This window comes from Notolepis coatsorum, assembly GCF_963971535.1.
Source record: "Notolepis coatsorum genome assembly, chromosome: 3".
NCBI classification, from domain to species: Eukaryota; Metazoa; Chordata; class Actinopteri; order Aulopiformes; family Paralepididae; genus Notolepis; species Notolepis coatsorum.
The window spans coordinates 109961784-110250141 of record NC_140167.1 but is presented as its reverse complement, the minus strand read 5'-3'; the positions used below and the strand labels follow the sequence as shown (position 1 = coordinate 110250141).

At 45.3% G+C, this 288358-nt stretch overlaps 1 protein-coding gene across 1 annotated transcript; it reads right to left on the bottom strand.

Annotated features, from left to right (window-relative positions):
* Positions 1-71998: 71998 nt before the first annotated feature.
* Positions 71999-277834, bottom strand: LOC311224703 (coiled-coil domain-containing protein 138-like). Its single transcript, XM_084309793.1, has 15 exons — positions 277655-277834; positions 277404-277443; positions 277143-277257; positions 276609-276709; positions 273794-273993; positions 273246-273353; positions 257189-257308; positions 233778-233855; positions 230542-230649; positions 230001-230153; positions 225317-225433; positions 186392-186599; positions 168137-168310; positions 119360-119498; positions 71999-72911 (listed from the first exon to the last, which is right to left on the bottom strand). The coding sequence occupies exons 1-15, from the start codon at positions 277736-277738 to the stop codon at positions 72785-72787; spliced, it is 1872 nt and encodes a 623-aa protein (XP_084165919.1). The 5' UTR covers positions 277739-277834; the 3' UTR covers positions 71999-72784.
* Positions 277835-288358: the final 10524 nt, after the last annotated feature.

Here is a 288358-nt window from a genome sequence, read left to right as displayed (position 1 = left end):
GCCGATTCCTCCTGAGCAACGTCAGAAGGATACGCCCCTTCCTGACAAAAGAAGCCACCCAACTCCTCGTCCAATCAACAGTCATCTCCCGCCTCGACTACTGCAATGCACTGCTCGCTGGCCTCCCGGCCACTGCCACTAAGCCTCTTCAACTCATTCAGAACGCAGCGGCCCGCCTGATCTCAAACCTACCGAAGTCGGCCCATGTCACCCCACTTCTTAGGGACCTGCACTGGCTCCCCATTGCTGCACGAATCCGCTTCAAGGCCCTCGACCTAGCATACCGTGCGGCAAAGGGAACCGCTCCCGCCTACCTCCGGTCAATGGTCTCTAACTACACACCCTCAAGACCCCTACGCTCTGCATCTTCTGGCCGCCTCAGACCTACTCCTATCCAAGCTCCGGGAGGGTCATCAAAGAGAAGTCGCCTATTCTCAGTCCTTGCCCCACAATGGTGGAATGAACTACCCACCCCAGTTAGGACAGCCGAATCACGTCCAATCTTTCGCCGTCGACTAAAGACGCACTTCTTCAACCATTATCTGAATTAAAAAAAAAAAAAAAAAAAAAAACAATAAAAAAATCTAACCCTAACTAACCGTACTGTCATGCACTTGTCCTAATAAACTAACCTACACTGTAGCACTCAACACTTTGATGAACATTGTTGCTCAGCTGATAGAGTTGTGCCCTTCCTGATGGCTTGTCGTACAGAACTTGTAAGTCGCTTTGGATAAAAGCGTCAGCTAAATGACTAAATGTAAATGTAAATGTAAGGGGAGGCAGACCAGAGATGGAGTCACCCGTTTTAAATACATCATAACTTTTATTGAAAATTGGTCAAATGTCATATCATTTGTTTTGCTGAAGGAGTTTGTTTTTATTACTTTCATTTTGATTTGGTTTCTTTTGAATGTCTGGTATGGGTGTGGATGGAGCCTGTAGAGAGAGACTGTGCGGGCTTGAAAGGTGTCAAAATCACGATGATAGGTGTGATGAGGTTTAGATGTAGGGTTTTAGATTTCTTTTCTTTTCTTTCTAAATAACCATTAAGGTGGTCTGCGGTTGGAGCTGGTTAATTTCATTGATTTGCTTTCACATCTGTTGGAATGTTTTTTTTTATTATTTGCCTTTTGTTTCTTAATTTCTCTGTTATGATCTGGTGAGAGGACGGTTGAAGGATGAGATGCATTGGGACAGATCGAGGCTGGGATGCATTGGATCAGATCGATGGCAGTTAAGTGGTCCCATCACGTTTGCATAATGGTTAAACATTTGGCTTCTCTTGAGAATATTTGACATATTGTGTAAAGAAAATTTGTTTTGTGTTTTTGTTCCCTTGCAGTTCAGTCGGAGGGGGAGGATGGACCGTCACAAGTGGAGGGATCATGGGAAAAATGTGTAGGAATACATTTCATTAGATTATGACACAATGGTGTGAACCCGTTCAGTCAGTTCCTGTGGGAGATTGTTGGACTGTGGAAAGAGGTCGCTTGTAGACGCGGCCCCTCCTTCAATATAGCCCCGGATACAAAGGCCGGAGGTTTGGGACAAATCTGTAGATCCATGGAAATACAGTCATGGCTCGAAATATGACGAGATCACAGGCCTACAGACGTTGGCTTCAGCTGAGGCTGGCCGACATGGGGTGGAGGGGGGGGGGCGAAAACGGTCGGAGACTGTGCAACCAAAGTGTTGAACAAGGGCCTCTGTGTGATTGATTGGTATGTTGAACGGGAGGTGACTGAACGGTAACAACTGGTATAGATTATGACACAACGCAAGAGTACTAAACTAGACACATACACATAGGTAGAATATTAGGTGTAGGTTATGGCCGACATGGTGAAAAAAAATTTTCCTTGCGTAATGCTCCGCCCTCCCTGTCGACTGTGCGCTGAGGTGGTAGGTATTGTTATGTCCATAGGATGTTCATAAAGGGGGGAGAGGTGAGAAGACCAACTGAGTTGATTATGCAAAATGTGATTGGGCTGACTTGGAAAAGGAATTAACAAGAGAGGAGAAGCAAAATGTATGAAAGAATGAATAATAATTTCTGTGTCCTCCCCAGATCATGTAAACGAATACTGTAATTTTAAAAAATTGTGATTGATTAGACTTTAAATGTGTAATGTTTAGATTGGAAAAAGAAAAAATGGAGAAATTTTGAAAAAATTAATTTAAATTTTGGAAAAAATGAATTTTATTATGTATGGTTAGAATGTATAGAAAATCAAGTCAATATATCATATGTGACGATAAGAATCGTCAAAACGGGGAAATGTGGTAATATTGAGTTGAATTTCATAAACAGCCTTGTATACTGTTTAGCAGAAGTGGTGGCAGGGATAGTTGAATAGACAAAGGTCACACCCACTATGTGGCCAGATTAGTACTGTATGGTAATAAGGCCCAAAGGGTCAAAGCGTATTCACACCCCCCCACCCGAGGACATCATGTCACACCCCCCCTCGTGAGACAAGACAGGCCCCTTCATCTCAGCAAAAGATCACACGGACGTGGGCCACCGATGGGCCCCTTCTGTCTCTGTCCCATCACGTCGCCACAACCCAGGGGGGAGGGGCTGCCAGCGCCCACAGGAGACCCCCCACAGGAGACGCCTGATTGGATCAACTGTAATAGTGAACTGTATTCTATTTTGGCTAGAAATTGTAGTATAAAGGAGGGGACATTTTGGTAATTCGAGAGCTCTCAGACCGGACCAACCCCAGGGGGTCTGGGGGCTCCACCGCTCCTTCCACCAGAGAGACTGTGCTGCTGCATTTTATGTGAGTAAAATCATGGACCCATGGTTGGTTAGAATAGAATGTATAGATACTTATCTTAGAAACCAGATTTACTCATGTATAATGTGTGCAGTATGGTTAATGTATGTTCAGATTATGTTAACCAAGTGACTGTTTTATGTACATTATTGAGGTTTGAGATGCAAACCTGATTGTGATATTTCTGTACAACAGACAGCCCTGTTAATGTTTTCTGATAATCTTTTGTATGTGAAAGGCAACCTTTTATTCACTCTTGGCCCTGGCTCAAATAAATCAGCTGAGTTGAACTACAGTTCTGGTTTGTCTGGTGTACACGTTTTATTCCTCATCTGCTAAGTCAGATGAGGAGACCAACAATTCTATCAAGTATGGTCCCTTTCCTCCTCCTTCCAGATAGTCAATCTCATTGTATTGTACTACAATAACCTCAAATTATTGTAGAAAGTCTGTGGGAATTTACCACATAGCCTGTTGACCTCATTGGTCAACTATAAACAAATAAAAAATAAATATTCAAAGATGTTGGTAATGTCATGTCAAGTCCCAGTCCGACATTCAACACAAGACGTGGAAGCAGATGTAGCTAGCAACCTACTGTAACTAGTTTAGTAATAGTGCATTTGCCAGTGCTGATGGGCAACAAGACAAGTATGTTGAAACGTTAGCTAGCACTATATAAAATTACTGACTATAGAATAGAATATAGAATATTCTGACAGGGAACGTTGTAAAATTGGTCATTAGTTCCATGGTGTTGGTGTAATCAGAGGTGCGTTGCTCATGGGATGGGGTTGCACACCGGGCAACCAAGCTTTTGTGAGCAGAAGCGCGTGCACGCAAGAAAGCGCTGCACTCGACTCGTCGCGTGTACCTGGCTACCTTGCATAAGCATAACAATTCATGGCAATCACATTCACAGGTTTGGTGTGAATGGTGCTCTGCCTGAGTCAGACCATCGTTCACACCAACCTGAGGAATGCGCTGCACTCGACTGATGCGCCAACTCGCTAAGTACCCACCTGGCTACCTTGCATAACAATAGCTCAGGTCGTCAAGTGTATTCAAATACGTTCTCAGATACATTCACACAAAACTTGTGAATGAAATGTGTTACATTCCATTCGTAGAGGCAATTAGGCATTGTCTTTAGTCTGTGCAAACGCGAGGGGAAATTAATGCGCATGCGTGGGAGCGCGCACAGTGCACGTGGCGTCATTAAAACACTGTGCAGCCAGTCAGCCAATCAGCAACGCATACCTGGGTATAGTAATAGTGTCAAAGAACATTAGCTAATGTTAGCTAGCTGATGCTATTCGCTAGTTAGCTATCAAGCTAATGTCAGTTCAGCTAATGTTAGCTAGCTAGCCCAGCTAATCTGCTTGCTACAAAGGCTTATTGCTGCCACGCAAAATGAAAAAAATATGTCGTGGCCTCAAAATAGTATTTTGTTACCTCAAAATGTATTTAGTTACCTCAAATTAATCAAATTTTCAAATCACCAAAATTTACTATTGCACAACTGATTTGACAAAGAAAATCCACCACACTGGATGACATTTTCAGAACGTGCTGCCTCCGCAGATCTAGCAGCATCCTGAAGGATGAAACGCACCCCTCTCACCACCTCTTCTCCCTGTTACCATCTGGGAGGCCATACAGGGCCTTCATCTGGGAGGCGATACAGGGCCTTCATCTGGTAGGCGATACAGGGCCTTCATCTGGGAGGCGATACAGGGCCTTCATCTGGGAGGCGATACAGGGCCTTCAACTGGGAGGCGATACAGGGCCTTCATCTGGGAGGCGATACAGGGCCTTCATCTGGGAGGCGATACAGGGCCTTCATCTGGGAGGCGATACAGGGCCTTCATCTGGGAGGCGATACAGGGCCTTCATCTGGGAGGCGATACAGGGCCTTCATCTGGGAGGCGATACAGGGCCTTCATCTGGGAGGCGATACAGGGCCTTCAACTGGGAGGCGATACAGGGCCTTCATCTGGGAGGCGATACAGGGCCTTCATCTGGGAGGCGATACAGGGCCTTCATCTGGGAGGCGATACAGGGCCTTCAACTGGGAGGCGATACAGGGCCTTCAACTGGGAGGCGATACAGGGCCTTCAACTGGGAGGCGATACAGGGCCTTCATCTGGGAGGCGATACAGGGCCTTCATCTGGGAGGCGATACAGGGCCTTCAACTGGGAGGCGATACAGGGCCTTCATCTGGGAGGCGATACAGGGCCTTCAACTGGGAGGCGATACAGGGCCTTCAACTGGGAGGCGATACAGGGCCTTCATCTGGGAGGCGATACAGGGCCTTCATCTGGGAGGCGATACAGGGCCTTCAACTGGGAGGCGATACAGGGCCTTCAACTGGGAGGCGATACAGGGCCTTCATCTGGGAGGCGATACAGGGCCTTCATCTGGGAGGCGATACAGGGCCTTCAACTGGGAGGCGATACAGGGCCTTCAAAGCTCCACCTCCAGGTTGCAGAACAGCTTCTTCCCGAGAGCCATCACTGAACAATCACCCCCCCCCCCCGCCCCCTATTGTTGCCACCACATCTACATCCACCTCACTATAATTTATACTTGTATGTGCAATATGACAGATGTTGGGACATGTGCAATAATGGTTCATGTGCAATGTGTGTGATGATTTTGCAATGCTTTTTTTAACTGAATTTGGTGGTACTACAGTGTACAAGAGTGAACTATTTTATACTATTTTCCTCAATCAAAAATCCCCCAAATTATGAAAAAGGATATATATATATATATATATATATATATTTTTTTTTTAATCTAAGTGTTGTAGTATACCAATAGGATAAAATGTATCTGTTAAGTGAGTTTGGTGACACTACACTCTATAAGAGTGAAGATATTTAATGTTTTTTTCCAATACAAAATCCCCAGAATTATGAAAAAGCATTTTTTTCAAATCTAAGTGTTGTAGTATAACCAATAGGATACCATTGATGATGTGTGTAGTGATTTTGGTGACACTATACACCAGGGATCGGCAATAGGCGGCCCGCGGGCCGACATTGGCCCGCCAGCAATAATTTCTGGCCCGTCAGATTATTTTGAGAATATGATATTTATTTTACGTGCAGGAAATATTCACTCGGGACGCCAGGGTGTCTTTTATTGTGAAGTTGTATCTATCTACCGGCAGTCATCAAAAGCATGTCTGTCACTATAGCCAATTGAAATGCTAGAAATGGTCACGTGGACTGGGAGAACCAATGGAATAGTCCCACCGGGTCGTATGTATATTTTCCTAACGCACTTTCACTTCCGCGTTCGAGATGGAGCGAGTAACAAAATGTGTTAAAAAAACAAAACAAACATCTTTTGCAACGGGGAAATATAACGCTTCTTTTAATAAACAGGAGCCATACTTAAAATACGGGTTTATCGCAACAGGTCGGTGATTCTTGCGTGCCGAGCCGACGTCCTCTCTGCATAATATGTGGCGACAACAACAACAGCAGCGAGGCAATGATGACAACCAGGGACGTGCACAGGACTTTAGAGGGGCAGGTGCTCAAATGCTGAAAAGGGCACTGGGCCTGTGCTATTTTTGGGGGCCCTTTTTGGGCGGGGAGGGGCCTTTTTATGCTTTTTTGGGTTTTTTGGTGATCAAATATTGAATATTGAACTATAATAATCAGTGCAGGAGCTCACTTATCCTTGAAAGACACTTTTATCACTGACTTAAAAGGCCCATACATCTCCATAAATGTTCAGGGCAGAGGGAATAAGTGCTTACCCTACAGACCCCAAGTCTGTTAGGACAGCAGACTCGGTTGGCACTGCTCAAAACTTACCTTTTTAAAATAGCTTTTAAATGAATTATTATCTTTATTTCATTGTCTTATTTTTCTTTATTTCTATTCATTTTACTTAAATATTTTATTATAATTTGTATCATTGTTTTATGTAGTTTTTTTATCATTTTATTTGTTCTTTTTTAATGTCAACATATTATTTATATTATTCAAATGACCTCAAACATGTTCCGTTGTGATGTCACAGTATGATGTCATAATCAAACATTCTAGAACATGGGTGATGTCACAGTATGATGTCATAATCAAACATTCTAGAACATTTGTGATATCACAGTATGATGTCATAATCAAACATTCTAGAACATTTGTGATGTCACAGTATGATCATAATCAAACATTCTAGAACATTTGTGATGTCACAGTATGATGTCATAATCAAACATTCTAGAACATTTGTGATGTCACAGTATGATAATCAAACATTCTAGAACATTTGTGATGTCACAGTATGATGTCATAATCAAACATTCTAGAACATTTGTGATGTCACAGTATGATGTCATAATCAAACATTCTAGAACATTTGTGATGTCACAGTATGATGTCATAATAGAACATTCTAGAACATTTGTATATTAAAAATTCTCTCAGAAGGTCTCAGATCTCAGAAGACCAAGTGAAGATATCACTTGTTGTTTCCGGCTACTTGTTTGTAAGCTTGAATATATTCTGTAGATACAATTTAAAATCCCCATATGGAAAAGGAAACAATGTCCTGTACAATCCTTAATGAGCTGCATCTGGAGGGAAGGTTATGTGATGTGGTTATTAAAGTCAACAGCACTGAGTTGAATGCCCACAAGGCCCTCCTGTGTGACTGCAGTTACTATTTCAGGTAAGTTTAGCTTGGTTCAGGTTAGCTTGGTTCAGGTTAACTTGGTTAGTAAACAGATACCATTGATTGAATTGATTGATTGATTGAAAACTTTATTAACAGATTGCAGAATGGGTACAATACAGTACAGCTCAATACACACAATTGTTAAGGGGATGCAGGCCAGAGAAAGACTTTCATCTTGTTTACATCAGGGTCCCCCATTTTCAATTCATCAGGACATATATGACATACATGACATACAGATAGTCAGTACTGCTACATCTATACATTTATGACATACCATATTTGCAAATACAGTACTATTTGTGATACAGAAGGAGTCAAGAAAAGGGAGTATATACATTTGACGTAGAAACTGTACATTGGAGGAGGTTGGGTGGGGTTGTGTGGGGGGGGTTGGGTACATTGGGATATTGACAACCATACTGGGTCATTTACATTGGAGGTGGTTGGGGTGGGGGGGGAGAAACACTGTATAAACAAGCAAAACTGTACATTGAGGGGGGGGGGGGGAGACACTGTACAAACAAGCAAAATTGTACATTGGACTATTGACAAAACCATACTAGGTAAATGACTGTACATTGGAGGGGGTTGGGTTAGGATATTTACAGGGGCCAGTTTTGAATTGCAGTCTCCCGTAGGTGTCCCTTGAGAGTGGTTTTGAAAGTGGGTAGTGATCCACATTCCTTTACAGCTTTGGGTAGGGTGTTCCACATTTATGTGGCATAATTGCGAAATGTGTTTAGTCCCTTATTTGAGCCGAATCTGGGTTTAACATGATTCTGGTGTTGTGATCGTGGTATTCACTGACCTTTGGGAAGTATTTTGACATGTACATGGGTACCTTGGTCGTGTAGTGTATCTTGTAGACCAGGCCCATTGCAAGTTGCTGTACTCTACTCTATGCCATCCTAGGTTGTCAAAGTGGGCAGTACCATACTGTACTTTTACTGTAAACAGATAATATACTGTACTTCTACTGTAAACAGATACTGTACTTCTACTGTAAACCGATATTATACTGTACTTCTACTGTAAACATATACTATACTGTACTTCTACTGTAAACAGATAATATACTGTACTTATACTGTAAACATATACTATAATGCACTTCTACTGTAAACAGATACTATACTGTACTTCTACTGTAAACAGATACTATACTGTACTTCTACTGTAAACAGATACTATACTGTACTTCTACTGTAAAAAGATACTATACTTCTACTGTGCTAAGACCCTATCTTCTACAGTGAAAATATATTACTACTAGTTTCAAGTTCAAGTTTCAAGTTTCTTTAATAGTTGTCATACAGAAGTACAGAATACTTTTATACAAAATGCTTCTTACTGTTGCGCTCCAGAGACTGTGCAAGACAAGATAAGTATGAAATAAAATAACATAGTAAAATTAGAAGTAAAAAAAAATGAGGTCACAGTGTTCAGTTTAGACATATGTACAATGTTCGATGCAGAATAGACGTAGTTACCATACAATATACAATACTGTGCAGTGTACTAATATACAATACTATATAGTGCAAGGCAGAAATGGAGAAATGGGACGAGGTGCAATTTAGGTACAATTCACAGTAGGTGTACGAGTTGTAGTGCAAATCCTTTATCAATAAATATAAAGTGTAAGTGTGTTTGTGTGATCTAAAGTGTGGAGAGTGGGTGCTGCAGTGTGTTGTTTGTTTGAGTGAGTGTGTGCGTGTGGGTGTGTGTGCTGTGTGCATTTGATGGTTGTTGCATAGTGATTATTGTTCGTTTAGCAGCCTGATGGCCTGGGGATAGAAGCTTCTTCTGAGTCTTTCCTAGGGCTGTCCCCGACTAAGGATTTGGATAGTCGACTATGATTGGCCAAAATGTGCCATTAGTCGACTATTAGTCGGCTATCTAAAAAAAAAAAAAAGTATAATATATTTTTGTATCATTCCATTTGGGCTGTGGGGGGGTGCTTAATGTCTGAAGGAGTCGACTGAAGGCTTCTTGTCCTCTGCAAAAGCATGCAATTGGTCCACTGATGGACACATCTTGATATTTGTCTAGTCTAGTGTGTTCATTAGATGGGTGAAATCCTCTTTCAGTGCCTCTGTGCCTGTTTTCTTAGGCAGTTGGCCTCTGGTGTGCGTGCCATTAGCGTTAGCCACGCTTCTAAGAGGTTGGCAGTCGACTACGGCTCCTTTCGACCGATTAGTCGACTATTCGACTAATAGGGGTCAGCCCTAATTACTACCGCTCTTCACTCTAGACGTCTGGTTCCGCTCTCATTTGCTCATGTTGCCCCCCCAAGTCGCTCTCCGCTCGCTCACCGCTCACCTTCATTTGCGCATAAAGCGTTCCCCGCTCCACAGCCCGCTCAGCATAATTTTTTTTGAGCATGATGTAAATTACCTTGATTTGACAAAACTACAATAGTCTGCACCCCCTGGGCCCCTTAACAATTGTTTGTATTGAACCGTATTGTCTTGTATCCCATTCACGTTAGCATGTAAGCTAACAACAACAGCGTTAGCTTTAGTCTCTCGCTTTTTGTGAGACTAAACTCCGCTCTTGGTGGTACATTGTGTTGATGACTCTGCACCCCCTGGGCCCCTTAACAACTGTTTGTATTGAGCCGTATTGTATCGTACCCATTCTGCAATGTTAAATAACGTTTATCCATTCAACTAGCTGTACTATGCTATGGTAGCTAGCCTAGCCGCAATGCTATGGCCGATCCCATTCACGTTAGCATGTAAGCTAACAACAACAGCGTTAGCTTAGGTCTCTCGCTTTCTTGAGAGACTAAACTCTCTGCTCTTGGTGGTACATTGTGTTGATGTTGGTTTCGTTTCATCAATAAATGAGGCAGAACACAGTGAATGTATCCTTTTTTTTTATTGCACTTTGTTTGTTTCTCACTGAAAATAAATGTTGCGTTCGCCCGAGGTCCCGAGGTGATTTAAAGATGGCGGAATCTACTTTGGACTTAGCAGGATGTGTAGTGACGGTTCACCCTTCTCATTGGTTGAAAATGGCCTTCATGCTTGTACATCGCCACCTATTGCTTTGGCATTGTACTACATGTATATTACATCAGTTTCTGTGTGATCGTGTGCACTGAGCGGCTGGGAGCGGCTCGGAGCGGAGGAGAGCTCTCACTCCGGAGTCGCTCTGACCCATTTTAAAGCCCACTCCATGCTCACTTCAAAATCCACCGCTCCGCTCCGCTCACATGCTCTGATTACTACACAGGACAGAATGTTGCTTACTGTTTACTCATCAGATATATCTATACTCTGCGTCCCACAGAGCCCTCTTCACTCGCTGGAGCGACTCAGAGAAAGCAGTCTACACTATCCCTGGGGTGTCCCCGGGTATGATGCAGCTCATCATAGAGTACGCCTACACACGCTTTGTGCTGGTGACAGCAGAGAACGTGGAAGAGCTTCTGGTGGCTGCAGACCAGCTTCTTGTCACTGGCATAGTAGGAGCGTGCTCTGACTTCCTAGAAGGCCAGCTGTCTCTGGAAAACTGTGTCGGCATCTGGATGTTTGCGGACATCTACTACTGCCCTGACCTGAGGCGCAAGGCCCATCTCTTCATCGTGTGCCACTTTGAGGAGATGTTGCATGTCTCACAGGAGTTTGTGAGGCTGTCCCCGCAGCAACTGGTGGACATCATCGAGAGGGATGACCTGAACGTGAAGAGCGAGGAGACGGTGTTCAAGGCCGTCCTCCGTTGGATCGACCACTCCTGTGAGGAGCGTAAAACACACATCCCTTTGCTGCTGCCCAAGGTAACTAATTGTATTACGGATACACAAACATGGTTGCTAGTGCCTGAGCCACATTATTTTTAATTAAATTTGTATTATTTTACTTTTTCTTGTTTGTCTGTCTCTTGTCAAGGTCATTATGATTCATGTTACTGTTATTATTGTTGTCGTCGCTGTTGTCATTGTTATTATTATTATTATTATTATTATTATTATTATTATTATTATTATTATTATTATTATTATTATTATTATTATTATTATTATTATTATTATTATTATTATTATTATTGTACTGTTATGTTCTGTTTTATGTATGAAAATAAAATATAAGAAAAACATTTATAAAAAAAAAGAAAAAAAAAGAATTGTATTAGTGTGCATTACATTAAAACAACACTAGGTTCCCTAGTACAGTGGTTCTCAAACATTTGGGTCCAAACTGTTCCCTAGCAACAGAAACCGTCTACAACCGATGTCTAAGTTGTACCCGCTGTCTGCTTGTCTCTTCCCAGGTTCGCATGGGCTTGATGAGGCCTGACTACTTGCTGAACAACGTCCAGAACAACCCTGTGGTGAGGGACAGCCACGACTGCAGGGCCCTCATCCTCAGCGTCCTGAACCCCCCTGGCTCCGACAGGCTCCCAAACCCCCTGACCCGCCCACGCTGGCCCCAGGAGGTCCTATTGGCCATCGGAGGCCGGGGTAGCATGGAGGCTTACAACATCCGAGCCGGTGGATGGATGGACGTGAGCGTTGAGGGGGAGAGTCCCCGGGCCGCCCACGCCACCGCTTTTCTCCACGGTCTGGTCTACTGCGTCGGCGGCTGTGGCGGTGGGCAGCATCTCAGCAGTGTGCGCAGGTTCAACCCTGTCACTCGCAGCTGGCTGCAGGCGGCTCCCATGCACTCACGCCGCTGTCACCTCAGCATGGTCGCGTTGGACGGCTGTATTTATGCCATGGGAGGGGAGGACGGACACGCGCTGAACACCGCCGAGCGCTACGAGCCTGAAACCGACCAGTGGACACTGATCTCACCCATGCTGGAGCGCAGGAGCGGCGCCGGGGCAGCAGCCCTCCAGGGCAAGGTGGGTGGAACTGAGGGACACAGGGTGCTAGATGAACACAAGGAATGTTAGATCAGAAATCATAAATGTCTTTATTGCCAAGTAAGCTTGCACATACAAAAGATGTGTCTGGGTCCTTTGGTGCATCAACATTAACAGACAATTAAAGTAGAATGAAATCAAATGGAATATATAAACTAAATTAGAATATTCTTTCTTATTACAGGTTTACATCTGTGGTGGCTTCAACGGGGAGGAGTGTCTGTTCACAGCTGAGTGCTACAGCCCAGACACCGACCAGTGGACTCTGATCGCCCCCATGAGCAGCAGGCGTGGCGCAGTGGGAGTCGCTGCGTATAGAGGACAAGTCTATGCGGTAGGTGCACACGGAGACAAATGCTTTATACTAGATATTTCTATAGATATGTGTTCTGAAGGTCCAGATTAACACATAGAGTCTGCGTTTATTATTTTGTATAACTTATATATTGTTTATATATATAAGATATATATTTCACGTCATCTGTTTACCTACCAGTATTCATCATTCGCTTATTTGTACATGTTCCATTCTTAACGCCGTAGACAGCGTGAGCGCATGCGCAGGGTTCTTGAAACATGCCTGGGCAAAGTGAGAGAGAGAGCATATTGATCTGTGGGGATGAACAGACTCATTCCACAGGTAACTAAGACAGAGTGTGTGTTATAGAAGAAACGTTTGGTAGCAGTAACAGGACGACAAGCAACGTATCTTGACAGAGAGCTGTACAGCTAATTAGATACCCCATAATATTGTCGAGCCACTATTGGCAAAGTATAGTGACTTGTGCGAGCGAAGTAACGTTGAGAGACTTATACAGTAGTTGAACCCAGCGGCGTTCTGGATTTAACTACCTATTGAAGACTCCATGCGGGTTAGCCTAAGTACACAAGGGCTAACTAGCTATCAACCATGCCAATGGGCTTTTGGACTAATAGCTATTAATCCTGCCATCGGGCGCTAGGAATACAGGAACCCGGTCCGTACGAGACCCTCCTCACCAGCGACGACAGGATTATCCCAAGTTTGTCTGCAGCTCTCTGGAGTAGGAGCTCCAGAGAATTACCGTCTCCACCCGCCATCTTGCTTTCCCCGTGCTGCTCGCTTCTTCTCCCTCCATTCCAAGCATCAATGGTCGAGTACTCGTAGTTCGGGACTATCGTTACCTCTGACATTGTTGCATTGACATTAACGTATTAAAGGAAATCGGTGTTATATAATATGTATGCTTTCTATTACTATTAAAGTGATTGTTCAACTTGTATCACTGTCCCCTCGCAGTTAATAGAGTGTCCGCCATTTTGTGTACCTATAATGTCTGGCTAATTAATATTCTTTCGTAGTGGTTTAATCTAACATTTAAATACAGTCAGGGTTGTGTAGCCCCTTAGCTACAATATGTATCATTTGACTTGCAATGCTTCTGTGATGCCCTCATTTCCCTAAGTGGATTAATACAGTGTCTGCCTACCTGCCTGCCTGCCTGAGCCACACACTAAAACATTCCTCTCATGTGTCCTGTCCTCAGGTGGGAGGGTGCAGGGACCCTGGAATTGCCCTGCGTAGCGCGGAGGCCTACAGCCCCTTGACTGACTCCTGGAGCGCCCTGCCCATCATGATCACCCCCCACTGCTTCTTTGGCATCGCGGTGCTGGACGACCTGCTCTTCGTGGTCGGAGGCTACAATGACATCAGCAAGGTGGAGCACTACGACCAGAGCAGCGACAGGTGGACTGCAGCCGAGGACATAAAGCTCCAGCGCTGTGGCGTAAGCTGCTGCATAATGCATGGCCTGCCATTTAACATGAGCCAGTACGCTGCTCCCCGTGGAGGAGGAGGAGGAGGAGGAGGAGGAGGAGCAGGAGGAGCAGGAGGAGCAGGAGGAGGATTAGGAGGAGGAGGAGGAGGAGGAAGAGTAGGAGGAGGAGGATTAGGAGGAGGAGGGGGAAGATGAGGAAGAGTTGGAGGAGGAGGAGGAGGAAGAGGAGGAAGATGAGGAGGAGGAGGAGGAGGATGAGGAAGATGAGGAAGAGGAGGAGGGGGAGGAAGAGGAATATGAGGAAGAGGATGAGGAAGAGGAGGAGGAGGCAGCAGGGGATCAATCTAAGAACCTTAAACATTTATTAGACCAAAAGAAATCCTAAGAAATTAATAAATTACTATCAGCCAAAGGTGGTGCATTTCTTTCTTCTAGTAATTCAGACAATATCGGTTTTTAGTTTGTGTAATGTAATGTAATATCTGTTTTTAGTTTGTGTAATGTAATGTATCTGTTTTTAGTTTGTGTAATGTAATGTAATATCTGTTTTTAGTTTGTGTAATGTAATATCTGTTTTTAGTTTGTGTAATGTAATGTAATGTAATATCTGTTTTTAGTTTGTGTAATGTAATATAATACAGGCACGTCGGAACTTTAAATCGGCAGGGGGTGCGGCCTATCTGAGATTTTTTTTTCAGAACGCCGTGTGAGGAACGTTCGTTGTTTAGAATGGCTTTGAAATAAGTTATTTCTAATGACCCTTTAACTGAAAATTACGTGAGACGTGAGGCAAATGAGAAGAACATAATAATTGTTTTATTTTGACTTTTCAAGCCTGAAGAAATAAAAACAAACACACCTCACTTGAACTTCTGAATACCTCACTTGGCTCCATCTCCAAGTCTGTATGACACATTTCTATATATTGGTTAGCTTCAATGTTAGATTGAATGCATCTCCTACAACGACACTGTCGTGCCTAAATTAAGACATTACACAGCTGATACCAATTGTATTACCAATGCACGGCTAATTAAGTGTTTTATATTACATCGGTCCGCGACCCGATGGTTGGGGACCTCTGCTCCGTTATGCACAAGTTTATAGACTTTCGGAGTGCGTATATTATTCAATGAGACTGCCAGCCAGCTTTTGCTTGACGGAGAAATACAATTTCAATTGTGACGAGAGAAGATCATCTCCCGAGTCAGATACAATTGAACACAAACGGTTCCAAAGATATTAATGTTTTGCGGCAAATTTTCACCCCGCAATGGATTTTGGTGCGTCTATGAATTGAAAATGGGGGACCCTGATGTAAACAAGACAAACGTCTTTCTCTGGTCTGCATCCCCTTAATTGTGTGTATTGAGCCGTACTGTATTGTACCCATTCTGCAATCTGTTAAATAAAGTTTTCATTCATTCATTCTCATCTCTCTCATCTGTGCGTCTCCTCTCCGACACCCGAGACAGCAGGGGGCACTGTCAGCCAGCGGCCACTCCCCTCAGACGCAACTGTATTCCACACAGCGAGGAAAATAATACAGTCGGGCAATCTAACAAGAATTAACGTATTTACAAGTGTGTCAGTGTAATGGTGAAGTCAAGTGCTTTGAGCAGGATCAACTTATAACTTATATTGTTACAGTCAGGGGTGCAGTGCTGGGCATACGCGGTCAAACGATGTTTGGGCTTCGTCACTGAGGCAGAAGGGCGGACCTTCCTACAGGCGATATAGGCGGTCGCCTAGAGCGCCACCCAGAGGGGGGCGCCCAAAAGAAAAAAGAAAAAAAAATTATTTGTTTTTTATTTATTTATTTTTGTATTTTTTTCTGTGCAGTTTTGGCGCCCCGCTCTAGATCTGCAACCATTATTTTTACATTAAAAAAATTCTAACATAAGGGAAAATGAGCCAAAAATCTAAAACGGTCGGTCGGTCTGAGCCTCAGCTTTAGGTGTTCACAGTCAGAACATGCTAGAGAGCGCTGTGCATTGATGGGTATCGGTCAAGTGTTTATAGAATTGAGCGTTGAGGAAAGAAAGACTAACGTTAGAGAACTATGAAGAGGCAAAAGCCATCCGGCCATCCAGTTTAAAAAGAGAAGAAAAGAAGAAGACGAGAAACGTGCCAAAGTGAAAGGTATGCAATTTTGTACAACTTCCAAGACCTGCCACACCAAGAGCTGATGAAGCAAGCAGAGGCACTTGTACACACCTTAAACCATGGAGGGCAATCTGATTTGGATGGGAAGGAGCTGGCTCAGGAGTTGGACAATTTGATGTGATTGATGACTTTGCAGCGAGGAAGGCCAGAAGGATTGCACTGTAAATGGAAACCAGTAGGAGCTACAGGCTAACCTTGAAGTGTGATGATAGGGAGTGGAATGTAAATAGTTCTTTAGACAAAGTGAATTTGTAATTTTTTTTTATTTGTTTGTTTATTTAGCATATTATATTTTGATTATATATGTGTAACATATTTTACAATACATAATTTTCTTGTAAAGCAAATTTGCACGTTATTTTATTGTTTGTTATTATTATTATTATTATTATTATTATTATTATTATTATTATTATTATTATTATTATTATTATTATTATTATTATTATTATTATTATTATTATTATTATTATTATTATTATTATTATTATTATTATTATTATTGTGTGTTAGCTAAGTTGTTTATTTGTTTTAATTCTTTAGTGTGCATTTTACATTTATTCTTAGCTCTTGTTCTTGCTTGTAAAAATGATAGGTGCAGTACTTTACTGTATAACTGTTAACCCTTTCACTGCCACACGACGGAGGGTTAACCCTTTACTATCACACAACCGACGGTCGTGAAAGGGTTAACCTTCGGTGTATTGTCGCAGTGAAAAGGGTTAACTGGTTGGTAGCACGGCGATGTTTTGATTTTGGGGGGGGGGGGGGGGGGGCGTGAATATTAAAGGCAACCAACTTGTGTTCAGCTTTTCGTTCAGCGTTTCTCTGATTGGCCACACGGCCAATCAATCAATCCACTAGCACACGCCCTTGCGGCAAGAGAGACGCGCGGCAGAAGTGCTGGTCGAACCAGCGGTGTTCTGTTGTGTGACTGTACTAAACTCTTCCACCACATGACCGACATTTGACATACAGTACACCTCCTATCTATGTTGGGATTATGTTTGGTCATGACAAAACAATACAAATCGCTACTGTTAGTAATGCTGCCACCACCCACTTCAATGACAGAGCTCTCATATTTGTGAATGCATAAACTATATCTTAAATTATGGCGATGTGTCTAATATGGCTGTCACGAAGTCATTGATAAGCGACAGCCATATTAGACACATAGCCATAATTTAAGATATAGTTTATGCATTCGCAAAATATGAGAGCTCTGTCATTGAAGGGCTTCGTTCTACAACGGAGCACGGTCGCTGCTGCTGGAGCTGGACCGAGTAGAGCCGGCGGGGGAGTGCACGGAAGCCGGGGACAAACCACCGCATCGCCCCGCTGACGTTAAAAACGCGAAATAACGTTACAGCTTACAGTTCCACACTGATGTACAGTGACACCCAGAGTTTCTAGTTACAGTAGTGACGCGTGAATCGAGATAGTCCTAACACTGTAACAGTGTTTATTATTAAGAGTCAGACCATATAGTCCTAACAGTGTTTATAGTCCTAACACAGTATGGGCTTTGTTTATACATGTACAGTGACGAGTGAATCTACCGTTGGTTGTTAAAAACGTGAAACATAATAATCAGTCAGCAGCGCTCCACTGCTACCGCAGCCCAACACAAGTGCGTTGGAACAGCAGCCCAACACAACACAAGTTGGTTGCCCGCGCTGCCGCGCTTGCTCCTTGGATTTCATTTGGGACGTGGGACGGCTGCGCTTGCCTGCGCGTGGGGGCGGGGTGGCGCGGCCAATCAGAGAAAAGCCGAACACAAGTTGGTTGCCTTTAATATTCACGCGGGGGGGGGGGGGGGAGCTCAGACCGACCGACCGTTTTAGATTTTTGGCTCATTTTCCCTTATGTTAGATTTTTTTTTATGTAAAAATAATGGTTGCAGATATAGAGGGGTGCGCCAAAACTGTGCAGAGCAAAAAAAATATATATATATATATGGTGAATCTCGCCTAGGGCGCCAAATGTGCTAGGTCCGCCCCTGGCGCATCCTATTATTATGCAAAGTCTATGTGATAAGTGCCGGCCGCGGTATACGGCGCGACAACACAGAAATGACTCATCGGCCCGTATACCCCGGCCGCCGGCACTTATCACCTAGAGACTTTGCATAATAATAGGATACCGACAACCAAATACAAGCCCTGTAGGTGGGGGGTTGCTTGATCTCCCGACTGGAAGGATGAGACAAGTTGTATCATCTGTTCTGTGCGCAACCGAGGGAACATGTATGCGCGTGCGCGGGAGCGCGCGTGCACGTGGCGTTTGGCCTTGGCCCATATTACGACTGCACCACTGGTTACAGTATATAAAAATACAGTTTTTACTTTTGTGCAGTAACTGAAGCTGCCACTAGGGGGTGCTGCCGCACCCGCCGCACCCCCTGTTCCAACTTGCCTGATGTAATATCTGTTTTTAGTTTGTGTAATGTAATGTAATATCTGTTTTTAGTTTGTGTAATGTAATGTAATATCTGTTTTTAGTTTGTGTAATGTAATGTTATATCTGTTTTTAGTTTGTGTAATGTAATGTAATATCTGTTTTTAGTTTGTGCAATGCACATAATATGGGAACTTTTATCCATATGGTTGAGCCTGTTAGGAATTGCACCCCCAACCCAAGCAGATTGCAGATCACTCTCTCTATCTATATGGAGGTAAAAAAGAAAATATGGTAAAAATTATTGGCATAAAAAGGGCACTTTTTTATGAGGCACAAAAGGGCAGGTGCTTGTGCACCCGTTGGGCTCTATGTGTGCACGTGCTTGCTTGCTGTGCCCTTGAGCAAGGCACCTCAGCTTTAACCGCTCCAGTGTTAGCTGCTCAGGGGCCAGTAGTAGAGTGCCTGACCATAGTGTCTTTATACCATCCTCCTGGAGCGCCTCCACAACACTGTTGGACTGTCGAGCCATGCACTACAGTGGTTCCAATCCTACCTCTTAGGCAGGACAGAATATGTCTCACTGGGAGGACACAAGTCCAGGCTGCTCGAGGTCACCTGTGGTGTTCCGCAGGGGTCGGTTCTTGGTCCCATTCTATTCATCACCTACATGCTCCCCCTCGGTCGTGTCATCGGCAGACATGGAATGTCTTTCCACTGTTATGCCGATGACACACAACTCTACATAAAAACGGCCCCAAACCCCTCTGCAGCTCTGTCATGCCTCACCACCTGTCTTGGGGAGATAAAGGCATGGATGAACAGCAACTTCCGCCAACTAAACAGCAAGAAAACCGAGGCACTCCTAATTGGCACCCCCCACCAGGTTCAGTCTTCATCCATATCCCATCTCACCTTTGACGGCCAGGTAATCCCCCTCTCCCCCTCAGTCACAAATCTGGGGGTTCGATTTGACCCCCACCTGACCTTCAACACCCACATAAAACACCTCTGCAAGACCTCATTCTATCACCTAAAAAACATATCAAAACTCCGTCCCATTCTAACCCTGTCAGATGCAGAGAAGCTTGTCCATGCCTTTATCTCCTCAAGACTGGACTACTGTAACGGACTCTTCATCGGGATTCCTGGCAAGAGCATCCAAAAGCTGCAATACATCCAGAACAGCGCTGCCAGGATCCTGATGAGAGTCCGTAAACACGATCACATAACCCCCATCCTTCACTCACTACACTGGCTCCCCGTCTCATCCCGGATCAACTACAAAATCCTTACGATCACCCATAACTGCATAAACGGACACGCACCCCTCTACCTTCAGGAACTCATCACTCCACAATCCTTCACCCGCACCCTCAGATAGGTAGCCTGCTCCTTCAGGTCCCCAATACCCGGCTCTGCACCATGGGTGACCGAGCCTTCTGCATGGCTGCACCACGCCTGTGGAACAGCCTCCCCATCCAGCTGAGGGCACCACAGAGCCTGGACTCTTTCAAAGCAGGCCTGAAAACCTATCTGTTCAAAAAGGCCTTTGACTGTTAGCTTTTTATTTAAATTTTATTGCGCTTTGTTTTTAAATTGTCTGTTTATACTATGTTTTTAATTAACTATGTTCTATTTTTATTCTGTATTTTATTTTATTTGTTTTACTAATAACTATTTTATTCTATTTTTTTAACTGTTTTAACCATGTAGTGTAGCACTTTGGGATCCCAGTGAACAAAAAGTGCATTACAAATCCAATCTATTATTATTATTTATTATACCTGTATCACTATAATTAAATCAAATCAAATTGATTTGTGAAGCCCGAAATCACAAGTTAATGTCCCCATGGGCCGGACAAGTCTTCTTTAAACTATTCAAGATGAAACATCCCAATAAATCAAGAACAAAAAACCCACCATGAAATCCAAAATAAATGTAAAGTAATAAATGCAACACTCCCAGACATACCACAGCAAAGGTAAGGAAAAACCTATAGCAATAGGAAAAAAGCACCACAGGCGAGGAGAGAAACCTTAGAAGGGCAGTTCAAAGGGGGATCCCCCTTCTTGGATGTCGGTGATAATAGTGTTGCTATGGATGGGTGGAGAATAAAACAGGCGAATAGTTGGTATGTATGTACATATACGTGTAATAAAACACAAATATGTGCATGCAATAGCAACTGGGGTACATAAGAACATTTTTGAAACATTTAAATATATTACAACTCTGTACATACATGTGATTAGCATTATACTCAGTAGAACAAATGTATATATCTTATACCCAGCTTAATCACTATATTAATATTACTATTGCACTTTCCTGTTACATTTGCACTCAGGTTGGATGCCCCACCTATTTTCATTGTAATATACTTATGCTGTATGATGACAATACATTTCAATGTAATCTAATCTAACTGGTACTATGACCCGAATGATGGTCCTAGAGGTCAGTGATTTGATGCTCTTTTGGTGTTTTGGCGATGGTGGCGTAAGAGAGTCCTGTCTTAACGTAAGAGAGTGCCGTCTTAACAGGTCGTCGGAAATCTCCCATATAGGCAAACTGTGGAGACCTGGTGACTACATGCGAATGCCCTGTGTATGGGGACATGTCACCCATATAGAAACACACCTCTTCAATCAATATCTGAAATGCAAATAAATAAATAACCTTCTTAATAAATATAATATTTATATTGTAGTGGGTTCTATAGAGACATAATTCCCCATGGTATTGTTTTCATGTGTTGATGGGGCACTGTCACTTTAAGGAGGTTGGTTTTGGGGTTGGGCTGAGAGGAGACGCCCTGTGTGGGGTTTCATTGATAAATGTTTGATTACTACGAGCTGTCAGAAGCTAGCCCGGCATAGTTCTGACAGCTGTCACTTGTGCTACTGCGAAATAAATGACACATCATGAATTCTTTAAAAACGTCTTAATGTTCACACAATTGCTGTGTAATATAATTTTGTATTGCTATTTTAAGTTAATACTGTGTGAGGAATCAACTGGAGTTAAAATATTGATGTTTTGAATATTCTGGTATGGCAAAAATCAAAGATGGCTGCAATTTCTGTATTTATTTCGAATTACGCTTCATAACTTTTATTTTATTGAACCTAGAATGGTGATGTTGGTGCCTGTACCTAGGTTTTCATGAATGAGTAATTGAATAAAAATAAAAGAAACATGATTGGAGCATATCTTATATGATATTTCACACAATGAGACAATAAATATGTGGAGAACTAGAGTTAGATATGAGAACTGTAAACAACAGTTGATTGTGAAGAACAAACGATGATTGTGAAGAACGTCCTCATCACAAGAAAGGATCTGCATCTCAGCACCAATGTCAACGCCATGCCAAAGACCCAGTGGCGGCCCGTACATTCTTCTCCATGGGGGGCGCTATACCAAACATTTTGCAAACATGTACCACGCATTGGCGAATATTTAATTAGGTACAACTATCACCATTGCCATCAATCAATATATGATCACAGTCAGTCAAATGCAGCCAATATGCCCTACACAATCAGAGAGAGAGTGAGAGAGAGAGAGAGAGAGAGAGAGAGAGAGAGAGAGAGAGAGAGAGAGAGAGAGAGAGAGAGAGAGAGAGAGAGAGAGAGATATCGCAACTCTACCTTGTTGTTAATGTAGCAGGGTGGATTATCCCTGCTTCGTGGGAACGGGTATGCACAGTCACTGGGTAGCGAGACACAGTAGAACTCTGGCTAGCTGCACCTCCGTCTTTGGGTCGGGAGCGTCAACTGGAGGCTGGCAGTGGGAGTGGATGGGGCCTGGGATTTACGAACCTGGTCCGGTACTCTGGTCTTCCTCTCTCTTTCAGGGCGGTCAGCAGTACTCCCCAACACGCTCTCACTTCCCCCAATTACTCCTCTAGCACCCTCCCACACCTAGTGACTGAATTGTAAATAAATAACTTGGTTCCCCCCGCAAGCAGTACCCTCCCTCGTTGACACTAGAAACCTTACAGTGGGAAAGGGAAGGTTGAATAGGAAAGGATTAATAGTATGTACTGTATGTTACCCACACCAAAAGGGTTAATACGGCTCAGGAATGGACACACACACAGAATCCACATCCAATTCTTTACTGTTATTATACTGGTCAGTTACAATGATTTAATGATAATGACTACATAGACAGAAGTCCCACTATAATTCCGTTTGTGAATCAACACCTCCTAAACCCGTATTTTATACACCCACCTCTGGGTTAGTATCAGGGGTAATATACTGCAAGGTGTTTGACTCCTCACCCACGTCTGGGTCGCCCTGTATAATACCTCGGTCAGGCTTTAATTATAAGGCAAGAATAATACCTCCAAAAGGCTTGATCTATAATGCACCCGGTCTGTAACTTCCCCACAGGGAAAGGGTTCATTTGGATGGGAAAAAATTATTAAACACACACACATTATCACACTCAAAGAAAATGAAAAGAAATCAAAAGGGTGGGCCCACAAATACCTTACAAAAGTCCTATCTTAATGCCGGCATATATTGTTTGGGGTTCCCCTTATGAACTGTAGTAGCAACGTTAACTTCGCCCGCAGGCTGCACCACACTGGGTACGGTGTAATAGCCCCGGAGCATATATGCTCATTTGTACTCATCCAAAATGGCGGCCTCGCCGCACCACCGTCGTTCTGAAGGCAAGATGGCTTAGAACGCTCTCGTCGGGGTTGGAGCAGAGGGCAGTGTTGGGCTGAGAGCGTGTGCTGGGTGGTAGCGACCTCTGTCGGTCTCCGAAGGCAGCCGGGTGCAGGTCTGGTTGCCGACAGCCGGAGCGGACGGGTTGTAGAGCTGGTGCTGGGTCGACACGCGGATCTAGCTTGCCTTTGTAGTAACTTCCTAGCTTTAATCGTCGTGCTCTGCGTTGTGATTTAAATCTTACAAAGCTTCTTAGAAGAACTACTCTTTCCAAATGCAGATAACCAATGTTTAATCTGGTTTCTGCTTACCCTGAGAGAGCACACGGCGCGGCCGTTGAAATGAAGCGAAGTCGGAGCAGTTTGAAAAGGATCCGTTTTTAATGAAAAAAGGATTTCAATCAGATTACAAATCAAATATTTGAAAGAATGGTGCAATGAATTCTACCGGAAGCAATCGCTATGCCGAAGGACAGTAGAATTCAGTCTAAACGTTCAATATCTAAAAAGCTTGTAGCTGCTCGTTGTTCGTTCTTCAAGGATGTTTTTGCTGCGTCGGTCTCTCTGCTCACTGGGTTCTAGTGGAGAAAAAGGGTGTGTTTTGGTAGTGGCTTCCTGGGTCTGGTCTGTGGGTCTGTTCTGCGTCTCTCCTGGCGAGGAGTTTTGGTTATATCCAATTTAGGCTCCGCCTCTAATTTTACGGCAAGCGGGCGTTTCCAAAACTCGCCTCGAGCGTTCCTATTGGAGAACACTTATTCTCAGCTCTCATTGGCTAACTCACTACCGTGACGTTTTGAACTGATTTAGGTCACGAAGTGGATTCAAATGGTCTTTCTTTGATCAACTGGTCCTTTGTTTCAGAAGAGACAGTCTGGCGTCTCCCAAGGCAGTTTCTTTGTATTCAATCTGTTTGGACCAGATGGGCCTAGGGCCCTGGGTTGTAAAATCACCCATTTTGTTGACTTTCCCAGGAAGATCAGACGATCACTATCTCTCATTTAATCAGCGTCTGCCTGCTTCAACACCCCTTTTAGGAAGTCTTGAGCCAAGCAGCTGCGTTATTAAGTCAGCGATGTGTCTCGTTTCTTATGTTTATAGAGGTAGAGGAGCAGGGGAAAATAGTGAATGTATTTTACCTTTTGGTGTTTCTGCCATTCTGATTTGTTGTACACATACACAGTTTGCTATTTGACGGAAATCTACCACAGTTCCCCGGTTTGGGGATTAATGATCCCCAATATACTTGTTAGTATTTTCTCAAACAAACTGTTTACAATTACCTTAACCTTACTGTTTAGCCTAATTACCTCAGAGCCAAACCTTTCCAGAATCCTTCTGACTCATTTTCCATATTTGTTAGTATCAATTGCTTTCAACACCCACATTAGCTCCCTCCTCCACTGACCGACTATGAATCCATTTTTGTTTACACAGTTCTCTATTCACTCACACCGTTTAACAATTTCCACTCATTTGCCGGTTATACACAATGTATCAGTTATATCAATTTCACTTCAGTCTAGGTCCGTCCCTTTATACAAAAAGATGATCGTACCAATTACCAGGTTTAGACTATACTTATGTGTTTTTCTTAACCAAACATGTCTGTTTTGTGCAATTCACTCTGAAAGAAAAGACCTTACATTGCATTTACTATCTAAACATTTCTAAAAAAGGAGAGAGCTCAGCTAATGAAAAATGAAAAATTAATATGTACACGCCCTCTCCAAGGCCTATCAGTTACACTATCCCTTCTTTCGCCTATGTATACCGTTTAGGCTTCTGGATGACTCGTTTTGGTCGAGTATCTTGTTCCGGGCTTGTGCTAAGCACTGGTTCCTCCGGTTCTTCTGGTACCTTCTCCAAATCCACAGAGGAGAAATTATTATGTTCCAATTCATAATCTTCTCCTCTGTCTGGTTCCTGTAAAAAACCTTCATCTTCTACTGGTGGCCAATCGTGGCCCCCTCGGTCTGGCTCGCCATAATCATCCGGGTCTTCCCCATCGTTTGGGGTTAGCGCCACCCCAATTTCATCTTCCGCCGCTTTCACTTCGCCTTCGTGTAACGGTTGCGACGCCCCGGTTTTACCGTCAAGGTCTTGTGGTTCAGGTTCCCATTCTTGGTCCGTATTGATTGCTTTTACACAATGAGTAACGTGAAACCACATAGGCGATCCTTGAATTTGTAAAGCCCTCTCAGTGGCTCGAACGACTTTGTATGGCCCTTCTCGTCTCGCGCCAAACCACTTGCGTCTAAATACTTTTACATAAATGTAGTCGCCTGGTATGATTTGAGGTGTAGTCTGCCTATTCACCTCCTCCCCGGTTTCATGCTCCTGTCTACTGGAGACATGATCCAGAATACTTTTGTGTATCTTTGACATGTATTTTACGTACTCACGCATGTCGTTGTCCAGGATGTCCAAACTCGGACCTTTGCCTGTCGCGCGCAAACCTGGTACTACCATGCAGCGACCTAACATCATTTCGTGCGGTGTCAGACGCAGTCCGCGAACCTCGCTTGACCGGCATGCCATCAGTGCTAGAGGGAGAGCGTTCAACCAATTCAATCCTGTGTGTTGACAGATCTTTACCAGCTTGTTTTTTAGCGTCCCGTTCATGCGTTCCACCATCCCCTGGCTCTGCGGATGATAAACGGCCCCCAATCGCTGTTTTATGCCTAAATGTTGGAGTATTAAACGTACAGTTTTGTCGACAAACTCTTTTCCATTGTCCGACGAGATTCTGTCCATTAAACCAAAACGGGGACATACCTCCTGGCATAGGAACTTAGCCACAGATGCTGCATCCTTGTGCCGGGTGGCGCACGCCTCCACCCACCTTGAAAAACGACAGACAACGACAAGAATATATCTCTTCTGATTAATGGGCTTAATCATGTCAATGTAATCAATTACAAGGTCTCGCATTGGGCCATTGGGCGTGGGGATATGTCCTGGTGACACACTAATCCCCTTACGTATATTGTTTTTCAAACATATTACACATCTCTGTATCACATGATCAATTTGACTGATCAAATCTGGCGCCCAAAAGCCATATTCTCTGATTTTTCTCCTTACCTCTCCTTTGTGCGCATGGCAAAAGTCGTGAGCCGTGTGGATCAGCAGTCCGACCAGGCCAGCAGGAGCCACCACAAATCCACTGACGCTGCGCCACAAACCTGAATCATCCTGACAAGCTCCCCTGGTTATCCAGAGGTTCCGTTCTACCTGACTAGCCTCCTCCTGGAAAGTCAAAACATCCTTGTAGGTTATCTTGTCCTCCAACTCAACTCCGTGTGTGATAACCAATACCTTGCCTGCTCTGTCAGCACCTGTCACTTCCTTGGCAGCTTCGTCTGCTCTTCTGTTTCCTCGAGATATCTTTGACTCGTCAGACTGGTGGGCAGCACACTTGATTATCGCAATCCGCTTTGGTTTCATAATTGCTTCTAACAATCGTTTAATCTGACTACAATGTTTTATGGCGCTTCCGTCAGCTTTCTTAAAACCTCGCCCTTTCCACAATGTTCCATGTAAAAATGCGGTACCGTGAGCATAACTGCTATCTGTATGAATATTCACAGTTCTGCCCTCTGCCATGTTACATGCTTCCGTCAGTGCGACCAACTCTGCTAATTGGGCCGAACAAGGTTGTGATAATGCTTCAGCTTTTTCTACCACAAATCCTTCGCCCTGTGACCTTACCACGGAGTAACCTGCTTTTAGTCCCTCGCCAACACGATAGCAAGAGCCGTCAGTCCATAACTCCAGATCTGGACTGCTAAATGGAAATGCCTGCAAGTCTGCTCTGAGTTTAGAGTACCTCTCGACTTCGACTAAACAGTCGTGGGGTTCTCCATCCTCAGGCGTAGGGATGTCAGCTGCCGGGTTTGTTATGGAACACCTGACCAGCGTCACATCTTCCTGTTCCAAAAGTCTGTAGTAGTGTTTAATGCGAGGCATCGTTAGTGCATATTTACCGGACTCCAACAGACTCTTTAAGTCATGCCTCACCATGATATCCACTGGATATCCCATCATAATACTTGCGGCTTTTTCGTACATCGTATACACTCCAGCCATTTCTCGGTAGCATGGAGCCATCCCCATCTCTACTGCCGAGTAGGCAATTGAGTAGTACGCCATCGGCTGCGGTCGCGCCCCCACCCCTGTGTTCTGGGCCAACACCGCACACGCCTGCTTCTGATCTGGTGAAGAAGAGACGTAGAGTATGAATTTCTTGGTATAGTTAGGCAACGCCAAGGCCGGCGCCTCTAACAGTCGGGACTTGATTGTTTCGAATGCCCGTGAGCCATCTTCGGTCCATACCACTTTACTGCTCAGTTTATCAACACCCGTTTCTTTCAGCATCTCTCTCAATGGTTTCACTATTTCCGTATAGTTCTCGACCCAAGGAGAGCTGTACCCCATTATACCCAGAAATCCCATTAGCTGTCGTACCGTCACAGGCTTGGGTGCCGTCCTTATGGCCACCAAATGTTCTTCTGAAATAGCCCGATGGCCCTGTGAAATTGTTTGTCCTAAATAGATCACTTTAGGTTTACAATATTGCAACTTTTTCAACGACACTTTGTGGCCGTTTTCCGCCAACAGTTGCAACAGTTTCACGGAATCGCGATGACATGTTTCCTGATCGTCCGCGCACAGTATCAGATCATCCATGTACTGAATGACCCTAGAGGTCACGACTTTATCCAACCCCTCTAAATCCTCCCTTAGGATTTTGTTGAATATGTGTGGCGAATGCTTTAGTCCCTGCGGGATCCTAGTATACTCATAATATTCATCCTTATAAGTAAAACCAAAAAAATGCTGGCACTCCTCGCTCAAGGGCACACTAAAATATGCACTACACAAATCTATAACTGTATAGTATTCAGCTTTCGATGGGATAAATGTCAATAGCACATGGGGGTCGGGGACATCGGATGGATAGTCAAGTAACACCTCGTTGATAGCTCTTAGATCATGCACCAGCCGGTAAGAGGTATCAGGCTTCTCCACGGGTAGCAACGGCGTGTTGCTCCGGGGATCAGTTGTTTTCCGTAAGACTCCTGCAGCTAAAAGTCCTTTAATTTGTGGCTCGATTCCAGCCACTGCTTTCTCCTTCAATGGATACTGTTTCTTCCAAGGCAGGGTGGCCCCAGGTCTAAGCTCCACCTTCACAGGTTGAGCGGACTTGATTAGTCCAATGTCAGTGCTGTTTTTTGCCCACAGCGTCTCAGGCACCGCCTCCATCATGTCCTCTTGGAGGCTTGATGCATTAGGGAGTTCTCCCAGTGTCTCTTGGGATAATTGCACAGTTTGGGGACGACCCATCCCTGTGCCTTGAACCATGATCTTAATAAACCTTTTATCAGGGCTCATCCAGATCCGTTTGTTTTCTTTCATCTGTTCAAATTCTATCCCTTCAGCTTTTTTCATCATTTCGCCTATGTGTTGTTGATCACATGAGCTGATTACCTTCAAAGTCACATGGGGAACACTATCCATAATGCCGTGCTCTTTACGCAGATAGTCGCTCGGTGCAATACGTAACGCTGCTCCCTGTGGCCCCAATATGATATTGGTAGCATTCAGCTGTACTTTGTCAGGTTGCACCCTCAGCCACTCCTTAGTCTGTGATGAGTTTGCATCTCTATGATACTGCAGAGTGCAGTGATAGGGGGTCTTTGGATCCCTTGCTTCAGGCATATTGGCAGTGATACATTTCTCCCATTGTAAGGCGGGGCCAAGTAGCTCTTGGTCCAATCCCCCTAGACAATAGATCTCTGGTGGTTGACTGTCAATTCGTTGTACCATCTGATAGTACTGGTCTTCTCGTTCGGCTATCACGCAACCCTCCGCAGTACATTTAATGTCCATCCCCAGTAACCCCAGCCCATCTCGGCCGAGTAAGTTAATAGGTGTGCTTTCCGAGACCAGCACAGGGAGAGTCGCTTCCCTGCCTTGATATCTCAGAGTCACAGGTTCGGTAACAGCCGTCAGCTGGTTTACTCCCTCAAATCCAATTGTCCGTACATATCGACCGGACAAGGTTAGGTGCGTCGCGTCTTGGGGTTGTACTACCGTGTAGGCCGCGCCGGTGTCTGCCATCATCTTGACAGATTTGTCATTCACCGTTACGCACACAATAGGCTCCTCCCTTAAAGACGACACTGACAGCTGACACCTCCCCATTGGACTCTCTGGGCCTCTTCATAGTGGTTCATCTGGCCCTCTTGCTGGATTTACCGGGCCATTGTTCTCATTCTGGTCTTGGACTCAGGGTTGACCTTGGCCTTGCCAAGTTCTTTCCTGGTCTCCCTCTCTGGGTTGACAAGCCTGTCCACACTCCCGTGAGATATGACCAGTCTCCCCACACGTCCAACACACCACCTTCCGCACCGGGAATCCATTCGGATTCCGGCCTCTGCCTCCCCCTTTTGGTCGTGGTTGCCACCCTCTCGACCTCTGTTGTTGGTCTGGCGCATAACCCCCTTGTGTTCCCACTTGAGCCCGTCTCTGTCCCTGTGGTTCCCCTTCATAGCCTGTCCCACCTCTTGGTTGTGGGGCCTGGACTAAGGCTTGAAGGTATTCCACTACCTTTACTACCTCGGTTGGCTGTTGGTACATGATCTTACGTTGTTGCTCCGTATCCTTCTCCTTTGCTCTTTGCTCTTTTTTCCGATACAGTTCAACGTAATGCTCTATTTGATCCATATATAATTCCAGCGCCATCTTTGACAATGACACCACCTCGGCCAATTTCTGTCTTACCTCTAGGGGGAGGCCGTTTTCAATCTTGGTTCTTAACTGGGCTTCATGCATAGGGTCAAGTCCCGCCTCCTGACCAGTTGTGTTCTTCCACGCGGAATAGGCTTGTCGTACGTATTGCCTGGGGTGCACTGTTGTCTCCAAAGTACCAATCGGAATTTGGTCTGCGTGCAGTCTCATTGGATAGGCTTCTCGTAGGGCCGCCCACGTTACTCCCCTGTACGCTGTGAACAGGTCCGCATCATGCGCCCCAGACCCCACATGGCGATGCAGGCGAGCCGTCTCTAGTATCCTTTCCATGCCGTCTTTTCCCATCATGGTTGTCAATATTTTCTTGACATCCCCCATTGCCATTTCTGTGCCAACCATCAACTCCTCCAGTTTGGCAATCCAAGGGTTGGCCCCATTCTGGAGGGGCGGCAATTTCTCAGTCACCTGTGTCATGTCCGACACCTTCAGGGGGTGATATTCCAGGTCCTGTCCTCTTATTATTATAGGAGCCATGCGGATAGGGGCTTGCTTGTTTTTCGTCTGTGATCTGGTCTGCGTTCTCTCCCTTACAGCCTCTTGTACTTTCTGGAGGGCCTCTTGCTTCTCTCCTTTTTTGTCTTTCAGGGCAATTTGCTTTCCCTCAATGCCAGCCCGCACCCTCATGAACGCGTGATATTCCTCCCCCTCCGCTTCCATGGCCGCATGGTCGGGTTTTCGTCCAGCTAGGACCACTTGATCTTTGTCCAAAGCCATGAGCCCCTGTTCTATCTCCGTCAGATCGTCTCTTATCCGTGTCAGCTGCCCCCCAAGTATGATGTCGATAGCCTCCGGCTCCTCACCTACTGCATCTACAGTCACAAACTGTGGTATTGTGAGACCAATCTTGTGACTGCTAGGTGCTACCCCCTTGTGGGCCTGGGGTTGGGGGGAGGTAAAATGCTGGGGGGGAATGAGCTCTCGATATATAGTACGGGGCGTAGGAGCTGGGGGGCTTTGGGGGTACTCCAGCTGGTGGACAGGCTCTCTCTGGTGGTCTCTCTGGTGGTCATACTCTCTCTGAGGCTGACCGTGGGCCTCCTTCACCCTTTCCCACTCTTTCTCTTTTAACATTGCCTCATAGCCTTCCTTATTCTTTCTTTCAGCTGCTTGTATCACTCTTGTTCGCTCTGTCAGCTCTTCTATCCTTTCCCTTGGTCGTGGGGTGGTCGCATACTCTCTGACTGACCCAGTCTGGGCTGACCTGTCTGGTCGCCGTGAGGCGGCCACACCCTCTCTGTCTGACCAATTCCAGTCTGACCTATCTGGTTGGCTAGCTGTCAGCTGAATAGATGTCTTTGCTTGTCCCTTCTCTTGGTTCCCCAGATCATCTGTCAACTGGTAAGGGCTTATCATCTCTAATAAAGGTAGGATGGGGTATATTGTCTCCCCATTCCTACTGACATATGGCGGGGGTGCTAAAGCTCCCTCAATTCTTTCCTGTTGGGCCATAAGATAGGAGGCTGGGGTGGGTGAGGCTAACTGCACTGCACTTTGGGCGGTGACAGGTGTTGTCTCAGGGGCCAGGGGAGTTATGGTGACCTGGACTACCCCCTCTACAGGTTTGTCTGCATCATTGCCATTTGCAATGGCCTTCTTTTCACTTTCTCTTCTCTCAGCTTCCCGTGCATAAGCTTTTAAAAATCTATTTTCTTGCAACCTTTTCTTTGCTCTTTCCTCATCGTTCCCCTGATATGTGTATGCCTTAATTAATGTTCCTATAAGAGCGATTAACTCCAAATCAAAAGAACCATCGACTGGCCAAAGCTTCCATCTTTCATTCCATCTTTTTGATATATAAATTGCTTTGTTCAAATAATATTCGTTACCTTTTGTCGTGTCGTGTTCATTGGCAATAATTTGTACTGGACTTTCTTCCATCCACCCAATTACGGTCGACTTACCTGCGTCGGTTGTGTCTTTTATCTTTTTATATGCGCTTAGATTGTCTCGTTTTCGCCCCATTTTTTCTCTTGTCTTTTTTATCTTGTAACAATGGCAACAGGCAGAACAATAGCTTGTGTAATCCCTATCTAAGTGTAGGTGTCTATGCTTTTGTGACTATCTCCTACTCGGACAGCCAATAGTGGCACTGTGGGCCCTTCCTATTCTCTTCTGTCCCTTGTTCAGTTGAAATTCCATTCTTACCTGATTTGTGGTGTTCCGCGTGTCCAATCGAACTGCTGGAGATCAGAGCACACAATGACAACAGTTCTTGTTAATTTATCAACCGGACTTGTACTTTACTCTGTCTTTATAATCAAATTCCTGAGAGGTTCCTTTCATTCACTGTACGAGTATCTTTTTTACTTTCCTCATACACTCTTAAACATGAGACAATTGTAATTGATACATGTGTGTGATACCACCCGTTTCTACTCCCTGTTTTTCTTCTCGTTCGATCTCTGTCAACACACTGGGTTCCTATTTTTCGAATTTCCGCTCTCCTTTACTTCCGCTTGATTCTGCTCCAATTCTGATACCCCTCGGAAAACAAAAACATCGTGATTAATATAGTTGCATTCATTTTTTCACATTCTTTTTCATTATTCAGTACCACACCCCCCAGGGGACACCTGTCACCCAGACACGTGTCCCCCAGAGGTAATCTAAAGAATGCCACAGACGCCGCGCCACGCACGCCGTGAGGTGTCAACCCTGTTTACTGAAGAGACCTTGACAGCCCCTCCACAGTGGTCTAAACCCACCTCACCACAGGTACACAGCAGTCAGCATCCCGGCAACCTCTCCCGTCCTTCAGGCCAGTATCCCCAGAGTCCAGTGCCCTGCCGGACGGCCATGCATAGCCGACCAGACCCAACACCGAACCCCGGGTACACCGCCCCACATCATACAGTCACTCCAAACGTACCTACTATGGGGAAAAAAAACACAATTGTACACACAACCCTATCTCGTCAACTGCAACGCACGGTCGTCCAGGAACGTCCCCCGCCTCACACCCACACGCACGCCCCGGCCCTCCCACTCCCCAACCCTGAATGTCCACCACCCAGATCAGAGAATAGTTGCCAGCGCGGACGCCGGGCACCACGGCTTTATTGGAACGCCCACACCTACCCTGCCACCCTCCGCGCCATCCCTTATCACCATCATTGCATACGCAGGTGCAACCGAGCGGTGTGGGTCCCCAGACGCAGAACCAGCCGCACCGAGAGTCTTGAACACGTACGTCACACACACCCTGATAACATTCACACAAACTACTATAACCGCAAACATCACCACAGCACACAGCAAATACTTAGCAATTGTCCATCCTATATAACCCAACCAACTTTGACCCCAGCCCTCCCACGAGTCCTCCCGCGTGGGCTGCATCTCCCTAGTAATATTCTTCAAATGCTCTATAACCTCCTGTATGCCGCCTATGTCATTTTCGGGGATAAATGTGCAGCATTCCTGACCAATCAATGCACACGTGCCTCCTGAACTCACCAACAGGAAGTCCAAACCCGTCCTTGACTGCAGCTCCATCAGTCTTAAGGACCGTAACTCTTGAGCCTCCAGGGCCATACCTCTCGCGGTCGTAGCCGTCATATCCTCAAACACGCGAGCTAGATGGTCCAGTTCACCCATGTTTGCATACGTCCCCCACCAGGGAAACGCCACCCTGAAAAAATGGTCCGCATCCATCATCCTCCTCCTCCTTGACTTGGGAATCGTCGGCAAAACATCTGACACCCTCATAGCTGGCACCAAATACCCCAACGCACACCTACCCCTCCACTTAATAGGCAACGCCGCGTACGCATACTCACCACAAATCCAAAACGCTCCCCCCCCTAGGGGCCGGCGCCTCCGAATCCTTACCCCATACTCCACTCTCACCCAGGCAGCCGTCCAAATATCCCACGTCCTTACCACCGGACTTCCCCTCCACGCACATCTCAAACCCAGCCGCCCTAAACGCCACTGGAATGGGGCTAGTGTCCTTCAGACCCCCAAAACCTATCGCCTTATTCGACCCCAACCCCCGGCCCAAATACCTCAACATCTTATCATGACCCACCCCGTCGCATGGGCCGGAGAGAGGCACGTCCCTCAACACGTTGGCATGACACTTCGTTAAGGGGTGCGCAATCAAAGGAAGACCTGCGTCGGCCGCTAGCGGGGCCAAGCCACACACATAACAATCCGACCTATTCGCTGCCTTAGCCACAGTCCTCGCCATCCCCAAAAACAGATTACCGCGACGGTCTGGCTGCGACCTCCTACCCACTATCACCACCTCTGGCTGTTCAGGTCGCAGATATGGATCATACATTATAGTACCGATCAACACACACAACCAAATCATTGCCACGGCACCCCCCCGAAGCACCCGCCTACTACTGTCACTCAAACCAGGAACCATGTTTGTCTGTTCCTTCCTCTTCTTCTTCCCTCTGTCACCGGCGCGTATCCTAATATGTCCTGCAATCCCCACAAACAACAACACAACTTTATAACCACACATACCACAGTCCACTGACATGAGGACCCCAACCTAAACACAATACCAGGACAAGAAAAAAGGCCGCAACGAAACCGCCAACCGGCCAAGAGAGGACCAGGCCAGAGGGAAAACATGTATCCCCATGCCGGTCCTCAGAAGGAAGAGGGGGTAGAGAGAGAAGGGCTCAGCGAGTGGGGCAAAGGATGGAATGGGGGCAGAAGGGAACTGGGAGAGAGGGGGGAAAAAGGGAGAGAGAGAGAAAAACATGCAGAATGGGGCGGGGGGGGGGGGGGGGGGGGTTTGAAGGAAAATCTGGAAAAAAAGGGGGGGGGGGGGGGGTTAGAAGGAAAATCAGGAAAAAAGGGGGGGGGGGTCTCAAAGGAAAATCAGGAGAGGGGGGGGGTTTAAAGGAAAATCAGGAGAGGGGGGGGGGGGGGGGGGCCTTTGGAACAGACCTGTTCCAACCCATAAAACACATTACACTATATGCCATACTCCGCACTGCCAAAACGCCTCCTATTTGAGAAGCAGGAAGAGAGAGAGAACAGCAAGAAAGCTAGAAAAAAAGAAAAGGGGGAGAGAGAGGAAGAGGAGGGGAGATGGAGAGGAAGAGGAGGGGAGAGAGAGAGAAAGAGGAGGGAAGAGAGAGAGGAAGAGGAGGGGGGTGAGAGAGGAAGAGGAGGGGAGAGAGAGAGAGGAAGGGGAGGGGAGAGAGAGAGAGGAAGGGGAGGGGAGAGAGAGAGAGGAAGGGGAGGGGAGAGAGAGAGAGGAAGGGGAGGGGAGAGAGAGAGAGGAAGGGGAGGGGAGAGAGAGAGAGGAAGGGGAGGGGAGAGAGAGAGAGGAAGGGGAGGGGAGAGAAAGAGAGGAAGGGGAGGGGAGAGAGAGAGAGAGGAAGGGGAGGGGAGAGAGAGAGAGGAAGGGGAGGGGAGAGAGAGAGAGGAAGGGGAGGGGAGAGAGAGGAGGGGTAGGGGAGGGGAGAGAGAGGAAGGGGAGGGGAGAGAGAGAGGAAGGGGAGGGGAGAGAGAGAGAGGAAGGGGAGGGGAGAGAGAGAGAGGAAGGGGAGGGGAGAGAGAGAGAGGAAGGGGAGGGGAGAGAGAGAGGAAGGGGAGGGGAGAGAGAGAGAGGAAGGGGAGGGGAGAGAGAGAGAGGAAGGGGAGGGGAGAGAGAGAGAGGAAGGGGAGGGGAGAGAGAGAGAGGAAGGGGAGGGGAGAGAGAGAGAGGAAGGGGAGGGGAGAGAGAGAGAGGAAGGGGAGGGGAGAGAGAGAAAGGAAGGGGAGGGGAGAGAGAGAGAGGAAGGGGAGGGGAGAGAGAGAGAGGAAGGGGAGGGGAGAGAGAGAGAGGAAGGGGAGGGGAGAGAGAGAGCGGAAGGGGAGGGGAAAGAGAGAGAGGAAGGGGAGGGGAGAGAGAGAGAGGAAGGGGAGGGGAGAGAGAGAGAGGAAGGGGAGGGGAGAGAGAGAGCGGAAGGGGAGGGGAAAGAGAGAGAGGAAGGGGAGGGGAGAGAGAGAGAGGAAGGGGAGGGGAGAGAGAGAGGAAGGGGAGGGGAGAGAGAGAGAGGAAGGGGAGGGGAGAGAGAGAGAGGAAGGGGAGGGGAGAGAGAGAGAGGAAGGGGAGGGGAGAGAGAGAGAGGAAGGGGAGGGGAAAGAGAGAGAGGAAGGGGAGGGGAGAGAGAGAGAGGAAGGGGAGGGGAGAGAGAGAGACGAAGGGGAGGGGAGAGAGAGAAAGGAAGGGGAGGGGAGAGAGAGAGAGGAAGGGGAGGGGAGTGAGAGGAGGGGTTTCTTGAGGGAGCGCACCAGGGCTAGCGATTTGAAAGCACCCCACACATTTACACCAGAGGGACTGTGGAAACAAATAGGCTATAACAATTCCTAAGACAATATCGCCCCCTGCTGCCCTTTTTCGCACATCACGCCTATTGCACCACAGTACCCCCCAACATCCTGCAGGAGGCGCCCCCAACCTTCTAACAATACGCGCGTCATCACGCCGCCACGCCTCCTCAACGCCAGCCCACGTGCCCACTCAACTTTTAACCCCAACACCCAGAATCCCCTGCACCGAATTGTAGTTCGTCTCGCAGGCCGGTTTCCTGCTAGACCCCGTCACCGAAATTACGTCACGTCCGCAATTCTGAGATCTCGTTGGTCTCCAGAATAGCACAACGCGAGGCTTTGTCACGGGACTTTCCATTTGTTTACAAATACATCCGTTTCTTTCATTCATTCCTAACCTCTCTAAAGCGGCCCACTCATTCATCGTGCATCCTTAAACATGTCTAAACATCCAGCCAATACTTTGTAAACATTAGCCCATTCCTTATTAAAGATAATACAGTTATACTGCAATAAAGCGAGCCACGACGAGCTATTGTAGCATGTAGCTTTAACCTAGCCGCGCGCTACGATACGCACGAGTTCTGACGAGAACGCGCTTCCCCTCCACGCATAGTTGAGTGGTGCAGTGGATATCGCGTGCACCAGGTTCAACACTAAAAACCGTTCTCAGTCATATTTTAAGTGCCAATTTACAGATTTAATCCATATATATCACACATGTTCAACATAACCATAAGTCCTTTCACTCATACACAAACATCATACACCAACAAATGTTTAACCATAGCTTGCAACATTATTATTATGGTCCCTGACGCGCGCGGTATAACTCCACATCCCGTCAACAACCACCGGGCATATTTTACCCTCCGTACTTTAGACAGTGTTTAAGTTTACCATATCGTTTCCTATAGCTTTTTAATCGACTCTTCATTAAGTACTATTTTTTGTTACAGCCTAACGCAGTCTAATTAACACGCCTGCTGTGCACAAAGTTAAACTAGACCCTTTGGTCTGCCGCACACGTACCATGGTTTAACCCTGAGCACGAATCCAGACCCCGCTTCTATCAAATAGCCACGTATAGACCTGTAACTCCGCACGCCACCCCCTGGTTCCGAAGGTTCCACTATACTCACCCGCTCAATTTGTATGTTCTGAATGGTAACAGCGCTCCGTTTTCTCTCCCCATATTCCCCGTGCTTAAGCCCTACTTTAGAACATACAACGCACCCCATTTATAGAGCTGCGCTCACCAGTCAGAACATACAAATCATTCCTTAATAATCGCGCCTCCTGACCCAAGCATCACCTTCTAGGGATCCGGTAATCTCTCGGGCAGCGCACCTATCGCCCGCACACAGGACTATTGTGGTCCCCTGGCCTGGAGAACCTTAGCCTGTCGCGATACGACGCCCATAACCTATCTCGCGAACCAGTCCGGCGGTGTCGACCTCCACCATAACTGACTTGAATGTCCTGAATGGCAACGGTGCTCCGTTTTCTGTGCTTTAGCTCTACTATAGAACATACCACGCACGCCGTTTATAGAGCTGCCCTTTCCAACCAGAACATTCAATTCAATTATTTCTTTACTTCATGCTTACATGAGGTTAAATTCTTAGCAACCCCCTCCATGGTTCGAATAGAGCACTCAAATACATCATCACACTCACCTCTTAGTAACCTCTCCAGTCACTTGAAGACGATCGATCGATCAGTTGTTTTCCTCGTTGATCGGCGTGAAGAAAGAAAAAAAAAATCTTTTGTTGTGGTGACAAAACGAGCGCTCTGATTCTAAAGTCCGGCACCAAATGTAGTAACTTCCTAGCTTTAATCGTCGTGCTCTGCGTTGTGATTTAAATCTTACAAAGCTTCTTAGAAGAACTACTCTTTCCAAATGCAGATAACCAATGTTTAATCTGGTTTCTGCTTACCCTGAGAGAGCACACGGCGCGGCCGTTGAAATGAAGCGAAGTCGGAGCAGTTTGAAAAGGATCAGTTTTTAATGAAAAAAGGATTTCAATCAGATTACAAATCAAATATTTGAAAGAATGGTGCAATGAATTCTACCGGAAGCAATCGCTATGCCGAAGGACAGTAGAATTCAGTCTAAACGTTCAATATCTAAAAAGCTTGTAGCTGCTCGTTGTTCGTTCTTCAAGGATGTTTTTGCTGTGTCGGTCTCTCTTCTCGTGTTCCTCAATATCTAGTGGAGAAAAAGGGTGTGTTTTGGTAGTGGCTTCCTGGTCTGGTCTGTGGGTCTCTTCTGCGTCTCTCCTGGCGAGGAGTTTTGGTTATATCCAATTTAGGCTCCGCCTCTAATTTTACGGCAAGCAGGCGTTTCCAAAACTCGCCTCGAGCGTTCCTATTGGAGAACACTTATTCTCAGCTCTCATTGGCTAACTCACTACCGTGACGTTTTGAACTGATTTAGGTCACGAAGTGGATTCAAATGGTCTTTCTTTGATCAACTGGTCCTTTGTTTCAGAAGAGACAGTCTGGCGTCTCCCAAGGCAGTTTCTTTGTATTCAATCTGTTTGGACCAGATGGGCCTAGGGCCCTGGGTTGTAAAATCACCCATTTTGTTGACTTTCCCAGGAAGATCAGACGATCACTATCTCTCATTTAATCAGCGTCTGCCTGCTTCAACACCCCTTTTAGGAAGTCTTGAGCCAAGCAGCTGCGTTATTAAGTCAGCGATGTGTCTCGTTTCTTATGTTTATAGAGGTAGAGGAGCAGGGGAAAATAGTGAATGTATTTTACCTTTTGGTGTTTCTGCCATTCTGATTTGTTGTACACATACACAGTTTGCTATTTGACGGAAATCTACCACACCTTCACTCACACTGCAGCTAAACTCTGGGTCCCAAACAGCCCTTCTGCTAAACGGGATATATGATAACGCAGGGTGTTTCTAAAACACCGGTCCTCTTTATGCCATGCTGGCGGGACACCTCGCTGGAGGGAATAACTTTAACTTAAGTCCAACTCAGCTATACCGTTCTTGTTCTAGGATAACTCGTGGTATATCACTAGGGATATTCAGGGGAGAAACATGCAAGGCTCCACTACGAGTACATTCATAGGATAACCCGTAATATACTCAAGTTCAATACGGGGCTCTTCCAGACACGACCGAACCGATCCAAGTCCAATGTCGAAGAGGCTGCTTCCTCGCACTTCCGCCCACTTCCTTCTCCGTCTCTCTCGTACGCTCTCTGCCTGCCACCGCCCCCTGCTGGTGCCGCCAACTAGTCACAAGGAAGAGGCTGATAGAGTAGGGTCCAGTAATCCTGTTCATAATCCATATTCCAGTGAGTAGAACAAGGAGGGGCGAGCATCATTGTTCGAGAGAATATTAGCGGATACTAATTAGAATGTCTTGGTGTATCAGAGGAGATAAAAAGGCAAGTCAGCACATCTGGACAATAGGCATATTTTCCAGGTTGCTACATTTCCCCCCACTTTGAACTTGCTAAGTCCTCTGCAAGTTAACACCACCAAACACCAACCAACACATGCATGAAAACGGTCCTGAGACCAACAGTTTCACGCATAGATCAACAATCACACACTATGCTAACAGTCTCACACACTCCTTCATGAGTTGGACACACTGTTCGACAAACACACCCTTGAGCACGTAGTCCTGGCGATACCGGGCGGGTAGCCGACCTCTGGTGCTCCTCTGTGGCCGGGTGGGTTCCACCCGGGGAGATTCCACTTCCCCCACCTCCGACTCCGTGTCGGATTCTTCCGTGTCCGTGGGCGGGTCATGGACCACGGCCTCGCCCTCCAGGGCCATCGGTGGACCGCCAGCGGCCTCCTCTTCGACTCCGTCTCCGCCGTCTTCCCCATCCTCTCCTGAGGGGGTCGACTCCGCGTCTGACCCGGCGTTCGCTGCCTCTTCAGGGGCGTCCCGCACGGGCCTGGGGTGGTTACACGCCCTAGGATGCGGTTCCCGACGGCACTCGAAAGCATCTCCGCTGTCTGATTCGGACAAGCTCTGCAGTGCCACAGGGGTCTGTCAAGGGGCCCTCGCCCTTGCTTCCGGGTCCGAGGCCGGGAAAGGACAGGTCTTGAGCTGGTCTCGATGCACGGTCCTTTCGGGACCCCCTGCTTCGGGCCTGACTGTGAACACGGGTGTCCCTTCGTGGCTCTGCTTCACCACCACGTACGACGTAGGCTCCCACTTGTCCTGTATCTTATTACGGCCCCGGGTTCGGTGGTCACGTATCAGGACCCGGTCCCCGGCCCGCAGGAGTGCACCTCTGCTCTTCCTGTCATAAATCCTCTTGCGTCGATGAGACGCCTGCTTCGCCGTGGCCTCGGCGGCCTTTAGTCGCTCGTGGTGACCCTGTACCCACTCGTCTAGGTCCTCCGCTCCCTCCTCGATGACGTCTCTGCCCCCCAGGACATCTCGGGGCATTCTGGCGTCCCTTCCGAAGAGCAGGTAGAAGGGGGAGTACCCCGTGGAGGAATGCACGTGGCAGTTGTACGTAAGTACCAACTTGGGTAGGTGCTCCTTCCAGTCTCGCTTCTTCTCTGCGGGCAGACTACGCAGCATGTCATGCATCGTCCGGTTATACCTCTCACATTGCCCATTCCCCTGAGGATGGTAAGGCGTGGTGCGGCTCTTGGAGATTCCGTACAGTCGACAGAGCTCCTTGATGACGCTTGACTCGAAATTACGCCCTTGGTCGGCATGGAGTCGGGCAGGGCAGCCGTAATACACGAACCAGTACTTGATGATGGCGGCGGCGGTGGTCTTCGCCGTCTGATCTTTGGTCGGTATGGCAATAGTGAATCTGGTGAACATGTCAGTCAAGTTTCAAGTTTCTTTAATAGTTGTCTTAACTATTAAATATAATAGTTAGCTACACATACACACAGTTATCATATCACTCCTAGCTACACATACACACAGTTATCATATCACTCCTAGCTACACATACACACAGACCTCATATCCCTCCTAGCTACACATACACACAGTTATCATATCCCTCCTAGCTACACATACACACAGTTATCATATCACTCCTAGCTACACATACACACAGTTATCATATCACTCCTAGCTACACATACACACAGACCTCATATCCCTCCTAGCTACACATACACACAGTTATCATATCACTCCTAGCTACACATACACACAGTCCTCATATCCCTCCTAGCTACACATACACACAGTCCTCATATCACTCCTAGCTACACATACACACAGTCCTCATATCCCTCCTAGCTACACATACACACAGTTATCATATCACTCCTAGCTACACATACACACAGTTATCATATCACTCCTAGCTACACATACACACAGACCTCATATCCCTCCTAGCTACACATACACACAGTTATCATATCACTCCTAGCTACACATACACACAGTTATCATATCACTCCTAGCTACACATACACACAGTCCTCATATCCCTCCTAGCTACACATACACACAGTTATCATATCACTCCTAGCTACACATACACACAGTTATCATATCACTCCTAGCTACACATACACACATACCTCATATCCCTCCTAGTTACACATACACACAGTCCTCATATCCCTCCTAGTTACACATACACACTGTGCATGTTATGTAGCTCTCCACCTTGCTATCTGAAACAATAGCTATCAATATAACGTTAGCAACTTTAACTTGCTAGCTAGCTAACGTTAATGTAGCATGAGCTCGTCGTAATAACACAATAAACGTGACATGGTTGGACTTGTGGTCGGCAGAAAAACTTGGTGTAGTTTTATCAAAGATGCGGAATTGTAAACATGCTACTGTAAACATAAACAAACATTCTTAAACTTACCCATGCAGACGCATCTCGACCGATCTCATAGTTAATTCCGTTGAATAGCGCGGTGTTTTCACCGGTGAGCAGAGACTGAATCAACTGGTTTAACAAAGTTCCTGTACTCGTTCATTAGATCCAATGCATTCATCTCTTTCTGATCCAGAGTGCAACCAGATGATAATCCCATTGAAAGTGTAAACAGCCAGTGCGTCGCTTCAAACACTCCCCCAATGTAAATCTCTGCGGGCTGCAGTCTAGGTTTGATTCACATGCAAATACAGTAATTACGCCCCCGTTTCATTGAAATAAAGTCCGTGAACAACCTAAATTTAAACACAGGATTGACACTATTTTAGATATTCTAACTGTTTGTTTTTATAGTAAACAAGTACTTATACATTCAATTTATAATAATGTGAAGAAAAGAAAAAAACACATACAAAAAAATTCTAGAACGTCTAGCCGAGAAGGGGGCGGGCCGAGTTGTGGTCACTAGCACTGCCAGGTGACACATATGCTATTTTCAATTAATATCATAAACAACATAAGGAATATTAGCATAATTTTGAGTGGACTGAAGGAATGAGTCAGCGTTAATAGTTTTAAATGCAAATAATTTATTGAAACATAGAAGTGGGGTCGGGGACACACACACTGTTTCAACTCACCACCCCCGCATCATATTGTAGTCTAGTCTGTCTTCAAACTTCCACTCCTCTCGAAACCTTTTTATATTTGAATATCAACATTATCTGTGCATCCTCAGTAATCCTCAGTTTACTACAATATACTCCTCTCCTGAGTCCTGACTAGTGACTTCATCGTCTTTCCAAACGCACACACACACACAGAGAAAGGGAGATTGCCCCCCCCCCCATTTCCCTTTCCCCAGTCCACACTGTCTGCTGTTCTCTATGGCTCTGCCGCTGATCAGGATTAGCTTGTTAGCTTACGCTAACATAGCGTTCATTTCGGGCGATGTGGGCATAAAGGAATGGCGACGATGCAATGCATGTTAGATGCATTTGACCCGTTGTGAGAAGAAGACTTATCGGCTCGCAAAATAGGCGCACTGCTGTGTAGCTCTGCTCTCAGGGAACAAACTTAACTTTTTGACTTACCAGCCATTTGGCTGGTAGATTTTAAAAACTACCAGCCAGGCAGATTTTTTACCAGCCATTGGCGGTTGGCTGGTACTTATTTTGTTCCCTGGATGAAACAGTGCACGGCGTGCACGCGCACTCAAATCGCTATTGCGTCTAGCCCGAGAGAAATGCGGCTAGGAGAAATGCGGCTACGGTAACAGAACGTATTCTCTATCAGACAGTGAGTCACTTCCTGTTCAGGAAAACGATTATTTATATTTGATATATTAACGTTATATTGTGCATTGTAAACACAAACATACTTAAAATGAGTAAATATTATTCATTTTAAACATGTTTATATTATTTATAGGGCTATAAAACTAAAACAAAAAAAAAGATTTCTTATTCTTCTCTCTTTTAACCAGGGTTAACCAGGGGGGGTGGCGCCCGAGCGCCCCTAGTGGCGAGCCGCCACTGCAAAGACCTGATGGAGGTGTTGCTGAGCAATGGGAATCCCGAGGAGGGCAGTAAAGATCTGGTTACATTAGACAATAAGGTGTGTGAGTCTGCGGCTGCTGCCGTATCTGTCCATCAACTCGAGTCTACGGGACAAGAGCAGTACAACAATTTCAGAAAGAGTGCTTGAATCAAATGACAGACTTCTGACAGCACCGATCAAGCGAAATAACTTACTGTTGTTCCATGAGAAGAAAACACAGAAGAAGACAGCAAATAAGCTGAGAATGCAGCACTTCAAACATCATGGGAAAGCTTTTATTGTGATAGACACAATACACGTCAAGTAGAGATATTTCTGTTGACGGAGGAGTTAGTTGCGCCAGGTGTAACAAGACATTTTCTCATTCCTGTCAAATAAGTTGTTAACAGATGGACAGTTCCCAGATGACAAGGATGTCTACATCACTGCAGGTGATCAAGTCCACCATGTTGGAAACAGTCCACCAATGGATCAATGCAACCATGAGGAAGCTGACACTCGTGTCCTATAATACATCTCCTCCACGCCCTCCAAACATCATCACTTGGGAGGGTGCATACTGGAGATACAGATGTTTGTCGTAATCCTTCTGACTAATTTCCATCACATCAAGCCACTAACAGATACACACCCACTCAGGGACGTGCACAGGACTTTAGAGGGGCAGGTGCTCAAAGGCTGAAAAGGGCACTATACCTGTGTGTGTTTTAACCGAGCGCGCGTAGCGCACAAACCCGATTTTTAAGGGCCCTTTTCGGGCGGGGGGGGGGCCACCTTTTTATGCTTTTTGGGGGGTTTTGGTGATCAAATATTGAATATTGAACTATAATAATCAGTCCAGGAGCTCACTTATCCTTGAAAGACACTTTTATCACTGACTTAAAAGGCCCATACATCTCCATAAATGTTCAGGGGGGAGGGAATAAGTGCTTAGTTACCCTACAGACCCCAAGAAGTGCTGTATATTCTGTATTGTTTAATATAAATGCATTTTTTATTCCAATCCCGATTTGTATTTGAGATTCCCAAATCCCATCGGACTTGACTTCTTCGTGTCCCTCAGTGAGTGTAATACCAGCATTCAACTGTATGCGCCACAGCGGTTTCTATCATCATCATCATCATCATCACCACCCACGCTATGCATAAAATATAGGTCCGCGGAGAGGCACGCTGAGGAGGCCGTGCAAAATGCAATGGAATATGGGGCATCTCTCTCTCTTTACCTAATATTTTGATTCTATCCTGACATTTTTAGTTGGAAGGGCAGTCTATATGCGTAACGAATTTATTTAAATTAAATTTTTTCAAAAAGGGCACTTTTTTTATGAGGCTCAAAAAGGCAGGTGCTCAAGCACCCCTTGGGCTCTATGTGTGCACGTGCCTGATGACAACTGTGTTCAAGTTGGCATATAAAGTTCAGATAAAGCATTCAACGGCAATCTGGAATTGGAGGGCGGCGAGTGGATATGTGACATGTTTCAAACATTAGCAGGGATTTTGGAGGACTTAACAACAAACAAGGTATGGTGAGTCGTGTTTTCATGCATTCTGTCTTCTGATCTGTTCATCACCCGCCGCGGTGATCTGCAACAGCTGAATGAATGAATGAATGAAAACTTTATTTAACAGATTGCAGAATGGGTACAATACAGTACGGCGCAATACACAGACCAGAGAAAAACGTTTGTCTTTTTTCACTATATTAAATTAGCCATTGTTTTTTATCCTGGCCCGCCAAGCAATGGCTTGGGGGAAATCTGGCCCGTGGCCAAACCTAATTGCCGACCCCTGCTATACACTGTATGACGTGAAGTTATTGAATCTTTTTGCAGTGCCTCTTTTCGGTGTTGCACTTTTTAGACGGTCCCTGGCTGCGCACTTGCCTCGTCAAGGCCGACTGCACATATAGAAATATTATTATTATTAAATGTACAGCTCCGAGGCCGGCTCACCTCGTTTAGGTGAAAATAAGGTTGTAGCTCATTGTCTACCTTAATACGATAGGAAAGAGGTGTCCTTTGTGTTTTAAAAACGTTACCTAAATCTCCCGATTCCGATACAATAAAGCGAGTCTTCATCACAAATCATATTCTCAAAATAATCTGATCGGCAGATATTATTGCTGGCGGACCTATTTTGGCCTGCGGGCCGCCTATTGCTGACCACTGAACTAGGATATCTGTATAACGTGCGTTTAGACAACACTGCTTGGGACAGACCACACAGGCTATTTCCATATTATTAGGCTATTACTTCACATAAAATATCATGTCTAAATGAAATGCACAAAACAAAAAATGTATGTATCATAACGTTACCCTGGTATAGATCTGTATGCATGTATTTATGTATTTATTCATAACATTATACATATTCGTTAACGTTAGATCGTGCATGGCTTTTACATTGAAAAATGTACTTGTCACGTGGTTCCGTTCTCCATTCTTCAGATAAAAAACGAAAAACGAACTATCAAAACGTACACGGCCCATTATTGACTCCTTTTTTTCATTTGATTCTGATACCAAAATACGAAAAACAGGTCGGTATTTCAGTTTTCCCCCGTTTTTTCGGTTTTGGTTTCAAACGGAAATAGGAAACACCTCGTATTTCCGTTTTTCCTTTTGAAACGAAAAACGAACTATCAAAACGTACACGGACCTGAGCGGCTCAACTGCGATTGTGTGTCAAATCCAGGTTGAGAGAGAGAGGATACATCGCTCTGTGCGTGCGTGTGCGCTGTGAGCGGCTCAACTGCGATTGTGTGTCAAATGCAGGTTGAGAGAGAGAGGGATAGAGGGAGTCAGGGACAGGGAGACCGCTTCCGCATTATTCCCACTGCTCCGTTGTTGAGCGAATAGTTGATTCTCTGTCGGCACCCGCGCACGTCAACCCGTTTGAGGAAGTAATTCCACTCGCTCTGTTGTTGAGCGAATTGTTGATTGTGGGCGGTGACTACAACCAGTGCCTTATTCACGTCAGCAAAACAGTCAAATCAGAACAGCTTAGTTGAGTGAGGGAGGATCTCGTGAACTCAAGACTAGACTGATGAGCCAAAATGAGAATTAGAGAAACAGACCCCATTGATATAAACCCCCATTGCTAGGAAACAATGCTAAACACTGGAAAAGGCAATTTATAAGACACGGGACCTTTATATAATATGAGTAGGTAGGTATAGCTACAGACATAGATATGGTCTGCATTTATATAGCGCTTTTATCCAAAGTGCTTTACAATTCATGCCTCACATTCATCCGTCCATTCACACATCGATGGCGGAGGCAACCATGCAAGGTGCCGACCTGCTCATCAGGAGCAGTTAGGGGTTAAGTGTCTTGCTCAAGGACACTATGACACGCTGGTGGGAGGAGTGGGAATCAAATCGGGTACCTTCCGATTACCAGACGGTCGCTCTACCACCTGAGCCACTGTTGCCCACACAATGAGTGAACAGTGATGATGTGAGTGTACGGTGTTATTATACAGTGTTATATGAATAAACTATAGGTTTAGACTGACTTTGGTTTAGCCACCTTTGGTTTTACATCTAGGCTATCACTGCCAGCACTGAAGCCTCACTGAATTACCACAGCAGATACAAACATTATGGGATGTGAGGATGAGGGAGGGAACACCAGGAGAGCGGTGGAAGCTGTCTTGATCACTGTGCATCTGCCACGGTCCACCCTCTCCCTACACACAACCCCAGACAGCTGCATCCACTCAGCTCTACTCCCTGCTCCCACCATTTGATTTACAGTCAGGTATTACCGCAATCCTCCATGCACTTATTGCATTACACAAGCGCCCATATTCATAAATACTCAACCTGCTGGAAATAATATAGATTTGGTGGTCCGCCACGTCAAAAACGTTGATTGACTTGACTTTATGGCTCTGGCCAAGCGGAACCGCTAACGTTCAACTCTCTAGCCCACCCCCCTGCCTTATGAATAACATTTTAATGAGATTTACCTGCCAGATTGGAGCAGAGGGACTCTTTAATGTACTTTCCAGAATGTTTGGTCCACTGAAACAACCCAAACATAAATCAAGAGGACCATATACGTATGTGGGTGATGCTGTGCAGAGCCACGCTGGCTGGGTTTAGTGTGTTAGGAGCACAGAGCAGAAACCTGCCACGCGGGCTGCGGAATGGACTTAATTGAAGTAATGAAAGTAAATAAATCAGGCGGTTGAAAGTTCATAGACCAGGAAGAGGAATTAGGGCCATTTATAGGTTTCCTGTTGAGTGTAGCAGCCTGAAAATATTGTATATTATTCAGAACTGCTGACTTGCCTTTTTATCTCCCCTTTCTGCACCAAGACATTCTAATTAGTTTAATTGATATTCGCACGAACAATGACACAAGCGTCTCCTTCTTCTATCACTGGATTCTATCCTACAGTCCTTTCCCCTGTGTAGCTAGTAGGCGACCAGGGCGACCAGGGCGGTAGCAGGCAGAGAGTGTCGGAGAGAGTTGGGAGGAGATATATGGAGGAGAGAGACGGAAGACGCTCTCTTCGGCTTTGGACTTGACCGTGAACGGTCGCAGCCACAACGGGCGTGTGCTTTGGAATAGCCCCGTTGAAGAAGTGAAGCTGGAGAGCCCCGTGGGATAGCGACGGGTGATAGGAAGTACTTGCTAGTTGACGTGATACCCTAGAAGTACCAGCGATAGTGTGTGAGCAAACAGTACAGAACAAGGTACTAACATTATCGGGTTACAGTAGTTACTGTGTGCGGTATAAGTAGCGTGCGGCTAATAACATATCTGAGTCCTTAGTAGTCGGGTTATAGCAGTTACTGTGCCGGTATAGAGTGCGAGCCCAGATACGTGCGGGGACCTACAAACAGTCTGCTCCGGCCGTCAGCAGCTGTCTTCACCGGCGTTCTGCATCAGCTCTGCACCGGCTGTGAGCAGCCAGCACGGGAGTCGTCCCGTCCAGCAGAGGTCGTCATCGCCCAGCACACGCTCTCAGCCGGCGCTGCCTCTCTGCCCCAGCTCCGCCTGCTAGCACCTGCGACGAGAGCGTTCAACGCCATCTTGCCACCTGGACGGTGGTGGAGCGGCGTGGCCGCCATTTTGGTAGAGTAACATTAGGGCTTCGGTGCCCAGGATCTATTGCACGTTACACAGTGTGGTGCGGCCTGCGGGCGAAGTTAACTTTGCTAACTACAGACCACAAACAATATATGCCGGCATTAGATTAGGGCTTTTGCAAGGTATAAGTGGGCCCACACTTTTGTTTTCTTTCCTTTCCTTTGAGCGTGATAACATGTGTGTTTAATAATATTTTCCCATCCAATTAACCCTTTCCCTGTGGGGAAGTCACAGACCTGGTGCATTATAATTAAAGCCTTTTGAGGTATTATTCTGGCCGTATAATTAAAGCCTTTTGAGGTATTATACAGGGTGAAGACCCAGACGTGGGTGATGAGTCAAACACAGTGAAGTATATTATCCCTGATATTAACCCAGAGGTGGGTGTATAATATACGTGTTTATGAGGTATTGAGTTACACCCGGGTGCTATAGTAGGACTTCAGTCCATTCGACCACTCCTATTAAATAATTGTAACTGAACAGTACAATTCATATAAAGACTTCAATGGGGTTCTGTGTGCGTGTCCATTCCTGTGCCCAGTATTAACTCTTTTGGTGTGGGTAACGTTAATATAATTAACCCTTTCCTATTCCACCTTTCTCTCTTCATTGTAAGGTTTCTAGGGTCATTGAGGGAGGGTACTGCTTGAGGGGGGAACTCCGAGTATTTAATTACAATTCAGTCACGAGGTGTGGGAGGGTTTAAGGAGCAACTGGGGGAAGTGGGAGCGTGTTGGGGAGTACTGCTGACCGCCCTGCTGCAGGGAAGGAAGACCAGAGTACCAGACCAGGTTGGTAAATCCCGGGCCCCATCCACTCACACTACCAGCCTCCAGTCGACGCCCTAGGCCCAAAGACGAGGGTGCAGTCAGACAGAGTTCTACTGTGTCCAGCTACCTCGTGACTGCCAGCAACCGTTCCCACAAAGCAGAGATAATCCACCCTGCTACATGAGGTTCCAGGAAAACCCTGCACTGGGATCAGTTCTATAGAGAGGACCAGTTTTGCCCATAAGGAATATGATGGACAAACTAGTGTAGCGAGGGTTGTACGTGGGTATACTGTAGCAGCCTCGAAGTAGAGTGACATAGAACAGAGAGAAAACTAAACCAGTCTTCTACCCTCTACAGCAGCTACTTGATAATTATGTGCCTCACTTAAGGGCACCTTGGAGGTCCTCTGGTCAGATTTTCACAGCTGGACCAGCGATTCAAACTGGCAACCTTTCAGTCATGAGCACCGGCGTCTTTAATCTCTGTTACCAACCATTTCTCTGGGTACGTAATTATGTACTTATTAACTGTTGGTGTCATGTTTATGTGTTGTTATCAATAAACTACTTGATTTATTTACTTTACTATAATCTAGGGCAAGTGCTTGAGAGACGGGTATGGAATTGTGGCGTATGTGATTGGCATCATGAAGTACTTACTAGGGATGTCCGATATTATCCCTAGTACTTACCTTATACACTTAACCCTAACTCCCCAGAGCCATTCGACATACGGACAACAAATAGGGCCTGACCAGTTATGCTACATCAACACTCCTATTATTCCTGATGCGCCTTGTAGTGGTAATTCTGGAGCGAGCAGGAGCCTGGCTGTTCACACCAGAAGCCATTTCTCAGTCGGTCAACGAGATTCTGCTCCTCTGCTCCAGTCACATGGCCAAAGCGCTACGTGGCTCGTGGAGAAAATAGACCAGACGCCATCGCTGAAGATCCTGTCCTGTGTCCCCGGCATTACTCCTGTTCTTCGTCAATAAATGGCCCAAATTGGAAGCGCTGAAATGTGAACAGGGTGCTAACAGAGGCTCCCCACAGCCAGCTCGTAAAGCAAATGACTTAGCTTAGTGAGGTAGAACGCCTAGGCCCAGTAGGACGCTTAACGCACAGCTCCATGTCACAGGAATCAGTCTGAAGTCGATGAAGAGATGAGCTGCACTGTGGTGCGAGGGAGAAGGGATGGATGACTGTGATGACCCTCCCCCACATTGTGTTGGCTTCCTCTGCTCTGGCTGGCAGAGCAGAGCTGGGGAAGGCTCGTCAGGTTAATTGGGGCACACCTGGGCCGGTGTGTCCCAGTCATGATTGTAGAGGCTGACTGTCATTCCTGGGTGTGCTGACAGTCGTCCACGATGCACCCGCTAATGTACCTTTTCACGCTGTACCAAAGTTGTGATGTTGAATGAATTGAATGTCCAAAGTTGCCGCCGGTTCGGTTTACAGGGTTTATTGTTGTCCAAAGGTAAATGATAGTAAATGAAGGGTAAACAGAACAGTCGTCAATTGCTCCGTGGTCAGTTCCAACAGTGAAACAGTGTTTGAAGGTAAATCCTCAGCAGGTGCATAGGATCATAGTAATCACCTAGGATACTTATAGCTATATTGGGTGGTGAGCCCACTAGTGTCCAAACATAAATGGTTCAGTGCATGGTTCTAATATATATATATAATATAATATATATATAAATCCACCAAGTCGATTTCTGCCTCTACACACCGGCCCCTTAATTGTGCACCAAAACACAATTATAAAACTACATATGCATCAAAGAGGCAAAGAAGCCGACATAACCTACAGTCAATGCTAATGTCCTCAATAATAATAAACAATATGAAATCACAATTCTAAACACGAAGAAGCTTGACTGGGTCCTGGTTTTCGCTTGTTGTCCCTGTGCATGGGAAGAACAAATTAATTAGTGGCTCAAATAACAGTTAAGGTAACTCAATGATAATATTCAAAGTGTTTTTTTTGTTTTGTTTTAACAAACAGAGCCATATAGCTCTGATAGGCTTATAGCCAATGTCTATTCAAAGTTCAACAGAGCCCTATAGCTCCGATAGGCATACAGCCAATGTCTAATCAATGGTCAACAGAGCCCTATAGCTCTATAGGCATATAGCCAATGTTTACTGGTTGTGACTCTCCATCAGGGTCATCATGGGCTGTCGGCGGTAAGTCGGTCGGGAGGTCTCAGCCATTCTTCCCCAGGTTTCCTTACGCCGTCGTCTTTTGTAGTTTCTCCTCTTGGAAACTGGCATATTCAAAAGTGTTTGGCCATCACCGGCCCCGGTAACACCATGGGCTTCCATGGGCTTCACTTGATAAGCTTCTTCAGGTAGTTGCTTTTCCATCTCCTTGTCTTTGTTTTCATTGTCGGAGGCTCCTGTAGTGATGTCAAAACTCTTGCTCCGTTTTGAAGTTGTATCATCTTTCTTAGATGTTCTGTCTTTCTTCCCTCTCTGAGACTCAGTGGTCAGAGAATCATCTACTGGCTTTATCACTGTCCTCCTCCTCGTCTTCATCACTGTCCTCCTCTTCACTGTCCTCCTCCTCCTCATCATGTTGACTATGCAGTTTGTTTTCGTCTGCTGCGTCCTCCTCATCATCGACGCCGTCCTCTTCTTCATCATCGACATCATCAACGCCGTCCTCCTCACCACCTCCATCATCATCTAGTTCATTCTGAGGAACTGTCTGAGGAACAATCCACTCCTTGGAGGGAACATGAGGCGCGATCGCTTTGTCGTCCTCTTCTTCATCATCATCGATGTCATCATCGACGCCGTCCTCTTCCTCATCGCCCACATCACCATTGTCATCTGGTTCATTCTGAGAAAGTCTCTGGGTAGGACCCCTCAGGTCACCCTCCACCATCCACTCCTTGGAGGGAACATGAGGCGCGCTCGCTTTGTCGTCCTCTTCTTCATCATCATCGACGCCGTCCTCTTCCTCACCATTGTCATCTGGTTCATTCTGAGGAAGTCTCTAGGTAGGACCCATCAGGTCACCCTCCACCATCCACTCCTTGGAGGGAACATGAGGCGCGCTCGCTTTGTCGTCCTCTTCTTCATCATCATCGACGCCGTCCTCTTCCTCACCATTGTCATCTGGTTCATTCTGAGGAAGTCTCTGGGTAGGACCCATCAGGTCACCCTCCACCATCCACTCCTTGGAGGGAACATGAGGCACGCTCGAATAGTCATCCTCATCTTCATCCTCGCTGCCCTCTTCTTCATCGTTGCTGCCCTCTTCTTCATCGCTGTCCTCTCCTCTGGACTCTGTATTTTGTGCTCGCACTCCTTGGAGCTGAAATCAACACAGTGATTAGTAAAAACATTATCATTGGCCGGTACAATGTTGCGCCTCTCAGCCAAGACTCCCATCGATGATGTCCGCCTGGCCGCTTGCTTGGCTGCTCGCTCGGCTGCGCGCCTGGCTGCGTGTTCGGCTGAGAGCTTTTCTTCTTCCATTTTCCTATCACTTTGTTGTTTCTTTATCCTGGTTTCCAACTCAAATCTTTAAGGTTTACATTGGCAAGGGCAGTTTCATATTTCCAATTACTTCATTGTTTCTGAAGCCAGTTTACAGTGGCAAGGCGTATAAATAAGCATTCCTTTTCATCTTCAGCCTTTCTTAGCCTAGAGCGTACCCATAAGCTTTCCTTTTCATCTTCAGCCTCTTAGCACGGCTTCTTCTTTAATTGCAATTTGCCTCTTTCTCATCTTGGCTTCAGATATTTAGTTATTTATTCTTTCCAATTCCAATTTCAAATCTTTAAGGTTTAAAGCGTTTAAATGGGCACAACGTACTTTTTCAGCTTCAGCCTCTCTTAGCACAGATTTGCTGGTTTGCCTCTTGGCTTCAGGCATTTTTACTGTATTTATATTTTTTTTTACATATATCGTTTGTAGCTCTAAATGTTACAATCACATGGCGACGTGGTGTGACGTCAGATTAGTTTGTCAGTGTGCCGACGTTATTTAGTTTCCACACGTCGAGAGTGACTTTAATTGCAATGGTTCTTGTAACTGAGGGGTACAATTCCCTGACTGTATTGAGAGTATGGTATTATTAAACCACTACTTAGTTATGTACTTTAATTACTGGCCATACAGTACATGAATATATCTGATGAACACCCACACAAGAATACGGCAATGACACATAAAGTTCTAGTTAGAGGGATTTATTATTATTAGAGCAGCAACGGTAGGTTACAGATTGAGAATTATACTTGCGCTTGTAAGGCGAAGAACACTTAAAGTAGGTCAAGAGCGTAAGTCCATGAGAATAGTAAGATGGGTATAACTGACGCCACCTGTAGCATAGCAATTACATAAGGCACACTAGTAGTCAGCTGGAGACACTGGGGGGTTCCCTCCGGTTGTAAGCCGGCAGGGTAGAGGAATGTTCGGGTGCAAAGTCTGGGTCAACGAGGAATAAAGAAGCTCCAGCTACGGGAGTCGATGCATGTACTCTCCTGATCGGCAGACAAAGCAGCAGCTATAATCCAGTATGCCCGACAGCATGGATGAAAGCTAGCCAGCCTCTGGTCCTAGAGGCGGGCTCGAGGGTGCTCCTCACAGGGGTAGATCCCACACGATAGTGGGGTAGACGGTTCTCTGCTCCAGAAGCCACAGTACCAAAGCAATATAATCCAGCCAGAAAAGGCTCTGCATTCGCCGGTGTAGGTTCTCCTGTGCACTATCCTTCACATTAAACTAGGTTGAACTTGACGTTACTTCACCAAACTATGACACTTTACTATCCTATTCGCACATGTTCTAAGTGCTCTATTTAGACGCAAAGTTGCTCACTTCACTTGGTCGTTGACTCGTGGTGAAGGCTTTACTGGTAATGAACGAACTGATACTTTGAACGAATTGCTAAATGCTGCTGTTTCCACCTGCGCCGTATTTATACGTAAGGTGAATTATCTAGTGCCAACCTCAGTTCTGTCTCGTATTACTGCGCAGACCTGGACATGTTGAGACATGCCTTGGCGTTGCCTTTGAACTTGCCATTGGGGGTATGGTCGTTGGCGCCTAGGGGTCGCTGTCCAATAGGAGAACGAATATTATGGTCTGGCTTGTACCCAGGTAAAGGGATATTCCGTGTATATATACAAAGAATATAAAAGGGATATCAAACGATATACAAATATTATACAAGGGATCTCAAGCAGTAAATATATATATTCGGTTTAATCTGACCCTTTGTAACAGCCGCCTCCTAATTAGTCTGCACCTAATTAGATAAAGCAAAGACAGATTAATCGTCTTGTCAACTACTCAATGTCTGTTGTGGGGAGTAGGGCAATCTACAAAGTCAGTGGGTCATGATCGTCATCAAGGGAGTCAGGGAGCCTTGGCAACTCTATCCACCTCGCTACGGGTCGGGTGTGGCGGTGAGGCAGGTCGGCCCTCCTGGGTATACTGGGCTGTGCTTGGCTGTGTCTCCACATCCTCCGTCTGTTCCTCTTGTTTGGTCTGTACCCCGTCTGAGGAGGGGCCGGTTCCGGCCGCCCCATCAAGGAGTCGCTTGGGGTGCTGGGTTCGAGGTCAGCTACGTCGCTTGGAGCGCAGCTGAGGGGGGTGGAGTTCGGAACTCCCTCTTCTTGGGCCCACGGTTCTCTCACAGGCCTCTCGTCTAATGTCAGTAGCCTCTCAACGGGCTGTACGAGAGAGTGGCCTGTGTCGCTCACCTTTGTGTGCAGGCAGCGTGTAAACGTGGGTTGACTGTCAAGTCCGTAGAGGGGGCCCTGGAGCGTCCACCCCAGTCGGGTCTGAACCGCGACTGGGCATCCTTTGGGTCCGATGTGGGCCGCCTCAATTGGGAGAATGAGGTCCGCGTGGTCGGAGCCTATGAGCAGGGTCGGTGTGGCGCCGTCGATGAGCGGTATAGGTAGTCTGCGTAGGTGCTCGTACTTCGCCATCAGCTGTGGGATGGGGTAGGTGTACTGTGACAGGCCTATGTCGTGGCTGGTGAAGACGTTGGTGATGCTATACTGCTTCTCGGGCTGGTCCACCGCTGCCATCTTGAAGGAGACATTTTCACCCTTTATGGTCTTCTGGTCTCTTCTAATGGTACGGATTGTCATTGTTCCTTTGGCACCCCGCAGACCCAGCCGGGCTGCGGCGGATGCGAGGAGGAGAGTCTTTTCAGACCCATCGTCTAGGATGGCGTAAGTGTCCAGGACCTTGTCCTCGTAGCTCAGGAGCACTCTGACCACTTTGATGAGCACTCGGGGGGTCCCGCTATGCTTGGGGTCTATGTGGAGCACTCCTGTTGGTCGGTTGCCTTGGCTCTTCTGTAGTGGTGCCGACTCGCGGCCGTCCGAGTAGCACCGTGACTCCCAGTGTCTGCTGTAGCAGTCAGGACACCAGGGGACGGTCCTATGGATCTTCGGTAGTGGTGCCACCGCCTCGGCCTGATACATCACCGTGACGGGCCCACTTTGGTTTCCTGGCGGACGCTTGTTGATGTCGTGCAGGACCTCCAAGTGGGCGCCGTCACACTTGCTGCATTTCTTCTTTAAACGGCACTCAGCTGCCATATGGCTGCACGCGCAGCGGAAGCAGCGGCGGTTGGCTTTGATCCACTGACTCACCTCGTTCGTGGTCAGCTTCTTGAAAGTGATTGATTGATTTTTATTGTGGAGTAAAAGACAGCATCCAAGGGATAAAAACATGAGAAAGTGCAAGCACTTATTTCCATCATGGTCCCTGATTTTGGACATGGACAGACATCATAAAACATAGAGCATCATAATAAAACATACTAAAACAGAGCATCATAATAAAAACATAGAGCATCATAATAAAACATAGAGCATCATAATAAAACATAGAGCATCATAATAAAACAGAGCATCATAATAAAACAAAGATCATCATAATAAAACAAAGATCATCATAATAAAAAACAGAATAAAACATAATAGCAACCCCATACAAAAAAAGCACTTCCTACCCTCTCCTTCCTATGGCTATTCTATACTTCACTGGCTAGCCATTTCTTTGTGGCACGTCTAAAACTTCCCCCCTCTTCAATGTTTTTCAGGGCCACTGGAAGCTTGTTCCACTCCAGTGCTGCAGAATATAAAAATTTATTTGTGCCCATTAGGGAGTTAAATCTTGGCAGAATAAAATCCGTACTGCTCCTTCTAGTGGAGTATGAATGATTGTCACGGAATCGATTAAAATAATTAGATAGCTATTTCGGACCTGTATTTTGAACTATCTTGTGTGTGAGACCTAATTTGATGTGAATTACCCTTTTATTGACCGGAAGCCAGTTTAGTTGCCTAAAGAAAGTTGGCCCTAGGTGAGTGCGTGGAGGTAGTTTAAGGACTACTCTAATTAATTTGTTTTGAGCTGTCTGAAGTTTATTTTTCAGGACCTGTGGAGCGCCACTGAACCAGGAGGTGGCAGCATAGTCAAAGTGACTCTGTACTAATGCGCCCGCTAGCATTTTAAGTGTTGCCTGGTCCAGTAGTTTCCCTTGTCTAGCTAGGAATTTCGTTTTCTGGCAGATTTTAGTGTGGGCTTTTGTAAGATGTTTGTCCAGTATGCAGCCTAGATATACAACAGAATCCTTGTTTGTTATTTGCTTTTCACCTACTCTTACCTTCATTTCAATATCTTTACCAAGCCGTTTCTTTGATCCAAACAGGATGGCCTCTGTTTTTCCTAGATGAAGAGATAGTTTGTTATCTGACAGCCATGTCTGCACATTTGATAGCTCCTCACTAAGGGTCCTCTCCACTACTGCCAAGTCCTTATGGGAGACCAGAATGGCTGAGTCATCCGCATAAAGAAAAAGGTCTGATGAACAGGCATTCTTCATATCATTTATGTAAATGAGAAAGAAGAGCGGCCCCAGGACACTCCCTTAAGGCACCCCGCAGGTGATCGCCTTGGCTGAGGAGTAGGTCCCGTTTACATCTACCATCTGAGACCTGCCTGATAGATATGAGGTGACCCAGTTCAACGATACATCAATGTGACACAGTTCAGTGTCACATTGATACTGCCGATGTTCCCCTTCACAGTACTGGCATTCAATCTTCCACTCCCCCTTGGTTGGGGGGTTGCTGTGGTTCTCGTGCTGCGGCACTGACTCGGCCTGGTGCATAACAGTCACTGACCGGCGGTTATCATTAGATCCCAGAGGTCCATCTCTTGGGCTTGGTCCACTCCACACGAACGTGTCCAGTCATAGGCTGCTGACCTCCCTGGCGAGGAAATCAGCTAGGTCTAGGAGGGATGCTTCTGGGCCGTTGGGGTCGCGGTGGTCTCTCTGCCGCCGAAAACGCTCTTGGCGGGCTGGAGGGAGCTTCTCTAGTATTCGTTCCACATTAGAGTTAGCATATAGTTCATGTATCCCTTTTTCCTTTTGGGACCCCAGCATCCCTACCAGGGATTGTACCTTGATAGAGAAGTCATCCAATGCTCTATTGTCTTTGGCTGGGGGGAGACGATCAATATTCCTTATTTCTTGTATCACGTAGTCCCATATGCGTCCATAACGCTGGTCGAGGGCCACTAGAGCCGCGGAGTATGGGGTGCTTGAGTTGGAATATGCCAGCGCTATATTATGCGCTCTGGGCACCTTGAGGTGCTTGAGGAGGATGGCATATTTGTACGACTCATCGGGGACGTCGGACATCATAGTCTCCAAGCACATCCGTAATTCCGTGTACTGTGCTCTGTCCTCGCGCGTAAAGTCTGGGAACGTCGGTGTGCCAAGGTACGATGCCATGGATGGCTGGCACATTGGTGAGCGTAGGGGAAGGGGCCTCCTGGGCGCGTCTCCCCGTACGTGTTGTCGTGGGTTGGTACTTGGTGGGTACCAGGGGCCGGGTACCCAGGTGCTGTTCCTCGGTGCTGATGTACGTCAAACTCACCCGTGAGTTGGGTCGGGGGTTTGTAGTGCAGTGACTCGGGGCTGACGTCGGGGCTGTACTGGGCCTCCTGGTCCAGAGTACGTTGCTGCTGGTCGGGGCTGTACTGGGCCTTCTGGTCCAGAGTACGTTGCTGCTGGTCGGCTTGACATTCCTCCTCTTCCTCTTCCTCTGCTAGGTCCTGGAGTCTTCTAGTCAGTCTCTCGGCTACGTAGGCCGGTTCTTCCCGGTGGCTGGGTCTCGTGTGGACCGGTCGGGGAGGGGGGTCGGAGACGTAGACAGGATCCTCTTGTTGGCCGGGTCCCGGGTCGCTTCGTCGGGTAGGGGAAGGTGCCCTAGACCCTTGTCGTGATGATCTCCGGGAGCTCCGTGCGGAGCGAGGGGGTGTCGCCATGGCAATCAATTGTTCTATCATCTGCGCCTGCAGCCGGTCGCGCTCTGCTTCGCGCTGGGCATGGCTCTGCATTGGCGGCGGCGCGCTGTGCTTCGCGCTGGGTATTGGCGGTGTCGCGCTGTGCATTGGCGGCGTCGCGCTGTGCATTGGCGCTGGCATGGGCGGCGTCGCGCTGTGCATTGGCGGCGGCGCGCTGTGCATCGGCGCGGCCTCTTTCAATGTTCTCTTCCGTCTGAAGGCGTCTTGTCTCCAGTCTTATGCGGTCGTCTTCACTCCTTTGTTGCGCCTGGAAGCGATCTCGCTCGGTTGCAGCGTGTTCGCGTTCACTAAGGGCCTGCGCTTGGAGTTGCGCGTGAAGGCGCTCTCGTTGGTCTGCAGATTGTTCGCGCTTGCTCGTCTGTTGAGCCTGGAGGCGCTCTCTTTCCATGGTAGAGTGTTCGCGCTCACTAAGCATCTGTGCTTGAAGTTGATCGCGTTCACCCTGAAGTCGATCACGTTCGGTGGAGGCTGCCAGGGTGGCGATGAATGGCTGCGCCAGCATCTGGTCCGCCTCGCTGGGGGATGACACTGACGGAGGTGATCGGCTTCTGACAGTGCTCGTTGGAGATCTGTTCTCTGGGCGCGCCTCGAGATCCATCTCCTGGGCGCGCTTCTCTTCTCTTGGTTGTGTGCCGGGTTCTGTCCCCGGAGCGCTTTCTTTATCCTGGAGCTCTCCGGGGACTCTCCCGGTGACGTTGTCTGGAGGTATAGTCTGGTCATGTCCCACCTGGTCCCCCCCGTGAGCTGAGTCAGTTTGGTCTGAATCCACTGGGGTCTCTATGGTCGGGGCGCCTGGTCGGTAGGATTTGACATGCTTTGACTATCCGCTTTATCCGCATTTAACGTCTGTTTAAAGCTAGGTATTAGACTGACAGCGTAGTCCTCTAGATAGGGAGGTGGCTGACGTCTGCGCTGCGGGCGTTCTAGCTTGGGAGAGCCGCTTGGGGAGTGTTCACCGCTGGCCATGGTTAATATCAATATTATATTAGATATTACACTGATACCCTCCGGCTCGAAGGACCAATTGTAACTGAGGGGTACAATTCCCTGACTGTATTGAGAGTATGGTATTATTAAACCACTACTTAGTTATGTACTTTAATTACTGGCCATACAGTACATGAATATATCTGATGAACACCCACACAAGAATACGGCAATGACACATAAAGTTCTAGTTAGAGGGATTTATTATTATTAGAGCAGCAACGGTAGGTTACAGATTGAGAATTATACTTGCGCTTGTAAGGCGAAGAACACTTAAAGTAGGTCAAGAGCGTAAGTCCATGAGAATAGTAAGATGGGTATAACTGACGCCACCTGTAGCATAGCAATTACATAAGGCACACTAGTAGTCAGCTGGAGACACTGGGGGGTTCCCTCCGGTTGTAAGCCAGCAGGGTAGAGGAATGTTCGGGTGCAAAGTCTGGGTCAACGAGGAATAAAGAAGCTCCAGCTACGGGAGTCGATGCATGTACTCTCCTGATCGGCAGACAAAGCAGCAGCTATAATCCAGTATGCCCGACAGCATGGATGAAAGCTAGCCAGCCTCTGGTCCTAGAGGTGGGCTCGAGGGTGCTCCTCACAGGGGTAGATCCCACACGATAGTGGGGTAGACGGTTCTCTGCTCCAGCAGCCACAGTACCAAAGCAATATAATCCAGCCAGAAAAGGCTCTGCATTCGCCGGTGTAGGTTCTCCTGTGCACTATCCTTCACATTAAACTAGGTTGAACTTGACGTTACTTCACCAAACTATGACACTTTACTATCCTATTCGCACATGTTCTAAGTGCTCTATTTAGACGCAAAGTTGCTCACTTCACTTGGTCGTTGACTCGTGGTGAAGGCTTTACTGGTAATGAACGAACTGATACTTTGAACGAATTGCTAAGTGCTGCTGTTTCCACCTGCGCCGTATTTATACGTAAGGTGAATTATCTAGTGCCAACCTCAGTTCTGTCTCGTATTACTGCGCAGACCTGGACATGTTGAGACATGCCTTGGCGTTGCCTTTGAACTTGCCATTGGGGGTATGGTCGTTGGCGCCTAGGGGTCGCTGTCCAATAGGAGAACGAATATTATGGTCTGGCTTGTACCCAGGTAAAGGGATATTCCGTGTATATACAAAGAATATACAAGGGATATCAAACGATATACAAATATTATACAAGGGATCTCAAGCAGTAAATATATATATTCGGTTTAATCTGACCCTTTGTAACAGTTCTACTTATTCTCCGTTACATTGTCCACTGCTGTATGTATCGGAATTAAATCATACAGTCCATTGCGTCATATTTAGTGTCCAGTTTCCACACGTCCATACAATATTAATTGTGATGGTTCAACATATCAATACGGCGCATAGTCCGTTCCATTATCCACAGCATTAATTTGTCAATGTGCCGACGTTATTTAGTTTCCACACGTCGAGTGACTTTAATTGCAATGGTTCCACACTTAATTCTCTGTTGCACTGTCCACTGTTGTATTATATATCGGAATTAAATCATAGTTCATTGCGTCATTTAGTGTCCAGTTTCCACACGTCCAGACAATATTAATTGTGATGGTTCCACTTTCTAATACGGCGCATAGTCCGTTCTATAATCCACAGCATCACAATTTAATTAGTCTGACACTAGAATGCTCCACAGCGTTCGCAAGGAAGCGCACAGAGTAACAATTCCAGTTCCATTTATAAATACAGCAGCACATGTCCTTCTATAGTGAGGGTAACTTCAAACTTTTTACTCACGTCCTTCTTTCATGAGACCTTCAAACTTTGTAGCCCCATGTACTTCTTTCATGAGACCTTCAAACTTTCGTACTCACGTCCTTCTATCGTGAGGACAACTTCAAACTTTTTAGCCCCACATACTTCTTTCATGAGGAGAGTTTCAACTTTTTACTCACGTCCTTCTGTCGTGAGGACACCTTCAAACTTTGTACTCACGTCCTTCTTTCAGGAGGAGACATTCAAACTTTGTAGTGGCCGACTGTCATTCCTAGGTGTGCTGACAGTCGTCCACCAGGCATGTGCACACATAGAGCCCAAGGGGTGCTTGAGCACCTGCCTTTTTGAGCCTCGTAAAAAAAGTGCCCTTTCTGAAAAAAAAATTAAAAAAATGTTTTCGTTATGCATATAGACTGCCCTTCCAACTGATAAATGTCAGGATGGAATCAAAATATTAGGTAAAGAGTTTGCACGGCCTCCTCAGCGTGCCTCTCCGCGGACCTATATATTTTATGCATGGGTGGTGATGATGATGATGATGATGATGATGATAGAAACCGCTGTGGCGCATACAGTTGAATGCTGGTATTATACTCACTGAGGGACACAAAGAAGTCAAGTCCGATGGGATTTGGGAATCTCAAATACAAATCGGGATTGGAATAAAAAATGCAATTATATTAAATAATACAGAATATACAGCACTTCTTGGGGTCTGTAGGGTAAGCACTTATTCCCTCCCCCCTGAACATTTATGGAGATGTATGGGCCTTTTAAGTCAGTGATAAAAGTGTCTTTCAAGGATAAATGAGCCCCTGCACTGATTATTATAGTTCAATATTCAATATGTGATGACCAAAACCCCCCAAAAAGGATAAAAATGGCCCCCCCCCCCCCTGAAAAGGGCAGTTAAAAAAAACGGGCTTGTTTTAACGCGCGCTCGGTTAAAACACACACAGGCCCAGTGCCCTTTTCAGCCTTTGAGCACCTGCCCCTCTAAAGTCCTGTGCACGTCCCTGAGTGGGTGTGTATCTGTTAGTGGCTTGATGTGATGGAAATTAGTCAGAAGGATTACGACAAACATCTGTATCTCCAGTATGCACCCTCCCAAGTGATGATGTTTGGAGGGCGTGGAGGAGATGTATTATAGGACATGAGTGTCAGCTTCCTCATGGTTGCATTGATCCATTGGTGGACTGTTTCCAACATGGTGGACTTGATCACCTGCAGTGATGTAGACATCCTTGTCATCTGGGAACTGTCCATCTGTTAACAACTTATTTGACAGGAATGAGAAAATGTCTGGTTACACCTGGCGCAACTAACTCCTCGTCAACAGAAATATCTCTACTTGACGTGTATTGTGTCTAGCACAATAAAAGCTTTCCCATAGAGCTCTGCATAGAGCTCTGCATTTCGCTTGATCAGTGCTGTCATTTGATTCAAGCACTTCCTGAAATTGGTGTACTGCTCTTGTCCCGTAGACTCGAGTTGATGGACAGATACGGCAGCAGCCGCAGACTCACACACCTTATTGTCTAATGTAACCAGGTCTTTACTGCCCTCCTCAAAGGGATTCCCATTGCTCAGCAACACCTCCATCAGGTCTTTGGCATGGCGTTGACATTGGTGCCGAGATGCAGATCCTTTCTTGTGATGAGGACGTTCTTCACAATCATCGTTTGTTCTTCACAATCAACTGTTGTTTACAGTTCTCATATCTAACTCTCTCCACATATTTATTGTCTCATTGTGTGAAATATCATATAAGATATGCTCCAATCATGTTTATTTTATTTTTATTCAATTACTCATTCATGAAAACCTAGGTACAGGCACCAACATCACCATTCTAGGTTCAATAGAATAAAAGGTAAGAAGCGTAAATCGAAATAAATACAGAAATTGCAGCCATCTTTGATTTTTTCCATACCAGAATATTCAAAACATCAATATTTGAACTCCAGTTGATTCCTCACACAGTATTAACTTAAAATAGCAATACAAAATTATATTACACAGCAATTGTGTGAACATTAAGACGTTTTTAAAGAATTCATGATTTCGATTGTGGCCATTTTGGATACATTTTTATTAGATTCAACTGGTTCCTTGACACTCAAGCCAAAATTGTTCTATAGATCCTTATCTTCAAATTAGAAGTGAAAACGAAACTTTCACATATACATTTTAAATGACTGAGTGTCCAGGCACCCCACTATCAGAAAAGTGTGTGGTTTTCTGGTCAGCAGGAGATGTGCATCTCTGGCAGCTTATGGTCAGTGGCATTGTTCGTCAAATAGTGTTGAACTTGAGTGTTACACCCTGAGGGCATAGTATAATAGACATATTAGCATGGTAGGTAGTAGTATACGGATAGTAACATAGTACATAGTAGTAAGGTACTAGTAAAAGACAGTTATTTATATATATATATTATATTGTAGAAATCATCGGAATAGAAAAACGCACAATTTCTATCAGTTGACAACACAAAGCCGTGTGTCATTTATTTCGCAGTAGCACAAGTGACAGCTGTCAGAACTATGCCGGGCTAGCATATGGATAAAAGTTCCCATATTATGTGCATTACACAAACTAAAAACAGATATTACATTACATTACACAAACTAAAAACAGATATTACATTACATTACACAAACTAAAAACAGATATTACATTACATTACACAAACTAAAAACAGATATTACATTACATTACACAAACTAAAAACAGATATTACATTACACAAACTAAAAACCGATATTGTCTGAATTACTAGAAGAAAGAAATACACCACCTTTGGCTGATAGTAATTTATTAATTTCCTAGGATTTCTTTTGGTCTAATAAATGTTTAAGGTTCTTAGATGGATCCCCTGCTGCCTCCTCCTCCTCTTCCTCCTCCTCCTCCTAATCCTCCTCCTCCTCCTCCTCCTCCTCCTCCACGGGGAGCAGCGTACTGGCTCATGTAAAATGGCAGGCCATGCATTATGCAGCAGCTTAGGTCACCGCGCTGGATCTTTATGTCCTCGGCTACTGTCCACCTGTCGCTGCTCTGGTCGTAGCGCTCCACGTTGGAGACGGGGGTGAAGCCCCCGATGCCTCTGACCACGAAGAGCAGGTCGTCCAGCACCGCAATGCCAAAGCTGCTGCGGGGGGTGAGCATGTCTGGCAGGGCGCTCCAGGTGTCAGTCAAGGGGCTGTAGGCCTCCGCGCTACGCAGGTAGTTTCCAGGGTATAACCCTCCCACCTGAGGACAGGACACATGAGAGGAATGTTTTAGTGTGTGGTTATGGCAGGCAGACACTGTATTAATCCATTTAGGGAAATGAGGGCATCACAGAGGCATTAAAAGTCAAATGATACATATCTACAATTATCTAGTATAAAGCATTTGTCTCCGTGTGCACCTACCGCATAGACTCTTCCTCCGTATGCAGCGACTCCCACTCCGTAACGCCTGGTGCTCATGGGGGCGATCAGAGTCCACTGGTTGGTGTCTGGGCTGTAGCACTCAGCTGTGAACAGACACCCCGCCCTCTTGTTCTCGCCACCACAGATGTAAACCTGTAATAAGAAAGAATATTCTAATTTAGTTTATATATTCCATTTGATTTCATTCTACTTTAATTGTCTGTTAATGTTGATGCACCAAAGGACCCAGACACATCTTTTGTATGTGCAAGCTTACTTGGCAATAAAGACATTTATGATTTCTGATCTAACGTTCCTTGTGTTCATCTAGCACCCTGTGTCCCTCAGTTCCACCCACCTTGCCCTGGAGGGCTGCTGCCCCGGCGCCCCCCCTGTGCTCCAGCATGGGTGAGATCACTGTCCACTGGTCGGTTTCAGGCTCGTAGCGCTCGGCGGTGTTCAGTATCCTGTTTCCGCCTCTCCCTCCCATGGCGTAGATACAGCCGCCCAACACGACCACGCTGAGATCCCAGCGGCGTGAGTGCATGGGAGCCGCCAGCAGCCAGCTGCGAGTGACGGGGTTGAACCTGCGCACACTGTTGAAAGCCTTTCTGCCGCCGCCCAAGCCACCGACGCAGTAGACCAGACCGTGGAGATAAGCGGTGCCGTGGCACCACCGGGGACTCTCCCCCTCAACGCTCACGTCCATCCATCCACCGGCTCGGATATCGTAAGCCTCCATGGTCAGGATGCCGCCACGCCAGCCTTCGATGGCCAATAGGACCTCCTGGGGCAGGCGTGGATGCATCAGGGGGTTTGGGAGCCTGTCAGAGCCAGGGGGGTTCAGGACGCTGAGGATGAGGGGCCTGCAGTCGTGGCTGTCCCTCACCACAGGGTTGTTCTGGACGTTGTTCAGCAAGTAGTCAGGCCTCATCAAGCCCATGCGAACCTGGGAAGAGACAAGCAGACAGCGGGTACAACTTAGACATCGGTTGTAGACGGTTTCTGTTGCTAGGGAACAGTTTGGACCCAAATGTTTGAGAACCACCGTACTAGGGAACCTAGTGTTGTTTTAATGTAATGCACAGTAATACAATTCGTTTTTTTTTATATAAATGTTTTTATTTTATTTTCATACATAAAACAGAACATAACAGTACAATAATAATAATAATAATAACAATGGCAACAGCGACGACAACAATAATAACAGTAACATGAATCATAATGACCTTGACAAGAGACAGACAAACAAGAAAAAGTTAAATTATAAAAATGAAATTAAAAATAAATGTGGCTCAGGCACTAGCAACCATGTTTGTGTATCCGTAATACAATTAGTTACCTTGGGCAGCAGCAAAGGGATGTGTGTTTTACGCCTCGAACACCGTCTCCTCGCTCTTCACGTTCAGGTCATCCCTCTCGATGATGTCCACCAGTTGCTGCGGGGACAGCTCCACAAACTCCTGTGAGACGTGCAACATCTCCTCAAAGTGGCACACGATGAAGAGATGGGCCTTGCGCCTCAGTTCAGGGCAGCAGTAGATGTCCACCAACCTCCAGATGCCGACACAGTTTTCCAGAGACAGCTGGCCTTCTAGGAAGTCAGAGCACGCTCCTACTATGCCAGTGACGCGAAGCTGGTCTGCAGCCACCAGAAGCTCTTCCACGTTCTCTGCTGTCACCAGTACAAAGCGTGTGTAGGAGTACTCTATGATGAGCTGCATCATACCCGGGGACACCCCAGGGATAGTGTAGACTGCTTTCTCTGAGTCGCTCCAGCGAGTGAAGAGGGCTCTGTGGGACGCAGAGTATAGAGATATCTGATGAGTAAACAGTAAGCAACATTCTGTCCTGTGTAGTCATATATTTTCACTGTAGCAGTATAGGGTCTTAGCACAGTAGAAGTATAGTATTTGTTTACAGTAGAAGTACAGTATAGTATCTGTTTACAGTAGAAGTACAGTATAGTATCTGTTTACAGTAGAAGTACAGTATAGTATCGTTTTACAGTAGAAGTACAGTATGGTATCTGTTTACAGTAGAAGTACAGTATAGTATCTTTTTACAGTAGACGTACAGTATAGTATCTGTTTACAGTAGAAGTACAGTATAGTATCTGGTTACAGTAAAAGTACAGTATAGTATTGTTTTACAGTAGAAGTACAGTATATTATCTTTTTACAGTAGATGTACAGTATAGTATCTGTTTACAGTATAAGTACAGTATAGTATCTGTTTACAGTAAAAATACAGTATGGTATCTGTTTACTAACCAAGCTAACCTGAACCAAGCTAACCTGAACCAAGCTAAGCTGAACCAAACTAACCTGAACCAAGCTAACCTGAACCAAGCTAAGCTGAACCAAGCTAACCTGAACCAAGCTAACCTGAACCAAGCTAAACTTACCTGAAATAGTCACTGCAGTCACACAGGAGGGCCTTGTGGGCATTCAACTCAGTGCTGTTGACTTTAATAACCACATCACAGAACCTTCCCTCCAGACGCAGCTCATTAAGGATTGTACAGGACATTGTTTCCTTTTCCATGTGGTGATTTTAAAATGGTATCTACAGAATATATTCAAGCTTACAGACAAGTAGCCGGAAACAAGTCTTCTGAGATATGAGAACTTCTTCTTCTTCTTATTTGAATTTCCGGCAGAGTAGACGCATCGAGGCGTATTACTGCCCTCCGCAATTCTTTTTATGGGCTCTTCTTCTTCTCCTTCTTCTCCTTCTTCACCTTCTTTTTCTTCTTCTACTGGACCCCGTCATCAACTACATTGTCCATTGGAGTGCATCTACTGCTGCTACTTCCTGTCTGAGCCCCCCTCCGCGGGACCCTCCTTGCCCCCTGCTATCTTATCCTGGGCTGCTTTGTCCCTCGCAGCCTTGTCCCTCGCAGCCCCCTCAGCCAATTCTTTACACACCTCCTTCCAGTCCAGACCTTCCAATCCCAGATGTTGAACCGCTATCCTAACAATCATCTTCACCATCTCTGTTCTACCCGTAACCTCTGCCATACCAGTAACTACCCCTGCCACGAAGGCCACAATACCTAATTTCTCCTCCCTTCCCCTGTCTCTTTCCACCTGCTCTACCCTCACTGCCAAATGCCCTCCTTCAACCCCCTGCACCCTTTCTTGGCTCCCCTGTCCTGCCCTGCTAACCGCCCCAGCATACGTCAACTTACCCTCCCTTCTCTCTCTCCGATCCGCGACCTGCTTCATCATCACCTCGCACCCCCGAAACGCTACACTGTGCTCCCCACCACAACTACAGCACCTCGGCTTCACTCCCTCTCCACATTTCCCATATTCATGTTCCCCGCCACACCTAGCGCACCTCATCCCCTTCATACACGTGGTAGCTATATGGCCAAACCCCTGGCACCTATAGCACCTAAGAGGATTATGAACAAATTCCCTAACCCTATACATCCTACGCCCTACTAATACCTCCCTAGGAACAACCCCACCCTCAACTTCTGAGAGAATTGTTAATATATACTGTACACAAATGTTCTAGAATGTTCTATTATGACATCATATTGTGTTACACAAATGTTCTAGAATGTACTATTATGACATCATACTGTGACATCACAAATGTTCTAGAATGTCTATTATGACATCATACTGTGCCATCACAAATGTTCTAGAATGTTCTATTATATCATCATACTGTGACGTCACAAATGTTCTAGAATATACTATTATGACATCATACTGTGACATCACAAATGTAAAAAAATGTGCTATTATGACATCATACTGTGACATCACAAATGTTCTAGAATGTTTGATTATGGCATCATACTGTGACATCACAAATGTTCTAGAATGTTCTATTATGACATCATACTGTGACATCACAAATGTTCTACAATGTTTGATTATGACATCATACTGTGACATCCAGTGATGGGAATAACGGCGTTATAAATAACGGCGTAACTAACGGCGTTAGTTTTTTCAGTAACGAGGATTACTCTTCCAATCTTAATAACGCCGTTACGGTTACTGCCAAAAAATGCGGCGAGTGACTATAATTGAAGCTGTTTTTTTCATCAGACAGATCTCTGCACTGAGAAGCAATACTTTTTTCCCTTGGTTAGTGGGCAGTGCGCGATTGGCTGAGGTTGAGTAAAATGTATAATACAAAGTATAATAAAATATGTAAGTAAAATTGATAGAAATAAAGAAAAACAAGACAATGAAATAAAGATAATTCATTTAAAAGCTATTTTAAAAAGGTAAGTTTTGAGCAGTGCCAACCGAGTCTGCTGTCCTAACAGACTTGGGGTCTGTAGGGTAAGCACTTATTCCCTCCGCCCTGAACATTTATGGAGATGTATGGGCCTTTTAAGTCAGTGATAAAAGTGTCTTTCAAGGATAAGTGAGCTCCTGCACCGATTATTATAGTTCAATATTCAATATTTGATCACCAAAACCCCCCAAAAAGCATAAAAAGGCCCCTCCCCGCCCAAAAAGGGCCCCCAAAAATAGCACAGGCCCAGTGCCCTTTTCAGCCTTTGAGCACCTGCCCCTCTAAAGTCCTGTGCACGTCCCTGTCGTCCACGATGCACCCGCTAATGTGCCTTTTCACGCTGTACCAAAGTTGTGATGTTGAATGAATTGAATGTCCAAAGTTGCCGCCGGTTCGGTTTACAGGGTTTATTGTTGTCCAAAGGTAAATGATAGTAAATGAAGGGTTAAACAAAACAGTCGTCAATTGCTCCGTGGTCAGTTCCAACAGTGAAACAGTGTTTGAAGGTAAATCCTCAGCAGGTGCATAGGATCATAGTAATCACCTAGGATACTTATAGCTATATTGGGTGGTGAGCCCCCTAGTGTCCAAACATAAATGGTTCAGTGCATGGTTCTAATATATATATAATAATAATATATAAATCCACCAAGTCGGTTTATGCCTCTACAATGATATTAGAGAGGCTGCCTCTGATCTCTGGTGAACTCCCCACATATTTGGTCCTTTGTTTGGTTTGGTTGGTGCTTTTGTTTTACACTTACAACACTCATGCTGCACATACACTACAGCCACACTCTGCACACACACTGATACTCATATATATTGGCTGCTGATTAGTTTAGTTTGAATAAATCTTTTGTTATTTCATAAATTGTGCCCGTGTCTCCCCATTCTTGTTGCGAGCTTGAGCCAGTTCGTAACATGACTAACTCCTCCATCTGCCTTTATGTGTGTGTGCGTGCCATCAGACATTTCAGAGGCAAGCTTTCAAAGAGGGCGAGCGGATGTGCTCAATGCAAACCTACAAGAGGAGAGCGGATGATGTGCTCAATACAAACTTACAAGAGGAGAGAGGATGATGTGCTCAATACAAACCTACAAGAGGAGAGCGGATGTGCTCAATACAAACTTACAAGAGGAGAGAGGATGATGTGCTCAATACAAACTTACAAGAGGAGAGAGGATGATGTGCTCAATACAAACTTACAAGAGGAGAGAGGATGTGCTCAATACAAACTTACAAGAGGAGAGAGGATGATGTGCTCAATGCAAACCTACAAGAGGAGAGCGGATGTGCTCAATACAAACTTACAAGAGGAGAGAGGATGATGTGCTCAATACAAACTTACAGGAGAGAGGATGATGTGCTCAATACAAACTTACAGGAGGAGAGCGGATGATGTGCTCAATACAAACTTACAGGAGAGCGGATGATGTGCTCAATACAAACTTACAGGAGAGAGGATGATGTGCTCAATACAAACTTACAGGAGGAGAGAGGATGATGTGCTCAATACAAACTTACAGGAGGAGAGCGGATGATGTGCTCAATACAAACTTACAGGAGGAGAGCGGATGATGTGCTCAATACAAACTTACAGGAGGAGAGCGGATGATGTGCTCAATACAAACTTACAGGAGGAGAGCGGATGATGTGCTCAATACAAACTTACAAGAGGAGAGTGTATCTTGTGAGTGTGTGTGTGAGAGTAAGAGAAATAAAGAGAGCAAGAGGGCGAGGTGGACAGTGTGTGAGAGAAAGAGAAACATGGACAGAAACGGAGACAAAAAAGAGATAGAGAGAGCGAGAGAGATAGTCAGACAAAGAGCAAAAAGGGAGAAATGAAACAGAAAAGACGGCGAGTGAGAGATGGACAGAGCGGTGAGAAAGATATGGATGTCTGTGTGGAAAAGAGGGAGAGAGAGTGAAAGAGGGAGATAGACGGACAGAGATAGGGGAGAGAGTCAGACCAGACCTTCACACATGACGTAGGTTACACAAGGTGTGCTCTGTTCCTCTCAAGTGGACATGTCACTTATGAGATAAGACCAACAAAGACGTTCCTCCTGTTTTTACCCAAATATTGAAAATCGACTATGACGGTTCCAGTCCCTTTAATCTCCTCCATCAAGCACCAGTGTGCCCATACTGAGACCATTACACCCACCCTACACCCAGGCCAAAAAATAATAAAAAATAAGACAAGTTTATCCAAAACACATGGTTGTTCAGTTCATAAGTGCCACGTCCTCTTGAGTTTTTCATTTATTTTTGTTTATCGCTGTTTAAAAGCTTCACACACAAATCACCCCTTCCTCCCAGTGCATGAGACACCCATTAAGGCCACTCGAAAACATGATACTGATTTCATAACAGGATTTTTATCATCGGGGCAAAGACGTAAGGGTTTATTCAGTTTAGCATTACATAAAAAAAAACAATAGATGTGTAAAAAACTTTTAAAACATACAAAACATGCAATACATTTAAGAGTTTTCCTGATGGACCTGAATGGATTAAACGAACACACAAACATTATGGGAAATGTGCTTACCGTCTTCTCCAGAGTCAGACAAGAAGATAGATACCAATTTCCTCTCTGTTCAGTAGAAAGCTATCTGGCTGCAAGCTAGCCTAGCTTAGTACAAATGAATGGAAGCGTATACGGAGCTGTTGGCCAAAAACACTACTCCCGGAGATTTAAGCTAGGCTAGTGGTCCGTATATTCTTCCATGCATTTGTGCTAAGCTAGGCTAGCTTGGATAGCTTTCTACTGAACGCACAGAGAGGAAATGTGTATCTCTCTTCTTGTCTGAGTCTGGAGAAGACAGTACGCTCATTTCCCATAATGTTGTTCTTTTAAGTGTGTGTGTGTGTGTGTGTGTGTGTGTGTGTGTGTGTGTGTGTGTGTGTGTTATTTGAGGTTGAGCAGGATGGAGTTGAGATTGAGACAGAGGAAGGTGTGTGTGTTATTTGAGGTTGAGCAGGATGGAGTTGAGATTGAGACAGAGGAAGGCTTGTGTGTGTGTGTGTTATTTGAGGTTGAGCAGGATGGAGTTGAGATTGAGACAGAGGAAGGTTTGTGTGTGTGTGTGTTATTTGAGGTTGAGCAGGATAGAGTTGAGATTGAGACAGAGGAAGGCTTGTGTGTGTGTGTTATTTGAGGTTGAGCAGGATGGAGTTGAAATTGAGACAGAGGAAGGTTTGTGTGTGTGTGTGTTATTTGAGGTTGAGCAGGATGGAGTTGAGATTGAGACAGAGGAAGGTGTGTGTGGGGTCGGCAGTGCGGTGCAGCTCCTGCAGCTGGAGGTGTAGAGAGCAGAGCTCAAACAGACGACGGTTCTTTCTGAGGAGGCAAAGACAGAACAGAACAGAACAGATTAGAGCAGAACAGATCAGAACAAAACAGAGCACAGAAGAACAGAATAGTGGATCAGAGCAGAATATAATAAAACAGAACAGAGCGGAACAAAACAGAGCACAGAAGAACAGAAGAGAGTGGATCAGAGTAGAATATAATCAAACAGAACAGAACAGAAAGAATAGAGCACAGAAGAGTGGAGCAGAACATCTCTTCCTCTCTCTGACTTTATCCTTTCTTTATTATTATTATGTTCTTGCACCTCCCATGTTCATATTTTAGAGGTTTTCTTACTGGGAGCAACCATACAACCATTACCAGATGGGGTCTCACACTAGCTTGGTTTAAATCCTATTTAACTGATAGAACACACTGCGCGGTCTATAATGATTTAACATCGGAGACCCTCCCAGTGCAATGTGGTGTCCCACAAGGCTCTGTCCTGGGCCCTTTGCTATTTTCGATTTACATGCTACCCCTCGGCAATATCATACGCAAATTTGGCATAAACTTTCATTTTTACGCTGATGACACCCAATTATATATACCTATTAAGCCAAATGATTCCTCCCAACTACAAAACCTTGAGGCCTGCTTGCTTGCCGTCAAAAAATGGATGTCGCAAAACGTTCTACTCCTTAATGCAGATAAAACTGAGATGTTAATTGTTGGCCCCCCAAACCACAGAGGCCTGTTTCAGGACATCTCCCTCAACTTTGATACCTGTCATGTATCCCAGAGCTCCACCATAAAAAACCTCTGAGTCATTTTTTATTCCTCCCTCTCATTTAATGCACATATAAAAAATGTCACCAAAATTGCATTCTTCCATCTTTGTAATATCGCAAAAATTCGCCCCATTTTAACTCTGGCTGATGCTGAAACCCTGAGTCATGCTTTTGTCTCATCACGTCTGGACTACTGTAATGCACTTTTTTCAGGCCTACCTAATTCAAGCATCAAAAATCTTCAACTCGTGCAAAAAGAGGCTGCACGGATACTAACTAGAACTAGAAAATTTGATCACATCACACCAGTTTTGTCCGCCCTACACTGGCTTCCTATTCAAGCCCGATCTGACTTTAAAGTGCTACTCCTCACCTACAAAATTTTAAATGGGCTTGCACCGCTCTATCTATCCGATCTCATCTCCCGATACTCGCCCGCTCGTGCTCTGCGCTCACAAAATGCGGGGTTTCTATCGATTCCTAAAGTTAAAAAGAAATCCGCCGGCCACAGAGCCTTTGTCTACCGCGCTCCCTACCTGTGGAACAAATTACCTGCCGTCATCAGGGGCGCCTGCTCTGTCGAAGCTTTTAAATCCCTGCTTAAGACCCATCTTTTCTCTCTCTCCTTCAACCTACCCTGATCTCACCTGGTCGGGGACTGACCTTTAGATTAATCTGTCTAGTTTAGTTAGGAAGTTTATTTTCCCCCATGTCTGCTTTTTTGCAGCACCACAAACATGGGAACTCTCTAACTCCCCCCCCCCCCTTGTTGCACGCACTTATTATCTTGAGATGTTTTTGTTTTTACGGAAACCTTTTTTTAAATGAAAACGAAACAAAAACGAAAAAGATCAAAATCGTTTTTGTCTGGACAAGGCCTTAGCTTTTTTATGGCCTCTAGACGTCCCTGGCCCTAAGAGCAGAGCAAAGCTCACAACCAACTTTTCCCACCACCATCTCAAAATATTTGAATCATTTTGATGTATATGTTGACTGTCCCAAAATATACATGCATTATTTACTCTTTAAAAAAAATTATCGGACTTCCGGTTAAGCTACAACATGTAGCACACGCATTTTGCAATTGCTCCGCTCCCACCAACGCTAATTTCGTTTAAAAACATTATTTGGACAGTAAAGAAAGAGAATAGACCACATCGTATGTATTGTTAAGACCCTCTACTAACCATATCAAAAGACAATATGGTTAAAGGTAGAAAGGTGGCAGAGAAAATAACTACGGCAACTTCAACGGCGCAGGACGTAAAAAAACGAGAAAGACGCGTCCTAACCGTCGCTGGTTCTGAGCCGACGGCGACAAGCTCCGAGGAGGAGAAGGAAGAAGACAATTTACCGGGATCATCGATTACGGTCCCCGAAAGAGAGTCAATAGAGACCAACATAAAAGAAGGTACAGATTCAAGCTCCGTGAAAGGGAGAGCAGCCAGATTTATGGATTCCAACGTCACTGCATCTATCTACCATATGCCGCCAACTGAAGAAAGCAGAAATCCACCCGATTTCAACACACTGTCTAACCTGATGGTAGAACAGTCTAACCTGATGAAAGAACAGATGGTAGAACAGTCTAACCTGCAGATTACACACATCAAGGCGCTCGAGGCAAACGTCGATGCTAAATTCGATCGCATCGAGGCTAAATTCGATCGCATCGATGAGAAATTAGAAGAAGTCAAGAAAGCGATCGATGCACAGTCAAAGCGAATCACGACAGTGGAGATTTCGGTGACAGAAAACACAAAAGCAGTCAAGGCGAACGAAGGTAGCATGACAGAGATGGGAGAAGAGATGGAAAAAGTGAAAGATGAATACCGGAGGGAAATAAAATTGCTTAAAAACGAAGTGATGGAGAGGCAACTAGAAACCCATCGTTACCACAGGCGGAATAACATCCGCATTGTGGGGCTTGATGAAGCAGTGAACTGCGATGACATCAACTTTCCAAAAGAGTTATCAACGATTTTGGAAAACTCCGATCCAAACAAAGTGCCAGAAGTGGAACAAGTTTACAGAATTGGTTCCCAGGGGCAAAATATCAACGGGCCGAGAGTCATCATTGTCACTCTGCGGAAAACTACAACAAGGGATGACATCATCAAATATGCTCGCAACCAACGTGGGAAGCTGAAGTATGGTGATAAACCAATATTTATCTACGAAGATTTGAGCAGAGAGGCCATCATCCGACGTCAACCATACAAAGATGTGATGCAAAAGCTGTACATAGCCGGCTACAAGCCAAGGCTAGCATATCCGGCGCTGTTATCATTCTTGGGCAATAACGGCCGCAGGTCAGGTCCATTTACACCCTTTGAAGCTGAGGATTTCCTGAATCAAAATGCAGCAAATAACCCAAAGCATGACGAAAATGCCGGAATCAGTTAAGCCTCTCTCTAAATATATACCAGTGTTGGAATGACTTTATTGTGTTCATCAATGAGGTCATTCCACCAGTGTTGGAATGACATTGTTGTGTTCATCAAAGTAGCAAACGATATGCAAGTCGTCTATAACAAAGTGTACTGTGTATAATACGATTCATAATACATTATAATTTCAGTCTCTGGTCTCTGAGGGGACAAATAAATATCAATGCAAAAAGATCTATCTGGAATATTCTGGGTTTATCGCTCAAATGCCCTGGGTCTCTTAGATCATTCTGGAATGTAAAATAGTCTAGGCACTAGTATATTCTACAACCTTCTAGAATATAAGGCACCATGACAACGAAGCATACAACTCTAACAATAACATTCGGTGTGCATACACATAGCAGATAATACATTAAATGAAGTGCAATCAGCCCTTAATAATACTTTAAAATTATCCACACATAAACGTATGAGCACAGCAAGGTTATTCTAACAATTTAAGTAATCACTCCATTAAAGGCACATTGAAGCGCTAAAAGGCGCTGCTTTTCTATCTTATCTAATCAGTTAAATCGGTTCTAGTGGCTTCTCCACGTTGATAATTATTTATCTCTTATTCCTTATCTATATCTTTCCATTGATTTTTATTTTATTTAATTTTTTCTTCTCATTACTCTATATTTTTTAAATATAATTTAACTTACATTGTTCTTTTCCAATGTTCTTCACATTAAGGTGTCAATATTACTCTATATTTTTTAAATATATTTTAACTTACATTATTCTTTTCCAATGTTCTTCACATTAAGGTGTCAATATTGATCTACAATCTTTTCCTTTTTTTTTTCCCCCCACACGTTGGTGGAGGGTTCAAAGGAATATGTCGATAAAGGTTTATTCTCTTTTTATTTTATTTTTTATTTTTATCTTTAGGTTATTTATCACAATACTTCATTACAGTAAGGGAAGGTGCAAGACCAAAAGCGACATTCTATTGCAATAGAATGGAAATGTTAGATCCTATGGCAATGAGCATAGGAAAATTAGGATTACAATGCTCAGGTTGGGCAATCCGGTGGACCATGGGAGAAAGTCAATCGCGGAGGATGTGTTCTTGGAACACAGGCATGTTCGACTTTCTGGGAGAGGGGAAAATAGGGGATTTTTATTTGTATATATATATATGTTTTTAAGCTCAGCTCTCAACGGGACCTCATTAATTGGATGTGCATCTATTGTAGCTTCATACTCCAGAAACATTACCAAAAACTACACGAAAACATGCATAGACTATGGCTAGTTTGAATATAATGGTATGGAACACCGGTGGGATAAACAAACAACACAAGCGCAAAAGCGTGCTTACACTGATGAAAAAAGAACATGTGGACGTGGCTCTATTAAGCGAAACGCACATTTTAGAGGGAGACATAAATACGTTAGCGGATAACATATACCATAATATTAGTCACTCTTCTTTTGCTACGAGAACTAGAGGGGTAGCCATAGTCGTCAGACGCAAATTAAATATCGAATTGAAAGGGGTATGGTCGGATGCTGAGGGGCGCATAACTATAGCTAGGATTATACACAATAACAGGAAAATTGCATTGGCAGCGGTATATGCCCCGAATTTGTACGAAGTGGGTTTCTTCACTTCACTAACAGGAGAAATGTTAAACCATCCCGAGTACTCATATATAATAGGTGCGGATTTTAATGCCATTTGGAACCCAAGGATGGACAAAACTTACCTTTCCTTCTCCAGCGAACAAAAGAATTCATCTAAAGCATTAAAAGATTGGTCGAAATCAACAGGAGTAACTGATTTATGGCGTTCACTTAACCCCATGACCCGCAAGTACTCCTGTCGTTCGGCGAGACACAACACACTATCCAGAATTGATTACGTCTTTGCATCCCCGAGAATATTTGATAAATACGAAGTGGAAATGACACCCAATGCGCTATCAGATCACTGCTACTTAATCCTGAAAGCAACATTTGGTACACTATCTACCCGGGCCCCAAGATGGCGTTTTAATTCGATGCTGCTTAACAACAAGGAATTCATTACACAAATTAAAGAAGCTCTCACAGTATTCCTACAAGATAATGCTAACTCGGTGCAAGATCCCAGAATATTATGGATGTCGGTAAAGAATATGATCAAGGATTTCTCGGATAGATTTACCTCCATATTGCGCAAAAATCAAAACACAAAACTGTCTGAAATGGAAACGCTTTACTCAACGCTTTTTAATTCTTTAAAATACAACAACTCTACTAGACTAGATAACCAAGTTAACATTCTAAAGACAGAGATCAAAGCAATGTACAGACAAAAATCGGAATTGCAAATACGCAGCACTAGACAACAGCAGTACTTCCAAGGTTCTAAACCTAGTCACCTATTAGCCATGCGACTAAGAATTAATGCAAAATTTGCAGATATAACTGCCATTAGGAAACAACAAGCTCTAGTAACAGAACCCAAAATAATAAACGATACATTCAAAGAATTCTACTCCGATTTATATAACTCAGAAACGACCTTTGATCAAGACAAATTAGACACATATCTTAATCAAATTACTCTCCCTAAACTTACGGATGAAGACGCTAAACAGTTAGAAGTACCGATCACATTAGAAGAACTCAAGAAGGCCATATCCGGAATGAAAAACGGCAAAGCTCCGGGAATTGACGGTATCCCATCAGAAATGTACATTTCTTGCTGGGACATATTTGGACCCTTATTACTAAATATGATCTTATACTCAGTCAAAGAGGGAAGCTTCATTGAACACCAAAATACCGCACTCATTTCAGTTCTTCACAAAAAAGACAAAGACCCCACTGAATGCGGTAGTTACCGTCCTTTAAGCCTCCTCGGAACCGATGTCAAACTGTACTCTAAGATATTAGCCATCAGATTGCAAAAGCATATGACGTCTTTAGTTCATACGGACCAAACAGGCTTCATAAAAGGTCGCCTGATCAATGATAACATAAGGCGAATACTGCACGTACTAGATACAGACAAAGAGGACATCACACCTAAGGCGATACTATCCCTGGATGCTATGAAAGCATTTGACAGGTTGGAATGGTCGTTTCTATGGGCAGTATTGGAAAGGATGGGGTTAGGAAAAGGTTTCATTGATATGATTAAAGTACTATACAAGGACCCATCGGCCAGGATTACAACAGGCACATTCATCTCCGATATCTTTCCGGTATCGCGCTCAGCCAGACAAGGTTGCCCTCTTAGTCCCGGACTATTCGATCTATCATTAGAACCTTTAGCACAATTTATAAGACAATCCCAACACATAGAACCAATAGTAATCAAGGGCACACATCATAAAATTAGTTTATATGCGGACGACGTAATATTGTTCATGCAAAACCCCAACAACACATTGCCGCTTATACTCAAGTTGATAGAGAACTTTGGTGATTTATCGGGATTTAAAATAAATTGGCCTAAGTCGGCTTTTCTTCCTCTTAACACCAGTGCAAAAAAAGAGACAACCCTCCCAGGTGCGATACCCATGGTCAAACATTTCAGATGCTTGGGTGTGGAAATATTTCCCACCATAAGACAAACGGTGAAGCACAATTACACAAAAATACAGAACAAAATCAAGGACGACCTGGACAGGTGGGCAAAACTTAAAAACTCAGTACAGGCAAGGGTATCAATAGTTAAGATGGATGTATTACCAAGAATCAATTTCTTCAGCTCAATGCTTCCGTTACCTCCTCCAGAGGGCTACTGGAAAAGATTACAAACCTCCACATACAAATTTATTTGGAATAACAAACCACCTTGCATAAAAAGATCCACCGCACAGAGAAGTAAAGCAGACGGTGGCATGGCAGTCCCAGATTTTTTACAATATTTTAATGCCTTCACATTAAGACCATTGAAGAAGATATGGTTTGACCCCGAGGCTTTGGTATCTTGGAGAAAATTAGAAGAAAACATAGTAGCCCCACAGAGATTGAAAGACATAGCATACACTAAACTTTCAATCAAGCATTGTGAGCGAGAATTTGGCCCAATAATAACCCATGCAATCAGGACATGGCGGGAAACACAAAGGAAATTTCCTAACCCTCAAGTATGGCATAATCACACTCCCATATTCAATAACAATGCTCTCTTAATGGGAAAACGACCTATAAGATTCCCTGTATGGGAAGAAAGAGGCATACACTCATTAGGGGATATTTTTAATAACAAGGGCCTCTGTAGTTATGTCGAAATATGCATAAAGTTTAACCTCACCGAGTCCACATGGCTTTTTTACATACAGTTACGACTTTGTATGAGATCTCACGGTGTTCCATTACACATACCAATTGAACACCACAGATACCACAAATTTTTCTATGAAAGAGATACATTGGGAGGTTTTGTATCAGGTTTTTATTATCAATTACTAACGTCCTCGTACGAAACCCTTCAACTAGACAATGTCTGGAGGAGGGATATACCAGACCTGGAAAATGACTTTGATTGGCAAGGAGCCTGGGCAAATGTCCGACTTACATCAAGGAACCCGGATCATCAACAAATCAATCTGAACTATATTCACAGGACATACTTGACTCCTATAAGGCTGTGCAAAATGGGGCTTATACAAGACTCCAAATGCTCCCAATGTACAAATGGGGACGAAGGAACATTTATGCACATGTATTGGGACTGCCCACCAGTTAAGGCATTCTGGAAAGATGTGTCCCAACAATTATCAATACTCGTATTTTGGAATATACCTGTACACCCCGCGGTATTGCTATTGAATGATGTTTTTGAGTTTGCAGTGAACCCACAACTAAAAAGATTGGTTTTATCGGGTATCACAGTAGCTAAAAAACTGATTGCATCACGTTGGTTTCAACCGGAAAAAATGTGCCGGAAAGTGTGGTTTCTTACATATCTCGATGTGATATATCAAGAAATATCTACAGCAAGAATTCTGGGGCTCAATGAATCCAAAATGTTAATGTGGTTAGAAGTGGTGGAGAGAATAAAAGCTAGCCTATAATGGTGATGTCTGGTTAGGAGTGAGGGATAATGGAGGTACTATCCAAGAGGGGGTCCGGGAGGGGGGGGTTTGAGCTGGAGCATATGTGTGTAGGGTTTTAGAAAATAGGTATTAGGGGTATATTATATACTAACATTTATATAACTGTAACTTCGCTGGATATACACGGTATACGGTTAAAATGTTATTATTGACTATTTTTGTTTTATCCTGTTTCTGTACTTGCATATATTTTAACCACCTTTACTGAAAGTTTCATTATACATTGTGTGTTGAGTACTGACTTTTAATAAGTTTTGTTTTGCAATAATAAAAAAAATTAAAAAAAAAAAAAAAAAATTATCGGCTGACTTCCGGTTTGCGACGTTCTGGTGAGCAGCCAAATGAAAGAGCTCCCGGTCAATGAATATAAAAAAAAGGAAGTAAAACAATTCAAAACGAAATAAAAGGTGAAGATTCGAGGACAAAGGAAAGAAGGAAGAATGAACACAAGGACAAATGAAAGAAAAGCAACCCCAGATGAAGTAAATACACAGATGGAAAAGACTCAACACGAGGCAATGATGCAACAGGTAGATCAAGCTAGCGGGACGCTGAATGTCAATGCAGAGAAGCTACAGGCTAACATACAAACTAGCTTACAAGCTAACAGAGGCTAACCAGGCCACCACACAGATTGGATTAGGAGTAATGCGGAGCATACAATGTAACACTGAAAAATCCAACAGAGGTGGCAATGAAACATCGGAGCTATGTAGAAATAAAGAAAATTCAGAAAAAGAAAGGAACCAGGTCCCAACAACATGCAGGAGGTGGCGAGGGACACGGTGCGGAGAAGATGGAAGGAGCCGGGAGGGGAAGGAGAGAGGCCTACGGCCTAGGCCTACGCTGATGCAGAGGATGGAGAGGGTGCGCAGGTGGACCAGAACTGAGAGACGAGGATGAGGAGAGGAGGACGGGACGAGGAAAAGAGGGGACCTGAACCGATTCAAAGCAGATCAACTATGAAGAACGACAAAGGGACACGAGAAAGGGGCATGAAGGGCAATGGTGATCCAAGGAAAGATACAAGACAAAATCAACGTGGAAGAGTACCCAATACAAACATACACACAGGGGACCTGGGGATGAGAATAGATACAACAGAGGAAAGATAATTGATTAGGAAACATATTGGGGAATAATACACGATGGACTGGTATGAAGGAACTACAGGATTACACGTGACACACAATACAAATGAACATGAGCATAAGAAAGACAAATTCAGAACATTGACCGGGAGCTCTGAGGCCATCCACAGAACGAATGTTGGACTTATATAGTGCACACTTTCGCCACTAGGGGGAGCCCTCTCACTAGGAGAGCCATTACTCCTCACCCTTCCAACGGGGAACAGAGGGATACGATTAAGATCCTCTAACACCATGGGAGCACCAATGTTGCCTTTTTTCTTTGAGTTATGTTAGAATAGCAGTTGCTTTAAATGTGCACATGGACATTTGCGAAGGACAAGAATTAAAAATGTTGGACAATAATAGAGGCTTGGAGATTCTCCATTGGGGAGATCTCCGTCACACACTCCCTAGGAGAGCTGATTCCTCTCCAAACCGCCAATGGGGGCAAAAAGTGTAAACCATATAGCTTATTTTATTTTCATTTAATTTTTTCTTATTGTGTTTTCAGTTTTATTTTTTAAGTCATGTTAACATAAATGTATATAGTGATATCGGTGACATGGGAGGTACAGAAGTGGGCAGGCTGAGTTCAGTGGGGGGGAATGTCGGGGGGAGGGGCCATCGTTCCGGCGGTTCGACCCAGGAGAGGGGGGGCCTTGCGTGTTGTGGGATTGGTATGGGTGGGGTGGGGTTTCCTGGGGCCCTCGGCCGCAGTGGCCTGGGCGGTCTGGTCACCGGGCCGGGGGGACACCGGGCTTGGGGTTGCGGGGGGCCATTGAGGCGTGGTGCTTTGGCTTTCTGCGGGCCTGGGCTTGGGGGTCTCCTGGCGGCCGGGCAGGGGTGGGTGGGGGCTCTCTGGGTGCTTGGCTCTGCGCATGGTGTACCAGGATATGGGGGTGTTCTGCTTCTCAGGGAGGAGGGCGGGAGGGAGGGAAACATATTGGGGTCAGAGCGGCTGAGCTTTGCCGCGTGGGGTCTTGTGTGTTGCGGGGTCGGTGTGCGTGGGGTGGGGCTCTCTGTGGCATGGGAGGTAGTGGGCTTGGCTCGGTGGGGGGGGGGGGGGGGGGGGGGGGAGTCCTCTTCCCTCCCGTCTACTGGGCCTGGCCCAATTAATTCAAGGGACCCGTGTCGCTGGGGGCCCGGCTCCGCGCGTATCGGCCTGGGATATGGGGGAGTTCTACGGGCTTAGCTCAGGGGGGGGATGTCGGGGAGGGGGGGGGCATCGTTTCCGCGGTTTGGCCCGGGAGAGTGGGGTCTTGTATGTTGTGGGGTCGTACGCGAGCGAGAAAAAGTGATTAAAATGTATTTGTTTCAATCAGACTATCCTGACCTGCCGCAAGCGACAGCGAACTGAGCAGCGATGTCGTTCACCCCTCAAATATTCGCTCGCTGTGTCTCTAGTTGAGCGATTACGCGGCAGAGTCCCGCCCCTAAACACTTTTTATTGGTCGAGAATCGCAGGCTGCTTTGTCCCTGTGCTTCCAGGTAACACACACACACAGACACACTCGGGACACGCGCCGCGTCATATCAGGACAGTGTCGCGCGCGATTTCGTCTCCAGTTCGCTCGCTCGCTGCCTGTCAGGAACCGGTGTAATGCATTAGGCAATGAATTAAGCCTTAATGAAGAACAAGCACGACACCGTCCAGACCCGCAACGCAACTTTGGCTCAGCCAGCTGTGGAATTCACTAGGAGTGTGTACATGGTCTGCACATGCGTCCCAATAAACGTCCTACTAAACATCCTTGCCAGATCGTCCGTGACTGAGTGACCACAATCTTCCATGCATAGCCCACAGCAGCAGTCTCTGCACACTGTGGGGAGTATAACTGATGCCTTCCGAAATAGAAACGTTGAAATATCCAAATAGGTTGGGCGAGTCGATCAAATTCCAATACAGTGTTGGAGCCAGCTGTGTTTGTTGACAGACTTGGTTACCAGCTAAATAGCAAAATAGCGATCAAACTAGGGCTGGGCGATATGACCAAAAACGTTATCGCGATAAAATTATACAATTATTTTCATATAATTCTATATCGATAATTATCGTCGATATAATGTCCGTCAAGTTTAATTAACTTCTTATGCTGCTGCGAATGTCTCAAGTCGAGTTGATGTCGTCATCAGTCCGTGCACGTTAGTAGTTAGCCGACAAGCGGAGTATCTCATGACAATAAATATGACACAAATACTCTCTTCCGCCACAATATATTGAAACGAACTGTATACCCCACACTACTATAAACGTGGCTTCAGAATTCAAAACACACACATACTCGGCACGTAAATATATAAAACATCGCCGTGCAAGCTAATTAGCCTAGCAAGCCTGTAGTATCTAAGCGGTGTATTCCATGACAATGTGCTAAATATTACACTAAAATACTCTCTTCCGCCACAATATATTGAAACGAACTGTATACCCCACACTACTATAAACGTGGCCTCAGAATTCACGTCACACACATACTCGGCACGTAAATATATAAAACATCGCCGTGCAAGCTAATTAGCCTAGCAAGCCTTGTTGTTGAGTGAGTCCTACCTCCTTCCGGGTATACTTCGCTCTCGGCCATCTCCTTCACTGATTGGTTGTTAGCTGTTGTGCGTAAACACATCATCACGTAACGTTGGTTGTTGTTAGTGAGTGTGCTGAGCCGAGGCTGAACGGAGCCAAGCTTGGAAAATCGATATATCGAAACTTTGCGACCACGTTTCATGTTTATTTCGAGGAAATAATTTATCGCGATAGTTATCGTTATCGTTTTATCGCCCAGCCCTAGATCAAACACAATAAAAATACTAACGTTGCTTGTGCAAGGCCATCATCGCTGGAAACACGCTCTCTCTCTCTCTCCGTATTTCACACGCTCTCCCCCCCCCCCCCCCCACCCCCCTCTATCGCTGTTGCACGCTCTCTCTCACTCAGTCATGCTATATTTTGCCAATCAGAGTGTGGATAAGCGGTAGCCCGCCTGCATTGATTCACTGTAAAAACTCTTCTATAAGGACTTCATGTTGTGCAAATCCACTATATCTATAACATTATTTCTATCTTGAGGGTGGAGCCAGGCGTGATGGGGTGAGGACGCGTTTCAGAGCAGCTCTCCACTAACTCTGTAAAACATAAATTTTTACCCTACAGTCTTTGTTTTATTTTTGTTTTTTATTAACCTGTTAAGCCCTAGCCCTATTTTCTGAAAATCCGCCTAAAAATACATACCTAAGTAAATGGAAGATTGCTCCACTTCTACAAGGTCCATTTGCATGTTCTTGGTATCCAGGGACATCTATGGATCTCATGGAATGTATTCCCAGTGTCAGAAATATTGTGTCTGTTACTAAGCTTGAGTAAATTGTGATGAAACAAAGGAGAATATAAATTATGATTTTTCTTTGTATCTTTGACAGTGAATAACGCCATGCTAAAAATGAAAAACCACCAGTGTGCACTGAGCTCGTTCAGCAACTTCTTGAGATCATGTGTACAAAAAAAATCTAAGCAAATTAACTCAATCAGCGCCAGGGGTGGGCACTAGAGCCCCATCGCTTTAATCAATGGGAAGACTGCGACATTTTCAAGTGCTTAAAATATATCTTATATTATAGCTATGGGTCTAATACACCCGTCGATTGTCAGTGAGTTGCTTCCAGTCAACATGCACAAAACAGATTGTTTTTTCATCCGTACATTTCCGTTTTATACTGTGGTGAATAAGAGTATATTTCCAGAGCATTCTGTCTAATCTCAAGAAACTCGAGCAAACGGCGCTTCAATGTATTTCCTTAGAAAGCGTGCCATTTGTCGCTTGATTTATGAATGGTTCTGAAAATAACACTAGATTATCGGTATTATATGTGTCATCATGCGCGAACAGAAGCGGGGGTTGAAAAATCGCTTCTCAGTGCTTTGCCTGCAGCCAACGTCAGAAACACACACACTCCGATGGTGGCGAAAGAAACATCGGATTAACCCAAGATTCGAAACATTGAGTCCTTACCTGGTCTTTGATGTCCTGCAAAAAGATTAATCCAATTCCTGATCGCCATTCCAAATATTGATCGCGTTTATTGATCCAACGTTATATGTCCAAAAGGCATAATCCACGCTGCTCTCAGTCTCCCCAGTCCATGTGTTATAATGATACTGCATGCCAGAGAATGAAAACCTAGACCGGACTTGTTAGATCAGCGTACAGCCCAAGGGGAAGGGATTTCAATGATGTGCAATACCGGCTGGAAGGCGTAGGCGGCGGTATTTGCTCTTTTGCAAGCTCAGACCCATTCCCAATGATAACATCAGGCTGGATCGATGAAAAATGTATGGATATAGCTAATAAAAGAAATAACGATTAAAACCCGACTTTTCTCGTGATTGGCGCCGAGCGGTTGGCGAGTTAACCCGACTTTTCTCGTGACTGGCGCTGAATGAGTTAATAAAGGGACGATGATTAAACAGAAGGTTTTGTAGATACAGTACTGAATTCTGCCATCCGGACACATGCAATTTAAAATATTATTATAGAATATCAGGCCTAAAATTACCTTATTATAGCCAACTTGCACATCTATGGATCGGGCCAAATCTCCTCTTTCAAATGGCAGAGTTCAATTTTGATTTAGTATCTCCAGGCGTGCACTGAAGAACCGTGAATGAAATCTACTGTATGTACAGTTCCATTCTAATAATGGATATGGCTCCACCATTTTGAATCCGTTTGCAACGCGGATCATTGCTAAATGTTCACAGAAGGTAGACACACTAACTGCGCTCCAATCTATGCCAATAACATTACATTTTGTGGTAGAGAATCCAGAGAAATAAAAAAACATTCATACACAAGTCATTTGCTTGCAGGCAGCTAGAATCGATTGGGTACTGTAGTTTTTCGAAGTTTCAACGCTCATTGAGAGCTCTGGATGCCCTCTTCTCATATGACTGGCGACATTTCGCTAATTCAAAATGGCGGATATTCGCTAAATTATAAACACATTCCATAAACTAAAATCTCACTAATAACGCTTTAAGTTTGTATAAGTCCTGCAGGGGTGGTAGTGCAATACCCGTAGTACACTCTGCTGAGCGCACTACTCTCTGTAGAGCCTTCCTGTCCTGGGCAGTGCAGTTGCCAAACCATCTTCCCTGATACTAATTTCCTGAGTTGTCTCAGGTGGTAGAGGCACTGCTTCGCCTTTTTTTAACACAGTGTCTGTGTGGGTTGTCCAGGTCAGGTCCTCTGTGATGTGGACTCCCAGGTACTTAAAACTGCTCACCCTGTCCACGATAGCCCCATTAATCCACAGTGCTGTGTGTCCCCTGCTGTATTCTCCTAAAATCCACGATCAGCTCCTTAGTCTTACCAGGGTTGCGTTGGTGATTTCAAAGCTGGTTGCACTACATGTTATTGACGTCACCTGTGCGCATGCATGTGCATAAATGTTCCCTCGCGTGCACACAAGATGTAGCCTTCAATATATAAAGAAATTATATTGTCAACAGATATGGTGGAAAAACAATGTTTTAAATGTAATTGTAGTTACATTGTTAATTTAGTTTGTATTTACTTTTCTAGTTTAAGTTGTCACATATGTTGTTGGATCCCAGAACCTTCGAGGTGGCCCGTTTATTTTAATGAACATCAAAGATGCTACCAGTGAAACCGTTAACCAACCGTGAGTGGGTTGGGGTGATAATTTGATTCATGGCGCTGAATCTCCTTTCACATTCTGCAGTGCTGCATGGAATGACTTTTGTGCACAAGTATTTTACTGTGTAGTGTAGTGGATGGTTGGATATGATGGAATAGACACAGAGCTCCCTGCCCCCTCCCCTCAGGTTTGGTGTGAACGATGGTCTGATTGCCATGAAATGGGTTTCATTCCATGCGCTATTGTTATGCTTATGCAGTAGGGGTGGACGGTATAAACGGAAGTATAAACGGTATGAATTTGCGCTACGTTATGGATTTAGACTATACCTTGTGACCGGTAGAGCAACACAGTGTGGAGGGAGGAAGCTGCCAGGAGCGGAGCCAACGCCAGCCCGCCGAGACAGGGCTCCACAGTGCGACTATTTCACTCGGATTTCCCCCTAAAAATAGATATGTGCGAACTGGAACAATTATTTAGGAGCACAGAGGCTTTGCGTAGTGGGCGTGTCAACGCGCAATTGTCATTTCATAATAGACACGGAACAGAGCGGACCTTCAATTCTAGAAGCAAACTAGCACTTCAGCCCTGCGTTGCACACAGCTGTGTGACAACTTCTCTCGCGAGTCGCGCAGTTTCTATGTGTAATGTAAACTCTGCGTTGGATCCAATCGTCTAACATGCTTTGCATCCTCGCCATTCTGGAATGCCCACATCGCGCTAAAATCTTAAGTAATATTAAATGGTGATGTAGCCTCAGCAAGCTAACGTTAGCTCTACTCCTACCCTAGCAGTCCTAGCAGCCTGTTGATGTAGCCTCAGCAAGCCAACGCCGGCTCCACCCCTAGGAGCCCTCCCCCTCACTCTCTCTCTCTCCCCCTCCCTCTCTATCTCTCTCTGCTAACAATCCTGATTCAATTCTTGAACCTATTTCATTCCAAAGGAATATATTGATGGACATTAGCTATAGTATATAGCTCAGCAGCTGTAACAGAATACTTTTTTATTATTATTTATGTTTCAACAATGACAAAAAAAGCCAGCGGTGGACCGACATAGCAAACGCTGTCACTGTTTACTTGTGTAAGGATATGGTTCCTTTTCAAACTGTCGATCGAAAGGGCTTTAAAGACATGGTCAAAACACGATCCAAGATATGCGTTACCTGCCTGCAGACACTTGAGAAAAGGTTTTGCATTTTTCTATTGCAGTTTTGCACAATAAATGTTCTTAAAATACCTCTGTACTATGTGAAATATGTCCTAGTAATACAATAGTACAGTAATAGCTGCCAGTGTTTTACCCCTTCAGAAGCATGTATATAGACATTTTAAGATAAGTTAATATACTGTGATATATACCGTTACGTCTACGCTTCAAATTATACCGTGATATACATTTTATGCAGTGTAGCCAGGTACACTCGACGAGTCAAGTGCAGCGCGTTCTTGAGTGCACGCGCTTCTGCTCACAAAAGCTGGTTGCACGGTGTGCAACCCCGTCCCATGAGCAACGCACCCCTGGGTCTTACCAATGTTCAGGAGTAGACTGTTATCCCGGCACCAGAGTGCCAGTTCATCAAACTCCTCCCGGTAGGCCTTCTCATCATTATTAGAGATCAGGCCCACCACCACGTGTTTTTCCGCAAACCTCACTATGGAGTTGGAGCTGAACCTGCCCACACAGTCATGTGTGTACAGTGAATACAGCAGGGGGCTCAGGACACAGCCCTGGGGGGACCCGATGCTCAGGATGATTGAGTTGGAGGTGTGTCCACCCACCCTGACCACCTGGGGCCTGTCGGTCAGAAAGTCCAGGATCCAGGCGCTCAGGGTGGAGTTCAGACCAAGATCAATCAACTTGTCAGCCAGTCTGGTGAGGACTATGGTATTGAAAGCTGAACTATAGTCAATGAACAGCAATCTCACATAGCCCCCCTTCTGACTGTCAAGGTGAGAAAGGGTGTTGTGAAGTACCTGGGAGACCACGTTGTCAGTGGACCTGTTTGTACTGTATGCAAACTGCAATGGGTCCATGGTAATAATAATAATAAATTGTATTGCACTTTTCGTTCACTAGGATCCCAACGTGCTAAGTGGTCCTAGGGAGGGAGGCACAGATGTAATCCTTGACCAGCCTCTCAAAGCATTTCATGACCACAGAGGTGAGTGCCACCGGTCTGTAGTCATTTAGGCCTGCTGGGGAGGTGTTTTTTGGTACAGGGATTATAGTAGACACCTTGAAGCAGGCAGGGACCACGGACTCGGCCAGGGATAGGTTGAATATAGTGGTGAACACTGGGGCTAGCTGGTTAGAGCAGGACTTAAGTATTCGCCCTGTTATACCATCTGGGCCTGCAGCTTTCCTAGTGTTGACCCCTATAAACGCTCTCCTCACGCTGTGCTCCGTCACTGAGAGCGTGTGCTCTTCCCCAGCGGAGGAACTGCCCCCCCCCCGTTGCGGTAGCCGGCGCGTCAGTGACGCCGTTAGCCGTTGAGCTAGCGTCGCCACTGCCCGACCCAAACCATGCATAAAAGGAGTTGAGCTTGTTTGTTAGGGAGGCGTCAGCACTCACAATTGAGGAGGGGCTGACCTTGTAGTCAGTTATCGTCCATAGTCCCCGCCATAAGTCGTTCTGATCCATCTGTGTCTCCAGCCTGTTCCCGTATCTCTGTTTTGCAGCCTTCACCGCGTTGCACATACTGTATGCTGCTGCCTTGTACTCGTCCACATTTCCAAATCCGCTGCCCGAGTTGTAAGCAGCAGTGCAAGCATTCAGGGGGACTCGGATGGAGTTGTCAACCCACGGTTTCTGGTTCGGAAAAACCTGAACCGTCTTCGTGGGGATGATACTGTTAGCTCAAGTTCAAGTTCTCAAGTTCTTTAATAGTTGTCATACAGAAGTACAGAATACTTTCATACAAAATGCTTCTTACTGTTACGCTCCAGAGACTGTGCTAGACAAGATAGTATCAAATAACATAATAACATAATATAGCATGAATTTAGAAGAAGAAAATGAGGTCACAGTGTTCGGTATAGACATATGTACAATGTTCTGAGTTACCATATAATATACAATACACAATACTATGCAGTGTACTAATGTACAGTACTATCTAGTGCAAAGCAGAAATGGGATGAGGTACAATTTTAGGTACAATTTACAGTACGGTGTACGAGTTGTAGTGCAATCCTTCATCCATAAATATAAAGTGTGGGGAGTGGGTGCTACAGTGTGTTTGTTTAAAGTGGGTGTGTGCTATAAGTGTGTGGAGTGGGTGCTACAGTGTGTTTGTTTAAAGTGAGTGTGTGCGTGTGGATGTGTGTGCTATGTGCGTTTGGTGGTTGTTGTTGTGTAGTGTTCATTCATTGTTCGTTTAGCAGCCTGATGGCCTGGGGATAGAAGCTTCTTCTGAGTCTTTCTGTGCTCGCCTTGAGACTCCTGTATCGCTTGCCTGACCGCAGCAGTTCAAAGAGGCAGTTGTTCGGGTGACTGGAGTCTTTAATGATTCTCTTAGCCTTGCCCTTGCAACGCTTGTAGTAAATGTTCTGGAGGGTGGGGAGCCCCCCTCCAATTGTGCGTTCGGCTGAACGTGTCACTCTTTGTAGTCTGCTTTGGTCTTGTGCAGTGCTATTCCCAAACCAGGAGGTGATGTTGCCGGTCAAGATGCTCTCTATTGTACATGAGTAGAAGTTCTTAAGGATCTTCTGGCTGACTTGGAACTTCCTTAGGCGCCTGAGGAAGTAGAGGCGTTGTCGTGCCTTCTTCACAACACTGTTAATGTGTGTGGTCCATGTCAAGTCCTCGGATATGTAGGCTCCGAGGTACTTAAAGCTGTTGACTCTCTCAACCGGTGCCCCGTCGATGCTGAGGGGGCTGTAGTCCTTGACCCCCGACCTCCTGAAGTCCACAATCATCTCCTTTGTTTTGCTGACGTTCAGGGAGAGGCTGTTTTCCTGGCACCATCCCGCCAGGACCTTGACCTCTTCCAGGTAGGCCCTCTCGTCGTTGGCAGAGATCAGGCCCACCACCACTGTGTCGTCAGCAAATTTGACGATTGTATTGCTACTCCGCTGAGCCACACAGTCGTGTGTGTACAGGGAGTAGAGGAGGGGACTCAGAACACAGCCCTGGGGGGCCCCTATGTTGAGGGTGATGGATGAGGAGGTGCAGTTGCCTGCTCCCACCACCTGGGGTCTGCCAGTCAGGAAGTCCAAGACCCACTGGCAGAGGTCATAGCCCAAGCCCAGGTCCCTGAGCTTGGCTATGAGTATGGAGGGGACTATGGTATTGAATGCCGAGCTGTAGTCGATGAATAGCATTCTCACATAGTTCCCCTGCCTCTTGTCCAGGTGTGATGCTGCTGTGTGCAGCACATGGGATATGGCGTCCTCCGTGGACCTGTTGGGGCGGTATGCAAATTGCAGGGGGTCCATGTTGATGGGGAGGGAGGAGCAGATGTAGCCCTTTACTAGCTTCTCAAAGCACTTCATGGCTATGGAGGTGAGAGCTACAGGGCGGTAGTCGTTGAGGCAAGCAGGCTTGGATTTTTTGGGTACAGGGATAATAGTGGACTTCTTCAGGCAGGTGGGGATGACAGCCTGTTCTAAGGACAGGTTAAATATGTCAGTGAATACTGGGGCCAGTTGGTCGGCACAGACTTTTAGGACGCGGCCGGGGATGCCGTCTGGACCTGCTGCCTTCCTGATATTCACTTTTTTAAAGGTCCGCCTCACCTCATGCTCTGTTACCCTGAACACTGCGCCTCCATCAGCAGCCGACCCCCCCCCCCCCCCATTGCCGAGGCTTGTGAGCTGGTGTTGTTATTACCAGCATCAAACCTCGCATAGAAGGTATTGAGGTCATTTGCTAAGGAGATGTCACTGTTCAGTTTGAGGGAGGCGCCTTTGTAGTCTGTCATCGTTTTGAGCCCCTGCCACATAGCTCTAGAGTCAGCTTGTTCAAACTGGAGTTCAATTTTATCCCTGTAGCGTCGTTTGGCCTCTGACACTGTCCTCCTTACGTTGTATCGCGCCACCTTGTGGTCATTCATGTTGCCTGCCTCTAGGCCGTCGTTGTATGCTTTGGTGCGCTCTCTTAGAGCTTCACGGACGGATTTGTCTACCCAGGGTTTTTGATTTGGGTAAACTTTCATTTTGGTAGTGGGGATTGTTTCTTTCACCCTAGTACAAACATAGTCCAGCACTGTCTCCGTGTAGACATTAATGTTATCTGTGTCGCGGAACACATTCCAGTCTGTGTGGTGAAACACTGACCGGATCGCGTTTTCCTTAATGCCAAGCAAGCAGTGCAAAAATGCTTCCGCATTCGTCACCGCACGCCAGTGCGGTAAAGCGCCCTTCTTTTCAGACAAATGCTACCGTGCGTGCACCGGCGGCGGCGTGCTCGCTCAGGTGCGTGCGTGCGCCGGCGTGCTCGCGCGAGGTGCCCGCGCATGCGCATGAGATCCCGCCTTGGTTCGACACGAGCGGAGCTCAATATATATAAGTCACCGCCCCTTATTCAGTATCTAGCAATAGCTCAATTGGCAAGGCCACATGGCTGTGGATCCTATGGCTCGTTTGCTGGCGAGTTCGAATCCCATCGAAAATATTTTTTAACGTGATTTTTTTTTAACGTGTATTCTTTCGCCGGTTAAGGTTAGGCATGGTTAAGGTTAAGGTTAAGGTTAGGCATTGTTTCGGAGTTGGTTAAGGTTAGAACGGTTAAGTTTAGGCGCTGTTAAGGAGCTGGTTAAGGTTAGAGTTTGTCAAAGAGAATGGCAATATAATTTCTATGGTTAAGGTTAGGCATGGTTAAGGTTAAGGTTAAGGTTAGGCATTGTTTCGGAGTTGGTTAAGGTTAGAACGGTTAAGTTTAGGCGTTGTTAAGGAGCTGGTTAAGGTTAGAGTTTGTCAAAGAGAATGGCAATAGACAGCCTATTTCCGCGCGACCTGGGCGCTGGGCGGCGGAAAATGAAAGGCGCATTACTGCACGCCACTACGGTAAATTTTTGCACTGCTTGCTTGGCATAAAGCTACACGCGACCGGATCGTCTCCTCTGACGTCACATCCCATTTCTGCACCTCTCGCGAGACTACGGGAGTACTTTTAATTCTCTGTCTGTACTTTGGTGAAAGGAAGATTGACGCGTGATCTGACTTACCAAAGCCACTATCAGAATGAGCCTTGTAGCCACCTTTAAATTGCGTGTAACAGTGATCTAGGATGTTACCGCCTCTGGTGTTGCAAGTCACATGCTGATAGAAGTCAGGCAATACCTTTCTCAGATTGGCGCTATTGAAATCTCCCAGAACTAAAATGGCGGCGTTAACATTCGCCACTTGGATTCTATTTACCTCGTCGTGTAGTCTGGAGAGCGCAACCTTGTTGCTGGCTTGCGGTGGAATATACACTCCGACCAGGACGATCGCCGTTAACTCCCTCGGGAGGAAGAAAGGACGACACTTGATGGTTATATATTCCAGTTCTGGGGAGCAGTGGTTGGATAATTCCTTCACGTTAGTTGGATCACTCCAATTTTTGTTAAACATGAAGGCAATACCTCCTCCACGTTGTTTACCGGACTCTGCTGATGTCCGATCCTTGCGATGGATAAAGAAGTGATCAGCCGGTTGAATTGCGTGGTCTGGGACGTCCGGCGTCAACCACGTCTCGGTGAAGCAGAGGACGTTGCAGTCCCTAACGTCTCTTTGATATTGAATCCTTGCTCGGATGTCATCCAATTTATTGTCAATTGATTGTACATTGGCTAGCAATATACTGGGCAGTGGTGTACGGTGGCGTCTGGATCTCAGCCTGTTACGGATCCCAGCCCTCTTCCCTCGCCGTCTGGTTCCTCTGTTCCTGGGGTCTAGGAACAAAGGATCTGGTCCTGATCTCCGGAGAATTTCTTCAGGCCATTGATGCGGTTCGGAAAGCTGATCCAGTGAGTAATCCAGTTGGTAAGTTTCCCGTAATCCAATGTCTATGAGTGACTGACGGTCATATACATTAAATGCACCAACAGTTGGTACGAACAAAACTCTAAAAACTATAAATATTAACAAAAGTAAACACAGTCTCGACGGAGCGAACAGAGAGGCAGCCGGTCGGAGCAGCGCCATCGTCATCGGTTGCTATAAAGCTAACAACAGTATCGGCAAACTCACTGACGTCGCTGGAACTTGATTGGAACATGTCCCAGTCGACGTCATCCAGTGCGTCCTGTAATGTGGCCTCCGATTGCTTCACTTCTCGCGTCACCACAGTTTCACGTGCTCTGTGTTTATATCCAGGCATCAGGAAAATGGTGTGGTGATCAGACTTCCCAAACGGAGGGAACGGGAGCGCTTTGTACCCTTGTTTAAATGGAGTATAGCAATGGTCCAAAGTTTTCCCTCCCCTGGTGGAGCATGTAATATGCTGGTAGAGGTTCGGCATAACCTTCTTTAGGTTTGCCTTGTTGAAGTCGCCAGCCACCACCCATGGTCTGGATGCTTGATCTGATACCGGTTTAACGTGTCCTGGAGATCTGCTAGTGCCCTGCCGGTGTCAGCGACATAAAATGGACAGATGTTCCAGGTCCGGCGAGCAGGAGTGGGAGATAATCTTAATATCCTTGGGGCTGCACCATTTGTTGTTGGTGAGAAAGCAGACCCCACCGCCTTTGGACTTTCCAGACTCCTGAACGGGCCGCACGGAAAACAGAGAAGGATTCGGACGGGCTGATAGCTTGATCCGGTGTTAGTGGTGTCAGCCATGTTTCCGTCAGACAAAGGATATTGCAGTCTCTCACGTCCCGTTGGAATCTGATCCTCGCCCTGAGGTTATCCATCTTGTTCTCCAGTGACTGGACATTGGCAAGAAGAATGCTCGGCAGAGGTGGACGGTAAGTGGCATTTCTTAGTCTGTTCCGTATGCCTCCTCTCTTTCCCCTGTATGGGGCAAAGCCAAAAAATAAATCGATCCCTGGCAAAATCATGATGCCTGAAACTTATCGAACGCCCAGAAATAAACTCAGCAACTGGCTGGCCCTCTCTGTCAATAAGCCAACCAGCTAACATGGCTAATACAGCTAATATGGCTAATGCAGCTAGCAATGCATGCTATCACATCCTTAGCATTAGCCGACCCGACCGTCAACTCCATGCCGCTCTGGAAGAATGAAGCGCCGTGGGCAAGTGGACAAGCCACTGCAGCTACAAGCTAATGAAGCTAACGGTACGCGCCACCGGCAAGTGGACAAGCCACCGCAGCTAATGGACAAGCCACCCCAGCTACAAGACAAGCCACCGCAACAAGCTAACGGTAGGATCCCTGTGGCGAAAGGGCCGCAGCACACTGACAAACAGGAAAACATTGTACCAACAATGCTGATAATAGGTTATTCTGCTGTAGGCTATATCAATGATGATAATAAGTCAAATCAAATACAAAGATATACTGCTACCCTGATGGAACGGTTTGTGAAATAACAAAGCAAATTCCAAAAATCTTATCTGAAAACACAGCAGCCAATAAATTAATCATTCATGTAGGAGCAAATGACATCCCAAACAGAAAAAAGCTGAAACATGTACTGCACCCCATTGGATTGGATTGAATGAAACGCATGGGGAAAAAAATAGTCCGGAGTCCACATTTGACTTGTCAGGCAAGTAACCGGAGATGATCCCAGTCATTGCCCACCATCAGAACAGCGTGGAATATGTCTTTCGACCACCCAGCGTTGGATCAATAAACGCGATCGATATTTGGAATGGCGATCAGGAATTGGAATAATCTTTTTGGAGAACATCTGATCTGAGGTAAGGAATCTATTTGACCAGTATTGGGATAATCAGAGCTGTTTTCACCTATATATCAACGTGTCCCATATGTGTGTGTGTGGCTGTGAGAGTGTGTAGCTCTGCTCTGTCTTCAGCTGGACCAGACCTGAGAAGCCACTTTCACAAAGATAGGTAGTGCAAAAAAAAATTATAATAATAATAATATTTTTTTTTTTATAATTGTTTTTCGATTAGTCGACTAATCGAAAAAATAATCAACAGATTAGTCGACTACCAAAATAGTCATTAGTTGCAGCCCTAGTGTTTTGTGTATTACAGTAAAGCGCGATTCCTGCAGAATCAAAATTCTTTCTGAAAGTTTCCAAAAACGAGCGTTTTTCAAAATGGTATAAAACGGAAATGAACCGATTAAAAAAACAATCCATTTTGACAATGTTGACTGCAAACAAGTCATTGATAAGCGACGTCGTATTAGACACATAGCCATTGTAGTAAATTCCCAAACATAGACTCATGATTTAACTAATGTGTAGAAATATTTGGGCCTCAAAACAATAAGTCATAGATTGTCTGTGTGTGGTTACATAAGACTGATTGTGCAAATGCCCTCCTGGGGTGACAATGGCATAGTGGCAGCTGGGGTAAGACTTCCCTTTAGGGGGTAGATCAAAGCAAAAGACAAAAGGTTACGTAGACATGTTATCTTGCTGAAGTTTCCTGTCACACACACACAGTGAAACAACTGTTACATCAAAGAAGTGTTATCAGCTGCTTACGGCCGGGGGACACACACACACACACATACACATCCACACACACACACACATAGACACACACACACACAGACACTCACATACTCACACACACACATACACATCCACACACACACACAGTGATCAAAGCGCCTATGAAGTGTTATCTGCTACGGCCTGAGGACACAGACAGACACACATTTTCGAATACACATCCACACACACACACTCACACACACAGAGACACACACATAGCCACACACACACACTCACACACACATAGTCACACACACACACACTCACACATACATACACATCCACACACACACACACACACTCACACACACACACACACACACACATTCACACACTCACACACACACACACACACACACACACACACACATTCACACACACACACACACACACACACACACACACACACACACACACTCACACAGGAGATCTCCAAACTACCTGGTATATTGTTAAGTAAGTTAAAATATAATTAGTGTTTGGTCATATTAAAATGTCTACAATTAGTTAATGTGTCTGTGCTATTCTCAATTAATGTTCAGTATGATTAATTGATTGTTACACATTCTGCAATCTGTTAAGCAATGTTCTATATGGTAATTTGAAATGTATTCTATTAAGCTAACAGAATGGTTAAATTTGTTAGATATATGTTCTGAAAGTCAAACAGACTTAGAAATATAGCTGTGTTTAGGTAATCAATATATTTTGAGGTACATCAAAGTACTAACAAGTCAAGTAATGTGTATAAGTAAAAGATATAAGGAAATGAAAATGATGCAATGTTTAAACTTTGATTAAGGTAAAGGACAGCCTCTTTTTGCAGTTAGGTGGAGGGGGTTGGCCTATAGGCCAAACCCCTATTTTCAAAATGCAAGCTTAGCTGTCCTGTGATTGGAAAAACAGAGTGATGATGTCATCAACTCAAAGACACTCGGCCTGGGCTATAAGAATGGGGTGGAATGGTGGAGAGAGGGACTCAGGAAGAAACAACCAAAGAAGAACACTCTGGAACCAACAAACCCACGAAGACCTCTCTTACCATCTCATCCACAAGCAAGGCGGGCAAAGGACAAAGGAACTTTTTGGAGGGAAAAACAGAATCCTCTTTGTTATCAGCAGAGAACAAAGACTTTCAACAACTTATCAACTAGCATTCTCTTTACTGTTATATTAGCCTGGTTGTGTTCAATTACGGCATAGTGTTTTTGATCACAACTATAGCATTCTTTAATGTAATTTGTATACACTCTTTCTCTCTTATTAAACAACTGTTAAACTATCTTTCCTCCTTAATTCCATCTGCCTTTCGGCCTGCTCAGTCAGTTTGAAGAGAAGTGATTCCCAGCTTTAAAGTATTGAGACACAACGCCGAGAGTACTAACCAACAGGTTCTGAAGCAGAGCAGAACCAAAACAGCCTGGGAATCCACTTCACCATAATTTAAGATATAGTTTATGCGTTCACAAATGTGAGAGCTCTGTCATTGAATAGAGCGGTGGCATGCAACCAGTGTTGGGAAAGTTCACTTTCTAGTTCAGTTCACAGTTCACAATTTTTTAAATTAACTAGTTCAGTTCATAGTTCATAATTCAAAATTTTTAACTAAAGTTGATGGTTTCAAAAATGAACTAATTTTCTTCTTTTTAGTTCTTTTTTGAAATATTTTTTTTTATATAGATTTTTCACGTACAGTTACTTACATTACAAACACACACATTGGGACAAGGGGGGGGGGGTCCTCCAGTTCATCGATATGCCATCATCCACACCATAAGCAAGCAAAAACAAAACAAAAAGAGAAACAAGCAAAAAGGAAAGCAAACCAAGACAGGCACTGTACATTATTGCACTTGCCTCGAGCCCATTCACATGTAGACATACATATATTTATTTTTTCCTATCCTAGGTCTGTCCATATAATGGGGCACTGGGCCTTTAGAAGTATCCGACACATTTCAGCAGGAAAATAGTCTAATAGTGGGGCCCACACCTCCTGAAAGGAAGCGTCGTTGCCTCTATGCATTGCACATGGGGTAGCACACCGAAGATCTCTCTATACCACATTTGTAAAAATGGAGGCTTATCCTTAATCCAGTTTATCAGAATGCATTTCCGAGCTGAAAGTAGAAGTTTATCAAATAGTTTGAATTCTAAAGGGTGTCACCCCTCCTACCCCCCCCAACCACCTCCAATGTACAGTCCCCCCCACCTACCCAACCTCCTCCAATGTACAGTTTCTACGTCAAATGTATATACTATCTTTTCTGGACTCTTTTTGTATCACAAACAGTACTGTATTTGCAAATCTGGTATGTCATAAATGTATAGATGTAGCAGCACTGTCTATCTGTATGTCATGTATGTCATGTTATGATGAATTGAAAATGGGGGACCCTAATGTAAACAAGACGAAAGTCTCTCTGGTTTGCATCCCCTTAACACTTTGATCGCCGGGGTTAAATTCATAATTTACCATCCCTCGCCAGCCCTATTTAACATGGAGAAGTTCCCCTTCTTTGCAAGGCTAGAACTTTTTAAATTGTATTGCTCAATTGACATTACTATGGCCCATTCAATGTCCTATATCTATTGTTCAGGGTGTAGCAACGTTACTTTTTCATTCACATATTCATACTAAAATATAAAGTATAAGTATGTTTTTATCGTTTTCTGCAGCTTTCTCCAGAACTTGATTTATAGCCCTAAATGCATTATATTGATGATCAAATACAGTTTGGTAGGAATCTGTGCGAGATAAAAAATGTCAACTGGACGTGGTTCTAAGAGTTACTACGTATGATCTGATGTTGACCGGATGGGCGGGGGGTCGTTTATAATTCCGTGGGCAACGTTATATCATTCATCTAGTGTGGGTGATATGATCATCAGAGCAGTTAGTATCGAAGACATTAACAAATAACGCTGAAACTCATCGTAGCTTCCTCTCGCCGTTGGGAGATGAGCGTGGAACAGAATTTTTTCTATTATGGGATGTCGAAATATCCGATCCATTTCCAGGTTGTATAATAGTATATACGTCCAAATCATGTTGTTTATCGAGTTATTGGTAACGGATCACTATCCGTTGTGATCAGCTCGAGTCCTGGGACTATTACCGAGTGATCGGACCCAATTGAAATGAGCACCAGCTTCCACTTCCTGTTTCTCCCCTGGGCGATCCGCCGATCGGCCACCAGATGGCGCTCTTGAACCGTTGTAGAGTTGAGAGGGACTCAACAGTACATCTCATGTCTCCGGGGGAGAAATATGATTTCGATCACAGATTTTTGAAATATTGATATCAAAGACGCTGTCCAGCGTCTTCGGCAGAATGAGCATGGCAGGGAAAGACGTGTTTCAGCGTCAACGGCGATTAAAGTGTTAAAGGGGAACTATCTTATAAATGGCCTTTTTCAGTGTTTAGCATTGTTCCCTAGCTATGTGGACTTATATTAATATTATCCATGTCTCTAATTCTCATATTGGCGCATTCTTCCAATTCTCCTCTCACAATATTCACCCTCACTGAACTGAGTAATCTTTTTTTTTTGATCAATTTTTTTTTTATTATTACTTACATGAAACAAGACAACACATTAATCACAATCACAATACACAGAACTTCACAGGAAAATAACAAAAACAATAATACAGAATAACAATTTATAAATTATAAAGACAAAAAGAAAAGAAAACAGAGTTCAACCTTTTTAAATTTTAAATTCAAAATTCCAGGGGTACTATCTAATAGATGACCAAATAGCGAAGAACTAGCTAAATAGCTGCCCCCCAATAAAATCCCTAGTTAAATTCAAGACATCACAAAAGACAAGACAGACAAGACATTTCCTCCTCCCCCTCCCACGAGACCGCCGGACTCCCCCGAACAAGCACCCCAACCCCGCTCAGCCGCACACGGCGGTCCTAACCTTCTCAGCTGCTGCGAACCATAGGTCAATCCCAGCCTGCCCCACCCCAATCACCCGCGGCGTGGATATCTCAAGATAAATCACATCCAACAGTGTTAGGGACCAGTTAATCACTGTGAGCTTCTCAGGCTCCTTCCATCTCATTGCTATTAGCTTCTTCGCCGCTGTGACGCCCGCTAGGACAACCCTTTTCAGTTGTACGGACGCGGGTAGTGTTGTTATATCGTTCAGGAGTAGCGTAACAGCTGTGAATGGGATAGTTAAGCCACACAGATCTGAAAGTTTGTCCGCTATTGACCTCCAGAAGCGGGCCACTGGTGGGAAATCCCAATACATATGCATATAAGTGCCAGTGGCCTTTTGAGAGCACAAAGTGCACCGAGAGTCGGTTATCAGTCCCATAGCAAATAGCTTCCTAGGTGTAAGATAGGTCCTATGAATATAATTAAAATTTATTTGCTGGTGATTGGGGTTGCGGGAAGACAATGCCACATTTGCCCAAACATCATCCCAGTCAAACTCGGGGTCCAACTCCGGGATATCCACACGCCAGATTGTATCCAATGATACATTTTTATACGTGGACTGAATTAAGAGCGTATAAAAGTCTGAGACAAACCCTCTGGAGGTCGTCCTGTCCACTATGAGCCTGAATAAGGGGTGTGGTTGCAAAGCTTGAGCCCACGGCACGCCATGCGCCCTCAGCGCTGACCTTAGTTGAAGGTAAAGAAAGAAGGACTCGCCGGGAAGATCATAAAATTCTCTTAAGTCCTGAAACGCACGGAGGCCGTCCTTATCATAAATATCCTCTAGAGTATGAACCCCCCTCCTTTGCCATTGAGGAATATTAACCGGCTTGTGCCCAACAAGTAATTGCTGGTTATTAAAAATTGGAGAGTCCAGGTGCCATGGGCATTTAACCCCACACGACTTCTGTACATTACGCCACGTCTGGATCACGTGAGTTATGATCGGTCCATACCTCAGTCGGCATTTCGAAATAGGGACAGTGGAGTACACCACATCCTGCAATCTTAGCGGTGAGACCGCCGCCGCTTCTAAGGAGCGCCAAGATACAGCATCTACAGGGTCTAGCCAGCACATCAGAGGTCTCAGTGAAAAGGACCAGAAATAAAGCTTAAAATCAGGGATTTGCGAGGCCCCCATCTTGTTTCCTACGTTGAGTAGTAGCTCTTTTGATTCTCGGGCGTTTGTTATTCCAGATAAACTTAGATACCATCGATTGTACCTTGCGCCAGTGGTCTATTGGAGGGGGCAGGGGGAGCATTGAGCTAACAAAATGTATCCTAGGCACGACGTTCATTTTGATTATGGAAGCTCGGGCTTGTAAGGAGTTAGGAAGGGACGACCATCTGTCTAGATCCTGGCGTATTTTATCATAAGTACCCGTGAAGTTGAACTTAGTAGTTTGACTCAGCGTGGGGAATATCTCTATGCCTAAGTATTTAAAATGTTCCACTATGGGGATATCAGCTGGTAGTCGCACCGCTTTGGCCAGCTCATTGAGAGGTAGGCAGGCTGATTTGTTCCAGTTAATCTTAAAGCCTGACAATTTACCAAAGTCGTCGATTATTCCCAATAATTTTGTGGCCGACCGGGAAGGGTCATCCATAAAAATCAGTAGGTCATCCGCATAGAGAGCAATTTTGTGTGGTGTATTATTGATCATTATGGGGACGATGTCCTCCGATTGCCTAATAAATTGGGCCAATGGTTCGAGGGAAAGCGTGAATAGTCCTGGGCTCAGAGGACAACCCTGTCTAGAAGATCTGGAGACTGGGAAAAGTGTGGAACAGTTTTTGCCTGTCAGTATCATTGCCGACGGCGAGGCATACAGGACTTTAATCATATGAATAAAATTCTTTCCAAGACCCATGACCTCAAGTACCTTCCACAGGTATGACCATTCTAGTCTGTCAAACGCCTTCATGGCATCCAAAGACAGAACTGTGGACGGAGCTGTATTGTCTTTACTGTTATCGACTACATGCAACAGCTTCCTAAGATTATCTGCAGCCAGGCGCCCCGGGATAAAACCAGTTTGATCGCAGTGTACCAATACCGTCATAAATATCTGCAGGCGCCGGGCCAGCACCTTGGCAAACACTTTTAAATCGGCCCCGAGAAGACTCAAGGGCCTATAGCTACCACAATCATTGGGATCTTTGTCCTTCTTGAGAAGTAAAGAAATCAACGCCATGTTGACATCTCTTGAGAACTCCCCTTGTTCGATAGCGTAATTGATCATATCGAGCATCAATGGACCCAGTTGGTCCCAGAAAGCTAAATACACCTCGGGTGGAATACCATCCCAGCCTGGTGCCTTACCCCTCTGCATTTCAGCAATCGTCTCCCTTAGTTCCATAAGAGTGATTGGTTTCCCCAGTTCCTTAGCCTCTTCCTCAGAAATGTGGGGTATCTCAAGCCCGCCAATGAACGATTCAAATTTAGAGTCGTCAAGATTAACCTCTGAGCTAGTAGTAGTAGTTGGCGCCGAGGAGAGTGGCAGCCTTTTCATAGCAGCTCCCACCCCCTTTACTTCTTATCCCGTTTACTACTTTCTTACTTATTCTTTTTGTGATTATACTTACTTAATAGGTGTATAAGTGACTGTGCGTTGCTTTAGACCAAGTTAAGGCATTTGTAACAACTTCTGTGAAGTTAGCTGAGTTAGGCAAGTTCGGTCGAGCACAGCTCTGAACAATGGACAACAACACCGGCGGCGGGCTGGTTTACCCGCGGCAGGACAACAACAACAACAACAGCAACAACGGCGGGCTGGTTTACCCGAGGGAGGCTCTCCTCTGCTTTCGAAACAGAGTTGCAGAACCACCGAGGAATCTACCAGCCGAAATAAGGATTCGCAGACGGGGAAATCGAGCTGGCACGAGCGTGAAGGACAGGATAACGGACAGCAGGAGATTCAAGCCTTACCTGCCCGCTGTCGTCATTGGGAACGTGCGATCGCTGGTCAACAAGACCGACGAGCTCTCAGCCCTGATGATCAACCAGCGTGAGTACAAGGAGGCAAGCCTACTGTGCTTCACCGAATCCTGGCTGAACGAGAACATCCCGGACAGTGCAATAGAACAGGAGGGCTTCACGGTGGTGCGCGCCGACCGGAGTAAACAGAGCGGCAAGCGGAGAGGCGGAGGGCTTGTTGTCTTTGTTAACTCCAAATGGTGCCACCCGGGGCACATCACCATTAAGGAACGTATCTGTTCCCCCGACATTGAACTATTGGCACTGAGTCTGCGGCCATACTATTTACCGCGAGAAATAACACACGTCCTGGCTCTCACTGTTTACATCCCACCCAGCGCGGCGGCGGCGCAGGCGAGTGACGTCATACACTCCACCGTCGCGGCGCTTCAGACAAAACACCCGGATGCATTTATTTTTATCAATGGGGACTTCAACCATGTCAGACTGAACAAGACCCTGACAAACTTCACCCAGTATGTCACCTGCAAAACCAGGGGAGACAAAACTCTGGACCTCCTGTATGCTAACGTGAAGGAGGCTTTCAGTGCGACTTCCCTGCCCCCCCTCGGCCAGTCAGACCACAACCTTGTGAGGCTTGTATCCACATACACGCCTCTCATTAAGAGACAGCCTCCGACCACCATGTCTGTCCCACAGTGGTCTGACGACGTCGAGGAGGAGCTACAGGAGTGTTTCAGGTCGACAGACTGGGATATGTTTGAGAGGGCTTACGGTGATGACATTGATGGACTATCCCACTGCATCACAGACTACATCAGGTTCTGTGAGGAGAGCGTCGTACCCACAAAGAGGGTACGCTGCTTCTCAAACAATAAACCCTGGATTAGCAAGGACATTAAACACCTGCTAAACAGGAAAAAGAGGGCCTTCATGGCAGGGGACACTGAGCAGGCCAGGGCTGTCCAAAGGGAGCTCAAAAAAGAGCTAAGGGCAGCCAAGGTCAGCTACAAGGACAGGCTGGAGGGCAGACTACAGGCCAACAACACCAGGGAGGTGTGGGCGGGGGTCAGGAAGATCACTGGTTTCAAACAGCAGGGCTCAGCTGTGGAGGGCCCTCCAGAGCGTGCAAACGAGTTCAACTCGTTTTTCAACCGCTTTGACCAGAGTGGCCTCCCCACACCCCTCCCCCCACCCATCGACACCAGCACCAGATCACACCTACAAAGCAGCCCCCCCACCCCCCACCCACCCACACCCATCAGCAACGGCACCTCACCCCCAACACCAGCAGACTGCCCACCACCCCCAACCCTGACGATCACAACCAGTCAGGTCAGTAGGCAGCTCTCCAAAATTAACGTAAACAAGGCCAGAGGACCGGACAACACCAATCCCAGGGTGCTCAAGGTATGTGCAGAGCAGCTGGCAGCACCGCTCCAGCATCTTTTCAACCTCTCCCTGAGGCTGGAGAGGGTGCCCCAGCTCTGGAAGACCTCCTGCATTGTCCCGGTGCCCAAGAAGGGACGTCCCAGCACCCCCAACGACTACAGGCCAGTCGCTCTGACGTCACACGTCATGAAGACGTTTGAGAGACTGGTCCTGCAACACCTCAAGCCCCTGGTGCGTGACTCCCTCGACCCCCTGCAGTTTGCATACCAGGCAAACATCGGGGTGGAGGATGCCATCATCTACATGCTCCACAGAGCGTACACGCACCTGGAGAAGCCGCGCAGCTCAGTGAGGATTATGTTCTTTGATTTCTCCAGCGCCTTCAACACCATCCAGCCGTCACTGCTAGCGGAGAAGCTCTCTGCGATGCAGCTGGAGCACGGCTTGGTGGCCTGGATCAAGGACTACCTCACTGAGAGGCCACAGTACGTCAGACTAAAGGACAGTCAGTCTGACGTACTGGTGAGCAACACCGGCGCCCCCCAGGGAACTGTGCTGTCACCCTTCCTCTTCACCCTCTACACCTCAGACTTCTGCCGCAACTCCAGCGGGTGCCACCTGCAGAAGTTCTCAGACGACTCCTCCATCGTAAGCTACATCACCGACGATGATGAGGAGGAGTACAGAGCCCTGGTGGAGAGCTTCGTGGGGTGGAGCGACAGCAACCACCTCCAACTCAACACCAGTAAGACCAAGGAGCTGGTGGTGGACTTCCGGAGGGGCAAGAAGAGGCCCCCCCCGATTCCCATCTCCATCCGAGGGGTGGATGTGGAGATGGTGGACTCATACAAGTTCCTTGGGGTACACCTGAACAATAAACTGGACTGGTCGGACAACACAGAGGCCCTCTACAGGAAGGGACAGAGCAGGCTGTTCTTCCTGAGGAGACTCAGGTCCTTCAATGTGTGCAACAAACTGCTGCAGTCTTTTTACCAGTCTGTTGTGGCCAGCATCCTCTTCTATGCTGTGGCATGCTGGGGAGGCTACATCAACTCAAGGGACACCAACAAGCTCAACAAGCTGGTGAGGAAGGCTAGCTCCGTGGTGGGAGTCGAGCTACCTAGACTTGAGGTGATGGTAGAGAGGGGGATGATAAGGAAGCTGGATGCCATCATGGAGAACCCCTACCACCCCCTCTACGACGAGCTAGTCAAGATGAGAAGCTCGTTCAGCCACAGACTCATCCCCCCCCCGACACTCAACTAACCGCCTCGGACAGTCCTTCATACCAGCGGCCATCAGGCTCCACAACAGTGGGCAGCGACTAGCAGCCTCCAGGCCCCACAACAGGGGGCAGCGACAGCGACTGCTACCAGACATTGACCTGGGACTTATAGGAACCCAAGGGGGACAAAGTAGACTACCCTGGTACTTTGATTAATGTATACTCAGTAGATAGTAAATTATAACACTACCTCATGCATACTGCACCTCATGTGACACTGTGAATAATGTGAATATTCCTCAGCTAGTCAGATAGTAAATTATATTGACCATATTGATCAAATTGTTTACACTGCCTGTGTTGTCTTTTACTACCTGTATACTGTGTTGTTTTACTACCTGTACCCCTCCCCCCCTCCCCCCCATGCTGCTATGATGCCTGAATTTCCCCAAGGGGATCAATAAAGGAATATCTTATCTTATCTTATCTTATCTTATATAACTGTGAGTAAAACTCTTTAAGTGTTGTTGATCTTTTTCGAATCAGTAGTGACTGTACCCTGTCGCGTCTTGATCGAGGGGATATCCGAGAAATGATCATTCGAGCGTATTTTCATTGCCAATAGATGGCTATGCCTGGAGCCGTGAAAGTAGTAATTTTGCCTTGTCCTATGTATCAAGAACTCAGACTGTTGTTTAAAGGGGAACTATTTTACTATTTCTTTCACTATTTGGGCACTTTTACACAATTCCTGTGAGTTTATGGAACACCTCTGTAATTTTTTATTTTTTTTAATTCATCGTTTTGTATTTCTAATCAAGTACTCAAAAACAGCATTTTTCTACCTCAAGATCTTAAGCCGCTTTGAGCCTGGGCTCCAACCACAATGGTAAACCACTGCCTCGCCTGAACATTATCATGCAGCGGTGTCTCTCTGACATCACAAATCAGCACATTTTCAGATGACTCAGTTCAGTGAGGGTGAATATTGTGAGAGGAGAATTGGAAGAATGCGCCAATATGAGAATTAGAGACATAGATCATATTAATATAAGTCCACATAGCTAGGAAACAATGCTAAACACTGAAAAATGCCATTTATAAGATAGTTCCCCGTTGTGTGTCGTTCACTATAGTTAGTTTGCAAAGATGCGTATAGGTCCGCATATAATGTTTCCAGTCCTTCTAGTTTTTTTGACTGGGATTTACGCAAATTAGAGGTGAAAAGTGTGACATGACCCCTGATAAATCCTTTCAATGCGTTCCATAGGACCCTGGGGTCATCGACCGTGCCAACATTGATCTGCAAGAATTCAGCTAGTTTACTCCTGAACTCAGAACAGAAATCATCGTTCTTTAATAAGGTTGAGTTAAAACGCCACCTGGGAGCTCTCGTGGAGAGCCTGCCAAAGGTTGCCACAAGGAAAATCCCCTTGTGGTCCGAGAGAGCCAGGGGAACCAATGAGACGTCGAAACTATCAAACATATTAGTTTTTGGTCGCTTGTTTCAGAGGACCCGGACCTATCCATCTCCGCATCCCAGCACGCATTAAAATCGCCACCCACAATGAGAGCGTATCCAGTAAGTTCCAACATATTCTTCGTGATTGTATTATAGAACGCTGAATCAAATGTGTTAGGGGCATACAATGCTATTATTGCCATCTTCCTATGAGAGAACTCAACTTTTGCTATAGTAATCCTTCCCTCCGTGTCCGACCACACATCCAGGAGTTTGATATCTAGGTTACGTCTTGTAACTATGACGACTCCTTTCGTCTTATCATCGGCTGAGGAGATAACGTGATATTGTCGATTTGCTAGCCTTGACACATCAGTGTCACCCACCAATAAATGCGTCTCACTAAGGAGAGCAATGTCAATATTTCTTCTCTTCAATAACCAAAGGACACTGGCACGCTTGTGTGGGGCGTTAAGACCCCCTGCGTTCCAAATTAAAATATTCAATTTAGCCATGGTCGAGTTTGTCTAAATGCGTAGAGAACATACCAGTGCAGCCAGGCCGAGTACAGAGTCGCTGATCCAGGCGGGCCCAGACGGTCAATCCCAGGAGTTCAGAGGAGGAACAATTACACACATAAGACAACAGTACATAAAACACAGAAAAATACCACCCCAGTTACAACCCCCCCTCCTTCTACTCTAAACCCTAACCCACCGTCCTATTATAAACCCTCCTATACCCACTCTCCAATCCCCTCCCTATGCCCCATCCACTAAGGATGGTCATCTTCCTATCATTTCCCACTGGAGTCATGGATCCAATAAGATGCTCTCCACTCCGACCCCCCTCTAGATAAACCCCTGATTAAACCCCCACTAGTCCAATAAACACAAATAAAAATTAAAATTCAATTCAATAAAGATATCGGTCGAAAACCACCGTGAGCCTTGGCCCTAACATGAGACAACTATAATGGAAAAAATAGCCATTATTATATAATAACTCAACATCAACCCTGTAACCATCTACTTCCGAGTCTGCGTATTAATGTCGCAATGTTATAGCATAAATGGATAAAGGAAAATTCAAAACAAAATTAAATTAAAGCATACCAGCAGATAGTCTAAGGCAGGATCGGATCACAGGTAAATTGCGCAAACAGATGTCATTTAAACATCGACAATAAGAAGAAAGGGAAAAAAGGGGGTTATGGTCAAAGTGCACGCATGTAACAGCCCCTCTGATCAGGCACAACGGCTGGAATGACATAACCTATGTAAGAATAGAATTAAACACCTTCATTAACCCGGGGATAGTAATAAGCTATACCTGACACAACCTGTTATCATATATTGTATATATATATTCAACCGACCTTCTACTACTGGAGCCCAAAGCTCAAAACAGCCTGGATATAAAAATAAAAGCATACAAGAAGTTAGTTAAGGACCCGATCACCGTTGAATTGTGCAAACCGATGTCACTTAAACAGCAACAACAACCAAAATACGTAAACATTAACGGGTCTCAAGTGTCTCGGTGCGGGCGATAGACACAGCCTGCTAGCTAGCCCGAGGCTAGCGCGTAAGCTAGTGATGAATCCGGCTAGCACGCTAGAATCTGTTTTGTACATTGTTCAGCTAGCTCGCTAGCTTTCATAGAGGCGACACCCACGTACGACCATGCGGTCAGCATTAGCAAGTAACAGAAGTCATTGGGATGCCCCGCTAGTTTGGATGGGCAGTGGACAGTTAGCATGTCTGGCATGACAACAAGTATCTGTGAGTAGTCCGCCCCATCAATGTATTCAGGCCCACACTGCCAAGTCACTCACCCGACATAGATATCAAGCTACAGTCTCGGCTATCCCCCCGAGATATTCCTTCGCTTTAGCCAAAGACCAAAATGAACGCCGATCATCGTCCTTACCCAGCACAGATAATTTTGCGGAGCGAATAGCGTAGGCATCAGGCCTAGTTTCCATCGCCTGGACATGACCACTTTGTATTCGCCTCTCTGTGCTTGAACCTCCGGCGTAAAGTCTTCGAAAATAGCCACTTTGTGATCGCCAAGACTTAGTTTACCCCTTCTGGCACGGGCCGACCGCATGATGAGCTCCCTCTGCTGAAGCCTGTTCAGCTTGACAATAATGGGCCTCGGCTCTTTGTTCACTCCAGGACTGGTCCTGCCCGCTCTGTAGGCCGATTCACATACGGGAGGGTTGGGGAGGACATCTTTCCCCAGTATTTCCTGCAGCAATTCCGGCATGGTCTCCGAGAGACGGCCTCCCTCGTTGCCCTCCGGTACACCAACAATCCTGATGTTGTAGCGTCTCTCCCGGGACTGCATTTCCACAATTACCGACTGTAGTTTGGCAACTTCAGCCTGGCTAGCCAGCAGGGAGGTCTCCAGACCCGCCATCCTCTCGCCTTGTAGTGAGACCTCTGTCGTTAGCGTGGCTAGTTCGTTAGCATTAGCCGAGGAGACAACGTGCAGCGACTCCATCTTGTCTTTCAACGGGTCGACCGCCAACCTAATTTCCTCTGACATCCCTCGATGAAGGTTATCAAAAAATTCCGCCTGCACTTTTCTTTGTGTTTCAGCGAAGCGTGTCTCAAAGTCTGCATGGAGTTTGGTCATGACCGAGAGTACAGCTTCGCTTATCTCATTGATACCGGGCGACGGCGCGATTAGGCCCGGTGGCAGTTTGCTGGCTGGGGTGCTCATGGATCTGGTCTCCACCACCGACATCGCAGAAAGTTGAAAAAAAGTCGACGACAGTAGTTGAAACTCGACGACTCAACAAGCAGACAAATAACAAATACAAATCAAATAAAGACTAATGGGGAGAAAAGTATATTTCGCACGATAGAAGGGAGCTCACGTGAAACACGTCTACTCCATGATCGCCTAGCTCCGCCCTCACTGAACTGAGTCATCTGAAAATGTGCTGATTTGTGATGTCAGAGAGACTCAGCTGCATAATAATGTGGCCCCATGTGGCACCAGGCCACACAGTGGTTGGAGCCCAGGCTCAAAACGGCTTAAGATCTTGAGGTAGAAAAATGCTGTTTTTGAGTACTTGATTAGAAATACAAAACAATGAATTAAAAAAAAATATATTACAGAGGTGTTCCATAAACTCACAGGAATTGTGTAAAAGTGCCCAAATAGTGAAAGAAATAGTCAAATAGTTCCCCTTTAACAATTGTATGTTTGATTGATTGAAAAGTTTATTAACAGATTGCAGAATGGGTACAGTACAGTACAGCTCATATACAATTGTTAAGGGGATGCAGACCAGAGAAAGATTTTTGTCTTGTTTACATCAGGGTCCCCCATTTTCAATTCATCATAACATATATGACTGAGCTGTACTGTACTGTACCCATTCTGCAATCTGTTAATAAAGTGTTCAATCAATCAATCAATCAATCACTTGGCCCCAGAACCTGGATAAACACTTAGATTCCCAAAAGTAGTGATAGACTGTAACCTGTAGGTACCCAGGTCTGTTTGACATTTCGAACATAAAGGAGATATTGAACGGCCCATTTTGTTAGTTCTTTTTTCAATACGTTGCTGCGAGCTATTATTTGTAAAAATTATTGAACCACAGACAGCAATCGGAATACTGGCATTTCCATAACGCTTTGCTGCCGCCCATTCAGTCCACACTAGTAGCTGCAGCTTTCATCTATACAGTATATTTTCAAAAACATGAGGAAAAACTTTGCATGAATTGTCTTTATTATGAAAACTAAAACAGGACGTTTGCATATTCTCAATGTTGCTGTCGACGACTCGACGTCGATGTACGGACTTGCTTCTTCAAACCGGGTGGACAAAGTTTACAGACAAACGTTAGATTGTTTCCGTCTGAGTCAGTACTGACTTTAATGTTAAACTCTTTTAAATGCTCATATGCCGACGACGTCTAGAGGTAGAGTCTGACTCTGAGCGAGTGCTGCTGCAGCTCTCGGCTTCGTCCATGATACTAATGCTCGCAGATTCCGCTGTTCCACTGCTTGTTGTGAGGAGTGATGACGTAGCCAGGGGTGACAGGCGCGTTGCCAGATCGGGTGGTTTTTCCGCATACATTTGAAGCCTGTTTACAGTGTGTTTTAACTGGGTTTTCAGCTGAAATGCATATGAAATCTGGCACATCTTTGAACGCCGTTATAATAGAGTGCTGAGAATGAACGCACGTTTGAACGGCGTTATACAGCGCTGAGAATGAACGAATGAACGCGTTCTCAATTATGTTCATTTAGCGGATATACAGTACGTTCAGTTCACGTTCGCCCAAAATACGAACGCGTTCATAAACGATCGTTCATTGAACGCGTTCGGGTACATCACTGCATGCAACAGGGTATATAGGACTGGCACGGCTGGCACATAAAGTGTTAATGAACTGCTGAAAATGCTGGATTCCAAAAACATTCCAATTGTCACTGAACGGACTGAACGTTTCAGCAGACTCCTCCAGCTAAACAAATGGCTCTCAACTGCTTGTTTGCTACACAATGTCAATTATATTGCAAACTTTGACCCGTTTTGGAGACGTGGGGAATTCTTCCAAAATAATGGATCTTTTCTAAACAGATCTGGAGGAAAAATGTACACTTAAGTTCACATATATTCTACTTCATTGACAACGACCTTGAGGCAATCACTGCCAAGGTGACAAGCTCTAAGACAAACGGTACAATAACACAACCTAACTGATGATGTCAAGACGATAGATCGGGGAGCATTATCAACTGGGTCAAAGAGCATCCACAGGATGATCCCAGAGGACATCCACAGCAGGTTGATCACAGAGGGATCGGATCGAATCGCAGAGGTCATCCACAGGATAACAGCAGAACTACTGTATCTTCCCTTGATGACGTCTTGAAGACGATAGACCGGGGATCACCATGGACTGCAGAGGACAGCTCTACCCCACTAAGCATGACCGTGGCCCCCCCCTGCCACCAACAACCCTAAATCGCATGGCGCCCCTCCCCCCTAGCACCCGCCCTGTTTCTCCTCCCTTGTGTCACTCTCCTCCTCCCCCCTCCCTCTTGCTAGATCATCACCAAAGTCATCCTCCCTATCCCTGCTCTCCCTGCTCTCCTCCCCCTCACCTGCTTTTCACACCAAAAATGTACAAACTAGTAAATGCTGGTCTGATTTACAGTCAGGCATCTCCAAAACAAAAGAAAAGCACTATTCCGCCTTCTTTCCTCGACAGCCTGCAACTGCAACCCCTGAAACGTCCACCTCGCCCCCAAACTACTGCTATCAGTTTGTTCCAATACCAAGCCATGCTGATCCTGTTCTCACTACTATCAAACTCAAGAAGAAATACTCGACATGCACGGTAACAGAGTAACCTAAGACCCATCATCGCTCAGCCAAGGTCGGCCTCACCCCCCATCACAAAATCACTGACAATGGCCCGCGTGATTTTTTTTCGTAGCCGCAGTTTGCGGATACGCTCTCTGATTGGCCACTGACGTTTCTGGTCGTGTGACATGTGCGGCCAATCGTGTGATGCCTGTTTCTTTCACCGGTTAAGCTTAGGCACTCTTTCGAAGTTGGTTAAGGTTAGAGTTTGTCTTAGAGCAGGGCGATAGAACACCAGCCCTGATTCAAAACTCTAACCTTAACCAACTTCGAAAGAGTCGCCTAAGCTTAACCAGTGATAAACTAGGCGTTAGGTAGTTTGCATGCTGTTCGAGGCGGAAATGGGCAAAGACACAGGCGCCACGCGATTGGGCGCATTAGTCACATGACCAGAAACGTCAGTGGCCAATCAGAGAGCGTCTCCGCAAACTGCGGCTACGAAAAAAAATCACGCCAATGGCCCTCCTAAATGTTCGATCGTTGAGCAACAAATCTTTCTTAATCAATGATCTGATAACTGAAAATTATTTGCAATGCATGTTCCTAGTCGAGACCTGGCTAAATTACATTACTGGTGTGACAACGCTGATAGAAGCCTGCCCTCCGAAGTATTATCAATCGGTCAGGAAAAATAGGAAAGGGGGAGGGGTTGCCGCTATTGCATCGTTTGTATGTAATGACATTGACATGGGTGAATTTACATCATTTGAATATCTTGCTATGGAGCTCAAAGCTGTCTTTGCGCATCATCACATTGTACCGGCCACCAAAATATTTCTGCAGGAATTCTCAGAGCTAATCTCAGTCTGTATCATTAGATGTGAAAGATTAATCAAACATGGAGATCTGAATATTCATATAAATAAGAAGAACGACCCCAAGGCTATTGAGCTTATCAACCTACTGGACAGCTTTGAGCTAATACAACATGTAAATGAACCCACTCACCAACATGGTAACACCCTAGATTTAGTGATAACAACAAGGCTGAACATTGATAAAGTATCAGTAATCGAATTACCTATATCTGACCATCACTGTGTATTCTTAAATGCTAACCTAAACTTAACAGAGACAAAAACGGTAACCGTTTTTATAGCGAAGAGTACTAGATGACATCGCAGAAGAGATGTTCTCAAACAACATGAGACAAACTGAACCATCCAGCCTAGAGTCCTGGACTGTTTTTAAACTGCATGGTTGAAAATCTAAACAACACCCCATCACATACACTGGATGCTGTCGCTCCATTAACACAATAGCTGCCACGCAATATAAGCATCATTAGCAGCTGAAGCCATCACTGTAAACGGTGGGAGTCGCTCACTTTGTTTGCAGGGCTATAACTATTTAAATATTATAGCTATATCTGCAATACTATGGCCCATTTGACATCGGGTATCTATCGTTCAAGATGTGGGAAAGTAATATTTTTTCCATTCATACATTGTCGTTTTATACCGTGGTGAATATAAGTATAGTTTTAGAGTGGTCTAGGATAATTCCTAGAACGCTAGTAATAGGCCGCGATGCATATTATACTTAATCCATTGGCATTTCGTCCCTATACAACACGCTACAATAAAAAATTCAAATGCATATGATCGGTATATATTCTGTTCCATCATGCATACAGGAAATGGGGGGGGGGGGGGGTTGTTTATGATTAATTGATTGTCAATAACGGCATTCGTTAGTACAACAGCATATACGTTGATCAGATCGATTGCAATGAAAGCAATGGACAATCAAGCTGGAATTAACGTTAGATTGCTCTTACCTCTGGCCGATGAGACTGCAGAAAGAATATTCCAATTATTTGATTGCCATCTGCTAGATCGTATTTCTGTTGGGCCGACGCCATAAGCTCCAAAAGCATAATGATTCTTGCGTCTCAAAGGCGATTCAATGCACTCGAGTCTGTATCTGGATCCACGTTACAAGAAAACTCCGCCCGGACGACATTCACTGACGCACAGAGCCAAGCTTCCTGCAGAAAGTAAGTGCAACATCGGCTGAATACCACCAGGCGGCGGTATCGGGCCGTTGCGATCTCAGACAGAGTGCCAGATTTTCCCACAGCCTTGCTGGATGAATTATGAATGGAAATAGTGAATAAAAGAAAAACCGATCCAATAACGAGTTTACTCGTTGTTTGGCGTCCAACGATTGGCGGGCTATAACGAGTTTATTCGTTTTTGGCGCAGAAAGGGTTAAAGGTAAAAAAAAAAAAAGGTCAAGTGACAAAATCTCCCCATGGTTAAATAATAGCAGTGTTGGTCAGAGAAAGAGAATCTGTAGAGCTGCTGAACGAAAATGGAGGAAAACCAAGCTCACAGTCCACCGACTGATATATACAAGGAAGCCATGACTGCCTGTAACAACGAAATACGAGTGGCAAGAAAGGACTATTTTTCTAAGATTATCACAGAGAATTCTGGAAACTCTAGAATATTATTCTCAGCCATCGACCAGCTACTCAACACTGCCCTCATCATATTTTGTCATCTGCATCAAAATGTGAAGAACTAGCATTATTCTTCAATAACTAAATAACTTCAATTAGAGCCAGCATTAGTCCTGATACAAACATGGACACCATCAGCAAACCCTGGGAAAAAGTAACCATAGGAAAATTTGCTTGCATTACATCAACTGAGCTTTACAAAACTCCTGGAATGGAATGTAACTCCTCCACTTCCTGTATTGACCCTATAGACCCACAGCATTTTTTAAGCGAATATTCGAGGGTATTGCAAGTCATGTCCTAAATATGATAAATACATAGCTTCTGACAGGCATTTTCCCAGATGCATTCAAAGCAGCCGTCGTAAGACCCTTACTAAAGAAACTCAAACTAGACAGTAATGTACTAACCAACTATAGGCCGATATCCAACCTCCCATTCATAAGCAAGATACTTGAAAAAAAATTCTCAATACAAATAAACTCCTTTCTCAAAGAAAACAACATCATGGAGGAATTTCAATCAGGCTTCAGAACGCACCACAGCACTGAAACTGCTCTTACTAAAATAATTTGTGATCTCAGAATAAACTCTGATGCAAACAAAGTCTAAATTCTCATCATATTAGATCTAAGAGCAGCGTTTGACACGATCGACCATGATATCCTAATAAATCGTCTAGAAAACTTAGTTGGTCTTTCTGACTTCGGAGTTCCACAGGGGAGCTGCCTTGGTCAATTATTATTCTCACTATACATGCTGCCACTTGGAGACATCATTAGAAAACACAATGTATGTTTCCATAGTTACGCAGATGACACACAATTCTCATAAATCTCTACTAAATAATAAATAATAATAATAAATTAAAGTGAAACTTAAGCCACTCTGTACTGCAAAGTCCACACACACTTTTAGCCATTCAAATATAATAAACTAGTTTGTGGAAAAATACTGTCAAGAAGGTGGCCCATTATTGGCAAAAAAGAAATTCTGCATGGTGAAATGGAGGGTAGCGATGCGAACAATGAAGAATAATTAGTTTAAAAAAAAAGGCGCTACGTCCATCATCTGGACATGGTTTGGGTAAAACATTTAGCAGAAAACTATTATCTGCAAGCAATGTCAAGCGAGATTTGTTGCCGGATGACACAAGCAGTCCCTCCACAGGTGGTGCTAAACAAAAAACCACAACAGACATTGCTAGCGGAGTCATTTTCCAGTGTCTGTATGACAAAAAAGCAAGCAGTGGAAGGACATTACAAATTCCATGTTCAATGACCGTCCTAAACTAACGTTAGCTGATAATGTCAACTAAGCTGGTCCCAAAACAGTTAAACTAATCCTGGAGCTGCTCATAGCGGAGCAAATTTGGCAAAGTTAGTTCCATATTAGCGAGGGGCTGCTGAGCCCAATACCCTTTAGCTCTCTCTTCCTCTTCCTGTCTCTCTCGTACGTTCAATGGTCCTCATTCTCGAAGAGACTTACGAGAAAAGTTACAAGCAAATTTCATCTCAACTCCACAAACTTCTCGGGCCAATTTTGGCATTCTAAAACAGCTCCTTTTCAGGGATTCACTCTAAGCTAAGAGCAGGATTTACGAGCGTGGAAAAGCAGTCGTAGATAGGACAAACTGGTGTGCGCCCGTGTTCTTAACACAGTATGTGCCAAAAACTTAAAAAGTCGTTATTGGGCGCCGACGGTTGAGTGCCAAAATTGTTTTTGGATTGTTTGATCTTTTTACTTTGATCCCTGCTCTACAGACTTGCCCAGAGCGATCTGCATCATTGTCTGAACTGCGATGGCTTGGGTTGAATCACACTCTAACTTTCATTTCTGCTTGGCCAGTGGCCACTCCTCCTGCCGGGACATAGATTCACATTGATCGCCTAGAAATTCCATCGCCTAAGCGTATTTGACCATCGAAACGTGTATAGACATATACACTGGTAATAGCGATGGCGATGCAATCACTTGGAATTATTCTTCTTGGAATACTTTCTGGCTAAGGTAAGGTACATTCAATGTCTATTTTACCTAATCTGAAACGGGTTTTTCTAACAATCACAGTTCTGTGTGTCACCGGACGAAAAACATGCTTGGCAAACGCGATCATAGTTTTGAGTTAAAACGATTGATGATTTTGTGATGGTATATATATACATATCATATACCTTTGATTTGGGAGTATTCAGGCTTTCAGGGGATCAGCCAGAACGGTTTGGGCTTATTGCACATATTGCACGTTTTATCACGCGATCTATGAAAAAATACTGTATTATCTTGGAAATGTGCGATGCAATATGCATGGCAGTCAAAGTGTTAAGGGCTTCATTTGGGAGAAATCATTTGGTGATTATATTCACGTCGATTCTACAGACATCCTCGGATTTACATTAAATAATTATAATAATAATAATAAAATACGACAATACAATTACCTGTATCACTGTACATATTAATACTACAACTCTGTACATGCATCTGATGAGCACTATTACTCGTATTTATATATTTTATACCCAGTTTAATCACCTGTGCATTGTATGCTACTATTGTACTGTTACATTTGTACTCTGGTTATTTGTTGTATTGTACTTGTGCTGTGTATATGACAATACATTTGAATCTAATCTAATCTAATTTTGTAATTGCTTTTGCGCTACCTGTTGAATATTTTCCGCCACTACCAGAAATTATGCAATCGAGATTCCCACATTGGGGAATTCACAGAGGTCAGCACAACCGGAGTGCAATGCTTAGCCTCTCCCTTATAAGAAGTAATCACCAAAATGAACATGTTAATATTAACAGCCCTAGTTGTAATGAATGATCTGCGTGTGATGAAAGGTCCCTGTGGATGAGTGACCCCAATTTGCTGTGCATAGGACCACACTAAAAATAACCACCATGTTAAAAAGAAGTTGATTTGGATCCCAGTGAACGATTATTGGGTTTTCATGACCCATCTCTAGTGTATATATGTGTGTGTTTACCTGATGCTGGAGAGTTTCTGGAGGAGGGTGGAAAGCTTCTCCTGTGTTGGGAGCTCCAGTCTGGGGTTCTTTAGGACCAAGGAGACTGTACGGAAGAACTCCTCACAGCTACACGCCTCCAGGAAGGTCCCTAGGAGGTCTAGACGCACGCACACACGCACACACACACACAAAATGTTTATTTATGTCCACATGAACAGAAGTACAAGGAATCCTCATACAAAGGACATAAACACTGCCAGTGCAGTCAGAAAGTATGAAAGAACAGCCAGTTACAAAGTGCATGGACGGCAGAACGCTGTTACATACAGTATGGCTGAACTACTCGTCGGACACATCGGACATGAATCATGGGTAACACACACACATATTAGAATTACATTCATTCCCTCACCACAATTGGACATTTATAATGGAATTTCTGGAATCAGTGATACGGTTTCCTTAAAAGCAAGCCTCCTATGCAAGCCTCCTACCTTTCAGTCTTTGACGACACCTGTGTTCCTGCAGACCTGTCTATTCCTCCTCTCTAGCACAGGGTTAGGTCACGCTACACTAGAGACTAGACTGGGTCTCTGTTTATTTAGGGGTATCAACCGACGACCTGTAGAGGTCCATAACGGTACCCTTCATTTCTTAGGTAGATTCTCATTGTATTCCGAGATACCGATCGGATACGTACCAACACGGCACTGAGCAGTCCCGCCACAGTGCCAGCGCTTTCCGATCGCAACCAGAGACAAGTGCAACTCCTCCTGCAGGACACTGCCTCCGTTCCCCATGGTCTCCCGAGACCTGCAGCTACGACGGTTTGCACGTTCGCTGGATCCGGTGTAGTTTCTAGTATGCTCCCTCCCACCTCACATCTAAAAGCTGTCTTAAAGCAATCCATCGCAATAGTACTTCACTCTGATATTATCCACATTTCAGAATCATTTGTATTGACTATCTGCACTGGCATCGTCATTTCGGCATTACAATCACAACTAGACAATTCCGTGCGGGGGAAATTGTGAAAGTGTGGGTGACGCCTGTGCACCGCCGGCCAACGGGAGAGGGTCTCTCGCGAGTCTCTATGACAAACAAAAAAAACGTATACACACACACACACACACGCATGGCATTTAAACTAAACCCTTATCTTAACCCACACTACTAAACGATTAACCTTAACCCTTAGCTTAACCCTCAGGTTAACCTAAATCCAAGTCCAGCACTAATCCTTTTTAAAATGTCCCTTTTTCCCACGTGAAATTAAAATGGTCCCCACAAATAGTAACACACATGCACACACACACACCAGAATGATGGCCGTTTAAAGGTTAAAGCAGGAGGCCAGGAGGCGTGTCTGCCTTCTGCAACGCTGCTCCAGTTCTGCGTTGCCGTTTTGCGCTCCGATTGGCCGAGCGCGCGCATGAGCCACGACAAGCTCCTCTAATCTAAACTCCCCTTAACACAATTTATACGTTTCCGAGTTTATAAAAATGTTTCAGACTTTTCCGAGTTTTTAAAATGTTTCGTACTTTTTTGAGTTTTTGAAATTTTTCTGACTTTTCCGAGTTTTAAAAAATGTTCGGACTTTTCCCAGTTTTAAAAATGTTCAGAGTTTTCTGAGTTTTTGAAATTTTTCTGACTTTTCCGAGTTTGAAATGTTTTTCTGACTTTACGATTTAAAAAAAAAAAAATCTGACTTTTACGAGTTTTAAAAAAAATCTGACTTTTCTGAGTTAAAAAAAAAATTCTGGACTAAGAGGGTGTGGCCTAAGGGGGCGTGTCCAATGGGTCAACATAGACCAATGAAAGAGCACATCCCTACTGAGTACAATGACACAACCCGCAAGACAGAGGGCGCTGTCAAGCAATTCAGTACTGAAACACAGAGGGCGATTAAGGGTTAAGTCCATGAGAGGTCATTGGCAGGTCAGCTGTAGCCATGGGCCATGAGCCACACACCTGTTAGGCTGATGCAATCATGCATCAGCTGATGCAATCACGAATTACTATGCACTTTCATTTTGAATGTATTTCAATGAGGGCAGACGCATGACTGCATTGTCACGATGATTAAAAGCAAACGATAAGAGATGAAGCGTTGTGAAGCGCACATGAGCACTTCAAGGAGTAGGTGAAGGGTTGTGTGCGATATTGTGGCATTCCGTCGACAATTGTGGCCGCGGTGACGATCGGAACAGAAGGGGGGAAAAGCGATAAAACCAGCCTTTTCTTAGAGTGCGAACACATTGGTGTCTATGGGGAGGAGAACCTTCAAACAAATGGTCATCAGTTGAGATAGAAATGTCCAATTCCATTTATTTTTATTTTGTGAGCGAACCGACAGCCGTGTCATCGTTTTGATTTTTTTTTCTACGTCCAAAATTGAGATCACTCTCGCAATTTACCCAAGGTGGTGGAGCAAGCCGGTCGTTTTGATACCTTTCACGGGTAGGGGGCGCGAACGCTCTGGGCGGAGTTTTGTTTGCAAAATCGGTGGAATAAAGAAATAAAGAATAAAGAATAGTATACAGTAGATTACTATAGTGTGGGTGGCAACCTGGCTTCGCATAGTATAGATTACTATAGTGTGGGTGGCAACCTGGCTTCGCCAGGTCACCCACACTAACTATTTGAAGGGGGCATGCTAACATTATGGGAAATACGCTTAGTCGCTTACCATCTTGGCCAGAGTCAAACAAAAAGATATACAAATGTCCTTTCTGTGCGTTCAGTAGAAAGCTAGGCTCGTGGTCCATATCCGCTTTCATTCATTTGTGCTAAGTTAGGTCAGTGCAGCAGAAGCTTTAAAGGCAGACGTTGAAACCTCAGCCACCATGCTACACCAGCTGATCAAAAGGATCTGGGAGAAAGAAGGAAATGTACCAACAGACTGGAAGGACGGGCTCATTGCTATTATACCCAAGAAAGGAGACCTTAAGAACTGCAACAACTATCGTGGGATTATGTTGCTCTCAACACCAGGCAAAGTTTTCAACCGCATTATCTTGGACAGACTGCGAAAAGGGGTCGATGATGAACTTAGAGAAAACCAAGCCGGTTTCAGGAACAGTAGATCGTGCACTGACCAAATTGCCACCCTCAGGATCATCATCGAGCAATCCATAGAATGGCACGCACCTGTCTATGTCAATTTCATATATTTTGAAAAGGCATTCGATAGTGTAGACCGCCAGCTGCTTTGGAAACTCATGGCACACTATGGAATCCCTAAAAAATACATCAGCATAATCAAGAACATGTATCAGGACATGAAATGCCAAGTGTTACATAACGGATGTGCACAAGAACACTTCAAAGTGCTCACCGGCGTGAAACAGGGCTGCCTACTTTCCCCCTTCCTCTTCCTCCTATGCATCGACTGGATCATGAGGCAAACCACAAACAATAAAAAGACTGGCATCCAGTGGAGTCTAACGGAGCACCTCGAAGACCTGGACTTTGCGGATGACATCGCACTACTCTCACACAACCATCAACAGATGCAAGACAAAACCCAGCTGCTAGAAACAACTGCAGCTGGACTTGGGCTCAAAATAAATTGACAAAAAACTCAAGTAATCAGAGTCAATAATAAAAGCACAAACCCCATAACCATCGGGGGCCAGACACTGGAAGAGGTTGACAAATTCACATACTTGGGTAGTGTTATAGCTGTTGATGGCGGGACTGAGGAAGACGTAAGGGCAAGAATAGGAAAAGCAAGAGCAACATTCAACATGTTAAACAAGATATGGAAAACCCGAAACATCAAACTCAACACCAAGCTCAAAATCTTCAACTCCAATGTCAAATCCATTCTGCTATATGGCTCTGAAACCTGGAAAACCACCACTAACATCAACAATAAACTGCAGACCTTCATCAACCATTGTCTGAGACGTATCCTCAGGATCTTCTGGCCAAACACAATCACCAACATCAAGCTGTGGGAATGCACCAAGCAAGAATCAGTGGAGGTCCAGCTGACCAGGAGAAAATGGAGCTGGATTGGGCACACACTTCGAAGACACAAAACCGCAATAACCAAACAGGCATTAACCTGGAACCCACAAGGCAAGCGAGGCAGAGGAAGACCCAAAAACACCTGGAGAAGAGACACTGAGCAGGAACTCAAGACAAGGGGACTGACGTGGAAACAGCTGGAGAGGATGGCGCAAGACAGACGGGGGTGGAAACTTTTCATCAATGGCCTATGTTCCGAAAGGAATAAAAAGGCCTAAGTAAGTAAAAGTAAGTAGGTCAGTGCATAGAACTATCCCTCAGTATTAGCCTTTGAGAGATTTCCCATTTTCCCATTGTATGGGTTGGAGCTCCTGGGCCTTTGAGCTGGAGCCCAGCCTTCCCCCAATCTCACTACACCATTTACAATATCCAGCTCAGAATGCAACTTTACCAACCCAACCACCTCCCCAGCCTAACCCTCTCCACTCCACTGGGTTAGAGGCTAGTGCGTCACGGAAGGTTCTGTCCCCTTCCACATCCTCTCCCACTGGCCCACCACATCTTCTCTCCCTGCTGCACATTAACTAGCCAGCACCCCCATCCCAACCCCTCTTAGCTAGCAGAGCCCGGTCCCACAGTCCAGCCCAAAAAACAGTGCTAGGAGGGAACGAAGCCTGAAGGGCTTGTACACAGTTCCACTCCCATCTCATTGTTCATAAACAATATGAACGAAGTACATGTAAGCATGGTCTACAAAATAAACTACAAAACAGGATCAGAGACATAAGGCAGACACTAATGCGAAAACATGGCAGATTGTCACGAGTCAGTAACAAGAACAATTTCTTTTGTTTTTCTTAGAGTACAAGAGGGCAAAGGAGAGGAGAATAACATATTAACAGTATATAATGAGGAAAAAGAAACAAGCAGCCATACTAACAGTAGTTGTAACACTGATGCACAGGAGTAACCTAATGTGATGGTGATTTATGATGAAATTAAATTAGATAGATAAGGAGGTTGTTGACCTCAATGATGAACTTAGAGTGTTCCAGAGTTTAGGACCTCTAAAGCTAATGTTAAATTGATGGCTAGATGCAACAGAAAGGTAAGTGGAGTTTATTATTATGGTTTGTTGGATATGAGTGAAATTCTGATGAAAAGATGAAGAAACTATGGAAGGTATCAGGAAGATCTTGCCTATTGTTAATGAACTTGAATATGAATAAGCATGTTTGAAAGGTATTACCGTAAGTTTGTCAATTGATAGTAGATAATATTAGCTGGATATGAAAGATATGATGGATATGTTGCAGCCCAGACTATATTACAGTAGTTAAGGTAAGGAAATAAAAAGCTATAATACAAGGTTAGATGGGCAGAGGGATGTATCATGGGGCAGACCTTTCTCAAAATTCCAAGCATCATCATTGACTCCCTCCCTCTGCCAAACCTCTCTTCCCCCATTTTCCCACCTGCCCAACCCACCAGGGGTAGAGCCAAGCCGTGCCCAGCTCCATGCTTGGCCGGATCTCCCTGCAGTGGCAGATGCACTCTCTCTCCCTCTGTCTAACTCCTTCTGCCCCTCCCTTCAGCAGCTTCCACAGCCACACCTCCACTACCATTCTAGCATCGGCTAAAGGCCAGCTGACTGAGCGGTACATCTTGACTTCCTCTCAACCACTCTTCACCCTGCCTCACATCTGCTGGCCACTCCAACAACAGCTAGAGGGCAGCTCCCTCGCAACATGTGATGTGTCTCGCAACTCTGCCCAAGCAAAGCTGTACAAAGCTCAAATATTTTGGGGGTGATGATGAACCCTTGAGGGAATTCATGGCCCTGAGTTTCCATCTTTTTCACTAATCCCGACAGCACACCAATCTTCCAACCCCCTTCATATCCAAAAATCCATACTGCTCGCTACCCATTTTCAACCTCTACCGCTCAGTATTCTGAGCATCAGGCCCATGCATCTCCTCTCGCCTCCTCACTTGACTACCCGCACTCCCTCCGTATAGGCACAGACTCCACTGTTGCCCACAGTGGCCTCACCACTCCCTCCGTATAGGCACAGACTCCACTGTTGCCCACAGTGGCCTCACCGCTCCCTCCGTATAGACACAGACTCCACTGTTGCCCACAGTGGCCTCACCACTCCCTCCGTATAGGCACAGACTCCACTGTTGCCCACAGTGGCCTCACCACTCCCTCCGTATAGGCACAGACTCCACTGTTGCCCACAGTGGCCTCACCAAAGCCACCCTTAACCACTCAGTGATTGGTTTTTGGGTACTACTGTACACACCTCCGCTAAGCCAGTGTCCCTTCCCTGTTGATCGGTTGATCGGTCAAGACCTCATCGTCAAAAGCATAGCGGGCTGGATGCACAACATTTTGGGGGGGCCTGTGCCTCCTCCAGCACTTCGCCCCCCATGGACTATGTGCTCTGCTCACAGAGTGGTCAAGGCTGCAAGGAGGATCACTGGAGCTAGCGCCTCCCAGATATCTCCACACAGTCTTCAGCTCCCGCTGCCTACGTCGTGTAAATAACATCTTACAGGACCAGTACCACCCAGCACACCATCTTTTTCAACTGCTGCCCTCTGGTCGAAGGTATAGATCCATCCAGTCCGGAACTAGCAGACTGACCAACAGCCTCTATCCACGGGCTGTCAGGCTGCTCAACGATCAACATCAACTTGCCCCCCCCCCCTTGCACCCCCCCTCCCCAACCCCCGGTGACATAACTCCCATTTCTCCATTACAACAATAACTGTGAACCGGACTTGCATTGCTGCACTATACACTATTTCATCCATTGCAAGTCAACGCCCCCCCCCCCCCCCTCCTTCCATTAACTCACTGGACTATCACTGAAAATATTATTTATTTGCACTAGCACTAAATGCACTTGGGACATTGATGGTATATTATTATTATTGAGGACATTGGGACATTGATACTTTATTATTATATATTATTATTATTGACATTATTATTTTGCATATGCTATATTTTATGTTTGTATGCCAGTGGTGATGTTCCAAACTAAATTTCGTTGTACCAACAATGACAATAAATATTCTATTCTATTCTATTCTATTCTATTCTGCTTCTGCAGGCCACTGTAGAGTCGGCTAGGGTCCAGCTGCCTCGTGGCATGTGTTGCATTCTCCCACAATCCACCTTTCCCCTCACTCTCACATCTGTGGGCAACCCTAGCATCGGCTATGGTCCCCCTCACTCTCATATCTGCGGGCGACCCTAGCATCGGCTAGGGTCCAGCTGCCTAGCAGCATGTGCTCCCCTTACCAATGCCACATTGTCGAGCGCACCTTCTAGGTGAGCTGCACACGCTCCCCCAGGCCAGCGGTCAGGTGAGCACAATACGAGTACATGTGCGCCAAACCACCAGTTCGGCATGTCTCTTCTATAGTCTCTTTCTCGATTTTTGTTACAATAAATATTGTAAACTTCCAATGTGTCCTGAGTTGTCATTGATGTAGGCCTGAACTTGTGGAAATGCCCAACCACAACCCTAAACCTAACCTCAATGCTAAAATTACTGAGTACTGACAAAACATCCTAATTTTAGATGATTTTCCTCATCTTTCTACCCTAGTGGGGACATTTCTCTAATGTATGTTGAACGTACACGTACACAAACACAAACACACAACCAACCATACACACAGACACGCACACACAGGATAAAATCGGGTGGAACAGGGACACAGATGCTGGTCAAAGTTGATTTTGTGATGATTCCATTTGAATGAGCTTCCATATTGTCAGTGTTAACTCTTCTCTAGACCAAACCACAAACAACACACACACATGGGAGACGAAATCGGAGAAAATAGAAGCATAGATCCACACAGATGGGAGCTGCATACTTCTGGGAATTTTTCAGTCAATAAAAGCAAACGCAGACCTTCTGGAGTCCCAATACAATCGGTTCCTAGTTAGGAAAAAAACATTTGTTTCTGCTAAAGTCCCATTCCTGCCAAAACAGCTCCATCAAAAATTAACTGTCCAATGCCTTAAGGAAAACTGGTCGACGGCAACGCTGGTTGGATTGGATGGTCATTGGCTTGTACCCCCAGTTTTCAAACAGGAAAACATGCGGCTTTTCCCACAAACATTCTTGTATTTCACCGATACAGTCCACCTCAATCTGGGTCTAGAGGAAATCTGAGGAAAAGTGTGCCATGCTGGATGGACTATTTGCATAAAGTTCTGGTCTGGTCTATTTTATAACTGGTCTATCAAAACTCGCAACAGCGTGTCATTCATGCACCATGTAACTGGTTCCTATGAATAGATATTAAAGTGTCTATTAAAGATATTAAAAGTCATGTTAATGTTCCTATTAAACACATGTTGCTGTTTAATGTACAGTAACTGGGGGAACATGACTGGTCAAAATTTACTGAATTACAAACTAAAAGTCAAGGAGTTTCACCTTTTTGAACCCTACTATATACATTGGCTGGCATCATGTTGACTATAGGCCATCATTTCACCAATCGCTATAGTATTGAGAAACTGTGCTGCATCCTCTCACCAGGCTCCAATACAATCTAAGTGTTTTAGTCTTGAAAGACTGTGATGCTCCTCTTTTTCCAAAACAGCATGCTCACAGTATAATCATGAATGGTGAATTAAGATGTTTGATATGGTTTGCAACCATTTCCTCAGTAGAACACGAAGACACATCCGATTATACTGTGAGCTTCCTATTATGGAAAGGAACCTATTTTGTGGTTTTTGTCATTTTCATTGTAATTTGTACTGGAAAATGAACTACAGTACTACCATTATACAGAAAAACACCTTGATATATTTAGCCCATATTGCCCATACCTATTTCAACCACACTGATAATGAAAGAATCAACCTATGTCAAGCCCCACCCTCTTGCATTGATTCTCCAATCACAATGGACCTGTCTCAAAACCCTGCCCTCTTTTCTTGATCCTCCAATCACAGCTGTCGCTTACCTCTGACTTCCTCGTACAAACAAAGTTTGTACGACGAAGTCCGAGGTAAGCGACAGCTGTGATTGGAGGATCAAGAAAAGGGGCAGGGTTTGAGATAGGTCTATTGTTGCAATAGATCCTTCAACAGTTGGAAGATCAAGAAAAGGGGTGGGCTTGAGATAGGTCAATTAACCTACCAATACAATACAGTCCACCCAGACATGTTGGGACAGTTGTCAAAAATTCACGATGTACAAAGCCTGCAACCTATAGCCTAAACATCACCATAGGCAGGATTTCCTGAGCGGTCACCAAATCAAGGTCAAGTTTATTACAAGAATCATAATTGTATTCATTTATAGTCATCACTAGGGATGTCCCGATCACGTTTTTTTGCTCCCGATCCGATCCCGATCATGTGATTTTGAGTATCTACCGATACCGATATTTCCCGATCCGATCAAAATTATTTTTTTTTTTTCAACAAACATGACCATGTTCACGTCTTAAACTCATACTGAGGCCTTAGTTTTGGTTTTAAATTGCATATCATCATTCATTTATTTATTGTCACACAGAGCAGAAGAATTTTGCCAAAACAAACCAATAGTATCCAGCTGCAGAACAGCAGACCAGCCACACTCTCAGACCCAAACGCATTTCCTTTGATTTAATTATACATCAAATGATTTATGAAGTTAACTTTTCACCTGGATAACGTCAACATTCAGGGTGAATGTAATGTGAGAAATTGGGATAAAAAAAATTTAAATAAAAATTATTTGGGTCTGAGATTGTGGCTGGTCTGCCGTTCTGCAGCTGGATACTATTGGTTTGTTTTGGCAAAATTCTTCTGCTCTGTGACAATAAATAAATGAATGATGATATGCAATTTAAAACCAAAACTAAGGCCTCAGTATGAGTTTAAGACGTGAACATGGTCATGTTTGTTGAATAAAAAAAAAAAAAAGTAAATTTTTTTTTTTTTTTTTTTTTGCCGATCCCGATCTTCGGAAAATCACGTGATCGGCCCCGATCCCGATCACGTGATCGGATCGGGACATCCCTAGTCATCACTATATTCATGCTCCTAAACGGCCTGGGAAGAACTGGGAAACGTGGTATCAATGTTGTGTATCTTACAAATATGTATTTCATGATATGCATATGCTTATATTCTTATATCCTTTTAAGTCTTAAATGGGCAGTTCACCCAAAATTCTAAAACACATTTCCCCCTTACCCAGAATGCTATCTATCCATCCAGATAGTTTTGTGTGATTCACCTAGTTTTGGAGAGTATCTGCTATCACTCCAATACAATCAAGCTGAATGACAGTCGGCTTGTGGAGGTCAAAGACCATTTTTCCTTTTAACTCAAAAGCAATGTCTCTTTCCTGAAATCATGACCCGATTACTCAAGATAATCCACAGAGCAGTTTCATGTACTGTAGGAACTATTTTCTCCCGAACTACACCCTCCACAATAATGAATGGGGGCGTAGTTCGGTAGAAAATAATTCCTACATGAAACTGCTCACAACAACTCTATGGATTATCTCTCGTAACTGAGTCATGGTTTCTGAACCATGGGATTGTAAACTGATCAATAATTACAGTTGTGTATTCAATAAACATACAATGGATTTCTAGCAATCATTGCATCGTTTTGGTGATCATAAACGTGGTAATAAACGTATTAAAGTAAACACATGGTTCCCATGATTGTTGAGCTCATTCAGTATGAGGTCATGGTGAACTCTGGGAAGTGTCACCTCCCTTTGGCGCCATATCCTCCTACTGTCCTCAAAATAACCACTTCTAATCAAGACACCAAAGGGCTGGCAATTGTCAATTTCACAGGATTCTGGCCCCGAGGATATATGTTGTGCAATGACCAGGAGAGGAGGCAGGGAATATGGGATTTCTGCAGGTCTTTATGCAGGCATAAAATAATTCTACACTGGGAGGATCATGGTGACCTTAACTCTTTCTGCGCCATACCAGACATTTCTCGGGTTTCGTCGCCAACCGCTGAGCGCCATACCAGAGATTTATCGGGTTTAGATCCTTTGATATTTTTCCTTTGATCCCCATTCTAAACACTCGCGCGGACCTCCCTGTGTATCCCTTGCACCGCTGCCTACGTTAAAATTGCAATGACGATCGAATCCCACCAGGTGGCAGTATCATCTACCGTTTGAACTGGGATAGTTTAGTGTGGGGCCACTTTAGTGTGGGGAGTGTCTGCAGGAACTCCTTCCCCTCAGAGGGAATCAGGACAGAGCAATCGGTCGGAGATTTTATAACCTCAAACCTATTGTTTCCCTTATGATAGCCATGCCCAATATACACAAGTAATTGCGATTGGATCACTGGGATTATTCTTTTTCGAGTACCTTCTGACCTTCTGTAAGGTCTATTCTATGTCTATTTTACCGAACCTAAAACATGCTTTTGTACCGATCACAGCGTCATCTTTTACCAAACCTAAAACATGATTTAGGTAACAATCGCAGTTTCGAGGTAAAACGACCCCCCCCCCCCCCCTTGATGATTTTGTGAATAAACATATATGGTATATACCTTTGATTTGGAAATATTTATAAGACGTCATATCTCGCAATCTAGAAAAAAAGACTGGATTATTTTTGAAAGGGGAGATGTTTAGCGTGTAATAGTGCACAAACTAAAGTATGTAGAAATGAACTGGTCTGTCAATTCTGGACTATAAACAATGCCTGTCAAATGAGCCATACTATTGTCTCCATAGCTATAATACAGAACACACGATTGGTCAGCAAACATCGTGAAAATGGTCAATAATGCTGGCGCTATTGAGTAAAGATGGGAAAACAGTGCGGCAGTCAATGAACCTAACCTTAATGGGGGTGGGGGGTGCACACCCATCAAGATTAGTGAAGTGTGTACAACAGTTTTGTTACGCACAAGGATGATAACCATTGAAGACCTGTGTATTGATATTGACCTGGTCATCTGTTATTTGACTGTCAAGTCTTATCATCCAGATACGCTTTCTGCTAGGTTCTCTTTCTAGCCGGTGTACACGATGATTCAGTCGAGGCAGTTTGGAGGACAAAGTAGAGGAAATGAGGACAAGTAAATGAATGTCTTCACTCCCCCCCCCCCCCCATTTATCATTTACCCGGGGTAGGTCCCCTTTTACTTATTCACACTTTGGAGCTGCTCAGTACAGCCACATTCCTCTACTGTTGGCTACGGAGCAGTTGGGGGCTTGGCACTTCAAGGGTTGGTATTGAGGGAGGGGAGAGGGGGTTATTCATTCACTCCCCCCACCCAGATTTTCACTGCCGGTCCAAGGGGTTCAAACTGGCGACTTTCCAGTCACAAGCCCGCTTATCTAACCTTTAGGACACCGCTGCCCCAGTTATCGAATCAGACAGGGATTAATTTATCTACCAACCAGCACCACCAAGCCACTTCAACTCATTCAGAACACAGCCGCCCGCCTGAGCTCCAACCTACCAAAGTCAGCCCATGTTACCCCACTTCTTAGGGACCTGCACTGGCTCCCCATCGCCGCACGAATCCGCTTCAAGGTCCTCAACCTGGCATATCGCGCAGCGGAGTGATCTCCCGCCTTCCTCCGGTCACAGGGATTAAATCAAAAAAAATCTCCTGACTGAACTTTTTTCAGGCCAAGTCATATTCTTATTTTAACCTCCACTATATATTTTTATTTAATAGCGTTAGCGTTTTAAGGGAACTAGATAATTTTTAACATCTTTTCTATTGCCAGTTTGCTTTTACGTAATATCAATGCTGTTTTCAATTCATTAAATGAAACTGATTGCAAGGGTTGACTGACTTTGTCATACAAATAAACAAATCTACATACTGTAACTTTTCAGTATTGTGTAGTTCAAATTCAGTATTGTGTATAGTTCAAATTCAGTATTGTGTAGTTCAAATTCAGTATTGTGTATAGTTCAAATTCAGTATTGTGTATAGTTCAAATTCAGTATTATTGTATAGTTCAAATTCAGTATTGTCTATAGTTCAAATGATGTATTGTGTATAGTTCAAATTATGTATTGTGTATAGTTCAAATTTCAGGCTCCAGACTAACTTTTTACATTGGTTGCACCAGTGCGCCCTAACTTTTTCATTTAGGTGCACCAGCACATAATTTAGGTGCACCCAAAAAAAATTGCTGCGCCTTTTGCCACTGCAATAATACATTTAAGCGTTACCTTTACCATTACCTTTTTTGTCAGTTCCCATACACATTAGTAATTTCTTAAGATGTTATGTAAATGATTGTAAAAAATAACATTGTCTTACAGTTAGCTCACAAAGTCCAATCTTTCACTTTTTATGTCTATTTTAACACATTCAACTCAGCTCCAGTTAGAGCTGTCCCCAAGCCTGTTTTTGGGATTCGAACATTCGCCAGGGTTTTTCGAACGGACGTTTGAACCATCGTTTTTAATCATGCAAACAATTTGCTCCTAAATAGGGAGGTGTAGTCTGACGTCACTTTGTGTACAGTCTCCTCCCCATCATATGTATATATTCTCTGTTAGGATCTATGGGTAACAGTACTGTATATTTGCTAGGGCTGACCCCTATTAGTCGAATAGTCGACTAATCGATCGAAAGAAGCTCTTAGTCGAATGCAAAATATATATATATATTATAATTATAATTTTTTTTGAATTTTTATCATTCTTTCCAAAAGAAAAGAGGCCTAGAAGCGTGGCTAACGCTAATGACACGCATACCAGAGGCTAACTGCCTAAGAAAACAGGCACAGAGGCACTGAAACACACTAGACTAGACCAGTGGTTCCCAAAGTCGGGGTCGCGACCCAAAGGTGGGCCGCGAGCAGCCACGGGTGGGCCGCGAGATGATTTAAAAAAAAAAAAAAAAAAAAAAAAAAAAAAAAAAATTATTTTTATTTTTTATTTTTTATTTTTTATTTTTTTATTATTATTTTTTCGTCAGGCCACTGAACTTAGAAGCAGACCAGGACAGTGTTTCTAGTTGTATTCTAAAATTCTATTCTATTGTATTCTAAAATGTGACTATATGGTTTTATATTAATTAATAAATAAACAAAAATGAAAAATCTACTTATTTCAACGAACATTTCAAACTAAATAACAGATTATGCACATAAAACGCTGAAAACAACCGAAGCAACAATAGTATTTTAATGAGGCTATTATTATTATCATTATTATTTTGCAACAAGTTAGCCCTCTCATAAATAGCACATATAAATGAATAACTAACTTGAACTAACTTAATAGGATTGAAGTGATATTTGGCTTAAAAAATCGGTCGCATGGCAAAAAAAAAAAAAAAAAAAAGCCTGATGATGTGCATTGGGCCGCGGCTCTCTGATGCCTTATTTTCTGGGCCCTGGCCTGAAAAGTTTGGGAACCCCTGGACTAGACAACAAGATGTATCCATCAGTGGACCAATTGCATGCTTTTGCAGAGGACAAGAATCCTTCCATCGACTCCTTCAGACATTAAGCACCCCCACAGCCCAAATGGAATGATTAAAAAAAATAAAATAAAAAGTATATATATATATATATATATATTTTTTTTTTCAAATATATATATTTTTTTATAGTGGACTCAAATTGACGGAAATCCATCTCAAGACGGAACGCTTTAATGCCTGCGGTCAATGGTCTCTAACTACACACCCTCCAGACCCCTCCTCTCTACATCTTCTGGCCGCCTCAGACCCACTCCTATCCAAGCTCCAGGAGGGTGATCAAAGAGAAGCCGCCTATTCTCGGTCCTTGCTCCACAATGGTGGAACGAACTTCCCACCACAGTTAGAACAGCCGAAACCCAACCAATCTTTCGCCGTCGACTAAAGACACACTTCTTCAATCAATATCTGAATTGAAAAAACATACTTCTTACGGTCTTCTACTACCATGCACTCTTCCTAATATACTAATATGTCTCTATTACTATGCACTCAACACCGCAGCACTCAAGTTTCAACACTTTGATGAACATTGTTACTCAGCCGAAAGAGTTGTACCCTCTCCTGCTGACTTGTCGTACATAACTTGTAAGTCGCTTTGGATAAAATCGTCAGCTAAATGACTAAATGTAATGTAAATGTAATGTAACTACTGAACTCTGAATTTCAAAAAGAGGAGCTCAAGGAACTATACAGTGTAGGTCCTCCCTAAAAGGTATCTGCATTTCATTCAACTGATGTTTCTCTCACAATTTACCTATCTCAAGCCACGCCCTCTTTTCTTGATCCTCCAATCACAAAATAGGGCAGGCTATATATTTGAGAATTGTAGGCTATTCATTAGGCTGGTAAAGCTATGCCTCCTATGTTAATCGGAAATACAGAAATACCGGCTACAGGCTTTCCGGTTTCCGGGCACCCCCTGATCTGTTTATAGTCCCCAGGGAAACAAACAACGAGCAGACGCTCGAACTGTCGAGGGAGGCGATAACGAGGTTGTTTCTGGGGGGAGTGCATTTTCACGAGCACCTGCTGTGATTTCAGGAGCGGGACTTCCTACCCGATTCCCACTGTCGGCCGTAGTGCTTTACCAGGCTTTATCTCTCGAGATAAAGCTGGGAACGAGGTTAGCTATTCATGGAATGAGAGAACAAATAGGGTGAGATAAGACTATTTTTCTTCTCTATATTAAGATCAAAGGAATATATTTATTTGTACGTGTGTCCACCTGCCTACATCAATGTCAGTATTGTCAGCTAGCTTTGCTAACATTAACGTATGTCTGTTAGTGATGCGCTTTGACATTGACATAAATTAAATATTGATTTTCAACACAGCCCCTCAAACGTGTGACAACAATAAACATTATATAAACATTATGTTTTTCAGTCTCATAAAAAAAACTATAAAAAAGGAACACACTGACATTATGGAAAATATGCTTACCATCTTCTCCAGTGTCAGACAAGAAGATAGATACTAGGGCTGACCCATATTAGTCGACTAATCGGTCGAAAGGGGCCGTAGTCGACTAACCAACCTCTTAGTTGAATAGTAAATATATTTTTTTTTCATCATCATCATTCTTTCCAAAAGAAAAGAGGCCTAGAAGCGTGGCTAATGCTAATGGCACGCATAACGGAGGCTAACTGCCTACGAAAACAGGCACAGAGGCACTGAAAGAGGATTTCACCCATCTAATGAACACACTAGACTAGACAAATATCAAGATGTATCCATCAGTGGACCAATTGCATGCTTTTGCAGAAAACAAGAAGCCGTCAGTCGACTCCTTCAGACATTAAGCACCCCCCACAGCCCAAATGGAATGAAAAAAAATATATATAAATATATATATATATATATATATATATATATATATTATAGCTACTTTTTTTTTTTTTTTTTTGGCCAATAGTCAAAATTTTTGCCAATCATAGTCGACCATCCAAATCCTTAGTCGGGGACAGCCCTAATAGATACCAATTTCCTCTCAGCGTTTAGTAGAAAGCTATCCGGCTGCAAGCTAGTCTAGCTTTGCACAAATGAATGGAAGCCACTAGCCTAGCTTAAAACTCTGGGAGATGTGCTTTTGGTCAACAGCTAGGCTAGTGGTGTGCTAAGCTAGGCTAGCTTGCAGCCAGATCTACTGAACACACAGAGAAGAAATTGGTATCTATCTTCTTGTCTGACACTGGAGAAGATGGTAAGCACACTTCCCATAATGTTGGCGTGTTCCTTTAAACTCTACTGCCACCTTCACGGATGGTCACGTTTGGCCCATGTATTGTATGTCAAACATAAGAACAGTGCGACTTTGAAGATATGGAACCACTTTTTTCATCTTGTTCCTAACAGTTAGTGTTATAATGAAATAAAGCTCATGTGAGTGTAAAAGCTGTAACAAACAAACATCGTATGAACCCACACAATCAGTGTCCAATTCATCGTCAATGAGGCATCTCCAGCTTTTGTCTGTAGATGACATAAGAGATTAGAGTCTTGGTTCTCTGGTTTCTATTGTTGGGAGAAAGTTATTCACATTCATAAATGCTAATTCAACTGTGTGTGATCAAAGGGGAAACATAGGAACTCCTGTTTTAGTATGGATGTGCGTTTGGGGGTGCGTTCACCAGCCTTATTTAGTCCAGTTGAATTGAACCCTGGAGTGTTTACCCACTTGCTTTGGTTTGTTTGGGGAGGTGTAAACACCCTAATCAAACTCAAGTCTGCACCAAACAACCGCACCCTGGTGCACCTGTTTGAGGCGATCTCAGTCCACTGCCAACTGAACCCTGGAGTGGTTTGTTTGAGTTGAGAACACAACCAGACCGCAGAAAAATAATATTACGTGTTTGCTCGCCAACCATTGAGCGCCAAACACGTAATATTATGTTTTTAGATAGTTTTGTATTCATTACAGGCTCACGGACCTCGGTGTTACCATAGGAAATCATTCTGAGATCCTGAGAGTGCAATACCGGCCGCTTCCTGCTAGGTGGCAGTATCTCCCACCCTTTGAAACCTTATTTCACACTGTGTGTCACATCTAATTTTGTCCGTACGGAGAATTTAGACCAAGCCAAGTAAATCGCTTCATCCGAGGACTTCGAACTGCGTTCAGCACACTTGAGGCATATCTTGTGCCACTTCATGTCAGGGACCCGATCGACATCAATACTGGAAATCGCGATCAGACAATTGGAATATTCTTTTTGGAATAACCCTGATCAAAGGTAAGGACTATCTGACGTCAATTCCACCTTGATCCTACAATGATTTCATATCAATCCAGCCGAATGCCGTTGCTGGCGATCAAAGCATAAAAAAATAACCCCCCCCCCCTTTCATGCATTCATGATGAAACATAATACCTATTATATACCTTTGATTTGGAAATAGTAGCGTGTCCAGGCGAGCAACGCGAACGCTTTTAGCAAAATTCACATATCACTCCATAACACAGTTACCAGGAATTAGCCAGGATCACTCTGAAACTATACAATATTCACCACGGTATAACACGCAAAAGTATACATGAAAACATTTATTCTTTTTCACATGTTGAACGAGGGATAGTTACTGTCAAATGAGCCATAGTATTGTCTCCATAGCTATAATATAGTTCAAGTTCTTTAATAGTTGTCATACAGAAGTACAGAATACTTCCATACAAAATGCTTCTTACTGTTACGCTCCAGAGACTGTGCTAGACAAGATAGTATCAAATAACATAATAACATAATATAGCATGTAATTTAGAAGAAGAAAAATGAGGTCACAGTGTTCGGTATAGACATATGTACAATGTTCTGAGTTACCATATAATATACAATACTATGCAGTGTACTAATGTACAGTACTATCTAGTGCAAAGCAGAAATGGGATGAGGTACAATTTTAGGTACAATTTACAGTAAGGTGTACGAGTTGTAGTGCAATCCTTCATCCATAAATATAAAGTGTGGGGAGTGGGTGCTACAGTGTGTTTGTTTAAAGTGGGTGTGTGCTATAAAGTGTGTGGAGTGGGTGCTACAGTGTGTTTGTTTAAAGTGAGTGTGTGCGTGTGGATGTGTGTGCTATGTGCGTTTGGTGGTTGTTGTTGTGTAGTGTTCATTCATTGTTCGTTTAGCAGCCTGATGGCCTGGGGATAGAATATAGATGGGGAGCTCCAGTAGCTCACCACGTACCGCGAGTGCTATTTCAGCGCCGTGGACAACCGTGCTCGTCACGGATCTGGGGCTGAGCGCGTTCGAATCCCGGACGGCAGCCGTGCCTTTCCCAGAGTGTCTTCCCCCCCATCTGAACCCTTTCAGCCTGCTTCTGTCGGTCGAACTTGACCAAGTATGAATGCGATGAAAAAGCGATAAACGCTAAAAGAACCAGCTGACTGGTCAAAGTTTAAAAAAAAAATATTGTAACTGAGGGGTACAATTCCCTGACTGTATTGTTAGATATGATACTTACTACCACTACCTCTTGTACTTTAGACTCTGGCCACCCAGTACTAGGCATAAATAATTATGGTAAACACTCCCACGTAGATGAAACGATCCAACACAAATGTACCAAGTCGAAAGTCTGCGTTTAATAATAATTAATACATAGCAAAAGGTATGTAGAGCAATCACTTAATTACATTTATGATTTGAAATAGGATGCACTTTTATGGCAAATGAGTATTCGTTGGTATATCAATAGAGAACGTCCAATCTCTGGTGGCGCAGGCGGTAAATATACAACCTGGAATATTTAAGGAATAATAGCAATGATACTTTAATGATTATAGAACTGGATACACTAGGGGGAAATTCCGGTCGCTTGTAAGACAACTGGAGAAGGGGGGGGGGGGGTAGAGTCTGGCTGTATCCGTCTGGCCGAGGGTATCCTGGGAGAACCCACGGTTGTGCGGCTCGGTGCCTCAGCGATCCTCGATCCACAGATGAAAGCAGTTGGACTCTCTGTGGGCCGGCTTCCTCCGGTCCACGATGTAGAGACGTGAAGCGACCTCGTCGTGTAGAGCGTCTCCTCACCTGTCGTCCTCTCCGGGGGGGGGGTTTCCAACACACGGCAGTGTTGGTCTTTATCCATAGAATAATCACTGTATACAAAGCATAATCCGTGCCTGGGAAGGCGGGCTGTCGTCGGTAGAATAATCCGGTATGCAGGTCCACTCGCTCGTCGGCTCTGGGGCTCCTCGGGTGCAGCCTCACATGGGGTCGGCCACCCTGGATAAGCAGCCAGTTCTCTGCCCGAAACGATGGGGTACTGACTACGATAGTATTCTCACCGCACGAAGCACTACATATGAATAGACTATTATTAGCTTAATAGACTACGTCCAACTCGACGATATAGTGCCAAATATGACTATTCAAATATTAATATACACGATGTCTCAATACTGATGGTAGGCCGAACTTGGCCTTACTCCCACACATGGCGTCGCGGGGAGGCTTTACGTCTGTCACTCTATTGGAGGGTAAGAAACTGGACTAAAAAGGAAGTCCTACTTTAGTAGCGCAGTATATATACGCACTATGAACAAATAGTACCGTTAGTGGTGCGGTAGCCAGATTCCTACGCGGAACTAGGACTTGTTCGTACATGTTGAGCGGTACGTTTGAACTGGGTCTGGGGGGTATGGCAGCCTGGCACCAAGGTCTCGACCAATAGTAGAATGGAGACTATTATGGGATGTTCAGTAGGCTAGAATGGATATTCAATGCATATTGTACAAGGAATATACAAGGGATATCAGGGAATATTAGAGAATATACAAATACAACCAAATATATATATACAAATAAATATATATATTCGGTTTAATCTGGCCCTTCACAACAGCCACCCCCTGATTGGTCCCAGACCTAATCAGTTAAGCAGAGACAGATTAATCGCGTTGTCTATTTACACATAAGGGTTTGCTGTAGGGGTCAGTCAACTTCACAAAGTCATAGGGTTATAGGGTCATGGTCATCATCGATTGTGTCTGGGAGTCGGGGCAGTTCTATGAGCCTCGCCACGGGACGGGTGTAAGTGCGACCCTGGACAAGCACTTCAGCTGCTCGGACCTTGCCGTCGGCACCGGTGATCACTTTGCTTACGCGGCCGGCCGGCCACATAGCTCTGGGCAGTGATTGATCAATAATCATGACGACTGTTCCTTCTGTCAAATTGTCTCTCTCCTTTACCCACTTCTGGCGGGTCTGTAGAGACGGTAGGTAGTGCAGTAGGAAACTGCTCCAAAACTTGTCGGCTAATACTTGGCTGTACCTCCACATTCGTCGGCCGTTCGCTTCTTCAGGCCGGTACATTGTCTGGGGTAACGCGGGATCTAGCCGCCCCATCAGGAGTGTGTTGGGGGTAACTGGGTTGATATCCGCCACATCGCTGGAGACGTAGCCGAGGGGCTTAGAGTTCAATACTCCCTCAATCTCCGTGAGGACTGTCATTAGGACTTCTTCCGCCACAGTCTGGGCCCCAAGTACTGCGTACAGGGCTGTCTTTATGGAACGCACTTCCCGTTCCCAAGTACCACCGAAGTGGGGTGCGTTTGGGGGGTTGAATTGGAAGTCAATCTGTGCTGGAGCGAGGTGGGTCTTAAGTTCTGGGCCCATAGCTTGGAAGCTCTCTCTCAGCTCTCTTTCGCCGCCTTTGAAGTTTGTCCCATGATCGGACAATAGTGTAGACGGTCTTCCTTTCCGTGATGTGAATCTACGGAAGGCCAAAAGGAATGAGTCTGCGCTCATGGTCGGGAGAAGCTCGATGTGTATCGCTCTGGTGTTGGGGTCTGCGGAGATAACAGTGCTCAATCCACAGAACACAGGCTTCTTATTCTCAGCCTCCTCCTGACTGGCTTCCCTCGGGATAGGCGTGGGCCACTCTCCTTCCGGGAGCTTTAGGAATGCTGGGCCGTCACTGTAGACATTGCGACGGGTGAGGTCATCTAGGGGCATTCCCCGGGTGATGACGTCAGCTGGGTTCTGTTTTGTATCAACGTAGCGCCACTCTGTTTCTCCGGTTAACTCTTCGGTTAAGTCTTGAATCTCGGTGACTCTGACTCCCACGAAGACTTTGTACTTGCATGAGTCCGATTTGATCCAGGCGAGTACTGTCGTGGAATCTGACCACAGGATTGTTCTAGACACCGGTATGGTGAGCTCACGTTGGATGAGCGTGGCTAGGTGCGCTCCGGCTAGGGCTGCGCAGAGCTCTAGGCGTGGGATAGATTGTTGCTTGCGTGGGGCTATTCTCGAGCGGGCGAGGACAAATGCTGTGTAGATCTCTCCCCCCTCTTCTTGGGCCCGCAAGTAGGCTACTGATCCGTATGCGACCTCTGAGGCGTCACTGAAAACGTGTAAGTCCATTTTACATGTCTCTGGCCTCACCGTGGGTGGGAAGTAGCTTCGGCGCATATTAACGCCTGGGAGTGAGTGGAGCTCCATCTCCCACTCTCTCCAGGTGGATGCAAGGTGTGCGGGAATGGGGTCGTCCCAGCCCTGGTCCTTGTCCCACAATGCTCGTACAATCATTTTTGCCCTGGTGGTGTACGGTAGAATACATCCTAGCGGGTCATATTGTCGGGCGAGTGTTGTGTACACACTCCGTCTGGTGGTCGGCGCCGCCGCCGGCCTTCCCTGCTCCGTAGTCAGGGGCTTGTGTCTGTAGTGAAGCGAATCTGTTTTGAATCGCCACACCAATCCCAGGGTCATCTCCTGGGCTTCTCCCGGGATTGTAGCCATCCAGGTCTCGCTGCTGGCTGCCTTGTCCTCGGAGGAGAGGCTGCGCAGTACTTGCAGATCGCTGCTGGCCCACTGCCTGAGATCAAAGCCGCCTTTGATCAATGAGGCGCAGAGTTTAATCAGGAGAGCCTCGGCTTCTTCCTGGGTTGAAAGGCTTTGTAGACAGTTGTCTACGTAGAAGCTGTTCTTTACGCTGTGTCGGACCTCTTCGTCCGCTGCTGGGTCCTCTGCTACATGTTTCTGTAGTGCAAATGTAGCACAGCAGGGGCTGCACGTCATTCCGAAGGGGAGGACTTCCCATTGGTAGATGGCTGGGTGCTCATCTCCTGGCTTCTCTCTCCATAGGAACCGTAACAGGGGCTTGTCCTCCTCTACTAATCTCACCTGCAGGAACATTCCTTTAATGTCCCCGCTGATGGCCACCTTTTCCTGGCGGAAGCGGAGTAGAACGCCGAGTAGGGAGGGGCCGAGTGTGGGACCGGGCAGTAACTCTTTATTCAGATTTTGGGATCCGATCTGGTAGCTGCAGTTAAATACTATGCAGTCTTTACCGTTGTGATGGACCTTGTGGTGAGGCACGTACCACGATTCAGTGGTCTGGTCAGCCTCTTTAATGTCCATCTTTGTGACGTGTCCCGCTGTGATGAGCTTCTCAATCTCAGCGCGGTATACACTCTCTTGGGCGGGGTTCTTGGCTAAGCGCCGCTCCGTGTTCAGCAGGTACCGTTCTGTGGCGTCTGTCTTGGCGTGGAAAGTAGGCATTCCTTCTCGCCGCAGGAGTGGCGTATCTCAACACGCCGTTGACCGGGACTCTCTTGGTCCCTGTCTCGAGGAGGTGAATGGCGTAAATGTCATCTTTAGAGCGAATGTCTTTCTTTCCGTTCTTAAAGGGCATTTGTTCCAAGGTCCATAACCGCTCTACGTGTTGCAGGAGTGCGGTTTCTCCCTCTGTGACTCGGGAGTGGAGACATCTAGTGGCTGTACTTCGGTTGAGAGATTTGGCGAGCGGGCCTTGGAGAGTCCATCCCAAACGGGTCTCGACTGCTGCAGGACAGCCTCGGGGTCCGGTATGAACCCGGTCTATCGGGACAATGAGGTCTGCATGGTCGGAGCCTATCAACAGGGTCGGCATAGCATTGTCTATGAGCGGGATCGGTAACTTGCGCAGATGTGCATATTTCTCCATCAGCTTGGCGACGGGGTATGTGTACCGCGACAGTCCTATTTCTTGGCTGGTGAAAGCGTCTGTAATCTGGTACCGTCGCTCAGGCTGGCCGCTTGCTGCGATAGAGAATGAGACATTCTCGCCCTTTATCGTCTTCAAATCTCGTCTTATTGTCCGAATTGTCATTTGGGTTTCGCTTCCCCACAGCCCTAGCTGGGCCGCAGCGGAGGCGAGCAGAAGGGTCTTCTCTGACCCGTCATCGAGGACGGCGTAAGTGTCCAGGACTTTATTCTGGTAGCTTAGTGTCACACGCACTACTTTTAGGAGTACTCGGGCTCCACTGCTGCTGGCGGGATCGATGTACATGACACTCGCTTTGCTGCTGGATGGTGCGGGTGAAGGGCGCCGTCTGTTACTGTCGTGAAGTATGTCCAGATGGGCTCCATCGCACTTGGTGCACCTTTTCTTTAAGCGGCATTCGGCTGCCATGTGTGAGCGCGCACAGCGAAAACAGCGCTTGTTGGACTTTATCCATTGACTTGCTTCCTCCGCGTTCAGCTTGGGGAAGGAGTCACATTGCGCTAGCCAGTGTTCTTTCTCACAGTAGGGGCACACTATCTTCCACTTCTCCGTTCTGGAGGGGGTACTGTGGCTCCTGCTGCTCGGTACTGACTCCGATTGGTGCATCACAGTCACCGATCTTCTTCCATCATTTAGTCGTCTGGTTCCTTCTCTGGAGCCAGGGGTGCTCCGTCCGAATGTATCTAGCCGTAGGCTGCTGACTTCTCTCGCCAGGAAGTCTGCTAGATCGAGGAGGTTCGGTTCGGGGCCATTCGGGTCTCGGTGGTCTCTCTGCCGCCTAAAACGCTCCTGTCGAGCGGGCGGCAGCTTCTCCAAGATCCTTTCCACATTTGAGTTGGCGTAAAGTTCATGCCTCCCCTTCTCTCTCTGCGCTCCCAACATCCCTACCAGGGACTGCACTCTGATGGACAGGTCGTCCAGTGCTCGATTGTCTATTGCTGGGGGTAAGCGGTCGATGTGTCGGATCTCCTGGATCACGTAATCCCATATGCGCCCATACCTCTGGTCCAATGCTACCAGCGCTGCTGTGTATGGGGTGGTGGAAGTCGCGTAGGCGAGCGCTATATTATGTGCGCGGGGTACCTTTAAGTGCTTCAGTAGGATGGCGTATTTATGGCGTTCATCCAATACATCCACCAACATGGTCTCCAGACACATGCGGAGTTCTGTATACTGGGCCCGGTTCTCTTGGGTGAAGTCGGGTACCATAGGCGTGCCAATGTATGACGCTGACTGTGGATACATCGGCGAGCGTTGGGGGAGAGGCCTCCTAGGCAAGTCTCCTCCCGCTCCTTGGTATGGGCTGGTACCAGCAGTGTACCATGGCCCGCTTGTCCAGGTGCTGTTCCTCGGTGCGGGTCGTGCGTCGTGCTCACCCGGGTATAGAGTCGGGGGTCTGTAGCGCAGCTCCGCGGGAGTATAGCCTGGGCTGTACCGGACCTCCTGGTCCGGTAGAGTACTGTGCTGTCGTCGGGCGTGGTTCTCCTCCTCTTCCTCTTCGTCTTCAGTTAGGTCATCCAGTGCTTGTAGTCTCTGGTTTAGCCTCTCCACAGGATATGCTGCTCCTTCCCGGTTGCTAGGTCTCGCTTGGACCGGTGGGGGGAGGTGGTCTGTGGGGGGTATAGACCTCGTCTGTTGGTCAAGTTCAGGGTTGTTTACTCGGCTAGGGGATGCCGCCCTGGAGGTGTGTCTAGACGAGTTCCTGGAGCCTCTGGCGGAGGGAGAGGGTGTTGTCCGTCTGATCAGCTGTTCTATTAGTTGCGCTTGCTGTCTGTCGCGCTCTGCGTCCCGTAGAGCACCAGCAGCTGCTCGCTGGCTGTCTGCTCGGTCTCGGGCCACATTCTCTTCCCTCTGAATGCGTCTTATTTCTAGACGTATATGCTCTTCTTCGCTCCGCTGCTGGATCTGCAGTCGGTCGCGTTCAGCAGCGGCGTTCAGGCTGATGAGGAAGGCCTGCTGTAGGGTCCTCTCTGCCTCGCTGGGAGAAGGCGGTTGTATAGGGGAGCCTTCCCTCGGGGTACTCCTTGCGGAGCCTTGGAGCTCTTATCTCCACGGTGCTCTCCCAGTCTTCTTCCGTGCCGAGTTCTCTCTCGGTAGCGTTGTATTCCTCCCGGGACTCATCGGGGACTACTTCTTCAGTACTGGCGGGGTGTGAAGTCATGTCTGGTTCCCACTGGTCCCCACCGTGAACTTGGTCAGTTACATTAGAACCCGTAGGGGCCTCTATGGTCGGGGTAGTCTGGGCGTTGGGGTTAGACATACTTTTACTTTCTAGTTTTACCGCGTTTACTGTTAGTAGAAGACTAGGTTGTTGACTGACAGCGTAAGCCTCTAAGTACTGAGGGAGCCGTCGTTCGCGCTGCGGGCGTTGGTTAGGAGGATCGTTTCGTGGAGTGTTCATCATAGGCCATTTCAATATTAATAACACTATATTAATATTACACTAATTACCCTCCGGCTCGAAGGACCAATTGTAACTGAGGGGTACAATTCCCTGACTGTATTGTTAGATATGATACTTACTACCACTACCTCTTGTACTTTAGACTCTGGCCACCCAGTACTAGGCATAAATAATTATGGTAAACACTCCCACGTAGATGAAACGATCCAACACAAATGTACCAAGTCGAAAGTCTGCGTTTAATAATAATTAATACATAGCAAAAGGTATGTAGAGCAATCACTTAATTACATTTATGATTTGAAATAGGATGCACTTTTATGGCAAATGAGTATTCGTTGGTATATCAATAGAGAACGTCCAATCTCTGGTGGCGCAGGCGGTAAATATACAACCTGGAATATTTAAGGAATAATAGCAATGATACTTTAATGATTATAGAACTGGATACACTAGGGGGGAATTCTGGTAGCTTGTAAGACAACTGGAGAAGGGGGGGGGGGTAGAGTCTGGCTGTATCCGTCTGGCCGAGGGTATCCTGGGAGAACCCACGGTTGTGCGGCTCGGTGCCTCAGCGATCCTCGATCCACAGATGAAAGCAGTTGGACTCTCTGTGGGCCGGCTTCCTCCGGTCCACGATGGAGAGACGTGAAGCGACCTCGTCGTGTAGAGCGTCTCCTCACCTGTCGTCCTCTCCGGGGGGGGGTTTCCAACACACGGCAGTGTTGGTCTTTATCCATAGAATAATCACTGTATACAAAGCATAATCCGTGCCTGGGAAGGCGGGCTGTCGTCGGTAGAATAATCCGGTATGCAGGTCCACTCGCTCGTCGGCTCTGGGGCTCCTCGGGTGCAGCCTCACATGGGGTCGGCCACCCTGGATAAGCAGCCAGTTCTCTGCCCGAAACGATGGGGTACTGACTACGATAGTATTCTCACCGCACGAAGCACTACATATGAATAGACTATTATTAGCTTAATAGACTACGTCCAACTCGACGATATAGTGCCAAATATGACTATTCAAATATTAATATACACGATGTCTCAATACCGATGGTAGGCTGAACTTGGCCTTACTCCCACACGTGGCGTCGCGGGGAGGCTTTACGTCTGTCACTCTATTGGAGGGTAAGAAACTGGACTAAAAAGGAAGTCCTACTTTAGTAGCGCAGTATATATACGCACTATGAACAAATAGTACCGTTAGTGGTGCGGTAGCCAGATTCCTACGCGGAACTAGGACTTGTTCGTACATGTTGAGCGGTACGTTTGAACTGGGTCTGGGGGGTATGGCAGCCTGGCACCAAGGTCTCGACCAATAGTAGAATGGAGACTATTATGGGATGTTCAGTAGGCTAGAATGGATATTCAATGCATATTGTACAAGGAATATACAAGGGATATCAGGGAATATTAGAGAATATACAAATACAACCAAATATATATATACAAATAAATATATATATTCGGTTTAATCTGGCCCTTCACAACAATATAGAATATAGATATAGCCCTGCAAACACCGCGACGCACAGTGAAAATCGCTATCTTTTAACACTTTCAGTGCCAGCAGGGGGCGCACGATTTAGTGCTTGAATGCCCACATCCACTCCAATGTTAACGTTAATATCGCCTAATCTATGTTTTAAATTATGGCTATGTGTCTAATCTGCCCGTCGCATTATCAATAACCCATTTCCAGTCAACATTGTCGCAGCAGATTGTTTTTTTATCGGTTCATTTCCGTTTGATAGCATTTTGAAAAGCACTCGGTTTCACGGAAAAAAGAAGACATTCTATGATAAATCGCCCTTTACTGGAATATTCTAGAACGTTGTCATTTTGCGGGCTATTTATGAATCGTTTTCAAATAAACGCTAGATTATCAATAGTATATGTGTACGTGTGCACGCTAGTGCCGCGCGCTGAAAATCGATTCTCTCAGTTCCTGATCACTCTGAGTCAAACAGCCATATCACATAATCACATAAAAGCTTATATCTCCGTGAAAACGGGTCTGATTATCCTATGACTGGCAGTGTTAATTTTGGCAGCTATTTTCATTTTAGTTTTAGTCTTAGTCATGTGTCAAGTGCTCCTTTTTCGTTTATCATATTTAGTCATCTTCATTTATTTTTCGTTTAGTCAGTTTTAGTCAACTAAATGTCTGAGCATTTTAGTCTTAGTCAGTTTTTGTCTCAATTTTGACTTTTTTGTTTTAGTCTAGATTTAGTCGACGAAAACAGATGACATTTTTGTCTATTTTTAGTTAATGGAAAAAAAATTGTCAGAAGTCAGAAATAGTCAACATGGAACATTTTCTGATTTAAATTGCGTATTTATTTTTTAACCTAGGGGAATCTGAGTCGGCGGCACAAGTGATACACAGGAAGTATATATGTTGGTGTAGACATGGTCCAATGTATTGTTGCTCCTACAGTATATGTTGGTGTAGACATGGTCCAATGTATTGTTGCTCCTACAGTATATGTTGGTGTAGACATGGTCTAATGTATTGTTGCTCCTACAGTATATGTTGGTGTAGACATGGTCCAATGTATGCATCAAAGAGAGCATTACGGATGTGGTGACATTGTTTCTGACCAGAGAGACGACGCTGAACTCTGTCTTCTGTTTGCTGTGTCTTTCCTTTCTCTCTGCCATGTCTGTCCTCTCTCTGCTGTGTCTGTCCTCTCTGTCATGTCTGTCCTCTCTCTCTCTGCTGTGTCTGGCAGCGGTTTATTCTATAACAGGATACTGTAAACTAAGTAAACAGAACACACAGTAGTACTAGTAGTAGTACACACTGATTGCAATCTGTTTGCACACAAACATTATATAAAATCACATTCTGAGGTCAGTGTTAAAGTGCCACATGGAAGAGGTCTGGTTAGTGGTTAGAGGTAGAGGTGGTCTAGGTCTGGTTAGGGTAACTTAGGGGTAGTTAAGCATTCATTATAATTTATTATTATTATTTAGATAGATGGATGTAAAGGGCTAGACCAACTCTTAATGATAGGTTATGAATATAACCGTAGTTCTATGAATACTAGTGACGCTCAGCGTCATCTGCACTAACCTCACTTCGTGCATATGCACTGAATAAAAACTCACAATGTACCTTTACATACCAACATTCGTCTGGCCACACCCCTATCCGCTACCCTCATAAGCAGGTGTGTGGCCCCACACTCGCCTCCTTCCCAATCTTTCACCACAAGGCAAGATCAAAGGCTGCAGTGGCGTCCAGACGCTGAGCGTCACTAGTATTCATAGAACTACGGTTATATTCATAACCTATCGTTCTATATCATACTAGCTTCCGCTCAGCGTCATCTGCACAACGGGAGCTGAGCGGGAGCTTGAAGCTCGACAAATGTACCCCACTGAGGCCCCCCACAACCATCAGAACCGGGGAGGACCGAGCCCCCCGACCCTCCCTAATGGAGGATACCCTCCCTATTGGAGGACGGGAGGGAGACGGATCCGACTGTGCGAAGAGGAACTCGAGCAACTCAGCGCACAGGGTGAGCAGACCGTGGCTTGACCCCACGACTACGCACACGCACAACCCGCATGCCACCAGGGAACGAACGGAAGGAACAAACCTCGTTACCGCCCCAAAATCACGGGGTCAAGAGCAAACTCAACCCCGTGGCAAGGCCGTAGCAGCGGAGCGCGAAGGAAGACCCAGACCCACTGAAGGGGGCCCGGAGAGGTCAACGACGCCACAGCATCCAGACCTCACCAGGCGGTCACTAGTGACACCGCCCCCCACATCGTCAGCGTATTCGGACAGGGCCCATCCAAGAGCGGGCCCTTCCCCCCACTAGCACGCCGCCTGGCACACTGACCCTGGCACACTCAGGCAGTCAGCATGGCTGTAACTCGAAGCACTCAAGAGGCTACACTACAGCGGGACCAGGCAGCGCACCGGGGAGACGACCTCCAGAAGGGTTCGATCCCTCAATCCAGGCAGCAGGCATTTGACCCGAGCCTGGAGCACTGCGGACGAGACAGGCGCCAGAGGGGTCAACTGAAAACAGCACCCCGGCGGAAGGGGCGTATGCTGGCATTGTTGCGCACCATGACAAAGCCTCCACCAAAAAATCCCGACCCAGAGGGGCCGAGGCAGAGAAGGCTGACACGATTGGCAGACGTCATGAACGTGCAGGGGCACACTCAACCGGGTAACCCGGGAGTTGACTCCGCTCCAACACACCAGGGAATCAACCACCCTCTTGGTACCACATGCGGTGGTTGTTCCTATAACCCCTCAAGAAAAAAACTCTAAAACACACCTGCGGGTATACACTGGCTATACCGCAGTACAAGTGTTTCAGTTTTCAAAACGGGGTTATCCCAGGCCTACGGGTCGACAAAACACAACTTCGGACCGGGAAGCACACAGGGATGCCAGAGGAGGTCCATAAGACCACCCCAACTGCTCCCTCTTCGCCATGCGTAAGAGAGGGGCGAAAAGAATGGAGAACCAGCCCCTTCATGATAGCGCAGGGTACAACATGTACCCAACAAAGGGTCTCCATAACACCCAACCCTGTGACACCCGGGCCGACCCGGCATTTTTCCCCCTGAAAAAAGCACAAGTCCCTCAGGGTACCAGAACAGCAGATTTGCGTTCCCGGCAGACAACGGGTTAACTGACCTTGACCAGCGTGACCAGAACCAGTCCCGTGCCCTAATCACGCCGACATCCCCACTCCAAGAGAGGGGGTAGGTACGCGTGTCGATCTAAAAACATGAAAAGAGGGCGCCACCCAGACGGTCCCATTCGTACCGCTTTCAGTGGCCCACCCCAAGGGCGTGAGACCCCTCTACCTATGTTTTGATCTATTCCGTTAACATCCCCCAGATACGAACGAGAATTCGTCGAGACCTAGCAACAGGCACTCGGAAGAGAAAACCTCCATCCCAGTTGCCCTATAAAAACGCTGTTTTAATAACGAGCAACCAAGGCGTACCAGCCTCATGCGTGATTCTTATCAGAAACACCCCGAGCCAGCACTATGTACGCGTCGAGACCCAAACACATCAATGGATAGTCTAACAAGACACCAGACATTGTTCCTCCAAGTCGCCTGGGAGAACGACAAGGAGCCGTCGAGCTTCACGTTCTTTCCTCTTTTTATTAAAAAAGAAAGAAACACAGACCGACATGAATCCCACGTGACGCGGCTGAGGGTAAAAATAGTTTTCATTTTTACATCCCGCCACCCTCACCACAGGGAGGAGACGGGAATCCTCAGAGACTTCCCACGTGAGCCATGAATTGAAAAGTCACGGTAACATTGAGCCATGTGACCAACAGACTCAAGTTACACATATATCGAGCGTAGCAGAACACCAAGTTCCTACCCTCTGTCCCGACAACTTGACAATGACAGAACCACACATGGGTCTGAAAAAACTCACGGAAGCCTTCGTCCAATAGAAACATGCCCAGTGACGTATTCTATGACGGGGGGAACCCATGACTCAACTGCCCATGATAGGTGCGGAGTCAGGGAAACCCTTCCCCCCCCCCGTGCCAAGCTGCCTAACAGCTTGGCCGGACCTAATGAAAAAGAGGGTAAAAAAAAAAGACCAATCAGAAGAGAGAAGGAGGGGTTTATCCGGTACCCCCTCGCAAGCCCAACCCTCGAATACGACAACAACAAATAGCCATATGATACCTTAAGTAGCCAGTATGCTAAGGAACAGCGCAAAGTTAACTCAATGCACGCTAGCCACAGACAAGTCTGTGAACAGGGTTTATAACAAGGCCAAAGTTTCATATATGTGTGAACCCGACACCCGTGTTTATGTTGCAAGACACAGAAGATTTGATAGAGAGAGAGAGCGGCCTGAAACCGCGGTACCTTTACACACACAAGCATTACTGCAGACCAACACAACAGTGTTGCGGCTCAATATCACTGTTTAAGCAACAGAGCACACAACTAACCTCTACCTTTATGTGAAGACCTAATCTTCAGGTCGAGGCAGAAAAAACCTTTTTCAACCGAGTGTAAGCTGCAGGCCTTGCTTAAGCTCTATAACATGAAAATGTAGCGACCAACAAGACTATAAGTCTAGCCCTCCTATCAAACCCACACTAGAAAAAGGTTCACATATCGTATCCCCATCATATGTAGTGAATAAACACACAGTTTGTAACAAAAACAGTCCCTCCCAGGAGGGACCTTTTATTTAACAAAAATCATATGGTGGGCCGGGAAGGGAACATGGGGGACCAACAGAGGGAAAAAGTCACTAGCGACGCCTGCCACGAGCCGCTCGGGATTTGCCACCCCGGGGAGCCCCGGAGGGACGGTAAAGGACTGGAGGCTGGTCACGACGATCCCTACCGTCACCTCCGAGCGTGGATGGGCCGGCTGCAGTGGCTGAGGCGCCCTCTCTCCTCCTGACCTTCTTCGCTGAAGGGCCAGCAGTGGCGGTGGTAGCAGTGGCGGTGGTAGCAGTGGCGGTGGTAGCAGTGGCGGTGGTAGCAATAGCAGCGGCGGCGGAACCTCGACGACGAGCCTTCCGTCTGACTCCACCGGCGACATCGGGCGGGGGGAAATGAGGCTGGAGCACGGAACGCTCCTCCTGCATTTCCCTGCAGGTTGAGGTCATCAGCTGCAACGCCGACCCGAAGAGCCAAGCATCGGAGAGGGGTGCCGTCAGAAGTGGAGTCCTCTTCCTCTCCGGCACACGCGCCTGCTCCAGCCAAAGGTGGCGCTGGGCTAGAGTGGCCAGGGCGCGTACTTTCCCAGCGGCGACGGCCTGCAGCTGGATCAGATGCAGGATGGCTCCTGCCGCCTGGGCGAGCTGATCACGTTGCACTTCGGTCAGCTCCGCACCGCCCGTCATTATCCCGGACATGAATCTCGCCAGCTGCGCGATGTTAGACGTGGCAGCCAGAGATTGAGTCGCGGAGATGAATGACTGGTCACTCCAGTAAGCCAACCGCCTCGCCGATTTCCCGTGTTTTTAGTCCACATCGAAAGATTGGTCGGGTTTTGAATGTCCTAACTGTGGTTGGTCCTAAGTTCGTTCCACCATTGTGGAGAAACGAGTCATAAAAAATCTATTAAATGACAGTTTTGAGTGTACAGTTGTGTGAATAGTTCATCCCTGATGTCATTAGATCACAGTAAAGTAGAGCCCTATGTTCCTCCGGGCACGGGTTAAAATCTCCTCTTTCCGATGGCAGTGTTAAATCTGGATATAGTCATTTCCTCATGTGACTACTATCCTTTTTCTGATGCAATGCACAAAGAATTCACATTATTCAGAGAAACTCCTATTTCACTAATAACACTTAAAATAATTTTTAAACAAACGTAGTGGTGAAAATATACACTTTGACTGCTGTTTTGATAGGGTTAGGGTACATTTGAAAAATAAACACAACATTAATTAATAGTTTGATCGATATATGACGAGGACAGCCAATTGGGGGACCCTACAGCTTAACTAAACATTAAATACAACTTAATTTCTCAATCTCAAAATATTCCTAAATCTGAAATAATTTTCACTGGCACACAGTGCCTAACTTCGGCCGAAAGATTCGGCACCATGGACAGGTCTGCTCAAACTAATTTATTTTGGGATGACATGACAATTTGGTACCATCTGGGTGGGAAAATTCTAGATGTGATTGCAATGCTTTATTCCTATACAGTACATCCCTAGATTGTGTTTTGATATGATAGACATTTTGGTTTTGTAGTTTATTAGTGGTTAAAAAACTGAGTTTTCGCAAAATAAGTCTCCTGCCATATTTTGCTCCCCTTCGTAGATTCGCTCGTAAGTCGGGTTGTGGGGGTAGTAGAGACATGACCATGATCACCATGATTTTTTAACCACTAATAAGCTACAAAACCAAAATGTCTATCACATCAAAACACAATCTAGGGATGTATAGGAATAAAATAATAAGATAATTGAAGCTTCTGTTTTTTGTCTGACATTGTCCTAGGACATGCATGGGCAGTATTTATACTATTTTACCATATTAGGAGCCAATTGCACTCAGATGCTCCGTGAGCCAACTGGAGCATTGCAGAGCAAACTGCGCTGACAGACATCAAGAGCAAATTGCACACCGTATGGGCGTGTTTGCGCTAGTATATCATCCTTGCAATATCTCTAGTGAATCGGTCCTTAACACTTTGAGCGCCACCCCTGGTTTTCCTTTTTACCGGCTGAATGCCACCATCGGCGCCAATGTTAACGTTAATATCGCCTAATCTATGTTTTAAATTATTAAATATGTGTCTAATCTGCCCATCGCATTATCAAAGACTATTTTCCAGTCAGTGCTGTCAAGGCAGATTGTTTTTTTATCGCATCGTTTCCGTTTCAGAGCAGTTCGAAAAGCCCCCGTTTTGATATAAAAAACAGCTCATTCTGGAGCATTCTATGAAAATCGTCTTTTAGTGGAATATTCCACAACGTTGATATTCGTCTGCCTTTTTATGAATCGTTTTCAAATAAACGCTAGATGATCAATATTATACATGCACGCAAGCACATTACGGCCGCGCGCGGATAATCGCCTCGTTGATTTCCTCTCTGACTTTTACAGTGAAACCGAAAGAAGACATTTCACAAAACAGCCTATATGTTACGAAGGATCAGATTAAACCGAATATATATATTTATTGATTGATATATATTGCATAATATTTGTATATCGTTTGATATCCCTTGTATATTCCTTGTACATATACACGGAATATCCCTTTAGCCTAGTACAGACCATAATATTTCATTCTCCTATTGGACAGCGGTCCACAGGCGCCATGGCCATACCTTCAATGTCGGGTTCAAAGTCACCGCCGGGGACATGCCTGGACATGAACGGTACTGCGCAAGGATATGAGACAGGAATAAAGCTGGTACTAGTTTGTTCATCTAAGCGTATAAATACGGCGCAGGTGAATACAGAAGCACTTAGTAATTAAAGTTGAAGCCTCACCCACGATACGACGTGTGGTGAAGTATGGCCTGTTTGGCCCCAAATAGAGCATTGAGACCGCGTGCGAATTAATAACTGAAGTGTCAGAGTTTAACGCTGTACCGTCGAGTTCGACCTATTCTATTAAGTCAGTAATAGTCTATTTGTGTATAGTGTATCGTGCGGCTAAAGTTCTACAGTGACCAGCATCACCAACGTTTCCTCGTATCAGCTAGAGTGCTTATCCAGGCTGGGCTGCTTACCATGGCGCTTTCACCCGAGGGGCCCTAGACGAGGACCGTGTGGATTATGTACACTGGATAACCTACCGACGACTGCATAGCCCTTTTCGGCTGGATTATATTTGCTTTTGGTCCTGTAATTAATGGAGCGGAGAATCGCCGACACCCACAAGTGTGTGGGATTTAACCTGTGAGGAGCCACGTCGAGTCTGCCTTTCAGAAGTCCGAGGCCGGCTAGCTTTCTTCCATGTGGAGCTACATGCTACGGAGAACAGCTGTATTCGTCTGCGGATCAAGATCTTATTGCACCGTCTCCTGTACTCGGAGTCTCCTTATCATCGTTGACCCAGACTCTACTACCGACAAATCCTCTACCCTTGCTGGCTTACAACCGGGGGGACCCTACCAGTATCTCCCGCTATATTACTAGTGTACCATAGATATAATTCCCTAAGATTCAGGTTGTATGACTATCGCCTGTGTAATATGAGAATGGACATTCGTTATTGATTTGCCTACGCACATTCCTTTGCCTTATAAGCGCATCCAAAGTGAAGTAAAGTAAAGTATATTATGTATCTTTTGCTGCTAATAAATACTTAAATACAGCTTTGTGTGGAACCGAGTCATTGTGGGGAAGTGTTCATCATTAGATACCTGTGTACTGTATGGCCAGTAGGAATGTACATAAGACGGTAGTGGTTTAATGATACCATACTTATCAATACAGTCAGGGAATTGTACCCCTCAGTTACACTATATCTTCATCAAACTTACTCTGATTATCCTAACACTGATAACATAGAGTCCTTACCTGACATCAGATGGTATCCAACTGGTATATTCCAATTCCTGATCACCATTCGAAAAAATCGATACGTGTATGGATCCAACGCGATACTGTAGAACTCCATGATCAGCGGGGATCTGAGGTTCCAGAATGAACTGTGGTAACCCCGGCTGGATCAGTGGACTGGAAAATGTGGAGTACCGGATTTTTTTCCCCATTCATTTTCATTGAGTCCATTCCAAAATCACTTATGTCATCTGGGAGACGACAGGGGGCGCTTTTTTCCACAGTGATCGCCGGCGCCGCTCGGCTATACTCGGGTAGGCTCGGGTGATGCAATAATTTTTCAGATCGCAAAAAAAAAAAAAAAAATCAGAGAAATCTCGTGAGTGGCATTCAACGTCACTATTAAAAACCAGAGATATCTCGTGAGTGGCACTCAAAGTGTTAAGACGGAGCAAATAGCGGGTGCAAATCACACAGTGATTTGTATGGGGTAGAACACATAGTAGCATACTACAATAACCTAGGCGTCCACAAAGACGACTTCAAACTGGAAATGGTAACTACAGATGAGGTACTCAAAAAACTGAGCGCCCTCCAACCTAACAAGGCCACTGGCCATGACAACATCCCCTCCAAATTCCTCAGAGACTCAGCAGCCGCCATCACCCCAGTCATCACACACATAATAAACCTCTCCATAAAACAGGGACACGTCCCCAAGGACTTCAAAATTGCGAGAGTAAAACCCCTGCTCAAAAAGGACAGCGAATTAGACCCAGGCAACTACCGCCCTGTTTCTATCCTTACATCCATCTCGAAAAGTCATGGAAAAAATAGTATACAAACAGGTTGAAAAGTACCTCGCGAAAAAAATCGAATCTACGAATTCCAATCTGGTTTCAGAACATCCCACTCCACTGACACATGCCTTCTCTATTTGAACGACCACATCAAACAAGAGGTGGACGCGGGCAAATACTGCGGCATGGTCATGCTGGACCTACAAAAGGCCTTCGACACTGTCAATCACACCATTCTGATTGAAAAGCTAAAAGCAATTGGTTTTGATAGTCTATCAATGAGCTGGATACAATCCTACCTGGAGGGGAGAGAACAGATGGTGGAGGTAAACGGTACCCTATCCCCCCCCTCACAGTGAGCTGTGGTGTTCCACAAGGAAGCATACTAGGACCGCTACTATTCCTAATTTATGCAAATGACATGTCGTCAGCTTGTGACAGCAACTTGTTCCTGTTTGCGGACGACTCAGCCCTGCTGGTCTCTGACAAGAACAAGTTACAGGTTGAAAAAGTCCTCAGCTCGGAACTAGGCAAAATCTGCATATGGCTCGCCGACAACAAACTATCATTACACATGGGCAAAACAGAGTCCATTCTCTTCGGTTCAAATAACAAACTCAGCCGACGGCTTCTCAGTTACAGTGGGTGACAATATTGTCACAAGAAAAGATGAAATTACCTACCTGGGTTCCATCCTAGAGGCTAATCTTTCCTGTGACAAAATGGCATCCAATGTAATAAAAAAAAGTCAGAAAAAATAATAAATAACGCACATCCTCCGTTTGTTGGTGCTGAGCCAAACTGTAAAAACAGTAATACATAAGATAAAGCAGGGCTCGCAACTCATTCGTAGTTCCAAGATGTTTATTTGACAAAAAAAGCAGATGCGACGTTTCGACCCTTCTGGTCTTCTTCAAGCATGAAGACAACACAACACTGACATCTTTTTATACAGGAAGTGAACTAAATTGATTATCAGCCCCACCTGGTGATCAGGGGCGGTCCCAATATTTGCATGATACATTCTATACATAATTAAGTAACAATTTCTTTTCATTTGACATTTTTTAGAAGATTTGAGAAATATCTATGTTAAACACAACATTAAGACATCATTTATAGATAGGCAGCAGTGTTAGTCACTGAAAACAAAAATGAAAAAAACAAAAATGAAAAAAACACAAACAAAAAACAAAAACAAAGTCCATTGACTGTCTCCCTCTATAAGTTAAATTTACAAATAAGGTCTAATGTCAAAGTCCTCATTGAGTCCTGTTGGTGCCATCGTTTTAAGATAATGGATCCACCATACTTCTCTCCTCAGTAGGAGATTATCTATATCTCCCCCTCGTCTTGGAAGATGCACTCTCTCTATTCCAAGGTATCTTAATGATGAGACATTGTGGTGTGCCTTTTTAAAATGTAAAGCTACTGGGCTTTTTTCATCCCCATTCCGTATCGTACTCCTGTGTTCAGCAATGCGTGTTTTTAAAGGACGTGTTGTCTTACCGACATATGCCTTACCACATGGGCACTTAAGCATATAGATTACATAGGTAGTTGTACATGTTATTTTGCCTCTTATTTTTATCTCTTTCCCAGTTGTTGGGTGATAGAAAACAGTGCATTTTTCTGTGAAGTGACATTGAGCACACGAACCACAACGTCGGTTTCCATCTGGTAAGTCATCTAAAAAAGTGTGTGTTTTTTTAGGAGGCAGGTCTGATTTAACCACAATGTCTCTGATGTTATGTGCTCTCCTGTAGACTAGTCTAGGGGGGATCTGAAAAGATTTATCCAATGTTGGATCAGAACTGAGAAGATGCCAATGTTTTTTAATAGTATGTTTAAAAAGGTTGCCTAGAGGCGAGTATTGTGTAACACACTGCATAGGTTGTACAGAGGTAGTTTTGTTTCTTGTAGATTGTAAGCAATCTTCTTGGGTTTTATGACCCACTTTCAAAGCTGCTTTTTCTACAATGTCTTGTGTGTACCCTCTGGTTTTAAACATCGTTTTTAAAGTGATCACCAGGTGGGGCTGATAATCAATTTAGTTCACTTCCTGTATAAAAAGATGTCAGTGTTGTGTTGTCTTCATGCTTGAAGAAGACCAGAAGGGTCGAAACGTCGCATCTGCTTTTTTTGTCAAATAAACATCTTGGAACTACGAATGAGTTGCGAGCCCTGCTTTATCTTATAAAAAAAAGTCAACCAACGAACTCGATTCTTGTACCGGATCTCCTCTCTGGTAAACAAGAATACCCTGAAGACTCTGGCAGGAGCACTCATTCAAGGGTACTACGACTATGCTTGCACCTCATGGTACCAAAGCACCTCAAAGGCACTAAAAAACAAATGACAAACATCTCAAAACAAACTAGACTACTGCTTGACCCGACTCCTAGAACCCACCTCACCCCTGCCCACTTTGACAACCTAGGATGGCTTAGAGTAGACGACAGAGTACAGCAACTTGCAATGGGCCTGGTCTACAAGATACACTACACGACCAAGGTACCCATGTACATGTCAAAATACTTCCCAAAGGTCAGTGAATACCACGATCACAACACCAGAGGGAGCTCCACAAATCATGTTAAACCCAGATTCGGCTCAAACAAGGGACTAAACACGTTTTGCAATTATGCCACATCAATGTGGAACGCCCTACCCAAAGCTGTAAAGGAATGTGAATCACTACCCACCTTCAAAAACACTCTCAAAAAACACCTACGGGAGACTGCAATTCGAAACTGGCCCCTACAAATGTCCTAACCCAGTTGTACAGTAAATGACCAAGTTGTGTATGTCATATATGTTATGATGAATTGAAAATGGGGGACCCTGATGTAAACAAGACGAAAGTCTTTCTCTGGTCTGCATCCCCTTAACAATTGTATGTATTGAGCTGTACTGTACTGTACCCATTCTGCAATCTGTTAATAAACTTTTCAATCAATCAATCAATGCTATTAGCGGGCGCAATCCATTCTTTGTGAATTCGCCCCTTAGTTTGAAAAAGGTTATAGTGATTCTCTGCACTAATACAACTGGCTAACAGGCACCTCCCACAGAAGGCTTCTGGTGGAAGGAGCCACACTACAGAAGGGGGGACCATCGACAAGTATTTGCATTCACATTGAAATGAACACACAGGACTGACGGGAGATTCTTGTATAGACAAGGTTCAACTTAACAAAATAAATATTTAAAATGGATCCACGTTTATTTCCTGCTGCTGTGTTTACTTATATACACAGCTGACAGGAAATAAACTTGTGTCTAAGACAAGCTGTTCCTTAACAATGCTAATCCCCTCAAAACAGTCAAGTAGCATCATGAAATTCCAGACTTTTTGCCATGAACATAACTTGCACAATAGAGGCTTTGTTTGTGCAGTTGTCTTTCCTCCAACATGGTTGCCTGTAACCATTGGTAACAGCATGCTATTACTGTTCCACTGTGACTTGTTTACAGGATCCAGATATAATTGTAATTGTGTTGCTACATTTATCATACATTTACCACAGAGCAACTGTTGTTTTACACATAGACACCAATGTCTCTGCTAGACTGGAGGGCATTCTAAACATTCTGTGAAAGGCCTGTATTCTCTTTGCTTTTGAATGGTCCCAATCTGCACCCCGTCTGCCCGGCTGGCGCTGGGAGCTCACCTGAGGCGGGCAAAAGAAAAAGGAAAGACTTGAGCCAAAGAGAAGAAGGTTTGAACACCTCTGGATATAGCAGGTACAGTACTTATATTCATTTTACATGTGTGCCGGGTTTTACACACATATGTGGCAAGACAAACACAGATGGACACACATCTGTTTCCTCGTGTCTCCTTTGGTCAGGTAAAGTAGGTTCCATGTGCTACTTCAAAAGGCATGGGTCAGGGCCCCGTGCTCTGTGTCCACACTGATTTAATAGGAGAGTATTTACAGTAACCCCAACCGCCCCCACCCCCGACTCAGGACCACATGGAGAGGATTAGTGCAACAGCCCTCAATGGGAGTCATATGGAGAGTGGCGCTGGACAGGGGGGTAGAGCGTGCACACACACACACACACACACACACACACACACACTAGAGGCAGACAGTGAACAGGGGCCATATGTGGCCTTGAGCTGGGAGCTGTAGTTTATATATGAGGGAGTGCAGTAGCTGCAGGCTGGAGGGGACAGGTAACAGACCCAATGTACACACTAGACACTAGCCAGGAGTAACTAGTAAAACACACTGCTACCGGGGGAACGGGCGGAGGTGTACCGCATGTGTGCCTGGACATTACATGTGTAACCTAGCTACCGCAGTATGTGCTGTGTGTGCAGTACGTCTCTGTGTGACTTTGTAATGCAGGGCCATTTTCCTTTTATTGGTGACCTTCAGGTGTGAACCTCTCTCCCCCCCCCCCCCCCCCCCCCATCTCCTCTCATTACCGCCCTATAAAACATAGTAATCAGCAAGTCTAACTAGACATGTAGCCCCCTACACACACGCACAACTCTGAACCCCATCCCCTCTGGTGCGCGGCTCTGCTCTGTTTCAGCGTACACCGTCTAAATGACACGGCTCGTAAAGGCCCCCGATGGGTGCTCAGGCTCAGTGCCTTTTTGGCGTTTCAATTCGCTGACAGGCAAGTGCCAAGCATTCTCCCTCTGCTCCTTTTGCCTGTAGACTAGCTATTCTCTATTGTATGGCTGTAAATTGCTTAGCCTATTTATAATTCTGTCCAATAGTGATGAGATAACGTGGATAGGCCTACGACATTATAGCCGATTGAATTATTCAATGTTCAGGGCTTGATATTTTTTTAATGGTTGGACCTTTTCGGTTTTGGCAGACGGATGAGTTTTAATTAATATGATTATTTAATTGTGTCCGATGAGTTTTAATTATGATCATAGGGCAATGAGGCTACTGTAGGCTAACTATTGGCTGTTGATAGGATCTGTGGCCATGTGAGGAAATGTATTCCATTAACATTTACAAAAGCATAGCCTACATGTTAATATGTAGGCTAGTCTACAAGGTTTCATGTCTTACAACCGGCGCTTGTTTGCAGCTTTTATCAGGAGGCTTATTTTCAATCAAATAATCAATAACTGAATGTAAGGGCATTGCCAGACCTAGTCCCCTAATTTGGGCAATAACACCTACCCAGCAGAAAATACCCTGTGCTGAGGACAGGACAGAATAAGCTTGGGACCGTCCTTCTGACTTCGATGGCTAGGCCTAACAAAATTAATAGTTGGTTTCAGGTTGGTTGTCAGTTTGGCCATGGGTAGGTAGGGAATTTATTTTATTTTATTTTTTTATTTTATTCTTTCCCACAGCGACTATGGATAGGGAATTTCTTTATTTAATTAAAATGTTCACAACAACATGGATGCATGTACTCTGCCAGCATGTTTAATATCCATAATACTAAATGTTTGACTAAGATTTCTATGAAACTTTATTAAAAAAAAAAAAAAAAAAAAAAAAAAATTTGTCTAAAAACTCATAAAATATATTGGGTCGCACCTAAATCGGCAGGGTCGGTCGGCAACCTGAAACCAACTATTAATTTTGTTAGGCCCTATGAACAACATAAAAACACTGCTTAGGCCTACAACTGCAACCAACTAAAAGATAAATTGACATTTGTTTTGCAGTTTCATTGTGCAGAAATGTAACAAAGACCATTTCAACACTATAGCCTACATGAGACCTATTGTAGCAAGCTCAAATCCCCCCTCTCCCTCCTGGTTTCAGCACCACGGACAGCGGTAGTTTGTGTCCTAATTCCGTGCCCCCTGGAGAATCCCAAATAAATCAGTTTTTGTCTTATTTTTCTGAAGACAATTCCTAGACGGGGACTACAGGGTTACACACACTACTGGGCAATAACAGAAATAGCCTAATTACTACAAACAGGCCTATAACTGAAAACAGTTTTGAATAACCTAATGTTGAGTTCAGTAGGAACAAAATCAACTAGGCTCATTTTGTAATGTTTAGTGGTTCAAGATTCAAGACGTTTATTTGTCACATACATACCAGGGCATACAGTGAAATGCGGGTGGCCATGCCCGCTTTGATTGTGCAATAATACAATAGTAAATAAAATAAGTAGAAGATAATAAAATAGACATGATAAAATAGACATGTGGTTGGTATATCTACAGCTAAAGAGAGTGGATTATGATCAGCCTATAACTACAGTGGCCTATATGTTATTCTCTTTTGAAAGGCAAAAAAAAAGAGATAAGAAGATAGCCTACCCACTTCAATGAAACCAATGAAAGATTCCCATTAAAACAAGTGAATGCTTCAACTTTGGTGCTTGCCAAACAGACAAGTCATAATTGATCCTGGGGGGACCACGCTGGCAGTTGGCATGGCTGTGCCAGTGTGCGTGGGGGCTGCATAGATACAATGGGAAGATTGCCATAATGGACTGTCTTAGCATGGCATCGCTATTGTATTGTAGCGGCACGGTGGTGTAGTGGTTAACACTGTCGCCTCACAGCAAGAAGATCCATGGTTCGATTCCCGCTTGGGGACCAGGTTTCCGCGTTGCCAGGTACCCAGGTGGGTTATCTCCCAGGCCTTTCTGTGTGGAGTTTACATGTTCTCCCCGTGCCCGCAAGGGTTCCCCCCCCCCCCCCGATAAGAGAAACCCAATGGAAAAACATGCACAACAGATTGCTGACGCTGTCGCGTCCTTGACGGAGCACTTGGATTGGTCCCCGGGCGCGGTACCTCGCCGACGCCCTGTCTGCTCCCGGCTGCCCTTGGGGGGAAGGACGACGGGATGCGTGAATACTTTCCCTAAGCCACTTGTCCTTCCGTGTTCGTTTTGCGCAATCTGATGTTTCTCTCAGCGCCCAATCGCGTTACTCCTAACAATCGCGCCTAGCTTTCAGTTCCACAGCCCATGTCCTTCAGTCCGATCAATATAAATAATGTATTGTTTTCATCTCTCTATATTAACGATTGCGTTACTCCTAACAATCACGCCCTAGCATTCAGTTCCACAGCCCAAGTCCTTCAGTCCGACATCACATCAATATAAATAACGTATTGTTTTCATCTCTCTATATTAACGTAACTAGCTATTCATATCAATCGAAATAACATATTGTATTGTTTTCATCTCTATATTAATGCTCTGTTTACGTTGGGTGGACGAGCAGCGAGTTTTAATATTGAGCACGGCATACCTTATAACTAACTTATGCCGCATAAGTAGGTAATATGCTCTTGCACGTGACGCGACTTTGGGCTTCATTATTCAGCCACAGGCAGGAGTTTTTAGATCACAGGCTGGTCATGCATAATCTCGCCCACCAGACTCTTCTAGCGAATTGACTAGGTTGTGCAAGTCAATCAATAGATTACACTTTCTGTAGGCCTAACACTCACCTACTCATTCTGTTGTGACACAACATGACATGTTAGGGTTCTTCCGTAATCATGTTTGAACCAATGTGTAAAAAATCTGTTTTAGATTAGGCTGTAAAGTATAGCGATGCACGGCGGTAGCAGTATATTGATGCGTATATTGATGCACGGCGGTAGCGAGTTAGTTGATAGTTAGTAGTATATTGATGCAGGTAGTTAGTTAGTATATTGATGCACGGCGGTAGCGAGTTAGTTGATAGTTAGTAGTATATTGATGCAGGTAGTTAGTTAGTATATTGATGCAGGTAGGTAGCTGATGCGACGGACTTGTGGAGCTGAAAGTTTTGAAAGTTAGGCCGCGATTGGGCGCTGAGAGGAACATCAGTGGCCAATTAGATCGTGCAAACCGACCGCGGAAGGACAAGTGGCTTAGGGAAAGTATTCACGCCGACGGGATGGGTTAAGCGCAGAGCTCAATCGCATCGGCGACCCTGAGAAAAAGACAATGCCTGTGTGCGTGCCACCCATTGCATGTCCCATGTCGTTGCATGCCGAATAAAGACACTCTAAAGAGGTCCTGCATTATGGCATCGCTATTGCGGTGTACAGGGGGCCTTAACCTAGCCAATCACCCCAACGCTCTGTTGGAACATATTGCAGTCATTCTCTCCCCTCAGCATCACAATGGTTTCTCTCTCTGCTAAACGCCTTGCATCACGCCCCCTGGCTCGATATGAAAGGTACATGAGAGGATACAGTCCCAGATTCTGGCCACAGCTTCCCACGCCCAAGACTCCGACCATCACTCATGTCCAACCCCACCCATGATTGATAGTAAATCGGACAGGCCATCACTTCTCACATGTGGGATTCATAAGAATCATATGGCGTGAGGTACTGGTATACATTTAGGTAAAATAGTGACATTATAGACAGCTCATAAATCTGTGATAGAAGAGTGACTGGTGTGGCTTAGGGCTACATCTACCAGAAGAGGTTTCCAAGCACAGCAAGTTGTGCAATGTTTAAAAGGAGGGAGAATGGGCCTAAAACCAACCCACAGCTACCTTTTACTGTGCCAACTAGCTGGCCTGCTTGGCAGGCAGGTAATGTAGCTAAAGAAAATAACATCTACATGGTGGCAATGCCCCACCTCCCGTCCCATAATAATAATCTTGTTTACTAGTTTTTAAGGGCAACTGCCTTCTTCAATATTGATGATGTCTAAAGTCAAGAGAACCACTAAAAAAACTGGGAAATGTGCAGCATTGGAAGGGGAAGAGGAGACTATGCCAGAGGAGGATAGCAGGTCTGTAGACAACGCTACCATTGCACACATTGCACTTGACGCCGACGAGGACAACCCATCCCTTTCTAATATGTTAGGGGCTATTAAGTAGATGGACAGTGGCATGAATGCCAGGCTACATAAACATTTTGACATCAATTGTTTGTCGACTAGTATTAATTGAGTTTGAGCTGGAACTGAAACGACATGTTAAATTGTACCACTACTCTGGATGTGTTTATGTGTGTTATTGTGCTCTCTCACATTGTGTTTGAAGATGTTCATGATGTCCTACTTCACCCTCTAAAGTCAGATTATGGTGACTAATCTCAACCCTATGGTAAAATCACCTTAGCCAGCTGGAATGTCTGAGCTTTAGATACTCCTTAAAATATATATTTTTTTGTCTTTTGAAATCACTGTCCGCTGATATTATGTTTCTTCAAGAAATGCATATTAAACAGTGCAGCTGGGTGGGCTAGGTTTATCAATCCACTCTCTCAAAGATGCGAGGGGTGGCTATATGCGCAAAGATATTCTACACCAACATCTACCATAGCCGATCGCAACGACTGGTATTTGATAATTGCAGGCAAAATATTATCATTTCATGTTACTTTTGTAAATGTATATGCCCCAAATATTTACTACACATTTAATAGTGGGTGGAGATTTCAATTGCATTCTGGACCCATTCATGGATAGGCACTCTCCTTGCACAGCCACACCTCTCAACTCCACCACAGTATTAAATGACTTGATTAAATCACTGAACCATCTAGACATATGGAGGCTACAGCACCCCACACACAGGGATTTCCTTTTTTTCCCCACAAGTACATGAATTGAAACACCTGGAATCTTTTATAAAATAATCTATCCTTGTATATGATTTAATTTCATAAAACTACCCTTCCCAGCTCATGCCAGCCCCCGTCAATCATCTGACTTCCAGCGTGAAGCTTTTTCCTCCCCAGTTCTTTTCGGGATCATATCTCACGGGTAGAACAAAGATGAACGTTATTGCCATAAAATATAACGTAGTTAGTTTATTTACCTTTCTTTGAACGTCTAGCAAAAAACGGCGTTGCAATCTGATGAAAGATGGCGGAGAAATTTACATTATAAAAAAGTAACTGTACTTACAGTAGATGTCATTCATGGTTTTTGCTGCCCTGTCGGGGGCGCCTGGTGGTACTAAATCTAGATTGAACTCTGCCATTGGAAAGGGGAGATTTGGCCCGATCCATAGATGTGTGACTTGGCCATAATAAGGTAATTTATAGGCCTGTCCGGATGGCAGAATTCAGTACTGTATCTACAAAAACCCCTGTAAATCATCTGCCCTTTATTCATTTGCCTAGAATTTTTGTACACGTGATCTCAAGAAGGTGCTGAATGAGCTCAGTGGCAATTTTTCATGTCTGGTCAATTTTAGCATGGTGTTATTCACCGTCAGAGATAAAGAAATAAATCTCCTTTGGTTCATTACAATTTACTCAAGCCTAGTAACAGACACAATATTTATGACACTGGGAATACATTCCCAGAGATTCATAGATGTCCCTAGATACCTAGAAGAACATGCAAATGGAACCTGTAGAAGTGGAGCAATCTTCCATTAACTTATGTATGTATTTTTAGTAGGGCTGGGCGATATGGCCAAAATTTTTATCACGATATCATTTTTCATATAGTTTTAATTATTATTATTATTAAATGTATGTTTATTTTGCAGCAGTTCTTTGTCGTTGCCGCCATCTTTAGTGTTACAGCCCCTCACACTCCAGTTCTCAGGCTGCAGCTGGTTTGAAAGCGAAAGTACCAAAAAAGGTGGCTGAACAGTTCCGGCTCTGCTAGTTTCTTTTCTATCTTTTGGCGCTTTTTTGGTGGACAAACCACCAAACAGTACAGACGGTTTCAAACTGTATTTTAAATTAGAAAGCAAACTAAAAATTAAAGATTAAAAAAAAAAAAATCTCAATTTGGTCAGTATTGTCATTTGGACAAGCAAAGCCATTACTTTAAGTTGCAAGTCTGTCCACTGTCTCTGGTTTTAAAGCTATCTATTTTTTCTCCCCCTTTTTTCTGTATTTTTCTCCCATCCCAATTTAGTCGTTATGCCAATTCCCTTCCTGGTCGTTGCGCGCAGGTCCCCCCACTTACCGGCCTAGGGAGGGTTGAAGACTATCACATGTCTCCTCAGATACATTTTCGCTTCTTTTCACCCGACAGTGAGGACTGTAACGCGTGGGAGGATCACACTACCTCCCCTAGATCCCTTCCCTGCTGAGCAGGCGCCCCGACCGACCAGTAGGAGTCGCTGTTTACAACAACCAGGATATATACCCCACCGGCTTCCCACCCGCTAACACTGCCAATTGTGTTAGTAGGGACGACTGACCAAGCCGGAGGTACCGCTGATAGCTGGATTCGAATCCAGTGTCTCTGCGGTGGTAGGCGAGCGCTTAGTCCGCTGTGCTACCCAGCTGCCCTTTATTATCGATTATTAAAATATAAAATATATCGTGATAATTATCGTTATATCGCCCAGCCCTAATTTTTAGGCACATTTTCAGAAAATATGGCTAGGGCTTAACATTGAGTGCCGCGCGTATTGCTTATCTTTACACCTAGAATGCCAGCTTTATAGTCGTTTCCGCGGTCGTTTCACTATGTGAAGCTGTGTGTGTGTTCTGTATTATTGTAGAGACATGGTGTGGCTCATTTTGACAAACATTACTTGTAGTGCAAGATGGGAATAATAGTTTGTTTGTGATTATAGGTGAAGTATTTCACAGCGTCGATAGGGATACAATAGGATAAGACTAACACTTCAATTAACACATCACTTTAATTTCACAGTGGATTGAAAATCAAATGCAAGCCTATTCCTCGAGATGAAAAGAGCCAATAATAAAACTATTTTGGATAGGATTGTTATATACAGAAACTTAGGATAAGGATAAGACTAACACCATTACTTGACAGACAGGACGTCATGTTTTTCATAGCAGATTGAAAATCAAATGCAAGCCTCTTCTTTGAGATGAAAAGAGACAATAATTCAGCAATAACCGCATGGTATTGATGACAGAGTGTTTGGAACCCAACTCGGGTGCAGAGAGAGTGATTTGCACTCCAAACAATCTACAAAGCCCCATTTAGCAAATACCAACAAGTCATCTCCGGACTTGTGTGAGTTGCCAGTGCATTGTGCGGTCTGTTGCATGTGCCTGTTCAATATACCCTTTTGAATTCTTTTTTAAAATAAACACCATAATAATTCTATTACCAATTAAATCTATATACAAAAATATATCAAATGACTCTGTAATTTGCACTGGAAAAAAACAAATAATGTCAAATATCATTATGCCATAAAAAGATAAAAGATAAATATGGTATATTTTGAATATATCGCCCAGCCCTAATGTGTGTGTGTGTGTGTCACTTACGGGACTGTCCTGTGAGCCGCATCAGGATGTCTATAGGGGTCTGCAGCCCCCCACGGCCGGCCTGCAACAACGACAGTAATACACACACTCCTCCATGATGGAGGAACAGGCCTCGACTCTCCACATGCAGCAGCTCTCCGAGGAGGCAGCCCAGCGCCTGGGCCAGGATGTCAGCTAGGAGCAGAGAAGAAGGGGATGTTACACACTCGCAGAGTCCTTGTATATACTGTGATGGGAAAATATTATCATGACTATAGATCTGTGTTCAAATACATATTCTATGTCTTACCACCTTGACTAGTTAATATGATCAACTAGTATACAGCTCAGACACTGGGACGACAGTCTTAACAGTGTCTCTTAACAACGACCAAGGTTAGGAGATAATGACATTTGGCCTATTCTCCAGTTCTAGTGTGAAGACATAACAAAGCCATAGACCCATTCTTTGTTTTAATTTCCTCACTAGGGCATTTTTGGTTGACCTTTCTTGTCAGATCTAGGTATCTTATGTACGTCATGTCGATTATGTATTTATGGTAAGTTCTGACGAGAGCTCTCTCTCACTTTCTGGTCAGACGTTCGTGTGTCTGATTGTAAACTGAGCTCTGTGGCCACAGAAATAAACGATGTTCTATATTTTCATATATACAAATTGACTCGTCTGAATTCCTACAGCTTCACTGTTTGGCTCATTTGAAATATTCCGCAACAATACTGTTATTAAAGGGATTTAAGGTAGAATCTGTAATGCCGTCAAACAGCGACCTCTAGGCAAAAGAGCCACGCTTGGTATCGTGCTTTTTTTTTTTTTTTATTGTTCTGGTCCAATGTGTGGGTTGGAGTTTAATAGCTTATTATACTGTGCATTTCTCTGGACCTCTCTTGGCAGAGCCTGAGTGTGACCAGCAGTAGCAACCCCTCCCCATATACCCATTGAAATCCAACCCATGCATCAGACACAAAGAAAATATTTAAACAAAGTGCAATACCAAGAGGGGCTCTCTCGCCTAGAGAGGTCACCGTTTGATGGCGTTACAGATTCTACCGTTGGAAATGTTTCAGTCTAATGGGTGTAACAACTTTGGAATAACTGTATTCATTCGTTCATCATCAGAATGTCCTTTAAAAGGGGCACTTCCCTGATTTTCAACCTTAATCCTATCATTCTGTTGTGAGGAGGACATGTGATAAACGGACATGTACTGTAACTCACCAATGAGTTCTGTGTCTAGAGAGCTCAGCCGCATCGGCACCCAGGGAACTTCCTCTGGGTGATGTCACAGAGAGGAGAGCAGACCTCTAGCGAACTACAGACACCATTTCCTCAGCCATTTCTTCAACTTTCCTCGAGTTGGGCCTAGAAAATAGTTCTACATTTCGTTAGGTCTGCTCTGCTCTAGGCGACGTCACCCAGGGGAATTTCTCGAGGTGCCGATGCGGCTGAGCTCTAGAGACACAGAACACGCTGGTGAATAAATTTTTATTAATCACAGGTCCTCACAACAGAATGATAGGATTACGGTTGAAAATCGGCATGAACTGAGCGTAGCTACTGAATCTTTCCTCACTGTGACTTGAAAACTTTACTCACACATTTCTCACAAATGTAGCCTAGCAATTTGATTGTATTTCTCTAAGTAAACTAACCTCATGAGGTTATATTCTCACAGAGATATGTTAGAGTTGTTTTAATGCATTCTCACAGAGATATGTTAGAGTTGTTTTAATGCAGTTATGAATGATGGTTCAACAACGGTTCAGCAAAAAACTTCAATGATCTTCAAAATGTTTTCCAAATCAGATCCTAGGCAGTGCAAAATTAAAAAAAATCTGCAAACCGCCAGGAATGTGGATTTGGCGGTTCTCAAAAGCTTTTACAGAGCAATTGTGTACACGCCTAGGTCCTCTACATCGTGCACAAAAGTTCCCCCTGAGTCCTCTTTGCTGCGAGCATGAAAGACACCCATGTTACCAGTCATCTTGAACCATACATCAATTCACATCAATAGGTTTTAATAAGTCCTGTGAAAGGTATATTGATTTCCTCAATGAAATACAGAACTTGTGAAGTTGCATTGTAATAATTAAGCTTTTTCCAACGGATATTGGATATATGGATACATATTAATGCCATAGTGATACGAAAGACACAGACAGACATGGTTTGTGGATGTCTGGATCTACTCGTATGTACTGTAGGGCTGGGAGATATTGGCAAAATATCATAATGCATTATTTGCGTTAGCTTTGCCAGTATTTCGCGCTTTTTGACAGCATTTTGTTTTCCAGTACAAATTAGAATGAATGAAGTCTATTTTAGTAGTATTTTAAAACTTTTTTTTTTAATTATGTAGAGTCCTGTTGAGCACATCAGGGGGAAGAAATATCTCTCCGTTATACACAATCCACTTTCACGTCAATCCAGGGATGGATAGGAAGCCAAGCCTGGCAACCAAACAGAGACATATTGAGGGAGAGGCCTCAGGGGCTATGGACAGCTGTCCACTTATCAACAGACGGGATATATCAGAATAGTGACTTCATCATCCCATGTTGAGATTTACATTGTATAGAGCATGGAGCACAAACCTTTTGACGTCGAGGGCCAAGGACCCAAAAACACAATACGAGTGGAGGGCCGTGGACTGGAAACGGGCGATTTAAATGGAAAACGTCAATCACAATGTCTCAGGTCTTATGTCAGCGTGTTGGTGCCTTATAATTAGAATTGGATGATGTGCTCCATATTCAGATCGTCCTCTCACCCTGTGAAATTGCCAATATCCGTTGTGATATGCCCTGTTCTCTCTTGGAGTGCAAATGAGAATGGAATGGACTGCTATCACGCTCTTTCAGAGCAAACGGTAACACCTGTACAGGGCTGTACACTAAGCTTTTTCACTAGGGGCACACTTGCCCCTAAATGAGAAATTTAGGGGCAAAGAATATTTTTTTAGGGGCACATTTTTAAATAACTATTTTACCATTATAGTAGGGCTGGGCGATATGGCCTCTAAATGATATCGCGATATTTTTTGGCCATATCACGATACACAATATATATATCGCAATATTTTGACATTTCCTCTAAAGCACTTAAAAATGCTTGATTTAACCCTTTGATGCATACAGTCACGCCAATATGATGATTATAATAAGTCCCTGCAACATATGTTTGCATTATTAAACCATGAAGATGCTTTAAAAAATAATTTAATTAATGTACTAAGAGTAGTCTACTGACACACTAATAAAACATGTATTTACATCTAAGACCATTTATATAAAAACTTTTGGGTGCCTTTTTTTTGCACAGTACTGTGTTTTCTATCCACTTTAGCCAAACACACACACACGCATATATATATATACACACTACTGTGAGAAAATAATAATCACACACACAAAGGGATAATGGCTTATAGCAGACTTAATGATTTTAGAATATTTCAGATAATGAAATTAAATGTTTATATCATCAACTATCCAGTTAGTATTTATACTGTCTGTAACGTTTGGCTACTTTAAATAATTGAATGTAGAGAGAGCTGTACTGTATTGTACCCATTCTGCAATCTGTTAATAAAGTTTTCAATCAATCAGAGCGAGAGAGAGAGAGAGAGAGAGAGAGAGAGAGAGAGAGGGGGCGAGAACGAATGAGAGAGCCAGCCCCCCCCCCCCCCTCTAGTTCTAGTTTCACGTTTTGATCGTCTAAGCTGCCGTAGGTGATGACGTCACACTCAAATGTAAGCAGGAAGCGTTTAACAGACGGAGATGGAAAGTGGATGATATACAGTAACAGAAACGAATAACCAATAAATATGAAGTTATGTTTAAACTTCTGTTGTCAAGCGTTGTCAATATAACTCACCCCCTTTCCTCCCGAATGGAACTAGTGTTGTGGAGTCCGCTTTGACTGGTGTCCAGGGTTAGCAGCAGCTAACGCTAGTTAGCTTAGCATAATCCTAATAGATACCGTGGATAGCAGCTAACGTTAGCCCATTGCTCGTGTCAATCAAATTGCATGTTATTAAAGGTCCGCGCTGGTCTGTCTAATGCAATTACAACCGCAACATTATGTCCTGGTTGTAGGCTAATGTTTTATCCAATTTGTATGGATTAATTTAGGAGTGAAATGCGAATGAAGGGTTGCAATCACTACTCGCAAGCTTGCCCCCAGATGATATTTTCCACTCGCACCGGCCAGATTAGGGGGCAATTTGCGACGAGATGCTCGCAGTGTACAGCCCTGCTGTAGTCAGCCTAGAAAATGCTCAGAACAAACAATCACACCTGTAGTCATCCTAGAATGTGGGCAGCCCTGGTGCAGAGATGGGGAACAACAGTTGGGTCCAGCTAAAAGCTCTGTGGGCTTTTCACACAGCTGGATGAAGTATAGATAGTGTGGCTCTGGGGTTAGACCCGAACCTGTGCAGCTGGATTCTGGACTTCCTGTCAAACCGCCACCAGGTGGTGAGGATGGGCCCAAACACCTCTGACCCTCAACACAGGAGCCCCCCAGGGCTGCGTTCTGAGCCCCCTCCTCTACTCCCTGTACACCCACAACAGTGTAGCCACACACAGCTCCAACATGGTGATTCAGTTTGCTGATGACACAACAGTGATAGGCCTAATCACCAACGACGAAACGGCCTACAGGGAAGAGATTGACAATCTGGTAGAATGGTGCCGGGTGAACAACCTCTCCCTCAACATTGACAAGACCCAGGAGCTGGTCGTGGACTACAGGAGAGGGAGAGAAAGGCTGGACCCCATCAACATCAACTGGTCTGCTGTGGAGAGTCAACAGCTTCAAATTCCTCAGTGTTCACATCACAGAGGACCTAACATGGGGCGTGCACACCGGCCAGGTGGTGAAGAAAGCACAATAAGCCTCTTTCATCTCAGGTGGCTAAAGAAATTGGGCATGGGGTCCCAGATTCTAAGGGCCTTCTATAGAGGCACGACAGAGGGCATCCTGACCATGGAATGGAAACTGCTCTGCGCTCAAACCACAAAGCGCTAAAGAGGGCTGTGCAAACAGCCCAGAAAATCTGTTGTTGTGAGCTCCCGTCCATCCAGGATGTATACAATGGACGGTGTGTCAGAAAAGCCTGCAGGATTATTAAGGACCCCAGCCATCACAACCACAATCTGTTTCAGCTGATGCCGTCTGGCAAACGGTACCGTAGCCTCAAGGCCCGGACCAGCAGCCTCCTGGAAGTCCCCCCCGCCAGGCAGTCAGACTGCAGCCTCAAGGCCAAGACCAGCAGCCTCCTGGAAGTCCCCCCCGCCAGGCAGTCAGACTGCAGCCTCAAGGCCAAGACCAGCAGCCTCCTGGAAGTCCCCCCCGCCAGGCAGTCAGACTGCAGCCTCAAGGCCAAGACCAGCAGCCTCCTGGAAGTCCCCCCCCCCAGGCAGTCAGCCTCAAGGCCCGGACCAGCAGCCTCCTGGAAGTCCCCCCCGCCAGGCAGTCAGACTGCAGCCTCAAGGCCAAGACCAGCAGCCTCCTGGAAGTCCCCCCCGCCAGGCAGTCAGACTGCAGCCTCAAGGCCAAGACCAGCAGCCTCCTGGAAGTCCCCCCCGCCAGGCAGTCAGACTGCAGCCTCAAGGCCAAGACCAGCAGCCTCCTGGAAGTCCCCCCCCCCAGGCAGTCAGCCTCAAGGCCCGGACCAGCAGCCTCCTGGAAGTCCCCCCCGCCAGGCAGTCAGACTGCAGCCTCAAGGCCAAGACCAGCAGCCTCCTGGAAGTCCCCCCCGCCAGGCAGTCAGACTGCAGCCTCAAGGCCAAGACCAGCAGCCTCCTGGAAGTCCCCCCCCCCAGGCAGTCAGCCTCAAGGCCCGGACCAGCAGCCTCCTGGAAGTCCCCCCGCTAGGCAGTCAGACTGCAGCCTCAAGGCCAAGACCAGCAGCCTCCTGGAAGTCCCCCCCGCCAGGCAGTCAGACTGCAGCCTCAAGGCCAAGACCAGCAGCCTCCTGGAAGTCCCCCCCCCAGGCAGTCAGACTGCAGCCTCAAGGCCAAGACCAGCAGCCTCCTGGAAGTCCCCCCCCCCAGGCAGTCAGCCTCAAGGCCCGGACCAGCAGCCTCCTGGAAGTCCCCCCCGCCAGGCAGTCAGACTGCAGCCTCAAGGCCAAGACCAGCAGCCTCCTGGAAGTCCCCCCCCCCAGGCAGTCAGCCTCAAGGCCCGGACCAGCAGCCTCCTGGAAGTCCCCTTCCACAGGCAGTCAGCCTCAAGGCCCAGACCAGCAGCCTCCTGGAAGTCCCCCCGCTAGGCAGTCAGACCGCAGCCTCAAGGCCCAGACCAGCAGCCTCCTGGAAGTCCCCCCGCTAGGCAGTCAGACCGCAGCCTCAAGGCCCAGACCAGCAGCCTCCTGGAAGTCCCCCCGCTAGGCAGTCAGACCGCAGCCTCAAGGCCCAGACCAGCAGCCTCCTGGAAGTCCCCCCGCTAGGCAGTCAGACCGCAGCCTCAAGGCCCGGACCAGCAGCCTCCTGGAAGTCCCCCCGGCCAGGCAGCGTGAATATTTTCGGCAACCAACTTGTGTTTAGCGTTTCTCTGATTGGCCACTACGCCCATGTGACCGCGGCAGCGCGAGAGAGCTGCAGCGCGGAAATAGGCTGTCTATTGCCTCGCGCTGCAGCGCGGAAATAGGCTGTCTATTGCCATTCTCTAAGACAAACTCTAACCTTAACCAGCTCCTTAACAGCGCCTAAACTTAACCCTTCTAACCTTAACCAACTCCGAAACAATGCCTAACCTTAACCTTAACCAACTCCGAAACAATGCCTAACCTTAACCTTAACCAACTCCGAAACAATGCCTAACCTTAACCTTAACCAACTCCGAAACAATGCTTAAAGTTAACATGCCTAAACTTAACCGGCGAAAGAATGCACGTTAAAAAAAAAAAAAAAAAAAATGTAAGGGAATCGAACTTGTCACCAACGGACCGCAGGATCCACAGCAAGGCAGCGCTGCCAGTTGAGCTAGTTGTCGATGGTAAAAAGGGGGATTACGGCTACATAATGCTGCCGCGACGGAGCTCCGCTCTGTTGCTGCCGCGTCGCCGCGGGGGCGTGGCTAGACACAAGTTGGTTGCCTTTAATATTTAGGCGGCCAGGCAGTCAGACAGATGAACAAATAGCACTGTGACTGAGGGAAAACAGTGCTACTTTATATACTTTATTTGTACACATTACTGACTTGCACACAATACTGACCTGCACACAATACTTACCTGCACATACCATTGAGCACACAGTACACGCTACATTGATATTTAATTTCTGCCATTTAATTTTTTTTACACAGAGTACAAATATAATTGATATTTTATCATTTTAATAGTTTTTATTGTTTACACCATTCTTATTGTCTGTGTGATGTTGCTGCTAGGCAGAGGAGGCAAGGAACTAATTATTTCACTCCTCTACTGTAAAAAGTCAGGGATGCGACAAATAAACTTGAAACTCACCTGTAAGTGTATAATAACACACCTTGCAGCGATGCAGTTTACCACAAACCTGACACACTAACGCTGCCCTCTTCTGTTGAGCTTGCACCATTACAGGTGAGCTGAGGAGAGGTAGAGCCCAGCGCGTCTTGCACTGGGCTGGCACAAGTTTATATTGTTTCTGTTCCCTATTATGAGTTCATAGAGTTCAGAGAAAACAAGTCATTTCAAGAGAAAACTACCCTTAGGCCCCGTTTAGACGGAAACGCTAGCAGGTGAATCCGCAAAAATATTTTTACGGATGTGCCTTTCGTTTATACGGAAACAGCGTTTTTACGGGGTGAAACCGCAAAAAAGTGAGACTACCTTCCAGGGTGGAATTCCTAGAAACGCAAAAGCTTTGCGCTCTCGTCTAAACTGTTAAAACGTATAAATCTGATAAAACGATGACGAAATGGTTGTCACGGCTCTGGTCGCGCGTACTGCTTACGTCACAGGTAGCAGGTATGCGCCAGTAGCCGAGACGTAAACAAAGCAAGTATGTCTGAACGGAGATCACCTGAAGGCTACATTGGCAGTACTTTTAACCCTTTCACTGCCACACGACAGAAGGTTAACCCTTTACTATCACACAACCGGCTGTCGTGTGGCAGTGAAAGGGTTAAATACACAAGAATCTGACGCTGCTTTGGTCCAATCACATTCCCCATCCACAGTCTGCGAATCAGAGGCAGAGTAGGGCGGGTCTTCACAGCACGTCATGTGACATATGCGCCAATCGTGTGACAGCGGGACTCCGTCGTTACAGCGTCGTCTGCACGGAGAATTCCACCCCAAAACGCTTGTCTAAACGTAAAATTAAAAGTGAAACCGCAAGATGACTTTTGCGGTTTCTGTTCACAAAACGCTCGTCTAAACGGGGCCTTAGATAGAAAAAAGTAGGGCTGTCCCCGACTAAGGATTTGGATAGTCGACTATGATTGGCCAAAATTTGCCGTTAATAGTCGACAAAAAAAAGAAAAAATATATACATACCGGTATATAATATTATTATTCTTTTTTTTTTATCATTCCATTTGGGCTGTAGGGGGTGCTTAATATCTGAAGGAGTCGACTGAAGGCTTCTTGTCCTCTGCAAAAGCATGCAATTGGTCCACTGATGGATACATCTTGATATTTGTCTAGTCTAGTGTGTTCATTAGATGGGTGAAATCCTCTTTCAGTGCCTCTGTGCCTGTTTTCGTAGGCAGTTAGCCTCTGGTATGCGTGCCATTAGCGTTAGCCACGCTTCTAGGCCTCTTTTCTTTTGGAAAGAATGATAAAAGAAAAAGAAAAAAGTAATATTTTTTATAAATAAATATTTTTTTTATTTCTTTATTTTTTTTGTATTCGACTAAGAGGTTGGCAGTCGACTACGGCTCCTTTCGACCGATTAGTCGACTATTCGACTAATAGGGGTCAGCCCTAGATGTATAGTAGTCTGTGTACTGGTACAGGGGGCACTAACATGGTGCAGTTTGGAATGTCCCAAGAGGCAATTCTACAGACGTTAACGTAAGGTTATGTATATAACCAAGTTCTATGAATTCTGGTGACGCTCAGCGTCAGTCTGCACTCAACTCACTCCAGTGACGTGCACTGAATAAAAACTTCACAATGTACCTTTACATACCAACATCCGTCTGACCACACCCCCATCCGCTACCTACATAAGCAGGGGTGGGGCCAAACACTCATCTCCTTCCCAGAAATGTCACCACAAGGAAAGATCAAAGGGCCGCAGTGGCATCCTGACGCTGAGTGTCACCAGAATTCATAGAACTTGGTTATATACATAACCTTACGTTCTATTTCATTATGGCCTCCGCTCAGCGTCAGTCTGCACAAGAGGAGCTGAGCGGAAGGCAGAAGCTCGACAAATGTACCCCGCTGAGGCCCCCCACAACCATCAGACCGGGGAGGACCGAGCCCCCCGACCCTCCCTAATGGAGGGATACCCTCCCTATTGGAGGACGGGAGGGAGACGGATCGGACCGTGCGAAGAGGAACTCAAGCAACTCAACGTACAGGGTGAGCAGACCGTGGCTTGACCCCACGACTACGCACACGCACAACCCGCATGCCACCAGGGAACGAACGGAAGGAACAACCCTCGTTACTGCCCCCAAAAATCACGGGGTCAAGAGCAAACTCAACCCCGTGGCAAGGCCGTAGCAGCGGAGCGCGAAGGAAGACCCAGACCCCCTGAAGGGACTGGATCCCCTGAAAAAAGGGGGCCCGGAGAGGTCAATGACGCCAGGCATCAAGACCCCACCAGGTGGTCACTTAGTGACACCGCCCCCCACATCGACAGCGTAAGAGCGGGCCCTTTCCCCCCATTAGTACGCCGCATGGAACACTGACCCTGCAACACAGGCAGTCAGCATGGCCGTAAAGCACTCAAAAGGTTAACCAACGGAAGCAGGCAGCGCACCGGGGAAAACCAGGCAGCAGGCTGTAGACCCGAGCCTGGAGCACTGCGGACGAGACAGGCGCCAATAGGGTCAACTGAAAACAGCACCCCGGCGGAAGGGGCGTATGCTGGCATTGTTGCGCACCATGACAAAGCCTCCATCAAAAAAAAACCACCCAGAGGGGTCGAGGCAAAGAAGGCTGACACGATTGGCAGACGTCATGAACGTGCAGGGGCACACTCAACCGGGTAACCCGGGAGTTGACGCTGCTCCAACACACCAGGGAATCAACCACCCTCTTGGTACCACAGACGGTGGTTGTTCCTATAACCCCCCAAGAAAAACTCCAAAACACACCTGCGGGTATACACCAGCTATACCGCAGTACAAGTGTTACAGTCTCCAAAAAAAGGTTATCCCAGGCCTACGGTTTCAACAAAACATTACTTCGGACCGGGCCCGGTGGCTCGGGAAGCACACAGGGTTACCAGAGGAGGTCCAGAAGACCACCCCAACAGCCCCCTCTTCGCCATGCGTGAGAGAGGAGCGAAAGAAAGGAGAACCAGCCCCTTATGATAGTGCCAGGTACAACGTGTACCCAACAAAGGGTCTCCATAACACCTAACCCTGTGACACCCGGGCCGACCTGGCATTTTTCCCCCCGAAAAAAGCACAAGTCCCTCAGGGTACCAGAACAGCAGATCTGCGTCCCCGGCAGACAACGGGTTAACTGACCTGGACCAGCGCGACCAGAACCAGTCCCGTGCCCTAACCACGCCGACATGCCCACTCCAGGAGAGGGGGCAGGTATGCGTGTCGATCTAAAACATGAAAAGAGGGCGCCACCCAGACGGTCCCATTTGTACCGTGCTCAGTGGCCCACCCCAAGGGCGTGAGACCCCTCTACCTATGTTCTGATCTATTCCGTTAACATCCCCCAGATATGAACGAGAATTCATCGAGACAACCTAGTAAACTGGCGCTCGGAAGAGACAAAACTCCATCCCAGTTGCCCTATAAAAACGCTGTTTTAATAACGAGCAACCAAGGCGTACTAGCCCCCTGCGTGATTCTTATCAGAAACACCCCGAGCCAGCACTATGTACGCGTCAAGACCCAAACACATCAATGGATAGTCTAGCAAGACACCAGACATTGTTCCTCCAAGTCGCCTGGGAGAACGACAAGGAGAAACACAGACTGACATGAATCCCACGTGACGCAGCTGAGGGTAATCTTTTTTTACATTTTTACATCCCGCCACCCTCGCCACAGGGAGGAGACGGGAATCCCCAGAGAGACTTCCCACGCGAGCTGTATAGATTGAAAAGAAATATTGCAACATTGAGCTATGTAACACTTGGGTTAGGGCTCTCCGAGGAGGAGGCACTGAACCAATACACACTCTTGAATCGAATACACACACAATAGAGCAGAACTCCTTTTTTGAAGTTCTACTCACCTTGACAATCTGAGGAGGAGGCTCTGAACTCTGAGGAGGCTCCCTCACTGGGAAGGAGAGTCCGAACTCACAGAAGGCACTTCTCCCTGAGGAGCTTCGTGAGGAGGAGGTCTGACAACTCCCTGAAACAGATCCATAACATGGACCTGAACAACCCACGGAAGTCTTACCAATAGAGATGCGCTCAATGACGTACCCTATGGCGGGGGAATTTCCGTGGTGCACACGCCCAATCTTTCAGGGCGTGGGACCAGGAAACTCCCCCCCCCCCCCCCCCCTAACCCTGTAACGTGACGAACAGCACGTGACAGGAACCGAGAAGGACAGGGGTTTTTAAACCCTGACCAATCAGAAAAGGGGAGGGAAGGATTACCAGTTCACCCCTTTACGACCCCTCACCCATGATACGATGTAATGACAAGTAGAGCATGACACAGTCATAGCATGCTACATGAAGCATCTAACAGCCTCACATAGCTCATGTGCTAACCTGCTACCTGAGTTTTACTAAGGAAAAACACAGAACAGAGAGGGCCCCTTTAAGAGCCCCGGTCCAGACTTACACATGTGCTTCTGTGGGCCAAACCTAACCCAGTTGTAGATCACCACGACACACACAACCCTTCATCACAACAAAAAATGGCAAAAGTACACTCTTACTACAGAGGAACGCCGTTTTTCATAACGAGAGAAGACAGAAGTTCTCGATTATGTAATGGCCACAGACCTTGCTAAGCACACATAAGTGACCAAACAACCTTTTCTTTAAGAAAAAATAGTTTCTCAAGTGGAAAGCACAACCCCAGCAACCTAAGCTGAGGGTTACATCGTATCCCCACAAACACAGTGACACAATATATTGTAACCAAACATGTCTGAGAGGAGGGGGGGAAGCCCCAGGGAAACCGGGGGGGTCACCCCTCCTATCTTACCCTTGATACGACCAAGGCGAACAGGCACCTCTGTTAATGTGTGAACATGCTGTTCATTGTCATCACAGGCTGAGAAAAAAGATTCATTCCTCAATCACATGTCACTAAGCATAGCTTTACAGGTTAATTAACCCTCTTAGTTGTGAGTTCACCCACGGTACAACGTTACATGAACACACATGTTCTCATCACAACCAAACCAGTTCATTTTTACATGTAAAAAACAACGCCGATTTACTACAGAGAGAAAAGCTATACCAGTGACAAGACAATTCACACACAACACGCGTCGTATCCTCAATGTATTGCAGCAACACATGTTTTGGAAACATCGTTATTACAAAACATTTAGAAGGGAAGAAAAGAAGAAGTGTTTAAAGTCCGGTCAGGACTCCTACCTTCACCCTGAGCGCAGGCCGAGAGAACAGCAACACTGGTTAACAGGACACCGAGTTGAACCCAGCATCTCCTGCGTTGGTGACAAGGGTATGTCCGCTACGCCACCCAGCCGCCGTTCTCCATGTTGACGAAGTCCTCGCTGGCACTGGCATCCGGGTGTAGGGTCGACTAACATCCTCTGTCAAAGATGACGTCGTAGTCAGAGTGTTTAAGGCATGTTATAGTCACAGTAACATTTCAACAGTGTAGCATTAAGCTAACAGCCGTCCGACTGATAGCAACAAGCTAACGTTTACTAGCCTAGTGAACACAACGAGCTAGCGCCGCAGCTAACAGCTGACTGGCTAACAACAGTAGGCCACAAACTAGCACGCCAGCTAAGCAGCTATCACCTGAACTGTACACAACGACATAACAAGCCACACTTCAGACAGGCCGCTGTCCAAGTCCCTCCCCATCCTAAGAGGGAAGAGAAAAAGAAATGTCAAACACAGTTTTCAACTGTGATTTACCAGACATACAGTGGAGCCAGCACAATTCCCATCCGGGCTGCAGCCGACTTGAGCATGGAACTCCCGATAATGAAGATCCTATGCCCACATTTCCTCGTTAGGGTGTACTTCCACATTTATGTGAAAGATGGGGCCTGCACGGGACAGAGAAGCATCCGCTCGTCCAGAGAATCCCGGGTTTTAACCAAGTCTCGGTCGCGGCCCACTAGGTTGACCATCATGGGCGTCAGACCAAGATCCTCCGTCCGCCGCTTAAGAAGCCGAGCAGAGGACCCCAGTCCGGGGTCGGCGTTCGTAAAATTGTCAGCTAACCCCCATAGCATAAGCAGACAACCAGTGCTCGCAAGCAAAACAGTACCCACCCCACACGGAAGCACTCAGTTTCTCACAACAGCCGGCGCCTCCCACAGTCCAGCTGTATGACCGGAGGGCCAATACCCATCCAGCCGCAGCAAGGAGGACTGCAGTTGGGGAGTATGTCAGCGGCGCGAGCCCCTAATACGAAAAAGCCGGTGGAGGTCAGAATGATCATCATCTTCCAGACACTCCAGTGACGAAGACAATATCGCTGTATTTTCTCGAAAATAGTGAGAGAGAAAATAAAGATATAATGTCAACGTATCTCCTTGTTCTTCTGTTTTCCTTTCCTCAGACTAAATATTTTCTCCACGTCAAGTGGGGTATATAACAGGCACTATCTTGTGGATGCAATTTGAGAAGGAGATGAGTGTGTGGCCCCACCCCTGCTTATGTAGGTAGCGGATGGGGGTGTGGTCAGACGGATGTTGGTATGTAAAGGTACATTGTGAAGTTTTTATTCAGTGCACGTCACTGGAGTGAGTTGAGTGCAGACTGACGCTGAGCGGAGGCCAGAATGAAATAGAACTTCATGATCCATGAAGCCTGCGCAAAAACAGTGGAGCCAACAGGAAACACTCCTTTGCTTAAAAACTAGCGGCAAGCCAGCTGGTTAACCATCACTGATGGTAACATTTTGTTTTAATGGACCCATCTCAAATACTGCACTATTTTTCTTGATTGTTGCTTCCCTTGGACATAGTTTGTCAGGGGGAAGCAACAGTTGTTGATTGGAGGATGAAGAAAAAAGGGCGGGGGTTTGAGATAGGTCCATTGAGTCACCATTGCTACCTAGCTAACTAACCAAAGCCTCTCTGTGAATTTCAAGCCTAGCAGTTACAGCTGAATCCTCACAGAGATGAACACTGAAACGTAGGAAGGATGTCTAACAAAACTATCAAGACCCTGGTCATGTTAATGGACTGCAGACGTTCAGATGTCGGTGCATTAAAAGCTTTTTGACTGCATATGGATTATGGCTGATTGATTGATTGAAAACTTTATTAACAGATTGCAGAATGGGTACAATACAGTACAGCTCAATACACACAATTGTTAAGGGGATGCAGACCAGAGAAAGACTTTCGTCTTGTTTACATCAGGGTCCCCCATTTTCAATTCATCAGGACATATATGACATACAGATAGACAGTACTGCTACATCTATACATTTATGACATACCAGATTTGCAAATACAGTACTGTTTGTGATACAAAAAGAGTCCAGAAAAGAGAGTACCGGTATATACATTTGACGTAAAAACTCTACATTGGAGGCGGTTGGTGGGATTGGGTGGGGGGGGGGGGACACACACTGTACATTGGAATATTGACAAAACCATACTAGTAGGTAATTTACTGTACATTGGAGGGGGTTGGGTTAGGACATTTACAGGGGCCAGTTTCGAATTGCAGTCTCCCGTAGGTGTTCTTTGAGTGTGGTTTTGAAAGTGGGTAGTGATTCACATTCCTTTACAGCTTTGGGTAGGGCGTTCCACATTGATGTGGCATAATTGCGAAACGTGTTTAGTCCCTTGTTTGAGCCGAATCTGGGTTTAACATGATTTGTTGAGCTCCCTCTGGTGTTGTGATCATGGTATTCACTGACCTTTTGGAAGTATTTTGACATGTACATGGGTACCTTGGTCGTGTAGTGTATCTTGTAGACCAGGCCCATTGCAAGTTGCTGTACTCTGTCGTCCACTCTAAGCCATCCTAGGTTGTCAAAGTGGGCAGGGGTGAGGTGGGTTCTAGGAGTAAGGTCAAGCAGTAGTCTGACCAGTTTGTTTTGAGATGTTTGTAATTTTGTTTTTAGCGCCTTTGAGGTGCTTTGGTACCATGAGGTGCAAGCATAGTCGTAGTACCCTTGAATGAGTGCTCCTGCCAGAGTCGTCAGGGTATTCTTGTTTACCAGAGAGGAGATCCGGTACAAGAATCAAGTTTGTTGGTTGACTTTTTTTTTATTACATTGGATGCCATTTTGTCACAGGAAAGATTAGCCTCTAGGATGGAACCAAGGTAGGTAATTTCATCTTTCCTTGTGACAATATTGTCACCCACTGTAACTGAGAAGCCGTCGGTCTTGCTGAGTTTGTTATTTGAACCGAAGAGAATGGACTCTGTTTTGCCCATGTGTAATGATAGTTTGTTATCAGCGAGCCATATGCAGATTTTGCCTAGTTCCGAGCTGAGGGTTTTTTCAACCTGTAACTTGTTCTTGTCAGAGACCAGCAGGGCTGAGTCGTCCGCAAACAGGAACAAGTTGCAGTCACAAGCTGGGGTGTAAAGTACTTGAGTAATTGTACTTCGTTACAATACTTAAGTACAGTTTTGGGGAATTTGTACTTTACTCAAGTATTATTAGGTTTGTATACTTGTACTTTCACTGAATTACATTTCAGAGAATAAAAAAACATACGTTTTACTCCTTACATTTAAAATGCATACCTACAAAGTACAAAACTCGCAGGTCCAACCATTTTAATTAGTATATTTGTTTCTCTGGCCGAACTAACGTTAACGTTATTAATTAATCCTGCGGCCGCACTTTATTTAAAAACAGCCAATCAAATGCCCATCAATGGAAAATTAACCCGCCCATACCCATGCTGATTGGTGTGAGTGTATGCTTGGTTTCATTCCAGCCTTGCCTAAACACCAGTGTTAATTTTGGCAGCTATTTTAATTTTAATTTTAGTTTTAGTCTTAGTCATGTGTCAAATGCTCCTTTTTCGTTTTCATCATATTTAGTCACCTTCATTTATTTTTCGTTTAGTCAGTTTTAGTCAACTACAGGTCTGAGCATTTTAGTCTTAGTCAGTTTTAGTCTTGATTGTCGTTTTTGTTTTAGTCTAGATTTAGTCGCAGAAAACGGATGACATTTTTGTCTAGTTTTCGTTAATGAAAAAAAAGGCTTTTTATTCTCTTGTAATGCAATTCTATGTATCGCTAGTCAGTCAAATCCACATTAATTTCTATTGGGATCATAGATTCATGAATGAGTTAAAGATGTAAACAGTTAAAGACCCTCAACAGTCTTAACACATTGGGTGCCAACGTCGAGAAATCTCGTTGTTGGCCGCCATGCATTGGAGTCAATGGAAATGCATGAGAAAAAAAAACTCTGGGCTCCACATTTTACTTCTGAGCCATGTAACCTGAGACTATTGCATTCATTGAGGCAACCGAAAGCAGCATGGATTATCTGTTTCGAGGTATAACGTTGGATCAATAAACGCGATCGATATTTGGAATGGCGATCAGGAATTGGATTAATCTTTTTGCAGAACATCTGATGTGAGGTAAGGACTTTATTTTAGCAGTCTTGGGGTAATCAGATGTTTTTTCACAGATTTCACAACGTGTCTCATATGTGTGTATGTGTGTGTGCGTAACGTTACAACCCCTGGTTGTACAAAAATAATATATATATATACACATATAGAGCATAGAAGTGCTCCACATATATACACCATAAGACATAATCAAACCAATAGTTTTAGTCTTAGTCATGTGTCAAATCCTCCTTTTTCTTTTTCATCATATTTAGTCACCTTCATTTATTTTTCATTTTAGTCTTAGTCAGTTTTAGTCAACTACAGGTCTGAGCATTTTAGTCTTAGTCAGTTTTAGTCTCGATTTTGACTTTTTTGTTTTAGTCAGGGGAAAAAGCTTAGTTGACGACCATATTTAGTCATCATTTTCGTTGACAAAATTAACACTGCTAAACACCTGCTGATGATTTCACTAATTGGCTCACCTCTTCAACTAACTCACCTGGTGCAATGTGTAGTTCAAATGAAAACTTGGCCCACGATGGAATGAGTTTGAGACCCCTGGTCTATCCCTTGCAATAAAAAAAGTGTTTACTTTAACTTTTTAGTACTTAAGTACATTTCAAAGTACAAACTTTAACTTTTACTCAAGTGTGTTTTTAGCCAGTTACTCTGACTTTTACTTGAGTACGATTTTGAGACGGTACCCATACTTTCACTTAAGTATAATGTCTGGGTACTTTTTACACCCCTGCCCACAAGGGAGTATTGTAATTACTTGTGTGTGTGTGTGTGTCAGCCAAGAATTTGTTAGTCCATTTTATTTTATAAGGTAAGCACATCTCTGGTAAGAACGAAATCATTCTATGTGGAAAACTCAAAACTTTACAGATTAATTGACTAATCTTGTGACTTGTGACAAATCTTATGACCTTCTCCCACTTTGCACCTCTGGTATGGAATGAATTGCAGGAGCTCATCCACCTGGATGCCCTGGTCTCGCTTCGTGCATTTGAATATTTATTGCAGAGCTGTCGTTGCATTCTGTGATTTTGGTCTGAGATGAGTACTTCTGCTGTAGTGCTTTTTATGTTCCGTGTGACGTACTGGATATGTTCTTGCTGCTGTTATCTTGGCCAGGTCTCCCTTGCAAAAGAGACCTTGTATCTCAGTGGGACTTTCTGGTTAAATAAAGGTTCAATAATAATTTTCTTTTATAAATAACTTGACAATTAATTTATTTAGCAGAGGACAGCCATTTTATTTATTTTTAATTCGCCTTTATTTCACCACGGCGGCCTGACAAGAGGCACGAGCCACTTGAGAGAAGGGGAGGTGGGCAAGTTTTATGAAAAGGTTGATGTAGCGTTTTGTATAAGAGGATAAGACGACCGAGTCTGCATGCATGTACCTTGTGTGACGGTGCGGAGGATGATGAGGGTGGAGAGGATGCGCGTGCGAGAGCAGGGGCTCCGGTAGAGGGGACTGGTCCTGTGGGGTCCACGGCGCTTGGGGAAGGGGTCCGAGTCCTGGGCTTGGGGGCCAATGGCCTGGGCTCCCGATGAGGGTCTAGACACCTCCTCTCCAAGACGCCGCAAAGTGGAGGACAGTGCCACAGGCTACACGCACACAAACACGCATACAGACACACGCACAGTTTATCTTTATTTCGCACAAGGAAACAACAAACAGATATGACAGCATACAGATTGTGCAGTTGAGGGGGGAAAAGCCTAAAGGGGTTTACAGTATTATCAACCATGAAATGAAAACAATATAAGATAACATAAAAAATAAAATACATTGCACTCGTACTAAGTACACCGATATATCTGTGAAAAACAAGATATATGCCTTTTCTGATCTTCATTGAATACTACATTAGTATACACATTACACACACACACACTGATCTCGAAAATATATGCCTTTTATGTGCAGGTATTTTTGCCAACATGCTCAAAATAAAATAAAACATGGAGCCTATAATAAATCAGTTCCTAAGGAGAGATTTATCTGTGTTGAAATCCATGGCTTTCCTGTACCTCTCTCTAGCTTCCCCTCCCTCGGTATCCATCCTCTCCATTGGGACCACAGGGTTTAGATTCACCCTGTTGAGTTTTGGCCCCGCACAGTGCTGTTTTTTTTTTTGCTTTTGTTTTTAGAGTGTCTCTTAAAAGCGAACACATGTTGCAGCAACAAGGCAGCATGTGATTCTTGTTGTACATCAAGCGTGTCAGCAGGGCCGACATGACACGGCCTGCCAAACAAACACACAGAGACCAAGCTCCCTGACGCATGACCGGCAGGAGAGGGGGACCAGGAACAGATATATATACATATATCCAGATATTATGGAAAATGGGTTTTACCTCGTCTTTGTAGGGATCTGGCCGTCTGAAAGGCTATTCAGGCTATTTACTGTTCTTGTGTTTGACGTACAAAGGCCAGACGTGGCCACCAAACAGACCAGGGGGGTCTGGCACCGTGCAGACCAGACCAGACCCCTGGTCTCTTTGATGGCCATGTCTGTGTACGTCAAACACAAGAACGATCACAGAGGGGGAAATGACATAGGTACTTCCTTGCCGTTTGGCCAGGGTTTTAAGTCTAACTAACGAGCCTAAACAAGTAGTATTGCCCTTTGTGATGTCACACTGGGGACACAAGCAATCAAGTTAGCATAAATGAATCAATTAGCTGTACTTTTTGGAGCGAGGAACACTGCCTACCTAATGTACTGCCTAGTTTGTAAAATGTTTTTTTTTTACTCTTGGGTGTGGGGTTGCCAGGCAGGGAAGAAAATGTAGGAGTGTAGCTATACCCAACAAGAATGTGTGTTCAATACAAGGGAAGAAAGAGGTGCTGGAAAATAAATCATAAAATTTTTATCAGATTCGTTTATTTGTAAAAACATGTTCCAGATTCAAGGAAGTAATATAAAATATTTGAAAAGATAGAAAATATGTCACCTTTAAGTATCATCCAATACCAATACATTACTTTTATTGAACAATAGACTTTGACCAGTGGTCCGAGATACAACCCATATTCAAACATTAGAAAAATACTACTTCCTTCTATATCTGAAAAAGGTAGACACAAAAAAAGGTTTTTCATTTTGATAGCTGAATGTTACACATGGTTCTTGTTATGGTTCTTAAATCGTTATTGAATAATTTTAGTAGGAATTCTCAGATATCGATAATATACAGCCATTCAACCATTTGCATCAGTGACTAACGTTAGATATACAACCAATATTGGGATAGATATGTAGCTGTGGATATAGGGAAGAGGTGGGCAAGCTTTTCGGGGCAAGATAACTACTTTGCCCTTCTCCTGAGAGGCCTTGCTGCCAACCAAGCTGGGATATTGAAAGTCAACACCACATTTAAGCCTCATTATAGGCTAATCAGAATAATGCAAACATAGAAAAAAGCAATAACCATATACATAATAAATAATAAAATAATACTTGTCAGAACGCCCTTTTCACATTCTTCCACTGAAGGGGGGGGGGGGGGGGGGCTTCCCTGGTATTCCCTCAAAACTGAGCTGCCTGTGTGACACAAATAATCCTAAGAACCTATCATGGTTGCTATTGCCCAGCTGGCCAAACAGTCATCCAGGAAATGGTAACTGTTAACGTGAAATGCTAATGTTAAACTTGTATTATAAGTTCATACATCTAGTGATCTATGCACAAAGTAAATTCAGTGAATCTTAATTACAACAAGATTGTGTACGTTTGGGTGAAACAGAGTTTGGCAAATCATTTAGTTGTTAACCGGCTTGGGGGAAGATGTGAGGGGGAAGGGGGGCGGGGCCATGGATCCTTGCATTCTCAATGAGGTCAAAGGTGTAGGGATGCTGCTAAGCCATTTTCAGTAGTTTATTGAACATCTTTGGTGGGAAAAACCATACTAAACAAATTGTTATTCATTATAAAAGATTTTAAGTGTTGAGGGGATCTTTAATGCTTCCAGTATCCTCCCATTTCCGGAAAGTCACACTGCAAAATCATAATCTACAGTGCTGTCCAAGCCAAATAGTTATCCCATCTGGTCTAAACATTTGTGAATTGCACTCCACATCCATCACTCGAAATGGGCAGCTCAAGTATGCAGCAACAGGCGCAATCGAAGAAAAGTAAGCAAACTGTTCCAAGTTCCCTTTCATCGCCATCGCTGCACGGTTTACAGTGGTTGCAGATGAGACGGATGCATTTTCCTTTTTGATATGAAAAAGAAATTATCCTCTTCGCATTCTGTGTGGAAACGGTAGGTCTTCTTGGCGTCTCGCCCGTGCACATTCTTAACTATGCTGGTCTCACAGTCTTACGTTCACCTTCCAGAGGCTTGGAGGCTGGATTCACAAGCTTTTCACAAGGATTGTGTGGTTGATCCGGTGGGAGAAAGGGAGCCAGTGGAGGTATTTGAGGACTGGCGTGACGTGGTGCCAGGATTATCTGTGTGGGTTAGGAGTCAGGCAGATGCATTCTGGACCATTTAGAGCCAGCTATAAACCTGGTTGATACCTATAAACTAGCCCTGAGGCTATTCACGATGAAATGATAAGCCCACAAAAGAAGAGGGAGGATCCAGTGCAAAGCCCACAATAGGGACTGGTTGGGGCTAAAAATCTGGTCTGAGGAATCCACTGTTTATCTCCAGGGCTGCTTTGACTGCACTGCCTGGGAGATGTTCAAAGACTCTTGCGAGGACATTGACAAGCTCAATTGATGTAATCAGTTTGTATGTTATATTTTGTGAGAATACAATTCCTACTAAAAAGATTAAGGTTTACTCCAATAACAAACGTTGGATGTCTACAGAAGACGAAGCTGTCCGTCAGTCAAGGAGAGGCTTCTGAAATAGATGCAGCCAGAAGGGAGGTGAAAGCGGAAATCCTGCGGGCTAAACAAAAGTATAAAACTAAAGTAGAGAGCAAGCTGGCTGAGAGGAACCTTGCTTCAGCTTAGTCTGGCCGCTGGCGTGAGAACAATCGCAGGCATACAGCAAAGTAAGAACAGAACCAACATTACTATGTATGGCTTCAGGACAGATCGCGAATTTGCCAACGCTCTTCAATTCCAGCTGAGATTTGATCAGTTGGGCTTTAGAGATGAAGTTGAAGGACTTGGATGTATAAACGTGAAGACAATCAGCACTGCATCCTAGAGATAAACAAGAGCCCCGGTCCTGACAATACCCCTGGCAAATTATTGAAGTCTTGCATGAGGCAGTGAAGTCCTATGTTTTATGATCTTTTCAACATGTCTCTCTGAACCTATGTGTACCTAGCCTGTGGAAGCAGGCTCTAATCACCCCTGTTCCTAAAACCAGCAGGCGTAAAGCTTTTAATAATTTCAGGCCGGTTGCCCCCTCACTTCTCTCCTAATGAAAACCATTGAAAAGCTTGTGAAGACTGAGCTTGCAAGGGAAAGTGAGTAGCATGCACTCAACCCTATGCCTATAGGGAACACATAGGAGTTGAGGATGCTACAATCACCCTACAGTACTTAACCTTTTATTTTAAGTTTCAAGTTTGCTTTTATTTGCCACATATAAAGTACATGTACATTACAGTGAAATGCTTGGTTCTGTATGAGCCCCTGAGAATCTGCTTCATACTGTAAAAAAGTAAGTAAAAGAGGAATAAAGTCCCACCTTAAACACCCAGACCCATGCTAGACTTGCTATTTTTCTTCAGCCTTTAATATGATCCAACCCCACATTTTAGCCATGAGGCTGGCGGGGCGTTTTGAGTTGAGTCTGATAATGCATTTTTTTTGACAAACAAATGAACAGCATTTTATCAGGTTCATGGTGTTCTGCTACTGGAAAGCTACAAGTATCACAGGACAGTCATAGACTCTAAATGTACCATTGAGGTGAATTTTGAGGCAGTGTGTAAAAGGGACATCATCAGCGTTTGTTTTTTCCTCCGAAAACTGTCCCGTTTCACATTGATAAAACCACAATGACTGTCTTTTATTTAATCAATATTTTTCCATTGCGTCATGGTTTTGGTAACCTGTCTTTGAAAAACAAAAATGATCTAAACCAAATTGTCAAGTGGGCTAGTAAGCTTATAGGCGAGTCTCAACTCAACCCAGTGATATGGACCCTTTGCAATTTGCATACAGGCCAAACAGGTCCACTGACAATGCGGTCTCCCAAGTACGGCACAGCACCCTCTCTCACCTAGACAGCCAGAAGGGGGGCTATGTGAGACTGTTGTTCATTGACTATAGCTCAGCGTTCAACACCATAGTCCCGACCAGACTGGTGGACAAGCTGATCGAGCTGGGTCTGAGCTCCGCTCTTGAGCGCCTGTATACTGGACTTTCTGAGTGAAAGGCCTCAGGCAGTCAGGGTGGGGGGTCAGACCTCCAACACCATCACCCTGAGTATCGGGTCCCCCCAGGGCTGTGTTCTGAGCCCCCTGCTGTATTCACTATACACACATGACTGTGTGGCCAAGTTCAGCTCCAACTCCATAGTTAAGTTTGCGGACGACACAGTGGTGGTGGGGCTGATCTCCGACAACGACGACAAGGCCTACCAGGAGGAGGTTGATGCACTGGCACGCTGGTGTCAGGACAACAGCCTGCTCCTGAACATTGGTAAAACCAAGGAGCTGATCGTGGATTTTATGAGAACACAGCAGGGGACACACACACCACTGTGGATAAACGGGGCTACCATGGACAGGGTGAGCAGCTTTAAGTACCTGGGGGTCCACATCTCAGAAGACCTGACATGGACAACACACATAGACTCAGTGGTAAAGAAGGCGAAGCAGCGCCTCTACCACCTGAGACAGTTAAGGAAGTTCAGAGTATCGGGGAAGATACTCCAATCCTTCTACTCCGGAGCTGTAGAGAGCATCTTGACTGGAAACATCACTGCCTGGTATGGAAACAGCAAGGCACAGGACAAGAAGGCCCTACAGAGAGTGGTGCGCGCAGCTGAGCGTACTACGGGTATTGCACTACCACCCCTGCAGGTCTTAGATAACAAGAGGTGCAAATCCAGAGCCTGCAGAATAATGAAAGACCCTCACCACCCCAACAACAGCCTGTTCAAGCTGCTGCGGTCAGGCAAACGCCTGCGCGCACCAGCAACTAGGACAGAGAGACTTCGGCTCAGCTTCTTCCCCCAGGCCATCAGAGTCTTGAACACTGAACCCTCCACACACAAGCACACATGAGCACACACACAACACACACACTGTATACGCTCACACACTAACAGTCACTTTAGCATGAACACACGCACACACACACACATGCTGCACACGCTCACACTCAACGGTCACTTTACACAATAAAAAGGTCACTTTAAAAAATAAAAAAGACCGGGAGCGGTTCTTGTATAGTAAATAGATGGATATAGCAAGATAGCATAAGGATATATAGTATAACTGTAGATTGTATAGTATAGCATTGTATAGTAGTGTACATAAGACCCAGTGCCTCATCCGTAGCTAACATTGTATTGCACTATCGCAGGACCTTAGCATGTCTTTTACCATGCTTTTGTAAACTTTATGTACATTATACCGGTTATGTCTTATTCTTACTTGTATTATTGCACAAATGTCTTATTCTTATTCCTATTCTTATTACTTGTATTATTGCACAATCGCTGCGGGCATGACCTGCCGCATTTCACTGTATGCTTGTATGCCGTGACAAATAAAACTCTTGACTTGACTTAACCCATCAGCTATTCTTCAGGGCTGTTCCCATCCCTTACGGTACATAACAAATTCCAGCACCTTCGCTCCGGCTGTCAATTTGTCGGTGAGTGAGTGAGTGAGTGAGTGAGTGAGTGAGTGAGTGAGTGAGTGAGTGAGTGAGTGAGTGAGTGAGTGTGTGTGAGAGTGTGTGTGTAAAAGCACTTTGTCATGACCTTCTCAGGTGTTCTTATACTTTGATACTATTTCATGCATTCATCACCTCCCACCTTGACAACTGTAATGGAGTCCTGTCTGGGGTACCCAGCAACACCCTGGACAGGTTCCAGTATGTGCAGAACTCAGCTGCCAGGATTCTCAATCCAAAACCCTGGCAGCACATCACCCCCCACCCTCATCCACCTCTACTGGCTCCCGGTCAAGTCTGTATATCATATAAGATCCTCGTCCTTACTGTTATGTACCAGGAGCCTGATCACTCCTGTGTCACTGTGCAGGCAGGCCTGATCACTCCTGTGTCACGGGGCATGCAGGTGAGGGCTGCCAATTAGCCAATTAGTGCTGATTGGTTACCTGCTGGGAGCTTTAAAGCCAGCACACATAACACACATGCAGTGTCTGTGCTTAGAGAAAAGAGCTGTCAGGTTCTTCCAGTCCTTGTCCGTTGGGTTTACATTAGTACTTTAGTTTACATTTACATTAATGGTTCCTTGATATAGTAGCACTTTGAGTTAGAGCACGGGGTTCTGGTGTTGGTTGCACATAGGTTGCGTGCCCATGAGCCAGGGTCGTAACAGTTGGGCGCTCGTCCGGGATCTTTTACCCCTAGAAATTTGTTTGGTGGTTTCTTTTTGTGTTACACGGGGTGTCATGGTATTATGGTTTGGGTGGTGTTCGTTACATATGGTGTAACGTGGGGGCTGAGCCATTTCATCAAACAGGTGAGTATGCCGTATTTGTTTGTAATTTGATGCGACTACTTATGCTGTTAAAATATATAGTTTAGTGGGCACCACATGTAGATAGGGACATTATTTTCTGGTTGTTGGTTAGCGTCCTGTGCACCACGTACTCCTGGGGCAGTCAGGGAAGGGATTAGCACCATCTGCTTGCCTGGTACTGTATCATGTACTGGACGGGTGGATGGTCAAGTATGATCTTTGACTGGTAGCAGGTGTGGTTGAAGATGGTTAGGTCTACAGGGCATTAGTTTAAGGGTAGGTAGATTAGGGCGGCCAGAAAACACAGGTAGTGTGGTAGGGCTTGATTTAGTGTTTCTTAGGGTAGACATGTGGTGGGCCGGTTTTGACTGCAGTTTAGACGTAGAAGCATATGTAGTCATATCAGGTTAGAAGGCGCACCTGTTTGGAATTTTTTGTTGGATTTATTTTGTTTGTTTGAGTGTTTGGTGAGCATACCTGGTAGCACCTAACACCCTGCGTGTATGACACGTCTATTTAGGGTGGGTGTGTTTTATTTTTATTTTTATATTTTTTTTGCAACCTAGAAAGGTGCGCTCCGTAGGGCTCACATTTCCATCGCGTTCCCTTCTGGTTGTTATTATTGGCATTTAGCATTCTTCAGTGGTTCTTCATGGTTCTTCGTGGTTCTTCAGTGGTTCGTTAGGGGGGTCTTCGTGGTTCGTTAGTGGTTCTTCGTGACTGTGAGGTAAAGTGTGTAGCTTGTGGTGGCTGGTACAGTGACGATGGCTTCCATCAAGGACTTTGTTGATCGCCCGTCTCATGACATGTTGGAGAAGTTTTCCAAAGAACAACTTCTAGAACTTGCTGTACACTACAGGGTAGAGCTTTCTGCAGGTGAGAAACGTTTGAAGCCGACTGCCTTGTGTGCTTTAAGGGTGTTACTCATTAGGGAGCAGGTGCTTGAGGAGAGGGTGGAGGAGCCTCCTTCGTCTGGCGCGTCTCCACTATTACCTGGTGTAGAGGGTGAATGGAGGATTAGGGAGTTGGAGTTTAAGGAAAGGCAGCTAGAGCGAGAGCGTGAGGAGAGAGGAGCGTGAGCTAAAGGAGAGAGAGAGGAAAGAGGAGCGTGAGCATGAGCGTGAGCGTGAGCGTGAGGAGCGTGTGTTTAAGGAGAAACAAATGTTGCTGGAGCACGAGCGTGCACAGAAGGAGCTTGAATATAAGCATGCTGCCTTGCAGGCGGGTGCTCTGCATCCAGAGTCACGTTCCGGTTTTGATGTAGGCAGGAATTAGGATGGTACCTCCATTTTTTGAGAAAGACGTGGAAAGATATTTTCCCCTTTTTGAACGGGTGGCAACCACATTGAAGTGGCCTGATACCGCCTGGACACTGCTGCTGCAATGTGTTTTAGTTGGTAGGGCACAGGAAGCCTACACTGCTCTGTCCCTTGAACAAAGCGCTGATTATGAGCTGGTTAAAGCTTCCATTTTGAGGGCGTATGAGTTGGTCCCCGAGGCCTATCGTCAGCGTTTTAGATCGCAGGTCGGAGGGGCAGTCTTATGTTGAATTTGGAAGGGAGAAGGAGAACCTGTTCGACAGGTGGTGCACTTCTCAGAAGGCAGAGTCAAGAGAGCAGCTTAGGCAGTTGATTCTCCTAGAGGAATTTAAAAGATGTGTTCCTGATACCGTTTCCACACATCTAAATGAGCGTAAGGTATCGAAGATAGGCGACGCCGCTGTCTTCGCTGATGAGTTTGTGTTGACACACAAGTCCGTGTTTTTGGAGGAGTCCGGGGATAGGCGTCCTGTTCAGGGGGGCCGTTTCCCAAAACCTGTGTCTGCTGGTCAGTTAACTTCACCTCCTAGGCGGGGTGGTTCTGCTGGTGCATTCCCAGAAGGGATTATTTGTTTCTACTGTAAAGAACCTGGTCATATCGTTGCTGGGTGCCCGGTGCTTGAGCAGAAAAATGTCAGAACCGTGGCTCTGGTAGAAACCATATGCAGAACGCCTATGCCAACGTTAGATGGGGATGGGGAAAGTATCAAACGTGTGGACAAAGAGCTCGAGGGTTCCTCAAGGTTTATGATGAATGGATTTGTTTCCCTGACTAATGCACTAGAGTCCAAACAGGCTATAACAATTTGGAGAGATACCGGTGCTTTTCAGTCCCTCATTCTGGAGGGGGTTTTGCCGTTTTCAGAAAACTCTTCTTTGCATTCCGGTGTCGTTGTTCGGGGCTTTGGGGGTGGATTTGTGGATGCACCTTTGCATGAGGTCACGCTCAATTCTCCCTTAGTATCAGGCAATGTTGTTGTGGGGGTATGTTCTCACATTCCCATAAAGGGGGTGTCCTTCATTCTAGGGAATGATTTGGCTGGTGACAAAGTGTTGGCTACTCCGGTTGTAACTCCCATTCCTGTGGTTTCTGAGGTCCCTAATGAGCTGGCACAGAAACATCCAGGAGTGTTTCCTGTGTGTGCTGTGGCTCGGGAAATGTCAAAGGACAAAAGTGATGTTGTTGATACTTCGACTTGGGACATTACACTTAGTGACACATTCTTTGTTGAATTAAAATGTGTACCTGTTGAGAATTTTGGAAAGCACACTGTGGATCTACCTCTGCATAATGATTCTCTTGATTGCGGCTTTGTGTTAGGCCCGGTGGTGAAACCAGAGTTGACATGCGTGCCGGAGAAGCATGTGGCAGGAGATGGTATGGCAGCGCAGTGTCTCAGGGTCTTCCCAGCCTGTATGGTGGCTGAGGCCACGAACAAATTGGAGGAGGAGTGTGGGAAGGATGCTATGAGAGGTGCTGTTGTTTCATGTGACACCGTTCTAGTTGGAGAGGCTACTAAGCCTGACTTAGGCTGCCAGCCTTCCCACAGTAGCTCTATTGTCCCTAATGTTTCACTTGTGGGCAGGGATGGTCCCAGTATGTCAGTTGATGATTCTGACATTGATCCACATGTCCACACTGATTCTCTGCCCTGCACTAGGTGTGATGGTCAACCTAGTTACCTGTGTCCTGTGGAGCAGGAGCCGCCTTCGCGACCTGGTCTGTTGAGTGGCAGCCATTTTGATTTTGATCAGGACAATCTTATTTTGGGTGACGCCATTTTAGATGGTGTTCCAGACGTTTTTGTGACTGTCGTACTGCCATGTTCCAGGTACGGTGGGGCTGTACCTGAGGCGGTACATCCTACTCTGGATGTTCACGGTTTGCAGTATCCTGGACTGCCAGTGCCAGGTGGGATGGATATGGGTGCGGTGGTGGTATCAGTGATCTATGGTTTTTGTTTTGCTGTGTTCTGTTCTGTTGAGCGCAGTTCTCAGGTTGATTTTGGTTTGCAGTCTATTTTTGACAGGTCGGTATCGGTGGAGGGGCCTGTTGAAAGGGAGCATACAAAACGGTTGGTGGTCGTGTTCGACAGGGGCCGACCCGCTATCACTGTTGTGGTGGTGGCCCTGACAACTAATGGGTCACAGTTGTTTTTTTGTTTTGTTTATGGGTTGTTGTGTGGTGGTTGCCTCTGGGGCAACCAGTTTGGTGGGGGAGGTGTTATGTACCAGGAGCCTGACCACTCCTGTGTCACTGTGCAGGCAGGCCTGATCACTCCTGTGTCACGGGGCATGCAGGTGAGGGCTGCCAATTAGCCAATTAGTGCTGATTGGTTACCTGCTGGGAGCTTTAAAGCCAGCACACATAACACACATGCAGTGTCTGTGCTTAGAGAAAAGAGCTGTCAGGTTCTTCCAGTCCTTGTCCGTTGGGTTTACATTAGTACTTTAGTTTACATTTACATTAATGGTTCCTTGATATAGTAGCACTTTGAGTTAGAGCACAGGGTTTTGGTGTTGGTTGCACATAGGTTGCGTGCCCATGAGCCAGGGTCGTAACACTTACCTACAAATCCCTCCATGCCCTTACCCCCAAATAGTTATCTGACCTCCTCCACCCCTACACCCCCGCTATATAAATCCAAGCTCTTATTGTTATTATTATTGTTATTTGTGATTTTAATGTATTTTGTTTTTAAATCTGTATAACTGAAAATACTGAAGATGTTGGAGACCAGTACGGCTGGCGGTGTCATTTGGGACCTTTCAGGGACGATAAGAGTAAAGCCTGTTGTTGGTGAGCCGGGGGTCTGCTGACTATTAAGCAAACTTACATTGAGAGCTGGTCATACTGCATTAAAAAACTGATTTAAAACCGATTTAAATATCATTGATGTGATTCTCAAACTCACTGACGCTCATATACATGATACCAGTTCAAAGTTTGCGCAGCAGTAGAATAACGTTAACACATTCAGTGCCATTCACTGAATGACACGTTTCTGAGGCCCGACCGTTGAGTGCCAATCACGTGTTAACACGTTTCTGGATAGTTTAAAAAAAATTCGATTTGAATACCCTATTCAATGTCAGGGAGCTGTGTGTTGCCTGAAAAATGCATACTGGGAATCCGAAGGTGCAGTACCGGCCGCATCCTACGAGGCGGCGGTATCAAGCACCATTTGAAACGTTGTGTCTTGGGCTATGCGTCGATTATATAGGTCCGGGCGGACTTTGCTTTGTCGGAAAAGTGTAGCGGTTCTAATGCTCGGATTGAGAAGAAACAATTACTCCTGATCCATGTTCTGTGGTGGATTATGTTGGTGAAACAATGGACATCAATACTTGGAATGGCGATCAGAAAATTGGAATATTCTTTTCGGGGTACATCCTAGTCAAGGTAAGGGCTATATGGTATCAATCTGTGTTGATCCAAGAATGTTTTCATTGCGATCCGAGCGTATATGTGTAACGCTAGTACATAACGTATTCCGTTGGTGACGATCAAAGCATCATATGCATTTGATTTTTTTATTGTAGCATGTGTAGGGACAAAACGCCAATGGATTTAGTATAATACACGTTGCGGCTTATAACCAGCCTCTCAGGAATTGGCCCGGATTATTCCGAACGGTATAAAAAACTGGAACATATGGATGGAAAGATTATTTATTTTGTGCATCTTGACCGGAAGAAACTCAGTGTCAAATGACTATAGTATTGTATCCATAGCTATAATATAGAATATAGTTATAGCTCTACAAACAAGGTGACGGACTCTATTATTATAATTTTTTTTATAATTTTATTTTCATTTTCAACCAGCATGGATACATACATGATATGGTTAGAGCTGCCGCGGTATTGATGTTTTCCTTACCGCACAAATTTGCAAAATATTTCCTACCACCGCGGTTATTACCGCACACACACACACACACAAACAAAAGGTTTGAATGCATTTTTTTTGTAGTCTACTCTTTATAGCATATAGCCTGCCTCTAGTCTAAATGTCTATCTTTAGAGGATGACTTTGCAGCATGAATATTGTTTGGGATTCGGCATGCACGCATTCGTTATTAAAAGTGAAACACGGATTCGAAGTCTCCCCTCGGTGTCGCGAGCAGGGGTGGTAGCGGCGCGCCCGCCGGTTACCCCCCCCCGACCCTTTCTTCTTCTTATTATTATAACGTTACTACTTATGATTACAAAGACATTCGATTTGTGGCATTAACGTTAGTATAGTTACACGTTCGTATTTACCGGACCATAGCAAGGCAAGCGTTACTCAATTAATATCTAAGTTCATTTCTTTGCTCAGAGCGTGCCGAGTTGTACCCATTCTGCGGTCTGTTAATAAAGTTTTCAATCAGACAAGTGTATAGAACGAAGGGCTTTTATTATAACATTTCGTTGCAGTAAAATCATTATGCCTCGTTCCCTGAGGAGCGACGGCGTCGGTAATCCACTCCGGTCTCCGGTGGGAGCTAACGTACTATTAGCCGTATTGTGACTGTGAGCTCTGATCAATGGCTCATGGCTGAGATTCAGGAAGTAAAAGCACTGCAAGATGCTCCAGCATGTGACGCGTATCTCTTCTGACCAATCAGTGGTCTGCAGTGTTTCATGTGACTTTTCTGGTACCCAATAGGGTCGCTTGGAATCTCGACAGAGAAGTAGGGTATATCTGCAGAGCCGCAAGCCCAACGAGAGCGTAATAATAATAATAATATAATAAAAAACAGCGGTGATGCCGGTATTCAGCCCAACGCTGCGGTGGGCATGATGTAACAGCGATACCGCGGTAATACCGATACCGCGGCAGCTCTAGATATGGTCAGTGTCAAAATAGAGAATCATCCATTTTGGTTATTTTTTTCTCACCCCCACCCCCACTCCCTCCCACCAGTTCCCTCCCTCCCACCAGCCCATCCCCCCACCAGTTCCCTCCCACCAGCCCACCCCCCCCCCCCCTCCCAGATTCAACTCAGACTCACATTAGGCAAACACTAAACTAACAGAAATAAGTAAAATACAAACATAACAAAACAAAAACAAAAACACATTCACATCTTCAACTTGCTCCGAGGTCCCAACATAGTCTCATAGATTCCACTATGGGAGTGTACCCAACCTTTCATTCTCCATATACGTCAAAATGTCTTATAGAATCTATCCGTAGAGCCTCCTAAGGTGCATCTCATCTTTTCCAAGTGCAGGAACCCCATTACATCTCTGGTCCATTGGACATGTGTGGGAGAGGCCTCCTGCTTCCACATCATAAGTATTAAACACCTAGCAATTAGGGTAGAAAAAGCAATGATTTTCGAGTGTTTTATGTGAATGGGTATATCCTCTGGTGTCACTCCAAAGATTGCGATTATAAGGGAAGGGTCAATTTTGGTTCCAAATATTGCAGAAAAATATATCAAATATAGATGTCCAATAATTATATAAATTTGGACACGTCCAGAATGTATGAACGAGAGAACCCGTCACTGTCTTGCACCTATTGCACAAAGGATCTGTCCCTGGATAAAACTTAGCCAACTTCTCCTTTGAGAAATGTAGACGGTGTAGCACCTTAAACTGTATGAGCCCATGTCTGGCACATATTGAGGAAGAGTGAACATTCCGGAGAATAGATTGCCATTGTTCATCCGAAAATTCTACAGACAGATCATCCTCCCAATGTGATTTGATAATAGTGAGAGAGGGGGAATATAGGGTCGACAATATATCATACAATTAGGGATGGGTACCCTTCACATTTGAACCGATACCGGTACCGGTACCTGTGAATCGATACCGGTACCCAACGGTACCTTTTTTCGGTACTTTAGTCTCAAGAAATTTTATTTACCTACCTCAGTCGTAAAAAAAATCCAAGCTTCAAATAACTACAATTTCGACCATTTTCGGCTTGCCATTGCTCCGACTGCTTTGTTGTTGAATCGGGTCAAATCCTAGGTAAGCATATATTATGCGTGTGAACGTTGACATGAAAAGAAAAAATGAAAAAAGAAAAAAAAAATAATAATAAAATTTATTTTTTTAATTTTTTTTATTTATTTTTTGGTTTCTCACTTGATTCGATACTCGGTAGTACCGACGTGTTTCGGTTCGGTACCTCAAAAGTACCGAATTCGGTACCCATCCCTACATACAATACTCCAATCGCTCCCCTTCTATATACATTAACATATAGAAATTCATCTAAAGTTGTGTTTTCAGGCATGTTGGGAAATGTAGGATATCTGTTGCGTACAAAGTCACGAATTTGCATATAGCGGAAGAAATGAGTCCGGGGAATGTCGTGCTTTTGAGTTAGCTGAGTAAATGAGGCAAAAACATTGTCAATATACAGATCTTTAAAACTAGATATACCCTTATTGCTCCAGATCTTAAAAGCAGAGTCCAATAGGGACGGTGGGAACATATGATTGCAAGGGATTGGTGCCCGAGACGACATTGATTGTAGACCGAACCTTTTCCTACATTGTATCCAGATTCTAAGAGAGTGATGCACTATCGGGTTATGTCGGTATGCATCCAATTTTAACAGAAGAGCTGAGCTAATCAAAGCTTGCAATGAGGTTTTTCCGCAGTGGGAGGACTCAATATGCAACCACGCTGGAGTCTCAGTCGACCGATCCCCCATCCAGTAAAGAATATTGCGTGTGTTTGCTGCCCAATAATGAAATTGAAAATTTGGCAACGCCAGCCCCCCTGACCATTTCGCCTCTTGTAAAAATGGCTTCCTAATCCTTGGAAGTTTGCCATTCCAAATGAATGTCGAAATCTGTTTATCTAGTGTGTTAAAGAATTGTTTCTGTAAATAAATTGGGACGCACTGAAAGATATATAAAAATTTGGGCAGGACATTCATTTTAACAACGTTAACACGACCAATTAGTGATAAGGGAAGCCTATCCCATATTTGAAGATCTGATTTAGTACACTCCAGGAGTGGTGCGAAATTTTTTCGTATATATTTTTATGTAAGCGAGTGACCTTGATGCCTAGATAAGTCAGATGATCCGCTACCTTAAATTGAAATGCCTCAAATGAGATATCCTCAGCTTCACTGTTAATGGCTAACAACTCCCTTTTATGCATGTTCAATTTATATCCAGAGATACAGCCGAAATCTCTGAAAATGGTAAGAGCATGGGGAAGCGATTCCAAAGGGTCAGACACATAAAGTAACAGGTCGTCAGCATAGAGGGATCATTTGTGTTCTAGGCCAGCCCTATGGATTCCCCTGATCCTGTCTTCTGCTCGCAACTTCATAGCTAAAGGTTCTATAGAAATTGCAAACAGGAGAGGGGACAATGGGCATCCTTGTCTGGTTCCACGATTCAGTGGGAAATAAGGGGAACATACATAGTTTGTCTTGACACGGGCCATGGGCGAGTTATACAAGAGCCTTACCCACGAAATGTACCTTTCACCTAGACCGAATTTTCCAAGAGTAAAAAGCAAATAGTCCCACTCCACCCTATCGAACGCCTTTTCGGCATCTAATGACAGAGCAATCTCAGGTGTCGAGGGTGAAGGGGTATATAAAATATTAAATAGCCTACGCAAATTAAAGAAGCCCTGTCTGCCCTTTACAAATCCTGTCTGATCCGGGGATATCATAGAAGGTAACACATGTTCTAATCTGAGAGCTAGAGTTTTAGATAGTATTTTACAGTCGACATTCAAAAGTGATATTGGGCGATACGACGAACATTGCAATGGGTCCTTGTTTTATTTTTTTTTCGGTTTCTCACTTGATTCGATACTCGGTAGTACCGACGTGTTTCGGTTCGGTACCTCAAAAGTACCGAATTCGGTACCCATCCCTACATACAATACTCCAATCGCTCCCCTTCTATATACATTAACATATAGAAATTCATCTAAAGTTGTGTTTTCAGGCATGTTGGGAAATGTAGGATATCTGTTGCGTACAAAGTCACGAATTTGCATATAGCGGAAGAAATGAGTCCGGGGAATGTCGTGCTTTTGAGTTAGCTGAGTAAATGAGGCAAAAACATTGTCAATATACAGATCTTTAAAACTAGATATACCCTTATTGCTCCAGATCTTAAAAGCAGAGTCCAATAGGGACGGTGGGAACATATGATTGCAAGGGATTGGTGCCCGAGACGACATTAATTGTAGACCGAACCTTTTCCTACATTGTATCCAGATTCTAAGAGAGTGATGCACTATCGGGTTATGTCGGTATGCATCCAATTTTAACAGAAGAGCTGAGCTAATCAAAGCTTGCAATGAGGTTTTTCCGCAGTGGGAGGACTCAATATGCAACCACGCTGGAGTCTCAGTCGACCGATCCCCCATCCAGTAAAGAATATTGCGTGTGTTTGCTGCCCAATAATGAAATTGAAAATTTGGCAACGCCAGCCCCCCTGACCATTTCGCCTCTTGTAAAAATGGCTTCCTAATCCTTGGAAGTTTGCCATTCCAAATGAATGTCGAAATCTGTTTATCTAGTGTGTTAAAGAATTGTTTCTGTAAATAAATTGGGACGCACTGAAAGATATATAAAAATTTGGGCAGGACATTCATTTTAACAACGTTAACACGACCAATTAGTGATAAGGGAAGCCTATCCCATATTTGAAGATCTGATTTAGTACACTCCAGGAGTGGTGCGAAATTTTTTCGTATATATTTTTGTGTAAGCGAGTGACCTTGATGCCTAGATAAGTCAGATGATCCGCTACCTTAAATTGAAATGCCTCAAATGAGATATCCTCAGCTTCACTGTTAATGGCTAACAACTCGCTTTTATGCATGTTCAATTTATATCCAGAGATACAGCCGAAATCTCTGAAAATGGTAAGAGCATGGGGAAGCGATTCCAAAGGGTCAGACACATAAAGTAACAGGTCGTCAGCATAGAGGGATCATTTGTGTTCTAGGCCAGCCCTATGGATTCCCCTGATCCTGTCTTCCGCTCGCAACTTCATAGCTAAAGGTTCTATAGAAATTGCAAACAGGAGAGGGGACAATGGGCATCCTTGTCTGGTTCCACGATTCAGTGGGAAATAAGGGGAACATACATAGTTTGTCTTGACACGGGCCATGGGCGAGTTATACAAGAGCCTTACCCACGAAATGTACCTTTCACCTAGACCGAATTTTCCAAGAGTAAAAAGCAAATAGTCCCACTCCACCCTATCGAACGCCTTTTCGGCATCTAATGACAGAGCAATCTCAGGTGTCGAGGGTGAAGGGGTATATAAAATATTAAATAGCCTACGCAAATTAAAGAAGCCCTGTCTGCCCTTTACAAATCCGGGGATATCATAGAAGGTAACACATGTTCTAATCTGAGAGCTAGAGTTTTAGATAGTATTTTACAGTCGACATTCAAAAGTGATATTGGGCGATACGACGAACATTGCAATGGGTCCTTGTTTGATTTTAACAGAAGTGAAATTGTCGCTTGCTGGAGAGTAGGAGGCAGGCATCCCGAGTCGAAGGATTCCGAGTACATGTCCAGCAAGAGAGGAGACAATTTGTCACTAAATACCTTAAAGAATTCCGCCGGAAAGCCATCTGGACCGGGTGATTTACCAGACTGCATTGATTTGATCGCCAATTTAATTTCTTCTAAGGTGATATGCTGATCAATTTCACTTCTGTCATCGTCCCCCAAAGTTGGAAACACCAGGCCCTCACAAAATGCATCAAACACTTCAGGGTTTTTTAACGAGTCCGAATTATAAAGTTTCGAATAGAAATGTTGGAAACTCTCATTTATTACTTTAGTGTCCTTAGAGGGGTGTCCAGATTGGGTTTCAATTTCAGGGATCATGTGCAAAGCCTCCGATTTACGAATTTGGTGAGCTAAAATCTTGGATGGTTTGTCCCCATGCTCATACCATGACTGTCTGGATCTATGCATCAGCTGTTCCGTCTGCTTAGTGGAGAGTAGATTGAATTCCGTTTGTAAGTTTAGTCTTTGTTTATAAAGGTCTGGCGACGGTGCCATTGAGTGCTGCTGATCCAGCTTCTTAATGAGATCTGCTAGTTCAGTTAAGCGCTTTTCTTTCTGCTTTCTGATAAACGAACAATACGAAATTATATGGCCCCGTAGAAATGCCTTTAAGCTCTCCCAAATAGTGCCGAATGTTACATCAGCAGTCATATTTGTTTCAAGGAAAATGTCAATTTGCTCAGAAATATGTTGGACAAAACCGTTATCTGACAGTAGTAGAGGACTAAGGCGCCACGTGTAAGCCGAGTGCTGGTTTTGGAAAGTTGAGCTCTAAAGTAAGGGGACTGTGATCCGAAATTACTATGCTATTATATGTGCAGGTCTTAACATTAGGAAACAGTTTTTGATCAACAAAAAAATAATCAATCCGTGAATACGTTTGGTGGACAGGAGAGAAGAAAGAATATTGTCTAGCTAATGGATAGAGAGATCGCCAAGCATCAACAGCACCATATAACTCCAAGTAGGATTTTAGGACCACAGAGGATTTTGATATAACACGGGATCTTATTGAAGATCTATCTAACACCGGGTCCATTGTGGTATTCATATCTCCCCCAAGGATCAGCTGATGCGTATCTACATTGGGCAAGGAGTAAAGGAATTTTTTGAAGAATGTACTATCATCCCAATTAGGGGCGTATACATTTGCCAAAATTAGAGGGGTATTATATAATGAGCCCACCACTACCACATAGCGACCCTGTGGATCAGTGTTTACACTTGAGACAATAAATGGGGTAGATTTATGAATGAGAATCGCAGCACCCCGTGCTGTATTGTTAAATGTTGAATGGAACAATTGACCAACCCAATTTCTCTTAATTCTCAAGTGGGATGCATTTCTCAGATGAGTTTCTTGAAGAAAAGCTATATTCACCTTAAGGTGCAAAAGATGAGACAATACCTTAGTACACTTCAGTGGACGGTTCAGTCCTTTGACATTCCAACTGATAAGGTTGACTTGGCAACCCTTAACTTTCGAGGTTGTAGTGGAGGGTGTCACCATCCTGAATCACTGGAGAAAATATGAAAAACCCTGTATACACATTTCCACAGGTAAAATGTATGAAAAAAGAACAGTTGTGTGACCTCAGAGCAAGAGAAGATGTGAAACAGAGACAAAAAAAAACAGAACATAGATAACAACACATTGACCCCCCCCTCCCCAATATCCCCCCATGTCATCTCTAGGACAACCAAAAAAAGCCCAAGCTTTTGTAGCTTCTCTCTAGACCTCAATGGAACCCTGGTCCTACCAGGCTAACCTAAAGAAACCTTTAGCTAAGCAAACAACAATAATACAAAAGAAAAGGGTATATCCCTATTACAGTACAGGCAACCTACAGTACCATACTTTGTCAAGATACCCGAAAATATATTTTTGGTCACTACCGTGGTATTTTATATTAGCGAATAACCCCAGTTGTCATAATACATGGAGCATGGAATTTGAAAAAGAGATGGAAAAGTAAAATAAAAAATTAATTGTGGCTTATACGGCCATTACTCGACCATACTCATGTCATGGTGTTGATCAAATCTTCTCTTTCACAAACCCATAGCTAAACAAACAATAATAATACAAAAGATACCCATTGCAGTGCAGGCAACCTACAGTATCATGCTTTGTCAAGATACCCGAAAATATATTTTTGGTCACTACCGTGGTATTTTATATTAACGAATAACCCCAGTTGCCATAATACATGGAGCATGGAGTTTGAAAAAGAGATGAAAAGAAATAAATAGAATAAAATAAAGAATAAAAAATACCTTCAGAAAGAGAGTTAGGAAAACAGAGAGAGAAGAGGGGGTATTAAAAGAACCCCCCCCCTTTTTTTTAATTTGTTTTATCTAAATCTATATAAATTTAACAGAGAAGGCATTTCAATGTTCAGTGTCCTTTTGTATTCACAAATAGTCCCACATTATAAGACTTAGTAGGGCCCGATGCGTAAGATGGGAACCAAAAAATAGATAATAAAAAATAAATAAAAAGAGATGGATTTCATTATCTGGTCTGTAACTAAAGTCCAAAAATGGGTCCATCTGCTGGACACTTGAATATGGTACAACTTAGGTGGTAATCTACATTAAATTAGGTAACAATAGTCTCTCAAATTCGAAGTAAAATAGTGGCTTATACAGCCATTACCTGACCATACTCATGTCATGGTGTTGATTGAATCTTCTCTTTCACGTATGACATGGCCAGATCGGGGTCCTCGAATGATTTCTCCACTCCGTTGAATGTGATCCGGAGTATGGCAGGGAAGCGGAGGCCGAATTTGACGTTTGGTTTGTCATATTCATAAAGAAGGCGCTTCACCGCTGTGAAAGGGGCCCCGCTTCCTGGCAATCTCCGGTGCGTAGTCGGGAAAGATAAATACCCGCTTCCCCTTGTAAAATAGTTGTTTCTTCTGATTTGAGAGTCGGAGAATGTGATCTTTGACGTCTCCATGGTGAATCCGCATTATAAACGGCCTGGGTTTCTCTCCATCCCGTGGCTTCTGTGCCAATGTGCGGTGTCCACGGTCCAACCGTGGAGCATCCTCGAGGTCCAAAATCTCCTTCAGCACAGCTGCACAGAATTGTCGTGGAATATCTCGTTCGCTGCACTCCTCGATTCCAATCAGGCGAATGTTCTGGCGCCGGCTGCGGCCTTCCAAGTCCAAACATTTGTCCTTCAAAGTGCGCATATCCGACTGTAGCCGCCCAACTATAGTTTCCAGAGCCGTGATAGATGAGCTGCATTCTGTAGCATTTCCCTCTATGTCGTCAATGCGTTTAGCATTATGCAAGTTAGCAGACTGTAGAGCGCTGACGGTCGTATGTAGCTCTTGGCGGATCGAAGCTATTTCTTTATGGATAGTGGCCGTCTGTGTATCCATCTTTGCTCCAAGGGTTTCAATAGCCGACATAATCTTATCCACAGACCTCGAATCAATCTCAGGCGGCCCTTGGGTAGTGTCAGTGTCAGACCCCGAGGAGAGTGCGTCATCTTCAGGTGTCTCACGGCTATCGTCAGCCTCCATAACTTTTGTTTGGGCACCTTTTCGTCTCCCACCACGTCGAGTAGACATCGCCGTTTAGTGTATAAACTGATTAAATTCGATTCGCCGAGTGGTGGAAAATGTTATATATAAAAATTAAGCGTAGGTTTAATTCATTCACATGGTATATTAACTTCAATTATGATAGTTGTTTGCTGAGCTTCTGGCTGCACAACCTCACATGTCGGCCATCTTCCTCAACCTCCAAGTGTCTGTCGGACTCCATTAGTTTAATGGGTGGCCTCGCATAGCCGTCGCCCGGAAGAGGCGTGGCACAGAATGTGTTAATGACTCTGAGGGTGGCTGGGTAGCGCAGTGGACTCTGGGATCGAATCCAGCTGTCAGCGGTACCTCCGGCTTGGTCAGTCGTCCCTACTAACACAATTGGCAGTGCTAGCGGTTGGGAAGCCGGTGGGGTACGTGTCCTGGTCATTGTAAACTGCGACTCCTACTGGTCGATCTGTTCAGCAGGGAGGGGATCTGGGGAGAATAGCATGAACCTCCCACGTGTTACGTTTCCCCAGTGAAACTCCTCGCTGTCAGGTGAAAAGAAGCGGCTGGCAACTCCACATGTATCGGCGGAGGCATGCGATAGTCTACACCCTCCCCAGACCGACAGTGGGGCAATTATATGGGCTTCTAACAATGTTAGTAACATTAGAACATTGCTGCACTGTGTGTGTGTGTGTGTGTGTGTGTGTGTGTGTCCTCATCTGTGCTTCGATCCATCAAGCTAAGATAATATTATAGATATAGTGGATTCGCAGGTCTAAAGTCTATTAAAAAACTTTGGGACGATTAAAATGTTTTTTTTGGGACAATGGTGAAAAAGGTTTTTGAGCGCTGGTTGCCAAGATAAAACACTGCCACCACCACTAGTCTGTAAACGGTATCAAATCATCAAAATACATATGAATGTTTAATCTACCTAACCGTTTCAATATTAGGCAAGTTACCATGCTAGCTAAAAATAATATATCGTTTTACAAGTTTTAATATTACAGACAACCCCATCTGTATATTAGTTTAGTTTAAATATGTGATAAAGCTTTGTGTATCCAGAAGTAATCCATATTTCACACAATCCATACCTAAATACGAAACCGGCTACAGACTTGAACCTGTGGTATTCAGTCACGGAGACAGTGGGTGTCCGCCTGGCGTTCACCCTGACGCCACACAGCCTGCTCCAATAATCTAAGCTCAGCCAAGAGACATACTGTATACGCAAGCAACGGAGCCAAGAAAATAAACGCTTGCTGTCTCAGAACAAAATGAAACTCGACGGGACTTCAAACTACATCAAAGGCTGTCTCACAGAGAGAAGAGATGGGAAGACATTGAGAGGATACGCCTCATCTTAAAGTTCTGTTGTGCGGTTGCTTTGAGGTGAAAGAGTGGGTCTATGTGGGTCAGAGTGGCTGTCTGGTGGTTCTGTTGTGTGGTTGCTTTGAGGTGAGAAAGTGTGCTTGTGTATTCGTTTCGTTGCGTTATGGTCTCCTTTAGTATTTGTGTGATGCACTGGTATTACCGACTCTCCGATGACATCGTTAAAGGACAGGTTTACCCATTTAAACATCGTCTGGCATGATGTTGACAGGCCATCATTTCACTGATTGCGTTAGTATAGAAAGGCTCAGCACTGTTACTTGTATCCTCTCACCATGCTTCAATATAATCTAATGGGATGAGTATATACTTGTCATATAGGGAGGTGTAGTGGTTACTAGGGCTGTCTTAAATACTTCGAAGCTTCGTTCGATGGCACAAGCTTCAAACATTAAAAAAAAATCGAAGTTTAAAAAGAAAAAAAACTTTTTTTCCAATTTATTTTTTTACTTCGATTTGTGTGTGTGAGTGTGAGTGTGAGTGTGAGTGTGAGTGTGTGTGTGTGTGTGCGTGCATGGGGCAATTGGGTGGGGCCGGGGGACAAATACACACACACACACACACACACACTCACACTCACACACACAAATCGAAGTAAAAAAATAAATAGTGAGCGAGGGGTTAACTACTAGAAAGACATATGCAAAGGCCTTGATATATATATATACTTTTAAAAATGTATTTATAATTTTTTTAACTGTATTTATTACTTCCTGCTGTATGCAACATCATAATGACATCAAACATCTTAACTCCCTTTTCCTGACTCCTTCTGTATCACAAACAGTACTGTATTTGCAAATCTGGTATGTCATAAATGTATAGATGTAGCAGTACTGACTATCTGTATGTCATGTATGTCATATATGTCCTGATGAATTGAAAATGGGGGACCCTGATGTAAACAAGACGAAAGCCTTTCTCTGGTCTGCATCCCCTTAACAATTGTGTGTATTGAGCTGTACTGTATTGTACCCATTCTGCAATCTGTTAATAAAGTTTTCAATCAATCAATCAATCATTCAACTCTTCAGCTGAATAAGAAATTAATTTGTACAAAACGGTTTAGAGTTTTGGGATATGTGTGAGCATAATGTAAACAGCTTTATCTTTTTGGTAGAGTGTTCCTTTAAGTTTGTTTGTACTCCTCAATAAGAGCATAATATGCTTACAGGGCTGTGTTTTTTTTTCTTTTTGCAGTGAAAGCTTGTATGCTAATATGCGATTGCTTGGTCCTCTGTTCCACTGTGTGTGTGGGATGCTGGGGGCGCAAAAGGAAAAGGGTATGTACGAACTACACGCAAACTCTAATGTCGAGAGGATTTTAGAGAAGCTTCCGCCCGCCCGACAAGAGCGCTTCAGGCCACCGTGATCCTAACGGTCCCGAGCCATCCCTCCTAGACCTAGCCGACTTCCTGGCGAGAGAAGTCAACAGCCTAAGGTTGGATACGTTCGTGCGGAGCACACCAAGCTCCAGAGAGGGACCTAGGAGAGCAAACGATGGCCGCAGATTGGTGACCGTCATGCACCAAGCAGAATCAGTACCGAGCAACAAGAACCACAGTACCCCCTCGATGAAAGAGAAGTGGAAGATGGTGTGCCCGTACTGCGAAAAGGAACACTGGCTGTCACACTGTGACACGTTCAAGAAGATGACCGCCGACGAGGTGAGTCAATGGATAAAGTCCAACCGACGCTGTTACCGATGTGCGCGCAGAAGTTTAAAAAGAAAAAAAAACTTTTTTTCCAATTTATTTTTTTACTTCGATTTGTGTGTGTGAGTGTGAGTGTGAGTGTGAGTGTGAGTGTGTGTGTGTGTGTGCGTGCATGGGGCAATTGGGTGGGGCCGGGGGACAAATACACACACACACACACACACACACTCACACTCACACACACAAATCGAAGTAAAAAAATAAATAGTGAGCGAGGGGTTAACTACTAGAAAGACATATGCAAAGGCCTTGATATATATATATACTTTTAAAAATGTATTTATAATTTTTTTAACTGTATTTATTACTTCCTGCTGTATGCAACATCATAATGACATCAAACATCTTAACTCCCTTTTCCTGACTCCTTCTGTATCACAAACAGTACTGTATTTGCAAATCTGGTATGTCATAAATGTATAGATGTAGCAGTACTGACTATCTGTATGTCATGTATGTCATATATGTCCTGATGAATTGAAAATGGGGGACCCTGATGTAAACAAGACGAAAGCCTTTCTCTGGTCTGCATCCCCTTAACAATTGTGTGTATTGAGCTGTACTGTATTGTACCCATTCTGCAATCTGTTAATAAAGTTTTCAATCAATCAATCAATCATTCAACTCTTCAGCTGAATAAGAAATTAATTTGTACAAAACGGTTTAGAGTTTTGGGATATGTGTGAGCATAATGTAAACAGCTTTATCTTTTTGGTAGAGTGTTCCTTTAAGTTTGTTTGTACTCCTCAATAAGAGCATAATATGCTTACAGGGCTGTGTTTTTTTTTCTTTTTGCAGTGAAAGCTTGTATGCTAATATGCGATTGCTTGGTCCTCTGTTCCACTGTGTGTGTGGGATGCTGGGGGCGCAAAAGGAAAAGGGTATGTACGAACTACACGCAAACTCTAATGTCGAGAGGATTTTAGAGAAGCTTCCGCCCGCCCGACAAGAGCGCTTCAGGCCACCGTGATCCTAACGGTCCCGAGCCATCCCTCCTAGACCTAGCCGACTTCCTGGCGAGAGAAGTCAACAGCCTAAGGTTGGATACGTTCGTGCGGAGCACACCAAGCTCCAGAGAGGGACCTAGGAGAGCAAACGATGGCCGCAGATTGGTGACCGTCATGCACCAAGCAGAATCAGTACCGAGCAACAAGAACCACAGTACCCCCTCGATGAAAGAGAAGTGGAAGATGGTGTGCCCGTACTGCGAAAAGGAACACTGGCTGTCACACTGTGACACGTTCAAGAAGATGACCGCCGACGAGGTGAGTCAATGGATAAAGTCCAACCGACGCTGTTACCGATGTGCGCGCAGTCACATGGCAGTTGATTGCCGCTTAAAGAAGAGGTGTAGTCGGTGTGACGGAGCCCACTTAGACGTCCTACATGACAGTAACAGACGAAAGCCTGCACCCTCAAGCAGCACAAAGGCAAGTGTTATGTACATTGACCCCGCCAGCAGCGGGGGCGCCCGGGTGCTCTTAAAGGTGGTCCGCGTAACATTGAGTTACCAAGACAAGGTCATGGACACCTACGCCGTCCTTGACGACGGGTCAGAGAAGACCCTTCTCCTCGCGTCCGCTGCGGCCCAGCTGGGGCTGCGGGGGAGCGAAGACCAGATGACGATTCGGACAATAAGAAGAGACCTAAAGACGATAAAGGGCGAGAATGTCTCCTTCACTATCGCAGCAAGCGGGCAGCCAGAGAGACGGGATAGGATCACTAACGCTTTCACCAGCCAAGACATAGGCCTGTCGCAGTACACCTACCCCATCGCCAAGCTGATGGATAAATATGTGCACCTGCGTCAACTACCTATACCGCTCATAGACGGTGCCACCCCGACCCTGCTGATAGGCTCCGACCATGCAGACCTCATCGTCCCAATGGACCGGGTCCACACAGGGCCCAGAGGCTGTCCTGCAGCAGTCGAGGCCCGCCTAGGATGGACACTACAAGGCCCCCTCGCTAGGTCTCTTAACCGAACAGCAGCCACTAGCTGCCTCCACTCCAGAGTGACAGAAGAAGACACCACCCTCCTACAGCATGTCGAGAGGCTATGGACACTAGAGACAATGCCCTTTAAGAACGAAAAGAAAGACATTCGTTCCAAGGAAGACATTTATGCTATAGCCCTCCTCGAGCGGGGGACAAAGAGAGTCAAAGTCAACGGAGTGATGAGATACGCAACTCCACTCCTGAGGCGAGAGGGTATGCCTACCTTCCACGCCCCAAAAGAAGCGACGGAGCGGTATCTATTGAACACAGAGCGGCGCCTAGCCAGAGACCCCGCTCAAGAGACTGTGTACCGCGCTGAGATTGACAAGCTAATCACAGCGGGACACATAAAGAAAATTGACATTAAAGAGGCCGATCAGACGACCGAATCATGGTACGTGCCACACCACAAAGTCCACCACAACGGCAAGGATCGTATTGTGTTCAACTGCAGCTACCAGATCGGATCACAAAATCTGAATAAAGAGCTCTTGCCCGGCCCAACACTCGGCCCCTCTCTACTAGGCGTGTTACTACGTTTCCGCCAAGACAAGGTGGCCATCAGCGGCGACATCAAAGGGATGTTCCTGCAGGTGCGACTAGTGGAGGAGGACAAGCCCCTGCTGCAGTTCCTATGGAGAGAGAGGATCGGGGACGAGCAACCAACCATCTATCAATGGGAAGTCCTCCCTTTCGGAACCACATGCAGCCCATGCTGTGCTACGTTTGCACTGCAAAAACACGTTGCAGAGGACCCAGCAACTGATGAAGAGGTCCGACAAAGTGTAGGAAATAGTTTCTACGTGGACAACTGTCTGCAAAGCGTCTCGACGCCAGAAGAAGCCGAGGCCCTCCTACTCAAGCTCCGCGCCTCCCTGATCAAAGGCGGCTTTGATCTCAGGCAGTGGGCCAGCAGCGACCCTCAAGTATTGCGCAGCCTCTCCCCAGAGGACAAGGCAGCAAGCAGCGAGACCTGGATGGCGACCATCCCAGGAGAAGCCCAAGAAATGACATTAGGACTAGTCTGGCGCTTCAAAACAGACTTGCTCCATTATAAACACACACCCCTGACCAAGGAGCAGGGAAGGTCGACTGCACTACCGACCACAAGACGGTGTATACAGAACACTCGCCAGACAATATGACCCGTTGGGATGTATTCTACCTTACACCACCAGGGCAAAGATGATTGTAAGAGCGTTATGGGACAAGGACCAGGGCTGGGACGACCCCATACCCGAACACCTTGCCTCCACATGGAGAGAGTGGGAGACAGAACTCAGCTCACTCCCAGGTGTCAACAAACGCCGCAGCTACTTCCCACCCACAGTGAGGCCGGAGACGTGCCAGATGGACCTGCACGTCTTCAGCGACGCCTCCGAAGTAGCCTACGGTTCGGTGGCCTACTTGCGTGCCCGAGAGGAGGGAGGAGAAATACATACTGCTTTCTTCCTGGCTCGCTCAAGAATAGCCCCACGCAAGCAACAATCTATCCCGCGTCTAGAGCTCTGCGCAGCCCTGGCAGGAGCGCAACTCGCCACGTTAATCCAACGTGAACTCACCATCCCGGTGCAAAGAACAATCTTGTGGTCAGACTCCACGACCGTACTCACATGGATCCGGTCTGATTCGTGTAGATACAAGGTCTTCGTGGGAGTCAGAATCACAGAGATCCAAGATTTAACAGAAGCAGCCAGCTGGAGGTATGTGGACACAAAACACAACCCAGCTGACGTCATCACCCGGGGAATGTCCCTGGATGACCTCACCCGTCACAATCTATATAGTGACGGGCCAGAGTTCCTCAAGCTCCCGGAAGAAGAGTGGCCTACACCCACCCCACGGGAGGCGAGTAAAGAGGAGGCAGAGAACAAGAAATCTATGTTCTGTGGGTTGACACACACACTCGTCCCCACAGACCCCAACATAGACGATTGCCTCACCCTTGAGAGTGCGCAGCTAAAGACATTCCTGTGGCACCACCCAGAGGTTCAGCCCACTACTGACATTACTGCAGCTAACTACGAAGAAGCAGAACTTCTTCTCCTACAGCGAGCCCAGAGAGACTCGTTCCCCAACGAGCTAGACTGTCTACAGGGAGCAAAGCCCGTCCCGTCAGACAGCAGATTGCTCCACCTAGCCCCCGAGAGCGACGCCCATAATCTCATCAGAGTGGGTGGTCGTCTGAGGAGAGCTCCAGACTTACCGGATGACGTCAAGTACCCGATAGCCTTAAACAGCCGACACAAGGTCACAGAGCTTAACATAAAGAAATACGACGAGGACGTGCATCACGCCGGGGCAGAGAGAGTCTTCGCGGAGATCAGATGTCGTTATTGGATACTGCAAGGGAGAGAAGCAGTACGACGTTTCCAGCGGACTTGTCTAGACTGTCGTAAATGGCGAGCACAGCCCAGTATACCCCGGATGGCTGACCTACCTCCCTGTCGCCTCCGACTCGGTGACAAGCCTTTTCACTCCACCGGTATGGACTGTTTTGGCCCGCTGTATGTAAAGAGAGGAAGAGGGACCGAGAAGCGGTGGGGTATTGTATTCAAATGCATGACCACCCGAGCGATGCACATAGAACTCCTTCCAACCATGAGCACAGACTCATTCCTTATGGCCTTCCGAAGATTCACATTGCGGAAAGGGAAACCATCTATATTATTGTCTGATCACGGGACAAACTTCAAAGGCGGAGAAAGAGAGCTGAGAGAGAGCTTCCAAGCTATGGCCCCAGAACTTAAGACCCACCTCGCTCCATACCAGATTGATTTCCAGTTTAATCCTCCGAATGCACCTCACTTCGGTGGAACTTGGGAACGAGAAGTACGTTCAATAAAGACAGCCCTGTACGCCGTGCTTGGGGCCCAGACCGTGGCGGAAGAAGTCCTAACGACAGTCCTCACGGAGATCGAGGGAGTATTGAACTCAAAGCCCCTCGGTTACGTCTCAAGTGATGTAGCAGATGTCGACCCAGTCACCCCCAACACTCTCTTGATGGGGCGGCTGGACCCCGCGCTACCACAGACAGTGTACAGGCCTGAAGAAGCGAACGGCCGAAGAATGTGGAGGTACAGTCAAGTATTGGCTGACAAGTTTTGGAACAGTTTCCTACTCCACTATCTACCGTCTCTACAGACCCGCCAGAAATGGGTGAAAGAGAGAGACAATTTGACAGAAGGAACAGTCGTCATGATTATCGACCAGTCACTACCCCGAGCTATGTGGCCGGCCGGCCGCGTAAGCAAAGTGATCACCGGTGCCGACGGAAAGGTCAGAGCGGCAGAAGTGCTCGTCCAAGGGCGGATCTACACCCGACCCGTGGCGAGGCTAATAGAGTTGCCAAGGCTCCCCGATACTATTGATGACGACCATGACCCCCTGACTTTGTGAACTGCCCTACCCTCCCAACAGACATTGAGTAGTGGACAGTGCGGTTAATCTGTCTCTGCTTATCTAATTAGGTGGGACTAATTAGGAGGCGGCTGTTACGAAGGATCAGATTAAACCGAATATATATATTTATTGATTGATATATATTGCATAATATTTGTATATCGTTTGATATCCCTTGTATATTCCTTGTACATATACACGGAATATCCCTTTAGCCTAGTACAGACCATAATATTTCATTCTCCTATTGGACAGCGGTCCACAGGCGCCATAGCCATACCTCCAAGGTCTGGTTCAAAGTCACCGCCGGGGACTTGCCTGGACATGAACGGTTCTGCGCAAGGATATGAGACAGGAATAAAGCTGGTACTAGTTTGTTCACGTAACGTATAAATACGGCGCAGGTGAATACAGAAGCACTTAGTAACTAAAAGTTGAAGCCTCACCCACGATACAACGTGTGGTGAAGTATGGCCTGTTTGGCCCCAAATAGAGCATTGAGACCGCGTGCGAATTAATAACTGAAGTATCAGAGTTTAACGCTGTACCGTCGAGTTCGACCTAGTCTATTAAGTCAGTAATAGTCTATTTGTGTATAGTGTATCGTGCGGCTAAAGTTCTACAGTGACCAGCATCACCAACGTTTCCTCGTACCAGCTAGAGTGCTTATCCAGGCTGGGCTGCTTACCATGGCGCTTTCACCCGAGGGGCCCTAGACGAGGACCGTGTGGATTATGTACACTGGATAACCTACCGACGACTGCATAGCCCTTTTCGGCTGGATTATATTTGCTTTTGGTCCTGTAATTGATGGAGCGGAGAATCGCCGACACCCACAATTGTGTGGGATTTACCCTGTGAGGAGCCACGTCGAGTCCGCCTCTCAGAAGCCTGAGGCCGGCTAGCTTTCTTCCATGCGGAGCTGCATGCTACGGAGAACAGCTGTATTCGTCTGTGGATCAAGATCTTATTGCACCGTCTCCTGTACTTGGAGTCTCCTTATCATCGTTGACCCAGACTCTACTACCGACAAATCCTCTACCCTTGCTGGCTTACAACCGGGGGGACCCTACCAGTATCTCCCGCTATATTACTAGTGTACCATAGATATAATTCCTAAGATTCAGGTTGTATTATTATCTCCTGCGTAATATGAGAATGGATATTCGTTATTGATTTGCCTACGCACATTCCTTTGCCTTATAAGCGCATCCAAAGTAAAGTAAAGTATATTATGTACTATTATTGCTGCTAATAAATACTTAAATCCAGTTTTGTGTGGAACCGAGAGCAAAACAAGAACGCCATAAGGTCCAACAAATTTAAAATAAATGCAAATAAATGAATGAATGCAAGCACTCCCAGACATACCCCACGCGAAGGTAAGGAAAAACTCACTAAAACCTATACGGCTGTCTTAAATACTTCGAAGCTTCGTTCGATGGCACAAGCTTTGAACATTAAAAAAAAATCGAAGTTTAAGAAAAAAAAATAAAGAAAATTCAAAATCTTTAGATAAGGTGCTACTGAGATGTTTTGGTGAGTTCTTTGTTTTTTTGTGGAAGTAGCCCTTCTTAAAAATGCATGAACATTCACTGATAATTGGTCTGTAGTGGAGTCTACAAGGTCTACATTGCCGGACCATGTAGAATCCGGACCTTGTAGACTGACATAATTCTGTGCATAGTTTAGTCTACACAGGCCATATTTCAAATAATCAAAATCTTACTTCATTCATCTTAAACATTCTTGATTTGGGGGATTGGTAGTTCCCATGAAATCTGAAGTTGTTCAAACGACAACAGCGATCCAACTTGAATTAAATCACACAGCCGAGTGAAACCTTGTTGGCTGCGTCACAGTCACGAAAGGGGCTACTTAATTCATTAATCCAATCCACTTTATTTATAGAGCACATTTAAAAACAACAAAGTTTACCAAAGTGCTGTACAAGTCCCACAACATAATAAATTAAAAAAAAATTATAAAAAAAAAAAAAATTTAATTAACATTTTAATTTTTTTTCGAAGCTTCGAATTAAAATCGAAGCTTGGCCCCGAAGCTTCGATTGCCAAAAAAAGCTTTGAAGGTCAGCCCTAGTGGTTACGTGACATCATTGTTGTTTCCGGCCGGTCCACCTCGCTTGAAATACCATTGCCCATTTCTAAATCGTCTCGTTTAAAACAAATAAAGCTTGAACATTTGCATGGTGTACCTTTCTGTGCATATTCGTCCATAATCTATAGCTCAGCATGAAAATATTTGCAATTAAATCGTAAAATAATTACGTCAAATTTTTTTTCAACCAGAAATGCTTAGACAATAATGTTAGTGATAGAAGGGAACTCATTTTGTGCAAAAATGGAAAGCTTGCCAATGTTCATGAGGCATAATTATTATTACAATAGCCGATAATCCATTTTCCCAATGATAAATCCCTAAACGGGTAGACCTCGCGGGCGGTCCAAAGTGACGTCAGACTACACTCCACATATTCTCAGGTTACACTATATATTGCTATGCACTTTACTGTTATGTTCCACTCTGGTTAGATTACAACTTAATTTCGTTAAAAGTTAATTTAATCGAATAAAGTGTTTTAGCTTCAAAAACCATGATACATGTCATTTTCCAAAATAGGAAGCTCACAGTATAATCAGGTAAAATCAGCGTCTTCATACATTCTACTGAGGAAATGGCTGCAAACCGTAGACATCAAAAGTGTCATGGGCCAGTTACGCATGTATGGAACTCATTATAATGAATGAATGAAGTTTATTTCTAGCCATTTAGCATGTACCAAAAAAAACACACAAATCAAATTACAAGTTGGCCGAAAAGGTTCAAGTCAAGTCAAGTCAAGAGTTTTATTTGTCACGGCATACAAGTATACAATGAAATGCGGGTGGTCTTTTGCCGCAACGATGTGCAATACAGTGGTACAACATATAATAGAATCCAATAAAAACAACATTGTGCAATAAACAGGTAACAGGTAACATGGTGTGACATCTCGGTATCTGTACATAGTTATTTACAGAGCATATAGGACATGCTAGGTAGCTTTGGTAGTGCAATACACTTTCCTTTTGGCCATAAGTGGGTGTGTGCGGCATGAGTGTGTGCCCGCTCATGTTAAAGTGTTAAAGTGGCTGCTAGTGTGTGAGCGTGCACAGCGTGCGTGTCGTGTGTGTGCTCATGTGTGCTTGTGTGTGGATAGTTCAGTGTTCTGTGGCACTCAATGTTCATTGTTCAAGGCTCTGATGGCCTGGGGGAAGAAGCTGAGCCTAAGCCTCTCTGTCCTAGTAGCTGGGGTTCGCAGGCGTCTGCCTGACCTCAGCAGCTGGAACAGGCTGTTATTGGGGTGGTGGGGGTCTTTCATTATTCTGCAGGCTCTGGATTTGCACCTCTTGTTGTATAGAACCTGCAGGGGAGGTAGTGCAATACCCGTGGTATGCTCGGCTGAGCGCACCACTCTCTGTAGGGCCTTCTTGTCCTGTGCCGTGCTGTTTCCATACCAGGCAGTGATGTTTCCGGTCAAGATGCTCTCTACAGCTCCTGAGTAGAAGGACTGGAGTATCTTCCCCGATACTCTGAACTTCCTTAACTGTCTCAGGTGGTAGAGGCGCTGCTTCGCCTTCTTTACTACTGTGTCTATGTGTGTTGACCATGTCAGATCCTCTGAGATGTGGACCCCCAGGTACTTAAAGCTGCTCACCCTGTCCATGGTAGCCCCGTTAATCATCAGTGGTGTGTGTGTCTCCTGCTGTCCTCTCCTATAATCCACGATCAGCTCCTTGGTTTTACCAATGTTCAGGAGCAGGCTGTTGTCCTGGCACCAGCGTTCCAGTACCTCAACCTCCTCCCGGTAGGCCTTCTCGTCGTTGTCCGAGATCAGCCCCACCACCACTGTGTCGTCTGCGAACTTCACTATGGAGTTGGAGCTGAACTTGGCCACACAGTCGTGTGTGTATAGTGAGTACAGCAGGGGGCTCAGAACACAGCCCTGGGGGGACCCGATGCTCAGGGTGATGGTGTTGGAGGTCTGACCCCCCACCCTGATCGCCTGGGGTCTTTCACTCAGAAAGTCCAGTACCCAGGCGCTCAGGGCGGAGCTCAGACCCAGCTCGATCAGCTTGTCCACCAGTCTGGTGGGGACTATGGTGTTGAACGCTGAGCTGTAGTCAATGAACAACAGTCTCACATAGCCCCCCTTCGGACGGTCCAGGTGAGAGAGGGTGCTGTGCAGTACTTGGGAGACCGCATCGTCAGTGGACCTGTTTGGCCTGTATGCGAATTGCATAGGGTCCATATCGCTGGGGAGGGAGGCACAAATGTGATCCTTGACCAGCCTCTCGAAACATTTCATGGCCACAGAGGTGAGTGCCACCGGTCTGTAGTCATTGAGACCTGCTGGGGAGGGTTTCTTTGGTACCGGGATAATGGTAGACATCTTGAAGCAGGCAGGGACCACTGACTCCTTCAGGGACCGATTAAATATGGTGGTGAACACAGGGGCTAGCTGGTTAGCACAGGACTTGAGTATGCGTCCTGTTATTCCATCTGGGCCAGCCGCCTTCCTGGTGTTCACCTGCATAAATGCTCTTCTCACACTGTGTACCGTCAATGAGAGAGCGTCCCCGCCCCCCCGCGGATGCCCCCCCCCCCTCCACAACAGCCGGCGCACCAGTGACGTCACTAGCCGTTGGGCTAGCAGTGCCACTGTTTGCACCAAACCGCGCGTAAAAGGTGTTGAGCTGGTCCGCAAGGGAGGCGTCGTCACTCCCCATTGAGGGGGCGCTGACTTTGTAGTCAGTTATAGCCCTCAGGTTATAGAGTCCCCTCCTCTACTCCCTGTACACACACGACTGTGTGGCTCAGCGGAGTAGCAATACAATCATCAAATTTGCTGACGACACAGTGGTGGTGGGCCTGATCTCTGCCAACGACGAGAGGGCCTACCTGGAAGAGGTCAAGGTCCTGGCGGGATGGTGCCAGGAAAACAGCCTCTCCCTGAACGTCAGCAAAACAAAGGAGATGATTGTGGACTTCAGGAGGTCGGGGCACCGGTCGAGAGAGTCAACAGCTTTAAGTACCTCGGAGCCTACATATCCGAGGACTTGACATGGACCACACACATTGACAGTGTTGTGAAGAAGGCACGACAACGCCTCTACTTCCTCAGGCGCCTAAGGAAGTTCCAAGTCAGTCAGAAGATCCTTAAGAACTTCTACTCATGTACAATAGAGAGCATCTTGACCGGCAACATCACCTCCTGGTTTGGGAATAGCACTGCACAAGACCGAAGCAGACTACAAAGAGTGACACGTTCAGCCGAACGCACAATTGGAGGGGGGCTCCCCACCCTCCAGAACATTTACAACAAGCGTTGCACGGGCAAGGCTAAGAGAATCATTAAAGACTCCAGTCACCCGAACAACTGCCTCTTTGAACTGCTGCGGTCAGGCAAGCGATACCGGAGTCTCAAGGCGAGCACAGAAAGACTCAGAAGAAGCTTCTATCCCCAGGCCATCAGACTGCTTAACGAACAATGAATGAACACTACACAACAACAACCACCAAACGCACATAGCACACACATCCACACGCACACACTCACTTTAAACAGACACACTGTAGCACCCACTCCACACACTTTATAGCACACACCCACTTTAAACAAACACACTGTAGCACCCACTCCCCACACTTTATATTTATTGATGAAGGATTGCACTACAACTCGTACACCTTACTGTAAATTGTACCTAAAATTGTACCTCATCCCATTTCTGCTTTGCACTAGATAGTACTGTACATTAGTACACTGCATAGTATTGTATATTATATGGTAACTCAGAACATTGTACATATGTCTATACCGAACACTGTGACCTCATTTTTCTTCTTCTAAATTACATGCTTATTATGTTATTTGATACTATCTTGTCTAGCACAGTCTCTGGAGCGTAACAGTAAGAAGCATTTTGTATGAAAGTATTCTGTACTTCTGTATGACAACTATTAAAGAACTTGAACTTGGTTAGGGCTGAAGCTACAAGCTTGTAAATGTCCTAACCCAGTGCATCATCTTAAATTTATCGTTGATGTTCGTTATCAACCAAAATAAAACTAAAAGATAATAATCATTCAAAACAAACAAACATTTTAACAATTGATCTAATTAATTTGATAAAAAAAAACACATGGCTAGCCACCATGAATGAATTTACACACACACACACACACACACACACACACACACACACACACACACACACACACACACACACACACACACACACACACACACACACACACACACACACACACACACACACACACACACACACACACACACACACACACACACACACACACACACACACACACACACACACACACACACACACACACACACACACACACACACACACACACACACACACACACACACACACACACACACACACACACACACACACACACACACACACACACACACACACACAATTGTGTGCATGTGCCAGGTCTCCCAAGAAGCTATTTAAAGCTTTTGGAGGGAGCCTGATCACAAATATAAACAAACAAAAACAAAAACATAGAACTTGGGTAGGCTTACACACCTACCTACTAACAGACATACAGCATAGATACATAAATACAGACCATTTATATACCTAAGTATGGATTTTATTTAGAGATATGATTTAAGCAGTTCCTCTTTCTGTGATTTTTTTTAAGGTTGTGAAGGATTTTGACAGTTTCAGACTCTCGTCGAGCTCGTTCCAGATCTGCGGGCCCCTGCATGCTATGCTTAGGCACATTTGAGTTTTCTCCTCTCGCCAAAGATAAGATGCCTATTTCTTGTGTTGTGGATGTGCACGGCATACTTCTCAATAATACGTTGTTTGTACTTCCTTTTGAAATTAGCAGTATTATTTCTTTCTTTTAACTCCTCTGGTAGACTATTCCACAACTTCACCCCACAGACAGATATGCACATGCTTTTTATAGTGGTGTGTAGTCGGCTGTTTTAAGTTAAAGGGGAACTATTTGACTATTTCTTTCACTATTTGGGCACTTTTACACAATTCCTGTGAGTTTATGGAACACCTCTGTAATTAAAAGAAAATTTTAATTCATTGTTTTGTATTTCTAATCAAGTACTCAAAAACAGCATTTTTCTACCTCAAGATCTTAAGCCGCTTTGAGCTGATGTGGCATGGCGTGCATGGGCCTGATGCTACACAGCCACATTACTATGCAGCTGAGTCTCTCTGACATCACAGATCAGCACATCTTCAGATGACTCAGTTCAGTGAGGGTGAATATTGTGAGAGGAGAATTGGAAGAATGCGCCAATATGAGAATTAGAGACATAGATCATATTAATATAAGTCCACATAGCTAGGAAACAATGCTAAACACTGAAAAGGTCATTTATAAGATAGTTCCCCTTTAAGTCTCCCTCTTAAATTATATCCCACTTCTCCATCTATGAAAATCTTTTGGATGTTGCCCGGTAGTAAATTATGTCTTGCTTTATACACCATTTGTGCAGTGTTAAATTCCACTAAATCCCTACATTTCAGTGTCTGTGATTTAAAAAGAAAATAGTCCATTGGTGTGTTCATAATATCCTACATTATTCACTATTCTGATTGCTCTTTTTTGCATGGTAATTATTGCCTGTAGGGTGCTCTTGTAGGTATTACCCCAAACCTGGCAGAATGAGCATGCAGTACAGTGTATACAGTGATTGATGGTTCAGAATGTGCCTAGTGTTTCCCAGTATTCCAACACTCCTTGCTAACTTTGACAACCTAGGATGGCTTAGAGTAGACGACAGAGTACAGCAACTTGCAATGGGCCTGGTCTACAAGATACACTACACGACTAAGGTACCCATGTACATTTCAAAATACTTCCCAAAGGTCAGTGAATAGCACGACCACAACACCAGTGGGAGCTCCACAAATCATGTTAAACCCAGATTCGGCTCAAACAAGGGACTAAACACGTTTCGCAATTATGCCACATCAATGTGGAACGCCCTACCCACAGCTATAAAGGAATGTGAATCACTACCCACTTTCAAAACCACTCTCAAAGAGCACCTACGGGAGACTGCTATTCTAAACTGGCCCCTGTAAATGTCCTAACCCAACCCCCTCCAATGTACAGTAAATGTCCTAACCCAACCCCCTCCAATGTACAGTTACCCCCCACCCGCCTACCCAACCCCCCCCCCCCCCCCCCCCAACCCCACCTCCTCCAATGTACAGTTTCTTCGTCAAATGTATATACTCTCTTTTTTAGACTCTTTTTTTATATCACAAACAGTACTGTATTTGTAATCTGGTATGTCATAAATGTATAGATGTAGCAGTACTGTCTATCTGTATGTCATCTATGTCATATATGTTATGACCCTGATGTAAACAAGACAAAAGTCTTTCTCTGGTCTGCATCCCCTTAACAATTGTGTGTATTGAGCTGTACTGTATTGTACCCATTCTGCAATCTGTTAATACAATTTTCAATCAATCAATTCAATCAAACTTGGACCTGACATGGTTGACATGGGGTTTCCAGCTAACATTTTATTATAATGTTTGATATGATGTACGAGAACATATAAAAACGACTGTCAGTGATCCCAACCCAGGTCTCTGGGCCTAGTGAGAGGTTGAGCACTGTGTGTGTGTGTGTGTGTGTGTGTGTGTGTGTGTGTGTGTGTGTGTGTGTGTGTGTGTGTGTGTGTGTGTAGTACTGAGCTGTGTACCTGTGTGCTGTTGTCTATGTGTCTCATGGCCCTGTAGCTGAGTTGCAGCAGGTTGAGGAGCAGGACAGGTTCTGATGAAGGAGTCTGGTGAAGCTGATCTGCTAACAACGGCAACGCCTGGGAATGGTGGACAAGGAGAGAACAACACTACAACATTACAAATGTAAACCTGCACAGTGTAGAAATGTATTATGTTTGAGAGGTATTGTGCTAAAGTAATACATATATATCAGTTACATTTTAAATAGTGAGCGAGGGGTTAACTACTAGAAAGACATATGCAAAGGCCTTGATATATATATATACTTTAAAAAATGTATTTATAATTTTTTTAACTGTATTTATTACTTCCTGCTGTATGCAACATCATAATGACATCAAACATCTTAACTCTTCAGCTGAATAAGAAATTAATTTGTACAAAACGGTTTAGAGTTTTGGGATATGTGTGAGCATAATGTAAACAGCTTTATCTTTTTGGTAGAGTGTTCCTTTAAGTTTGTTTGTACTCCTCAATAAGAGCATAATATGCTTACAGGGCTGTGTTTTTTTTTCTTTTTGCAGTGAAAGCTTGTATGCTAATATGCGATTGCTTGGTCCTCTGTTCCACTGTGTGTGTGTCTTTTAACTTTGATGGCTTTGTGCACTTTCTTTTTACCTCCCGGACAGGGGGCACAGCCACTAGGGGGCACAGCCACTAGTGTTTACCTCCCGGACAGGGGGCACAGCCACTAGGGGGCACAGCCACTAGGGGGCACAGCCACTAGTGTTTACCTCCCGGACAGGGGGCACAGCCACTAGGGGGCACAGCCACTAGTGTTTACCTCCTGGACAGGGGGCACAGCCACTAGGGGGCACAGCCACTAGTGTTTACCTCCCGGACAAGGGGCACAGCCACTAGGGGGCACAGCCACTAGTGTTTACCTCCCGGACAGGGGGCACAGCCACTAGGGGGCACAGCCACTAGTGTTTACCTCCCGGACAGGGGGCACAGCCACTAGGGGGCACAGCCACTAGTGTTTACCTCCTGGACAGGGGGCACAGCCACTAGGGGGCACAGCCACTAGTGTTTACCTCCCGGACAGGGGGCACAGCCACTAGGGGGCACAGCCACTAGTGTTTACCTCCTGGACAGGGGGCACAGCCACTAGTGTTTACCTCCTGGACAGGGGGCACAGCCACTAGGGGGCACAGCCACTAGTGTTTACCTCCTGGACAGGGGGCACAGCCACTAGGGGGCACAGCCACTAGTGTTTACCTCCTGGACAGGGGGCACAGCCACTAGTGTTTACCTCCTGGACAGGGGGCACAGCCACTAGTGTTTACCTCCCGGACAGGGGGCACAGCCACTAGTGTTTACCTCCTGGACAGGGGGCACAGCCACTAGGGGGCACAGCCACTAGTGTTTACCTCCTGGACAGGGGGCACAGCCACTAGGGGGCACAGCCACTAGTGTTTACCTCCCGGACAGGGGGCACAGCCACTAGTGTTTACCTCCTGGACAGGGGGCACAGCCACTAGTGTTTACCTCCTGGACAGGGGGCACAGCCACTAGGGGGCACAGCCACTAGTGTTTACCTCCTGGACAGGGGGCACAGCCACTAGTGTTTACCTCCTGGACAGGGGGCACAGCCACTAGTGTTTACCTCCCGGACAGGGGGCACAGCCACTAGTGTTTACCTCCTGGACAGGGGGCACAGCCACTAGGGGGCACAGCCACTAGTGTTTACCTCCCGGACAGGGGGCACAGCCACTAGGGGGCACAGCCACTAGTGTTTACCTCCTGGACAGGGGGCACAGCCACTAGGGGGCACAGCCACTAGTGTTTACCTCCCGGACAGGGGGCACAGCCACTAGGGGGCACAGCCACTAGTGTTTACCTCCTGGACAGGGGGCACAGCCACTAGGGGGCACAGCCACTAGTGTTTACCTCCTGGACAGGGGGCACAGCCACTAGTGTTTACCTCCTGGACAGGGGGCACAGCCACTAGGGGGCACAGCCACTAGTGTTTACCTCCCGGACAGGGGGCACAGCCACTAGGGGGCACAGCCACTAGTGTTTACCTCCCGGACAGGGGGCACAGCCACTAGGGGGCACAGCCACTAGTGTTTACCTCCTGGACAAGGGGCACAGCCACTAGTGTTTACCTCCTGGACAGGGGGCACAGACACTAGTGTTTACCTCCTGGACAGGGGGCACAGCCACTAGTTTTTACCTCCTGGACAGGGGGCACAGCCACTAGGGGGCACAGCCACTAGTGTTTACCTCCCGGACAGGGGGCACAGCCACTAGGGGGCACAGCCACTAGTGTTTACCTCCTGGACAGGGGGCACAGCCACTAGGGGGCACAGCCACTAGTGTTTACCTCCTGGACAGGGGGCACAGCCACTAGTGTTTACCTCCCGGACAGGGGGCACAGCCACTAGTGTTTACCTCCTGGACAGGGGGCACAGCCACTAGTGTTTACCTCCTGGACAGGGGGCACAGCCACTAGTTTTTACCTCCTGGACAGGGGGCACAGCCACTAGGGGGCACAGCCACTAGTGTTTACCTCCTGGACAGGGGGCACAGCCACTAGTGTTTACCTCCTGGACAGGGGGCACAGCCACTAGGGGGCACAGCCACTAGTGTTTACCTCCTGGACAGGGGGCACAGCCACTAGTTTTTACCTCCTGGACAGGGGGCACAGCCACTAGGGGGCACAGCCACTAGTTTTTTACCTCCCGGACAGGGGGCACAGCCACTAGTTTTTACCTCCTGGACAGGGGGCACAGCCACTAGGGGGCACAGCCACTAGGGGGCACAGCCACTAGTGTTTACCTCCTGGACAGGGGGCACAGCCCTAGGGGGCACAGCCACTAGTGTTTACCTCCCGGACAGGGGGCACAGCCACTAGTTTTTACCTCCTGGACAGGGGGCACAGCCACTAGTTTTTACCTCCTGGACAGGGGGCACAGCCACTAGTTTTTACCTCCTGGACAGGGGGCACAGCCACTAGTTTTTACCTCCTGGACAGGGGGCACAGCCACTAGTTTTTACCTCCTGGACAGGGGGCACAGCCACTAGTGTTTACCTCCCGGACAGGGGGCACAGCCACTAGTGTTTACCTCCTGGACAGGGGGCACAGCCACTAGTGTTTACCTCCTGGACAGGGGGCACAGCCACTAGTTTTTACTTCCTGGACAGGGGGCACAGCCACTAGGGGGCACAGCCACTAGTGTTTACCTCCTGGACAGGGGGCACAGCCACTAGTGTTTACCTCCTGGACAGGGGGCACAGCCACTAGGGGGCACAGCCACTAGTGTTTACCTCCTGGACAGGGGGCACAGCCACTAGTTTTTACCTCCTGGACAGGGGGCACAGCCACTAGGGGGCACAGCCACTAGTTTTTTACCTCCCGGACAGGGGGCACAGCCACTAGTTTTTACCTCCTGGACAGGGGGCACAGCCACTAGGGGGCACAGCCACTAGGGGGCACAGCCACTAGTGTTTACCTCCTGGACAGGGGGCACAGCCCTAGGGGGCACAGCCACTAGTGTTTACCTCCCGGACAGGGGGCACAGCCACTAGTTTTTACCTCCTGGACAGGGGGCACAGCCACTAGTTTTTACCTCCTGGACAGGGGGCACAGCCACTAGTTTTTACCTCCTGGACAGGGGGCACAGCCACTAGTTTTTACCTCCTGGACAGGGGGCACAGCCACTAGTTTTTACCTCCTGGACAGGGGGCACAGCCACTAGTTTTTACCTCCTGGACAGGGGGCACAGCCCTAGGGGGCACAGCCACTAGTGTTTACCTCCTGGACAGGGGGCACAGCCACTAGGGGGCACAGCCACTAGTGTTTACCTCCTGGACAGGGGGCACAGCCACTAGTTTTTACCTCCTGGACAGGGGGCACAGCCACTAGGGGGCACAGCCACTAGTTTTTACCTCCCGGACAGGGGGCACAGCCACTAGTTTTTACCTCCTGGACAGGGGGCACAGCCACTAGGGGGCACAGCCACTAGTGTTTACCTTCTGGACAGGGGGCACAGCCACTAGTGTTTACCTCCTGGACAGGGGGCACAGCCACTAGGGGGCACAGCCACTAGTGTTTACCTCCTGGACAGGGGGCACAGCCACTAGTGTTTACCTCCTGGACAGGGGGCACAGCCACTAGTTTTTAAAAGGAGGTGTATTTCTATTATTGGGGTTAACTTGTGGAACAATGCTGATATACAGTTAAGAATGAGTCATTCGCTTTTGGTTTTTAAGAAAATAGTTTGTAAAGCTATTTTTGAAAACTACAAGGGTGAATAATACTGTTTTCTTTTGCTATTTTCTTTTAGAATACTGTTTTGGAGTCTTAATTTTTGTTAAGAATATAGGACAGGCATATATAAGCATTATGCTTCAGTCTGTACCTTTTCAGTCACTGTAAAATCAAATATTGTTAAATGATGGTGTATATTGTATTGTGTGAGATGATGACTGAATAAACTACTACTACTACTACTATTTTAAGTCTTGGGCACAAGATTAAAGTTAAGCGTGTGGAGAAAAATATCTGAATGAGTGTTCATTTTCCCATCGCATCTGTGTTGACCTGAAGAACTTATGCACGTGATTGAAGTTAGCCCACTCTTTGCCCCAATGTGCATGAAAGAAGTATAAAGCAAATAAGAGAGCAGAAGAGAACAGCACCTTGGAGACCCTCTCATGGAGTAAGACTGCTGGAGGCAGACACTGGTCCACAGTTTTCCCTCTGTCTTCTGCCACTGGATATAATGTCTGTCCGTCAAGTACCCAGTCCAATAGCAGGGCCAGGAGCTTTAGGGAGGCGGGACCTGAATTACCCTGATGAATGAAGTGATGATTTTGTCAGTGAGATTAACATAATCGAGATCCATCATATCCAACAACAATGACAGCAATAGCTATAACGATGCAACAGCAGTGCAAACTTAATCATGGTGACTGGGGAATGGGGATGTGTGCGATTTGTGGAGAGAGAGTGCTGTTCTGGCCCACACATATTTGTGTGTGTGTGTGTTTGTTTGTTTGTTTGTGTATATACGGCCAGGCTAAATTATGCATGTGGCGTTTTCTCTACAAACACATTACAACTAAATGAGTTCCTAATCAGAGCAAACCTGCCGATTACAATAATAGCAAATCACCCACATACAGTATGCACACACACACACACACACACACTATCCCGTCGACTTCTTGATGTATGTACCTTATTGCCGAGTTTGCTAGAGACAGCTGTTTTCTCCTGTTTAGAAGGCCCGCTAGGCTCTGTGTCCCTCACATGATCCCCTCCAGCCATGCTGTGTTCATATTTCCTCTGAAGAAACACAGAACCACCCACACCCATAAACACAAACGCTTACAATGTATTAGAAACGGGGCGGTTAGGTGGTCGAGCGGAGATTGCGTTCGTCACCAGCCCCGGAGCTGTGAGCTTGGTTCGCCTGTTCGAATCCAGCTCACAGCTCCGGGGTTGTCACCAGCTTGGCTGGCCGTCTGCACTGATACAATTGGCTGTATCAGAGGGTGGGAGAAGCTGGCGGGGTGGGTCCGGGTCGTTGTAAACAGCGACTCCTACAGTTCGGTCGGGGCGCCTGCTAAGCGCGGATTGGACGTGAGGGGGATAGTGTGGTCCTCCCACACGCTACGCCCTCTCAATGAGAATCCGCGCTGCCAGGTGAAAAGAAGCGGTGATTGGCTGGACGTGTGTCGGAGGAAGCACGTGGTAGCCTCCACTCTCCCAAATGATCTGACTGTGGGGGGTAAAGCGCAGCGACCAGGAAGGGACTGGGAATTGGCATACGACTAACATTGGGATGGGAGAAAATCGGAGGAAAATGGAGGGGGAAAAAGACCAAAAAAAAAAAAAAAAAAAAAAAAAACAATGTATTAGAAACACAAGCGTTTCCGGGCGGTTAGGTGGCGTAGCGGAGATTGCGTTCGTCACCAACCCCGGAGCTGTGAGCTGGATTCGCCTGTTCGAATCCAGCTCACAGCTCCGGGGTTGTCACCAGCTTGGCTGGCCGTTCACACTAATACAATTGGCTGTATTAGAGGGTGGGAGAAGCTGGCGGGGTGGGTCCGGGTCGTTGTAAACAGCGACTCCTACAGTTCGGTCGGGGCGCCTGCTAAAGCGCGGATAGGACCTGAGTGGGATAGTGTGATCCTTCCACACGCTACGCCCTCTCAGGGAGGATCCGCGCTGCCAGGTGAAAAGAAGCGGTTGATTGGCTGGACGTGTGTCGGAGGAAGCACGTGATAGCCTCCACTCTCCCAGATGATCTGACTGTGGGGGGTAAGTGCGCAGCGACCAGGAAGGGGATTGGGAATTGGCATACGACTAACATTGGGATGGGAGAAAAATCTGAGGAAAATGGAGGGGGAAAAAGATAAAAAAAAAAACACAAGCGTTTCCGTGGGCGGCTAGGTGGTGCAGTGGGCAAGGCGCTCACCACCAATGCAGGAGACGCTGGGTTCGAGCCCAGCTCTCCGCATTGCTATCAGCTTGGCTGGTCGTTCATACTAATACAATTGGCAGTATTAGGGGGTGGGAAGCTGATGGGTGGGGATCGGACGTTGTGGACAGCAACTCCTACAGGTCGGTTGGTGCGCCTGCGCAGCAGAATTAGGAAGCGACGGGGGCGGCGTGCCCTCCAAACGCAGACCCGCGACGCTGAGAGATTGCGCTGTGCAGGTGAAAAGATGCGACGGCTGCTTCCTCGAGTATCGGAGGGGACACGTGATGTAAGGCTTAGTCCACATTGCAACCGGCTTGTGGGAGGCATGGCCTAACAGCGTTCGAGACAGGGGAGGGTAGAATTGGACGATACGAAATTGGGATGGGAGAAAAATAGAAAAAATGGGAGAAAAAGTAGATAAAAAAAAAAGATACACAAGCGTTTCCATTATATTACCTACTGTGTGTTAAGATCCAATGAACCAGACTAAATCATTGTAATATCGAAACAAACTGATCCTTCTATTGCATAAGAGAAATAGCACCAGGAAGTAGTGTTTGAAGAAATTCTGACACGCATCAAGCCTTTTATAACAAAAGATTTTTAGAAGGAACACAAGGGAAATTAGTAATTGACCCGCCCACCAATCTCCAGGTAAAACCTCGGAAATAAATAAAGAAGTAATAACAATAATAATCATCCCACTGTTTATAAAGTATGATAATATGTATGTTGTCAACTGCAGGTTGTCCAGTCGAGCCTGGTTATAAAGTACGATAATATGAATAGTTGTGTGTTGATACCTGCAGGTTGTCCAATCGAGCCGGGTTATAAAGTATGATAATATGAGAGTTATACAGTATGATGTTACCTGCAGGTTATCCAGTCGAGCCTGGTTATAAAGTATGATAATATGAGAGTTATACAGTATGATGTTACCTGCAGGTTATCCAGTCGAGCCTGGTTATAAAGTATGATAATATGAGTTATACAGTATGATGTTACCTGCAGGTTATCCAATCGAGCCGGGTTATAAAGTATGATAATATGAGAGTTATACAGTATGATGTTACCTGCAGGTTATCCAGTCGAGCCTGGTTATAAAGTATGATAATATGCGAGTTATACAGTATGATGTTACCTGCAGGTTATCCAGTCGAGCCTGGTTAAAAGGTATGATAATATGAGAGTTATACAGTATGATGTTACCTGCAGGTTATCCAGTCGAGCCTGGTTATAAGTAAGGGATAATGTATAGCTACGAGGTCATTGTCGCAAAATAATTGACCGACAGAGTTTAAAATACCGAGCCGCCTCGGCGAGGTGTTTTAAACGTCAGTGAAGGTCAATTATTTTGCGACAATGATCGAGTATAGCTATACATTATCCCGCTTATTACATGGCTAACTTACTAACAATATACCTAATTCATTTTACATCGACTCGCAACACTGGTTCTGGCTCCGCTCGTTGCTCCGCCTGTCATCGCTGGCAGCTTCCCCAGCAGCCGGCAGTGTCTGATTGCACTGATGTCAGTGGGCTTGATTGCGAACAGCTGCGCACAGAGGTCATTATTGTTCCACAGAGGTCCGTTATCAGGCAATATCGGACCTCTGACGCGCGCTATTGACCAATCACAAGCAAGCATTTCGGTGAATGTGAAAACGCCATGTAATAAAGTATGATAATATGCGAGTTATACAGTATGATGTTACCTGCAGGTTATCCAGTCGAGCCTGGTTAAAAAGTATGATAATATGAGAGTTATACAGTATGATGTTACCTGCAGGTTATCCAGTCGAGCCTGGTTAAAAATTATGATAATATGAGAGTTATACAGTATGATGTTACCTGCAGGTTATCCAGTCGAGCCTGGTTATAAAGTATGATAATATGTGAGTTATACATTATGATGTTACCTGCAGGTTATCCAGTCGAGACTGGTTAAAAAGTATGATAATATGAGAGTTATACAGTATGATGTTACCTGCAGGTTATCCAGTCGAGCCTGCACCCTCTTTGACTGGCTCTCCAACTTCTTATTCTGGTCACTGATCACATTCAGCTGTCAATTTAAAAACAGGTAGTTTGATTGATTGATTGATTGAAAACTTTAATGAACAGATTGCAGAATGGGTACAGTACAGTACAGCTCAATACACACAATTGTTAAGGGGATGCAGACCAGAGAAAGACTTTCGTCTCGTTTACATCAGGGTTCCCCATTTTCAATTCATAATGACATTTATGACATACACAACATACAGATATAATAATCTAATCTAATCATGAAATGTATGACATACATGACATACAGATATACAGTACTGTTACATTTGTGACATACAAGATATGCAAATATACAGTTTGGTATTTGAAGTGTCTTTACAGATTTATTACCTGTGAAAAATAAAAGCAGATCCAGTAAAGTTTGAGTGTGATGTATAACTTTGCCTTGCACAGAATGTACATACCTTTGACACTTTGGCCATTTTCAAAGTTCTCCGTGTGTGGGTAGGGGGAGGGGCTGTTTCCTATTGACCAAGGGGGGGAACCACTGCTTTATAGTCACAGAAAATGACATTGTACGATTTGCTTATTGGGGAAAACAACGCGTTGGACTCTGTTCTGAGAACATTACCCCAGTCATTTTATGCATTCCTAATGGTAAATTTATATAGCGCTTTTATATAAAGCGCTTTACAACTTATGCCTCACATTCACCCATTCACTCAAGCACACATTGACGGCGGAGGTACAGATGCAACCATTAGGACTCTTTACCGTGATCGCGCCGTGTTGGTGGAATTAAGGTTTTATTAGGTTGCTGTTCTGTTATATGCCACCAGGAGGCGCAAAGTCAAGTTGGAATTTACAACCAAGCTATGTCATCTGGGATTCGCTGTGCATATCCCGTGCACTGTATAAAGCCGATTTTATTAATTTAGGACAGGTATTGTAACCTGGACACTCGCAATGGATATGTTTGTGGACCGCAAATGACATCACGCCATAAATCCACCTCTACAGACTGTATGAATTAATGTTGAGGTTTTTTTCGCAGATGTAGCCAAGAGTAAAGACCCTAACCCTGTCAAAACAGCAGTCAAAGTGTATATTTTCAGCATTACGTTTGTTTACCAACGTGAAATATAAGATTATAGAAATCTCAGGGCATGGAGTCGTAAACCGGCGCATATTGATAGAGGAAGTGGTGCAGCCAAAAGTGAGTGCAGTCATTTGAAGGAAGAGACCAAGGGCTTTTGATCGGCTTTAGAATTTCGAAAAACTACACTACCCAGCTCATGCCAGCCTCTGTCAAACTTTGAGCCGTCTGACGTGAAATAATTTGTCTGTGTTATTTTCGGGATCATATCTCACAGGTCTAACAAACCTGAATAAATTATTATAAGGCAGTTAGTTTATCTACCTTTCTGTGAACGTCTAGCAAAAAACGGCATTGCAATCTGATGAAAATGGTGGAGAAATGTACATTATAAACAAGTAACTGTACTTAAAGTAGATTTTATTCACGGTTTGTGAATCACGCCTGGTGATACTCTGCCATTGGAAAGGGGAGATTTGGCCCGATCCATAGATGTGCAACTTGGCTATAATAAGGTAATTTATAGGCCTGATATTCTATATTCATCATATTTTAAATTGCATTTGTCCGGATGGCAGAATTCAGTACTGCATCTACAAAACCTTCTGTTTAATCATCTTCCCGTTATTAATTTGCTTAGATACTTGAATATCACCCCTCTGACTCAAAATATTCCAAGTCTTTGTGATCGTATGCTCATGACATATTTGTAAACAGCTTTACATGTTACATTTGATGTAATGGTGTGAGTATGTAGGCTTGTTCTGTGTACTGCCACGGTGTAAACCCACCAGAGAAAAATTAAGAGACACTTTTTTCTATAGGCCCAGGCTATAGCCTACACCTTTGACATACTTTGGCTCTTTGGAGTTGCTTATCTATTTCAATGCATTACACCGGTTGCCTTGAGTACATCTGTATTATAGCCAATCTATCTAATACGTTCTGTAGTTTTTCATCACCTACTCTTCAAACCTTGGGAGACCTATTCACTGCTCTCCCCCAGGTAACTCACTTAAAACACCAAAGGTGCTAACTGCCCCCTCAGACTTGTTGATTTGCATGACACTGTCAACACAAAGGCCCCCTGTGGTGTTCTATTGACAATCATGCTTTATAGCAGTTGGCATGTAGACATAGGTAGGAAGTGTTTCCACCCCCCATCTGCTCAGCCAAGTTAGGCCCTGTCCACACGATCACGGGTATTAATGACACCGAAGTTTTGAAAAAAATAAACCTCTGTCCACAGAGGTGAATAACCGTGTATAACCGCGTACTCACGGTGGCTGGAAAACCAGCAACCGATACATGTAGTACAATGCCAAAGCAGTAGGCGGCGATGTTGTTCAGACATGAAGGCCATTTCAAACAATCAGAAAAGGTTGAACGCTCACTACACTTCCTGCTTAAAAACAAAACAAAGCCGCCATCTTTAAATACCTTGCGTTAGCCATTTAGCCAACGGAGCATATATTTTTCAACAAAGAAAGAAAGTGCAATAAAAGTGCAATAAACAAACGGATACATTCACTGTGTGTTCTGCCTCTCATTTGTTGATGAAACAAAACCAACAGCAACACAATTTACCACCAAGAGCGGATAGTTTAGTCTCACAAAAAGATCTCCGGTGTTGTTAGCTACATGCTAATGTGAATGGCATTCTCTATGTATAGTATATAGTAGGGATGTCCAATATTATCGGCCGACCGATATTATCGGCCGATATCGGCAGTAAAATGTGATATCGGAAAATATCGGTATCGGTAAAAAAATAAATAATTTTTTTTTTTTTTTTACATTTATTTAACCTTTATTTACCCAGGCAAGCAAGTAAGAACCAATTCTTATTTTATTTATTGTCAAAAGTATGCATGTTGGTTTAATTCAACAACAAGAGATATGTAATGTTAATTTTAACTTTTTTAATTATCATATTTTGCACAGATAATGCTTACATTTAAAAAGCCTTTTGAATGCATCCAGTGAAATTATTAGTTACCTGAAATTATTCCGTTTTTTTGGGGGGAAACCCTGCATATATCGGTATCGGTTGATATCGGTATCGGTATCGGAAATTAAGAGTTGGACAATATCGGAATATCGGTATCGGTAAAAAAGCCAATATCGAGCATCCCTAGTATATAGCTTACATGCTAATGTAATAATGTGGTAACGTTAACGCTAGTATAATGAATGGATGCAAACGTTATTTAACACATTGCAGAATGGGTACAATACAATACGGCTCAATACAAACAATTGTTAAGGGGATGCAGTCTGGACTGGGTTCCTTATAACAATAACTTGACAACACATGAGTTTAGTTTAGCCGCAGCTACAGGTTTTACTCTGAGCGTCAGGTCAGGAATGCGACAACAGACATCAGTCGATCACAACACTCTTCAACACAGACGATACATTTCGAACAAAAGTTTGTTACAATCATTTTCATATAACGCTACTTTGGACAGCTCTGCTGTAAACACTGGTGTAGCTGGCTCTGCTCTAATCACTCTAACCCTGTGCTCGGTTGCTAACTTGCTATTGTTTGCGACAGTCTGCCGTGAACATGGGAAATAATTGCGACAGCTCTGCTGTAAACACTGGGAATAACCTCGGTTGCTATGCCCACACGCACCCACTGCAACCGGGATGTGCGCAAAACTTCACCCTGGACTCCGGTTTTCAAAGACCGCGGTTACAGTGTAGCAAAACCCCGGTTGTGTGTGCCCAAACAGTGCAACTGCGCACATACAATCATGGTTACATTAAATCCAGCGCTCGTGTGGACGGGGCCTTAGTTTAACTTCTCAACTGAACACAGTATGCCTTTTATACATAGCTGTCAACATTTCGATTTGAGAAAACGTGCATGTTTAGCCCCGCCCCTTCTCCTGGCCCCGCCCTCTCCTGGCCCCGCCCCCTCCCAATGGAGCTGCCTCGTCGCTGCCATCTGCTGGTCAAAACCTGTATGTACCCAGCCATTCGTTGTAGGGTAAACTTTTCCTACTTAGAGTGTAAATGCTATGTAAATTATGGTTTTGTTGAACATTTGTATTTCACAGGAGAGAAACTGTATTCAAAGAAAGCTATTAAAATAGTCTTTGAATCTAAATATACTTTCTTTGTGTTGATTTTACATTAATTCCATGATTTTACTCAAGTAAATATCTGTTACAAGCTTCGGTTTTATGTAGAAAAATGCTGTTTTTAATCTAGATTAATCTAGATTGATTACAGAAAATTGTGAGATTGATTAGTTAATTTTTTTTATCTATTGGCGGCACTGGTGTATATATATATATATATATACACTGTAGGCTACATATTAATACTACAACTCGTTAAAGCTATAAAAAATACCTATGGTCATTAATTTAGCAGTGGGAATATCATTTTGGAACAGTGTGTGTCTACAGAGAAATGTGAGATAGAAAAAAAGCCAATGCGATTTTGTGTTTTTCCTCAATATCTCTGCAATGCATGCGAGTTACCAGTAACTGTATTTGTCATACCATGACAATTCACGACAACTTTTAAAACGGATCAATTATTATTTATAAATCGCATTCAGGAAATTGGGCGTCAGAATGAAGGAGGGGGACGCGTGAACCTTACAGGGGAGGCGCAGAGCAAACGGCTGTTCACCAAGACATTTACACATTCCTGCATCACATACACAGTAACTTTGTATTGTTTTATCCACAGAAGATTTGCAAACCCTTTGTTCCAGAGACAAAAGCCACAGAGTGGGCAATCAAGAGACACTGGCTAAATTGATTTGACACCCTCGGTGCCGCATCAGTCTCTCCCCTGAGCTCTGAGCAAATCCGCTCGCTGTTCTGTTCTTATTCTTCTTCGGCTCGCAACCGTCTCCCGGTCTGACTTCCTGTGATAACGGTCTAATCTACACTGCTGCCACCTGTCGTCACGGAGGAGAATTTCACCCATTTTGTAAAAAAAAAAATAATAATAATAAGCACAAAATACGTACCAATCCGTGCGCCGTGAAGAGGCCGTGCAGAGGGTCGAAAAACAGGAGAATCCCGGTAAAACCGTGAGTGTTGACAGCTATGCTTTTATAGCCCAAAGTCATGTTGTGACCAAAAACTTTTTTGTGAGATTGTGTGTCTGTGTGGGTAGGGTAGAGGTACCCTTCACACCTTGGACCAAATCTAAAGCGATAACTTCTGATGACATTCTAATCATCGTCGTAGAAAATATCATCATGTCATTATAGATCTGTGTTGAGATATCATTTTATCTTTGTACAGCTTGACTGGTTATGGCCAGCTAGTATAATGTGTGTGTGTCTCTTTAAAAGGTCCAAAGTACCCAGCTAGCCAAAGCAAGGTTGTGTTATTAGTCCCCTATTGAGAACCCAGTTTGTTTATACTTTCATCATCATATCTGATGTATAATGTTACGTCTTGCAAGTGTGTATAAACTATGTTCTGCCCAGACCTCTTGGTCACTTTGCTGGTCAGATTCAGTGTGTGAACACATGTTGTCTCCGATTGTAAACTGAACTTTCATTTTGTGGCCACAGATGAAATAAACTGTTTCCTATTTTTAATAACGACTCAGAATGATTTATACAAACGGCTCATCTTTTTGTCCTTTAACATTTCCCATAACATCATTCTGACTAGGTTCCCACAGACATTGCAAAATGAAATTCAAGGTCTTTCAAGTACTTTCCCAAGCACTATTTTTCATTTCAAAAGGGCATTTAAAGGGATACAATTCACGTTTAAATGCAGTTTTTTGTATAATCTTTTTTATAATCCGATCCAATATTTATGGCTTAAAACCAATTTGTTACACTTTACATTAAAAAAAAATTATTTCTTGATTCAGAACAATTTTATCATGGATGAACAAAACTTTCAATGCGAATGGTTGATTTGAATTTCAAGGACTTTTTAAGCACATTGTTAAAAATGGGCTGTTTTCAAGGAATTCCAGCTAATCGAGCACTTTAAACACTTCAAGGACCTTGTGCGAACCCTGTTCAGATAATATAATTATAATGAATGCCTAATTCTCACCACAATGGTGACTAAACACACAGCCAACATGTTATAAATGCTGTGTGTGTATACTTGAGAAAATATCATTATAGTAACTCTAACACATTTACTCCAGTGGAAATGTTTGTGTGTTCACGCGTGTCACCACAGGTCTACAGCACCATACCATTCAAATAACTTCAATAATGTGAAATTGTTCTTATGTCTATAGTCTACCCCCCCCCCCCCCCCCCCAAAAAAACATCTCATGAGACTTGACAGTGTTCATCAGCTATACCCAATGCTTCGACAACCTGCCTATGAACTGAACTATTAACTAACCCCTTCATCCAGGGCAGTAACGGAGGAGGGTAAACCCACCTAAACTCAAGTTTACCCTCCTTTTTATTCATGAAGTATACTTAAAGCATTTTGCGAGGCAGTCTGTTCTGTGATTTGAAGAGGTTGTTGCCCAGTAAATGCACTTGACACTATGGATCTCATGGAATGTATTCCCAGTGTTGTGGAATATTTTAAATGAGCCGAGACAGTGAGCTGTAGAAATTCAGATGAGTCAAGTTGTAAAAATTTTACATAGGTTTATTTTCTGTGATCACGGAAAAAGTCCTCAGTTTACAATCAGAGACAAGTGTACACAAGCGTCTGACCAGAAAAGTGAGAAAGAGCTCTGGTCAGACTTACAACTAAGTACCAGCTGGGAATGACAAATGGAAACAAAGATGATAAAACAAAAAAAAGACGGGTTTAGGGTTTTTTTAGTGTCTCACACAAGACTGATATGAAGGACCACAAGAAAAAGAACAAGATGTGGACATGTCATATCTAAGTCAAACTGTCCTGGGCCTTGGCCGTTGTTTTAAGAACACTGTCAGACTGTCGCCCTAGTGTCTGAGCTGTATACTAGTTAAAGCTTTGTACAGAGAAATATGTATTTATAACAGAGCTATGAAACATGTCCAATAAGCTGTACAAATGATGTAACATAATAAATTACCATTACACCAGTGTCAGAAATATTGTGTCCGTTACTAGGCTTGAGTAAATTGTAATGAACCAAAGGAGAATATCAATTTTATGATGGTGAATACCACCATGCAAGGTGGCAACCTGCTCATCGGGAGCAGTTAGGGGTTAAGTCTCTTGATCAATAAACCTCTTGAATCTTGAAGGACACTTTGACACGCTGCCAGGAGGAGCTGGAATCAAAACCAGGAGCCTTCCGATTACCAGACAACCACTCTACCTGCTGAGCCACTGACACCCCCCCCCCCCATTGTGTCACAATAATAACTCAAAGTTTAATAAACCCTTTAATTCAACCTCCACTCCATCACTTACTTGTAGATACACTTAGACAGAACTAAGACTGCTGGATTTGGATAAGTTCTACTAAAGTGAAATATCCCTTTAATTCCTGCTATATAGACTTTTTGGGGAATTTTCTTCATGGGACAACAGCATCATTAAAAGACTGTGCAAATCCATAGCTGACAGTCGTCTCAGAACTCAGAATGCAAAGACATCATCAAGGCTTGTTGGTGTGTTACTCAACTGTTCTGGGTCTGTTTAGATTGAACAGTGTTGCAGCGCCCTCCTGTGGTCATGATCACGATGTACATCATCTGTGCTTGGTGAGAGATTGAGCCAAAGCTTATTATATTAGTCACAAAGTGATCTGCGCACTCAGTCAACTCCTCAGTACCATATAGTTACATGCCCACGTGGCACTTATCCAGGGCAACATCAGTGGCATTACTTAAAGCAGTAGTAGGCAACTTCTGCCCAGCAGAAAAATAGAGCAAGCTCAGCATCACTTTTCAAACCCATACACGCATAACAAAGGTTTTCCAGAGGCACATCTGAATTGGCCAATCAGCTCCCTGCATCAATAACCAATCAGATGTTTTGGGCCTGCCAAGTGGTATTCCCTGGGTCACATCGGAAATTCAGCTTAAATCTGCTGGTGCCTCTGGGAGTCTGTGGATAACCATTGCTGCACGTGCATGGGCTTGAAAGGTGATGCACAGTAGGGCTGGGTTAAAAAAAATCGATTTCCCGATTCTGAATCGATCTTCATTTGAATTAGCGATTATCGATTCATAAAATCCCAAGATCGATCTTAAAAGAAAAGATCCCCTAATTTAGTCGTTATGCCAATTCCCTTTCTGGTCATTGCGCACATTGCCCCACTGTCGGTCTGGGGAGGGTGTAGACCAGGGGTCGGCAATTAAGTTTGGCCTCGGGATAGGCATTTTCCATTGGTTCTCCCAGCCCACGTGACCATTTCTAGCATTTCCATTGGCTATAGTGACAAACATAGATAATGATTGTGGAAATACAACAAATCTACGAAACCACTTACTGAGGCATCACCCAGACATGACATATGCAAAAGCCAATGTTCCAATACAAAATGCCATTCATGTAACAGCTTGAGAGTAAATTCTTAATGTAACAATGCAACATGTTAGAGCAGGGATGTCAGAGATACCGCATCCGGCCCGCCAGCAGGTTTCATCCGGCGTTTTTGGAAAGCAGGATTAAAAATGTTTTAATATTCACGCGAATGCTGCGCTTCGCTGACATAGGGTTATGCAGCAAGCGCCGGAAAATGGACAATGTAATGCGTGTTGTTATCTAGACTGTACATTTTATTAGAGCCAAAGGACTTAACCATTAGCAATTTGACGCATTTTTATCAGAACGCAATATTAGCCACGGCCTGCCCTACCACACTGAGGTCCGTTGGTTGAGCCGAGGAGCACTGTGCTCAAACACTATTACGGAGTGCTCAAATTACGCACGGAGAATGGAGATTGCTCAATTCATGGAGCAGAAAGGAAAGCCACTGACCGAGTTGGATGATCCACACTGGCTTAGGGATCTTGCCTTTTTAGTGGACATTACAGAACATTTAAATGTGTTGAATGTTAGCATGCAGGGCCGCAACAAACTCGTCACAGAGTACTATGATAGCGTTCGTGCTCTGTGGGAGACGCAGCTATACCAGTACAACGCAGTCAACTCCCCCTGTCTAAAATCTCTACCTGTCAATCACAAGAGTATGGACACGTACAAGAACATGCTGCTCAGGCTTATACGCGAGTTTGACAATTGATTCACTGTCTTCACCCAACTGGAGAAGGACTTTGCACTTTTTCGCTCTACGTTCACCACCAACGCATCAGATGTGCCAGAGGAACTCCAAATGGAGCGGATTGAACTGCAGTGTAGCGCAGGCACCACTGAAGGATACATTTGCATCCGTTGGGTTGGAATCCTTCTATCAATGCCTGACACCAAATTACACATCCTTTGCATCACAGATAATTTGTATGCTTTGGACAATATATCTATGCAAACAGGCTTTCTCTGTGATGAACATTAACAAGTCCAAACTGCACAATCGTCTGACACCCGGACATCTAAACGACATAATGAAAATTGTCGACAGGCTGGTAAAAGCCAAAAAGTGTCAGGTGTCGACCAGCAAGTGACAATGTAACTAGCCTGTTCCTTTTCCACACTCAATTGCACTTACATTGCAGACCACTAAGTCCATTGGTAGAATGACCCACTCACTTTTTCTAGGGATAATATAGCGCACTGGATTAATCTGATCACAGGGCAGCTGGATTAACCATATCTGAACCAGCTATTTTGGACACATGTATAATTACTTAATTACTCAGATATTCAAACACAATATGCAATTATTGTGAAATGATTGAATGAATGAAAAGAATAATTATTAAATGCCTTCTGTGACATTTGTATTTCTTATTGGTTAAATATCTGTTTTATTGATTAATTATACATTTGAAAGAATGCAGGTTATAGCCAACATGCAATATATCCCATTGATTGGTACAATGGGACAGACATTAGGTGTTTTATAGCTATAACCTGCATTCTTTCAAATAATCATTAATCAATAAAACAGATATTGAAATACACTATGTAGCCTAGTTATTGTTATATGTATGAATAAGAAACATGTTTTCTATGGCACTTTGATCTATTTTGTGGCACTTCTCTCTTCTACTTGAAATGTTGGATATTTTCATGGATAGGAACATGCTTTCTGTTCGACTTCTATTGCAGAACTTGTCTGCTTTATGTAATTGTACATTGTGTGTTGTGTTTTGTGCCACATACAATTTCTCATTGATCTGTAGGCCTGAATGATTTCAAATATAGTCTAAATACAGTATCCATGTGTTGACTCAAATGTGATTTTAATATTCATGAGTTCTCACTGCCTGATACGAGTCTGACATCCCTGTGTTAGAGGGTTCCTTGAACCATTTACATTTTATAGCATTGAATCTAATTTAAATCGGAAATCGAATCGATCTCGGGACCTTGTGAATCGAATAGATTTGGGAAATCAGTGGCGATACTCAGCCCTAATGCATAGGTATTTCTGCTGGGAAGGTAAAATCATTCTTGCTAATTTCTTAGAAGTTTCCTACTGCAGCTTTAAACATTTTACGAAGGAAAAGTGAAACTTAAAGCCTTCCTCCAGTGACCTCATCATCCCCTTCAAAGCTTCTCACACAGCCTGCACGTCACACAGCCTGCACGTCACACAGCCTGTACTGTACGTCACACAGCCTGTACTGCACGTCACACAGCCTGCACGTCACACAGCCTGTACTGTACGTCACACAGCCTGTACGTCACACAGCCTGTACTGTACGTCACACAGCCTGCACGTCACACAGCCTGTACTGTACGTCACACAGCCTGTACGTCACACAGCCTGTACTGTACGTCACACAGCCTGTACGTCACACAGCCTGTACTGTACGTCACACAGCCTGTACGTCACACAGCCTGTACGTCACACAGCCTGTACGTCACACAGCCTGTACTGTACGTCACACAGCCTGTACGTCACACAGCCTGTACTGTATGTCACACAGCCTGTACGTCACACAGCCTGTACGTCACACAGCCTGCACGTCACACAGCCTGTACGTCACACAGCCTGTACGTCACACAGCCTGCACGTCACACAGCCTGTACTGTACGTCACACAGCCTGTACGTCACACAGCCTGCCCTGCACGTCACACAGCCTGTACTGTACGCAGGGAGCGAAATTAACTTTTTGACTCACCGGCCAGTGGCGGGTAGATGGGAAGAGTCTACCCGCCAAGCATATTTCTTACCTGCCAAATTTTTTTTGATTAAAAATATATATATATATATTTTATATAAAAAAAAATTTTTAAATAAAATATATATTATATAATCATACTTGTAGTTGTATTATCTGCGAGACATCGCCACCACGCAATAAGTCAAAATGCTTGCTATCTGCAAACAGCTCCACTGTCTGTGTGTATACTTGAGTAGTCTCCAGCTCCAGCAAGGATTCTCCGGCCCTGCAGCTAGACCCTATATTCAGCTAGACCCTACATTCAGCATGCAAGGATTCTCCGGCGATGCAGCTGGACCCATTTATAACGTTACCGTTCTTTTGTCAAATCACATTCAACATGCCCTCAGCTAGAATACGCATTCAATCAATGTTATAAGACATTGATATCAGGAGCTATCTGTAGCTACTGCTAGCCCGGTAGATAACGTTAAGACAATTTAGTTTACTGGGACATATGGATCAACGTGAGCTAGCTAAGCTAGCTAACGAGGGACCGGAGGTATTATGCACTCGAGTAGACTATTGCTGGAGCATTTGTTGATATCAGCAGCTATCAGTAGCTAGCCAGTTAGATACCGTTAGACAATGCCTCGTCATGTATTAAACTAAAAGTGAATAGTTGACTGGGTCATTGTTTAAACAGTAACGTTAGCTCTTGGAGGTCCGATATAGACTAGAGCAGATGAAGTAAACAAGCCAGATAGCTTCCGATTGGTCATTTGCTTTTTTTCTCATGAAACCAGTCACGTCACTCTACTGTGATTGGACCTAGTGCGATGTGGGACTTGTAGTTTTTTAACGATCTTGCGGCGGAGAAAAAAAAGACGAGCGGCTATATCTGTACTCGCACAAGAGTATCGTTATGAAGTTATGAACTACACGTCTACACGCCACACGGCGGGCAGCCCTCTAAGTGTCATGCGCCAAAGGTAAAAACAGCCCGCCTGGCGGGCGGCGGGCTTTAGTTTCGGTCCCTGACTGTACGTCACACAGCCTGTACGTCACACAACCTGTACTGTACGTCACACAGCCTGTATGTCACACAACCTGTACTGTACGTCACACAGCCTGTACTGTATGTCACACAACCTGTACGTCACACAGCCTGTACTGTACGTCACACAGCCTGTACTGTACGTCACACAGCCTGCATGTCACACAGCCTTGACGTCACACAGCCTGGACTGTACGTCACACAGCCTGTTTGTTACACAGCCTGTACGTCACACAGCCTGCACGTCACACAGCCTGTACGTCACACAGCCTGTACGTCACACAGCCTGCACGTCACACAGCCTGTACGTCACACAGCCTGTACGTCACACAGCCTGTACGTCACACAGCCTGCACGTCACACAGCCTATACGTCACACAGCCTGTACGTCACACAGCCTGCCCTGCACGTCACACAGCCTGTACTGTACGTCACACAGCCTGCACGTCACACAGCCTGTACTGTACGTCACACAGCCTGCACGTCACACAACCTGTACGTCACACAACCTGTACTGTACGTCACACAGCCTGTACTGTACGTCACACAGCCTGTACGTCACACAGCCTGTACTGTACGTCACACAGCCTGCATGTCACACAGCCTTTACGTCACACAGCCTGTACTGTACGGGTGCATCAAAATACACATTTCCAGCGTATTGATTTGTATGGGTGCTAAAAGTGTTACCATCCATGTAAAAACAATACATGCAAAATATTTTTGCAATACGAGGTGATTTAGATGTGCAACGGTACATCAGTACATGCTGTCCTCTCCCAACATGGCCTCAGCCTGCTGTTAGTGTCTGTGTGTGTGTGTGTGTGTGTGTGTGTGAGTTGCAACATTGTTTCATCTCGCACCTGGTCCTGCAATTTTTGGGGGGATGGGCGGGATGGGCCTATAAATAGCTTTACCTGTGTGGCTCTGCTCAATTCCCCCAACTCCACCATCACCCACCACATGATCCAGCTCTCCAACTATATCTCCAGCTATCCAGTTCTCACAAGATGGCGTCGCCGCCCTTAGGCTCCCGCCAGAGCAGCCGCAGCCTGGTCTTTGGTCTGGGCCCCAGCATAACCAATGCAGATGCCATCATCACTGGTGCCAAACTGCCAAGTGGTCGCCAGATCTTGCGGTGCATGCTGTACAACTGCGACACGCAACTGCATGCCAAGCGGCCAGGTTTGACCGGAGCCTTGTCACGGTTCCATGCGGCTAAGGACGTTTTGGAGCAGGTGCAGCCATTTTATGGAAAGGCCAATATTCCAATGGTGAGTGATCGTCGAGCATGCGTCAAGATAGTAGCGCTTGTCGATGCTAGCAACAAGCTGCGGCAAATTCCAAAGGCCAGGCGCTCCAGTGAGGCTACAGCTCGACTGGTGGACGCAATGGAGCACAAGCTGGATGCCACATTCCCGCTGTGGTCTCCAAATGCAGAGGAGCTGATCTGTGATCCAGAGGACATTGCTTTCCTGGCCAGCATGAAGGGCGACAGAGTGGCCACATTTGGAGCATTGGATGCCAATCTGCAATCCAAGTTGAAGCGGCGACAGGAGCGTGAAGCAGCGCAGCAGGCATGCTTTAACAAGGAGCAGCAGGAGATGACTGCGAGGTCCAGCATGGCGGTGGTGTTGGAAAGCGAAAGTGATGAAGACAGCAATGCAGATGAAACAGCTGCTCCACCGGCTGAGAACACACCCACCCGTGAGCGTAAGAAGACTAGCACCACAGCCTTCATTCCATCAGACATTCTCAGCCGGCCGAGTCTTGTGTCACTGGCTACACGGTTGAAGATCACACCAATGCAGCAGGCTGCCTTCACGCACGGTCTGATCAAGGAATCCGGTGGCAATTCGGCAATGGTCTCCACATCCTACGCAACAGCAGACCGAGCGCGCCGCCACGTGTTGCAGGCCATCAGTGAGGACCAGCAAGAACAGTGGACACCACCTCCCATGTGCACCTTGCACTGGGACAGCAAGTTGACGCCAATGCTCAACAATGTGCGCCAGTTGGAGGAGCGTCTGACAGTGGTGATCGGAGACGCGGAGCGGCTCAAACTGCTTGGTGTGCCAGCATACATGAAGGGGACTGATGAGGCATGTGGAACGATCATTGCCCGGCTGACATGCAAGCTGCTGCAGGACTGGTGCTGCACCGATCAGGTTGTCAACATGGCATTTGACACCACCGCGTCAAACACTGGCCATCTCACGGCAGCCTGCATTGCCATCCAACTCTCACTGGGTCGACCACTGCTCTGGTCCGGGTGCCGGCACCACATCGGCGAGGTGCTCCTCAGCCACATCTTCACTGACCTCAAGGTGGAGACGTCACGCTCGCCAGAGGTTACATTGTTTACACGTCTGCGCGACAACTGGAACCTGTTGCCACACAAGGACAGCGGCCCATTGGCCCGCTACATTCCTGGCGATGCCGAAACACCGTTCCTGGGCAAGTTGCGTGCTGAACTAATTGTGTGCGCTGCAGGAGTGCTCGACTACAAGCGAGGCGACTATCGCGAGTTCGTGCAGCTATGTCTTGTGTATCTGAGTGCAGACAGTGCAGAGCACACTCCAGTTAACTTCCAACGACCGGGAGCACTGCACAAGGCGCGGTGGATGGCTAAGCTGCTCTACACTCTCAAGCTGGCCTTGATGGAGCAGCACATTGCCTTGCTTCCTCAGGGGACCATCACTACGCAGCAGCAGGTGCTGAAGATTCGGGCGTTTGCCAACTTCATCACGCACATCTACGCAACGTGGTGGTTGACCTGCGACACGGCTGTAGATGTGGCATGGAATGACCTTACACTCTACCACAACCTGTACGCATACAAGTCTGTTTACGAGGGCATCGCAGCATCAGCGATTAAGGCGCTGAAGCGGCACCTATGGTACCTGTCAGGCGAGATGCTGCCCCTGGCACTCTTCAGCACCAAGGTGCCAGTTGGCGAGCGGCGCGCACTTGCAGATGCTATATTGGAGCACAAGCCGGCTGATATATCCATGCAAGCCCCACAGCTCCGCTTTGGCACTGGCTTCGGCAAGCCAAAGTTTCCAACCCTCTCGCCGACCACCAGCTTGGCTGACCTCGCCAACCCAGACTGCTGGTTCGGCATGCACCTGCTGCACATCGATCCCGCGTTTCTTTCACTGGATGTAGAGGATTGGGTTACCAGTACAGCATTTCAGATGGGTGCAGTGAATGTACGTGCCATCAATGTTGTGAATGACTGTGCCGAGCGTGGCGTCAAACTGACGTCAGACTTTGTGGCAGCAGCCAGGAGCGAGGAGCACCTGCAGAATGTGCTACAGGCAGTTGAGCATGACCGCTCAACACAGCCAAATCTTCGCTGCTGCAAGCGCAAGCTGGACCAGGTCTAGGACTCTAGGATGCTTGAGACATGTTTGAAAGACTATTTCAATGTTATCAAATTTTGTTCTTAAATGTTAGGGTTAATAAATGTTGTTCTCAAAAACTATTTCTTGCCGTTTTTGAAATTGCCTTGTCATGTTATCTAGTAAAACGCCCAAAAAGGCCAATTTTCATATATTTCACATGCTGTGTGGTACCTCTAAATCTCAACGAATCTTTCCCAAACTTTGCACAAATCATTTTTATGTTTGTCCGAACAGAATGCAACCCCACACAGATTGATATGTTGAGATTAAATTTTTGCATTGCAATTTGATGCACCCTACTGTACATCACACAGCCTGTACATCACACAGCCTGCACGTCACACAGCCTGTACTGTACGTCACACAGCCTGTACGTCACACAGCCTGCCCTGCACGTCACACAGCCTGTACTGTACGTCACACAGCCTGTACGTCACACAGCCTGCACATCACACAGCCTGGACTGTACGTCACACAACCTGTACTGTACGTCACACAGCCTGTACTGTACGTCACACAGCCTGTACGTCACACAACCTGTACGTCACACAGCCTGTACTGTACGTCACACAGCCTGCATGTCACACAGCCTTGACGTCACACAGCCTGGACTGCACGTCACACAGCCTGTACTGTACGTCACACAGCCTGTACGTCACACAGCCTGTACGTCACACAACCTGTACTGTACGTCACACAGCCTGTACTGTACGTCACACAGCCTGCATGTCACACAGCCTTTACGTCACACAGCCTGGACTGTACGTCACACAGCCTGTTTGTTACACAGCCAGTACTTCACAAAGCCTGCACGTCACAGTCACACAGCCTGCACGTCACACAGCCTGTACGTCACACAGCCTGTACGTCACACAGCCTGTACGTCACACAGCCTGTACGTCACACAGCCTGTACGTCACACAGCCTGCACGTCACACAGCCTGTACGTCACACAGCCTGTACTGTACGTCACACAGCATGTACGTCACACAGCCTGTACTGTATGTCACACAGCCTGCACGTCACACAGCCTATACGTCACACAGCCTGCACGTCACACAGCCTATACGTCACACAGCATGTACGTCACACAGCCTGCAGGTCACACAGCCTGTACGTCACACAGCCTGCACGTCACACAGCCTGCACGTCACACAGCCTGCAGGTCACACAGCCTGTACGTCACACAGCCTGCACGTCACACAGCCTGTACGTCACACAGCCTGCACGTCACACAGCCTGTACGTCACACAGCCTGCAGGTCACACAGCCAGTACTTCACAAAGCCTGCACGTCACACAGCCTGCACGTCACACAGCCTGTACGTCACACAGCCTGTACGTCACACAGCCTGTACGTCACACAGCCTGCACGTCACACAGCCTGCACGTCACACAGCCTGTACTGTACGTCACACAGCCTGTACGTCACACAGCCTGCACGTCACACAGCCTGTACGTCACACAGCCTGCACGTCACACAGCCTGTACGTCACACAGCATGTACTGTACGTCACACAGCCTGCACGTCACACAGCCTGTACTGTACGTCACACAGCCTGTACTGTACGTCACACAGCCTGTACATCACACAACCTGTACGTCACACAACCTGTACTGTACGTCACACAGCCTGTACTGTACGTCACACAGCCTGTACATCACACAGCCTGTACTGTACGTCACACAGCCTGCATGTCACACAGCCTTTACGTCACACAGCCTGTACTGTACGTCACACAGCCTGCACGTCACACAGCCTGTACTGTACGTCACACAGCCTGTACGTCACACAGCCTGCACGTCACACAGCCTGTACTGTACGTCACACAGCCTGTACGTCACACAGCCTGTACTGTACGTCACACAGCCTGTACGTCACACAGCCTGCCCTGCACACAGCCTGTACGTCACACAGCCTGCACTGTACGTCACACAGCCTGTACGTCACACAGCCTGTACGTCACACAGCCTGCACGTCACACAGCCTGTACGTCACACAGCCTGTACATCACACAGCCTGTACGTCACACAGCCTGTACGTCACACAGCCTGTACGTCACACAGCCTGTACGTCACACAGCCTGTACTGTACGTCACACAGCCTGTACTGTACGTCACACAGCATGTACGTCACACAGCCTGTACTGTACGTCACACAGCCTGCACGTCACACAGCCTGCACGTCACACAGCCTGTACGTCACACAGCCTGTACTGTACGTCACACAGCCTGCAGGTCACACAGCCTATACGTCACACAACCTGCACGTCACACAGCATGTACTGTACGTCACACAGCATGTACGTCACACAGCCTGTACTGTACGTCACACAGCCTGTACGTCACACAGCCTGTACGTCACACAGCCTGCACGTCACACAGCCTGTACTGTACGTCACACAGCCTGTACGTCACACAGCCTGCCCTGCACGTCACACAGCCTGTACTGTACGTCACACAGCCTGTACGTCACACAACCTGTACTGTACGTCACACAGCCTGTACGTCACACAACCTGTACTGTACGTCACACAGCCTGTACTGTACGTCACACAGCCTGTACTGTACGTCACACAGCCTGTACTGTACGTCACACAGCCTTGACGTCACACAGCCTGCACGTCACACAGCATGTACGTCACACAGCCTGTACGTCACACAGCCTTGACGTCACACAGCCTGCACGTCACACAGCCTGTACGTCACACAGCCTGTACGTCACACAGCCTGTACGTCACACAGCCTGTACGTCACACAGCCTGCCCTGCACGTCACACAGCCTGTACTGTACGTCACACAGCCTGCACGTCACACAGCCTGTACTGTACGTCACAGCCTGTACGTCACACAGCCTGTACGTCACACAGCCTGCACGTCACACAGCCTGTACGTCACACAGCCTGCACGTCACACAGCCTGTACTGTACGTCACGCAGCCTGCACGTCACACAGCCTGTACTGTACGTCACACAGCCTGTACGTCACACAACCTGTACTGTACGTCACACAGCCTGTACTGTACGTCACACAGCCTGTACGTCACACAGCCTGTACTGTACGTCACACAGCCTGCATGTCACACAGCCTGCACGTCACACAGCCTGTACTGTACGTCACACAGCCTGTACGTCACACAGCCTGCCCTGCACGTCACACAGCCTGTACTGTACGTCACACAGCCTGTACGTCACACAGCCTGCACGTCACACAGCCTGGACTGTACGTCACACAACCTGTACTGTACGTCACACAGCCTGTACTGTACGTCACACAGCCTGTACGTCACACAACCTGTACGTCACACAGCCTGTACTGTACGTCACACAGCCTGTACTGCACGTCACACAGCCTGTACTGTACGTCACACAGCCTGCCCTGCACGTCACACAGCCTGTACTGTACGTCACACAGCCTGCCCTGCACGTCACACAGCCTGTACTGTACGTCACACAGCCTGCCCTGCACGTCACACAGCCTGGACTGTACGTCACACAGCCTGCACGTCACACAGCCTGCACGTCACACAGCCTGCACGTCACACAGCCTTTACGTCACACAGCATGGACTGTACGTCACACAGCCTGTTTGTTACACAGCCAGTACTTCACAAAGCCTGCACGTCACAGTCACACAGCCTGTACGTTACACAGCCTGCACGTCACACAGCCTGTACGTCACACAGCCTGTACGTCACACAGCCTGTACGTCACACAGCCTGCACGTCACACAGCCTGTACGTCACACAGCCTGTACTGTACGTCACACAGCCTGCACGTCACACAGCCTGTACGTCACACAGCCTGCACGTCACACAGCCTGTACGTCACACAGCCAGTACTGTACGTCACACAGCCTGCACGTCACACAGCCTGTACTGTACGTCACACAGCCTGTACTGTACGTCACAAAGCCTGCACGTCACACAGCCAGTACTTCACAAAGCCTGCACGTCACACAGCCTGTACGTCACACAGCCTGCACGTCACACAGCCTGCACGTCACACAGCCTGTACTGTACGTCACACAGCCTGCCCTGCACGTCACACAGCCTGCAGGTCACACAGCCTGTACTGCACGTCACACAGCCTGTACGTCACACAGCCTGTACTGTACGTCACACAGCCTGCACGTCACACAGCCTGTACTGTACGTCACACAGCCTGCCCTGCACGTCACACAGCCTGTACTGTACGTCACACAGCCTGCCCTGCACGTCACACAGCCTGGACTGTACGTCACACAGCCTGCACGTCACACAGCCTGCACGTCACACAGCCTGCACGTCACACAGCCTTTACGTCACACAGCATGGACTGTACGTCACACAGCCTGTTTGTTACACAGCCAGTACTTCACAAAGCCTGCACGTCACAGTCACACAGCCTGTACGTTACACAGCCTGCACGTCACACAGCCTGTACGTCACACAGCCTGTACGTCACACAGCCTGTACGTCACACAGCCTGTACGTCACACAGCCTGCACGTCACACAGCCTGTACGTCACACAGCCTGTACTGTACGTCACACAGCCTGCACGTCACACAGCCTGTACGTCACACAGCCTGCACGTCACACAGCCTGTACGTCACACAGCCAGTACTGTACGTCACACAGCCTGCACGTCACACAGCCTGTACTGTACGTCACACAGCCTGTACTGTACGTCACAAAGCCTGCACGTCACACAGCCAGTACTTCACAAAGCCTGCACGTCACACAGCCTGTACGTCACACAGCCTGCACGTCACACAGCCTGCACGTCACACAGCCTGTACTGTACGTCACACAGCCTGCCCTGCACGTCACACAGCCTGCAGGTCACACAGCCTGTACTGCACGTCACACAGCCTGTACGTCACACAGCCTGTACTGTACGTCACACAGCCTGCACGTCACACAGCCTGTACTGTACGTCACACAGCCTGTACGTCACACAGCCTGCACGTCACACAGCCTGTACTGTACGTCACACAGCCTGTACGTCACACAGCCTGCCCTGCACACAGCCTTTACGTCACACAGCCTGGACTGTACGTCACACAGCCTGTTTGTTACACAGCCTGTACGTCACACAGCCTGTACGTCACACAGCCTGTACGTCACACAGCCTGTACGTCACACAGCCTGCACGTCACACAGCCTGCACGTCACACAGCCTGCACGTCACACAGCCTGTACGTCACACAGCCTGTACTGTACGTCACACAGCCTGCAGGTCACACAGCCTATACGTCACAGCCTGCACGTCACACAGCATGTACGTCACACAGCCTGTACTGTACGTCACACAGCCTGCATGTCACACAGCCTGTACGTCACACAGCCTGCATGTCACACAGCCTGCACGTCACACAGCCTATACGTCACACAGCTGCCTCTACTCCTGCACGTCACACAGCCTGTACGTCACACAGCCTGCACGCGATCAGTTTGAAAAAAAATGCTGTAATAACTTTGAATTACATGTATACATAGTATCACAAATCCTTCTGTGTAAGGAAGCCATACCTTTAGCGGTGCGTTGATTGTCGTTTCCATGGACACAGTGAATAAACAAGGCTGCACACAAATTCAATTATTTCACCTTTTGGTTCTTATGGGCAAAGTAGGCAAAAAGATAGAGGGGGAATAAAGTAAAACCGGCAACAACAAAAAAAAAGCTCTCCAAAATCCATTTCCTCATCCACCGCAGTTTGTTCTGAAGTCTGATTCACTTCTGGTTTTCGCTCGATACCCCCACGTGGGGTATCGTTGGAAACCTACACTGGTTGGCTACAACACTGTCCGGGGTGGTCATCTGACGCGCGGCGTGTAAAAATACGATCACCTGACATATCGTCAAGTAACTAGAAAAACGAGGCATGGATTTGGTCGAGTGAGGTGGCGTTCGAACGGCAATAAATAGATCTTTCGGGGGGGGAAATGCAGCCCAGAGCCGCTAGAGACGCTCACAAGTGCCGTGACTTGTGTGCAAGTGCTAGTGAGCACGTATATGTCCCGGTGCACATTATGTGGTTAAGATATTTAGGGCAAATATTATGAGTATAAGTAACAGCGGTTTGTTTACTTCCTCTTTGGGCAGAGACGTTTGACAGTGGAACGCCATTCAACTCTCTGCGTAGGAGTGTGAACGCTTCTATGAAAACGTTGCATCTCAAAAAGTGATGGATTATTATCTCCATCATAGGGCTGGGCGATATGGCCAAAAATGATATCGCGATAACGATATCGATAACAATATCATATCACACGATATCGATAATTATAAGTATTATAAGTATATAGCCTGCACGTCACACAGCCTGTACTGTACGTCACACAGCCTGTACGTCACACAACCTGTACTGTACGTCACACAGCCTGTACTGTACGTCACACAGCCTGTACGTCACACAGCCTGTACTGTACGTCACACAGCCTGCATGTCACACAGCCTGCACGTCACACAGCCTGTACTGTACGTCACACAGCCTGTACGTCACACAGCCTGCCCTGCACGTCACACAGCCTGTACTGTACGTCACACAGCCTGTACGTCACACAGCCTGCACGTCACACAGCCTGGACTGTACGTCACACAACCTGTACTGTACGTCACACAGCCTGTACTGTACGTCACACAGCCTGTACGTCACACAACCTGTACGTCACACAGCCTGTACTGTACGTCACACAGCCTGTACTGCACGTCACACAGCCTGTACTGTACGTCACACAGCCTGCCCTGCACGTCACACAGCCTGTACTGTACGTCACACAGCCTGCCCTGCACGTCACACAGCCTGTACTGTACGTCACACAGCCTGCCCTGCACGTCACACAGCCTGGACTGTACGTCACACAGCCTGCACGTCACACAGCCTGCACGTCACACAGCCTGCACGTCACACAGCCTGCACGTCACACAGCCTTTACGTCACACAGCATGGACTGTACGTCACACAGCCTGTTTGTTACACAGCCAGTACTTCACAAAGCCTGCACGTCACAGTCACACAGCCTGTACGTTACACAGCCTGCACGTCACACAGCCTGTACGTCACACAGCCTGTACATCACACAGCCTGTACGTCACACAGCCTGCACGTCACACAGCCTGTACGTCACACAGCCTGTACTGTACGTCACACAGCCTGCACGTCACACAGCCTGTACGTCACACAGCCTGCACGTCACACAGCCTGTACGTCACACAGCCAGTACTGTACGTCACACAGCCTGCACGTCACACAGCCTGTACTGTACGTCACACAGCCTGTACTGTACGTCACAAAGCCTGCACGTCACACAGCCAGTACTTCACAAAGCCTGCACGTCACACAGCCTGTACGTCACACAGCCTGCACGTCACACAGCCTGCACGTCACACAGCCTGTACTGTACGTCACACAGCCTGCCCTGCACGTCACACAGCCTGCAGGTCACACAGCCTGTACTGCACGTCACACAGCCTGTACGTCACACAGCCTGTACTGTACGTCACACAGCCTGCACGTCACACAGCCTGTACTGTACGTCACACAGCCTGTACGTCACACAGCCTGCACGTCACACAGCCTGTACTGTACGTCACACAGCCTGTACGTCACACAGCCTGCCCTGTTGGTTATGTGGTTGCACTCGTTGCACTGTGTGTGTGTGTGTGTGTGTGTGTGTGCGTGCGTGCGTGTGTGCATGTTCCTTGCCTGTCTCCTCATGCCGTCATTGAGCTCCTTGATGGTATTGAAGCTGGTCCTGAGTCTCCGGTTCTCCTTGCTCCTCTCCCGTAGCAGCTCCTGTAGCTGGCTCACCTCCTTCTGGTGTTTCTGGTCTCACACACACAGAGCAACGTATAAGCTTCAATTAAATCTAACATCCTGACATACAACCAAAATGTAGAGTTACTCAATCAACAGCCTGACAATACGATGCTGCATAACATGAAAGTAGCCAGTGTCACGTGCATCACCGTTTCCCCAGACGTGCTAATTTCCCCTCTATTCTATCAGGGGACACTTCTTTTAAAACAAGGCCAGGAAGATGTCATAACACTCAAGAGATGCAACGCACAATACAGGTCCCGAGCTGCAATAAGTAACGTCATGCTAGCCATGCAAAGGGCAGCCAGCAGAATGAACGTTGACCGACATGAATTAAAGGAAAACTCCAACAGTTTGGGAAATTAGCTTATTTAACATCTTCCCTGGAGTTAGACAAGAAGATACATACCTTTTTTGTCTCTGTGCGTGCATTTAGCTTTGGGAACAGTCGCTCCGTTAGCATAGCTTAGCTTCATCACTGGAAGTGAGGCAGGACAGTAGCGTGACGTTCCCTACAGGTTTGTTGATATTCTCATTCCTTCAAAGGATCCGAACCGATTGAAGTTTATGGATACCATGACTTAAAATCCTCTTACCTTGACGATTAAAAGCCTCCCCAATTTAGAAAACAGTAATCCAATGGCTGGTATTGATAATATACTACTAACTACTGGACGCTCGGAGCTAACCGGAGCTAACGCAGAACAGGATGGTAAAGCAAATATAATGACTTCCTTTCTGGGGTTTTCAAAATAAAAGTGCGATGTTTGGACAGTCCGGTTTGACAGCAATATGTAGCAGGCGCGTTTGGTTACAGCTCCGCTCCCGTCACCGTTAATTTTGTTTAAAAACCTTATTTGAACAACACTAATGAAATTAAACCACATCGTATATATTAAATAAGACCTTCTACTAACTATATCAAAATAAACAAAGATTCAACATGGAACCTAAGGACAAGAAAAAGAGTGGAAAGAGACTCGGAATAGACAGTACAACGGCGCAAGTCATGACACGCTCTCATGATACAGCAGCCGCCAGTACAACAGTACCGTTGTTGACTAGCCCCGTCGGGGAGACAGTAGCGGATAACATACCTGTACCAACGACGACTAGCCCCGAGAGGGTGACAGCAGACGACGATATAACGGTAACGACGGGGACAATCACCGTGAGAGAGAAAGCAGTAGAATTTGAGAAGAAAATTTCCGTTAAATCCACCGTGTACCCCAATGCTCCTACAACCTCAACTGATACAAGCAGGGAAGTTACACAACACGACTTCAGGTCTCTGACTAGCCTGATAAAGGATCAGATGGACGCTTTCAAATTACACATAGACGAATTCAAAGTACACATCAATGCTAAATTCGAAGAGGTTAAAAAAGCGGCCGCGGAACAGGCCGGGCGAATCACTGCAGTGGAGAACACAGTGCTAGGAATTACATTGAAAGTACAAGAGAACGAGAAGACTGTTAACGATGGATTCACAGAGGTAGCGGAGGAGATAAAACAGGTGGAAAAAGCGCTTCTGAAGAAAATACAAGACATCGAAAAGGAAGCAATGGAGAGGCGGCTAGAGATCGAACACTACTACCGTAGAAATAATATCTGTATTGTGGGATTGGATGAATCAGTCAATTGCACAGACGGCTTATTTCCAACTGTTAGCAGGAATTCTAGGTACACATATCCTACCCACAGCGCCGTTAGTGGACCAATGTTACAGAGTCGGTACACGAGACCAAAAAGGCAACGGGCCGAGGGTTATCATTGCTACTCTGCGCAAGACAGAAATAAGAGATGCGATCAGAGGGGCACGCAATCAATGGGGGAAACTGAAATATGGTGACAAACCAGTGTTTTTCTACGAGGATCTATGCAAGGAGGCCATCGCTCTACGTGTCCCCTACAAAGATGTGCTGCAGAGATTATACAAGAGAAATCTTAAGCCAAGCCTTCGGTACCCGGCCCTCCTATCAATCTTGGGGAAAAATGGTAATAGGCTCGGATTACACTCGCCTAAAGACGCAGATGAATACATGAAGAAACATGAAGCTGGTTCCCCGGGGCCGGTCGCAACATAGGCTCGAATCAGAAGATAAGCCTAATCATCTCTCTCTTTTTCTCAATTTTCTTACTCTTTGTATTTTATTATTTTTATCACAACAAACAAAAAGCAACAGCTGATATGCATGTTGGCAACACTGAGGCACAACGTGTTTAATACGGATCGATAGGCATTATATTTATAGACTTCTGGTCTCTGAGGAGGCAATAATCCAATATTGACATTGGGAACACTCTGGAATATTCTGGACTCTTCTCTCGACTACTCGGGGCACAATGGAATATGCTGGAAAACACTAGTAGGTCATAACTCCTGGGTAGGAAGATCATTCTGGAACATAACAGCAGTGTTTACGAATTTACAAGGGTATTCCACAACCTTCTAGAATATACTGCACTCATACAAAGAAGGCCTGTAACTTTAACATCCGGTATTTATATGCATATGATCCAGTGACGGAAGCTCAATAAAAAACATCAGCCACATCTAAAGGTATAAGCATGACAAGGTTATTCTAATATTTTAAACAATTACTCCACTGCTTTAGGGATTTGCATAATTTAGCTCTAATTTTTTTTTTTTTTTTTTACTTATTTTTTCTCTGTTGAGTTTTACTTTAATTCTGACTTTTTTATGGTGTTAGTATTTTTCTCCACTCTTTTCTTTTTTTCTGATGGTTCCAACATAAGTTAGTAGAAGGTTCAAATGAATATATCAATGAAGGTATATTTTTCATTTTTCACACTATTGTTATTACATTAATGGGAAGGCGCAAGACCAAAAGTGACATTCTATTGAATTAGAATGAAAGTTGTAGATCCTATGGCAATTAGCATAGGAAGATTAGGGTTAGTAAACTCATTTTGGGCAACCCGGTGGCTTAAGGGAGGGAGTCATACGCGTAGGATGCGTCTATGGAACACAGTCCTGTACGACTCCTGGAGGGAGGGGGAATTAGGGGATTATTATTTGTATATATGTATGTTTTTAAGCTCGGCTCTCAACGGGACCTCAATAGTTGGATGTATATCTATTGTAGCTTCGCACTCCAGAAGCATTACCAACAACTACACAACAACATGTATAGACTATGGCTAGTTTGAATATAATGATCTGGAACACTGGGGGAATAAATAATCAACACAAACGCAAAAGCGTGCTCACACTGATGAAAAAAGAACAGGTTGACGTGGCTCTGCTAAGCGAAACGCACATTTTAGAGAAAGACATAGATACGTTAGCGGACAACACATATCATAACATTAGTCACTCTTCGGGCGGCTACGTGGCGTAGTGGGCAAGGCGCTCGCCACGAATGCGGAGACGCTGGGCTCGCCTGTTCGAGCCCAGCGCTCCACATTGCTTTCAGTTTAGCTGGTCGTTCATACTAATACACATTGGCCGTATTAGGGGGTGGGAAACTGATGGGTGGGGATCGGGCGTTGTGGACAACGACTTCTACAGGTCGGTTGGTGCGCCTGCGCAGTAGAATCAGGAAGTGTCGGGGGCAGCGTGAGCCTCCCACGCGTTACTCCTCGCCACCGAGAGATCGAGCTGCGCAGGTGAAAAGATGCGACTGCTGTTACCTCAAGTACCGGAGGGGACTTGTGCTATGTATGACTTAGTCCACATTGCAGCCAGCTTGTGGGAGGCAAGAAACAGCGTTCGTGACAGGGGAGGGTTGAATTGGATGATACGAAATTGGGATGGGAGAAAAATATAGAAAAATGGGAGAAAAAGTGGATAGAAAAAAAAAAAAAAAACATTAGTCACTCTTCCTTTGGAACGAGAACTCGTGGAGTTGCCATAGTCGTTAGACCAGGGGTGGGCAATTATTTTTCCCAGGGGGCCGAATGAGCAACTGAAAATATGTTGGAGGGCCGGGCCAAAATTCCAAACTCAATTATGCATAATATACATTTTATTTCTATATAAAAAGCAGTAAATGGCATTGTTTTGACCCCTGGTAAGAGTGTGTGTTATTATTTGGCAATTAAAAGGTGAGGTTAGCTTTCAAAAATATAATTTATTCAAATAGAATTTATTTCCAAAATGATAAACAAAATGTGAAACATTAATAACAAAGGGCATTTTGAGTTTCATATACTATTGAAACAAGGATTTTCTTAGCTTTCTAAAGACATCACATCATCTTATAGCAAAAATAAACAAGACATGTCACTGAACTGTGTAAAGAAAAGTGTCCCAGTTTTGTAGCCTTTTTTACTTTACATGCCTATATTAAACATTTTATGTTTTCAGGGCGGCTAGGTGGTGTAGTGGGCAAGGCACTCGCCACCAGTGTGGAGACGCTAGGATTCGCGTGTTCGAATCCAGCTCTCCACATTGTTTTCAGTTTAGCTGGTCGTCCGCAGTAATACACATTGGCCGTATTACGGGGAGGGAAAACTGAAGGGTGGGGATCGAACGTTGTGAACAAGCGACTCCTACAAGTCGGTTGGTGCGCCTGCGCAGTAGAATCAGGAAGTGTCGGGGGCAGCGTGAGCCTCCCACGCGTTACTCCTCGACACTGAGAGATCGAGCTGCGCAGGTGAAAAGATGCGACTGCTGTTACCTCAAGTACCGGAGGGGACTTGTGCTATGTATGACTTAGTCCACATTGCAGCCGGCTTGTGGGAGGCAAGAAACAGCGTTCGTGACAGGGGAGGGATGAATTGGATGATACGAAAATTGGGATGGGAGAAAAAATAGAAAATGGGAGAAAAAGTGGATAAAAAAAAAAAAAAAAAAAAACATTTTATGTTTTCAGAACTGTGCAAAAAAAAAAAAAAAAAAAATCAAGTGTCCCATTACACTTGTTATATTTCCACATTTTAGTGTTTTTCAGTTCTTTTTTTTCATTCAGTGTGAGAAATCCAGTCTCTGTTGAGCTTTAACAAGTCCATCAAAGTCAGGTTGCATGTCTGAGGTGGAGATGCGAAACACAGCTGCCAGATGTTCATCAGTGAGAGAGGATCTGTACCTGGACTTGGTAAACGTCATGACTGAGAATGTCTGTTCACATATGTAGGTGGATCCAAAGAGAACCAACATCTTCTGAGCATGTCTCCTCTGTTTGGAAAGTTCTCCTCCTTGAGAGCAGAGTAGAACTCTAGCAGTGATGCTGACTTAAAGTGCTCTTTCAGTAGTGAATCAGACTGCAGGTCAATGAGTTCAAGCTGAACAACTATCAACACTGCAGGTAAAGGGAGAGGAAACCAGCTGCATTTCATCCTCAACCTTTTTGAAATCTTGAAAACGCCTTGAAAATTCATCATGCAGTGCTCCCAACATGGATGAGTACCTGTGCCGGTGATCAGCTGATGGTTTGACTTCTTTCAGGGTTTTCATGTGTTTGAGATTGTTGCTGCCTAGTTGCCTTGAAATTAATTGCAACTTTGTCATGAAGGCTTTCACATGGCTATGCATTTCATGAGCAAAAATGCCCTTGCCCTGCAGTTGTGTGTTCAGTAGGGATGGGTACCGTTCACATTTGAACCGATACGGTACCGGTACCTGTGAATCGATACCGGTACCCAACTGTACCTTTTTTCTGTACTTTAGTCTCTAAAAATGTAATCTACCTACCTCAGTTGTGAAAAAAAAAAATCTAAACTTCAAATAACCACACTTTCGACCCTTTTTCGGCTTGCCCCGACTGCTTTGTTGTTGAATCAAGTCAAATCCTATGTAAGCGTATATTGTGCGTGTGAACGTTGACATGAAAAGAAAAAAGTTTAAAAAAAAAAAATATTAAAAAAAATATTTTTTTTATATTTTTTTATTATCATGTAATCTTTCGCGGGCTGGTCAGACTCATCCCGCGGGCCGTACAATGCCCAGGTCTGCGTTAGACGGAAGTTGAATATTGAATTGAAGGGAGTATGGTCTGATGCAGATGGTCGGATATCTATAGCTAAGATTGTACACAAGAACAGGAAAATAGCATTGGTAGCGGTATACGCCCCAAATTTGTACGAAGTTAGTTTCTTCACTACACTTACCAGAGCAATGTTAGACCTTCCCGAATACTCATTTATAATTGGTGCGGATTTTAATGCCATTTGGAATCCAAGGATGGACAAATCTTACCCCTCCTTTTCCAACGAACAAAAAAATGCATCTAATGCTTTAAAGGATTGGTCGAAGATTACTGGTGTAAATGACTGTAAATGGCGATCACTCAACCCCACGACCCGGAAGTACTCTTGTCGATCTGCGAGACATAACACATTATCCAGAATAGATTATGTTTTTGCATCCCCGAGTAGGGATGGGTACCGAATTCGGTACTTTTGAGGTGCCGAACCGAAACACGTCGGTACTACCGAGTATCGAATCAAGTGAGAAACAGAAAAAAATAAAAAAAAAAGAATAAAAAAAAATATTTTTTTATATAAAAAAAAAAATTTAACTTTTTTTTTTTTTTTTACTTTTTTCTTTTCATGTCAACGTTCACACGCACAATATATGCTTACCTAGGATTTGACTTGATTCAACAACAAAGCAGTCGGAGCAATGACAAGCCGAAAACTGTCGAAATTGTATGTTATTTGAAGTTTGGATTTTTTTTTTACGACTGAGGTAGGTAAATTAAATTTCTTGAGACTAAAGTACCGAAAAAAAGGTACCGTTGGGTACCGGTATCGATTCACAGGTACCGGTACCGGTATCGGTTCAAATGTGAAAGGTACCCATCCCTATCCCCGAGACTATTTGATAACTATGATGTGGAAATGATACCCAATGCATTATCAGATCACTGTTATTTACTCCTAAAAGGAACATTTGGTATACTATCATCCCGAGCCCCAAGATGGCGATTTAACTCGATGCTGCTTAATAACAAGGAATTCATTACACAAATCAAAGAAGCTCTTACAGTATTCCTACGGAGGAACGCAAACTCGGTGCAGGACCCTAGAATATTATGGATGTCGGTAAAGGGAATGATCAAGGATTTCACTGATAGCTTTTCCTCCAAAATACGCAAGAATCAATGCTCAAAACTGGCTGAACTGGAAAGGCTTTATTCAACGTTATTTAATTCTTTACAATGCAACTCCTGTAGTCTCGCGAGAGGTGCAGAAATGGGATTTGACGTCAGAGGAGACGCTCCAGTCTGCGTTTGACTGCACAGACTGGAATGTGTTCCGCGACACAGATAACATTAATGTCTACACGGAGACAGTGCTGGACTATGTTTGTACTATGGTGGAAGAAACAATCCCCACTACCAAAATGAGAGTTTACCCAAATCAAAAACCCTGGGTAGACAAATCCGTCCGTGAAGCTCTGAGAGAGCGCACCAAAGCATACAACAACGGCCTAGTGGCAGGCAACATGAATGACCACAAAGTGGCGCGATACAACGTAAGGAGGACAGTGTCAGAGGCCAAACGGCGCTACAGGGATAAAATTGAACTCCAGTTTGAACAAGCTGACTCTAGAGCTATGTGGCAGGGGCTCAAAACGATGACAGACTACAAAGGCGCCTCCCTCAAACTGAACAGTGACATCTCCTTAGCAAATGACCTCAATACCTTCTATGCGAGGTTTGATGCTGGTAATAACAACACCAGCTCACAAGCCACGGCAATGGGGGGGGGGGGGGGGGGGTCGGCTGCTGATGGAGGCGCAGTGTTCAGGGTAACAGAGCATGAGGTGAGGCGGACCTTTAAAAAAGTGAATATCAGGAAGGCAGCAGGTCCGGACGGCATCCCCGGCCGCGTCCTAAAAGTCTGTGCCGACCAACTGGCCCCAGTATTCACTGACATATTTAACCTGTCCTTAGAACAGGCTGTCATCCCCACCTGCCTGAAGAAGTCCACTATTATCCCTGTACCCAAAAAATCCAAGCCTGCTTGCCTCAACGACTACCGCCCTGTAGCTCTCACCTCCATAGCCATGAAGTGCTTTGAGAAGCTAGTAAAGGGCTACATCTGCTCCTCCCTCCCCATCAACATGGACCCCCTGCAATTTGCATACCGCCCCAACAGGTCCACGGAGGACGCCATAGCCCATGTGCTGCACACAGCAGCATCACACCTGGACAAGAGGCAGGGGAACTATGTGAGAATGCTATTCATCGACTACAGCTCGGCATTCAATACCATAGTCCCCTCCATACTCATAGCCAAGCTCAGGGACCTGGGCTTGAACTATGACCTCTGCCAGTGGGTCTTGGACTTCCTGACTGGCAGACCCCAGGTGGTGAGAGCAGGCAACTGCACCTCCTCATCCATCACCCTCAACATAGGGGCCCCCCAGGGCTGTGTTCTGAGTCCCCTCCTCTACTCCCTGTACACACACGACTGTGTGGCTCAGCGGAGTAGCAATACAATCATCAAATTTGCTGACGACACAGTGGTGGTGGGCCTGATCTCTGCCAACGACGAGAGGGCCTACCTGGAAGAGGTCAAGGTCCTGGCGGGATGGTGCCAGGAAAACAGCCTCTCCCTGAACGTCAGCAAAACAAAGGAGATGATTGTGGACTTCAGGAGGTCGGGGGTCAAGGACTACAGCCCCCTCAGCATCGACGGGGCACCGGTTGAGAGAGTCAACAGCTTTAAGTACCTCGGAGCCTACATATCCGAGGACTTGACATGGACCACACACATTGACAGTGTTGTGAAGAAGGCACGACAACGCCTCTACTTCCTCAGGCGCCTAAGGAAGTTCCAAGTCAGTCAGAAGATCCTTAAGAACTTCTACTCATGTACAATAGAGAGTATCTTGACCGGCAACATCACCTCCTGGTTTGGGAATAGCACTGCACAAGACCGAAGCAGACTACAAAGAGTGACACGTTCAGCCGAACGCACAATTGGAGGGGGGCTCCCCACCCTCCAGAACATTTACAACAAGCGTTGCAAGGGCAAGGCTAAGAGAATCATTAAAGACTCCAGTCACCCGAACAACTGCCTCTTTGAACTGCTGCGGTCAGGCAAGCGATACCGGAGTCTCAAGGCGAGCACAGAAAGACTCAGAAGAAGCTTCTATCCCCAGGCCATCAGGCTGCTAAACGAACAATGAACACTACACAACAACAACCACCAAACGCACATAGCACACACATCCACACGCACACACTCACTTTAAACAAACACACTGTAGCACCCACTCCACACACTTATAGCACACACCCACTTTAAACAAACACACTGTAGCACCCACTCCCCACACTTTATATTTATTGATGAAGGATTGCACTACAACTCGTACACCTTACTGTAAATTGTACCTAAATTGTACCTCATCCCATTTCTGCTTTGCACTATATAGTACTGTACATTAGTACACTGCATAGTATTGTATATTATATGGTAACTCAGAACATTGTACATATGTCTATACCGAACACTGTGACCTCATTTTCTTCTTCTAAATTACATGCTATACTATGTTATTTGATACTATCTTGTCTAGCACAGTCTCTGGAGCGTAACAGTAAGAAGCATTTTGTATGAAAGTATTCTGTACTTCTGTATGACAACTATTAAAGAAACTTGAACTTGAAACTTGAAACAACTCGGTTCGACTGGAAAATCAAGTTAATGTACTAAAAAAAGAGATTAACGCCATATACAGACAACAATCTGAAATACAAATACGCAGCGCAAGACAACAGCAGTACTCTCAAGGTTCCAAACTAAGTCACCCATTAGCTATGCGATTAAGAGTTAACGAAAAATTTGCAGATATAACCACCATTAAAGCACAACAAGGACTTGTTACAGACCCCAAAGAAATAAACGCGACATTCAAAGAATTCTACTCCAACTTGTATAAATCAGAAATGACCTTTGATCAAAACAAAATGGACACATATCTCAATCAAATTAACCTCCCTAAACTTTCAGAGGATGACGCTAAACAGTTAGAAACACCGATCACACTAGAGGAACTCAAGAAGGCCATATCCGAAATGCAAAGTGGTAAGGTTCCTGGAAGAGACGGTATCCCACCAGAAATGTACCTCTCTTGTTGGGACATAATTGGACCCTTATTACTAAATATGATTTTATACTCAGTCAAGGAGGGGAACTTCCATAAGAACGACAATATTGCACTCATAACAGTCCTCCTTAAAAAAGACAAAGACCCCACCGAGTGCGGTAGTTATAGACCATTAAGCCTCCTCGGAACCGATATCAAACTGTACTCTAAGGTATTAGCCATCAGACTACAAAAGCATATGACGTCTTTAGTTCATCCGGACCAAACTGGCTTCATAAGAGGCCGCTTGATCACTGATAACATAAGACGATTACTACACGTACTAGATGCTAACAAGGACGACACCACACCTAAGGCGATGCTGTCCCTGGATGCAATGAAAGCTTTTGACAGGTTGGAATGGTCGTATCTATGGGCAGTATTAGAAAGGATGGGGTTAGAAAAAGGTTTCATTGATATGATTAAAGTATTATACAAAGACCCATCGGCCATGATTACAACAGGTATAATCACCTCTGGAATCTTTCCGGTATCACGCTCATCTAGACAGGGTTGCCCTCTTAGTCCCGGACTATTCGATCTATCATTAGAGCCTTTAGCACAATATATAAGACAATCCCAATCCATAGACCCAATCGTAATCAAGGGCACACAACATAAAATGTTTATATGCGGACGACGTAATACTGTTCATGCAAAACCCCAACACCACATTGCCTCATCTGCTCAAGTTGATTGAGGACTTTGGAGATTTATCGGGATTTAAGATAAATTGGCCGAAGTCTGCTTTCCTTCCACTTAACGCCCCTGCAAAAAAAATATATAACCCTCCCAGAAGAGATACCTATGGTAAAACACTTTAGATGTTTGAGAGTTGAAATATTCCCTACCATAAGCCAAACGGTGAAGCACAATTACATAAAAATCCAAAACAAAATCAAAGATGACCTTGACAGGTGGTCAAAACTTAAAAACTCAGTACAGGCACGGGTATCAATAATTAAGATGGACGTCCTACCTAGAATCAACTTCTTCAGCTCAATGCTACCGTTACCCCCTCCAGAGGGTTACTGGAAAAAATTACACTCCTCCACATACAAATTTATTTGGAATAACAAACCACCACGTATAAAAAGATCCACCGCACAGAGAAACAAAGCAGACGGTGGTATGGCATTTCCAGATTTTTTCCACTATTTTAAGGTGTACACTTTAAGACCACTGACAACATGGTTTGATCCCCAAGCATTAGTATCCTGGAGAAATTTTGAAGAAAATATAGGAGCTCCACATAGACGGAAGGACATAGCATACACCAAATTATCAATTAAGCAATGCGAACGGAAATTTGGCCCCATAATTACTCATGCGATCCTGATATGGCGTGAAACACAAAAAAAATATTCTAACCCACATAAATGGCATAATCATACTCCCTTATTCAATAACAATGCACTCTTGATTGGAAAACGACCTATAAGATTCCCTATATGGGAAAAGCAAGGCATACACTCATTAGGAGATGTTTTCAACAAACAGGGTTTTTGTAGCTATGAAGAAATACGCAAAAAATTTAATCTCACCGATTCCACATATTATTTTTACGCACAGTTATTGTTATGTTTGAAGGCTCACAGTGTTCCATTAAAGATACCAATTGTACACCACAGATACCACAAATTCTTCTATGAAAGAGAGACATCGAGAGGTTTTGTTTCAGATTTTTATCATCAATTACTAACGTCCTCATATGAAACCCTCCACCTAGACTCAGTCTGGAGGAGGGATATACCAGACCTGGAAAAAGATTTTGATTGGCAAGAAGCCTGGGCAAATGTTCGATTTACATCAAGGAACCCGGACCATCAACAAATCAATCTTAACTATATTCACAGGACATACTTGACTCCTATAAGACTGAACAGAATGAGTCTTAAACAAGACTCCAAATGCTCCTTATGTACAAATGGGGACGAGGGGACATTTATACACATGTACTGGGACTGCCCACCAGTTAAGATATTCTGGAAAGAAGTGACCCAGCAATTATCAAATCTCTTAACTCTGAATATACCTGTACACCCCTCTGTATTACTGCTGAATGATGTTTTTGAGTGTGCAGTACACCCACAGCTAAAGAGATTGGTTTTATCGGGTATCACAGTGGCTAAAAAGCTGATAGCATCACGATGGTTTCAACCGGAAAAAATTTGCCGGAAGATCTGGATTATTACATATCTCGATGTGATTTATCAAGAAATATCTACAGCAAGAATTTTGGGTCTCAATGAATCCAAAATGACAATGTGGTTAGAAGTGGTGGAGAGAATAAAAGCTAGCATATAATGGTAGTGTCTGGTTAGGAGCGAGGGATAATAGATGGATTATCCAATAGGGGGTCCGGGAGGGGGGGGTACGAGCTAGAGCATATGTGTGTAGGGTATTAGGGGTATATCCTGTATAAGACATTTAACTAATTGGTGATTTCATTGGATGTGCACGGTTAATTAATGCTTGTATATCTCGTCATGTTTGTTTATATGTTTGTTTAAAAAATTATAAAAAAATAAAATACAAAAAAAAGTGCGATGTTTATAGCAGCGGAACATTTAAATTTTGTACATTATCTAACGTTAACACGAACCTAAACTAACTTTAGGTTAGTTGTAACGTTAGTTTAGGTTCGTGTTAACGTTAGATAATGTACAAAATAAACATTTTCCGCTGCTATAAACATCGCACCTTTATTTTGAAAACCCCAGAAAGTAAGTCATTATATTTGCGTTACCATCCTGTTCTGCGTTAGCTCCGGTTAGCTCCGAGCGTCCAGTAGTTAGTAGTATATTAACACTTTGATCGCCATGGGTTAAATTCATAATTTACCATCCCTAGCCAGCTCTATTTGTCTATGGAGAAGTTCCCCTTCTTTGCAGGGCTATAACTTTTTAAATTCTATTGCTAAATTGACATTATTATGGCCCATTCAATGTCCTATATCCATTGTTCAGGGTGTAGCAACGATATACTTTTTCATTCACATATTCATACTAAAATATGGTCTAAAGCAGGGGTCGCCAATTAGATTTGCCCACGGGCCAAATTTTCCCCAAGCCATTGTGTGGCGGGCCAATGATAAGTGAACATTTTTTAACTGTAAAAAAAAAAACGACATATACATGTTTGCACTGTCTTTTTTCTATTATAAAGTGCCTCTCAGACAGTGCATTACACATGAACAGATCAGTAATTTGATTTTAATGCAGGTGCTCGCATTATAAATCGAGATCAGTAGGGTGCATTTGATTTTAAGCACCACAGCGGGTGTATTATACATCGAATGTATTATTATTATTATTAAAACACAACACTCACCGGCATAATGCAGGCAGCCCTGCCCTGGACTTGATATTGTTTCTGCTTCGGTCCTCCAAAATCCATGTTAATAACATGTTAAATGTCCACTCGCGTTGAATGCCCACCCAACTTGAACACAGTTGCTTGCTCGTGTTGCCATGTCAACAAGCGAGAGTCACCGGTTGCTTATTGCAAGAGTTACCTGTTGCGATAAACCCGTATTTTAAGAATGACACCTGTTTATTAAAATAAGCTTTATAGGTCGTAAGCTCCTCTTCTGGCTCATCATATTTCCCCGTTGCATTGCAAAGAAGTTATTCAAAGACGTTTGTTTTGTTTTTGCAAACGTTCGCTCGCCGGCATCCCAAACGCGGAAGTGAAAGTGAAATTCCATTGGTTCTCCCAGTCCATGTGACCATTTCTAGCATTTCAATTGGCTATAGTGACAGCCATAGATATGATGAATAGATAGATACAGCTTCAAAAGACACTCTGGCGTCACAACGAGTGAATATTTCCTGCGCGTAAAATAAACATCATATTCTCAAAATAACCTGACGGGCCAGAAATTATTGCTGGCGGGCCCATTTCGGCCCGCGGGCCGCCTATTGCCGATCCCTGGTCTAAAGTATAAGTATGTTTTTATCGTTTTCTGCAGCTTTCTTCAGAACTTGATTTATAGCCCCAAATGCATTATATTGATGATCAAATACAGTTTGGTAGCGATCGGTACCAGATGAAAAATTTCAACTGGAGGTACTTCTAGAAGTTACTACGTATCATCTGATATTGACCGGATGGGCGAGGGGGCGTTTATAATTCCGTGGGCAACGTTATACCATTCATCTAGTGTGGGTCATATGATCATCAGATCAGTTAGTATAGAATACGTTAGAAAATAACGTTGAAACTCACCGTATCTTCCTCGCGCCGTTGGACGATCAGCGTGGAGTAGACAGTTTTCGATTATGGGATGTTGATCCTGATGAACCATTTCCAGGTTGTATAATACTATATACGTCCAAATAACGTTGTTTATTGAGTTAGGGCGAGCGATTGATTATCCAGTGTGTTGAGATGGAGTCCGGCTACCGATCGCGAGTGCCCGGACGGATTATGGATGAGCACTTCCTGTTTGGCGCGCCACTCCCTCTTGGTGCCGATCGGCCACCAGATGGCGCTCTTGAACCGTTAGACAGTTGAGTGGAGCTCACCAGTACATCTCATGTCTCCGGAGGAGAAATATGATTTCGCTCACAGATTTTTGAATTATTGATATCAAAGACGAGTTACGGCGTCTTCGGCAGAATGAGCATGGCTAGGAATGACGTCTAAACACGTCATCGGCGATTAAAGTGTTATCAATACCAGCCATTGGATTACTGTTTTCTAAATTGGGGAGGCTTTTAATCGTCAAGGTAAGAGGATTTTAAGTCATGGTATCCATAAACTTCAATCGGTTCGGATCCTTTGAAGGAATGAGAATATCAACAAACCTGTAGGGAACGTCACGCTACTGTCCTGCCTCACTTCCAGTGATGAAGCTAAGCTATGCTAACAGAGCGACTGTTCCCAAAGCTAAATGCACGCACAGAGACAAAAAAGGTATGTATCTTCTTGTCTAACTCCAGGGAAGATGTTAAATAAGCAAATTTCCCAAAATGTTGGAGTTTTCCTTTAAGATCTCTTGGGATCTTCTCTTGGGAGATCTTTTTATATCAATTAAAAGCATTTTTCTTAACCAGAGACATTATGGTGCCTGCCTTATTAGGCAAACTGTGACTCTATGAAATTGTAAACAGCATCCACAGAGATAGAAAAGTGCTCCAAGATATTAACAGGATGTCTACCAGAGTCCTGCATTGGGTGCCCAGCTAAAAATGTGGCTAGCGGGTGAAAAGAAAAGGGTATTATTTATTGGTGCAAAACATAATTTGTGCAGGTAATAATAATAATAATAATAATAATAATAATAATAATAATAATAATAATAATAATAATAATAATAATAATAATAATAATAATAATAATAATAATAATAATATGCCTAGGGCGGCTACGTGGCGTAGTGGGCAAGGCGCTCACCACGAAATGCTGGAGACGCTCGGCTCGTCAGTTCGAGCCCAGCGCTCCACATTTGTTTTCAGTTTAGCTGGTCGTCCGTACTAATACACATTGGCCGTATTAGGGGGTGGGAAACTGATGGGTGGGGATCGGGCGTTGTGGACAGCGACTCCTACAGGTCGGTTGGTGCGCCTGCGCAGTAGAATCAGGAAGTGTCGGGGGCAGCGTGAGCCTCCCACGCGTTACTCCTCGCCACTGAGAGATCGAGCTGCGCAGGTGAAAAGATGCGACCGGAGGGGACTTGTGCTATGTATGACTTAGTCCACATTGCAGCTGGCTTGTGGGAGGCAAGAAACAGCGTCCGAGACAGGGGAGGGTTGAATTGGATGATACGAAATTGGGATGGGAGAAAATATAGAAAAATGGGAGAAAAAGTGGATAAAAAAAAATAATAATATTATGCCTATGATTTTCTTGTCTTGCAGTACGTCTCACCTGTTGGACATCCAGGATGGCACTCATGCCAGTGTGGACCCCCTCCTCCAGCCCCCGCTCCCTCTCCTCCAGGGCGCTCTCCCACTCCTGCTGCTTCTCACGCTCTGCCTACACACACACACACACACACACACACACACACACACACACACACACACACACACACACACACACACACACACACACACACACACACACACACACACACACACACACACACACACACACACACACACACACACACACACACACACACACACACACACACACACACACACACACACACACACACACACACACACACACACACACACACACACACACACACACACACACACAATAAATGAGCTGTGGCATTGTGCCATATTGGTTGGCATAAAATGTCATGAAAATACTATGAATATGATTGGAGTTTGAGTATTACACACAAACACTAATAAAAACACAAGCAAAGTATAGGTTGCATGTGCGCGCACACACACAAATTTGAGGCAATGGTTATATCAAGCTGTTAGTTGGGGTGTCAGGTGACAGCCTGCCTCTCTCACCTTTAGTTGTTCATAAATGCTCATCATCTCGTGGTAAACCCTCCCTAGTACAGAGGGAGAGGAATGGGAGGGGTTAGGGGGACAGATGCCCCTCCCACGCTCCCTCCAGGCAACTCCCTCCATTGGCTCAGTGTCCCAAGACCCCAGACTCTCATTCAGACATGAGGGTAGGGTCACATCTGTGTCAGTGGTGACACAGGCTGAATGCAATATGGGAGATAAGAATTACATTGGTTGAATATGCGTTTAGGAATGAATGGACAGCACTAGCGTCGGAAAATAGAAAATCACATTATAGTTGAATAAGGTGGACACTGAGTCCTTGTGTTGTGTTAATTACAGCTCAATTAAAGGATTGAGGTGAAAATCCCTGTTACACCCCAAGACCCCATTAGTACAACAAAAGGACTCAGTGGACCTCATATGCACCAATGGATTTACAACAAAAGTTAAGAGCAAATTTCATCGTAGCTCCAATTACAACCTTTTTGGGCAGATTTTGGCATTCACGAACGGTTCCTTCTCTGGGATTCGCTCGTAGCCAAGAGCAGGATTTACGGGCACGGAAGAGCAGTCATAAATCGGACAGACTGGTGTGGGCCATGTTCTTAAGGGCTTTATTTTGGAGGAATCATGGTGATTGCGTTCATGTCGATTCTACAGACATCCGTGGAATTAAATAATTATAATAAATACAACAATCTTTGTCTCATTAAAAATTACGTTTTACATTTAGTCATGCCTCAACGAGGCACTGTGATGTGCGAAAATAAATAAAAGCACTACACGTCTCATGTGTCGTCTCATCTGACCTTGAATGTCAAGAAAACTGTCTCTATGTGTATCTCCATACGCAAAAGGCCTATAAATGATTTGTTTGAGGTGCAAATAAAAAATGAAATAATTGCCGAAGTGAATGAGGTCAGGTACCTAGGAATCATATTAGACAAGAACCTAAAATTTGATAAACAGGTGCATTATGTATGTAAGAAGGTCAAGCCTAATTTAAACTGTTTTCGTTTTATTAGAAGGGATCTGTCAACTAAAGCTGCTCAACTTTATATGCATGCTATGATTCTTTCCCACTTGTCTTATTGTATCACATCATGGTCACAAACCTCACAAACCATACTAAAACTATAACTATAATATACAAACAGGCTATAAAAATCATGGACCGTAAACCAATGTGATGGCATCACTGCAGGGTTTTGAGTAAGCACAATCTTTTCACGTTTGACAATTTTGTAATTTTCTGTAATATTAGACTCGTTTTTAAATGTATCATCATTATTTTCTGGACTGGTGGTTAGACGTTGGAGCTCTAGTAGAGCAAACACACAAGCTTCCAATAATGGTGACTGTACTGTTCCCATGTGCAAGAGTTTGTTACTTTGGACAGTCTGCCTTCTCTGTTAAAGGGGCAAACTTATGGAACTCTCTGCCTACTGGCTTAAAACTGGAGTCCAATGCCAACGTCTTCAGCAGAGGACTCAAGGTATGGCTGAAATCAAAGCAGCAATGTTCACATATGTAGACGCGGACTGGTTTTGTTGTTTTGATCATGGACTCTTGCTCTGGAAAATATTTGTTCTGATTTTAATGTTAATTTTGTTGTATCTTTTGGAAAAACCTCAATGGACTAGTGTTGAAAACTAGTACTTGTGCTATAAACACACGAAACAACTGGTCTGTCCACTGTGGCTGGTCTAATGTAGCTGTGGTGTCCCTTTTAAATAAATGTTTTCATTCATTCATTCACCAACACTGCAAATGACAGTGAATAAATAAATAAATAAATAAATAAAAACTAAACCTGGTGGACGGGGGTCAGTGCTGGTGGACGGTCGGGGTGAGGGGCACTGCTGCACACTTGTATCAACTGTCACATTTGAACTGTCACATTTGAATCAACTGTCCGTCTGCAACACTACTATCACCAACATCTAAGAAGGGAGATCCCCCCTTGAATGGCCCTTCTAAGGTTTCTCTCCTCCACACTGCCTGTGGAGCTTTTTTCCCTATGGTTAGGTTTTAGTGAGTTTTTCCTTACCTTCGCGTGGGGTATGTCTGGGAGTGCTTGCATTCTTTCATTTATTTGCATCCATCTAAAAATGTTTGCACCTTATGGTGTTCTTGTTCTGTTCTTGACTTATTGTTATGTTTTCTTCTTGACTTGTTTAAAGAAGATCTGTACGGCCCATGGGGACATTAACGCGTGTCTTGTCGGGCCCTATAAATAAATTTGATTTGATTTGATTTGATTTGTGGACGGGGGGGCAGCTCTGGTGGATGGTCGGGGTGAGGGGCACTGCTGCACACATGTGGACGGGGGGGCACTGCTGCACACATGTGGACGGGGGGGCAGCTCTGGTGGACAGTCGGGCTGAGATGTCATGTTCTACATACAGTAGTCGTTATACCTGTATCACTGTACACATAGTAATACTACAGCTCTGTACACGCATCTGATGAGTACCATTACTCAGTAGTATTTATATATTTTGTTACTATTGCACTTTACTGTTATATGTGTACTCTGGTTAGATGCCAAACTTATTTTTGTTGTATTGTACTTGTGACGCCAAACTTATTTTTGTTGTATTGTACTTGTGACATCTAACCAGAGTACAAATTTGACACATTTGAATCTAATCTAGATCAGAACTTCCTACGAGGTTATTTACGAGGAAACAGGAGTAGAGAACTGCCATGGTAAAACAAAACAATGGGTTCTCTCTCTCTCCTCTCTCTAACCTTCTGATTACCAGATGACTGCTCTACCTCATGAGCCACTGTCGCCCCACACACACACCTGTCTCTGTGTAGTGGGCCTGCGAGTCCTGAAGACGGCCAGTAGTGTAGTTCCTGCTCAGGTCCTCATCACTGCCACTCAGACCAAGGTCACTGTCCAGCCTGGGGAAAGTGACACACACTCATAAACTAACGCTATATATTTACATGACGCTCTCATGAGATGGTTTCAGTGGAACTGCACCTCTATGGGAACAGCAAAGTCACTGTTAGCTAATATCAATATCAATAGGCGACAGGAAGTTGGGTAGCCCATTCTAGAAAGTTTGTTTGTGTTTGTTGTCAAGTTTTCAGAAAGCCACTTACAGACTTGCATGCATGTGAATGAATGAATGAATGAATGAATGAATGAATGAATGAATGAATGAATGAATGAATGAATGAAAACTTTATTTAACAGATTGCAGAATGGGTACAATACAGTACGGCTCAATACATACAATTGTTAAGGGGATGCAGACCTGAGAAAGACGTTTGTCTTGTTTCCATCAGGGTCCCCCATTTTCAATTCACACACACACACACACACACACACCTGTCAGGTGGGTTGGTGATAGCCGTGAACAGCTCCTGCAGAGCTTTGTTGTAGCCAGTCATCTTTCTGGACGTCTTTCTGGACCTGGGTGACTGCCTGGACTTTGGTAATGTTTCTATGACAACAACCCACGACACACACGTGAGAGCCTGAACACATTGAATAGAGTTGGAAACGTCTCTTTTGTGTGAGCCAGCACCGAGGTGCGTATATTAGTCATTTACAAAGTTTAAACGTGAATGGCATTCATGTAAAACTCACCAGCACCATGTGTATTCTTCTCTGTACGGTTAGGTGACAGCTACAAAACATAACAGTCTTTAGCAAAGTTCAATAACATTTAGGCAACTGTTAAATTACGTTAACTTAGAACAAAATAGTTTGATGTGCTGAAGTTATGGCAGAAAGACAACTAACGTTAGCTCTGACCTATCATTAACTGTTACTCTCTGATACTAACGTCGTTACTAAAGTCAAGATACTGTATCTGTCGTTAACAGTTCAAAACAAACCTGTTGGCTCCTCCCCAAATATTTGCGCATTAGCTTCTCAATCATCTCGTCCACTTCGGCCTCTGAAGACTCGTCGTAGTTCATCTTGAAGTTAGTTCGGGTGAATTAAACGGTCTAACTAAGACTAGTGTGTACAAAGACTATCATGGAAACACAATCCAAACTTGGCGGATGATCTTCTTCTTCTTCTTCTTCTTCTTCTTCTTCTTCTTCTTCTTCTTCTTCTTCTATTGGGTTCTTCTTCTTCGTGTACATTTCCGGCGGACTATGCATCTAGGCGGCGTTATTTCTTTTCCTAGCCGCATTTCTCGGAGACGCTCTCTGATTGGCCGACGCCTGTTTCTACACTGGTTAAGCTTAGGCACTCTTTCGAAGTTGGTTAAAGTGGAGATGAAGCAGTGAGCAATGTGATCCTAGTTTGTTTGTTGTGTACCTTGTGTAAGACAGGGTTCTATAATCAAATGTGAAATCTATCTTATTTGTCTGAAAAATATAATATAATATCCCTGTTTTCAACATGGGCGCCGCCATTTTGTTGCTGACGTCATGGCTGACGTCATGCCGTTGGTTGGGTGTATACACTCTGGTTAGCTGCCTATAGTGAATGGGTCAGTCAGCAAATAAAATGTTGCCTACAAAACAACGGGACCGCGGTGGTTCTGTTTGTATTGCTCCTGGCTGTTCAAACTAATTTTACCATGTGAGAGAGAGGAAAGTTGGTTAATTTCCACAAACTACCAGTGAAAAAAACAGTGTTGTTGACATGTTGGCTCGGGCTGGCTGCACTCAGGCGGCGCGACCAGCCTGTTGGACAGGGAAGGAGGATCTGCAGAGAACACTTCATTGCCTCGGATTATGTTGTTGGGGTGGGATGTTTGTCCAGAAGACCACTAATCAGCTGAAGCCGGACGCGGTTCCCTCGGTCTTCGACAGACAGACCGGCGTTAGCTCTCGGGAGCGATCGCTAGCTAGTTGGCACCAGCCGGGGACCGGCGTTAGCAACCGGGAGCGTCGCGGAGCATTCAGCCTGCTGGCTACCTAGACCCACTTCAACCAGCGTCGCGGAGCATTCAGCCTGCTGGCTACACAGCTTGTCGGTGTGCTGGAGCCTCTGCAAGCTAACGGTAGCTAGCTACACAGCTTGTCGGTGTGCTGGAGCCTCTGCAAGCTAACGGTAGCTAGCTACACAGCTTGTCGGTGTGCTGGAGCCTCTGCAAGCTAACGGTAGCTGGCTCCAGGCTCCAGCACACCGACAAGCTGTGTAGCCAGCTACCGTTAGCTTGCAGAGGCTCCAGCACACCGACAAGCTGTGTAGCCAGCAGGCTGAATGCTCCGCGACGCTGGTTGAAGTGGATCTAGGTAGCCAGCAGGCTGAATGCTCCGCGACGCTCCCGGTTGCTAACGCCGGTCCCCGGCTGGTGCCAACTAGCTAGCGATCGCTCCCGAGAGCTAACGCCGGTCTGTCTGTCGAAGACCGAGGGAACCGCGTCCGGCTTCAGCTGATTAGTGGTCTTCTGGACAAACATCCCACCCCAACAACATAATCCGAGGCAATGAAGTGTTCTCTGCAGATCCTCCTTCCCTGTCCAACAGGCTGGTCGCGCCGCCTGAGTGCAGCCAGCCCGAGCCAACATGTCAACAACACTGTTTTTTTCACTGGTAGTTTGTGGAAATTAACCAACTTTCCTCTCTCTCACATGGTAAAATTAGTTTGAACAGCCAGGAGCAATACAAACAGAACCACCGCAGTCCCGTTGTTTTGTAGGCAACATTTTATTTGCTGACTGACCCATTCACTATAGGCAGCTAACCAGAGTGTATACACCCAACCAACGGCATGACGTCAGCAACAAAATGGCCGCGCCCATAATGCTAAATGCTTCAGAAATGTACACAACAAATCGTTTTTTCTTAGAAACTGCTTATTTTTATAACGTGACTTCTTCTGTGGCTTATCTAAATACTAATGTGATGCTATGAATATGTATTTATCGCACTGCTTCATCTCCGCTTTAAGGTTAGAGTTTGTCTTAGAGGCGTCTATACTTTCCGTAGCCGCATTTCTGCAGACCCCTCTCTGATTGGTTGCGCCCATTTCTGCAGACCCTCTCTGATTGGTTGAGCGAAGCCCCTCTCTGATTGGTAAAATGAAGCTTGGGGGTAGACGCCGGCTCGTGTGGTGACCACAGACCATGGCCACAGGGTTGAGAGGGGTTGTGTTACATGGACGCTGGTTCAGCTGCGGAAGAAGAATGGCGGAAAATTCAAACAGCGGTAGAAAGGAGACATTTCCGTGGTGGGCTGCTGATCCCTGTGATGGGACTAGTGGTGAGGAAAGAGATGGGATGGCTAGCGCTATGGAGTGTAGAGCAGGAGAGGAAAACAAGGGAGAGGGGTGGGAAATGGTGGGGAAAAAGAGCAGGGAGAGTGGGGGGAAGGGGAGTAAGAGGAAGAAAGAGGGGGAGATAGCTTGAGTGGGTCAGAGGATGAGGGTAGAGGGAAGGAGTTTGTAGGGTTGAATGTAGTGGTGCGATTTGAGGGAGTAGACGGAGTTAGGAACATAGAGCCGGGTCAGCTGTCAAAACTCATTAGAGCACAGTTAGGAGAGGTAAGGTACAGAAAGGTGTTGGGGGATGGGAACTTGTTTATAGGGTGTGTAAGTGTAGTGCAGGTAGAGAAGGCAAGGGAAATGAAGAGAATTGGCAAAGTGAAGGTCTGTAAAGTAGCGATAGTAGGGGAGAAAACAAAAGGGATGGTGGGTGCAAGGGGGTGATTAGTGGAATTCCAATTAAGGTTAGTATGGAGCAGCTGTTAGAAGAATTGAGGAGTGAGAAACGTAATGGGAAAGTTAAGAGTGTAGATAGGATGAAGAGAGGTGTAGAGAAGGAGGTGACAGGGACAATAGTTATTCAGTTTGAGGTTGAGGTTAGTCCGAGAGAGGTATTTTTAGGGTATTTGGCATATAGGGTTAGGGAGTTTGTGCCGAAGCCGTTGAGGTGTTACAGGTGCCAGGAGTTTGGACATATAGCTAGGTCATGTAGGAAGGGACAGAGATGTGGTAGATGTAGTGGGAAGCATGAGTATGGGGAGTGTGACCAGGGAGTGGAGCCGAGGTGTTGTAGTTGTGGTGGGAAGCATAGTGTAGCGTATTGGGGTTGTGAGGCGATGAAGCGAGAGGTAGTGGTCCAGCAGGTGAGAAGGGAGGATAGGATTTCGTATGCAGAGGCAGTTAGGAAGGTAGGACAGGGAAAGCAAGGTAAAGAACAGGGGTTTGGAGAAGGGCATTTGGCAGTAAGGGTTGTGCAGGAGGATCAGGGGAAGCAAGGTGAGGAACAGGGGTTTAGAAAAGGGCATTTGTCAGTAGAGGAAGTACAGGAGGAGAAAGAGAGGGTGTGGGAGGAGAAGTTGGAGATAGTGGCATTTGTGACAAGAGTAGTGAATACAATAGTGATGGTTAGCAGTAGGACAGAGAGGTTAAAGTTAGTAGTTGAAGCAGCAGTACTAGACATGGGTATGAAGGGGTTGACAATGGGGGAAGTAACAAGGAAGTTAGGGAAGAAGGTTGTTGTGAGTGATCAAGTAAGAGAGTTAGGGAAGGGGGTGGTGAGTGTTCAAGAAGGCCAGAGTCAGCCCACAGGAGGCAATGAGTGACTCATAGAGTAGGTTTGGATAGGGTGCTGATGTTAGGGATGGGTTTTTTGTTTTGTGTGTTATGGGGTTGAATGCAGGGACGTGCACAGGACTTTAGAGGGGCAGGGGCTCAAAGGCTGAAAAGGGCACTGGGCCTGTGCTATTTTTGGGGGCCCTTTTTGGGCAGGGATGGGCCTTTTTATGCTTTTTGGGGGGTTTTGGTGATCAAATATTGAATATTGAACTATAATAATCAGTGCAGGAGCTCACTTATCCTTGAAAGACACTTTTATCACTGACTTAAAAGGCCCATACATCTCCATAAATGTTCAGGGTGGAGGGAATAAGTGCTTACCCTACAGACCCCAAGTCTGTTAGGACAGCAGACTCGGTTGGCACTGCTCAAAACTTACCTTTTTACAATAGCTTTTAAATGAATTATTATCTTTATTTCATTGTCTTATTTTTCTTTATTTCTATACATTTTACTAAAATATTTTATTATAATTTGTATCATTGTTTATGTAGTTTTTTTAATCATTTTATTTGTTCTTTTTTAATGTCAACATATTTTTTTAATTATTCCAAATGGACTCAAACATTTTCCGTTGTGACGTCACAGTATGATGTCATAATCAAACAATCTAGAACATTTGTGATGTCACAGTATGATGTCATAATCAAACACTCTAGAACATTTGTGATGTCACAGTATGATGTCATAATCAAACATTCTAGACCATGTGTGATGTCACAGTATGATGTCATAATAGAACATTCTAGAACATTTGTGATGTCACAGTTTATGATGTCATAATCAAACATTCTAGAACATTTGTGATGTCACAGTATGATGTCATAATAGAACATTCTAGAACATTTGTGATGTCACAGTATGATGTCATAATAGCACATTCTAGAACATTTGTGTACAGTATATATTCAACAATTCTCTCAGAAGAACAGGGGAACATGAATATGGGAAATGTGGAGAGGGAGTGAAGCCGAGGTGCTGTAGTTGTGGTGGGGAGCACAGTGTAGCGTTTCGGGGGTGCGAGGTGATGATGAAGCAGGTCGCGGATCGGAGAGAGAGAAGGGAGGGTAAGTTGACGTATGCTGGGGCGGTTAGCAGGGCAGGACAGGGGAGCCAAGAAAGGGTGCAGGGGGTTGAAGGAGGGCATTTGGCAGTGAGGGTAGAGCAGGTGGAAAGAGACAGGGGAAGGGAGGAGAAATTAGGTATTGTGGCCTTCGTGGCAGGGGTAGTTACTGGTATGGCAGAGGTTACGGGTAGAACAGAGATGGTGAAGATGATTGTTAGGATAGCGGTTCAACATCTGGGATTGGAAGGTCTGGACTGGAGGGAGGTGTGTGAAGAGTTGGCTGAGGGGGCTGCGAGGGACAGGGCTGCGAGGGACAAAGCGGCCCAGGATAAGATAGCAGGGGGCAAGGAGGGTCCCGCGGAGGGGGGCTCAGACAGGAAGTAGCAGCAGTAGAGGCACTCCAATGGACAATGTAGTTGATGACGGGGTCCAGTAGAAGAAGAAAAAGAAGGTGAAGAAGGATAAGAAGGAGAAGAAGAAGAGCCCATAAAAAGAATTGCGGAGGGCAGTAATACGCCTCGATGCGTCTACTCTGCCGGAAATTCAATAAAGAAGAAGAAGAACAGATCTCTGACTTGTTGTTTCCGGCTACTTGTCTGTAAGCTTCAATATATTCTGTAGATACAATTTAAAATCCCCACATGGAAAAGGAAACAATGTCCTGTACAATCCTTAATGAGCTGCCTCTGGAGGGAAGGTTCTGTGATGTGGTTATTAAAGTCAACAGCACTGAGTTGAATGCCCACAAGGCCCTCCTGTGCGACTGCAGTGACTATTTCAGGTAAGTTTAGCTTGGTTCAGGTTAGCTTGGTTCAGGTTAGCTTGGTTCAGGTTAGTTTGGTTAGTAAAGAGATACCATACTGTACTTCTACTGTAAACAGATACTATACTGTGTGTCTACTGTAAAAAGATACTATACTGTACTTCTACTGTAAAAAGATAATATACTGTACTTCTACTGTAAACAGATACTATACTGTACTTCTACTGTAAACAGATACTATACTGTACTTCTACTGTAGACAGATACTATACTGTACTTCTAATGTAAAATGATACTATACTGTACTTCTACTGTAAACAGATACTGTACTTCTACTGTAAACCGATAATATACTGTACTTCTACTGTAAACAGATACTATACTGTACTTCTACTGTAAACAGATACTATACTGTACTTCTACTGTAAAAAGATACTATACTTCTACTGTGCTAAGACCCTATACTTCTACAGTGAAAATATATTACTACTAGGGCTGTCCCCGACTGAGGATTTGGATAGTCAACTATGATTGGCCAAAATGTGCCGTAAGTTGACTATTAGTCGACTATAAATAAAATAAAAAATAAAAAAAATATAATATATATAAATATATATATATTTTTGTTATCATTCCATTTGGACTGTGGGGGGTGCTTAATGTCTGAAGGAGTCGACTGAAGGCTTCTTGTCCTCTGCAAAAGCATGCAAATGGTCCACTGATGGATACATCTTGATATTTGTCTAGTCTAGTGTGTTCATTAGATGGGTGAAATCCTCTTTCAGTGCCTCTGTGCCTGTTTACTTAGGCAGTTGGCCTCTGGTATGTGTGCCATTAGCGTTAGCCACGCTTCTAAGAGGTTGGCAGTCGACTACGGCTCCTTTCGACCGATTAGTCGACTATTCGACAGGGGTCAGCCCTAATTACTACTCAGGACAGAATGTTGCTTACTGTTTACTCATCAGATATCTCTATACTCTGCGTCCCACAGAGCCCTCTTCACTCGCTGGAGCGACTCAGAGAAAGCAGTCTACACTATCCCTGGGGTGTCCCCGGGTATGATGCAGCTCATCATAGAGTACTCCTACACACGCTTTGTGCCGGTGACAGCAGAGAACGTGGAAGAGCTTCTGGTGGCTGCAGACCAGCTTCGCGTCACTGGCATAGTAGGAGCGTGCTCTGACTTCCTAGAAGGCCAGCTGTCTCTGGAAAACTGTGTCGGCATCTGGAGGTTCGTGCACATCTACTGCTGCCCTGACCTGAGGCGCAAGGCCCATCTCTTCATCGTGTGCCACTTTGAGGAGATGTTGCACGTCTCACAGGAGTTTGTGGAGCTGTCCCCGCAGCAACTGGTGGACATCATCGAGAGGGATGACCTGAACGTGAAGAGCGAGGAGACGGTGTTCGAGGCCGTCCTCCGTTGGATCGACCACTCCCGTGAGGAGCGTAAAACACACATCCCTTTGCTGCTGCCCAAGGTAACTAATTGTATTACGGATACGCAAACATGGTTGCTAGTGCCTGAGCCACATTTATTTTTAATTTTATTTTTATTATTTTACTTTTTCTTGTTTGTCTGTCTCTTGTCAAGGTCATTATGATTCATGTTACTGTTATTATTGTTGTCGTTGCTGTTGTCATTGTTATTATTATTGTACTGTTATGTTCTGTTTTATGTATGAAAAGAAAAGAAAAACATTTATAAAAAAAAAATATATATGTATTACTGTGCATTACATTAAAACAACACTAGGTTCCCTAGTACAGTGGTTGTCAAACATTTGGGTCCAAACTGTTCCCTAGCAACAGAAACCGTCTACAACCGATGTCTAAGTTGTACCCGCTGTCTGCTTGTCTCTTCCCAGGTTCGCATGGGCTTGATGAGGCCTGACTACTTCAGGAGCAACGTCCAGAACAACCCTGTGGTGAGGGACAGCCACGACTGCAGGCCCCTCATCCTCAGCGTCCTGAACCCCCCTGGCTCCGACAGGCTCCCAAACCCCCTGATGCGTCCACGCCTGCCCCAGGAGGTCCTATTGGCCATGGGAGGTGGTGGTGGCATCCTGACCATGGAGGCTTACGATATCCGAGCCGGTGGATGGATGGACGTGAGTGTTGAGGGGGAGAGTCCCCGGTGGTGCCACGGCACCGCTTATCTCCACGGTCTGGTCTACTGCGTCGGCGGCTGGGACGCCAGATGGGCTCTCAGCAGTGTGCGCAGGTTCAACCCCGTCACTCGCAGCTGGCTGCAGGCGGCTCCCATGCACTCACGCCGCAGTGGGCTCAGCGTGGTCGTGTTGGACGGCTGTATCTACGCCATGGGAGGGGAAGACGGAGGCGTGGTACTGAACACCGCCGAGCGCTACGAGCCTGAAACCAACCAGTGGACAGTGATCTCACCCATGCTGGAGCACAGGTGTGACGCCGGGGCAGCAGCTCTCCAGGGCAAGGTGGGTGGAACTGAGGGACACAGGGTGGTAGATGAACCCAAGGAACGTTAGATCAGAAATCATAAATGTCTTTATTGCCAAATAAGCTTGCACATACAAAAGATGTGTCTGGGTCCTTTGGTGCATCAACATTAACAGACAATTAAAGTAGAATGAAATCAAATGGAATATATAAACTAAATTAGAATATTCTTTCTTATTACAGGTTTACATCTGTGGTGGCCTGGGTCTGCTCACAGCTGAGTGCTACAGCCCAGACACCGACCAGTGGACTCTGATCGCCCCCATGAGCAGCATGCGTTGGGGACTGGGAGTCGCTGCATACGGAGCACAAGTCTATGCGGTAGGTGCACACAGAGACAAATGCTTTATACTAGATATTTTTATAGATATGTATCATTTGACTTGCAATGCTGCTGTGATGCCCTCATTTCCCTAAATGGATTAATACAGTGTCTGCCTGCCTGAGCCACACAATAAAACATTCCTCTCATGTGTCCTGTCCTCAGGTGGGAGGGTGGGACGATGGACGCTCCACGCTCCTGCGTAGCGTGGAGGCCTACAGCCCCTTGACTGACTCCTGGAGCGCCCTGCCCGACATGCTCACCCCCCGCTGGAGCTTTGGCATCGCAGTGCTGGACGACCTGCTCTTCGTGGTCGGAGGCTACAATGGCTTCAATGGCTCCAGCACCATCTACAACAAGGTGGAGCGCTACGACCAGAGCAGCGACAAGTGGACTGTAGCCGAGGACATGAAGATCCAGCGCTGGGGCCTAAGCTGCTGCATAATGCATGGCCTGCCTAACATGAGCCAGTACGCTGCTCCCCGTGGAGGAGGAGGAGGAGGAGGAGGAGGAGGAGGAGGAGGAGGAGGAGGAGAATGAGGATGAGGATGATGAGCAGGAGGAGGAGGAGGAGGAAGATGAGGAGGAGGAGGATGATGAGGAGGAGCATGAGGAGGAGGAGGAGGAGGAAGATGAGGAAGAGTATGAGCAGCAGCAGGAGGAGGAGTAGGAAGATGAGGAAGAGTAGGAACAGGAGCAAGAGGAGGAGAACGAGGAGCAGGAGGAAGAGTAGGAGGAGGAGGATTAGGATGAGGAGGAGGAAGATGAGGAAGAGGAGGAGGAGGAGGAAGATGAGGAAGATGAGGAAGAGTAGGAGGAGGAGGAGGAGGAAGATGAGGAAGAGTAGGAGGAGGAGGAGGAGGAGGAGGAGGAGAAGAGGAGGAGGCACCAGGGGATCCATCTAAGAACCTTAAACATTTATTAGACCAAAAGAAATCCTAAGAAATTAATAAATTACTATCAGCCAAAGGTGGTGCATTTCTTTCTTCTAGTAATTCAGACAATATCTGTTTTTAGTTTGTGTAATGTAATGTAATATCTGTTTTTAGTTTGTGTAATGTAATGTAATATCTGTTTTTAGTTTGTGTAATGTAATGTAATATCTGTTTTTAGTTTGTGTAATGTAATGTAATATCTGTTTTTAGTTTGTGTAAAGTAATGTAATATATGTTTTTAGTTTGTGTAATGTAATGTAATATCTGTTTTTAGTTTGTGTAATGTAATGTAATATCTGTTTTTAGTTTGTGTAATGTAATGTAATATCTGTTTTTAGTTTGTGTAATGTAATGTAATATATGTAGTAGAGTGCCTGACCATAGTGTCTTTATACCTGTATCACTGGACATATAAATGCATATTAAATCAAATAAAATTGATTTGTAAAGCCCGAAATCACAAGTTAATGTCCCCATGGGCCGGACAAGTCTTCTTTAAACTATTCAAGAAGAAACATCCCAATAAATCAAGAACAAAAAACCCACCATGAAATCCAAAATAAATGTAACGTAATAAATGCAACACTCGCAGACATACCCCAGCAAAGGTAAGGAGAAACCTATAGCAATAGGAAAAAAGCACCACAGGTGATGTGGAGGAGAGAAACCTTAGAAGGGCCGTTCAAGGGGAGGAGGAGGAGGAGGAGGAGGAGGAGGAGGAGGAGAATGAGGAGGAGGAGCAGGAGGAGGAGGAAGATGATGAAGAGGAGGAGCAGGAGGAGGAGGAGGAGGAGGAGGAAGATTAGGAAGAGTAGAAACAGGAGCAGGAGGGGGAGGAGGAAGATGTGGAAGAGGAGGAGGAGAAGGATTGGGAGGAGGAGGAGAAGGAAGAGGAGGAGGAAGGTGAGGAAGAGTAGGATGAGGAAGAGGAGGAAGAATATGAGGAGGAGGAGGAGGAAGAGGAGGAGGCAGCAGGGGATCCATCTAAGAACCTTAAATATTTATTAGACCAAAATAAATCCTAAGAAATTAATAAATTACTATCAGCCAAAGGTGGTGCATTTCTTTCTTCTAGTAATTCAGACAATATCGGTTTTTAGTTTGTGTAATGTAATGTAATATCTGTTTTTAGTTTGTGTAATGTAATGTAATATCTGTTTTTAGTTTGTGTAATGTAATGTAATATCTGTTTTTAGTTTGTGTAATGTAATGTAATATCTGTTTTTAGTTTGTGTAATGTAATGTAATATATGTAGTAGAGTGCCTGACCATAGTGTCTTTATACCTGTATCACTGGACATATAAATGCATATTAAATCAAATAAAATTGATTTGTAAAGCCCGAAATCACAAGTTAATGTCCCCATGGGCCGGACAAGTCTTCTTTAAACTATTCAAGAAGAAACATCCCAATAAATCAAGAACAAAAAACCCACCATGAAATCCAAAATAAATGTAACGTAATAAATGCAACACTCGCAG

Bases quoted from the DNA above. Each gene is read 5' to 3' on its own strand.
- LOC311224703 (XM_084309793.1), bottom strand. From the start codon at position 277,738: ATGAACTACGACGAGTCTTCAGAGGCCGAAGTGGACGAGATGATTGAG. The intron at 277,444-277,654 runs GTTTGTTTTGAA...TATGTTTTGTAG, and splicing joins ATTTGGGGAGGAGCCAACAG to CTGTCACCTAACCGTACAGA. The intron at 277,258-277,403 runs GTGAGTTTTACA...TTGTTGTCATAG, and splicing joins GAAGAATACACATGGTGCTG to AAACATTACCAAAGTCCAGG.